This window comes from Mytilus edulis, chromosome 6 (genome assembly GCF_963676685.1).
Source record: "Mytilus edulis chromosome 6, xbMytEdul2.2, whole genome shotgun sequence".
Classification (NCBI taxonomy): domain Eukaryota; kingdom Metazoa; phylum Mollusca; class Bivalvia; order Mytilida; family Mytilidae; genus Mytilus; species Mytilus edulis.
In genome coordinates, this window is record NC_092349.1 from 64,882,024 (window position 1) to 65,130,732 (window position 248,709).

General features: G+C 31.8%; 4 protein-coding genes and 1 long non-coding RNA gene across 6 annotated transcripts; all 5 read left to right on the forward strand.

Moving 5' to 3' along the window:
• The first annotated feature begins 303 nt into the window (after positions 1 to 303).
• On the forward strand, positions 304 to 57,613 carry LOC139528118 (transient receptor potential cation channel subfamily M member 8-like). 2 transcript variants are annotated; one of them, XM_071323946.1, is made up of 26 exons: positions 304 to 505; positions 10,265 to 10,574; positions 10,835 to 10,944; positions 12,437 to 12,546; positions 14,077 to 14,243; positions 15,855 to 16,037; positions 17,287 to 17,490; positions 19,299 to 19,482; positions 20,674 to 20,836; positions 24,535 to 24,679; positions 28,244 to 28,310; positions 29,875 to 29,994; positions 30,931 to 31,061; positions 31,807 to 32,069; positions 33,219 to 33,362; positions 34,071 to 34,212; positions 34,779 to 34,856; positions 35,461 to 35,601; positions 36,803 to 36,934; positions 38,188 to 38,433; positions 39,780 to 39,954; positions 41,241 to 41,454; positions 46,013 to 46,188; positions 51,046 to 51,178; positions 51,820 to 51,991; positions 53,277 to 57,613. In XM_071323946.1, exons 2-26 carry the CDS (start codon positions 10,293 to 10,295, stop codon positions 53,964 to 53,966), a joined length of 4,572 nt encoding a protein of 1,523 aa, XP_071180047.1. In that variant the 5' UTR covers positions 304 to 505; positions 10,265 to 10,292; the 3' UTR covers positions 53,967 to 57,613. The 2 variants fall into 2 exon arrangements, with proteins under 2 accessions (XP_071180047.1, XP_071180048.1); XM_071323947.1 differs by lacking the exon at positions 304 to 505 and adding an exon at positions 7,210 to 7,302.
• Positions 57,614 to 64,866: 7,253 nt separating this feature from the next.
• Positions 64,867 to 107,461, forward strand: LOC139528964 (transient receptor potential cation channel subfamily M member-like 2). The gene is made up of 20 exons (XM_071325209.1): positions 64,867 to 65,092; positions 81,940 to 82,247; positions 84,520 to 84,629; positions 85,857 to 85,969; positions 86,463 to 86,629; positions 88,176 to 88,358; positions 92,492 to 92,695; positions 94,739 to 94,922; positions 95,773 to 95,935; positions 96,625 to 96,769; positions 97,536 to 97,602; positions 98,182 to 98,301; positions 98,718 to 98,848; positions 99,340 to 99,596; positions 102,831 to 102,974; positions 104,872 to 105,013; positions 105,685 to 105,762; positions 106,430 to 106,570; positions 107,202 to 107,206; positions 107,458 to 107,461. Exons 3-20 carry the CDS (start codon positions 84,526 to 84,528, stop codon positions 107,459 to 107,461), a joined length of 2,352 nt encoding a protein of 783 aa, XP_071181310.1. The 5' UTR covers positions 64,867 to 65,092; positions 81,940 to 82,247; positions 84,520 to 84,525.
• LOC139528117 (uncharacterized) lies at positions 71,961 to 76,208 on the forward strand. The gene is made up of 2 exons (XR_011665530.1): positions 71,961 to 72,245; positions 75,388 to 76,208. It is a non-coding gene; the product is annotated as an uncharacterized lncRNA (long non-coding RNA).
• A 17,858-nt stretch (positions 107,462 to 125,319) lies between the features above and the next one.
• Positions 125,320 to 187,095, forward strand: LOC139528119 (transient receptor potential cation channel subfamily M member 4-like). Its single transcript, XM_071323948.1, has 26 exons — positions 125,320 to 125,414; positions 136,707 to 137,031; positions 138,482 to 138,591; positions 138,783 to 138,871; positions 139,563 to 139,729; positions 141,253 to 141,435; positions 145,413 to 145,622; positions 148,592 to 148,775; positions 149,673 to 149,835; positions 150,525 to 150,669; positions 151,436 to 151,502; positions 152,084 to 152,203; positions 152,620 to 152,750; positions 153,241 to 153,497; positions 154,995 to 155,138; positions 158,799 to 158,940; positions 159,612 to 159,689; positions 160,307 to 160,447; positions 167,263 to 167,394; positions 170,125 to 170,370; positions 171,503 to 171,677; positions 172,710 to 172,923; positions 173,710 to 173,885; positions 177,567 to 177,699; positions 180,750 to 180,921; positions 184,395 to 187,095. Exons 2-26 carry the CDS (start codon positions 136,735 to 136,737, stop codon positions 185,052 to 185,054), a joined length of 4,536 nt encoding a protein of 1,511 aa, XP_071180049.1. The 5' UTR covers positions 125,320 to 125,414; positions 136,707 to 136,734; the 3' UTR covers positions 185,055 to 187,095.
• Positions 187,096 to 199,553: 12,458 nt separating this feature from the next.
• Positions 199,554 to 229,189, forward strand: LOC139528965 (transient receptor potential cation channel subfamily M member 7-like). The gene is made up of 18 exons (XM_071325210.1): positions 199,554 to 199,838; positions 201,898 to 202,007; positions 202,784 to 202,896; positions 203,287 to 203,453; positions 204,008 to 204,190; positions 207,207 to 207,410; positions 209,735 to 209,918; positions 210,365 to 210,527; positions 214,632 to 214,722; positions 216,286 to 216,352; positions 217,449 to 217,568; positions 219,715 to 219,845; positions 220,142 to 220,407; positions 221,026 to 221,169; positions 223,097 to 223,238; positions 223,802 to 223,879; positions 224,453 to 224,593; positions 229,040 to 229,189. Exons 1-18 carry the CDS (start codon positions 199,554 to 199,556, stop codon positions 229,187 to 229,189), a joined length of 2,739 nt encoding a protein of 912 aa, XP_071181311.1.
• Positions 229,190 to 248,709: the final 19,520 nt, after the last annotated feature.

Sequence of the window (248,709 nt, forward strand, 5' to 3'; positions counted from 1 at the left end):
ATTAAATATCATTTACTTTTTACAATTTGTCTTGTTGAACCTACTTTTTTTTATTAACATAATTAGCTACCACTGGCAATTCTATTTTAAATGTTTCGTCCAGAATATAATTGCAATCTAATATGCATGTACTCAGTGCATGTATCATGTGTATATCGGATATATGTGCACATTGAAACAGGGTATAGGAATCACTGAATTCCTATTTATGTAGATAAAAATCTATACATTAACAATTTGTGTTTGTTGCTATTTTTATAAATCAGCGAACCACATAATAGACTGAAGGGGAAGACATTTAAATATATCCTACACATTCGTTTGTTTAGATAGTATTGACTTTGGTAGTCATTCTTGTCTATCAAAATTGAATGGTTACTAGTCTTAATCATACCTGTTCTATGTGGGACGTTAAAAACATGTTCAGAAGATTTTCCTCTAGCTATATATCAAAGAGGGGATGTGTTAAATTTGTTTTGCAAAAGGAATTAAAAACTGTCTAATAGTAAGTTTTTTTTTAATTATAAATTATAAATACAAAAGGCGATCCGTGATAGTAATGTATACAGTTTTGTTCAACATGTCATATTGTATCCTACCATTTGGGTCTAGAAGGGATTAACAAAATGTATTATTAGTTGAACAAAATGCAAAATAGAGTGCAATAATATAAAGAAAAGATAAAAAGAACATTTCTATTGAGATAAATAGGCAAACACAACACAGAAAAGAGAATACTGGGGTGCTTAATTATAATAAATATAGAATAAGAGACATAATAGAATAGAATAGAGAATATTGTCTAAAAATGATAAAATAAAATACAGAAATGAAGGACTTCCCCTCCCGATCCTCTGTTGTATGATAAGTATTTTGTAGTATAAAAAGGATAAAGAAAAATGCTATATTGTTGACGTTGTCTCATTTGATAAGAGTTTACACAAACTCAAAATAAGATAAAATACTAGCATATCGCTATGAGTCGTCATTTATTTAAAATATGCTATGGGTGAAGGAATCTCTTTTTCAGCTTTTGTGCACCCAAATCATTTCCTATCCGAAATACCAACATTTATTCTCATTTAAAAAAAACGACGGTAAAAACATTCCTTGTACCAGTATATTTAAATAGTTTATCTTGTACATTAACAATCGATAAGTTAAAATAGTTTATAACAACAACATTTCAAGGTTTCCAAACACTATATGGATACGATTATTTTCTTTTTTCACTGTAACGCAAATCTTTTAACAGAATTCGGAGACCCTAAACCATATAATTTATTATTTATGATGACAACAACATGCGAATTTATTATAAACTCGAATTCATGCAGTGTTATATTTATTTACTAGTCCTAAATATATAGATGTCACTGCTGTTAGTCTCAGAGGGTATCATCACCGTTAGTAGTCAATATTGACAAGAAGTAAAACAAACTTCTGAAATTACACCTTTTTAATTAAAGAATTATTGAGAAACTAAGGTTGCAATATCTGTAAGGTAAGTTGACCATATGTAGGTCCCCTTTTATCCAATTGTCCCTTCTATTTCTACGTACTTATACATTCCTGACTTTTAAATGTTAGGATTTGAAGGTTCCTGATGAGAACTATTCCAGGAAAGCGCTTTGTACGCACGATTTATGTGTTTGAATATCCCTTTGGTATATGTCGCATCTCTTTTGTAAAAGAATCACGGGTCTGACGTACTACACATTATACCTGGTATATATGATGAGTTTATTCATGTTATTTTCATGAAGCTAAGGAATCAAAGGCTGATACAAACATATTTAAGTATCTTCTGAAACAACTTGATATTAATCAAAAGAAAGATATTTCTTCTTTGGAGTAAGAATATAATTTTAGTTTTACGATTCAGACATTATTCGACTGACTTTAATTACGATTTTTAGGAAAAAAATATTATACTTTTCGCAGATGTATTTTAAATCCGTTGTGTTAAACTCGACAAATTGGTATGTTGACCTCGTCAATAATTTCAGGGTCAAACTTTAAACTTAAATTTATAAAGGTTTATTTGAATGTAATGTTGTGTATATAATTCTCTCATTTTAGGTAATATGATTGACAAAATATTTTAAATGTAAATACTTTTTTATACAGAGTGCCTTATTTCAAAACGTTTTTACATTCTATTTAATTAGTAAGTTAAAGAAAATTAAATGTATTCTATATTACTACACAATCGTATGTTGATGCCATCACAATCAATACATTATATGACATATGTTAAAGACCTCCAAGCTTTTATAAATAGATGTGAATGACACAGAACAAAGAAATAATCGTATCCATGTAATTTTGAAACTTTGAAACGTCTTTTAAAAAACTATTCAGATATTCTAGGTAAATTGAAATTTATTATGTACTTTTTGAAAAGAGACAATGGTGGTATTCAAATTGTCAATGTGCACATGAATATCGAAACGAAAAAAAAATCGCTGACCGAGTATATATTTTATATTCATGAAGATACACAGCGATATGGTATTATTTTATATTTTTATAGAAGTAAATTTTTTTTCTGTTTGAAATTACATTTTTGTTTGCCGCTATGTACCATAAATTAAAAATCTTTTCTATAAATTCCAAGAAAGGTATATTTTTAAAATAGTCATGGATTCCAGGTATTCAACATTGTATAATCACTTAATGAATGGTTATTATTTATTTTGAATTTATGGGTCAATAAATTCAAAATAAATTATTGCCATTCAATATAAATAAATTTCTATCAAAAATAAGGCTCAAAGAACTTTTTATATTATTTATATTAACAATAACAACGTACACACATGTTGGCGTATGCATACATGTGGGCGTGTCGCCATAAAAATTGACAACATTGAAAATAAAACTAATACTTTTAACCAATCAGAAGACAGTAAATACACCAAATTTGTTTATATTGGAATAAAACAAATATACTTATTTGCGGAAAGATTTTCTTTTGTTTAATTTTTGAAATCGCCTATGACCGAAAAGAAGAAAAAGAAAGCAACGACAAACTATAACGTTTATACATCCTAAGCGTTTTCTGGATAAACATATACCAAGAACATTACATTAGAATATTTGAAATCCGAGTATGTATAAGTATCGAAGCTCGCGAAGAACTATATAATCAATAGGGACCAAGAATAAACTGAGGTAAATCCACTTGCCACTACTTCAAGAACGATGACGAACACGACATTTAAACATGTAATTATACTGTAACAAAATCTGAAAAAGCTACTGTATACATTTTGTACTATTTGACTTTTCTGTTAAAATCCATTTAATTAATCAATTCACATTCCACAGATTTAATACACAGACGGAGAAAAAACATGTCTGTAATAGTTATACTTGGTGGGTGATGATATACTTGGTGTAAAGTTTAAACTTTTTTTAAGACAGGGATATATTAAATTGCTAAGAAGAATCAAATTTGTCTATTAATTATTGTTCGATAGCAAGAAAGACATGATAGATGTATATTTGAATTTGAGCGTTTAAAAATTTTAATTTTATTCAATTTGATTTTATATTGAGAAGAAATTCCCTATCTTAATACTAGTAATTAATTTAGTTTAATAACTTTTATGAAATACTACATCGAACATCATTTCCGTTTATGCTGATTTTATTTATTAAGTTTTATTCCATTTGCATGTTTTTTTTTTACCTCAATACATTTTTATTCAGTTGTCAATAAATGTCACGTACATTATAATGTATGATCCGATCGTCCATCTAATAGATCGTTCCAAAAAAAATTAAAAAAAAATGGCTTAGGTCATGATGTTCCCTAAAATTCTACAACAAAATTATTTTTTTCTAAGCAATATTTAACACATCGTTTCTGCATGGTCTTTCCTAAAACAAAGAATATTAAAAAATATATATCGATCTAATAATGGGCTGGTAATTCGCTGAAGAATATATTTTTCAAGGTTTTACCTCTCTCCGGGTGCCAGGAAAACATTATGAGTATTTCGTTCCTTTTCTAAAACATATTCACCAGAAGATACCAAGACCTACTTGATGAATAATCTGTATCAACTTCACAAATAATCTGGATTAAATTCACAAATAATACTTCTTCTAGGTTATAGGTACTGACATTATTTATCATTTAAATTTTAGTGTTCTTTTATTTTGCTTTGAATGTTTAGTATTTTTTTTTTGTTATATTCTTGGCGTGACTTGGTACTTATGCATCCCGCGGTCTTTCGTTTTTGGAAATGTACTTTGCTGAACTGCAACAAACGTGAACACACATAAAAACGGACAATTTGATTACATCTGCTATATTACTGACTTGGTACAGGAACAGGACATTTAATACAAGCTTTTTTCCATTCGTTTCTTTTGACTTTACCATTTGATAAGGGACTTTCCGATTTTTAAAAATGTACCTTGAAGTTCGGTATTTTCATCATTTTACCCTTTTTTCTCGCCAGGAATAATCAAAATGATTATCGATGAGTATTTCTACGATGGTTATAGATTTTTTCAAACCGAAACATTGAAAGCAAAATAATTGGTCATGTTTAAAATTGATCTGTGTAGACAACACCAAAACGATCAATTTATTTGTAATTTGTCAAACCTACAGGACCTGGTCAGACATATTTGGACAATTTTTTTCAAAACCTAAAAATTATTAACACGTTCATATTGTTTCCAAATGAAAAGATGTAAGAGATAACAAAACACACATCGCTACGTATGACGCCATAATCAGCATATCTAGTTCTGCAAGGTTATCAAGCGTAGAAAGATGACGAAAATAAGCATTAACAGCAGTCCACATATACATGAATTTGCCTTGGGCCATTCTCACTTTGCTATTTGTCTACAAAAGTTAAATTTGATGATTTATAGTATACTTTGTCTAATGCTAAACCCTTTTAAAGATATAAATTCTAGGATAATTAAAATTGAGAATGGAAATGGGGAATGTGTCAAAGAGACAACAACCCGCCCAAATAAAAAACAACAGCAGAGGGTCACCAACAGGTCTTCAATGTAGCGAGAAATTCCCGCACCCGGAGGCGTCCTTCAGCTGGCCCATAAACAAATATATACTAGTCGTTTAGATGTCCAATAATTCATTATTCGATAGTAGAGAATTTTGTGGGTTGAAACATATTAAAATAATCAAAATTTTACATGATGTAGTTCAAGACATGTGAGTAATACGATCCAATAGTACTGAGAAAAAACACGTTTCTTGTTCGTTTTGAAATTCAACCATTTAACCAAATGTACCTCAATTTGCACGTTAAATCATATAACATCTTTTTGTGCTTCTTCGTTAAATTTGTTGTTTTTATAGTGATTAAGATGATAACACAATGTTGACTGCTGTACCCCTATTTTTGACATTTTGACCTATTGTAAAATTAAAATTGAGAATAGAAATGGGGAATGTGTCAAAGAGACAAAAACCCGACCATAGAAAAAACAACAGCAGAAGGTCACCAACAGGTCTTTAATGTAGCGAGAAATTCCCGCACTCGGAGGCGTCCTTCAGCTAAAATTAGAATAATACAAGACTAGCAAAGGCCAGCGGCTCCTGACTTGGGACAGGCGCAAAATGTGTCGGTTTGTTTTGTTCACGCACCGGTGACAATATAAGGGAATTTGATGCGACTGTCATACAAGTGAGAGGTTTAGCTAGCTATAAAACCAGGTTCAATCCACCATTTTCTACGTAAGAAAATGCCTGTACCAAGTCAGGAATATGACAGTTGTTATCCATTCGTTTGATGTGTTTGGATTTTTAATTTTGCCATTTGATAGGGGACTTTCCTTTTTGAATTTTCCTTGGAGTTCAGTATTTTTGTGATTTTACTTTTTATAATAGGAGAATAATTGCATATTCAACTATGATCTACGGATCTACGGATCAAATAAGAAAGTTCTTCATATGCCTAACGTTACAGTCCGAGATTGAAATGGTATGGATTATGTAATCAATAATTCATGGTACTTAAGTCATTCAGGATTCAACTGGCAAATATAGAGTGTTCATCTTCTGTCACATTTCTGAAATTGATTACCTTCATTGCAAATGATGCAAATTATTCGAATCGGTTTGAACTGATGCAATATAGCATTACATATCCAGATAAATTATTCTATCATCCTTTTGCACAGAAGCTTTCTATTATGTTGGAAAAACCCTTACAATCGCCACCAAACGTTCCGTCGAAACCAAATTCCCCTCATCTTATCAGTCTAAAATACTACAGATTTTCTTGTCTTATCGATAATAATATCGCTCAACTTAGCATGACAAAACTATCAAATGTATTTTTGAAAATGCAAAGTTTACTGAAATGGTTGCACAATTAGCTATTATAAGTGATATTCAGGAAATAGAATGCGTCGAAGTTAGCTCTATGTGTCATATAAAATAATGTTTTTTTAATGGAAAAGTGTCCTAGGACCACACATTTCTGTCCATGAGGATTCCTCTACCATGAAATTATTAGCTTATCTGGATTTTTATTCTATGTTTTTTCATGAAAAGTATGTGCTGCATAAATTAATTAAGCAGGTTTGTTTAATGACATCATTCCTAAAATGTTAAATGTCTACAACCTCCTTTTCATGAGACAAAATCTCATGACAATCCATCTATAAAACATAAACGCAATAAAAACCTTGTACGAACTCTCTTTAGTAAGACAATATTTCGTACTATTCATTTATAGAACAAATATGGAAATTCGTTCTTCTCTGCACCTTATTTTATAGATAGGATCACAATTTCAAGAAACAAAGCAATGCAATTTTGTCTTGGGAGACAATGTATTTTATAAATACGTCTCTTGTATACTATATAAAATCCCATTAAAAAAGTTATTTTTAACTAAATTAAAAAATGTAAAAAAATAATAGAAAAAAAACCCATATAATTACTTATAGGGTAATCATCCATGACAAAACATCATGTACAGCAAAAAAAAGCAAACAAAAAAAAACCAAAAAAAAAAAACCCAACCAAAAGCAAAAACAAAAGACACAAAAAACAAAAAAGCATGTACCTTTATATTCTTTAGAGTTTTCGATTTTTCCTTTATTAATGAAACACACGAATACTTGCAATATTGTTTGCAATTCGGATAGACCTTTACTTCAATTTTTAGTGTTATCTCCCATATATTGATCCAGCAGCGCTTAGCAGCACAATAAACTTCCGGGTGTCTTTTGATATTGTTCGTTCCGTCTTTGCTTTAGTTTCTTATTAGAATAAATTGAGATGTAGGCTTGTGCCAGGTAATGTATTCATCAGTATACCAGCTTTCATACGCATAATAAATTAACAGCTTCTATATTGATAATATATAAACTTGTAGACAGTGTAAACGCATGGACCTGACTTCAAAACTCATAACAAGGAACATCATTCACCAGAAAGGTTGTGTTCACATATACTTTACCATGATTACAGCGTTAACATCATCTACACCATAAAGGAACAATGAACCTCCAGAAAATAATCATTCATTGTTCAATAATAACTGCAATTCTTTTTATTAATATGTGCGTTGGGCTTAAAACCCTGACAAGAGAGAAAAAGAGAGACTATACAATAGTGAAATCAATAAATCTGATCACGTTTTATTACGGGAAAACAGGTACTATTCAACAAGTTTTAATAGACAGTTTGAAATCATTATACATCTTTTGTTTAATGTGTTAACTATAGCTTCAACATGTCTCTTTGAAAATTTTTACGTTAAATACATTGTTTGAACAGAATTCCAGATAGTTTGCACCGGTTTGAAAAAGTTGAGTAATTTCAGAACATATAAGCTTCTGAGAATTGTTAGTGTTTCCCACAGCTTTTAGCTGCATTAAAGATTGTATAACAATTTCCTATTGGTTTGAGAAAACTACCATTACCGTAGCTCCCATCTGTACGCAACTTCTTTATTTATTTTCCCAAATCTAATGCTGTGGTTTTCTTTCTTTTAATTATTCATTGGTGTCAAAAAAAAAATGAATTATTCTCGTATCTTCAATTATATCAAGCTAAATATAAGAAAGCTTTCACAAAACACACCAAATACGATCACATACATAAAGTGGTCTTACTTAAAAGGGAATAAAAGCTGATGGTCTACGTAATATTCATCCAATGCAGCTTAGTTTGTAATTTAATCATACTCAACATAGATACCAGTATTTCAATTTTTTATTTGCGCCAGACGCGTGTTTCGTCTACAAACGATTTAATTGAAAATGAAAAGGTGTAATTGATATATAATATGTCAAAGAGAAAACAACCCGACCAAAGTGCAGACAACAGACAAAGGCCACCAATGTGTCTTCAGCGCAGCAAGAAAATTCCTCAGCTGGCCCCTATAAAATTGTGTACGAGTTTAGTAAAAATGGATGTTCCGCTGAATATAAAAATGAAATAAAATTAAGAAGCATACAAGACTAACAAAGGCCAGAGGCTTCTGACTTGTGACAGGCGTAAACAGGCTCAGTGGTTTAACATGTTTTATGAGGTGTCTACCCTCCACCTATACCTCTAACTAATGAGGAATAAAGAAAAACATAGCAATATGCACATTAAAATTCAGATTAAAAGAAGTCCGAGTCCGAAGTCAGATAGGCAACGAAAGAAACAAAGCAAAAATGACAATGATACATAAATTAAAATATGACAACAAGCAGGTACTGAAATGTAAGCTCCATACCTTAGATAAACTGATTATGTCATCATCAAATGAAAATCAAGTAAATCTCTCTCCCGTTTAGATTTAGTATTATACTAGCATAAAATATACGAGAACATAACCCGTATCATGCCAATAACTGATTTTAGAATAAATAAAAGGTATAAAGACTCATCAGTGACGCTCGAATACAAAATTTAAAAGCCAAATGAAGAACGACGTTGAAGAGAATTGAGGACCATAAATTCCTAAAAGATCGCCTTTTCAATTGTCTATATACTGTTAAGGTTCAGTCGATGTTGTACTTAACTAGATAAAATCACAAACCGTTGTAGTACTAAAATGATTCAAATTTGTTCAAACATAATTATAAAATTCAATAAAATGTCGACCAAAACAATTTTGATTTAGTCCAACGGGGAGTAACTCCAAATGCTCTTACCAACTTAGGTAAAAGATGAACCAATCTTTAATTACGGCATGTCGCCATAATTGTTGTTTCCAAAACAAGGGCAGGGCACCGTGAAAAATAAAAAGGACGCTTTAAAAAAACCCTGAAGGAAATACTGATTTTTCTTTATTATATATTACTTCAGACATCTGGTGTTTGCCACCAAATACCTTTTATATCTGAGTAATTTTTGTCTCAGGTATGTTGCGGTGGTTATTATTTTCATCCATAACGAATAAATAAATTCAAGGTTTACACGTCAGAAGAAGATTAAGGAGGTGCATTATGATTGTCAATGAGACAACTAACCACAAAAAGTCAAATCAAGTGAATGTAATCTATTATAGGCAATTGTATCTTTATCATAAATGTACGATGGGTAGGAATAACATGAAACAGATGTTGTCTGTTAAAGAGGACTAAGTTCCTATAAATATGTATCAAGATACTGATTATTGTAACATAAAAACAACAGTTAAATGACTAAGTCCTCAACAATTTTCATATTCAACTAATTATAACACTATCATTTTAAAACCATGCCTAACGTTTTTTTTTTATACCTGACAATATTGACATCATGACATAGGGCTGAACAAAAAATACCTCGAAACTAAAATGAAATGTCTGTTGAAGAATGTCAATGTCATTAAGGAAAGGCTTTCTTTAGAAAACGTTGAAAAAAATGATATGAATTTCAATTCGCCGTTTCAGAATCTAATGCATCCTGGGTAATATTTTCAAAAGCGTACACAAAAGCGTTTTGATTGGTTTAAAACATTATAAACAATGGAAATTAAACCAATGACGTAACGTTATTTTCACTTTGGGGTACGAACAATGAAATTACCCATGATGCTTTAGATTCTGAAACGGCCAATTCATCAGTATATGTCGACTATTCTTCACATTTGCTGTTTGGGTGATAATTAATGTGAACTGCCTGCAGAAATACCGTATAGAAGAGACTTTTAATTCCATCGGAAGTGGTGGAAACTTTGAATTTTAACCACTGATCATGCTGACCATCTTATAGTGTAGGTTAATGTTGTATTCTTATGCCTCGTCATGTGACATGATTTTTGATATTTTGTTTCAGGTGAATTCGAAAACTAACCAGACTCAATATGGCAGGGATTGGATCAAAGATACATCCTAGTGATAAAAACTTCCTGCCTTTTGGAGGGCAAGATTTCAGCATGCAGTTACAGTTTGACACAGGAGGTGGAACACATTCAAGAATGTCGACGAAAAGAGATGAATTGGATGATAAAAGAGCTAAAACACAGGAAAGACTAACATTAGAGGATGTTAGATTTTCAGACATGAGGAAGAAAGTTCCTTTACTCGGAAGGGTCCCTCAAAGTAAAATGATGGCTTCAAATGAGGACGATAAAAGTTTTGAGCAGGTAAATAACAGATATAAATAGACGTATATCTTGGTAAATTGTGACAGTGAGGTTCGCCCATCACCATGTTTAATCCTGCTACTTGACCAAAGTCAAGAACCTGTAATTAGACAGTCGTTTGAACATGATGAAGATCATGTTTCGTTTTTATTGTTGATATAACTTTTACACAAATAAGGCCACCAGAATTGTATTACATTTGCTATGTTTTTTTATAAAGCTTTACTAAACAGATTATAGAATAAGTTATTTTTTTTCAGCTAAAGCAGGAACATATTACTTTCATCAAACAAAACTTCAAGCAGTTAGAATGTCAAAAATTTGTTCCTGCACCAAATCAACACAAAATAGAGAAAACATGGGCGTTAAAGTATGTATTGATAAAATGATCCTTATTTTCATTAATTTAGTATACATCAATACTAACTATCAAAAGACATGAATTATACTCAGATAAAAAGCTAAGTGGCGAATGAAATGACACATATTCATTAAGGTGGTACCTAACACTACAGGGAGATAACTCTGTAAAATCAGCAGAACGTTTTAATGACGTTGCGTTGTTAAGGGAATATTAAGCTTCTCAATGATCAAAATAAGTTTTTGTCAAACTGCTATATAACCAGTGTAATTTTTCTGATTAAACGGTTGGTTCAAAGTTTTTGAAATTTTTACATTTTTGTCAAAGGGTCAAACTAAATACTTTGTCAAAATTTAAAGAAAATTAAACGAGCCAAATTAATTTTAGTTCAGGTGTTAGGTACCACCTTAAAGCTGTATAATTAATTTTAGGTTAAAATGCAATACATGTTGTAGTAGCTTTCTTCCAAAATTTCTTATTATAAATAAAAGAGGAAAATGGTAAACAGGGAGACAAGAACACAATGAAAATAAGAACTAATGTAAAAAACCTAAAACTTTAGAAAGTTGTAATTTGTTCACGGTTTATTTATAATCACTAATTTTTTTAAGGTATATTTTTATGACATTAAATACGCACGAATACAAATGCAACTTACATGATTATAAGAACTATTGAAAAATGATCACCCAATATACAACTGTACATTCTTCTCCAGTTGTATATTTGGGTGATATTTTTTTAAGTGAGTTAAAAGATTATAACACAATGTTGACTACTGTATCCTTTTTTAAGACATTTTTACCTATTATGTGTGTTTGTTTTGTTCAGTTCACTCCTCAATACAATGCGACTTTCATACAAGTGAGAGGGTTAGTGCTATAACCAGGTTTCATTCACCATTTACTGCATAATAAAATGTCTGTACCAATTCAGGAATATGACAGTTGTTATCCATTCGTCTGATGTCAGTTTAAGAATTTTAGTTTGCCATCTGATTAGGGACTTTCCGTTATGAATTTTCCCCGTAACTTGGCATTTTTGTTGTTTTACTTTTTCTTTACTTCATTTAAATTGTACAAGAAGCACCAGTGATCAATATAGAAAATCGATTTAGAATAACAGAACAATTGGTAATAACCCAATATGACAGCGATAATATGAATGGTACATTCATATATCATCACAAAATATGTTTTTCATTCTGAATGTGTATGTAATATTGCCTATCGTTCTTTTAGCAGATGCCATTCATAACAGTGGCCATCTGTTCAAAGAAAGGGTTATTTTTGGTAGTGAAAGTATTTGATAAAATGTAGTCAACAGTCTAGGTGATTGCAGATACACAAAAATTAACAGTCTGAATGTAAATACTAAAAAAATAAGTCACAATAAAAAAAAAACACGGTTTAATTTACTATACCAATTTCGGACTTTTACAGACTCATTGTTTTGCAAAATTTATAGTAATTTCGTTTTAATCAGATTTATTTTGTTTTAGGTGTCACTGTGGAGATATTTTAAAAAATCATATTCCATATGAATTTAACCTGCCCCACCCAGCAAAACGAAAAGTAACGACATATAGATACGAGAACCTTATTCCATCGGGTATGTTTTCGGATTTTCAAATTCTATATAGTAACCCACAGATTTATAATTACATGATTACAGACACATTAAATATGGTTAATCAACAATTTAAAAGTAATATTTTCAACATCTGACAATTGTACATGTATATGGAATACTTTACTCACTGATGAGTCTTATATAGACTAAACGCGCGTCTGGTGTATTACGTTATTATCCTGGTACCTTTAATAACTATTAATAAATACAAAAACATTGTAAAATGTAACATGATTGAAAACAAGTGTAAAAGCTGTTTTCAAAATTTATTATGATGGAGTATGAGAGTCGAATAAATTAATTGAACGGGTTAATGCAATTTCCTTAGAAAATCTATTTGTAAGAATTGTATGTTAAATCAACAGTTCTACCGATTACTCACCTGCATCTAATTCTGGGTCAGCTCTAAATGAAAGGGACACAACAGCACATGACTTGGGACATTAAGGATTATAAACTACAAACCATACCTAATATGAATAAATGAAATCACCGTAGAAACTAGGAATACTTTTTGTTTTTACTCCAGGCGCGCATTTCGTATACAAAAGACTCATCAGTAAAACTCAAATCCAAAAAAGTAAATAAAGCCAAATTAATTACGAAGTTAAAGAGCATTGAGGACCAAAATACCTAAGAGGTTTGGTAAATACAGCTAAAATAATTTACTCCTGAGGCAGAAAAGCGTTAGTATTTCAAAAAATTCAAATGTTTTGTAAACTGTTAATTTATAAATATGAACATCTCAATGAATATTCATGTCAGCACAGCACACACGTGCTGAATACTGGGCTGGTGGTACACTCGGGGAATTAAAACTCCATCAGCAGTGACATCGACCCAGTTGTTATAAATAAACTCATCATAGAAAGCAGGAATACATTTTGTTTTTTTTACGCCAGACGCGCGTTTCGTCTACAAAAGACTCATCAGTGACGCTCGAATACAAAAGAGTCAAATAGGCCAAATAAATTACGAAGTTGAGGAACATTGAGGACGAAAATTCCGAAAAGTTTTGCCAAATACAGCTAAGTAATCTTTTCCTGAGGTAGAAAAGCCTTACAATTTAAAAAATTCAAATGTTTTGTAAACTGTTAATTTATAAATATGACCATATCAACGAATATTCATGTCAGCACAGAAGTGCTGACTGGGCTGTTGATACCCTCGTGTAATTAAAACTCCATCAGCAGTGGCATCGACCCAGTGGTTATAAATAAACTCATTATCGATACCAGAATTGAAAAGCATTAAAGACCAAATTTGCATTGTCCGTTTGAATTCACAAAGTGGAACACAAAGAAAATAAGAAAGTTGAAATCATTAGACATACAAATGAAGTGATATTCCGAAAATTTCGTAATTCATGTAACTATAGTTGTTAACTTCTTAGTAATTCGGTCTTTGGTGGGGAGTTATCTCATTTGCAATCATATATCTTGTTATCTTGAATATACTTGTAGATTAGCTGTCAAAAAGTTCTAAAATAGATTTAAATGTATTTTATAGATTTAAAGCCTTATATCGATCCCAACATACTTGGATCTAAACCTCCTGAAAAGTTCCCTATAGTGGAATGGAAAGCTGATCAGGCTATACAAGAAAAACATACTACGTCTTTTGGTAAAATAAAATTTACAGGCATGGAACAAGTTGGTGGCATGAAACCTGCAAAGGTATGTTGATAAAGGCAGATTCAGTTTTGAATAAGAAATAAACAAATTCATCACCGATACTAAGATTAAAATTTTGTAAACCAGGCGCATAACGTCTACCAAAGATTCTCCAGTGAAGCTCGAATAAAAAAATACAAGAAGGCCAAATACTCTACGAAGTTGAAAACGATTGAGGACCGATAATTTAAATGGCTTTGCAAAATGTTGATAAGATTAAATATACCTGAGGTAAAAAATTACTATTCAAAAGAATTCAAGATTTTCAAACAATAAATTTATAATGATAACCATATCCCTAACCATGACCAGAATATGAAGATGCTGGGTTGATGGAAACAAAATGGAAAAGCAATTACAAATCAGTAATAAACAAAAATATTGTCAGTATTTTTATAACCTACCATTTGACAATAATAAATGTATAGTACAAAAACAGAGGAATTGATAGGTAAATTCAGAGCATATTGTATGCGTTTTTTTTTTTAAGAATGAACATATATGCAAGGTTAATTATTTCAATACTAGGGCGGGTAGGCGGCTGTGAACAATTTTCATTTAATCACCTATGAACAGTTCAGCCAATGGTTTTCGATATTGAAATTTCTACACATGTATCTTCAAGTTAGTTATGTTTATAGAACATAATATGCTCTGTGTGTAGTTTTCATGCTATTAATTTTAAAGGGCCCCAACAAAGCGTTTCAAATTTGATTTCTTGTTGCGGTTGACAAAAGAGTAACGAAAGATACCAAAGGGACAGTCAAACTCATAAATCTTAAACAAACTGACAACGCCATGGCTAAAAATGAAAAAGACAAACAAACAACAGCACACATGACACTACATAGAAAACTAAAGAATAAAGAACACGAACCCCACCAAAACACTAGAGGTGATCTCAGATGCCCCGGAAGGGTAAGCAGATCCTGCTCCACATGTGGAACTCGTCGTGTTGCTTATGTGATGACAAATCCGGTAAATAGTCTAATTCGGTAGATCACATTCACGAAAGGGAAGAGGATTGTAGTTACGACGTAAGGAACATATCCGATATCATTTGTGAAACGGTTATTCCATAACGGACAACCAACTCCTGATGGCGTCCGTAAAATGTACTAAGGGATGATTTCAACGTCACCATTTGGAACTCTTGGTTTAATAGCTTCCTTGTGAGCAGCAACCCTCTATCAAGAAAATCATGATAGGAAATGCAAGATAGAGACAAGTTAGGATTTAACAATAAGTACTTTCCTTTATCAAGAGTATAATCTTTGAATGATTGAAATTGCACTTTATATTGTTTTTATGCAGCTACCTTAAACCTATGATTGAAAAAGTATGGTGATCCTTAAGACAAAGTGTAGGCCAAATTCTGAATTGCTGACTAATACAAAGGCACAACAATATGCGGCTAAAACAAGCACGAAAGCGCATTCAAATTGCATGAAACCTGGTTTGATGTCAATTTAACGGATTTCGATTTCCATATCATATGTTTGTAGGTGTGGATTTTGGAATCATGATTTCTTCTTTTTTTATTTTCCGAAACACATGTATACATTTGCATTAAAAAAACTATTTCAAATTTGAATTTCATTTGTGTTTTTCCAGTACTTACGTTTAACAGATGAAGAACAACCAGATTCAGTTGGACTGGCTATAAAGCTGATGAAAGACCACTGGAGAATAATGGAGCCAAATACGCCTAGTCTGATTATATCTGTTGTTGGTGGTGCTAAAAACTTCAAGCTTAATGGTAAAATGAGGGAAACTTTCCAGTCTGGTCTGATTAAAGTAAGTATAATGGTCTGTGGTAAAATGAGGGAAATTTTGGTATTGTAGTTTAAATAAGCTAGATTATTCCCGCCAATTGTCTTGAATTTTCTGATTTATGGTTTAACTTGGACCTAAAACATGAAGTAATCATTCCCTAATCATATTTGAAAATCCTTTTTTTTTTTTAATTTTAAGCTTCTGTACCGTTGTCTAAGCAGGTGAAGGGAAACGTACCCTTCAGAAAAAACCAGTTTTTATCATATTTCAATTTTTGTAGTAGTTATTAGGCCAAAAAGAATCTTTAAACGGTGAAACATTACAATAAACACACTTAAGTCGAGAGAATCTGAATCAGTTATGAAATGCTTATGGCTTAACCTCTAAGAGTATGGAGAGCCATTAAAGCCAAAAAACTGTATTTTTGATAAAAGTTGTGATTTAACGACGCCCGAATGTTAGCATTTTTATAAGGTAAATAACGTTGTGTGTGATAAAATGAGGGAAGCAGTCCAGTCGAATTAAAAAGAGGTAACTTTGAATGGGTTTGTTATAAAATGAGTAATAATAAGACTTGATCTATCTTTGGTCTGGTAACATAATAAAGGAAACAGTGAAGTCAGATCTTTGTAAGGTAAATCTGAATGTAAAATGAGAAAAACATTCAAGTTTGATATTTAATAGGTTTGTTATAAATGAGGGAAGCAGTCAACTTTTACAATGAAAGGTCTGTAGTAAAATAAGAAAACCATCAAGTCTGACCTTTGGTTGGTCTGTTAGAAGATTCTTGAAAATAAGAAAAATTATTTTTATAATGATATGAGGGAATTGTTAATTCGGGTGTTTATTTTCACCACTTTATACGTCTTTTATTACTGACATGGTTCATAAAAATGTTTTATTGAGCCTTAAACATGTTCTTTAAAGACAAAAGGTTGCACTACAAATGCTACAAGTGTATTTTCATTTGTAGAAACAATTCTTTTACAAAAACAAGCCTTTTATGATTTTTATATTATTATCATATCACTGATAGCCTGCCTTTCATTGATCTGTTCACCCAATATATTTGTTTCAACAACACACCAAAGTACAGCACATTCTTAAAATTCACCAAGAAGCTTGAGAATACCGATGATTATTTTATGTTAGAGGAAGTTAAATGCAGGCTTATTTACAATGTGATTTAACAGTTTTATTTGACTGTTATAAAACAAATCACGATTTGTCAATCTTACCAATGCAATAAATGCTTTATGCTATTATACAGGCTTCCCAAACAACAAATGCCTGGCTTATAACATCAGGATTCAACATGGGAGTAATGAAGGAAGTAGGATTAGCAGTGAGAGAAGGCCAGTCATTCGAATGGTATAAAGACAGATTTGCGCATGGTCTCCGTTGTATTGGAATAGCTCCATGGGGATATGTTAAAAATAGAAATGTCCTGACAGACCACAGTACCACTGTAGAGGTACTGTAAATTCATTATTTTCGTAGTACTCCATTTTTTTGTGGATTTTGTTGGTTTCGTGTTTGCGCTCTTCATTTTCTTTCTGACAAAAAGGTGAAAAACCGAAATTGTGAAGTCCAAAGCAAGAAATTGCTTAGGCGAAAATGCGAAAATTTCGCATTTTTGACTTCGCCTTTTTTTTTTGTCTCGGAAGAAATCTACTTGTTGTAGTCGATTCTGTGTTTGTATCCTGCAACCAATGTTTTATCATTATATTTTTTTGAATTTCAAAAGCTAGTGATTATATAGTGAATGTGAATTGGCCACTAGCAGAAATAAAAGAGTATTCTTATACGGTTTTTGAGGCCTGGTTTTAGCACACACAAAAAATACAGTGTTTTAGAGCTATTTGAAATTTGCAAAGAAGTGTTTGGTAACAGAGATGAAAGGAATATAAATACATTATATAATATTTTTAATCTTACGACGTCCAAATTATGTGATAAAATGCAAAAACAAATAAAAACTGCTAAATTATGCACTTTGTCGTTCTTTTTTTCTTTGTTGCGATAATAACTCGTTGAATGTAAATTTGTTTTTCTTTTTTGAACAATTTGTACGTTTTAGGCCAGATTATGAGGGCCCCATTACCTTTCACCTTTTGAAAAGGAATGTTTGTACATGCAAGGATTGTTTGATTTCTCTCAGCTCATCTGGCATGGTTTATTGACTTTGAAAAGAGAAGCGAAAGATACCAAAGGGACATTCTTGAAACTGATCGAAAACAAACTGACAACGACATGACCAAAAACGAGAAAGTCAAACAGCCAAACAATTGTACACAAAAATAACAAAGAAAAATAAAGACTAAGCAACACGAACCCCACTAAAAACTTAGTGTGCTTACATGTGCTCCGGAAGGGCACACAGATCCTGCTCCACAAAGGCATTAGTCGTGTTGCTCATGTTAATACAATCCAGGTAATAAGTCTAACTAGGTAGGACACAGGTGTGAAATGGGAACTGGATTGTAGTTACGACATAAGTAAGAAATCCGATATCATATGTTAAACTGATATTCCATAACGTAACTTGTAACGGCGTAGGAAAAAAATTGCAAAGGGATGATTTCAACTTCACCCGTCTTCACTCTTGGTTTCATAGCTTCCTTGTGAGCAGCAACCCTCTATCAAGGAAATTGTGATAGGAAATACAAGCCAGGGAATATCGTATCGACTGTGAGATATATATTCCGTATGCAGGCTATGCTGACATGTTGCTACATAGAAATGGAAAGTTCAGAATTTGAAAGCTAAGCTCATCTCTTTTGTCGTAAAGTTTTGTTTTCAGCCGACCCTCGTTTTCAATTTGCAGATGTTAGTCAAAATATGAGGCAGACTTAACTATATCTGTCGTATCCTTTATCGTTAGTTCGATGGGATAGGTGCGTTCAACATAGTCATTAAATTTTGAGAGAGAATACATCTGTATGGCGGTAAGTAGAGTTAAAGGTTACTGCTAACTTTGTTTCTCTCTTCTCAAAAACACCATGTATGAAGACAGCTTCAGAAGAATAAAGGAAGAAGTTGAAAAGAAGAGGGACACAGTGAGTTCCCAGTGGAATGCCGATAGTTTGTTAAAAAACGCGTCTTCCAAACATAACAACAGTTTCGAAAGTTGTTATACCTGGTATCCACGAGATATATAAAAGTTAAAAAACGAATGAACAGAATTTTTTCCTTTAAAAGGGAAATTAATCTTGGGGAATCATCATCTCCTTCTCTATTTATGCCTCCTCTTACATAGGTGTTTTAACTTGTATGTTTTAGGGAAAGTTTGATAAAATAGCAGAATACCTAACCAGTAATGTGATAGAACATGCAAAACCAGTGCCGCTGAATTCAGATCATACACATTTCATCTTTGTTGATGATGGGTACAGAAACATTTATAGGGGTTCGTCTAAATTTAGAGCTAGATTTGAAAAGAAACTGTCTGATCCTATGGAAAAAGGTAAGAATAATTGTCGATTGTTGTACGTCTCAAATGTGAAGTTAAAAATATTATTAAAAAGAGACATGTGATATATTTGCCAAAGGTAAAATAATTATATTATAGAGTCCAATTAGTGATTAAAGGTACCATTCTTTTAATTTGATACGACATAGGCGCTTTTCGTCTACACAAGATTCATCCGTGACGCTCTGATCAAAATAGTAAGAAAGTCAAACAAGTATAAAATTGATGAGCAATGAGGTAACAAAATTCCAAAACTGCAAAACTTAAAAACAGATCACTGTGTATTTTCACCAATTAGCATAACCCATACCGTACATTAAGCTTTAAAGACCATGTTTAACTTGCAAATGATGTATTCCAACTAACAAAATAACATATTATATTTATAAAAAAGATAACTCAAATAGCCAGTCATTTATTTTGAAACAATATACTTATTTGTACATTACCATATACTTTTTTAAAGATCAACACGCTACAAATTCATTTAATAGGTATAAAACCACTAATTCATAGCCCAGTGCTTTCTATGTTAAATTCCGCAATTTTAAGCTTTTGTGGCTACTTTGTCTTAAGTTCTAATAAAGTGGCAGTTATTTCGTGTCAAAATTTACCTTATCCTCACTGGTGCTGAAAGAATCAACATACAATGTACCTTTTATTGCATATTACATCGTACTGGTTCCCAGAAGTTTGATAGTACAAAAAAGGACCTTCTGTTCTAAACAACAGGCAAAATGTGCCCTCCTATTAAAATAGTATATACTTCTTTATTATTCAAGTAAAACTTGCAACAAGGGTTCTACAGTGATCCCAAGTCCTCAAGCTTTCCTTTGATGCAAAAACTACCAAAATATTCCCAATATTGACAAAGATACAGCTATGCGTAGGAACTTTTTAATTTAAAATATGTACTACTTTCTTGTATGTTTTTTTCCGACCGGGCCTGAATGGATGGTCCTATACCTTAACAACACATACATGGTTTGTGATACTGTGGATTCTCAATTGTTCCAGGGATACAAATGTTCATGGCTAAAGATGAACCATGAATTTGTTCTTTCTGCATTAAGTTTCAAAAACAAACAAAGCGTTAATTGATTTAAATTAGTACATTGACTCTTTCATTTTTACAAGCGGGGCACCAATTTCCAATATACATATCCTCTATTATTACTGTTATAGGAGGAGAGGGAATACCGGTTGTATTGATTGTAGTAGAAGGAGGTCGGGATGCTATAGAAGATGCTAAAACTTCTCTGGGACAACATATTCCTGTTATCCTGTGTGAGGGTACTGGTAGAGCTGCTGACATACTGGTGTATGCGTACAATAATCCAGACAAAGGGTAAATGAATCTCTCATTACACATGTTATTCTTGCTGCTCTACCTACTACATAAGTTACCCTCTTTCCTTGCAGTATTGCGTATTTAGTATACTCTTGTTATTTCATTTTCTGTAACCAATGGATACTTTAGCAACATAAAGGTCAAAATGCAAAAAGTAGTTTCATCATCTTTATCTGAAAATATCTTAAATAGTTTTGGTTCTAAAGATACCAACTTATTATGTTTTAATAGTGGAGTGACTAATATTGAAAAGTTGATTATTTAAAGAGTTCAATTGACCGAAATACGTCACGGCTGAAAATTCATATGCAGATAGAGAAAACATTTTACTTTCATTTTAGCTCGGTCGTAGAGTTTTCCCACGGTGAGGTTTTTGTAAAATCGCGTTAAAGTGTGATCTTCGGATTTGTTCATTTTCAAAAATGGGAACGCTTACAATTAATTCCCGAATAAAAATATCATCACAAAATTGGTATCAGATGAAAGAATTATGTATCAGTTTTCATTTGACATCAAACTTTAGTATGATATGAACATATAAATTGAGTGATTTGGACAAGATTCCAATGTATTTAACACTTGTTTTAAATCTTACCGTTTGTTAAAGTATATTACGTTTCTTATATATATCACCAATTGGGAATTGTCACAAAAAATAGTGAAACAACCAATACTTAAGAAGTTTTGATATATAAAAATTTCATAGAACATACACATCAACTTTTCCAAGCCTTTTTATAAAACTCATCACATCGCAGTATAACTACTCAATTTTTACCTCAATGAGTCATGTAACGTTCCCCTTTCCTATTTTCCCCTCTCATAATTAATGCGATGAATTGAATATGCATTTTCTTAAGATTAAGAAAAAAGAATATATATTTGTATCAATAGGTGTTTCTATGTACTTGAATAAGTGTAGATGCTAAGGTTTAATAAGATTTGAGGTGCTGTTATTCTTGTTTTCTAAACAGACTAATTTTATACCCCATTGGAACACATCCGCAAAACTTACTGAAAATTATTGTCTGTGCTAATCCCATTAAATAAGAACGTGTCAAGTAGCTTAGATCGTGAAATTGAGCCTATAGTTATCAAATGTACCAGGATTATAATTTAGTTCGCCAGTCGCGCGTTTCGTCTACATAAGACTCACCAGTGACGTTCATTTCAAAATAGTTATAAAGCCAAACAAAAGCCTATACATGTCCAAGAAAAAAACATTTTGATGCATGCATTTTGAATTATTGAAAAACAACATGCGTGTATCGCTGAATCAACGCTTGTTAAACACGCTCCATCGCACTTCCAAAGAAAGAAGAACAAAACATTGTTGTTGTCGTATAGTTTGCCAGTTACATTTGTTTACAGATATTTTATTTTGCGAAAAATATTGTGAAAAACTGTTTTCAATCGTTCAAAATGGTATGGGTATTGTTCCAAGTCTTTATGTAAAAAGCTTCAACAGTTTTTCAGATTTGGCCAAAGACTGCTTTAAAACCAGAATCCAAATAATATGTGGTATAACTGCTTATTAGACAAATTTCCACAAAAGACCATAAATTACACATACATTTTCAACTATAGGTCACCATACAGCCTTCGACAATAAGCAAAGCCCTTATTGCATCGTCAGCAATAAAGGATCCGAATTGACAAATGTAAAACAATTCAAAAGAGAAAAACAACGGCCATATTAATGCACAAAAACAAGAACAACAAAAATGTAACAGCAACAAATGACAACCACTGAATAACAGGCTCCTGACTTGGGACAGGCTCATACATACATAATGTGGCGTGGTTAAACATATGAGCGGGCTCTTAACCCTTCCCTCACATCGGACATTGTTGTATATAAAAAGAAGATACGGTATAAATGCCAATAGGACAACTCTTCACAAGAGACAAAATGACACAGAAATTAACAACTATAGGTGACCGTACGACCTTAATAATAATGAGGAAATCTAATATCACATAGTCATCTATTAAAAGTGTCAAAACGACAATAAGCTTTATTCTAATGGTGGTAGATCCTAATTGTTCTTCAAGTCATTGAATGCAGATCAATAAGATATTGTAAGAAATTTCTTTGTGCACCTGAAAATAAACACGGGTTGATATGATTTGTAGGAAAATTGAAACTATGCAATATTGCATTACAATGCTTTTGATTTGCAAGATCTTTTCAAAACTATAGACTGTAAAGCAATGTTTTGAAGGATCTGTAAGTGACTGAAGAGGTAGATATAAGAATTATTCTGCCGTCTCTTTTTGCCATTGAACATATATTGAAAAGTTATTCCAGGGGTTGCATCCTACTAAAATCATGACAATAATGTTTTATTCCTAATAAGCCCTTTTCCTCAAATGTCAAACATGATGAATTGTAATTCAAGACTGCAGGCGTTTCTTAAAATAAAGCCACAAGGCAGTTTTATGCTATTCACGACATATGTAACTTTTTAAAGTTATTTGACCCCTGATGTCTAGCACACCAACAGCAGTTTGCACTCTTACAGTCTTTAAAGTCTGCTATATTTTCCATTGTTTATAGACATAAGAAGATGTGGTTCCAATGAGAAACTCTACATTGAGGTCATAATTTGTAAAAGTTTACCATTATAGGTCAAAGTACAGTCTTTAACGGAGCCTTGGCGCACACCGAACAGTAAGGGCCCCAAAAAATAACTTGTGTAAAACCATTGCAACGGTGTAATCTATATAACTAGAGGCTCGAAAGGGCATGTGTCGCTCACCTTGGTATATGTGCATATCAAACGCAGATGGATTCATAACAAATTTGTGTTTTGGAGACGATGATGTGTTTGTAGATCTTACTTTACTGAAAATTCTTGCTGCTTACACTTATCTCTATCTATAATGAACTTGGCCCAGAAGTTACAGAGGAAAATATTTAAAAAAAAATTACAAAAAATTATGAACAATTTTACCCCTTCTGAGATTTGCTCTAAATGCTTTGGTTTCAGAGATATAAGCCGAAATCTACATTCTACCCTGTATTCGAAATTTGCTATTGTTGCCATCTTGGTTGGTTGGCCGGGTCACCGAAAACATTTTTTAAACAAGATACCCAAATGATAATTGTGGGCAAGTTTGGTTAAATTTGGCCATGAAGTTTCAGAGGAGAAGATAATTGTAAAAGTAAAAATTGACGACGGACGACGGACGCCAAGTGATGAGAAAAGCTCACTTTGACCTAGAATCTTCCAAAATGTCTAAAATTTGCGATTTTTGAAAATCCCTCCTTTTGACCTTTGATCGCAGTGTTCAAAAATCAAAGAATTTATAATTATCTCAAAATAAGACCAAAATAAGCCGTGAGGTATTTCGGTCCATTTAATTGTCGAATTAACCATAATTGTCACTGCACTATAAAGAACAAGAATTTATATAATAAATCAATTGGAACACATGTTTACGTTTGGTAATTTCTTCATTTTTGTGATAAATACGGAACAAATTAAAGTACAAAATTACTTAAAAAATCTTTTATTTTTTTCTATGTTAAAGTAAAAAAAAAACCACCCTGATTAAAGAAGAGAGTAAAAAGATGAAACAAAATGTTCTCAACTGGTCTCAAGTTGATCGTAGATTTGAAAAAAGGACATCAATTGTAAACTATTCATTGAATTCAATATAGGTATTATTTATTTTCATGTTTTCATCAGGCATAAGATTCGTAAGTCGATAAAGAAGGCTTATTTTGAATCAAAGCCAGCTGACAAAGACGACCCTAAAGCTAAACAGAAAGCTGAGGAGGGGATTAGCAATGTGTTTGAAAGTGTCATGAGTTGTATAGCAAAAAAAAATATGGTAAGACATTGATATTTTCTGTTTTCTTTTTGTGAAATTAACTCAACTGACTTAAAAAGTGAAGCTGTTCAAGAATGATATCATGATATCAAGATTTGTTGCTGCTTCATATTGTCAGATTGCTGTTTCATTGATATTTACCCACTGTTATCAGACCATTGTAATCTTCATTATCCTTATTCACACCACATCGTTAATAGTATGTACTATATGAATTAACTCTGATAGCAAATGTTTGATAATATTTGTTTAAAACTAGAACACACCCGTGATATCACGGGTTCGTGACTGAATTAAAGTATATAACTATGCGCAAGCCTTATTTTAGTATTAGTATTGTCATCTGATAAAGTCATGCCGATTATAAGATACACAGTTTTTCTCTGCTTTCAAGTCTTTCTGTTTGAACCCGTCGAACTGAAACAATAATATTATTTATTTGGAAAACAAAAGTTCCTGGAATGGAGTATTTTTTAATCAACAGCATTGTCCTATATAAGTTATAAATAAAGTTGAATTCTTTGCTTCGCTGTTTTACGTCATGCCCACTAACAAATTGAAAACTGTACCTATACAGATTTTTAGTATTCGTATTGTTATCTTAGAAAGTCTTACTGATTAAAATACTACAATAGGTAACAATTTGACAATTTAATAGTGTCAACCCTGTGGCCCGTGTATATAGCATATTAATCCTGAATACAACGTTTGGTGGTGTGCCTGTCAGATGCGGAACGTACAGATAAGGTAATAGGTAACAGGTGAATATACTATTGGTATCGATAGCGGACTCGACCCGGAACTTCTTAATTATTGGCAATATTAATTACGTGGAAAACAAAAGGGCCTGGAGTGGTGTAATTTTTAATCTACACCTTTGTACTATATTAGTTATATATAAAGTTGAATTCTGTGATTCGTCGTTTTTACGTGATGACGGCTGACAAATTGGACCTCGTAATTTTAGTATTATAGATGTTTCTACTGATTGCATATCTTTGATAGTCTTTAAATTTATGAATAATTTTCTTATTAGTCTCAAACCAGCAAAGCCGATAGATACTAAGGTTTGCACTCCGTCCATCTGTCAGTTCGAAACATTAGTGTTCTACACCTATTTTCTTCGTGTATGAAGATATTGGTTTGATGTTTGGTTATAAATCGTTGCGTGCCAAGTTACTGATCGAATTTTAATTATATGGTATTTTTAGATTTATGGTTCCTTGAACTATACACATCACTCAAATGATCAGTTTTCCGAATTGTTTATTTTTTAACCCTGAAGAAGCTTTGTTTAACATCTTGTATGTAAAGTCGAACCTCGGCGTAGCAAAATTGGTATTGTCGAAAACTTGGATGCGTCGAAGGAATTCTGGGTCTTGACAATTTTCCTATATAATGCATCTTAACCTCTAATTAGCCGAACTTGGTTGATTCAAATTCTCGGTTAAGTCCAACAAACTTCATAGTTCCATAGCAAATGTTTGAAATGTTGAAATAAAGAAATTTCGGAAAATGCAAACTTAGAGACAGAAATTTAAATCAGATGTTTCATAATCAATTCCATAAATGATTTTAGCTGTGTAAACATACTTGTTTGTTTAACATTCAAAAGACAATGTGGTGACCAGTAATAAGCAACTATGTTGTTCGTCTAAGCGGAAGTTTACTGTGATGAACATATTTCACAAATACGGATATACATACACTTATAACAAGAGTTAAAATAGTTAAAAGGATTTAGACAATTATATGCATGGATTGACAAAAAAAAAAAATGATCGCGAGCAGACGGCCTTTATTTCATGAAAATTTTGAAGCAGAGAGGGTTTCCATAATTTTTATTGACTGACCTTTGTAAATATTGTTGTATTGATTTTTATCGAGCTCGCGACATTGATGCCATGGACGCGAGACAAAGCGACCATCAATTTTGATCGGCGTCAATTTGTATGTTTAGTCTATAGTTAAAGTTTGATTTAGACATCAATAACTTTATGTAATCTTCACGGAAATTTAGAAAATCTTGACAGAAACTTGTTTTTGACCAAAATACAGTACACAGATGAAAATTTAGAAAGTATCAATTTTCCTTTTTTTTGGGGTATTTCGTATTTTGCTGGTAAATGACCCTTAAATAACAGTGAAAATCGTCTTTAGTCTGAGGTTTAAGTTTTTAAGCGATCAGTAACTTAGTCAAACCTTCGTGCAATTTTTGAAAAGCTTGGTAATAATCAAATTCACTGCCAAATCAAAATTGTGAACATTTTTAATATAACGTTTCCGTAGTTCATTCATTACTGTTTCTGTTCTTCCGTTGTTTTCCTTTTATAATTGATGTGCTTCCCGCGATTTCTATTTAATTTGAAACTGGATTTGTTTTAGCTTAATCCATTTTTGACTTATACTACTGTAGCATTTATTTAACCATAACAAGTTATTGATAAAATTTAAGTATTGTTCAGTTAAGATGATTTGTGAGTTATGGTCCTAGGACTTCAAAGGTATAGAGAAGTAATTAGTTTTTTAAAACTTTTTTGTCATGCTTGGTGATTTTGATTTGATATTTTGTATATTGATTAACCAAAAAGTAAGATCACAAAAATTCTGAACTTAGAGGAAAATCAATTCGGAAAGTCCATAATCACATGGCAAAATCAAATAACAAAACGCATAAAAATGAATGGACAAGAACTGTCATCCAAAAGATACAGATCGAGTTTAAATTGCAAAATTAAGAATGGAAATTGGGAATATGTCAAAGAGACAACAGCACGAACAAAGAGCGGAACACAGCCGAAATGTTCAACTCATAGGATTTGTTTGACTGAGCTATTGTCATTTAACTTAGAAAATTCATGCTAATAATTATCTTTACTTTTTTTTAAAAACATTTACATTTGTTAATATGTGCACCGGGAGATATATATCTTTTTTTTATGTAGAGAGTATTACAAATTAACGATTTAGTCAGCATTTTAGTCCAATATAAAAAATGTTTAACTGGTAGAGGATAATTTATGCCACATAATGGTTTCAGTTACTTCTTCTTTGATGGATATTGTAGAAAGTAAGATCATTTATATGTCATAGACTCATCATTTAATTTCATTTTGCATTAAATCGATTGATCTAAACATGGTAAAAAATTGAAAACAACACGTTTAATAATTTCAATGCGTCCGAAGTGCGTTTCTGGTTTTACATTCATCAGGAACGCTCAAAGCCAAACATTTGAAATCCGAGAATGTTTAAGTACCTAGACCATTGAAGAGCTTTATTACCAAAATACTTAAAATTGATGGCCAAATTCATCTCAACTCAATTTTGCCTGGAGGGAGTTCAAAAGTTATAAACGGACAATTTTAGAAAAGTTTGTTAAATAATGTCAGTACCGAAATACTGACTACTGAGCTGATGATACCCTCGTGGACTGTTAATCCACCAATAGAGGTATCGACCCAGTGATGTAAAATGTCAAACTACATGATGTTCTATGTATCAGATATAATAATTTCGACAGATTTGATTATTAGTTTGTAAGAGTAATTTCTTTAATTTCAGATCAGTATATTTCATATAAACAAACACGAAGAACTTGATAATGAAATACTGAAGATTTTACTGAAAGGTATATCTATTTGTTTCAACATTTAAAAACAATTTACTAATGTAATGGATGACAATATCCAATAAACATGCATGAATCTGATGTACAGTAGTTGTCGTTTGTTTATGTAATTTATACGTGTTTCTCGTTTCTCGTTTTTTATATAGATTAGACCGTTGGGTTTCCCGTTTGTATGGTTTTACACTAGTAATTTTGGGGCCCTTTATAGCTTATTGTTCGGTGTGAACCAAGGCTCCGTGTTGAAGACCGTACATTGACCTATAAGGTTTACTCTTCTAAATTGTTATTTGATGGAGAGTTATCTCATTGGCACTCACACCCCATCTTCCTATATGAAGAAATATATTTTGCTACCAAAGGGTAACGAATGGCCAAATACGGTCAAATAATCATTGTCATCTTAGTTATATGATTTCATGTTAAGGATTACTTCAAATATATGTAAACAGTTTTTGTGATTTCATGTTCATCATGAACACGAGGAAGCAAGTTTGGATGTGAAAAAAACCCACCAAAGGTATGGCATCTGATGATACACACAAACTATTTCATATTAAAGATAACTGCATTGTAGGAAAAATCCAAATATCTAAATAAAGGCAACAGTAGTATACCGCTGTTCAAAACTCATAAATCCATGGACAAAAAACAAAATCGGGGTAACAAACTAAAACCGAGGGAAACGCATTTAATATAAGAGGAGAACAACGACACAACACCGAAAAGCCACACACAAAACACCACGAGAATAACAAATATAACATCAAAACCAAATACAAGAATTTGGGATAGATAAGTACCGTGCCACGTCTTATCTAAAAAATAAGAGAATACACAAACGACACAACGTTAAAATGCAACACACACAGAAACGAACAATATTATAACAATGGCCATCTTCCTGACTTGGTACAGGACACTTTTAAAGGGGAATAAAAGTGGTGGGTTGAACCTGGTTTTATGGCATGCCAAACCTCGCACTTAAATGGCAAAGTTAAATATAACATTGAAATGACAACATAATATTACAGGACTACAATACAAATAAAAAGGAGACCATATTAGACAAAGAAAAGCATGATTAATAGATAACAAAAAGCATCAGGTTTAAAATTCAATACGCCAAAAACGCGTCTTGTCCACACAAGACTCAATAGTGACGCACAGATATAAAAGATCGAAAGTGAAAAAAGTAATAAGTTGTACAGCACTGAAGATCAAAAGTTGAAAAGGTTTTGCCAAATACGGCATTGTTTGTATGCCCGGGATAAGAACATTCTTATTATATAGAACAATTCATACATTTCTAAACATTTTCGAGTGCATTGCTTGTGTTATACCAAAAAAATAGCCTACAGGAAATTAATACATGATTAAGGTAAAACAAGTCATGGTATGAACTCCGAAACAGATGTTATGTCCTCTTTACTACGCTACGTTGACTTTAACAGTTTAGCTAAGCAACGACACCACTGTTTCGGAGTTTGGTCATGGTAAACATGCAGCCATTGCTGTGACTTCTGTCTATTTACCATACTCTTTTACCATTAAAATTCTATTAAAGCTAAGGCTGGTGAAGTCACAGAAAAACAGAGACTAGAGAGACTAAAACTGGCTCTCAAATGGGACAGGGCTGACATAGCACAGGAAGAAATCTTCAGAGAAGATGCTTTGTGGAGTAGAGGTTTGTTATATATGTATAGAGAAAAAAATGACAACTAGAACAGTTTAAAATTTATGGACCAAATCATCTGTGAAACAAAGCTTAACGAACTTTAAATAAACATACACATGTACTAACTTGAATTCCACCACAAGTTTATGAAATTGATTCCACCATGAACTGACTATATCTGAATTCAACATACAGTTTTGAACATCAGCCGAATTACACACTTTCCACAGTAGTTCCACATTTTCCCCTCAACAATGTCATCATGTGTATAGCGTGCATCTTAATAAAATGAGTAAAGAAACAGTGTTTTATTGGATTTTTCTTGGAGTTCGGTAATTTTGTTTTTTTTACTTTTCATTGATCACAAGTCTGCAACCAAAACTACGCACATCTTTTAGACCTTTTGTCTATTTTTGATTTTTGTACCTTTGAATGACTCACTAAGGTTAGTATCACAATGTGTATATAGTTTTGATGATGTTTTAATGTCAAAAAGGGGCGAAAGATACATAAGGGACAGTCAAACTCATAGATCGAAAATTAAATGACAAGGCCATGGCTAGAAAAGAAAAGGCAAACCGACAAATAATAGAACACACGACACAACATAGTAAATTAAAGACTAAGCAATACGAACCCAACTAAACACTGGAATCATCTCAGGTGCTCCGAAAGGGTAAGCAGACCTTGCTCCACATGTATCACTCGTCGTGTTGCACATTTTATGACAAACCCGGTAAATAGTCTTATTCAGTAGGTCACATTCGTGAATAGGGAATGGGATTGTGATTCCGACATAAGGAGCGTATCCGATATCATCTTCGAAATAGTTATTCCATACGTTTTTACATTTTATTTCACAGTTACGACATAAGGAGCATATCCGATATCATCTTTGAAACGGTTATTCCATACATTGTTACATTTTATGTCACTATTTTATAGGAAGTTTTGATGAGACGATGGAGACAGCCATAATAAGTGATAATGTAAAATTTGTACAGATAATTCTGAACCAAGGAGTCGTGATGAAAGAATTTCTCACCAACAAAAGATTGTTAAAACTTTATGACTTGGTAATATTTTATTCTGATAATAAAATGACTTTAATTAACTAACAGAAAAGTTGTATATGAAAAGTACATTTACATGATCTTTGAAACAAATATCTATAGAATACTTTGTTTGGAATGCGCCTTTTTGCTTTGTGATTGATATATTGGTATGTGATTATATAGTTCACCAATATAAGTTTTCTCATGTATTACTAAACTTGATAACTTCATATATTGTCAACAGCCTTAATGTAATGAGTTGTAAAAAAGAGACGAAAGATATCAGAGGGAGAGTCATGGTCATAAATCGAAAATAAACTGACAACGCCATGGCTAAAATGAAAACAACAAACAGACAAACAATTGTACACATGACACAACATTGAAAACTAAAGAATAAGCAACACGAATCCAACCAAAACCTTGGGGTGATCTCAGGTGCGCTCCGGAAGGGTAAGCAGATCCTGCTCCACATGTAGCACCCGTCGAGTTGCTTATGTAATAACAAATCCGGTAAATATTTTAATTAGGTAGTAAATATAAGCACTTTTTTTTTATCTGTCAGACAACCTCGTCGATGTTTCTGTCAGTAAATTGCGGACAGTAGATAACTGGCATTAAATGTGTCTTAAAATTGCAGGGCAATAATTCAAGATATTCTAATCAAATGACCAATTAGTGTTATATGGTTCTATTCGAATAGTTTTCTTTTAAAAGTTGTCTAGTAATGTATGTTAAAGATAAATTTGTTATTTATCATTTTTAGGCATTGAACGAAATAGATATAAATAATATGCCTTTAAAAAAGTTAATGATTAAACTTGGCATGGGCGAGCATAAAGAAATGAACATGTATAAATTGTCAGCCATTGTGGTATCGTTAATGGACAAGTTTGATTATGACATGGAAGAAGAAGAAGATAATGATGATAATGATATTGATATTGATAATGAAAGAAATAAGAATGAACCTAAACACTTTAAATATCCATACAAACAATTGCTCATATGGTCAGCACTACTACTTAGGTAAGTTTTAATAGATGTGTAGAACCGTCAAATAGAACACTTTAAATATCCATACAAAAAATTGTTCATATGGTCAGCACTACTACTTAGGTTAGTCTTAATAGATGTGTATACCATCAAACAGGACACTTTAAATATCCATACAAACAATTGCTCATATGGTCAGCACTACTACTTCGGTAAGTTTTAATAGATGTGTATAACCGTCAAATAGAACACTTTAAATATCCATCTAAACAATTGTTCATATGGTCATCACTACTACTTAGGTAAGTCTTAATAGATGTGTATACAGTCAAACAGGACACCTTAAATATCCATACAAACAATTGCTTATCTGGTCAGCACTACTACTTAATAATCCATATAAACACTTTCTAATCTTAGTGTGCTTCATACTAAGGTGGATCAATCACTGTATTCTTGGATACTGTTGTGAAGGGGTTATTTTCGCGTTACTATAAACTTAGAAAGGATTAAAATAGGGTGTATTTATTGGTGGTAAACGCTGACCACTGACAATAGTCAAAATGTAATTAAAGCGATAACATAATTTGTATCATAGGAAAATTAATGATGAATATATGATTGTAAGCTTTTATGAAACAAAACTGTCGCGTCTGTTTGGTATCAATACAGATATTACAGTAATTTCTGCGTTTACAATATTTGACCAACAGGTGAAATGCGCAAACATTTTCACGTTCAAATGGTGTGTAGGAAGCGATGATAATAAGTGCAAATTAAACGTTGATCCATGAGTTTTACAAGCACATAAAGAGTTAGGTATTGAAATATAAAGATTGTTGGTCACAACCTCTCGAAAAGGATGTATTGACCTCGAACAAATATTATTGTTCATGTTTCAGTCAGACAAAGGGAATATACTTATGATGAATGTAAGATTGATATGAAAGATGCCACAACGCAATTATTAGTATTATTAAGATCATACCACTGTTCTATTAGATGCCTCGTCCTAAAAACTCATAAAATATTTGACAATGGATGATTCTAATAACACAAGGTGTCTTTTCCTTCCAAAAACATGTAATATGATTAATAGCAACGTACACATGTAAAAAAGGTAAATCTATGTTTTGTGGTGAAGTGAATATCTAACAATTTACATGGATTCACGATTTTCAGACAGCAGATGGCCAACTTTGCCTTAAAGATGGGAGGTGAACCAGTGACAAGTACAGTAGCTGCTTCCAGAATACATTTCTCCTTAGCCAAATTTATCCACAGAAATGAATTGTCTGTCAAAAATAAAGTCTTAGCATATAAAGAGTAAGTAGATGGAGATAAAGTCTTATGTGCTTTATCCAATAAGATATGATAGGGGTCCTTTGTTTTTATTAACATCATTATCTATTTGTTCCATTATATTTCGCTCTGAATATTTTAGCACCTCCTTATTCTCTATTATTAATTTGTTTAATTTGTTTTCGATAGTGTCTGTCCATTATTAACTATTCTGTAACAGCATCCACAAAGCTACATTTATAAACGATTAGTGATTTTTCCGTTTTTTTACATTTTCTGAATTATAAACAAAACAACAACTTATTTCATGAAAATTTAATCATTTTAAACCTGATTACCACATAGTAAGTGCATGTGTTAAGTTTTTTAGTTTGTGATTTTGTCTGTTTGAAGCCTGTTGAGTCCGTTTATTTGTATGTTCTGTATTACAGGAATGTTTCAGTAGTAGGAATAATAGTTCATAGATGGTCTTAGAAATAAGTGCCATATTTTTAGGGACGTATTTTATTTCTAGAATTAAGACGCACCTTTTCTTGATTTCTTGATTTCTGAAAAATGTCTGCTCAGATTCTGGATGACATTGATTCGTCTCTTGATGTTTTGAACATGGTGTTCATCTAATGAATTTCCCCAAAAATGTATCTTTTTCACAGCAAACATACTTATCCATTAATTATTGCCATGTTATGTTAGCTGTATCACTTGTGAATCCATCCTTTTATTTTTCAACAGAGAGTTTGACGAATTAGCATCAGTCGTACTAGACGAATGTCATTCTAGAGATCCTACCAAAGCCATGATGATTGCTGAGAGGAGATCCCCTACGTGGAGTAATATGACAAGTATGCAGATGGCTGCATCTTCTGATAATCAGGTAAGAGAAATAATCATGTAGTTAGCTTGTATACAATGCATTCTGCAAGGTTGCAAACAATGTAAACATTACATCAATTAAAGTAAGGCAAACTATACCAAAAAGATATCAAAACTCAAAAGTCGAAAAAAATTCCAACAAAAATAAACCCCTGTCTATAAAATGATCTTGGCTATTCCATTAAAAAGTATATCATGAGAACAGAATGACCAAGAATCAAGCGTACCACTAACACATTTAAATCTAAGAAATGAAATAAACAAACCCATAAAATCAAAAGGTGGATCTCAGGTGATTCGGAAAGTTAATCAAATCCTGCTACACATATTGCATCTAAAATCAAATTATCAACAATGAATGATAAAACTATACAAATTTACAATAGCACAATAACGGAATGATAGAATGTACAAGCATAGAGCCATGACTGTAATTTGTTACCTTCTTTTCCAGACACTATCCTTTCAATGTTTTTTTTTAAACCATTAATTTGGTATTGATAAGTTACATCGTAAAAGCTATTGACACCACATGATAAATATTCTCATGCCTCATATTTTTTTCAGACCTTTTTGGCATCAGTTGTATGTCAAAATTCTATTAGTGCAACATGGAAGAGAGGAATAGGATCATCCTGGCAAAAGGTAAGCCAAGACATTTCAAAATTGACTAACAGAAAAAACATATTTTGGAAAAACAAATCCTTAATACACTGTATTGAAAAATAAGATACACAACCTTTTAAACAGCAAAGGTTGGATCACTTCAGTGCTGCATTACTATTATGATCATGAGGATTCGTACTCGGATTTGACCTCTTATTTCTCGATCATGTTAAATATGTGCCAAGTGACTAGTTTGGTATAAATTGACTATTCAGATAATTAGTATGTGCGAATTCTTGGCATAAAAATGAAATTTAATAACAGTCTTTACAAAAAGTTAATGAAAGAAAATCACTACTAAAACACAATACGAAGTTTTATAATTACAAATCAGATACATGTAACGATATTTTTACATTTTTTGCAAATTTTTTTTTTTTTTAATAAAATGAATTTATAGTAATGCAAAAGGCACAAACGTCATATGATTGGTGCAGTAATAGAGTACTAGTGCTAAAAATGAATTCATTAAAATGTCAGAAAAAGAAAACCCACAAATAATTCTACATTTTCTGTATCTCTCTATGCTTAAGAAATATTTGGGGGCTTTTAGGTTTTACATGTGTACTAATTTTTTATACAGGTATTTCTAGTGAGTTTGTTCCCCTTCCTGGCAGCAACGCCATTCCTGGATATAGACAAACTTGGAGACAACAGGATGTCACCTACTCATAAGTTTCTGACGTTTCTTACTTCACCAATAGCAAAGTTTACGTACCACTCTGTAAGTTTATGTATCAATTGTAAAAAAAACCCATAATGTTCTTAATATGCTGCCAAATCTTGTCAAACAGTGTTTATAAATCTCAACTTGCTCGCTATGCCAGTGTCTGTCGTGCTGGTTTGGATTTATGTTCTCATTTACAATGTTTGGGCGAGTCTATTTATGCCCATAGACCAAGTTAAGATAAAACCTCTGGTTAAATTATTCAAACAGAACATTGATAAATACTTATTTGTTAAATAGACTTTTGCCAGACATGTAAAAAATGTTGGTAATTTTTTTTCATACTTAATATAAAATTTAATGAACATCTGTTTATAATGCTTTTATCCCTATTCTTCTTTTATGAGGCTGAACTTTTGGATTATGAAAAACCTGATACACTTGAACGAGTGTTCTTGAAATGGTTTGAGCCTATCTTAAAACTAAAACACTGAGAATCAAGTCATTCATTCATTCAGTCATTCATTGTCTGTTCTATGGGTGGGTTGTTTTCTCTTTGACATATTCCCCATTTCCATTCTCAATTTTATTCAAACTTAGCACCTGTCAAAAGATGGCATGCATTATTAATCGCTACAAACTCACACTAAATTATAAATTACCTTATTCAGCATACCAATGCAGGATGTCACACCTGTTCATTTTTAAAAATGAGTAAAAAACGTTGTTTTTTTAAATTAAATTTTAAATAGATTAGAAAATAAAACATCTTGAATAAACAATAACTAAAAGAAAAACTGTATTAAAACAAAACCGGCTGCGATTGTTTATAATACGCATACCCCTATCAATTACATGCTTTGGGTAAAATATATTAATTGATTGCTGCAAATCCCCATTTAATAATTACTTGCCTTAATAAAGATCATCAATGCTGGATGTTACACCTGTACTTTTTAAAAATTAGTTTAAAAGGTTATTTAAAAAAATAATTTTTTAAACAGATTGGAAAAAACCCTTCTTGAATAAACATTAATGAAGAAAACAACTATTTGAAAGAAAACCCCAAAAAACCAAACAACGTCTAAAAAAAACCCGTGAATTATACAAGAACGAAAAATGTTTTTTTGGTTTTTCAGTTTTAGATATGTATTTGATGTGTCTGAATCTGTTAATATGTTTTGCAAATTATTTTTCATGTAATGTTTTGATGTTTGTATTGTAATATAAATACATGTATTTTGTATTTGTTTTTCAGTTGATGTATTTGGTGTTTCTGGGGCTATTTACATATTTTGTATTAGTGGAGTTCCGGTTAGCTCATGTTACACCTATAGAAGTTGTGTGTATTGTTTGGATATCTACATTTATTATAGACAATGCATACACAGTAAGTCACTCTGCATAATAGTTATCAAAGGTACCAGGATTATAATTTTATACACCAGACGCGCGTTTCGTCTACATAAGACTCATCAGTGACGCTCAGATCAAAATAGTTTTAAAGCCAAACAAGTACAAAGTTGAAGAGCATTGAGGACCCAAAATGCCAAAAGGTTGTGCCAAATACCGCTAAGGTAATCTTATCCTGGGATAAGAAAATCCTTAGTTTTTCGAAAAATTCAGAGTTTTGTAACAGGAAATTTATAAAAATTAGCATATAATTGATGTTCATGTTAACACCGAAGTGCTGACTAATGGGCATACAACTGTTTTTTTTTTATTATATATGTCAATTATGTCAAGTATTGTTGATTACTTTATTTTCATGGGTATCAATTTTCGTGGATCGAGGAATACTAGCGTTTTCGTGGGTATTTGAGTCCGTGGTTTTGCCAATGTATGCATACGAAACAAATCGAAATAAAGGCAACAGTAGTATGCCGCTGTTCAAAAATCGTAAATCTATGGACAAAAAACAAAATCGGGTTAAAAAACTAAAACTGAGGAAAACGCAGTAAATATAAGAGGAGAACAACGACACAACATTAAAATGTAATACACACAGCAACGGACTAAGCATTAGACAAAACCTGATGAGAATAACCAATATAACATCAAAACCAAATACATGAATTTGGGATAGAAAAGTACCGTGACATGTCTTATAGTAATGTGAAATATAGAAAATTTGTCATTCGCTGAACAATTGAATTCGTGGTTCACATGTACCAACGGAACCCACGAAAATTGGTATCAAACAATTAATAATGAATCCACAGTAAAATCTCAACTAATTGCAAAGTTGACTAAGAAATACTCAAGTACACATACTTACTAAGAAATGGTAAGTGTGTGTTAACTAATTTGAAGAAAGAATTTGATTGTCGACAATTATTTCAGATCAGGCATCGTTCCTCATTGTAAATCCCGATTCAAAGTACAAAGTAGAAAACAAATTATAACAGTTTGTTGGTGATAAATTATAGAGGATGCAACAATGCATTTTCTACCATTTAAAGGAAATTTTCTTCAGACATGTCCATTAAAATGATATGATATTTGGTAATGTAAAAAAAAATACTTCAATAAGTTACAAATTTTTATTAAATTAGTATAAAGAATGGCAGGTACTACGCTACCCGATAAAACTAGTTAATATTTTATACATCATATTAATCAAATAAATTTTGTTTGTTTTAGTGTCTGGCATTTCCATCCCCTACACTAAAGTGTACCATCAGAGACTGGTTTGGACTGCTAAAGTTTCTAGACATTGGAAACTGTGTATTAGCTATAATAGCATTTATGTGTCATTTAAAAGGAACTTATGCCGACGAGGCAAAGTCCATATTTTGTGTCAATGCTGTTGTATTTTACATAAGAGTATTGGAGGTTTATACTGTGAATAGTAGACTAGGACCTAAAATGGTGATGATTAAAAAAATGGTATGTTGATAGACCCCAAACTAAACTGAAAACAAGTCCATTCAAACTTTTTGTGACAAACAAAACAACAAAAATAAGTTATCAAAAAACTAAAACATCTACCGACTGTGTTGACTATTAAACCAATTCACTATGTGATTCATTTGTTTTCGTGGGATACATTTTTTTCTAGATAAAGGAAACATGGAATTTTCATGGATATGTATCTCATTGTGTGGTTTTTACACAATGCATCATAACAGGCTATAGAAAATATGTACTGTTGAAATATACATTTGTGTTGACTTTCCGATGCCCATGACATCCACGATAATTTGTATCACACGAAATAATAAGGAGTTCAAAGAAAATTACTTAATTAAAAATAAGTTACATTTAAAATTCATAGTACAGTCACATAACTGGTTTTAACATTTTTGCGCCTGTCCCAAGTCAGGAGCCTCTGGCCTTTGTTAGTCTTGTATTTTTTTAATTTTAGTTTTTTGTGTACAATTCGGAAATTAGTATGGCGTTCATTATCACTGAACTAGTATATATTTGTTTACGGGCAAGCTGAAGGACGCCTCCGGGTGCGGGAATGTCTCGCTACATTGAAGACCTGTTAGTGACCTTCTGCTGTTGTTTTTTCTATGGTCGGGTTGTTGTCTCAATTTTATTAAATATGTATCTTTGATTTTATCCGAGACAAATGAAACAAAATGCAAGATATAGGGATGCTTATTTACCGGTGACTGCTGTATAAATTGTTTGATAATTTGGCTAATTATTTCAGGTGGTACAATCATTTAATTTAAGCATGTTTAGTGATGTGTTCATTTATCAGATTCCTGTTCACGTTCATGGTTTATTGGTCAATTAGTAATTTTTTGTCCATTTGTAAGAAACATTTATAAAAGGTCAACTATATTGGGAATAAAAAATGATTTTATGTTAACATTTTCTTGCTTCACTTGTCAATATTTGAGTGTTTGGTGATAAGGTTTGTTTCTCAGATTCTTATATGTATGGGATAATATCATAAAATGATGTAAAGGTGTACAATGTCAACATTATGTTTAAGTGACTAAGTTAATGTATGGAAGGATTGTATGGAACATATCTGTCTGACAGGCTTCATCTAACTTCAACTGGTTTTTGTAATGTGATGACTGCATTAAGGTTTTGATATTAAAGACCTTCCTCATAAAAGTCAACCATGATCGGTATAGCAGGCTTGAAATATTAGGATGAGCATGTTTGTAAAAAAAAACCCGTTGAATTTAGTACTCTAAGATTTATCGTTATAAAATTATATTTTCAAGTTATAGAAAATCAGAGTAGTACATTTCTTTTATCTTATTTTTCAGATTTTGGAATTAGTGATGTTTATTTTAGTGTTGACTATATTCTTGGTAGCTTATGGAGTAGTGAGTCAAGGATTAATGTTTCGTCAGAGACAATCTGATTGGAGGATACTTACAGATGTCATTTACTTCCCATACTGGCAGTTTTACGGAGAGCTGTTCTTAGACGAAATAGAAGGTAGTTTATTGTGTGTGATCATACTGTAGATAGATATTTTATCAGAACATAGAGGAGCTCTCTCTTTCAATATGTGTCTTTGTTCTGACTGCAAAATGCAGAACATTATGAACAGCAAGCAGCGGCGTTGTAAACTATTTGTATTAAGCTTTATAATTCAAAATCATGAAGACCTGAATGCTACATACTTTGTACATAGATGCCGTTTGTTTCTAAGTTTCTATCTGTAATATGGTCAACGTGCGTTGATGGCTCAGCAATTGCTTAAAAATTGCTTGAAAAAAATAGGTTTTGCTTTAATTGTGGATTACTCATTTAATATGAGTAGAAGGTACCTATATTTGGTAAATGAGTTTCTTCTACATGCCCGTCATCGTTCAACTGACTTCAGCCTCATTTCATGGATAAGTCATTAAGATTACAGTTATATAATTATTTCTGTTTTTAAAATACTGTTAGCAGTAGGTCAACTAGATGTTTTTGATGGAATGATTTTAATTTGGACATTTCTGTGTGGCAGTTATCAGCTGTCCTTCGCCTCATATTTATTGGCCATTCGTCAATGTTAAGTTTTAGTAGTACAGAACTTTTTAAGATACTAAAACAAAGTAAATTAAACCAAAGTGCCTCCAATCTTTTGTATAAAAATTCCACGATTCCCTCTGCCATAAGTAAAAGTGAGAACCTTTAACAAAATGTAAAATTTAACCTATCAAAATTGCACATAAACGCTATTTGAAAGGTGATATAAAGAAATTCCATTCATGCTACATATGTATGATACTGTTGAAAAGTGCTGCACACCAGACTGCTGTGACTTTAATAACATTTTGTACCAGAAAATATTGTACAGTCTACAATCCTTAAGTGTAAGATGAAATGACCGGATGAGATCATTCGACTAATCTGTTAATTCAAACCTTTGTTTATGTTCTTGAGTAGAAACAGCAAGAAGTTCTTGTTAGAATGCCAAAATTATAGCCACATCATGACAAAAACCAATGAAACTCTGCCTGGAAATATCATATGCAGACCTTTTCACCAGACAGTAAATAGTTCTTAAAGGTACCAGGCTTATAATTTAACACGCCAGACGCGCGTTTCGTCTACATTGTGGATCCAAAATCCCAAAAAGTTGTGCCAAATACGGCTAAAGGTAATCTATTCCTGGGATAAGAAAATCCTTAGTTTTTCGAAAAATTTAAAGTAAACTCACCAATATTAAAGACAACGAAAATGTTCTTTGAAAGTCATACAAATTTATTGTTTATATATTTAATTTGTAGAAGACGAAAATTGTATTATACAAGTCGTTTATAATATGACCAATTCGACTGGCATGGCTGACATGGATGATTATACTGATCCGATTAATATCACTGCTGGTGTTCCTGATGAAACGTACTGTAGAAAAAAACACTGGCTAGTTCCTGTATTCTTAGCAGCCTATTTGATGATTGGAAATGTACTTTTGCTTAACTTGCTGATAGCCATTTTCAGGTATAACGTTTGTTTCAGTAATTTTAAGGAAAATGTCTTTCACATCGATATATTCATACTATTTGATAGTGCACAAACATTCTTAATATATAAAGAAGATATGGTATGATTGGAATTAGTTCATTTTTTTAGTATCATTTTATATTTACAGGTAAGACTGTTTGTATAACGCACACAACCCTTCTCTTATACAGGTCTGGACCACTACCTTATATGGAAATGCATAAATTAGCATACCTATGTTCTCGCACATGTAATTGTTTATTTACCTGTGACGCAATTTATTTTTACCTAGGTTTTTGACCAATCCACTAAATGAGTCACAATGCATGATGGACTACTACTTGTTTACAATCAACCAAGAACACGTGTTATTTACTAAAATACAACACATTTTTTCGTGCAATGCGGGATTCACAATTTCGCTTAGTTTTTCATTTTGTGTATCCTCATTTATAGTTCGTGATATAAAGTATTACTTCCATGCTCAGATTAACGAAGAGTTGTTTCTATGTGAAGAAAAAAAGGGTTTGAATTACCCGATACATAGCCATTAACATGTTTGATGATGGCACAGAGATTTCATGTATTTGTCCACCAGAAGCAACGAAACAACAGCGAAAAAACACAATTACCCATGAAACAAACTTAATGGTGTAAAGTAAGCCGTCGATAACAGCCGGTGCTGATATTCAAGAGTACAGCAATGTTCGTATAGATAATTAAAGGCAAATGTGGAATTCTTGAATTTTGTGTTCGTAAAAAAGGCGAAGAAATATTTACATACATGGCAGTGTTAACACAATTTATAAGTATTTTTTTTGGTCACATTTCAGTATATGGGACTTCCAAACTGTTCCCTTTTTTTGAAGGTAGTGAAGTCAGCAACTGTAGTTTCAGTTTGTTCGTTTTTTAACGGGCTCGGACATTTGCCAAACTGAATAAAATCATTACAGCTGATTTCTTAAACCTGCAAAGTAAAACTTTGGTTGGCTTGCTTGCTTTGTTTGTATAGTTGTTTATACAAGCTTTGAAAATAAGATTGACATCTTTAAACAATATATATATATATATATATATATATATATATATATATATATATAGGCATAGTTTAACTTGTATATTTTATATTTTGTACAATATACAAACAAGCAAGCAAGCTAAGCAAAGTTTTGCTCCACATGCATAAGAAATAAGCTGTAATGATTTTATCAATTATGTATGTGCGACAAGGTGGAAAATTTGATATGTTTTGTGAAAATCGCAGCGTTGGATCTATAATAAAAAAGAAGATATGGTATGATTGCCAATTAGACAGCTGTCCACAAGAGACCAAAATGACACAGAAATTAACATTTATAGATCACCGTTCGGCCTTCAACAATGAGCAAAGCCCATACCGCATAGCCAGCTATAATAGTCCCTGATATGACAATGTAAAACAATTCAAACGAGAAAACTAACGGCCTTAATTATATAAAAAAAATGAACGAAAAACAAATATGTAACACATAAACAAACGACAACCACTGAAATAAAGGCTCCTATACAATATATTTATTTTTGATGGGATAGATTTCTTGTCCTTTTATATATTTAATTGGGCCGGGTTTTTTTTTTGTTTTTTTTGTTTGGATTGTTTTTTACACAAGTAATTTTTGGGTCATTAATAGCTTACTTTTCAGCATTGGACATATGACTGCTTACTTTACTAAATTATGTCTTTGTTGGAAAGATGTCTCATTTGGCACTCATACCTCATCTTCTTATTTCTATATACAAAGCACGTTTTAGAAAAAAAATAATAGGTAATATGGCACCCACTATGATCCAGAGACTTTTAATACTAGTATTGGAGATATTTTACATATGTCAACAGGACAGCAGCCGAACGATAAAAAAACCACTGAGGTATATTTTGTGATAAAATTAGCAACAAACGGATATTATCGATGAATGAATTTAAACTATAAAACATGTATTGAGCTATATACCGTACTCGCTCATTGGCGGATCCAGGGGGCGGGGGTTCCGGGGGATGGACCCCCTTTTTTGGACGATCAGTGCATTTGGATGGAGACATGTAGTTGGAACCCCTCCCCTTTAGTCCAGGGTTAGGACCCCCTTTTTAAAATAGCTGGACCCGCCCCTGCCGCTTTCATAACACTTCTTTTTAGCATACTGAATATTATGATGTTCTTATTATTAGTTCAGGTCCTGATAAAAAAAATACACATTCAGTACAGAAAGAAGTGTTTCAATGAAAGTTTCGTGTTTTTCTAGGCAAAATGATTTTGCAATGACATTATACAGGTTTTAAAGAGCTCAAATGATTTTCTTACTGGACAGTGGTCACTTCATTGGATATTTCACTGTGTCATGTCGTGAAATTAATGCAGGTTCAATTTATAACAATGCACAAAACCGGTTCAACTACTTAAGAAATAAGCTGTAATGATTTTATCAATTATGTATGTGCGACAAGGTGGAAAATTTGATATGTTTTGTGAAGATTGCAGCGTTGGATCTATAATAAAAAAAGAAGATATGGTATGATTGCCAATTAGACAGCTGTCCACAAGAGACCAAAATGACACAGAAATTAACATTTATAGATCACCGTTCGGCCTTCAACAATGAGCATAGCCCATACCGCATAGCCAGCTATAAAAGTCCCTGATATGACAATGTACAACAATTCAAACGAGAAAACTAACGGCCTTAATTATATAAAAAAAATGAACGAAAAACAAATATGTAACACATAAACAAACGACAACCACTGAAATAAAGGCTCCTATACAATACAATTTTTTTTGATGGGATAGATTTCTTGTCCTTTTATATATTTAATTGGGCCGGGTTTTTTTGTTTTGTTTTTTTGTTTGGATTGTTTTTTACACAAGTAATTTTTGGGTCATTAAAAGCTTACTTTTCAGCATTGGACCTATGACTGCTTACTTTACTAAATTATGTCTTTGTTGGAAAGATGTCTCATTTGGCACTCATACCTCATCTTCTTATTTCTATATACAAAGCACGTTTTAGAAAAAAAATAATAGGTAAATATGACACCCACTATGATCCAGAGACTTTTAATATTGGAGATATTTTACATATGTCAACAGGACAGCAGCCGAACGATAAAAAAACCACTGAGGTATATTTTGTGATAAAATTAGCAACAAACGGATATTATCGATGAATGAATTTAAACTATAAAAATGTATTGAGCTATATACCGTACTCGCTCAGTGGCGGATCCAGGGGGCGGGGGTTCCGGGGGATGGACCCCCTTTTTTGGACGATCAGTGCATTTGGATGGACACATGTAGTTGGAACCCCTCCCCTTTAGTCCAGGGTTAGGACCCCCTTTTTTAAATGGCTGGACCCGCCCCTGCCGCTTTCATAACACTTCTTTTTAGCATACTGAATATTATGATGTTCTTACTATTAGTTCAGGTCCTGATAAAAAAAAATACATATTCAGTACAGAAAGAAGTGTTTCAATGACAGTTTCGTGTTTTTCTAGGCAAAATGATTTTGCAATGACATTATACAGGTTTAAAAGAGCTCAAATGATTTTCTTACTGGACAGTGGTCACTTCATTGGATATTTCACTGTGTCATGTCGTGAAATTAATGCAGGTTCAATTTATAACAATGCACAAAACCGGTTCAACTACTTTTGCAAGGCGAAAAAGAAAGTCGAATCTTGAAGCCAATAAACAATATTTTTTTAATCTGAGCATGCAAATTGAAGATTACGTTATATATTTTACATTAAATATATTTGCAGAATAAAAACTTTGGTAATGAGAGTCCCAGACAATATATTAATTGACTGTTTTCCCAATAATTCCACGTGTTTTAAGTAGTAGTTTACTCGTAGTAGCCTACAATGCATTGTAGTTCATTGAGTCGATTGGTCAGTTTTTCAAGGCCATATTGGCCTTGTGTTTTGGAAATTACTATGCAAATATATTCTGACGTCAGAAAATCTAGAGTTCTCGACCTGTTATATATGTGTTCTTATGCGATTTTCTTTGTATCTTGACATCCGTCTCTGTTTATAAGCTCACATGGACTGACGACCTCAATAAGGTCCACAAAATCATGGTCTGAAACAATGTTGTTTCTAATATAGTCTGAAGCATCATGTCCCCCCTCAGTGAATCCAGACACTTTTATATGGCAGTTTACCTTTTGGTTACGTATTCCAAGAGACGGAAACACATTTTTTATTGTTCTTAGAGCTGTTCATTTCTGTTTTCCATGAAGAAGAGGTTAATTCTCACACAGCCTGAACGAAATAAACGTATCTTATTGGAGCCAGATATACATTTTGATATGAATTCAACATTTTCATTATCAATTTTATGAAGGCAGTCTTCAGTTAAACTTCAATATTAAATATCTATGAAAATACAATTTTTCGTCAATCCACAAAATCTGGTACCCATGACAATATAAGATTTTACAATATTCAATCGTACAGAATTAAGAAGTACCAGATGTTATGATCGAGTTTTAAGATTTTTAATTTATTATCTTTCAGTAATGTTTTCCAAGAAGTTGAGGTTAATTCTAACAGAATTTGGAAGTATCAAATGTATTTACTAGTGATGGAATTTGATACAAAAGCTGCCCTAGTACCACCACTCAGTATTTTTATCCACATCTATCTGATCATCAAATGGATCTTCAGACATTCCTGCTGCAGGAAAGCGAAAGGTATTCATACTGATAGTTAATAATAGAATGCAGGTGCAGAAAAAAAATTTTATTGATCATCTTCAGTCTGTCCCATTTTCGTTTCTTATGTTTTACAGGTCCAAATATTAAGACTCAAACACAACGCTAAGAATTAAAAATCGTAGACAGAGTTCTTCGTGCAGTAATGCGGGGTTTATACATTGCCGATTATTGCTCCCGTTTGAGATCAGAAAGCGATACGACATGAAAAGTGAAAAAGTAGGATTAGTATCTCAATTATCTGGAATGTCCTATTATTGTCTGAACGCAGTTGTTTAAGTTCGTAACAGATTCCTACTGGTCGGGAAGGGTCCGAATAGTTCGGCAAAGCACCCCGTCAGTTAGGTGCGTCCCGTAACTCAGCCGATTTTGTCTAGTCGAATTACAATCGTGCCTATGTCGTGACAGATTCTGCTGTATCGGATCGAATTCCTAACAATGTTCTGTGTATTCGGGACGGTGTCCTGTGGAACGGGAATGATCTGGAGAAATTTTTCATTGCTGTTTTTCTGCCGATTGAGTCCAGATTGCATCCAGATCCTGTCGACTGCGAACCGTTTTTGCCGAAACCGTTCTGACACAGTCCCGTTATTGATTCTAAATTCGTCAATGATACCCACGTCAGAGTCCCGACAATTACAGAATACAATACGACTGAAACCAGACAAAGCCGTTTGCGATAGGACTACGTTCCGACAGTACCTGATCATCCCGAGTATGCCGACAGTTTTCGAATGGATAACTGCCGTCAGCGTCGATTCTCTGTTTTGTCACTATCTGATCTCTGTCGGATTACATTCGGTAGAATCGGGACGCAGTCGTGATAGACTCGGGCGAATGTTACCTGACGAAAGATACAAATCGGATTAGAAGCGGATTTAAAACGGGATTATCGGGATAAATTCGCTTGGAAACGGTTGAATATCGACGCTTCCTGAATAATATATGATTGTTGTCGTGATTAAATTATTTTGTTTACAAATTCTAATTAAAGGTTGAATTTCCATCCACGATTCATAGGATCTTGATCAGACTTTTAATTAATTTTAATCGGGAATGGTCATGTTAAGGACGGCAATAAAAATCCTGAATGTGTGACCCAAACTTTGATCATTTATTTATTATGCCCGTTTATAACTCGGAATATTGCTAATCTTGAGCTAGAACGTTCGAACAGAAACATCCTCTTTTCTTTTTCTTTGGGTTAAAAGTATTGGTGCCTTGAATACCACCGGGTGTATCTGGAAAGAAAAATGAACAATACTGAATAGATGTGATCGAATTCAATGTAACAGTTATCTGACATTTCATTGTTAAAAAATCAGCGTTTTTTATGTTCGTGTTTCCATTTTATTATATACTGTATTACAGAAAATAAATAGGAATTCACCACACGTCCAAGTTTATGGGTACCCTTGCTTTATTTCTGTTCTTTATGATGTGACCTTAAAAAACACATTAAGAAAACATTTAAAAATCTTTAGTCATTATATATTTGTTTTATGAGTGCTGTTATTTTCAAAATAAGATATTGTTTACACCATTTTTAAAACATAAAAAACATTGGGTCTAACAGTTCATTTAGTTAAACAAAATTAGTGTCCTCAAACATGACGAATGAACATGTGAAATACTTAATAAATATTAGTACACTTATAGTCACAACTTCAGATGTTAAAGATAAGTCATTTATCATTTATCTTATACTTTTTAATAGGATCAACATAAAAGAAGCTACGGACATTTTAAACATAAACTTTTGTGAAAATATTTAAAGCATATAACTAACATTCAAACTGTAGCAAACAACATACGTTTATTTTCCTTTGTGACATATTTGTATTTGTCGTCCAACCTTTAACTCAAAAAAATTTCCTTTGGTGTCCAACCTTACAATCTTAAAGAAACAATAAGTATAGCATGTGTTAGTCAGTTAAGATTGGCTATGATATATATATGAAAGTAACAGCAACTCGTGAAAAATTAACACAAGTGAGCAAATGAAAAAAAAAGTCATTATCAATATTAGAAAATTAAAAATTATATATTGTTGCTATATTTTTATTGGCCAATAGCCAGGATAGGCCTTAAGTTTTGTTTCTAATTTTCAGAGGGTAAGCTTATTTCTGGTAATATGAAAAACAGTATCATGTGTTGGCTACTTAGTCCATAATCCTAAATTTCATATTCATATTTCATTTTTCATCATTGAAAATGCATGACTTTGTGGCATTAAATATGCTGATCCAACTGAATAACTTTGATCTGGACTTATAAACAACATCATAATGTCTCACACAGTGATTGTGTGGAAATTTTAATTAGCTGCTGCAATGTGTTTACTTTTCTGAATGCTTCATGTGAGTTTCAATGAGTTTATAATGTATTTGAATGCCTTTTTAACACCTTTGAATTTCAACATCTCTCGTGGAAGGAACCACATGCTAACAGTGTAAGTTTGCAGAATATTTTGTGAACATATATTTAAAACGTCTTTTATTTGTCTATAGATTTATGAGTTTTGAACAGCGATATACTACTGTTTCCTTTATTTATATTACTTGTCTTTAATTCTACTCTGCTCAGTCACTCTGTAATTCTTGTATCAATGCTTTTTGGCATTAGAATAGAACTTTTCAGTCTAGTCACAATATTAATGTAGAACTTATCATGAAGGTAGGACTATTAAGCGAAAGAATAATTTTTAAATAAAGAAGACAAGAATGAGTACGATAAACAGAACTAATTGAGTGTGTCTGCTTTCCTGTTAGCAATGGTTTTTGGAGGGTGTTCGTGTTGCGCAGTCTAAGTTTTTTATATTGTGTTTAGTATAATGTTGTTTTTATCTGTTTTCTTACTATGTCGTTGTTATTTTGACTAATAAAATGAGTTTGAATATCCTTTTGATCTATTTTGCCTCTATGTTTTACCGTTTGATAACAATGTTAGACACTGTGACTCACGGCTGATATTGACAAGAAATGTTTCAATAATTCAAGCTTATTAACATAAATATGTAACTGACATTGAAATGAATGCAACTAATGCAGTTTTCGAATGTTGAGTGCTTTCATATTATATTATTTTTTTTTATGGATCAATTTCACAATTTCACAATTCTGGATATTTGTTGTTTGTATTCTGAAAAAAAAGGTTGTTATCCAGGCGTTTAATGTGTTTTTGAGCATTCTATTTTGTCATGTGATCAGGGAATTTTCGTTTTGAATTTTCCTCAGAGTTTGGTTTATTTACTTTTAAATTATACTATACGAAGTATTTAATTACTTTTAATTAAGTGTGTCATTAGACAAAATTTGTAGAATAAATGTGATAAATTAGAATCATTGATAAAAATAGATTAGAAATGCTTTAAATTCAGAAATTATTGTTTTTTTCAATATTGCTAGTTATACGACTGGGTGAGCATTGCAATACTAAAATCTCGCATTCTGACATTTGACGACATATATATTTGCTTGCAACTTTTCTTGTGATTGCAATATTTATTCTTTCATTTTGGTCTGACCATTAGAAATTTTAATGATAAATGCATGCATTGATTATTTAATAAGTTAAATTGTATCAGGTTTTATGCACACTGTGCTCATTTCGACAATGAATGTCTCGTCGGTAATGTTCGAGGTCAAAATATCTGAAAATATGAAAATCGAAAGCTAATTAAAAATAAGAAGAGCTTATAAACCAAAAATGGCAAAAGATTATAGCCAAAGTCATACAAGGAATCAGAGCTTTTCATGATTAAGATGTTCTGCTGAATGTAAAATAATTTCCAAAACTTTTAATTAAAATAATTACAGTATGAAAAATCAGGGTCCTAAATAAACAGAGGCACCACAAAGCCTGACTGAGTGCTTAGTATTGGTAACCAGACATTTTTGCATGAAATTGATACAATGCTGATTATGCAACAAGAATGTTGGTGTATAAAATATGTAGGCTATAATCTACTTTTAATAAAACTAAATTCATGACAGACTTATTTGAAGATCTTGTGCTACTGCTCCTTTTTGCTGTTTAAAGTTTAAATTATACTCTTCAAAATATCAGGTAAAAAAATAGCAAAAAAAAGCCAAAATCATCATTTAAGGGCACGTTAAATTAACGTTGATCATTTGTCTTTTGAAGTTTCTATCTATTGCAGTTTTCATGATTATAGCTAAAAATTCCCCAAAATTGTAAAACATATCATTCTAAGGGAATAAACCCATTAAGGAGCTTGGCTGGCTATTTTTGCTATATCAATTCATTTGTAGATTTATTTGTCTTGTTTATAACATTTTGATTTTTACTCTTTCTCTCTTGATTTTTAAGTTCTCATGCCCAATATGGCAAAAATTTGTTTACATTTGATTTAAGTGCAATTACTCCGTGATAATAAGATTGTGGCAGAGTTGCCAAGTCACAACTGTAGATTTGAAAGTTTTTAGCTGGAGTTTGGGCCAAACAACTAGAAATTTTTCATCGACATATTTATCCTCATTTTCAGTGTTCATTTTTATGATAAAGCTACATATTTTCCCTTTGAATCTTAGTAAACATGGACAGTAGATAGAACTTGCTATTCTGATCGTTTATTTGTCCTGGACTGAATTGTCATGCCTATCACAGTTATCAAGATATAACACACGCTATATTCTTACTGTATTATCTAAGAATAATTTTGGACAATTTTGATTGTAATTAACCTGGAAGTTTATGAAGAGAAAAAAAAGCAACAGTAAACAGACAACAGACACCAAGAGATTAAAGAAACCCATACTTGTCTAAAGGAGACAGTCATAACAGTGTTTAAATTGTTACCCATTTTTTTTTCAGGTCGGCAATATGGTTCTCGCCATTTAGAATATTTACAGCTGTTTGAGAAAGAACAATTATCTAACTACTTGAGGAAAAAGAAAGCTGATGCTAAAAGTTCCACAGAAATTAGTAACCTTAGTATGCAGAAAAGGTAAGAAGACCAAATATCCAGCAGTCTGTCATGCAATTAGATGAAATATTCAGAAATGTTGGCTTATTTTCATGAAAATAAGTAGACGTGGTTCGATTGCCAATGACACAACTAGAGTCAAAATGTCGTTGCTTTAAGCCAATGGTCTAAAAAAAAACACATACAGAAAATGTAACATATGGACAAATTAACTTTTGTAATTAATCAGTAAGAAATGTGAATGATTTGGAGAATAAATTATAATATTGTTAATTTTAATCAACCAGTGAAGAATTTAAAGTTGAAATTCAAATTATTTATTTACCCTTAAGCTTTTGATTGGTTTTGAAGCTGTTTAACTGATGTATATTAAAAGAGAGGCTACAGATACCAATTGGATATTCAAATTTAGAATTAAAAAGAAACTGACAATGCCAAGGCAAAAAAAAAAATAATAATGTACACATAACATAATATAGGAACTAAGGACTACACGAAACAACCGGGAAGGATCTCATGTGCTCCGGAAAGGAGAGTAGATCGTGCTCAAGATGTGACACCTATCATGTTGCTCCTGTTAGTATTACTCCGTTGAATGAGGAAAAGAAGACTTTTGAGTAAGAACAATATGATATTAAATTTTATTGAATTTTTTTGTACAGAATTGATGAGTTGTATAAGATGATAAAAGAGGAATTTTTAGATGATGAACAAGCAACAGTAAACCGAGAAACTTCCAAGGCAGGATTTGAAAGTTTATATAGACCAAATACAGCAGGGGAGGCTACTCTCCACAGACAGATATCGAAAAAAGGATCTATAAAGGAGACAGTGGTAATCATTTTTAATACAAGTTTTGAGAGAAGTTAAACTACTGTTGATATGTCATTTCACATAATAATGTTATTTCAACAGAAATATTAGGATACTTCTTAACAGTCAAACAACGAGGGATGGTATCTTGGTTAAATACAAGATGAGCTGAATTGGTTTAAGTTCAGAGAAAAAAACAATTTTTCATAACAAATGAAAATAACTCACTTTCAAAGAAATTTTTAACGTATAAATTTGTATTGCTCTATTGACTTGATAGTAAATAAACTCATCATAGATACCAGGACTAAATTTTATATATTCGCCAGACGCGCGTTTCGTCTACAAAAGACTCATCAGTGACGCTCGAATCCCGAATCCAAAGATCCTTGTTATACATTGTTTTGAATGAAGTAGTATTGATTGATTGCTGCTTCCTTAACGTCAAGTGGTCAAGTTTTTCATGCAGAAAAAGGAGGATATAGAAATTGGCAATGTTAATGTTTAAAATATTCTTACAGAACTTTTACAAGAAAAAACCTTAACCTTCATTTATAAAGTTGATATAGTTAATGATATTTTCATGTAACTGTTGCATATGGAATTAACATCCACAAGCAATTGTTTGTTACTTATGCAGGTGGAACTCCTTGCTAGATAACAGTTAAAATCTATATAGTTTTTTTAAGGTCTGGCATGACACTCTCTGCTACATGTGGCAGTCCTTTGTTAATTAATGTATCATTGCCATTTTGCATTTTCTTCTGTTTTCTATTCTGACATCGAACTTGGACTTCCTTTATACTTAGTTTTACTGTGCGTAATGCTGGGTTTTTGTTTGTTCTACAATGGCTAATGGAATATGGAGAGGCTAGAGATTTCTCAAACTATTTTAACCCCGCTGCATGTGTGCGCATAACCCAGGTCAGAAGCCTCTTGTCTCTTTGTAGTCTTGTACTTTTGTTGAATTTGAGTTCGTGTATATACTTTCGAAATTAGTTTCACGTCAATTTTCATTGAACTAGTAGACATTTTTGTTAAGTGTCCACCTGCAGCCCGCCTCCGGGTGCGGGAATTTTCTTGCTGTGTTGAATACTCATAGGTGGTCTTGAGCTTTTATCTGCTCTTTTTATTGAGTTATTGTCTCTTTGACACGTTCCCCATTATAATTCTCAAATGTATGTTTATTGACACTATCGGAAGAAGCATGATATTATTTTAAACCACCCAAAAATGTACACTTTTTACGAGATTTAAAGATTAAATGTAGAAACTCCTAATTCACTTGCCAATGTTTCTTTTTTAGCCAACAGACAAAGAAGAGGAAGACAAAAGAGAAAAGAAACCCAGAAAGAAGAAAAAGAAGAAGGCTAAAGATGATGAAGTCAAATTGTTGAAAGCTAAAGATAACAAAGACATGTTGTTTAAGGCTAAAGATGATAAAGACAAATTGTTTAAGACTAAAGATGATGATGACAAACTGTTTAAGGCTAAAAATGATAAAGACAAATTGTTTAAGGCTGATGATGATGAAGACAAACTGTTCACGTCTAGAGATGATGGAGAAAAAATGTTAAAGGCTAAAGATGACGAAGACAAATTGCTCAATATAGACAAAGATATACAGAAACCAGAAGCAGAGAAAAAAGTTGCTGATTTATTGGAAGAAAACCAATCGGATGAACAGTATGCTATGGCTCCTTCCTTGTTACCTATTTCCCCAAGACGCAAATCACCGTCAAAAAATTGGACAATGGATTCAGATAGTGATGATGAGAAACCATCAAGATCGCTTCGTATGAACATCCAACATGACTCCGATGATAATTCAGATTTAAACAATTTTAATAAAGCAAAAAAGAAAAGAAGGAGTAGAAGGAGTAGAAGTCAACCACAAGATTCTTTTTCTGAAGAAGATCAGAAATTCAGAGGTTCAAAAATACGCCAAAAGTTGAGAAAGAAAAGGTCGCGTCAAAATGACAGTGACTCTAATTAATGGTGCCAAAATTATATGTGTGTCAGTGGCCCTAGTGTGGTCATAATGTTGTTACAATCACTTTCGATTTTTTTGTACAGAATATAAAAAAAATATTGGCCAAAAAAATACACATTGGAGGGTAATGGGCAAAATTGGCTATAAACAGAGAAAATTATACAAGACCCTCTTCCCCATATCCAGACCCTTTATTTGTGAATATTAAATTGTCCTTTCAAAGAGACATGGGTAGTAGTCTAAGACATTTTCAGATTCCAATATATAGTTTACATGTTCATTCTGATGTCAACTTTTTATAATTTGTGCTATTTCATGTATATCTAAACTTTTACAGGATAGTGCTGGTTAAGGGATGGTTTACTACGGGCACGTATTTGTTTTATAAATGCAAAAGTCTTGGTTTAAGGTACTTATTATTCCGTTAATTAACCTTGCCTCAAATCATCTTTTAAAAAGTACTTGTTTAAACTGGAGAAATTTCATAATAAAAAAATAAGTAATCTGCATGTGTAATCCACGCAATATAAGACAAATCTGTGAAGATTTAGAGTCGAATATAACTGACGCTAATTGATAAATATTAAATTTTGGTATAATAGTGTAAATTGGTAAGTCAAACCAGTTATGAATTGAATTCAATCCAAAGCGGGTAACAAAGTACATCCCAAGGCAATTTTTATTGTTGGATGCCATATTTTGTTTTCAGATATTTTCGTCTCATTTCAATTCTGACATATCACATTCATTGTATTGACATACATTGATTGTTTTATCTTTCTCTTCAAATGTAGTACCATCAAAGTTTTTTTCGTTTTTTTCACCGTTTTATTTAGAAATAGCTGTGATTCAAAGATTTTTGCGGAATGGGGGATTCCGACGAGTGGCTTTTTGGGTAAACCCCTTCAAATCTTTTATTACCAATTCTGCTAATTTACACACCTCTTTTCTCAGACCCTGGATCTGTTTTTGCTAGGTCAGTTGTATTAGATAAAATTATTATTTTGGTCTTAAACTGAAACTTTAAATCATTAATTGTGATACTTCAATCAATTTGTTTTAAATAGTGTATTACATTAACCTGTACATTTTTGTATGTCACTTATAGAAACCAGTTTAGTAGAAATCAAGTTTTTGGAGGAAGTTTTTATGAATTGTTAAACTAAGCTGGTGAAACTCTTTAATCATTTTGTATGTAAGATAACTAACATTTATAACAGATATTGTTTGTATGCATATTGTTTTTTTAATTTGACATTTTTGTTTAATTCCTGTGTGAATTTTATACATGTTTTCCGTCTATAAAAAGAAAATATTCAAATTATACCTTGGGGTCAAGATTTATAATCAAAATAGTTCTAGTTTTTTTATGCATATCAGTGCCATGTGTAAAACATATAATTAAAAAAATGATTTATGCTGGTTTGTATGTTTTTAATATGTTTGTTATTTTTTATATCCAGTATTCTAAAATACACCAGTTATGACTGGTAGGCAGCAAAATGGTTAAGACATTTTACTATGGACTCATATCACATGTGTTTTTTGTTGAAAATAGTAAATTCTTGGTTTATAAGTAACCCATATATAATATTAAATCAACAGTATAACTATATGTATTTATTTTCATCCATAGTCAGTCACAGATTAAAATGACTGATAACATTTATATCTTAGAAATTTTATGTTAAATATATTTTTACTCAATTAGATCCCTTATGTCTTTAACCACAACACTTAGTAATTTTTGTTCGCCATTTTTAAGGCTATCACACATTCATTCAATGCACTTTTGTAATTTACTTATGATCTAAAGTTGTCATATAAAGCAGTAAAAAATAGTTTGAATTTTTCCTAAATGTTTATTTCAAGGCTTCAACTATCACTCATCTTTAACAAGTAGTAAATTTAAAACTACTAACAACTGAGTCAAATAAAGATAGCAGAATAACAAATTTGCATCATATGCATACTTAAAATCACACTTTACAATAAATGTTTTGATCAATGGGATGTCATTTCAGGTTGAAGTAGTATGAAAGTACGTTTTTGAATTTTTTAATAAAGATTTATGTTCATCAGACAAATGCATAATATTTACATTACATAAATATGCTGGATAAAAGAAATAACAACACAAATATTCATTCACTTGACATTTTCTTAATACCTATTTTCATCTTTAATAAAAGATTTGCATTACAGATTCTGTTAAAACAAACTCTCTTTTCAACTAAAAGACATAAATACCATCAAGTCCCAATTTTTAAAGGAGCACTACCACTTCTAAATTTTGCAAAATTAATGTACTTTTAGATTTTCCAGGCAGAGGCAAAGTGTAAATAGAATTCATAGTGTTACATTATAGTTTTTAATTCTAAAATGATCATTATGTAAATTAAGACGATTTTTTTATACTGATAGTAGAAGCTGTTAACAATCTTGACAATCAAACAAAACTTTTATATATTTTTATTGAAGGTAGCTGTTTTCGTGAATATTCTTCTTTTTTTATACCTGCTTGTGCCAAAGTAATACATTCAGACAGTGGCATTTAAACAAGTAAAGTTTTAATTGTATAATATCCATTCTTTGTGATACTATATATGTTGATTGTATTTTCATGTTATGTAAAAATTTCATGTTGATTTTTTGTATTTCCTTGTTTTGTGATTCTTTAAGAGGTCAATTGCCTTTTCATGTTTTGTATAGACTCTTACAACAAATGTATGAAAAGGCAAATGATTTCACATTTCAGATGTTCTTTTTATTTTCAAAAATAAATATTTAAGCTTATTGTTTTATATATATTTTTTAATAGTTGCTCAGTAGGATATCAGCTTATTTGACTAGATGGCATCACTTCAGTAGTTGTATTTTCATTATGCTGTTAAATTCATTGTGATGCAATTTAAGTATGACTAATTCCTATGGAATATTCGGCCCAATTTCTGTATGACATATTTCAACTCTCTTGTACATGTGTGAATCCATTATTTTCAATTGTTTAGGGAATTCACTCCTGATATAATGAATGCTACTTTTTATTATTGTGAAACCTAATTATTTGAATTAACCGTAACCTCACAATAATTTGTGAACTCATAGTTATGTTGTTTGGATTTTAGACAGATTCATTTCATAGTAACCTATACAATATTATGATGCTATGAAATGTTTTACTAAATCAAAAAAAAAATAGTTCCACTTTACATGTACAGTAAAACATGGTTTAATTTTCCAGTTTTCCTCATACTTTGAAGTAGATGAGTCAATCAATGTGTATCACCTTTATATTTCTTTAAAAAAAGCAATTTTCACAATCAGTCAAATTCATAATGGATATCATTTTGCATTGATGATATTATGTAAAGTTTTACTCATAAATTACAAAATTTTACATTTTACACATTCGCATATTTGTTTTGTTACATGTATTTACGACTTTTATTTATTTCCATAAATGACATGCTATGATTTTAATTGTGATATATCTATTTGATAACTTGTTATTTTGATATTCTTATATTAACGTTCATATCAATATTTGTATGAGTTGTTCTTAGAACTGAATTTATAAATCATACATGGCTTCGTTGTGTCAAACACATGATCCGTCCATTTTTTAAAAAATAAAATGTAGTAAGAAATGGGAGTCTTTGATTATTTCTGCATGTGAATTTAAGACGGTACCAAATATTTTGTTATGCTTGCCTGAATTTATTATTTTCCCGAATGTGACCGACCGCATTAGACTATTAACCGAGTGTGTAATAACATGTGCAACACGACGGATGCCACATGTGGAGCAGGATCTGCTTAACCTTCCAGAGCACCTGCGACCACCCCCAGTTTTTTTTTGGATCTTGTTGCTTAGTCTTTAGTTTTCTATGTTGTGTCTTGTGTACTATTATTTGTCTGTTTGTCTTTTTATTTTTTATCCATGGAGATCTATGAGTTTAACTGTCCCTCTGGTATATTTCACTCCTCTTTTGTTATATATGGTTTCCAATAACTGGAGTGTTAAAGTAGGATACTTAATAACATGTACTCCACTTGTAAAGTACTGTACAAGGCAAAGCTTATGTCATCCCAATTGTCTGGGGGAAAACAAAACACGGTGACCATATAACATCTGACATTATCTATGATCATAACATCTATAAACCCTCATTGTATCTTAAAAACAAAGACTAAAGGGTTATTCCATAACGGTCAACCAGCTCGTGATGGCGTCCGTAAAATTTACGAAGAGATGATTTCAACTTCACCATTTGGAAGTTTTGATTTAATAGATTTAATAGCTTCCTTGTGAGCAACAACCTTCTATCAAGAAAAGCATGATAGGAATTGAAAGCACGGGAATATCTTATCAATTGTAAAGTACTGCAAAAGGCAAAGCTTATGTCATCCCAACTGTCGGGAGGTGGGGTGGGGTGGGGGAGGGGTTGTGTGTGGAACTAAACACGATGACCATATAACATTTGACATTGTATATGATCATAACATCTATAAACCCTCTTTGTATCTTAAAAACAAAGACTAAAGGGTTCTACATGAAGATACGATTGGGTTGACAAAGATTTTTTTCAGCATCATTATACAAAAGGAACAGGTAGTTACCGTATTATAACATATTTGTCCCGAATACGTCGGGTTTCGAATATGTCATAACTTCAAAATTGCCAGGGGCAAAAAAGAGGTTATTGGTTATTGTGCTCTGATCCTTAATGACGGGACGTCATTGCATCCTTAACGACAATTTTGTGATAAAATGTTGGATTTTGTCCCCTCTGTTATGCAGAACTTAAATATGTGATAAATAGATTATAACATGGTCAGGTTATTTCTTTCATATTCATTATATGAGAGTACCATATAAAAGAATCATTATGTTCCCAAATAGTTTGTACGATTCCAAGGCTGACGATCCCTTGAATTTTGGCTTTTAAAAACGAATATAGAATTGTCATGCACTTCCCTATTCTGACTTTGGACTCGGATTACTTTTGATAATAACATATAAAAAAAGATATTTTAAGATTCTTCACAACAGACCAAATGACTCAGAAATTTACAACTATAGGCCATCGTATGGTTTTCAACAATGAGCAAATATAAGACGAAATACTAGTCAGCTATAAAAGGCCACAAGATAACAAGTGGAAAACAATTCAAAGGAGAAAAATAACAGCATAAATGAGAAATTGCAGGCGCCTGACTTGGGACTGGCAAATACATACAGAATGTGGCGGAGTTAAATATGTTAGCGGGATTCCAGCCCTCCTCTAACCTTGGACATGCAGTGGTGTAACAATACAACACACTGTTAAGCTGACTTTAACTTTGTGTATTGCCTTGTGTTTGTTTATTCTACATAGGCGAGAGGTTAAGGGGAGGGTTGGGATATCACAAAACATGTGTAACCCCGCCGCATTTTTTGCGCCGGTCATAAGTCATCAACCGCTGGCGTTTGTTAGTCTTGTATGTTCTTTTAGATTTAGCTCATTTGTTCGATTTGGAGTTAAGTGTGACGTCCAATGATACTTAACTATTCACAGATAGTAATGATACATACTTCGTGGCTGATATTTTATGTAAACTCAATATACTGAAATCGATAAAAAATAAAAAATAAAAAATAAAAAAAATATGTAACAAATATTGTAAAAAAAAAGAAGTGTTTGTGAAATTTCCCTCTTGGGGTACCATTTTTGGGTATTTCTCTTTGAGCGTAGTCCAGGCAGTTAGACATTGACATTTTGAGGAATTAGAAGTGAAAAATTAACTTAATTATTAACATTAATAAACTTGGTATAAAAATTACTAATTTGATGATATAACAAGTTTAAATTCATAAAAGTTTGACCATTGTTACTACACGTTGCCATGGTTGTGACGTGACGTTGTTGATGAAATACAGTAGTTCCGGTAAGTAGGCTTGGCTAATAGGTTAGTTGAGGTCATTGACGTATAAAGGTAACGTTTATACGTATAGCTTTATCTGTCTAGTAAAATAGCTGATTGCAGTATAACTATATTTATGCATACATTTTGTTATATGACAATCGGCAGTCTTCTGATGTCACCTTAATGGTTAATTAGATGGCATATAGAGTAAATTATATAGGAGCCTATGCATCGTAATTTTTTTTTATTTTATCTTTTTATAATTGAGATATACGTTTTGGTAAATCAAATATGAGAGATAGAGCCAAATAGGTGAACATGAATTTGACAGCTAATGCCCCTATAAATTGAATGAAAATTCTAAGTAGTCATATTGTTTTAGCAAAAGTTGTTACAGTATCTTCCAGTTCAACTTATAGGTATATTCATTGTCATACCTTGTTTACCTTTATATTCAGTTCTTATTGGTCATTCTGGACACCCCCCGAATTTTGGAAGAGAAGTGAAGGTGGTTAATTCTCTAAAATTTGAGACATAGATATTTGACATGTATATTTTATTCAAACTTCACAAAGTGAAACTTTTATATAGACATTATGTATAGTGAACGTTAATACTCCCTGACGTATTCATATTTTAAAATTCCTCTAATAATTGGGGGCTACTTTATTTATATATGGTAAGTTACATATTAAAGATTTTTAGCAGGTATTAAAAGATGATAAAATTGTCATGCATTTTCCCATTCTGATATCGGACAACGATGTCTTTTGATATGATAAAGATGTGGAAGGATTGCCACTGAGGGAATTCTTCACAAGAGACAAAAAGACACATAAATTACCAACTATAGTTGATATTATGGCCTTTAACAACGAACAAAGCCCATACCAAATATTCAGCTATAAAAGGCCTAAAATAACAAAAACAAACAGAAAACAATTCAAACGAGAAAACCGACAGAATTATTTAGGTACAACAAACGATCGAAAACAAATATGTAATACAGCAACAAATTTAGCGACAACTACAGAATTGGGCCATTCCAGTTAATTTCTGACAGGTGGGGATAGATGGGGAGAATTTTGTTCATATGTATCAGAAAAAAACATCATGAAAAACTACCTATCAGATATGAAAATTAAAAGACCTATCAGATATAGTTTCTGTACATATTGTGTGAATGGGCTTTCATGGGAAACAAACTGTTTACTGCTGCAAGACTCATAGAAGTTTTTGGGTATGATTGTACTTGTCAGATGAAAACAACCCAAAATACATCCCTTAATATGTATAAATTTTACACCACTCAGAAAGGACCATCCATCCCCCTTTAGCAGACATTAACTGGAATGGCCCATCACATACTCCTGACTTGGGACAGACACATACATACAGAATGTGGCAGGGTTAATAGACATAAGAAGATGTGGTATGAGTGCTATTGAAACAGCTCTCCATCCAAGTCACAGTTTGTAAAAGTAAACAATTATAGGTCATTGTACGGCCTTCGACACGAAGCCTTGACTCACACCGAACAGCAAGATATAAACGGCACCACAACCATTCAAACGGGAAAATCAACGGTCTAGTCCATATAAAAAAAAACCAAGAAACACTTAGTATATGAACCACATCAACAAGCGATAACGACTGACTTATTTGCCAATAACTGTTTATTGTTCTGTACTATGAAAATGAAGTGTATGCACTAGTAAACAAGAAATAGGTACTGTTTTATCTTCTTCTGTGAAAAGCATAATATGCAGTGCATGCTATACAATTATATTCGTTTGTAGGTAAGTATATCCATAGGTTCCATATATGATAGAAGTAAGTTAGTATGTTTATGAATCTGAGAATATATGTTTTGATTGATTTGATTAGATTTTTGGTGTTTTAACGCCAATTTTAAGACCCCCGTTCGGGCTATTTCGTGGCGGCCAGTTTTTATTGGTGGAGGATGCCGGAGTGCCCGGTACTGCCGACCTTCGATAGGAAAACTGACAATCCTAGTTAGTTAAGATTGGAGTCTAGTGCACCCGCACGTGCGGGGTTCGAACAAACAACCTCAGTGTTGACTGGCTGGTGATTACAGTAGTAACTACTTAGACCACTCGGTCACCGAGGCCCCTTAATGTTTTGAATCTGCAGTTTGGATGTAGAAAGGGAGAGTAACAAATTTTTTAAAAGTGACCATACTTTTTAGTCATTTATAAAGGCAACCGCAGTATACAACTGTTCGATTTTAATAAATAGAATAAACGAAAAAAAATCCGGGTGAAACAAACAAATTAAATCCGAGGAAATACATCAATTTTTAGAGGTAAAAAAAGACAATTGATCTATGACGACGCTTTGAAAAGTGAGCTCAGATTATTGCTATATACGATTATTGTGTGTAATAGATTGATTTTATAATAGCTGTCTTGTATAAATTGTATTTTCTTTTAGGGATTTTTGTCCCCTTAGATCCTAGAGTTATTATTTTATATTATGTTCAGGACGCATAGATTATGATGATCCTTTAATATACTGGTTTTACTATAAAGTAGATGTTAGATATATAACCTGGTTCCACAAATTGGAAATGTTCATATTATAATGTTATTATGTATATAAGTGTTGTCACATTGATAGTCTTGACTAACCAGTTACTCGGAAAATCTGTCGTCCGACCGTTTTCTTTGAATAATTTGTCCGTCAAATTGTATTCAGACGCGACGAGTTTCCTAAAATCTTCTTTCACGACAAGAATTTCAGTGGTAAGATTTACAGCGTATCTGAACTAGTCATTTGATAAAGATAAAGTTTACACTTTACTTCAGTCTATTTTGTAACTGGTCTTCAATGGCTGTTGAATATAATTTCATGTATTCGTCAGAGATACAAGGTTGGTTAAATTCTGTAATCATGTACCGAGGTTAATGACACTGTGGATCTCATGTATTGTCTATTTTTACCAACCTTTCCACGTCTCACTCCATATAACATAGCTGGTCCTGTACAATATGAAAATTTGGAATTATTAAGAATACTTGGAATTCAGCCCCCTTTTTATCAACGAAAAACGGATCATACGGAAGGGACATTCAGACCGACAAAACCATGGCAAAAAAATGTAAACAAAAATGAAACTATGGTAAAACAACAGTTCATAAAACAAAACATAGCAACTAAACAAAATGGCAAATGACCCTATACTAAATCAAAGTAAATTGTTGCATTTAAAGTTGGAAAACCAAAGTTTGTTTTCTCGCAAGGATGCCTCGATCTTTATGAGTTAATTGTTTTTGGCTTCGTGTCTTTCTGATGCGTCAAGCCCTTCCAAATTTTTTGATTTTATCTTTATAAACGCCGTTTGGGAACCTGTAAATGTTTACATCCTTGTCTATTGAAACTTGTCAAATCGGTTGATTCTATTTGATATTTTATGTTTTAACGCCACTTTTAAGCACTGCTTTTGGGGTATTTCGTGGCGGCCAATTTCTATTTGTGGAGAAAGCTGGAGTGCCCGGAGACAAACCTCCGACCATCGATAGGAAAACTGACAATCCTAGTCAATTGAGATTGAAGTCAAGTGCACCCACACAAGCGGGGTTCGAACTCACAACCTCAGTACTGTTGACTGGCTAGTGCTTACAATAGTAAATACGTAGACCGATCGGCCGCAGAGGTAGGCCCCTTTGTCGAATCGAAAAAAAACACCATCTACGTCCATGAGCATTAAGGTGAGTGGTAACCGTTGCTTAAGGATGTACGTAGGTGATCTAAGGTGAAAGTAAATAAATCAATAATTTAAAATTGATACTATAAGCTGGAAGGGTATTAGTTATGGATCAGAATAAGCTAAAAAAAACTGATAGGTCATTGAGCTCCTTTTCAAAATATTTTATTCATGAAATATGGCAAGAAAAGGCTGACTCGGACTTTTAACTTATGTTTGCATTGGTATTATTTTGGTCTCAAATCAAAAGAAAGAAAATCAAGAATCTGCTTAAACTTTGTCAAAAGACCTGTTATGAGCTATTAAGTCTTATATTAAATGATAACTAGGTGTTTTGGGGCAAAATATTTACCTTGTATCGTTTTTTCAAAGTTTATCTTTTTTGTGTATGAGCCGTCTGAAAAAAAAAAAACACCTAATCAGGGCATGTAGTCAACGACTGTTATCACAATACCTCCTACCGGTTAAAATACTCTGGGGTCATATTTTGTGAAAAAGGATAGATTGTCAGGAATTGTTTGCTTGTACTATAAACATACTTGATAACGAGTAAGCCACACTAGCTTTATGTGAACACCAAATTGCCAGATGGTATGTTGTAAAGTAAATACAGTTGTTACTGAAATCGATAGGGACACCAATTTAATTTTATCATCGAAGGTTGAATCAGTTTCCGATTATTGTAAATAAAAATACGCTATGCAGTAAAAACAAATACAACTTCCGAAATGTTCTAACAATTACACCAGATGGATATGGCCATTCGCAAGGAACTTGTTTTTTTTATTACGTGTTCGAATACCTTAAAGATAATTTTACCTTTTTATTAACATTATTAGCTGCCACTGGCAATTTTATTGTAAATTTATCGTCCAGAATATCATTGCATTCTGATATGCATGTATGAAGGTCGTAATGAGGGTACCTCATGACACAGTCTTTTAGAGAAAAAAAAAAACAAACCCCGAATGATTTTGACGAATCACCTTAATTTGTTTCCAAAAAAAGAAGAAAATTAGTAGAGACCTCTGACGAATCGCGATCAGGAAATGTTGACGAATCACGGTAAAAGTTTAACCAATTTGACTCTAACGGTAACCGAAAATGACCGTTTGAAGGGCATTACTACCCTCATGTATATCGGATAATTTTGCAAATTGTAACAGGGTATATAAATCGCTTGATTCCTTTTTATGCAGATTAAAATCTCTCTATATATATAAATTGTGTTCACTGCTATTTTTATAAATCAGCGACCCACATAATAGACTGAAGCGAGGACATTTAAATATATCCTACACCTTCATTTGTTTAAACTTGAGATAATAATGCCTTGGGTAGTGAATCTTGTCTATCGAAATTGATTTGCTCTTAATCTTAGTTTATACATGTTCTATGTGGGACGTTAAAAAGGGTTTTCATATCCCTGGCATAAATCAAAGAGGCGATGTCTGAAGTTTGTCTCGCAAAAGGGATTACAAACTGCTAGAGGGTATGTATATTTAAAATTAGAAATTATACATAAACAAGGCGATAGTAATGCATAAAGTTTTGATTTTTCAATAGTTTATTGTGTACTGCTATGAGGTCTGGATTAGGTTTACAAAATGTATAACAATAGACACAAAGTGCAAAAAAAAAAAGGCAACGATAGACAAAATATGTCAATGCAATTAAGAATTTTGAAAAATAGAAAAACACAATAAAGAAAAGAGAATGCGGGGGTAGCTTACTTAATATAGAAAAAGGGGTATAAAAACTAAAGAGTAGAGAAATAGTGTCTAAAATGAAAGAATGAATTAATAAAGATCTTCTCCTCCCAATCCTCCTTAGTATTTAAAGGTTGTCTCTTTTGATGGCAATTTTACATAAACTCAGAATAAAATAAAATACTATATATCATATCGCTATTTGTATATCTTCATTTATAAAGCAATCTGTTATGAGTAGGTGGATTCTTTTTTTCAGTTCTAGTGCGTGCAACCAAATCGTTTCTTATCCGAAATGCCACCATTAACTTTCATTTTAAAAAATGAAGTTATAAAACATTCATTGTACGAGTATATTTAAATAGTTTATCTTGTACATTTACAATCGATAAGTTAAAATAGTTTTTGAAAATAACATTTCAAGGTTTCCAAATGCAATATGGATACGATAATTTCTTTGTTCACTTTAACGCGATTCTTTTCAACGGAATTCGGAGATCCTGTATCATATTGTTTCTTATTTGTGACGACAACAACATGCACATCTAGTATTACTTGTATGTTATTCTATGTATGGCTTTACCCTCTCTTTAAGTTCGTCAAAATAACAGATTTTTCGACAATCATTAGACATTTGTTAATATGTAACAACATCAGTAATATCCTGTAATGATATTCAACATACTAGTAGAACTTGAATATGGATAGTTGTCTCATTGGCACTCATACCACATTTTCCTATATCTATAGGAATAAAATTCTGGTACGGGATTTTAAAGATTGAAAGAATTTGAAAAAAAATTAGCCGAAATAAAGTCAATGAGTTGAGAAATGATTAAGAAACATTAAAGCCATTTGATACTTCACGAATTTGGCTGTTCTCTAAATGTCTCTTAGGTCACACATCTCCTAAAGTTTTGTCATATTCATGGCTTTTTAAATTTTAGGTGTGAAGTGAATAAGAAAAGAACTCCATATGCACGAATTCATGATGTGTTTATTTATTTACTAGAGGTGTATCGATACCTCTGCTGTTGGTATATAAGTCCCCTGAGTAACCAGTATTGACATGAACTAAAACCTACTTTCTAAAATTTCCCGTTTCTAATTAAAAATATTTTTGTGAAGTTAAAGTCGAATTTCCGCCAAGTAAGTAGACTTTATTTGTGTTCTTTTTTGTCATGTAGTTCCTAACATGTCTGTCGATTTACACTTCCCTCGCTTTTAAATATTTAGGTTTGAGAGTCCCCAATGAAGGTTCATCCAGAAAAAAAACGATTTTCGCACGACTTTTGAGTTTTAATGTCTCTTTGGTATCTTTTGCCTCTCTTATGTAAAAGAAAAGAACGTCTGGTGTACACAATATTTATCCTGGTATCTATGATGAGTTTATTAATCAAGTGTTTTTTTCATGTAGCTATGGAATCGAATTTCTGAATCAAACATATCTAAGTATCTTCTGAAACAACTACATATCAATCAGAAGAAAGATATTTCTTCTTTGGAGGAACAAATATTATTTAAGTTTTAGGATTAACTCGATTTTCGACTGACTTATATAACAATGTTTAGGAGAAGGGTATTATCCTTCCTGCAGATAAATGTATTTTAAATCCAATGTGGTAAACTCTTCAAATTGCCATGTTGACCTTGTCAATAAATGCAGGATCAAACTTTAAAATTCAATTTATAAAGATTTATTTAGATATAATATAGTTCTCTCATTTCAGGTAATATGATTGACAAAATATTTTAAAGGTAAATATTTTTTTGTAGAGAGTGTCTTATTTCGAAACGCTTTTAAATTCTAAAATTTTATTATTAAGTTAAAGAAAACTTAATGTATTCTATTTTACTACAAAATCGTATGTTATATAATAATATAATATAAGATCTACAAAATCCTATAAATAGTTTTGCATGACAGAGAACAAAGAAATAATCGTATCCATATATAGCGCTTTGAAATTTTGAAACGGCATTTCATAAACTATTTAAATATACTAGATTAATGGAATGTTTTATCACGTATTTTTTTGAAATGAGAGTTAATGTTGATACTTTGGATCATTAAGGTGTACATAAATATCGGACTGAAAAAAATCCACTAACTCGATATCTATTTTATATAAATGATCTGATTCATTATTGTATTTAAATCTAAGTAGAATTCAAAATATTTACTATATATTCCAAGTACGTTATGATTTACATGATCGATTGTTAGATATTCTTGACTTCCAGGTATTCAACAGAAAAATACTTCATCGGAATGTGAAAATATCAATTTTCTGACAGCCTATCCTTTTCAAACCACATGAATGAAGGGGAAAAAAGGGGGATATGAATACGGAAACACGTGAAATCCAAATTGCAAAAACATTGCACGAAAAATAAAAATCATGAATAATTGCTTTTAAACACATTTTGTTTTTTTTTTTTACTACGATAATGTCTCAAAACAAGATGAAAACGACAACGAAATTATATTTGATTCGTGGAAGACACTTTTATGGATTAACTTTAAATTCACATATTTGAAATCTAAGCACGTATAAGTACTTGTAGAATGATATGACCAATAGGCACTAAAAATAAAGAGTCAATTCATGGGAATATCTATGCTATTACTACTACAAGGACGATGACGATTGCGATTTTTGATACATGTTATTTTACCATGAGAAAATCTGAAAAAACTGCTTTAAACATTTTGCACTATATCCCTTTCGGTTCAAATATATTTGATCAATCAATACTCATTCAATATATTTAATACAAAGACGGAGGAGATATATGTCTACAAAAGTTAAATTGAGAGGGTGATAGTTTAAACCTTTTTTTAAAGATATAGATATAAAGTAAAATGTTAAGAATAAAACAAAATTTCTGACATTTTATAATTCGATAGCAACGATAAATATGAAAAATAGATGTGTTTAAACATTTGTAATAATTTGTTCAATTTTATTTTGTATTAAGAAGAAATTCTCTTTTCAAATAGTTTATAATACTTTAGTTAAATAACTTTAATGTATTACTATATCGAATTACGTATCCGTTTATGCAAATGATAAAATGTATTACATATTTCTTACCTCAATAAGAGTTTAAACGTGGGTTTATACATGTCACACATATTACAATGAGTGATCCAAACGTCAATTCTATAGATTGTTTAAAGAAATCAAAATAACGCCTGAATGATGTTCTGCCAAATTCGACAAAAAATCTAAAAGTTTAATGAAATCTTTTACCAAATGTTTCCGCTAAGTCTCTCCAGGAAATCTTTTACAAATGTTTCCGAATGGTATTTTCAGAATTCAAGAAAATCAATAAGCATTCACCTCTCAGTGAGATTTATATGGGAGCTTTCGAAGGACAAGTAGAACTCGCCTTTTTCGTTGATTAGTATTTTGTAGACGAAACGCGCGTCTTGCGCAAATATAAAATTTCAATCCTGGTATCTATGATGAGCTTATTTACAACCACTGTGTCGATTCCACAGCAGATGGAATTTTAATTCCACAAGGATATCACTAGCCAAGCAGTCAGTGTTGGTTTGACATGAGTTATCATTAATATGTTCATATTTATAAATGATCTGTTTACACAACTTAGAATTTTTGAAATACTAAGGCTTTTCTAACTCCTGGAGAGATTAGCTTAGCTGTATTTGGAAATTCTTCTAGGACATGTGTGGTCCTTAATGCTCTTCATTTGGTATTTTATTTGGCCCTTTTAACATTTTTTTTATTCTAGCGTAACTGATGGAGTCTTTTGTAGATGTAAAATTTCAATTTTGGTATATTTGATGAGTGTATTTAAAGTAATACAAAACACAATACAAAAAAAAAAAGATGTTATCCTTTTTACTTATGATATTCAACAAGTGCTCAAATCGACACACAAGAATCGTCATCAAGCAAACCATTACCACCTATTGTACGTCATAGATTTTTGTTTTTCGGACTTTATGCACATAACATTCATACTATTTTTTTGAAACCGACTAAATTTGAAGAAAAACAAACACATCACCAACACGATTAAAGTGGGGTTTAGACAAATAAGAAATTAGTGCCTGTCAAAGAGAGGTGAAAGTAACTTAAAAGAGTACTCCAACTTGTCAACCCATTCATAATTTGACTGTAGAACACTTTAGCATGTATTCATTTTTTTGAAAAAATTCTAGTACAAAACCAAATGACCTGAGGTGGTTCTCTCTCAAGTAAAATACTTAAATAAATGAGACAATAGAGAATGGCCTTGACTTATGCTATATTCATCAATATACAAAGTAAGTTTATTCGCCGGTTCGCATGTTCTTGTCATAGACGATATTGTAAGGACATATGTACTATGTAAATGATTCTACTCAAATGAAATTATTTACTAAAATTAGTAAGGTTTACTTGTTCATCACACTTGGTATGTGTTGTAGAAGAAGTTATAAACGATGAGCTTAATAAAAGGGACCATATGAAAGATTTTTCGTCGGACAAAATTTCATATAAAATATTGTCCATGGTTTCATTTTGAAATAGAGGTCAACGAACCTTTGTCGACACATTCTGGACATTATTTCATTTAAAAATACTGTCCACAACAGTATAACACTGTGAAATTCTGTCCACAAAAACATTTAGTTGTGAAACACTGTCGCTGAAAAATCTATTTATGTTTTCCATGAGGATTTTTCTGCCATGAAATTGTTGTTTGGTCAGGATGTTTGTTTTATATTTTTGTGTGTTGCATCAATTAGTTATACAGGTTTGTTTATTGATATCCATAAACGAAAAATATTAAATGTCTATAACCTCCATTTCAGGAGTTCAAATTTCATTTCAATTCATCTATAAACATATAAAATATTATTTCATTAAACAACATGTACACACTTGTATAAAGTCCCTTAAACAAGATAAAATTTTGTACTAATCAATTATAAAATAAATAAGGAATTTCATTGTTCACTGCACATTATTCAAAAAATAAGGACAAAAGTTAATGATACAACGCAACGAAATTATGACTATTGGGACAATGTATTATATGTCTCTTGTTTTTCTATACACTAACATATAAAAACATATGTTTAACTAATTTCGCAAATGAGAACAAATTATAGAAAAACAGCTGTTGTCTGCTTTATTGTTGGGCTGTTGTCTCTTTGACACATTCCCCATTTCCGTTCTCACTTTTATTTATTTATGGGGCATACACCTAAACATCAGAACATGTACCTAGCAAATAGTTTTTCTTTTTCACTGGTCTTATATTCTATTTTATTTATGAAACACATAAATAATACAATGATTTTGTTTTCAATTCTGATTGACGTTGATCACAATCTTTAATATTACTTTTATCTCCCCTATATCAACCAAACAGCGCTTAGCAGCATAATAAACTTCCGGATGTCTTTTTATATCGTTCTTAGTATCTTGATTTTCGTTTCTTTCTAGAATAAATGGATATGAAGGCTTGTGGCAGGTAATGTATCCATCAATATGTATAAAGTCTAACAGCTTCTCTATGAATAATAAATAAACTTGTCATTCAAGTAAAAAGGTGTTAAAACGAGAACGTGATAATACAGAAATCAAAACACGAAACATCATTCTTCATCAAGTTTGTGTTCACAGTTGTTTTACAGCAATTAAAGCATTAACATCATACACTACTGGACGAAAAAACAACTGTCCATACCAGTAACAGTCGTTGTACGACTGTCTTAGTCTGTAAAAGACAAGTAATGACTGTCAAATCTGTCATATTTCGTTGCAACAGTTCATTTATGTCTGTCCCAACTTTTCTACGGGTTGTGAAAGTCAAAAAATGCTACCATCAGTCATTTCAGAACTGTTGCAGTGGTTTACGGTGTTGTCACAGTCAAAATATATTTATTACAGTCTTTCTAATAGTTGTGGCAGTTGCATAATGTCCGTCCCAACCTTTTAATAGTTGGGACAGTTAAAATTTGTTTGTGTCAACTTTTCAGACGTTGATGCAGCCAAAAAATGTTTGTCACAACGTTTTTAGAGTTGGGACAGTCGTTAAATGTTTGTTACAACTTTCTAAAGGTTGGCACAGTCATTAAATGTTTAGTACAACTTATAAAAGGTTGACACAGTCGTTAAATGTTTAAAACAAACACTTCATAGGTTGATACAGTCGGTAAATGTTTTAATACAAATATTTTAGCGTAACGGTAGTCCATCAGTGTAAAAAAAAAAAAATCACGTCTGACCCGGCTCTCAAGATTTGATTTTGTTGTGAAATAGTCCATTACTTATACTATTATCGTCTATCGTGCGATTGTAAACTTGTTTTGCTGTTTATTCACTTATTTTGCGATCGTTGTTTGTCTTTTGTCGTTTTCCATTTATTGCCGTAGCATTGTCCGTTCATTTTTGACAGTCATGTGCGTTTGACTTTAAATAATCCTTTTGATATCCTTACTTTTTATTTTATAATATCTGTTTTATAACATTTTCGTTCATAACTGGTTTTAAAAACCAGAAGCTTTCGTTTAAAATAGAGTTTTGCAGAAGAATGAGAAGATGATAATGGATTCATTCAAATTCATATTTGATAAATTCTGCGCAATAGAAAAATGTACAAGGGTGTACCTGAAATAAATTTAAAGATTATGACTAAGTTACCAATATTGTACAGCATAATAACCCCGTTTTAATTCGAATTACACCAAGAGGGACATTTCCGATGATTAAAAAAATAATTAGTAAAATCTGTCAAGTTTCATTAAAAACGGAAAACAATTCTTAACCGTAAACGATTTATCCACTTTAATTTCTTGTCGGCAAAAAAAACAAAAAAACCGGGACCTCAGGTCGGCAAACTATATTTTTACACAGGTAACTACAGATGTTAGACCACATGTTCAATAATCTGAGCTGGAAAATACAATCGGTGAGTAGAAATTATCAATATTTTAAAGCATGCATCTATCGAATAATCATGGATTCATAATTTTGAAGGGAAAATGTGCACATTTGTCGGCTTACAGACCTTACAATGTGTTCTCATTGGCGGATCCAAAAGGGGGGAGGGGGGTTCCAAGGGTTCGAACCTCCTTTGTTTTGGCCGCTCAATGCATTTAAATGGGGACATATAGTTGGACCCCCCCCCCTCTCCACCTGTTTCGTTCTGGGTTGGACCCCCCCCTTTTTAGAATGGCTGGATCCGCCACTGATCCTACGGAATCTATATTGAGATACTCCGATAGGCTATATATAGCTATGAATCTACGTTCTATATTACCACACTCGTGCATAGTTGCATGTTCCAGGGAAAATATAAGCTTTGAGCCACCTTTAAGCTTCAATGTTAAAGTTGTGCTTCATAATAAATCATTGAAAATCAGGAAGGACACCGTACCCCCCCCCCCCCCTATTATCATGTGTATGTCATTTATTCCCTTAATTATTTTGCATACATCACCCTGAGTGGAATACATAAAAGGTTACTCTATATCTTCCCCTTTTTTGTGGGAATAATGTGGTTGATTATATAGGGAATCACTCAAGCATGACTGGATCCGTGCCCCTAAGGGCAGTCAGGGGCCCTGTCCCTTATGAAAAGTTATGGATCTGCCACTGACCATGCTGACCTATACATCATGTAGTGTACATATTGTATGTTAATGTATTGCTAACTCGGGTCATAAATTTGCATGAAATACTTGTCACTGGACATTTTATAACCAACAACCAACCGATCTTTACATGTACGTATCCATATAAATGTGTTTTTTATCATGCTTATGCTGGATTACTAGTATTTCCCTAGTTTTGCTTTATCAGCTGATAGTTTTTGTTCTATTTAGAATGCATTGTGACGTCACGATTTCGATAAAAAAAACATGCATAGTACAAACACATATGATTTGATCATAAAATGTTAAGAAAATTATTAACTTTAAGATTAAATAGTGACTTATTTAGCAAGTGTCCATTTTCATTTAGATTTTAAATAATTCTCAAATCATGGACAAGAAAACATTAATATATTTGATAATAGCATGCATATGCCAGGCATTGAAAGTGAATAAATATTTTAAAAATGGTTTAAATTAGCATTAATCATCAAAATAAAACAATATTATTAAATTAATGTTCCTGAAACAAGGCACAGAGTCATAAACAGTTGCCATTTAAACACAGTTGATTAAACAAATTGTGCTAATTCAATTAGTAATTGTTTTATCATGTACTATATTGTTTAAAAAACACATATTAAAAGAGCAAAGCTAGCATCACAATTTTATTCTTTTTAGATTTAACATAGAATTTACATTAAATCACTATAATTTGTTAATACTTTGAACCCAAACTATATATTTTCATGTGAAATTTTTATATAAATTGTGCCCTGTTAGCATTGTTTTTCAAAATTCATTTGTGCCATACATGTTATCTAACTTACAACTTACAAGTAGTAACATTCAATGGTCATTATATTTATTCCGCAATGATGAAGGACCTTCTAATCATAATTCATATATATTTTTCGACACGCATTCAATTGTGTTTTGGTTACTTTATTGTTGCCTATTAAACTGTTGGGTTGATGCATCATTGATATATCCCACATCTCCTTTGATCATGTGCATTCACATACGACTGCAGATTTTTTGCATTTTTTACATAATCATGATAATTATTTTATGTAAACATTCAATATGTCAGGAAAACATAACAAAAAAATCTATCTGTATGCATATTTTTTTATGTTAACATGGTATAAACTTTTTTAAAGTATTTTATGACGCTCAAAATATTTTTTATAGATATAGTATTATCCAGTAAGTTCTCATAAAATTTACTGTGTTAACTGCATTGTATGTGTTGTATCTACTAATGTAGTGTAAAACAATTTTTTTTAATTCAAATTCAAAATTAACAATTAAAATATTTGTATTTACTGAATATGACCATGCAAATGTGCATTAAAATAGGTAATAATCAGGATGTTAACACTGGATATGTGATAGGTAATAATCAGAAATTCTTATATACATGATCTAGCTAATATACAAATTAAGACACAATAGTTTATTGCCCTGGGGGATGATATTTAATCTGTCATTGGTATAATGATACAATTTTATAATAATGTTCACAAATTATCATGATTAAAATTGTCCTCTTCAAAATTTTGATAACTTTTTCAAAACAAATTATAATTTAAGAAAAATATGAAACAGCAGGATATATATTATTTTGGATATTAAACTGCAAATTTTAAAAGTAATCTGAATATTAATTTATTAAAATAAAATTGGGTAAATAACTAAATTAAATAAAAAAGTGAGCTGCAAAGCATTATTTAATGCAAGCTGTTATAACAAATGAATAAGTAAAAAGTATTCAGGGTAACACAAAAGATGTAAAAATTATTAAACTCAAGGATTTAAAACATTAACTGGGATGGTTAAGTCTTGGAACAATATTTTTACATCACAAAGGTTTATTCATTATATGCACTGGACAAAGGTAAAGTCAATATCATCTACATGTATATAGTAACAGGGCATTTATTTATTTTATTTTATTTTTTCGTTCCTTAAACTTTTCTTTGTCATGTTTGTAGTATCAATATATTTCATATTAAATCATAAACATAATTAAAATAAACAAAAGAAATAACCTGTTGTGTTTTAGAGAGGAATAACTATGTCCATGATGTCTGACTTTAAAGAATTGATGAAAAAAAGTATGGTGTGAGCCTCAATGAGACAGTAACCCTTCAATGAAAGTACACAATCACACTTAACAAATCATTAATGCAGGAAAAAAGACAACACTATATATAGAATTTAGACCCCCTTAAAAGATTTATTTTTCTTGTTAATAGGGACTTGAAAACAGAATTGTATTAGTGCTAGAATTTTTTGGTCAATCAAATGAGAAGTGCTAGTTTTATCTAGGTAAATACAGTTATTGTAATTAACTTTCTTATTATTGCACAATGTATATACATGTAGTATTATATTTTATTATTAGTTAAACATTTACTGCACTTGAGTCTAAATGTATATTTTATTTTGTAGAATCATACTGAATATGTATTGGTTTGACCATGATTCCCACTTTAATAGAATATGACACCTGCTAGTACATGTGCACTTTGATGCATAGAAAATATAGATGTCACTGAGTCGCTGTATAGCTGCAAATTGTGAAACAATGGATTAATTCATTATTTAATGCTAGTTATCTATTGTTTTTGGAAATTATGAATATGGCGTGCAGCATTATTCCATGATGATAATGTGATGTTCTGATTAAATTGGACAAGAAGAAAATTGTGCCTTGTACAAATAGGAAAATTACAAATTGTATTAAAGGAGGACCACATTACTGGAGGACTAATTACCTTGGATTATCATGATCAATTGTGAATTTGGAATAACAAAATTTCGTAGTTGCAGTGAATATTAATAGTGCAATCATACATGTACATTATTTCTGAATTCCATGAATACCCAGGATAACTATTCATTTGAAATAGCAATTTGGAATAATGAAAATGCATAGTTTCAGTGAATACTACTAATAATAGTGCATCATATCTGAATTCATGAATACTTTTAATTAGTGGATAATCAGTCATTTTAATATAATAACAATATGGATAATGTGAATTTCTAGTTTCAGTGAAATTAACAAAACAGTACATGTATATCACATCTGAAGTTTATGTTGGCATTGCAATTGTTAACTACCGCCAGCATGTCCAGGGTGTGTAAAAAGATCTTAACCAACTATGAGGGTCTCGTGCAGTCCGTGTCAATTGTTTAGAGTCAAATGACTGCTTGCTGTACTTAAATTATTAAAGTCTGAATTAGAATTAAATAAAAATCTTAATTAGCATGATTAGTCATGTTAGTGGCCAAGTGTTCATGGTTTTTGAAACAAATAAAACATGCACGTACATTAAAGTATAACTTTATTATCCCTCCTGCAACAAAAGTTGAAGTACATGCATGCAAGCCAAGAAATATGTATTACAATCTGGCAGTGGCTACAGCGTACCGTTTTGTATTTAAGCTTCACCAGATACATTTTTGAAGCTGAAATGCCTGGATACTTCCTTTAAAATGTTATGAAGTTTCTGTTATTGATTTGTTCATTGCACTTCACCTAGTTTTCATGGTACACTACATGTACATGTAACTGTTTACAAAAAAATATTACTGTTTGAACAGTCACAGTGAAATACACTTGAAGTCTTAAATGTATAACGTATGTACATGTATATTAATTGAGTTACTGGATTAATTATTATGGTATTTTGAAAGGTGTACATGTCTCAGTGTCTGTCAGGCAGGGTTGGCCTGATCCTGACTTCATTTCATGGATCAGTGATTAAGGTTACTTCAGTTACATGTAATTTGTCAAGTTTGTTTCTCACACATGTTTAAAAATACTACAAGCAGTAGGAAAAGTAGGTCAACTATATTTGGTTTATGAAATGAGTGTAAGGTGAATATGTCTTATTGCAAGACTTACATCAGACTTTGACCCCAATGAAAATGTCATGGTTCATTGAACAATGCTTAGTTTTTGTGGTTTGATCTATTTCCAAATGTTTATCAGATGCTACAGTATAAACTACATGTACATGCAAGACATGTATAGGATCACTATTTTTGGCATATTATTGGATATTCATAAGTTAGTTTTCATGGTTTGGATGTTAAGAATGTTAAATCTATTTCACAGTATAAATCACTAAATTTTGGGTATCATGGGTTTATAAGTCAGTTTGTAGGGTGTACATCATCTGTCTGGCATGGTTAATTTGACTGCAACTTCATTTTAAAGGTTAATGAAAATTGAAAGTTTGTGTGATACTTGTACATGTACTGTAAAACCTTCATACATGTAGGCAAAGCAAAGATGACATAAGTCTGACAACTATTAACAATTGTTATAATTCATTTGATAATACATGTACTAGGTATTTTAGTCTTGTATAACATATATAAAAAAGAAGATGTGGTATGATTGTCAATGAGACAACTATCCACAAAAGACCAAAATGACACAAACATTAACAATTTAAGGTAACCGTACGGCCTTCAACAATGAGGAAAGCCCATACCACATAGTCAGCTATAAAAGGCCCTGATAAGACGATGTAAAACAATTCAAACGAGAAAACTAACAGCCTTATTTATTTAAAAAATGAACGAAAAACAAATATGTAACACATAAACAAACGACAACCACTGAATTACAGGCTACTGACTTGGGACAGGCACATACATAAATAATGTGGCGGGGTTAAACATGTTAGCGAGTTCCCAACCCTCCCACTAACCTGGGACATTGGTATAACATGTATACTGTATGATAACCAGAATAAGGAGATGTGGTATGAATTTCAATAAGACAACCATCAACCGTAAACCAAGACGGGGATCTCCATGGATGAAAATTGAACGATGGAGGAACTTCAAGTGAAGTGATGTAATTGTTAGTAACTGTACATCCTTCAACAATGAGCAAAATCAGTTCCCCATAAGTGTGATAATGAAAAACCTATAACAGGCCTAGTTATATTAGATAATGTAACACTGTGTAAACAAGTTCAGATGAGAAACCCAAGTTGGATTTTTATACCATGTATACAAAAGCAACATTGATACGTCAGTGATGACAAATATAATATTGTGGTTAATCAAAGACTTGTACTATAATAGTTGATCATCTGCCCTTTAATATTCATGTTTTTCTACAAATCAATTCTATCTGCTTTTGAATAAATGCCTTCTTAATATATATATCCCAAGATGTTAAGCAACATTTTTCCCATTGTTTTCCATAAACACAATAAGCATTACAAAGTCATACATGTATAACGCATTAAACCATTATAGGTCAATGTATAGCCTCAGGCGCGGATCCAGGGGGGGTTCCGGGGGTTTGAACCCCCCTTTTTTAGACGATCAAGGCATTTGAATGGGTACATGTAATTGGAACCCCCCTTTGTCCTGGGTTAGTAACAACTCCTTTTTAAAATGGCTGGATCCGCTCCTTGGCCTTCAACATGGAGCCTCAGCTCACACCAAACAAAAAAATATAAAGGGACCCAAAATATTGTCTGTACATAATTATCTATCTATCTATCTAGTAACATTGTTAGTTTTCTTTACTGATTGAATAATATGTCATTATTGTACAAGCATTTATGGGATTAAATAATTTGAATTTGAACAATTGAAATCGGAAAATATTTTGGATAAACGTTAGTACATCTGATCAACTGAAACCACACAAGAGAATCCGATGTCAGTCTTTAGAATTTAATAAGACCGGAGTCTAAAGAATACATCAAGTTCTAAAAAGTGATGTGAAAAAAATAAAAGAATTAAGATTTGATTTCCCTGTCTTAAACAATGCGAGTTTTCATGTTTTGAACATTTGAACTTTCACTTGCGCTAGTTATTTTGTCCGGTCTTGAACAGTACGTCCATCTACTAGTATTTACATAAATTATGTATGGTAAATTCTTTGCGAAAAATCCGGTGAAAATATGAATTTTTCTCGCGAGTGATAATATTTTTTTACCTCAATCATGAATGCTGACGTGCTATTTACCTGTATCATGTGTATCAATTACAATTGAACTTCAAATAGACCATTCCGTACAATGTACAATACAAAGTCGAGTTAATATTGACCTATTCAAAAATAAAATACGGTAAAATAAAATAAATTAAATTCAGATAGATTTAAGATTTGTTTTCCATAGCTACAAAAGATGTGTTAAATGTCTGATTTTTTTTTACATGTATAGAAATCAAAATGATATTTATAATTTTACAAGAAATGTAGCCCCCCAAAAATTAGTGTGTGAAATAAGCCCTCAAGAAAATATAAAGCAGTTTTATGTGGGGATAAGTTTGACAAGTGCGTGAATTAGGAGTTCCTCGCTAGGTTTAGAGTATATCATGTATATTCAGCGTTATTATGAAGTGATGTGATTCGTAAAACTACGGGTATTGAAAACAACCGTGTATGCATGAATGATTTTACACCTAACTAATTTAATAGAAAAATAATAAATTGTTATTTAGATGATATAAAAAATGTCAACTTTTAATTTAGTTATAAAGATACATTTGGTAACAAATATATTGGGTAACGTTTTTCGATTATATATCTTTTATCTAGTGAAATTGCAGGTATCTAGTGCTGGTTCCGATTTTATTGGTTCGAAGAGATAAGGGCGAGGAAGTGTTAAGAAAAATATATAAATTCAGCACATTCACTAAATAACCGAGGAATACAAAAATGTGTTCAGCGGCAAATATTTCAAAATACTTTTTTTTTTAAATCAATATCTATCTAAAATTAATGTATTACATTGGAGTGATAGTTGTTTCTCTTTGTCACAACCTTATATTTCACACAGTAATTTTTTTTTACAAATAATTGAACCTATATCCCCGACTGTTAGACATTTTGTATCCGTGACTTTTAAGTGTACATGAAGATCAATGTTTGGAAGTTGCTACGCTTATAAATTAGCTATGCCTATACAATGGTTGTAGCTATCATATTTTAACTGTTACAACTTTTTCTGCGTTTAAACAGTTTATTTATGACTGTTTCAACGTTTTCCGTGTTGGTACAGTAATTAAATGACTGTTACAACTTTCAAATGATTGCATCAGTTTTATTACGACTGTGACAACCCTTTAGGCGTTTAATCAGTTTATTTATGACTGTTGCAACGTTTTTCGAGTTGGGACAGTTGTAAATCAACTGTTACAACTTTGAAATAGTTGTATCAGTCCTTTAATAACGGTGACAGTTATTTCTTGCGTTGTTACAGTCGATTTATGTTGTAGACAAACACTTTTAAAGTTGGGACAGTTACAAAAAAACTGCAGCAGTGAAATTTAACAACTGTTACAACTTTAACAAACATTATCAGTCTTAGAACGACTGTTACTGGTATGGACAGACGTTTTTTCGTCCAGTAGTGATATAAGAACAATGAACCTCGAGAAAGCATTATACCCTATTTGTTCCATTATACGTGCGTTTAGCTTACATTTTACCTAACAAAAGGGAAAGAGAGGGACTTATACAAATGAGAAATCATAATGTCTTATCACTCTTTAGTCCGGGAAAACGGTTACTTAGACAATTTCTGGGCGGGGTCAAATGTTGCAAAGGTCCTCATCTATAAGCATAAAGAGGGAAAAGTTTCAAAAGTAAACATTTAAAATTTTGATAGTTTAAGAAGCAGGTTTTTAAATAAGTCTCAACAGTACACGAATTCTGAGGCTATTCATTTCCCCTCCAATGCTACGGTTCATTTAATATTTATTCAACGGAGTCAAAACTAAATGAGTTATTCTCTTAACTCTTAATACACCAAGATAAATGTCAGAAAGCCTTCATAATTTCATACCAAATCCGTCCAAATACATACAGTGGTCGTACTTAAAAACTAGAGGCTATGAAGAGCCTGTGTCGTTCACCTAGGTTTATGTGCATATTAAACAAAGGACACAGATACATTCATGATAAACTTGTGCTTACAATTATCTGTATCCAAATTGAAATCGGCCCAGAAATGACAGTGGAAAAAAATTTGTAAAAATTTACCAAAATAATGAAAATTGTAAAAAAATGACTATTAAGGACAATAGCTCATTAATGGTTTCAATTGACCACTTTGGTCAAGTTGACTTACTTGTAGCTCTTACTATATTATTGCAGTTTTTAGTATTCCTCTATCTATAATAATTTTCAAGATAATAACCAAAAGCTGCAAAATCTTCTTAAAATTACCAATTCAGGGCCAGCAACCCAAAAACAAGTTGCCCGATTGGTATGCAAATTTCAGGAAAGATAGATCATGACTTATAAATAATTTAACCCTATGTCAGATTTGCTCTAAAAACTTTGGTTTCAGAGTTATAAGCCAAAATCTACATTTTATCCCTATGGATAAATCTGGCCCAGTAGTTGTAGAGGAAAATATTTTTGTAAAAGTTAACAGACGACGACGACGACGACGGACAACCAACTCGTGATCACGTCCGTAAAATTTACGAAAGGATGATTTCAAATTCATTATTTGGAACTCTTGGTTTAATAGCTTCCTTGTGAGCAGCAACCCTCTATAAAGAAATCATGATAGGAAGTTGTCTACATACTAAATTTGCAGTGGAACAGTCGACTTTGTCCTTAATTAGTATGAATCATGAACCGTATTAGTACTCGGATGCTTCAAATTTGTTCAAACATCATTATGAAATTAATAAAAAGCCGGGCAAACAATTAGAATTTCGTCCAACGGGAAATTACTCAAACTGTTTTTATTAACCTTAAAGATGAATGTCAAAACCAATCTTAAATTACGGAATGCCGCCATTAATTTTATTTCCACAGGAAGGTCAAGGCATCGTGAAAAGTGGATAGTGCGCATGCCAAACAAACCCTGTAAGAAACACTGAATTTCATTCCATATATCAAGTCAGCAATTTTTTTTATATCAAATATCTGTTATCTCTTAGCTATTTATGTCCCAATCACGTGACATGACAATTGTTCATTCTTAGTACTTTTTGTTTCAGGTGAATACGAAATCTTTCAAATTCAGGATGGCAGGGATTGGAAATAGACTAAAAATACATCCTAGTGATAAAAACTTGCTGGCTTTTGGAAGGAAAGATTTCAGTATTCAGTCACAGTTTGACACAACAGGCGGGACAAGGAGACGGATGATGATGACTAGAGACGAAACTGACATTAAAAAAGCTAAAACACAGGAAAGACTTACATTAGATGATGTCCGATTTTCAGACATGAGGAAGAAAGTTCCTTTACTCGGAAGGATCCCACTAAGTAAAATGGTTGGTATGCGGAAGATATTTTTGAGCAGGTATTTAACATATATGAATATACGTGGATCTTAGTTTTATGTGAATAATACACAAAAAGAAGACAAAAATACACCACTTGTTCAATAATCTAAATGAAATTGTCATAGGTTGGGGGAGAGTTGATCGCCAATAAACATTTAATTCCGCCACTTTTCTCATGTCACACACAGGCAGGTGTGTGTTGCTGCTGAAGATCATTGTGATTTTATTGGTGCTTTGTATATGAATAAAGCCATTATAATTGTTTACCATTTGTCATGTCATTTTCAAAAAAAGCAAGATCGTTTAATTTTACTTTCAAATATATTAATGGTGTTCTTTCCATTAACAATCCGATCTTTTCTGATTTGGTTCACTCATATTCCCCTAGACCTAGAAATTAAAAACACAACAGACACGGCTTCCTTTGCCTCATTGTAGACGTACACCTCGAATTTGACATACACAGTCATCCCAGTAACAGAATGTATGATAAACGAGACGATTTTAATTTTGAAATTATCAACTTCCCCAAACTAAGTAGCAATATATTAACTTCACCTGCATGTGGGATATTTATTTTACAACTTATTCGAATTTCAAGAGCTTGCAGCTACTACTAGGACTTTGTAAAACGTCACCAGTGTCTAAGCAGAAGTTCGATTAATCAGGGATATGTCAAAAAACGTCTCGTCCTTATTCTAAAAAAATCATCGGAAGGTATCAAGACCTTGTTGATAAATATTCTGCATTAACTTCACAATGATCTTGATGTATATATTCTGTGTACTGAAGTTCTTTATCATCTCAATAACGTGTGTTATTGTTATTTCATTTGTCTTTGCTCCATTATTAATAGTACTTTTACTGTTTGGTCTGTTTTCTTGGTATCCATGTGACGTGGCTCTGTACTTATACATCCTGTCAATGTGTTGTTTGTATTATCTTTCATGTTTGCTGGTGGGTTTTATAAATATTTTGATATGAGTGTCGAAACGCGCGTCTGGCGTACTAAATTATAATCCTGGTACCTTTGATATCAATTGAACGTGTGACATTTTGTTTTTCTTTGGTAGATATGACGTGGCTCTGTACTTTTAAAGATCCCGCCATTATGTTATTGTTCTATTATAATTTTGAAAATACTTTGAACAACAAAATTATTTTACTCGCGTAATGGATACACCATATATAGATTCTTAAAATTCTAAAGAATTGCTGAATAATTATAAATCTCGGTCTTTTTTCTGAAATTAGTTCTAACAAAACTTTTAATTTTTCAGTCTTGCATACAACCATTCCCCATGTGAAATTATATTTTGAAAATACTTTGAACGACCAAATTATTCTATATATCTTATTGATTACTGTGTCATGTTTAAACTTTTACAAAAATCTTCACCTCTGAAACAACAGTGCCAAATTTTACGAAACTTGGCCACAATAATCATTGGGGTATCTTGTTTAAAAAAATGTGTCCGGTGACCCGGCAAACCAACCAAGATGGCCGCCATGGCTCAAAATAGAACATAGGGGTAAAATGTAGATTTTGGCTCATAACTCTGAAACCAAAGTTTTTAGAGCAAATCTGACATGGGTTAAATTAATTATCAAGTCATGATCTATCTGCCACAAAATTTTCAGATGAATCGGAGAACCCGTTATTGGGTTGCTGCCCCTAAATTGGTAATTTTAAAGACTTTTTGCCGTTTTTTGTTATTATCTTGAATATCATTATAGATAGAGATAAACTGTTAACAGCAAGATGTTCAGCAAATTAAGATCTGCAAAAAAGTCAACATAACCAAAATGGTCAGTTGACCCATTTAGGAGTTATTGCCTTTTTTTAAGTAAATTTTTAACAATTTTCATTAATTTGGTTAATTTTGGTAAATTTTTACCAAATAACTTCCTCTGTTACTAATGGGCAAAATTCATTATAGATATAATTGTAAGTAGCAAGAACGTTCAGTAAAGTAAGAACTTCAAACACATCACCATCACCAAAACATAATTTTGTCATGAATCCATCTGTGTCCTTTGTTTATTATGCACATAGACTAAGGTTAGCGACACAGGCTTTTTAGAGCCTCTAATTTTATAATGTAATTTTGGTCGTTTATACTCTTCAACTTCGTACTTTATTTGGCCTTTTGAACATTTTTGGATTCGAGCGTCACTGAAGAGTCTTTTAGAGACGAAACGCACGTCTGGCATAAATATAAAATTCAATCCTGGTATGTATGATGAGTTTATTTACTAAACTCTTAAAATAAACTGGTTTTTTTTCAGCAAAAGATGGAACACCTTAGTTTTATCAAACAAAACTTTAGGCAGTTAGAATGTCAGCAATTTGTTCCTGCACCAAATCAACAAAAAATAGAGAAAACAGGAGCCTTAAAGTACGTTTTGTAATGGATGTGCATGACATTACAAATAATTTTCAATAATTGTGTATTCCCCAATATCTAAAGATATGCCTAATGCGCAGATGCATTACTGTGTGGCATATTCAAAAAAGCTGTTGAAATTGTTAAGGTTATAATGTAATACATGTTGATGTAGCTTCGTTATATGACCTCTTCTAACATGTGAAAGGAGAAGAGGATAGAAATTAACGAGACGGTAACTGAATAAAAAAAATGTTGACATTTTTTCCCGGTTTATTTATATTCACTAATTTCCATATTCATGTGACAATATAACAATATGACAATAATGACACATACATACAAATACACCTTACATGCATCTACAACTATTGAAACATCTCACTCAAATATACAACTGAACATACTTGTACTGTTGTATATTTTGGCGAGATATTTATTTTTATAGTGATTAAGATTAATCTATATGTTGAATGTTATTTTTGTCATTTTTACCTATTTTTCGGTTTGTTTTGTTGGCACATGGTTGTCAATATGATGGAATTTTGTGCGACTGTAATGCAAGTGAGATGTTTAGCTAGCTATAAAACAAGGTTTAATCAACCATTTTCTACTTTAGGAAATACTTGCACCAAATGAGGAATATGACAGTAGTTATCCAACCTTTTGAAATTTTTGAGCTTTTGATTTTGCCGTTTGATTACGGACGTTCATTTTTGATTTTTTTTAGGTCACAATTGTTGTTAATTCTACTTTTTGTTTATCACAATTAATATATTAAAAACGACACTTCAGTAATCAATAAAGAAATCCACTTAAGGAAAAAAGAACAATGTGTAGTAAATAATACTTGCAGCAAAATATGACAGCCATAATATGAATGGTACATTTATGTTTTATAACATTATTCGTTTCATAATCCTGAATATTCATGTCAGATTTGCCACCGTTCTTTAAGCAGATCCCATGCTTTATCATGATCATCTGTCAACAGAAAGGGTTATATTTTGTAATGAAGGAACCTGATAAAATGAAGTGGACAGTAGATAGCAGATACGCAACAATTATGTCAAGACAACAAATGTAGTCAATAGTCTAAATTAAAATATTAAAGACATATGTCAAAATGAAAAAAAACAACATGTTGGATTGACTATACCCTTTTCTGCCTTTTAGAAACACATTATTTGTCAAATTAAACATTTTTTGTTTAATCTGATTGTTTAAATTTGATTTAAGATGTCACTGTGGAGAAGTTTTAAAAAATCATATTCCATATGAATTTCACCTATCAACCCAAACTGGAAAACGAAAACCAACAACAAATAGATACGAGAACTTAATTCCATCTGGTATGTTTAAGGATACTTTACTTCTGTAAAGTAACTTACATATTTTATTTTAGATGTCAGTGTGGAGAAGTTTTAAAAAAATATATTCCATATGAATTTCAAGTTTCGACTCAAACGGGAAAATAACCAGTACAACCAATAAATTGTAAATCTGTCTTTGAATTTGCAGATTTGGGTAAAGAACTAGACCGATTATTTATTGTGATTTTACAATTCAAGATGGTGGCATATCCTGAACTACCTTAATTATTGTACAAGTATATTTAGTACGTTCCTAAATGCAAAAGCAATTATAAGAACTAACATGGTTGACATAAAGTGTTCTGGCTGTTTTAAAATTTATTGGAATGGGGAATTGGTCTATGGTAGGGAGAAGTTGCAATCATACCATATTTTGTTTTCTTTCAATACATAAAAGTCGATTAGCTTTCAATTTTGTTTGATTTTTTTTATGAATACTTAAGTACTTAGCAGATTTCAATGTGTTTTATAGATTTAAAGCCTTTTATTGATCTCAACAACCTTGGATCTAAACCGACTGAAAAGTTTCCTCCTGTGGAATGGAAAGCTGATCAGGCTATCAAAGTAAAAAATACCACGTCTTTTGGAAAAATTAAATTTACAGGCATGGAACAAGTTGGTGGCAGGAAACCTGCAAAGGTATGTTATTTAGATTCAGTTTAAAATAATAATGAATTAACTCGTATAATCTTTTAATAACCGATTTTTTTATCGTTTTCATGCCCTGACTTTAAATCAATGCTTGAAAATTTTAATATGTTAATTCTGATGACAAAATGAAGATACAATCCTGTATTGCTGATTAAGAAAAATGCACAAAAATTTACGGTTGAAGGAAGCATAAAAACGTATTAAAATTTCAAAAGGCATGGTTAGTTGTCAATTTGACTGCTTCTTTTTTCATATAACAATCTAGGTGTTTTCTTTTGGTACCATGATATTTTGTATTATTTTCTGAAACATACATTAACATTTTCATTGAAAACCTAATTAACTCAAAAACAGGTTCAAGTGTTTCCGATTTGAATTTCATTTGCATCCTTAAATTATGTTTTACAATTTTATTGTCCTTGATTACCTTTTGCCGACGAAAAAATATAAACATTAAATACCAATTGTTCAGAGAATAATTGAAGGTCTTTCCACATGAAAGAAATTTTGAAAACAAGCCAATTTTCTCAAACTATAAATAAATGGTTTTGATATGCTTCAAAGTGGACTAAAGGAGATAATTTGCTACTTCTGGTTAAGAAAATGTTACTTCCTTTCTCAAATGATAGCTTATTTCACTCTGAATCCAAAAATATATAGTTTCTATATACTTTTATGTGTACAATGGGAGATAATTGGCAACTTCCGGTATATTGAAAGTTATCTCTTGTATTAAGTGATAGGTTTATGTATCTATTTTACAAAATATATTGATTCCGAGGACTTTTACATTTATATGTACTTCCGTTTTTCTCAAGGTCACTTCCGGATGTCATTTTTCAAGGTCATATGTCATCCAAACTTTTGTTAAAGGTCACATGTCTTCATAATGAACCAAGTTGAAGAAAAAATCAATTAACCTTATAATTAGACATTTCAGGGACAGTAACTCCTATTAGATGCCATTGGATTGTTTCAGATCAAATGTAACTTATCATCATAACTATAAAGCAAACATTTTTGCACTTGTTGTTTTATATGTACCTTTTTAAGTGCATGAGTAAATGCAGAAATAAGCAAAAGTCAAAATTTAGAACTTGATCTTGACCTTTGACCTTGACCTTATTTTCTAATGTAGGACCCAAGGACCACAAATTAAAAGGTTGCAGGGTTATACGCTTAAAGGTTTATTAGATAAAAAAACATACAGATAAATTTATTTTGTAAAGGTAGATAATTCCTATAAAATTTCATCAAATTGCTTCGACCCAAATTAGCCAAAAATTTCTGAAAATGTAACGAATGATTTAAATCAGGAATTTTGTCGATATACTTTTTTTGTAACGAAGGAGATGCACACATTAGATAAACAGTGAATAGGGAGATAACTCTTAGAAAGAAAATTGTTCGTCTTAGCAGAGTGAAATTTAAAAGCGTATAAACTATTCGATACAGCAAGTGGAAATACCTAATAACGGTTCCTTCAGATGATACAATTTCTTAATTCACACATTGAAACCTATTTTCGTTCTAGTACTTACGTTTAACAGATGAAGAACAACCAGATTCAGTTGGCCGGGCTATAAAGCTGATGAAAGACCATTGGAGAAATATGGAACCAATTACGCCTAGTCTGATCATATCTGTTGTTGGTGGTGCTAAAAACTTCAAACTTAATGGTAAAATGAGGGAAACGTTCCAGTCTGGTCTTATTAAAGTAAGTAAAGTGGTCTGCTGTAAAATAAGGGAAACTTTCCAGTCTGGTCTTATTAAAGTAAGTATAGTAATATGTTGTAAAATAAGGAAAACTTTCCAGTCTGGGGTTATTAAAGTATGTATTGTGGTCTGAGGGAAAATGAGGGAAACTTTCAAGTCTGGTCTTATTAAAGTAAGTAGAGTGATCTGTTGTAAAAAGAGGGAAACTTTCCAGTCTGGTCTGATTAAAGTATGTATAGTAATCTGTTGTAAAATAAGTGAAACTTTCCAGTCTGGGGTTATTAAAGTATGTATAGTGATTTGAGGTAAAAGTAGGGAAACTTTCCAGTCTGGTCTTATTAAATTAAGTATAGTGGTCTGCTGTAAAAAGAGGGAAACTTTCCAGTCTGGTCTTATTAAAGTAAGTATAGTAATCTGTTGTAAAATAAGGGAAACTTTCCAGTCTGGTTTTATTAAAGTAAGTATAGTGGTCTGTTGTAAAATGAGGGAAACTTTCCAGTCTGGTTTTATTAAAGTATGTATAGTGATCTGAGGTAAAATAAGGGAAACTTTCCAGTCTGGTCTTATTAAAGTAAGTATAGTGATCTGAGGTAAAATAAGGAAAACTTTCCAGTCTGGTCTTTTTAAAGTAAGTATAGTAATCTGTTGTAAAATAAGGGAAACTTTCCAGTCTGGTCTTATTAAAGTAAGTATAGTAATCTGTTGTAAAATAAGGGAAACTTTCCAGTCTGGTCTTATTAAAGTAAGTATAGTGATCTGCTGTGAAATGAGGGAAACTTTCCAGTCTGGTCTGATTAAAGTAAGTATAGTAATCTGTTGTAAATTAAGGGAAACTTTCCAGTCTGGTCTGATTAAAGTAAGTATAGTAATCTGCTGTAAAATAAGGGAAACTTTCCAGTCTGGTCTGATTAAAGTAAGTATAGTGATCTGTTGTGAAATGAGGGAAACTTTCCAGTCTGGTTTGATTAAAGTAAGTATAGTGGTCTGTTGTAAAATAAGGGAAACTTTCCAGTCTGGTTTTATTAAAGTATGTATAGTGATCTGAGGTAAAATAAGGGAATCTTTCCAGTCTGGTCTCATTAAAGTAAGTATAGTGATCTGTTGTAAAAAAAGGGAAACTTTCCAGTCTGGTTTGATTAAAGTAAGGATAGTGATCTGCTGTAAAATGAAGAAAACATTCCAGTCCGGTCTGATTAAAGTAAGTATAGTGATCTGCTGTTAAATGAGGAAAACTTTTCAGTCATTTAAAATGTACACCAAAACGTTTCAACAGAAGTTACAAAACTGTCAATAACCATTCTTGAACCTGTTTGGAGCACCCACATTTTTTATGGGTTCATGTTTTTAAATGCCAAGTTTTACGCGATGTTTATAACTCCAAGTTTGGAGTTATTTCAAAAAGGTATACCGTAGAAAAACTATGTTGTGACATAGTTAAGAACTCAAAGATTATCGTCTGCAGGTTACAGCTGGTATACACTTTAAATTGAACTTAATGACCTGTACCAAGTTAAGTTTGTTTAGCTGTCTGTAGTTCTCCTAATCCTTAGGTGTAGCATAACGTAGTTTGCGCGAACTATAGTTGCTTGCGAAACAGTGCTTGACCGGAAATTCGACGTGGCATGTTCTAACAACTGTAGAAACACTTATGATATGTGAGTTGTAAGTTGATAGAACTTGGGGGATAACGATTGTAGCTGTTAACGAGAACGCGAGTCATTGATATTATTTTGAACTTCAGGAATGTGTTTGTCGCGAAAACAAATATAATTTTTACGGGCATTCAAAGTAAGAGATTTAATACGTTTCATTATCAATAAACATCTAGAACGATCTTTATTAACAGTATATACTGTGGCTTCACTGTCCCATCGAAATAGGATCATTTAGTAGTGAATGATACAATAAGATTGCTGCAACGACTAAAGGATAGAGTTATAGAAAAGCCATGGAATATTTCTTTTTCAATGGAGAAAATAATTCATCCGGCCAAGGAGAGCAATACAATGTCCCCTTGAAATAAGCACCATTACCAATGATAGAAGTCGCATCAGTACATAATTCGAGATCCCTAGCACTAGTACAGTCAAAATCATCAAACATGTTAATACCATTTTTGTTTACAAAAAACAATATTACCAAAGAACGCAAATCGGTACGACAGTGGTCGTTCATAAATATTTTGTTTTTGAGATCCTTCACAGTTGTTGATAAAGATAGCAGTTATGAAACAAATGAACGACCCGGAATTATAACCCGTCCCACATGGCAACAAATGCCCTAACAATTATACTAGTTAACGTACGGTACAAGATTAAAAAAAAATCATTCTTGATCAATTCACTAATGCGACTTGTTTTATCTAAATGCACGCGGGTCTTTTCCGTATCATATATAATACCCAAACATTACTTATCTGTATAAATGCCAACAACCGTATGTTTAGCCGGTGGAATGTTTTAAAAAGAGTAGTCATCAATGTCATAGTTTCGTCTGCGCAAGAATCGGTTGAAATATATAGTCAAGAAATCGTCTTAAAGGTATAATATATATTAAATTTTGTAGATAGTAGTAGCTAGCCAACAAATTGCTGTGAATAAGTTATCGAAAATAATTTTCAAACTCCTGCAGCCAAAATGCTAGCCTATTAAAGAAATAAACTGACGGACTTAAAAACACAACAGATATTTTTTTTTTCTCCATAAAATCGTGGATTATATTCGTGTTATTAATAATTATCAGGCTTTCTGTACTTTTTGAAAGAAAAAAAAAACATTACCTGAGTTTCCTCAGACATTATAACATCGCGGAATTTAGGCGTGGCGCTTATTTCTTGACACGAAATTAGAAGCGCATACATGATTTGTTTGGTATTTGTTTCTTCGATAAACATTCCTTGAATCCATTGCCAAGTTTTTATCAATATATAGATGTTGATTTTTTTGTCACAACAGAGAACTCAAAATTGAAATTAAGTCATTAGATAATAACATATATAAAGTAGTGCACGTTCTTTCGAGAAAAATTTTGAGGTGACAAATTACTTATACGCCCCTGTAGCAGGTAGTCATCACTCGTAAATGACCTCATATTGGTCCTTTCAACATTTAACGCCATTTGCAACAGAATATAACGGCCACAACGTCAGTTTTTACCAAGTCGTTGGATGTATGTCATTGCAGGCACGCGTTATCTACCAAAATGATTAAAATTATGTTAACAGTTATGATCTGACCGCTTGATGTCTGATAAGCTATGGATTCTCGACGACACACAGAAAGAAAAACAAACATCCGAAAGTCCTTATAGATCATTGAGAGAAGAACGAGGAATCAAATGCACCTGTCGAAACAATTTTAACCCAAATTTACTGTTAACATTATTTTGTGGGTGTTGTTTATAGAAATGAATTTTGACACGAACAAAAATCTATCCTAAAAAAAAAGACCAAAGGACAATGATGTAAAAAGTTAAAGGTCAATGTACAGCCTTACAAAATTATTGAATCCATAAAGATCAGATGCTGTAAAAGCCGAAAAGGGCCCCCGAATGAGGAAATGTATTACAATATGGAAAAAGAAAACCAGCGATCAACAGTAGCGTAGTTAAAGCTTAATTTTATATTACATTTATTCTTAGAAGGGTTGAACCTTAATGCTTAATCCGTTTACAAAAAGAAGAAAAAAGAACAAACTGATAAAAAAATAAGTTAAATGCTTCAAGAGTTTGTATTTTATTTTAATTTTGCATCTCGTTTGGATATTATTATCTGTTGTTTATTTAGCGTTAAGATATAACATAGCTAATTCAAGTTTTTTTCAAGAAACAGTTGTCCAATAATAGGTGACTTAAACGTATCAATTCAAGAATGTCATTAATTAATATCTAATAATGTTACATTGTCGTTTCCATTTTTTAAATCGATATAGAAGAAAAATATATTATATATCTTAGATATGTTCTCACTATTATGCAACATAACGAATATCAACTGATCGATATTTCTTTGATTTCAGTAAAGATAAAATGCAGGATTTAGTTCCTTTGTGAGATACTAATTATATTTGACGGTTACAAAGGAATCACGGTTTCTCATTCGTACCAATACAATAAATGCTGTATGTTATTTTACAGGCTTCGCAGACTACAAATGCTTGGCTAATTACATCAGGATTCAATATGGGAGTAATGAAGGAAGTAGGATTAGCAGTGAGAGAAGGCCAGTCATTCGAGTGGTATAAAGACAGATTTGCCCATGGTCTGCCTTGTATTGGAATAGCTCCATGGGGATATGTTAAAAACAGAAATTGTCTGACAGACCACGTTATCAATGTAGAGGTAAAGTTTTACAGTAGATTCATGACTATTCGTTGGTTACCAATTTTCAATGATTGTGTTGGTTTATCTGGTGACTAGTGACGTTTTGCGTTTTCATGTTTTCCTCCTTCATATTCTATAGGGCGAAAAGGTGAAAACACGGAATCGCGATGTCAAAAAACGCAGAAATGCAAGTCGATTTTTTTTCTATCCAATTTCGCATTTTCGACTTATATATCTTGACTTATCGCATGTATAAGTTCGCGTTTTTGCGTTTTTGTCACGTAAGTAATCTACTTGCTGTAGTCTTTTTATTGTTGAATTTTTCTGAAGGAGATGTTTCATCGTTATATTTTATTTTTATTGAGTTACAGATTAAAGCTAGTGATAAAAAAGTAAATATGAAATTGATCACCAAAAGAAAGAGTACGCATATACGGTTTTTAAGTTTTGATTTTAGCACACAAGAAAATAAAGTGTTTTTAACACTATTTCAAATTTGCAAAGAAGTGTTTTTAAAAAAACAGAATTTAAAGAAATAAAATCCTTATATAACATTTTTAATGTTACGACCTCTTTATTAGGTCATAAAATACACCAATTGCATAGCAAAGAAGGAAACTGCTAAGTTTATGCACTTTTCCTTCAGTATTTTATTTGTTGCCATGATAAATAATAAGTATGTTTTTCTTTCCTGAACACTTTGCACTTTTTTTGTCAAATAAAGCCCTTATAACCTTTCATCTTTTGAAATATAATGTTTGGATTGCGTGATTTTACATGAACGATTTTTCCTGATCACATGATTTCCTCATAGTAACATATCATAGCTAGTGTTAGGCCAATTATATGTGTAATGCAGTTGTATTAGACTTGGCTCATCTCTACTCCACGGATATTACTTAAATCAGCCCCTCAGTCATGTCTTATTAACACCGAAAAGGAGGTAAAAAATACCAGAGGAATATTAAACTGATATAAATCGAAACAAACAGCTGACAACATCATGAACAAAAACGAAAAAGACAAACAGGCGAACACGTGTACACAAAAATAACATAGAAGAATATAGACTTAGCATTACCAAACCCACCAAAAACTTGAGCTCCGGAAGTGCAAGGACACAGACATGTGTCGTGTTGCTTATGTCAGTACAATCAGGTAATAAATTTAATCAGGTAGGCCACAGTCGTGAAAAAGGAACGAGATTGTAGTTACGACATAAGGAACGTATCTGCTATCATAGGTCAAACAGATATTCGATAACGGTCAACCAACTCGTAATGGTGTCCGTAAAATTTACGGAGGGATGATTTCAACTCCACCATTTGGAACTCTTGGTTTAATAGCTTCCTTGAAATCATCACTTTGGTCGTAAAGTTTTGTTTTCAACAGATCTTCGTTTTCGAGTCAGACTTACCTGTATCGCTAGATCGATGGGATAAATGCGTTCAATATAGTAATAAAATTTTGAATTATTTAGTAAAAAAAACATCATCTATATATCGAAAAGTGAAGCTAAAGGATACTGATATCTTCGTTTCTGTCTCCGAAAAAAGTGCCGATATGAAGTCAGGATAAGTTAACAAAAAGATGGACACAGGTGGTTTCCAACGGAATTTATTAGTTAATGTTTGTAGGAGATAAGAGTCTATGAACTTAGCCTCTGTGATGTTTTGTTTGTCCAGGGACAATGTGAAGCTGTGGTGGTATATATATAAGCGTGCTCACAAAAGTTCCTTGATTTTTAAAGAGATATGCCATTTGGAAATATATCAGTTGGATAAGGACTGGCTACTGTGATACCTTTACTGCAGTTTTAAGATTAATCATAAATGAACAAATATGGCTGTATTAACGCATCCAAAACAACTCTGAGTACAGACCAACCTGTGCAGTTTGAAAAGTTGTAAGGCTTGTCATCCACTAGATATATAAAATTTAAAAAACAGATTAACAGAAGTTTTTTTATTCTTTTAAACGGGGAGTTTATCTAGGGGAATGATTATCTACTTATCTTTTTAGGCCTTCTCTTACATTTATATTGTAACTTGTATATTTCAGGGAAAGTTTGATAAAATGGCTGAATACTTAACCGGTAATGTGATAGAACATGCAAAACCTGTGCCACTGAATTCTGATCATACACATTTCATCTTTGTTGATGATGGATATAGAAATTTGTATAGGGGTGTAGCTAAATTTAGAGCTAGATTTGAAAAGAAACTGTCTGATCAAATAGAAAAAGGTAAGAGTTAATGTCAACTGTTTGGAATGTGAAGTTAAAGATATGATAAAAACAGCAACATGTGATATAGTTGTCAATGAGAAAACGATTAACCAAAACCTAGAAATGGAAACAAAATAGATCACTGTTTATTCTGTATCAATGAGCATGAACGATTCCTTACATTAAGCCATAAAGACCATGTATAACCTGTAAATAATACAATCTAGCTTGTATTTTACAGCAAAACTGCTTATCAATTAAAAAAAAAGAAGACTCACATAGCCTGTCGTTTATTTTATACACTGCAATTATTTAAAATAACCATATACTTTTTTAAAGAGCAACACTAGCTAAAAAATAGTTAACAACATGTTAATGGTTTGTGATACTGTGGATACACAATCATTCCTGGGATATCGATGTCTATGGCTAAAGATTAACAATATATCTATAAGTGCATGGATGTAAAGATTTGCACAACATCACAAAATCGATAAAAAAAACTATGAAAAGACAGCTTTTTATTTTAAGATATTTATCAACAAAAATAGATATCCACAAAATAATGAATCAACAGTATCTCTTATTCGTTATGTTATTAGTTGAAACGATATTTAAGAAGTTCAATGGTTTGAGTCAATCTCTTAGGACTGTTGATATTTTCGTGCCATGCCGCTAAATGCCAGGGGCTCTCAAGTAATATCCTTTTTAAGGTGGAAAATTAATTCCTTTAATTGTTCTTGCTGCAATTAATTTCAGAGACAAACAATGCGTTAATTGCTTTGTATTAAAACATTGACTCTTGAATATTAAATAAATCGGGTACCAATGTCCCATTTACGCATTCTTCTTTTATTTCTTTGGACAGGTGGAGAGGGAATACCAGTTGTATTGATTGTAGTAGAAGGAGGTAGGGATGCTATAGAGGATGCTAAAACCTCTCTGGAACATAATAATCCTGTTATCTTATTTGAGGGTACTGGTAGAGCTGCTGACATACTAGTGTATGCTTTCACCAATCCAGAGAGAAGGTTAATGCATCTCTCATTACACATGTTTAATTTTAAAATGCATGCTATTCTTGCTGCTTAACCTACTACATAAGTAATCATTTGTCATTGGATCATTTCGGTATGTTTTATAATCAATCTATTAATGTTTTGTTACTTGAAAACTTGAGCAAAATTAGGGTCAAAAAGATCAAGAAGTAAAGGATAGTTTCATCATCTTTACAAAAATATGATAATATAGTTTAGCACTTAACATTGCTTAAGTGTTTTGTTTTGCTCTAATTGTTGAGTGTTTTCTTTGATTTTAGTTTGTAACCAGGATTGTTTTTATCTCAATCGATTTATGACTTTTGAACAGCGGAATACTTCTGTTACCTTTATAAAGGATATAAAAACACTTATTTTGGTTTAAAGAACCAAAAATTTGTATAATGAATTAATTGGAACACATGTTTACTTTTTCGAATTTCCCCAATTTTGTGATACAAATGAAAGTTAAAGAAAGTATTTGAGACTGATAAGAAATAACATAGAACATGTTTTCTTTTTGCTATGTTAATGTAAAACAAACCACCCTGGTTCCAAAAAAGAATGAAAATAATGAACCAAAATGTCCACTACCGGTCTCAATAGATCGTTGATCCTAAATAAGGACACCAATTTGAAACCAGTCATAGGAACATTTTTTTTTATTTCCATGTTTTAATCAGGACTAAGATTCGTAAGTTGATAAAGAATGCGTATTTTGAACTGAAGCCAGCAGATAAGGATGATCCTAAGGCTAAACAGAAGGCTGAAGATGGGATCAATAATGTGTTTGAAAGTGTCAAGAGTTGTATTGCAAAAAAAGATATGGTAAGCAGTTGATTCACACAAAATCGTTGAAAGTCTCTGTACCACTTCACTCTGATTCAAACACATATTATCTGAAACTTTTATTATCAAGATTCTTGATTTCTTGATAGACAACATATTCATGATATTTGTAACGTTTGGAGGATGTGTATTTCAGCAGACTGTTGGCATTCCAATAGAAACTAATTGTGCCCTTTTTCTTGTCGACTTGTTTCTTTATAATTATGAGGCTGACTACATACAAGTACTTCGTATGAAGAGAGATAAGAAGTTGGCATTATCCTTTAATTTTTATTTTCCGCTATATAGATGATGTACACTCACTAACTAATTCAAAATTTGATGACTATGTTTAACGAATCAATCCAATCGAACTAAAGATAAAGGATACAACAGATACAGTTAAGTCTGTATCATAACTTGTCTTACATGGAAATTGACAATGAGGGGCGTTTGAAAACAAACTTTTACGACCAGTTGTGAATTTTTCATGAAACAACATTCAAGCAGCGTTTGTATACGGAGTATATATCTCCCAATTGGTACAGTATTCCCGAGCTTGAAATTTGAAATGTCGAGATGCAATCTGCCGTTTGTACTTTTGCAAGAACGTTTTATTTTTAAACCTTGATTTTCTTCAAATACTGATTATTATGTTGAACCATAATGACAGAAAGTCTTTTGTAAATTTTTTTAATTTATCAAAATCATATTAATTTTGATTACTTTATTCATTAGTTTGTAAGAGTTAAGTGTTTAATTTTAGATCAGTATATTTCATATAAACAAACACGAAGAACTGGATACTGAAATTCTGAAGATTTTACTTAAAGGTATATATAAAAATATATGTTTATACATTTCATAAACAACTGACAAATTTAAAGGATGATAATATCTCATAAACAGGCATAAATAATTATATTTTGCTACAGAAGAGTAAAGATGGTTTCATACTGTCAAATTTTCAATATCACCTCATTCACGTTATGTGAAGTTGAGATAAAAAAAACAACATTTAAACATATATGGTGATGTAACTTACCAAAATAATCTACATATGAAGATACACACAAACTATTAGAGTAGATTATTTATTTCAAAGATCCACTGTAGAAATAATCTGAATATCTGAATATTTTCCGGCACAGTGATATATAGCTATATATCTATAGATGTAAGTATTTTTGTACAGACAAATGGTGTACTGGAACGTTTTACATGCTTTAGGTGAAGTCATGAGGAACCTGTATCAATTGCAGTTATCCAATATCTGTCTATAAAACTCATGTACTATCTCAAATCTATTTCATCGTTTGATGTGTTTTATCATTGGTTTTTCCATTTGATTAGGGACTTCCGTTTTGAATTTTCCTTGGAGTTCAGTATTTTTGTGATTTTACATTTTACAGCTAAGGTTGGTGAAGTAACAGAAACACAGAGAATAGAGCGATTAAAACTGGCTCTGAAATGGGACAGGGCTGACATAGCACAAGAAGAAATCTTCAGAGAAGATGCTTTTTGGAGTAGAGGTTGGTTTTACTTGTACAGAAAGAACATAACAACTTTTTTACCAAATCGTTGTGAAACAGGGCAAGACAAATATACTAACTATCACTTCATCATAGTTTTTCCACATCAAATCGTTTATAACCTGAATACATGAAAATCCACAATATATTTTCACATCAGCTAAATGATACACTTATCACAGCGATTGAATCACAGGGGAGACAAGTTTTCACAGCTGTAGGGTACTGGTACGATTGACAAAAACATTTATATACTAAAAGTCGAGATCATTAGAAAAAACAAAAACTGTTCTCACCTTTTTCTCTTTTATCGATAGAACATCATATCAAAACAATGAGATCTTTTAATTCACCATGCGCACTGAATTTTAAATAAATCCATATTTTCCTTTTAAAATATTGTCCATGTTTTATAGGAAGATTTGATGAAGCAATAGAGACAGCCATACTAACTGATAATGTAAAGTTTGTACATATAATGTTGAACGAAGGAGTCGTGATGAGAGAATTTCTCACCAGCAAACGATTATTAAAACTTTATGACTTGGTAATATTTCATTCTGAAAATATTTGTTTTTGTTTTTTTTAATTAATATAAAATGTGTCAATGAAAAGTTCGTTCACGTGATCTTTGAAATAGATATCCATAGATTGCTTTGTTTGGCATGCGCCATTTTGATTTGTATTTGATATACTGAAATATGAATAAATCATTTATTTAGTTCAGTTCAATTGTTAGTTGTTCATGTTTTAGTTCTTTTTTCTATCATATACATGTACTTTCACACATAATGACTTCACATTTTGTCAGCAGCTTAATGTTCTATTCCTGTTTGTTGATTCTGTCAACTAATAAATGGTAGATAACTGGAATTGTATTTATCTAAAAATTTGAGGACAATATTTACAAGATGTTTCAACTTAAATATTGAGTAGTCCAATGACAAATTGTTTTATATGGTGCTATATAAATGATTGTCTTTTAAAATGTGTGTAGTTACATCAAATAAACCTTTTTGTAATTTTTATCAATTTTAGGCATTGAAGGAAATAGATATAAATAGCATGCCTTTTAAACTGTTAATCACTAAGCTTGGCATGAGCGAGAATGAAGAAATGAAAATGGAGAAATTGTCTAAAATTATGGTTTTGTTAATGGACAAGTTTGATTATGACATGAAAGAAGAAGAAGATACCAGTGATAATGATAATGCTAATGATGATGAAAGAAATAAGTATGAACACTTAAAATATCCATACAAACAATTACTCATCTGGTCAACACTACTACTTAGGTAAGTTTCTATAAATGTATATACCTTCAAACAGGACAATTGAAATATCCATATCAACAGTTTCTGACCTTGTTGGTGTTTATACCAGGATGGACCAATAACTGTTAACATCAGAATTGAAGTATAGGGGTAATTTTCACGTTGCAATAGACTTTTTAATGAAAACCATGATTTAAATTTAGTGTATTCATTATTGTAAAATGTTGACTACTTGCACAAATTGAAATCAATTACATGATGTTTACCATAATAAAATCACTGCTGAAGTAAGGATTGTAATAGTTTTTCATAATTGAAAACTTGATTCTGTTGGATGTTTTGGCTTTAATTAAAACATCCCATAAATGTTTGTATTTACAATATTTGTCCATTAGGTGAAATGTACAATCATGTTTCGATTCAAACGGTATGTAGAAAGCGATAATATACTGGTGCAACACATAGTTTTGTTGATTTTATTTAAATGAAATCATGATTGATCATCACATACCTTTTATTCATGCTGACCATACTTCTTTTTGTTCAGAAAAAAACTCAATATCTGACTTACCTAAGTTTATTGGACAGCGGATTAATTAAGACGTATGAACTTCTCAAAACGAAGTTTGAAATCCATATATGATTTTTTTATGTTTTTTCTTCATACAATGTTATAAGGGGAAAACCGTAGTTTTGGCGCATATCACATGATAAGAACATAAGTCTTTTGACTGTAACACATGTGTAAGACAATGAAGTTATGAATGAAATTGATGAAAGATAATACATTTGTTTATCAACAACTGTATATTTGAAAATAATAAGCTAGCGTTGTGTTTCTACGCTAGGTTAGTATATACTAATATAGCGTGCAAATTAATTATTTTTGTTTGTTTTGTCTGTCCTTATATGAATCCTGTATATCATTATCTTGCAATTTCAATACAAGTCTACAGTTACATTTTTTTTTGGAAAATATTTTTTGAAGAAAAATTGTTCATGTTACGAGAGATGTCTGTTATCTCGAATAATTATTGTTCAGGTTTCGAGTGATAAATTTCTTCTTTTAGAGGTGTTGGTCATATTTTAAGGAAAATATTTCTTTTCTAGAATAAGGTGTCATCTCTTGAGGGAGGTTTTTATTTTCCTGAAATAAGGGGCACATTTCTTATGTAAGTTTAAAAAGGGGGAATGTGGTATAAATGCCAATGAGACAACTGTCCACAAGAGCCCAAAATGACACAGAAATTAAAAATAATAGGTCATCACACGCCCGCAACAAAGAGCAGCGCCCAAACCGCATAGTCAGCTACAAAAAGCCTCAAAATGACAAATATTAAACAATTCAAACGAGAAAACCAACGGCCTATTTTATGTACAAAAATATTATTTGTTGTAAGAAAATCTGAAACGCATCAACATACAACAAACCACTGAATGACAGGCTCTTGACTTTGGAAAGGCATATACATACTTAAAGTATTTATTCAAACTGTATGTGTACGCCTAAACTTAACCCCTTATATGTCTTCACAGCAAACAATGTATAAATACATTCTCATCAATGATTATTTGCTTTTTTTATGTTATCCATGTTATCTGTGGACTGAGTCAAATATGAATACTTTTTTTTTTAAATTTTGTGCCCGTCGGAATACGATAAATGGGACATGGAAATACCGTTGTATCTTCGTCGTGTTTTTTGTCTGTCCGTCCCTCTTTCCGTCCGTTCGTTTTGTTGGTCTCACAGGTACCATTATTTTAAGATTTTTAAAACAACAATTTTAACTTAAGGTTAAAAACAGCAATATCTCTAATTCTACGATGGTGGATGATCAACTTGTTTTGAAATGTGTTAGCGCTTTGAAGGGAATAATTATTTCAAGTTGTTTTTTTATGAAACTTATACTATGGTTTTATATTAGTAATATCTCGACAGGTTGTGTAAAGGTGAACGATCAACGTCTTAAAAAATAATTATAGACCGTAGTAATATAAAATGTGCGCAACGCAGGGGACATTAAAACTCTGTTTTCTTATTTTACAGAGAGTTCGATGAATTAGCATTAGACTTACTAGACGAATATCATACTAGAGATCCTATCACAGCTATGCTGATTGCTGGGAGGAGATCACCAACGTGGAGTAATATGGCAAGTATGCAGATGGCAGCCTCTACTGACAATAAGGTAAAAAAAACAAAACATGTATTTAGCTTGCACAAGTTTGAATAATTATATAATCAAAGTTCAATACTACAAGAACTGTAAATATATCAATAAAACAGGGAAAAATATACTAAAAGAATATCCAAACTCATTGGTCGAAGACGAATCAATAATGTTATTGCAAAAGGGAACACATTTATTCCATAAAAAGTCTCATGGGAACAATACCCTTTTTTATTTCACATATATAACCTACCAAATTAGACTATTTACCGGATTTGTAATAACACGACGGGTACCACATGTAAAGCAGGATGTGCTTATCCTTCGGGAGCACCTGAGATCATCCCAAGTTTTGGTGGGTTTTGTATGGCTAAGTTTTTAGTTTTATATGTTGTTTCTTCTGTACTATTATTTGTCTGTTAATCTTTTTTATTCTAAGCCATGGCGTTGTCAGTTTATTTTCTATCTTTAAGTTTGACTCTCCCTTCGGTATCTTTCGTCCCTCTTGTATAGGGACTGGCCAAATATGATAATTTAGTAGATTTAGGTTATTATGTAATTTGGTTTTGTATCCTCTTAATGAAGTCGTGAAGCATTGGCATAGCCTATTTCTATAAATATTATTTGGCCCTGTCTAATTATTTATGGTATATTGCCTTTAAACTTTTTTGTAAGTGTTGAAGTTTGAAAATAGACCATTTGAAGGAAAACCACTAATGTCAATGATATTCGGTATACAGATATGTCAGCACTAGTGAATCACAGTTCTATGAAGATATTTTGACCTCACCTTCTCAATAGTGTGAATTGACTTTGACCAAATGTACTGTTTATCTATGTTTAAATTGTTCAGGTCATTTAAAAAATAGCATGAAGCCATTGGTTTTTTATTGGTTCTTACCACTGTAATGAAAGACTCATATGATGTTTGCCTATAAAGGATAATAAGAATGCAAGATGCTTTTTCCTATCAGCAACATGTGATAAACTGAATATTAACATACGCATGTCAGAAGGGGTAAATATATGTTTGGTTTGTTTATTAAATATCTTACAATTAACATTGATTTGCCATTATTTTTAGACAGCAGATGGCCAACTTTGCATTAAAAATGGGAGATGAACTGTTGACAAGTACAGTAGCAGCTTCCAGAATAAATTTCTCTTTACTAAAATATACACACATAAATGAGTTATCTGTCGAAAATAAAGTCTTAGCACATAAAGAGTAAGTAGCTAGAGAAAGTGTATTGTGTTCTTAAAAAATGATTCTTATCCATGAAAGAGATTGATGAAGTTTTTTTTTGTTTCATTCTAGGCTTAATCATGTTTATTTTTTGGCCCATTATTCTTAATTCTGAATATTGTAGTACCTCATTATTGTTTTTTTACTTTTTCTGTACTTTCCCCCCACTATAATCCACTCTATAAACTCAATTACATTAGTCCCCGATATTGTCAATTGTACCAAATCTTTTGAAAAACATCTAAAATGTATTTGACCTTCCTTTCATTGTTAGTACATCAACGTATCATTTATGCCAGGACTAAATTTATTATATACACCAGACACGCGTTTCGTCTACAAAAGACTCATCTGTGACGCTCAAACTAAAAAAGTTAAAAAGGCTAAATAAAGTACGAAGTTCAAGAGCATTGAGGACCAAAATTCCTAAACGTTTTGCCAAATACAAGTAAGGTAATCTATATTCCTAAGGTAGAAAAGCTTTAGTTTTTCAAAAATTCTAAATTTTGTAAACAGTTAATTTATAAATGTAACCATATCTAGGATAATTCATGTCAGCACAGTGCTGACTACTGGGCTGGCGATACCGTCGAGGAAATAAATCTCTACCAGCAGTGGCATCGACCCAGTGGTTGTAAATAAACTCATCATAGATACCAGGACTACATTTTGTATATACGCCAGTACATGCGTTGAGTTCTTTGGTTTGTAATTCTTTTTGTTTGTTTTGTCTGTTCTTATATGAATCCTGTATATCATTATCTTGCAATTTCAATACAAGTCTACAGTTACATTTTTTTTTGGAAAATATTTTTTGAAGAAAAATTGTTCATGTTACGAGAGATGTTTGTTATCTCGAATAATTATTGTTCAGGTTTCGAGTGATAAATTTCTTCTTTTAGAGGTGTTGGTCATATTTTAAGGAAAATATTTCTTTTCTAGAATAAGGTGTCATCTCTTGAGGGAGGTTTTTATTTTCCTGAAATAAGGGGCACATTTCTTATGTAAGTTTAAAAAGGGGGAATGTGGTATAAATGCCAATGAGACAACTGTCCACAAGAGCCCAAAATGACACAGAAATTAAAAATAATAGGTCATCACACGCCCGCAACAAAGAACAGCGCCCAAACCGCATAGTCAGCTACAAAAAGCCTCAAAATGACAAATGTTAAACAAGTCAAACGAGAAAACCAACGGCCTATTTTATGTACAAAAATATTATTTGTTGTAAGAAAATCTGAAACGCACCAACATACAACAAACCACTGAATGACAGGCTCTTGACTTTGGAAAGGCATATACATACTTAAAGTATTTATTCAAACTGTATGTGTACGCCTAAACTTAACCCCTTATATGTCTTCACAGCAAACAATGTATAAATACATTCTCATCAATGATTATTTGCTTTTTTTATGTTATCCATGTTATCTGTGGACTGAGTCAAATATGAATACTTTTTTTTTAAAATTTTGTGCCCGTCGGAATACGATAAATGGGACATGGAAATACCGTTGTATCTTCGTCGTGTTTTTTGTCTGTCCGTCCCTCTTTCCGTCCGTTCGTTTTGTTGGTCTCACAGGTACCATTATTTTAAGATTTTTAAAACAACAATTTTAACTTAAGGTTAAAAACAGCAATATCTCTAATTCTACGATGGTGGATGATCAACTTGTTTTGAAATGTGTTAGCGCTTTGAAGGGAATAATTATTTCAAGTTGTTTTTTTATGAAACTTATACTATGGTTTTATATTAGTAATATCTCGACAGGTTGTGTAAAGGTGAACGATCAACGTCTTAAAAAATAATTATAGACCGTAGTAATATAAAATGTGCGCAACGCAGGGGACATTAAAACTCTGTTTTCTTATTTTACAGAGAGTTCGATGAATTAGCATTAGACTTACTAGACGAATATCATACTAGAGATCCTATCACAGCTATGCTGATTGCTGGGAGGAGATCACCAACGTGGAGTAATATGACAAGTATGCAGATGGCAGCCTCTACTGACAATAAGGTAAAAAAAACAAAACATGTATTTAGCTTGCACAAGTTTGAATAATTATATAATCAAAGTTCAATACTACAAGAACTGTAAATATATCAATAAAACAGGGAAAAATATACTAAAAGAATATCCAAACTCATTGGTCGAAGACGAATCAATAATGTTATTGCAAAAGGGAACACATTTATTCCATAAAAAGTCTCATGGGAGCAATACCCTTTTTTATTTCACAAATATAACCTACCAAATTAGACTATTTACCGGATTTGTAATAACACGACGGGTACCACATGTAAAGCAGGATGTGCTTATCCTTCGGGAGCACCTGAGATCATCCCAAGTTTTGGTGGGTTTTGTATGGCTAAGTTTTTAGTTTTATATGTTGTTTCTTCTGTACTATTATTTGTCTGTTAATCTTTTTTATTCTAAGCCATGGCGTTGTCAGTTTATTTTCTATCTTTAAGTTTGACTCTCCCTTCGGTATCTTTCGTCCCTCTTGTATAGGGACTGGCCAAATATGATAATTTAGTAGATTTAGGTTATTATGTAACCTTCTTTACCGACAGTACCTTTCAATGGATTTGCTGATACCATTTAATTTTGTATCGTTAAGTTACTGTGTATAAGCCAATGACATTACATGAGATTTATTAACGGGCCTGCTATTTCTTTTGTTGCAGACCTTTTTGGCATCGGTTGCATGCCAAAAGTCTATTAGTTCATCATGGAAAAAGGGAATAGGGTCATCCTGGCAAAAGGTAAGCATTTTTAAAAGTGATTTATAGAAAAGCAATATTTTGATATGAGCGTCACTGATAGTCTTGTGTAGACGGAACACGCGTCTGTCGTACTAAATTATAATCCAGGTTTCTTTGAAAACTATTTACACTACTGGGTTGATGCCACTGCTTGTGGACGTTTCGTCCCCGTGGGTATCACCTGCCCAGTAGTCTATAAATATCAATAAAGTGGTAATTTTTTATCAATTTCCTTTTGCCTTTTTTACTTCGAATTTTTCGAAAAACTAAGGATTTTCTTATGCCAGGCATAGATAACCTTAGCCGTTTTTGGCACAACTTTTTGGAATTGTGAATCCTCAATGCTCTTCAACTTTGTACTTGTTTTGCTTTATGAATATTTTGATATGAACACCACTGATGAGTCATGTATGGCCCTAACGCTTATCTGGCGTACCAAATTATAATCCTTGTACCTTTGATAACTAATAATGCATCAATAAAACAATTGCAACACTTTTTGGATTGAAAGAATTTAAGATGGAACATATGATGCAAAATTGTATCCATTAAAACGCAAACCAACAAATAATATCAATGTTTTAAGTATCAATCTATGATAAAGTATTTTTTTTGGTAGATTTTAGGTTTTTCATATGATCATTTATCAACCTGAGTTTTTGTACAGGTATTTCTGGTGAGTTTGTTCCCCTTTCTGGCAGCAACACCTTTCCTGGATATACACAAACTTGGAGACAACAAGATGTCACCTACTCATAAGTTCCTGACGTTTTTTTCTTCACCAATAGCAAAGTTTACTTACCACTCCGTAAGTATATGTGTTTACATAAAAAAACAGTATTTTCTTACTATTCTGCTGAAATTTATCCAAAAGAGTTTACTTGAAAAAAATCAAATATGACAGATAACAAAAGTCCTTTTTTAGATTGAAATATTACAATTTTACATTGTAGACTCTAGACAAAAAAAAATGTCCACAAAAGGAACGATTAATGATGATTTTGTTTTGTTACAATTTTAAAGTGAACATTAATCTCAACTTTCTCGCCAAGTCTGTTGTAATGGTTTGAATTCCTGTTCTTATCTACAATGTGAGAGTCTTCGGATGAATATGCCCATATACCAAGTTAAGCGACAGAGGCTCTGTTTAAAAAAAAAGGGTAGTCAGACGTGAAAAAAATATAGAATTAAACTTATCTTCATGATATTCTCTGTGAATATGTTCAATTATGAACGAATTATAACTGATTCGAAAGCATAAGGAAAACAATATGTCAATATATAGTTGGTAATCATACTTGTTATTGTTTTTACATGCATTGAAACAAATATTCATGTCTATACTAGGTGCTGAAGATGTATTTCTAGATAAAATGTTACATACAGGCAACACATTAGTGTTTTCATTAAAGTTTAAATATTTTCAATTGATATTTCAGTTGAAGTATGTGGGATTTCTCGTTTGCTTTGAATGTATTGTTTGTAATATTCATATATGAATTTGATGTTTTCGTGCTGTTAATCTTTTTTGCACATGTTTTTCAGTTCATGTTTGATTCTATCTACTTTTTTTGTATTTTGTGTTCAGTTTATGTATTTTGTGTTTCTGTTGTTGTTCGAATATTTTGCATACGTTTTTTAGTTAATGTATTTTAAAGAAGTTTGTGATTCATATTTTTTTAATTGTTTTTTCAGTTGATGTTATTGATATTTTTTATTGTATTTACATATTTTGTATGGAAATGTCTATAGTTGATGTTTATGTTTTTATTTACATATTTTGCGATTGTTTTGCTGTTGATGTCATTGATGTTTTTGATTCTATTTGCACATCGTTGTTAGTCATGTATAGTACGCGCACCCTTGAAGTCCCCTCAATTAGTGAAAAATCCAGTTCAGTTTAAAAAGTCTAAACCAGGGGCTTCACATTCCTTATCTAAGCACTAGTAATATATTATAAAAGAAATCTTTGGGATGTTATGAAATAAATGAAAATAATAGATCGAGCCTTAACTAATAACCTTTTCAAAAAATGATATTGGATATGTTCCTAACGTCGTAACTACAATCCCCTTCTCTTCCACGAAAGTGACATACCGAATTAGACTATTTAGCGGATTTCTTATCACATAAGTAACACGACGGACTCCACATCTGGAGCAGGATCTGCTTACCCTTTCGGATCACCTGCGATCACCCCTAGTTTTTGGTAGGATTCGTTTTGCCATTTTTCTAAAAACTTTTCTATGATTTTTAACTAAATTGATTAACTATTCATAATTTTAATCCTATATATTTCCTTCTATGAATCATGTTGATTCCTAACACTGGCCCAGGTTATAAGCAGTAAAATATTTGCGAGACGAACTAACTAAAGTTATCATGAAGGGCAGATTAATTCACTTATGAATTGAATACCATCTTAAAATGTTGAAGAAAGCTTTTATTCCTAATCTTCTTAATGACGCTGCAATTTTCGAATTTGAAAAAATCGATACACTTGCGCGAGTGCATTTGAAATGGTGTAAGCCTATTTTAAAACAAAAAAAGTAGACTCTAAATTTCATGTTTTATGAAGAACTTGCAATTTTGAAATACCCTATTTCTTCAAATGCGAAACTACTTTGAATAACTCAAATGAGAAAAAAATATCTTGTATACTTTATTAAATATTTTACATCACTTATAACACTATGGTATCGGAATCAAAGTGATGTTGTTTATTGAGAAAATATTTGATGATTGTGGCATGTCAAATATATGTCATTGCCATAATTATTCTAAAAAAAAATTCAATTAAAAATCAAACAAAAAATAGAATATCAATTTCGACAAGAGTGGTTTGCATATTAAAATTGAATCTCGAGTTTCTTATTAATAGATTTATAAAATGTTTAAGACTCAACACAAATTAAAAAAATTATTTGTAATCGTCGTTTGCCTGTACAGACGGGAGGTACCGAAATGTATCGAGATTGGAAAGATCTTGTAACCTCTCTTGAAATCTTCTTATAATGGTGATGCATAATGTCTTGTAACTTTTCAACATAGAGGGAGGAAAGAGTTACCACACTTTTGTACAAAAAAACTGCTAATATTTTATTATCATCGATATTCTTATCTGAAAATGTTCTGAACTGGAAAAGATTTGTAAGATAATTAGTGTATGTCCATCCGGTTAGAGACATTTTAATACTTTTATGTTATAGAAAATGCACATTTTAATGTTTTTCTTGTCGTAGAATACACCGAAGTGTGTCAGGATTGATCAAATGAAAGACCGACCGTAACCTTAAAATATGCATTATCTGACTTATATATTATCCAACAAATACCATTTTTATAAAGATTTGAAAAAAATAATATCCTTTTTTGAGATTCTGTTGAAGGTTTTAATACACCTTACGGCTCATTTAGAATGTGAAATAAAACTCACTAATTGATCTATAAATAAACCTTTTAAGAATTAGTATCCATACGCACTAAAATAATACTGTTAAACGCAAACTCTACCTCAAGAAGTGACTCAAATTCATAGTTGTAACTAGAACTCTTCCTTTGAATGTGACATTAACTCGAAGTCCAACTCGAAACTCAATGCTTACTAGAAATTTAATTCTAAGCATTACTTGAATTCGAAAATTAACTCAAAATTTAACTCAAACAGTAACCCGAACTTTACTTTGAACACTAATTAGATGAATGGCCATACGCATTCAAGGCACATAAAACACGGAAATCTATCTAAAAATATAAGTTTTTTCCGGAGTGGTCACGTGGTTTTTACTCATCAAGTAATGGGATAACCACATGAAAGAATGACAAATCCACATCAAAGAATGAAAAGACCACATCAAAGAATGAAAAGACCACATCAAAGAATGAAAAGACCACATCAAATGAAACAAACACATCAAGTAGTGTAAAATCGTCAAATTTCGAAAAATCATTACGTAATGTTAAAACCATATAAAGAATGGACAAATCATCATTACGAAATAACCACATCATGTTATGAAACAATTACATTACGCTAGGTCACATACACATCAACTAATGTCAAACCTACATTGACTAATGACACAACCATATCAAATAATGGTGAAACCACATCGAGTAATGACTAAACCATATTGAGTAATGACAAAACTATATCAAGTCAATACGAAACCATATCGTGTAATATCGAGATTTCATTAAGTAATAACTATTCCATAGTGAGTTATATTAAACATTGTAAAAACATCATTACGTAATGACAAAACCATATTAAGTAAATAAAACATATCATTAAGTAATAATAAATAAACATAAAATAATATCAGAGTTTCACATAAGACAGCTGTGGCGTTCCATATACCCTACCCGCCCGACCCTTTTGTGACTTTACGTGAATGGTATTTAATAATATATAAGACTATCTCATTAGTGGATCAATCGATAGAGTGAAAGGTAGTGTACATCAATTTAAAAAGGTTAAGGAATTACACGAAGACGAATATAAATACACGTAGATCACAGTATGATTTTCTATGCAGTGTGTATCGTTCTGAACATGCATGAAATATTTACCACTGGACGTAAAGCAAGCAACAAAAAACAATCAACCTATTCAGAGTGACTCGATAATATTTTCAAAATTTTGCGTACGAATACGTTTAATCTGGCTTTATTCTATGAAAGTTTACATTAAATTCATATCACATATATGATAATGTTTCTGTATTATAGCGATAAATTAACAAAACATCACGTTATTTGTTTATAAAATTAAAATGCGGGCAAAGATGGTTTCTTTTACACATCAAAGATTGAACTTTAAAAACTAAATTCCTAAATCGGCAACAAAAACCGATCAGACGAATATGAATTTAAAGTAAATTTCAAATTACATTTCTATCAAGGAAAATAATAACCTTACACAGGTAATTATTTTATGACTTGGAGTTTATTTTATTGAAACATGGTATCAAAGTTTTGTTATGAGTTAATTTATAATTATAAACATATTAATGACACTTAAGTCAATACATACATTACCTTATTCAGCTTACCAATGTAAAATGTCACACCTGTGCATTCAAATGAATAAAAAAGTGTTTTTTAAAAGAAAATCGAATTTTAATAAAGATCAAAATATTAAACGTCTTGCATAAACAATAACGAAGAAAACAATGTATTAAAAAAATCCGCCTTCAATTGTGTAAAAGACACATCCCCGGTAAATTAAATGCTTTGGTTAAAAATATTCATTAATCGCTGCAAACCCACACTTAATAATAACTTAACTTATTCAGATCACCAATGCAGGATGTCACACTTGTACTTTTTAATGAGTAAAAAATGTTGTTTAAACTCGGTTTTTAAATAGATAGAAAAAATAAATACTTAAGACACAATAATGAAGAAAAGCTACATCTGAAAAAACACAAACAAAATACCACGTCTACAGTTCTGTATAATACAAATCTTCTCCCTGACAAGATAAAAATCAGTATTTTATTTTGATTTTTCAGTTTTAGGTATGTATTTGATGCATCTTTACATGTTAACATGTTTTGCATTTAATTTTTTATTTTAATATACATATTTTGTATTTGTTTTTAGTTGATGTATTTGGTGTTTCTGGGGCTATTTACATATTTTGTATTAGTGGAGTTCCGGTTAGCTCATGTTACACCTATAGAAGTTGTGTGTATTGTTTGGATATCTACAATTATTATAGACAATATATACACAGTAAGTCACTCTACATTAAACTGGTTTTTTTTTTATTATAGATGTCAGTTAAATCAAGAAATGTGTATGGAACGCCGGAACTGTCTTATAGTGTAAATATTTAATGTGTTTTGTCGCTTTGCCGTTACGTCCTGTCATTTCTTTTTTATGGTATGTGCAGATGCCTTTATATCCTGACACGGCATCTCTGTGTTATGTCATATTAGTAATTCGTTTGGTCAAACAATTGTATGATATGTCATTGCTAAACTTTGTTGTGTAAAATATGCATTACATTATGCTGTAACTACTATCTATTCTGTGAATACTTCGGAACTTTATGATCAACCACCTTTACATTCTCTCATATTTTATCTATGTTGTGTCTATTCTTATTTTACGTAAGTCAGTTAATAATTGCGTCCTGTCTCAAATGTTATTGCTATGTCAAATGTTCTAGACGTTTTGTTTTGATTCACCTTTGTTCTATGTAAATCTCATGATATTATAGTCTTTTGGCGTTATATTGCGTTTATACATATGTATATCCAGTGAAAAACATAATACATCATGGTATAATTCATATGCGTTTTGACTTACAGTTGATACTCTCTGTGAGCATTCATGTCGTCATGTGCAAATGCCTTTTACATTATGTGTAAACAACAAATACGTTTTGTGCAAACCTCGTTTACCTTATGTGCATACATCGTTCACCCTATGTGCAAACATCGTTTACCTTATCTGCAAACGCCTATTACATTATGTGCAAATACCTATTAAGTTATGTATAAAAACTACATCATTATGTGCAAACGCTATTACTTTATGTGCAAATACCGCTTACATTATGTGCAAACACCATGGAAGTTAGGTGCAAATGCCCATGACATTATGTCCAAACATCTATTACGTTACGTACAAACACCTATTACGTTATGTCCAAACACCTATTACGTTATGTTCAAACACCTATTACGTTATGGTAAACGCTTTTTTGACACAGATTTAAAAACAAAACGCATCAGTGATATGCATTTTGAAAATGAAGAAAATTAAAAATTTTACCTTTCTAACAAACTGTGGATTTTTATAATTGATGTAAAACTGCTATATATATACAATGTATCTAGTTTTATGGGAAATTGTTTTGCTCCACTTTAAAAGTGTGCATTATGCATCCAGGCTATTGTTTTTTCTATGGTCGGGTTGTTGTCTCTTTGACACATTCCCCATTTCCATACTTAATTTTATTTGAAAATTTGTTCACTTTACTTGTGGAAAATTTTAACAAATATACAGTCACAGACACGATTTTAAGTTTCCAAGAGGTGCAACTGAAAAGAACAAAACGATATAAAATAGAAGATGTGGTACGAATGACAATGTGACAACTCTTCACAAGAGACCAAGATGATTTGTTATTACCCTCCCAGTATGGTTTTCATATGTACTAGAGTAATGCTACAAATGTAATGACGTCTCCCACGATTCACGTACATGTAGCAGCTGAGGATCCTACAAAATGTTTAAGACTTTATTTTCGTTCATTTCCATTAACGGTTGTGAATATCATTCTGAATGACCTTCTTAAGACTTATTATTTCCTCCGTCCCTGACAAGGCGTGTTTAAAAGGTGGATGTCCTGAAAAGGGGTGGCCAGGTGACCCGTCCCTCTTATCTGACAATTTTTTTTTTAAACTCACAGGGATGTTGGAAAAATTTGATCCGATTTTTGATCAGGCAGGTAGACAGGTGTAACAAAAAGCTGCATTTTCCCTAAAAAAAACCCCTATTTTTTCATATTAAAAACTGCCTTATCCTGTAATCCACAAAAATGACGCATACACATATTATTCTGGATGGAAGGGTTATCAGCCTTTTTTCACCTTCACTTGCCATACTCGAAATTAAACTCGCAACTTAAAACTCCAGATAATGACTTTCATTTATCCGTATTTGGTCCAGTAACTTTTCGAATCGTGTCATCAAGAACGATACAAAAAAAAAACCATTATCTATTAAATTGTTATTGTTTTCTTCTATTCTTTGTTTTATAAGTGATGTGTATATAGTTTCTTTTGTTGTCTATAAGAATGAATAAATAATTTCGTTGCTAAAATGGTCATCATAAAATAATTTTCCCTTTGAATTTCAGAAAATACTGACTATCTATAAAAAAGATGTGATTAGCATGCCAATGAGAAAATTCTCAACAAAAGACCAAACGGACAAAGAAATAAATAACAATAGATCCCCTTATGGCCTTTAACAAAAAAACATACCGCATACTCAAATTAGTCAGCTAATCTATTTTTTTTAACCCATTTTTTTGTTCACCAGTTTAAAAAAATGTTACAGTTAAGTAATTCGCTTTTATCCTGCTAATAGCTAGTTATTGTATACAAATAACAGGTAAACAACATTTTTTTGCTTTGTTTGTACAAATACAAATAAATTTTCCTGATACCCGCTTGCATGTTGATCAATCGGTAATATGGATTTATTTCTGGTATTAGTAGTTTGGGGTTTTCTTCGAATCCGCGTTTCAATAGTTGTAAAAAATCAGAGACAATGGTTAAGATTTAACAACTTATTCTCAAATACCAGGTGTAAATTGTAAACAATATATGTACATTGTCATAAATAAAAAATGTATTAGTTCTCGCTGCGAAACAGGAGAAAATTCGGCAAGCCTCGCTTTTCGTACTGCTTATAAAGCTCGTACAAATAAATTTTACGTTTACCGACAAAGTACATTTATAATCAATACATTATTCAACAGTTGTTGATATGAATATATTTTTTTTGTTCAATATTTCAACGAATATCGTCGTATAAATTAGAAACTTATTTTCCGAACGGAGAGTCATAAATTCGATGAATGTTATCACTGGATGTACGGTATAAACGGTAAGCTTCGAAGCATTTAGTTATGAACGCGAATGGTTCGATAAATATAGCCTAATGCTAAAGTAAGCCAAATGTTCATAAAAGCAATTTGCTAGCCTGCAAATCATTATTCTGACAAATCTTATTTTACAAAATATAAGATTTCATACAAATACATTCTATTTGATCTAAATGTTATCAATCTAAAATTGATATGATTGACAGTTTCCGTTAAATATTGCCATTTTTGTCGAGCCTTCGACTTTAGTCGAAAAAGCGAGACATAGCGATCCTACATTCCGTCGTCGTCGGTTTTACTTATGAATGGACTTCCAGTCTGAAGTTTATTTTTTTAAAACGTTTATTAGATTCTTTAACTAGCCTGTATTTTTACAGAAGCTTGTTTGTGATCAAAAGCTAGTATCTAGAAGGAAAGTTTGATCAGATTTTGTACCTGTGTTTTACTTATGAATGGACTTCCAGTCTGAAGTTCATTTTTTTAAAACATTTCTTAGATTCATAAACTAGCCTGTATTTTTACCAAACGCGGACAGAAGCTTCTTACATTCAAAGATCGTATCAAAGGGAGTAATTTTATAGACTTTTTTCATCATTTTTGTTGAGCCTGCGATTAACAGTAAAAGTAGTCGAGACACTGGTCCCCCTTTTCTCGGCTACTGTTAAAGCGAGACGGTTTTTTTTATAAATGGCTAGCGAGGCATGAAGTTCATATAATTCAATCCAAATTATCCTCAAAGTGCGGAAACAAACTTGAATTGGTGCAATCTTGTTCGCCTTGAAATCGACGTAACATATTTAGAATTCTTTAAACAAAAATCACCAGTATAACGAAAAGAAAACTGTGACAGACTTTAACACGAAATGAAAGGCTAAAATTCTTCTGTAATTGTCATGCTACTGATTATAAATTAAAAAAGTTCACTTGTCATGATTTGTATTATTGGAATTTCGGAACCCTCTTGTTCATCCGTTTAAAGCACCATGAAACAATTGCCAGCTAACTCCCAGTTTCAAAAATCTTTAAATGTGCAGTATGTCATTGATACGATTTGAGTTCTTAAAATGAATCAATATAATATCAGGACAGTAAGACATTTGTAAAAAATATAAAACCCTTGTTATGTTTTATTACCATTTGAGAACATCTTTATGTTAAAGATATGAATCAAAGTACTGAAATACTGAACATCGGATGACCGCAAGTTATTATGGTCGGTCACAAGCACTTGTCTCAGAAAACAAAATCACATCTCGTTACCTGAAAGTGACGTTAAAGTACAGACATTTATTTTTTCTGTGCGTGAATGATAAATTCACCCTCATCGTAGAAGTGATACAAATTAGTAATTAGACAATATACGTACAGTGTCTTGAAATATGAAATTTATTTGTATGAGGCTTAGAAACGAGAAAATGCGAGGTTCTACCGAGCATTTTCCCGTTTCGTGCCGAATACAAATAAATTTCATATTTCAAGACACTATACGTATATTGTCTTTATACTGAAATCGAAAAAAAAAAATGAGAAAATGAAAAAAAAACATATAACAAAAATTGTTAAAAAAAGTGTTTGGAATTTCCCTCTTGGGGTACCATTTTGGGGTATTTCCCTTTGAGTGTAGTCCAGGCGATAAGACATTGACATATTCAGGAATTAGAAAGGGAAAATGAACTTAATTAATAACATTGATAATCATGGTATATAAATAACCAATTTGAAGTAATAAAAGTTTAAATTCATAAAAGTTTGACCATTGTTACTTTACGTTGTCATGGTCGTGACGTGGCGTTGTTGATGAAATACAATAAGGAGGCGGGGCTTAAAGGTTAGTTGGGGTCATTGACGTATCAAGCTAACGTTTATACGTATAGCTTTATCTGTATAGTCAAATAGCTGATTGCAGTATAAAAAGTATAAAGTACATTAAGATTTTGTTACAGTATAACTACATGACTGTTTAAATGTCGTGATCGTTATTGTCCTTGAAGTAGTAGCAAGGAGATCTACCTTTATTTTTGGTCGCTATTGATCATGAAGCTCTTCGCGTGCTTCTATCAGTGGCGGATCACCCTTTCTTTTGGACGATCAGTAAATTTGAATGGAGACATACCAACCTTTATCCTAGTTTGGGTCCCCCTTCTGAAAATGGTCGGATCTGCCCCTGTTTTGTACTTATACACGCTCGGATTGCAAATATTTTAGGTTAATGATCTTTGTGTAGGTTTATCGAGATATGCACTTCGGTCAAATAAACTTTATATTAAATGTCGTCGTTTTCTTCTTGCTTTCTGTCATTGAAGAGTTCAAAAATTCAACAAAAGAAAGTCTTTCCGCAAATAAGTATATTTTTTTTTCACTCCAATGTAATTATACAATGTTGAATACCTGGAATCCAATACTATTTTAAAATCTGACATGTTCAATATACCTTTCTTGGAATTTATAGAAAAGATTTTTAATTTATGGTACATAGCGGCAAACAAAAGCGGAATTTCAAACAGAAAAAAAATGTACTTTGATAAAAATGTAATAACACCATATCGTTGTGTATCTTCATGAATATAAAATATATATCCGGTCAGCGAATATTTTTTTTCATTTCGATATTCATGTGTACATTGACAATTTGAATACCACCATTGTTTCTCTTTACAAAAAGGACATAATAAAACTTACAATTTACCTAGAATACCTGAATAGTTTTTGAAATGACGTTTCGAAGTTTCAAAACGCTACATGGATACGATTATTTCTTTGTTCTCTGTCGTGCGAATCTCTTTATAAAAGTTTGAGGATCTTTAACATGTGTCATATAGCATGTATAGTGTATTGATTGTAGTGGCATCAACATACGATTGTGTAGTAAATAAACTCATCATAGATACCATAGAATACATATAATTTTCTTTAACTTACTAATTAAATAGAATGTAAAAGCGTTTTGAAATGAGACACTCTGTATAAAAAAGTATTTACCTTTAAAATATTTTTTCAATCAGATTACCTAAAATGATAGAACTATATACACAACATTACATATAAATAAACCTTTACAAATTGAATTTTAAAGTTTGACCCTGAAATTATTGACGAGGCTAACACAACAATTTGACGAGTTTAAAACAGCGGATTTATTAAACTACATTCATCTGCAGTGCAGTATAATAGCCGTTACCTAAAAATCGTTATAATTTTTATAAGTCAGTCGGAAATTGAGTTTATCCTAAAACGGAAATAATGTTTTACTCTTTTTTCTGATTTTTTGAAGAGTTTGAGCTTTTGATTTTGTCATTTGATTAGGGACTTCCCTTGGTGAATTTTCCTCGGGGCTCGGTATATTTGTGATTTTACTTTTTACTTCAATACTAACTATTGATGATACTTATAGTCCATAGTTCAACAGCAGTGGTATGTATACACTTCTAGTAAGTAAGTATAACACTGTATGATTTCATGCATGTTGGGCGTTTTTCATACCTGAAATTTGAAGGCACCAGCCCAGTAGTCAACACCGACATGAATATCAATGATGTGGTCATTTCGATAAATTTTGTGTTTGTTAAACTTTGAATTTTTCGAAAAAAAAACTAAGGATTTTCTGATATACGCGTCACTGATGAGTCTTATTTAGACGAAACGCGCGTCTGCCGTACTAGATTATAATCCTCGTACCTTTAAGAACTATATGAATCTATTTCGCTATGCTTTTTTTCAAATTCTTTCAATCTTTGAAAAACCCGTAACATAGTTTCATTCCGATGCATTATTGTTCTATCTTAAAGATCTGTTACATTAACGAACCGTAAAGCGAGTGGTTATTCACGCATAGCATAGCATACAAAAAATAAACAAAATCGCAAGTTGCTGTCATCACAAATAATAAATTATGTGATATAAGATCTCCAAATTTTGTTAATAAGATTTGCGTTACAGTGAAAAAAAATAATCGTTTCCATATGACTCTTGGAAACCTTGAAATACCATTTTCAAAAACTGTTTTAACTTGTCGATTGTAAATGTTTAAGATAAACTATTTAAATATGCCGGTAAAAGGAACGTCTTTTTTTTTAAAATAGATGAATAAATGGTGGTATTTCGGATAAGAAGTGATTTGGGTGCACAAGAACTGAAAAAAGATTCCTCAACCCATAGCATATTTTAAATAAATGAACACACAAAGCGATGTGCTATTAATATAACATTGCTCTTCATCCTTTTTATTCTAAAAAAATTTACTTATTATACTACAGAAGATCGGGAGGGGAAGTCCTTTATTTCTGTATTTTATTTTATAATTTTTAGACAAAATTCTCTATTCTCTATTTATTATTCCTCTTATTCGATATTTATTATAATTAAGCACCCCAGTATTCTCTTTTTCTTTATTGTGTTAGCCTATTTTTCTTAATTCTTAATTGCAATGATCTTTTTTATCTATCATTTGTAGTATTGCCCTTTAATTTGCATTTTGTTCCCCTAATTATACATTCTGTCAATCCCTTCCAGACCCCCATAGTAGTGAACAACATGTACAATGACATGTTGAACAAAACTGTATGCATTAATATCGCGCATCACCTTTTGTTTTTATAATTGAAAAAAAAACTTACTCTTAGGCAGCTTTTAATTCCTTTTGCGAAACAAACTTAAGACATCGCCTCTTTGATATATAGGATAGGAAAACATGTTTAACGTCCCACATAGAACAGGTATGAATTAAGACTAGTAACCATTCAATTTTGATAGACAAGAATGACTACCAAAGTCAATACTATCTAAACAAACGAATGTGTAGGATATATTTAAATGTCTTCCCTTCAGTCTATTATGTACGGAAGCCGATAAGGGCCATTCAAAAAAAAAATTATGTCGTAATTTCGACATATCATGTCGTTATTACGACATCGCTATGTCGTAATTTCGACATAACATGTCGTTATAACGACATCGCTATGTCGTAATTTCGACATATCATGTCGTAATAACGACATCACTATGTCGTTATAACGACATCGCAATGTCGTAATAACGACATCGCTATATATAAAAGAATATGTATTATGATTGCCAAGAGACTAAATGACACAGATATTTTAACACCTATACGTCATCATAATGCCCCCAATAATTAGAAAAAGCCCCCGCATAGTCAGCTATAAAAGAGGGAGGAAAGATGCCAGAGGGAAAGTCCCCGAAATGCTGTGTTGCAGACAGTGTTATTATTCAATTTTTAGCTCCTTTGGTAAAACTCCAAATTTCATATTTAATGCATTTTATTGTTAAATAATTTACATGAAGCTTAATAAGTATATATTTGTTAATTGCAAAGCTTTTGCTATTTGAATTCATATATTTATTTATATTGTAAAGTTTAATATTTGCATCGTCGCAAAATCTTTGGATACCTTCTTTGAATACCTTCAGTGAGAAACTTATATATTTGATAAAATACCATTGAGGTTAACAAATTAATTCTTGTCAAATGGTTGTACAGACAGATTAAGTAGATAAAACTATGTGGATATGCGAGCCCAACTTGCCAGCTAAGCATCCCATCGCCCTCAAAATAAGCGCATATTACATGGCTTCTTGTAATAAGGGTGAGTGAAAGTAACTATACTTTCAAACGTTGGGCACGATATTCCTACAACACGTTACACTTAAAATGCGACGTCGAAGAGGGTCTTTGACTTCGATTAATTTTTGCAAGTTTAAGTCGGTTTTTTATATTGTTGGTTGATTCTGGTTCTGTTCGTTTTGTGATGTCATTTTATCAAAAAGTTACCTCGAGTTGTGGAAATCGGTATAATAATAATGTTTATCCTTTAAGTTATTTTAACTTAAAATCCAGTACTGTCGCAAGTAATGTAGGAAGGAAAGATGGGACGGAAGTACATGTATACGGTTTTCATATTTTTTTTTATCATAGGATGTTTAACCTTCAAGTTGCATATCATCTGTCATTGTAAAATTTCTATATCTTAATTCATCCCCAATACAAATATATCTGACACTCTGCAAGTAAATCGAACATTTTTACCCTTGCTTACATTTGGATAGAATTGTATTTTCCCTGACACATAAGTTGTCGAAATACACCCCTTCAATTACTTGAACCTTGGCTTGAAAATTATTTCCCAAGTCATCTTCAGATATATACATTTTAAAATATAGTAATCTAACGAATTGCGAAAACGTCAAATAAAAATATAATCCCGGTTTTTTTTTTAATTCGATGAAACGGTTTTCGTTGCTGTTTGGGATTCGTCTTTCAATTACCTCCATTTCATGCACAAGTTTATATTGACGAAAAGTTCCGGCTTCGCTAGTACAGGAATTACTTTCATCACGAAATAGCAGGACAAATCGCGAAGAAAAACATTCCGTGAACTGGTATTAATTGTTTTGATATTGGTGATTGCACCTAATTGAAGTGACGACTTTAAATGATCTATTTCGGAGTACTTCCGTAACATAAATTTCAATTTATTTTATAAAATGGGACTTTCCCCCATTTCCAAATTCTTTTAAATAAATCGTTAAAAGCTATACAATTAATAAAAAATGCAAAATATAATCTGTGTCGAACCTATTTCCCCGGGCGGAGTCTTTAGCAACATGCACTATTTTTTTTCCGGCAGCAATCATTAACATCTTTCTCCAAATTTCATAACACGATTTGTTTTAATTATCATAAACATTTAATTGAAACTTTAGCACATTTAACGTCGGAAATTAGCGTCTTTAGGATTATAGACGTTTTCAGACATTTGGAAAAATTGGCTACCGTTTAGAAATGTATGGAAGCATTTTATTCCTTTAAGACCCAAATATGTAGTTAATAAGGAAAGAATCTTGGCATTTTTTATTCTTCGTATATCTAACTTTTGGTTTGATCAATTATAAAAAAATACGCCTTAACTGCTTTGAAAAATGAAATATCAACTTGGACAAAATGGCTACCGTTTGAAAAAACGACTGTGTAGAGAAGATTTTATTGAATCAGCAATATTTGAACTCACATGAGGCAAATATTTGCACTTTTGTTAGATATTATTATTGTCTTACTATTTTTATTCATTTTCTACTATAATATGCAGTCGAGTCAAATGAAATTTGGTAAAATAACGGCTTTAACGCCACAAAGAACCGACACATGTCGTTGTTCCTGTCAAGAATCAAGAAGATCAGAGAATAAGAAATAGGATCACTATACATAAGAGTTAAAACAGTTTTTCATAAATGTAGCGTTGGATGGGGACATCCGTTTTTTTTTAACATAGCTTTCTTTTTTTAATCCTCAAATATACTAGATATTACTTAGGAGATAATCAAGAGCTGTAAAAACATAATTCAAAACATATATTGAATTTGTTTTGATATTGGTTAGTGTTTTCAAACATTTTTATTTAGTTTTGAGGATTAAATTTCGAAGATTCTGTTTTAAATCCTAGGGGTTGTAGGAACATCGCGCGTGCCCAACGTTTGAAAGTAGAAATAGAGCTATCAATACTTCAATACAACCTTATACTAAGAAGCCATGTAGTATGCGCTTATTTAAAGGGAGATGGAAAGCTTGGCTTGACTTGGTTGTACAATTTAAGTCCTCTAATAACTCCACATTTCATTCTTCCAACATGTGTGACTGTATAGCTATTCTACGACCGGTATCTTGTTAATCTAAACGACTTTGTCTGACTGTATAGCCCTAGCACTATGGGCCATGTTAATCTAAATTGGTATCTATAACATATATAATTTTCTCACTGAAGGTATCCAAAGAAGGTAACCAAAGATTTTGCGACGATGCAAATATTAAACTTTACAATATAAATAAATATCTTTAACCAATGAATTCAAATAGCAAAAGCTATCCAATTAACGAATATATACTTATTAAGCTTCATGTAAATTATTTAACAATAGAATACATAAAATATGAAATTTGGAGTTTTACCAAGGGAGCTAATAATTGAATAATAACACTGTCTGCCACACAGCATTTCGGGGACTCTCCCTCTAGTAGCTTTCTTCCCTCTTTTATAGCTTACCATGCGGGGGCTTTTATAATCATCGGGGACATTATGATGACGTATAATTGTTAATTTCTTTGTCATTTAGTCTCTTGCCAATCATAATACATATTCTTTTAAATATATCGATGTCTTTATTCCGACATAGCTATGTCGTTAAAACGACATAGTGATGTCGTAATTACGACATGATATGTCGAAATTACGACATAGCGATGTCGTTATAACGACATGTTATGTCGAAATTACGACATAGCGATGTCGTAATCACGACATGTTAAATCGAAATTACGACATGCTATGTCGTAATAACGACATAAAATATTTTTTTTGAATGGCCCTTATCGGCTTCCGTAATTATGTGGTCCGCTGATTTATAAAAATAGCAACAAACACAAATTGTTAATGTATAGATTTTAATCTGCATAAAAAGGAATTCGATGATTCCTATACCCTGTTACAATGTGCACATATATCCGATATACATTTACTGAGTACATGCATATAAGATTGCAATGATATTCTGAACGAAACATTTAAAATAGAATTGCCAGTGGCAGCTAATTATGTTAATAAACAAAGTAGGTTCAACAAGACAAATTGTGAAAGTCAATGATATTTGGTAAAATTTACTGAGATCATAATGAATTATGAATCATAAAAATGTTTAAGTGAATAAGATAAGTTTCAATAGTATTTTTAAAATAATTAGTTAGATTTAATATCCTTCGGTGCAAACTTTATGAAGTGAATGTTAAATTTACAATTTTGCATTACAATAATGTCGCCAAATTTATTTTTTTTAAGGAGACGGTAGCTTAGGGCATTTGAAAAAAAAACTTTGTTAGTCATCAAGCAATGGTTACCACTCAGGCTAATGGATGTAGGTGTTATTTTATTTCCGATGCGACAATTATCAATAGACAAAGTTGTAAACATTAACAGGTCCCCGACAGGTGTTTATAAAAAAAATCAAATTAATTGGGGAAGGACTTGAAGCATCAGAAAGACACGAAGCACAAGAACAATAAACTCATAAAGCGTCTTTAAGAGTACTTATTTTACACAAGGCAATTTCAAAGTCCTATTTCAATAATTCACCAGACGCGTGTTTCGTCTACATAAAACTTATCAATGACGCTCAAATTATAATACATGTAGTTAGAAAGCCAAACAAGTATAAAGTTGAAGAGCATTGGGTACCCAAAATTCTTTAAGGTTGTGCCAACTAATGTTTAAGTAATCTATAGCTGGAATCAGAAAATCTTTGTTTTTTTCAGATAATTCATTCTTTTTGCAAACAGTTAATTTATAAAAATGACCATACAATTGGTATGCATGTCAACACTGAAGTGTTGACTACTGGGCTGGCATCGACCCAGTGGTGTAAATATTTATCAAAGGTACACTGCTTATAACTAGATACGACGCACGCGCGTTTTGTATACACAGGAATCCTCGGTGATGCTCAGATCAAAATAGTAAGAAAGCCAAACAATTATAAAGTTGAAGAGCATTCAAAATATGCAATACACTTACAATCATATATTACTAAAAAGTATGGTCACTTTCAAAATTATTCGTAAATCTCCTTTTCCTTTCTACATCCAAACTACAGATTCAGAACAAATATTCTAAAGTCCATACACATACTTTTATCATATATGAAGGCATATACTTATCTTTAAACAGAAGACACTGCATAGCATGCACTGCATATTTTCTTCAAATACCCCAAAATTACATACAATGTATTTAACTTACCAGATATAATCAAAGTAATTACTTCCAATTCAAAATATGATACGTCAATCAGGGAGTATTAACGTTCACTAAATATAATGTCTCTTTATAAGTTTCACTATGTTAGGTTCAAATAAAAAGAAATGACCTACAATAAGAACTGAACAAAAAGGTAAACAATATGTGACAATTAATTTACTTATGAGTTGGACAGGAAGAAACAGGTACGACTTTTGCTAAAAAAAAGTCTGGATAGAACTTTCGTACAATTTAAAGGGGCATTAGCTGTCAAATTCATGTTCACCTATTTGACTTAAATTCTAATATTTGATTTATAACATATCAAAACGTATATATCAATTAAAAAAGTCTAAAAGGAACAATGTATGATACATCGGCTCATGTATGATTTAGTCTACACGCCATCTTATTAACCATTAACCATTAAGGTGGCCTCCGAAGACTACCGACGGTCATATAACACAATGTAAACATAAATAATTAAATATAGATATCAAGTTAGCAAAAAATATCTACCAAGAAATATATGTTTAATTACAGCTAAGTTTGTACTATTAATATTGGTGACTAGTTCAGTAACAATGGACGTACGTCCCACTGTTATTTTTATCATGTTTATTTTTTGTAATCCTGTTTGCTAGAACGTTAGAAATTAACTATATATTAACTGATCAAGCTGCTATAAAACAAACAGCGAATTTCTAATATAAAAAAATACTTTCGAATTTCTAATATAAAAAAAGGATTTTCTAATTTTAATAAATGATTTTCTAATATTAAAAATTCATTTTCTAATATTAAAAAATCATTTTCTAATATTAAGAAATCGTCCTTTTCTTTTCTAATATTAAAAAATGATTTTTTAACATTAGAAAATGATTTTATAATATTGGAAAATGAGCTCTTTTTGTCCACTGCGGCTTGCCATTAGTTGATATTTTAGGTGAGTCTCTTGGTTTTAAAATGATTTAGATTTAAAATAATTTTCTTTATAAAATTTATAAGTTGTCTTAATTCGAAGGTTTAATAACATTGTAAAAAAATATTATAAAAAATACTGATTATTGGATTAATCTTTCTATAATACGTTTAGAGTTATCTCCCCTATATTGATTTAGCAGCGCCTAGCAGCACTGTAAACTTCCGGTTGTCTCTTCATGCCGTGTTTATCATCTTCATGATCTTGTCTACCCTTTCTTAGTAAAATGACATATTTTTGCCAGGTAATGAATTCAATCTTACAGCTTCCCTAAGTACTTAAACAACACTAGAACATTTCATTCATTTTTTATCCCTACAGAAGGCTAAAACAATAACAAGACCGATTTTATTTGTGTTCACATGATGAAATCAGGAACAGCCAGGCGAACACTGGGGACTCCACTTACACTGTACATATCAAGTTGGTTTACTTTACAACTAGTATTTGCTCAATCAATACATGTATACAAAGTTAAGGTTCATCATAACAAATGGACAAATATGGCCGTATTTTTACCTCAAAAACTACTCTGCGTACAGACTTACCTGTGCTGTTTGAAAAGTTTTAATGCCTAGCATCCACGGAAGCAAGTTAAGTCGTACCACCGAAAACTCGTACCACGTTAACTCGTACCAAAAAAGTTAACTCGTACCAACGTAACTCGTACCACTGGGAAGTCGTACCATTAAAAATATATTTTAAAATAGGAATATTTTATGGTGTTTTTTTTTGTAAACTAATAAAAATAAAGTTCAATAACTTGAATTTTACACTAGATATATAAAAGTTAAATGCATTTTGTGTTTAAGAAAGATAAAATCTTTCTTGGTTTTTGCTGGGCATTTTTTTTCCTTTCTTCAGAAGGTGCAAAAATAAACTAACACCTGCATTACTTTGATACTGTCCACTCACTGACTCAGATAAACTCTTTAACTCACCTATAGTTGTGATGATACCTGGCCCCGGCGCCATAAAACTATTTGAGTAAAGTTTTTTTACTCAGCCTGAGAATTTTCTCAATTTTTTTATTCTCAGCAAAATGCACCGCCATAAAAAAATTCTCAGATATTTTCGTACTCAAAGTTAAGAATATTCTTAAATATTTGAGTATAGCCAAAACCATACTTAAGTATATAAAAAAAATCTTAAATGTTTTTTTTTTAAGGTAATTTGATATAAAATTACAAATGTTGATAGTGTTTTTGTTAAAATTTGCAATGAAGAACTTCACTTATCACCTCAAATCAAATTCTATCCAAAGGAACATACATATCTTTATTCCTTAACATATTTTTATTCATACATTTTTTAGGATGAATACTCAAAATCACTGTTGTCTAAAAAGCTGATTAATGGGGTGCTTAAATGTGCATTTTTTTACATAAAAAATAAGAGTAAGGTAAAACGACTGAAATATGTCTCATAATTCTGTAAAAACATATGAAAATTAAAAATGTAAGTTGATAACCCCATCTTTGTTAGTTGGTTGTACCATATTAATCTTACCAAATTTTAAAAGATACATGTACTACAAAAAAAAAGCGACCAATTAAACAGCTTCTCATTGTAGATACTTCTTCACTTTTAACATATCCCGCTTGACGCTTGAATATCTGATCTTTCTTAGAAATTACCCAAATAAACGAGGCGATTAACAGAAAAGAAAATACCACCCCCCCCCACCCCCACCCCCCACCCCCCCCCCCCCCGAAAAAAGAAGAAAAAATGTGCAAAAAACAATAAAGAAAAAGACTGAAAAATGGGGTGCCTAAATGTACAATTTTCTTATATAAAAATTAAGTATAAGGTAAAACGAGTGAAATATTGAACTGGTCGTAATCGGAATTGGTCAATTGATGTACGTAAGCATTGCAATTTCTGTACATCCATAACCATCAGTATTTTGCTAAAAAAATAACGATCTTGCATCAGGAGTTAACAAATCTTGATGTATCATTTCGTCCACTATTACAGACAAAGTCAACCTAACATCCTTCTCCTGCATTGTGTCAGAAATTACACAAACATTACACCATAATAAAACAGTTCGTGTCAGAGATCAGACAAATATGATCATTGACAAAAACGATGCAATAGTGGAAAACAAATTGAAAACAACAAATCAGAAATATGGCAAAGAGACGAAGGTCAACTTTGTCCGAGTTGAAATCTCAGTTTCTTTAGATTTTTCAAAATTTATAAATGAACAACTAACGGTAATTAAAGTCATAAGAAACCTCAAATTAAGAAAAATAATGCATATGTTTTTTATAACTCAATGGATAGTTTTCATTATAAAACTTATGTACATATACTTTTTTCTGAAGAAAATTCTTTAATTTGTTCATATCAAGAAGAAGTTTACATTATTCTAATTGTTTCCTTCCAGGAAGCAATTCCCCGACATATTTTCCGTATGCAAAGTGACCTCCGTGTGACCCATCTCGTAAAAATCCGGTGATCGCAATATGCATGGATGTCCTTAAAATAAACTATTATCTGATTGTACATGTTAAACACGTGCTCAATATCCATGCTTTTTGGTGGATTGTTGACAAACAGGTGACAATCGTTAAACTTCGACTTCAAAACACGAACTTTAATTACCTGCTATATTTTCACAACACTGACCGATTGAGAAAAAAAAATTGACGATTATGCGAAATTTATGCGAAAAAAATGACAAAATCGTGCACAGAAGACTTAGTTTATGATGTTTGTATGCATTGGTTCAAGAATTGGAATAACATTATTTTTCACCGGTCACTTGTTTATTATGACTTTAAATAGAATTACAGAATTAAAAAAGTCTGAGCTCACGTTCGCCAGCATGCTTACTACGCCTTATGTTCCAGTTTTGTAAGAGCCATAATTCATTGCAATTTAATACAACATTTTTTAGTAAGGGCTGTTTGACTGATACTCGAGGACGGATAATTACATTGTTTTCGATTTTTTTTTTTGTTTTTGTTTTGTCACTTCCAATATTTTAAATATATGCTCCAAAATAGATGATAGATAGCATTTTTTTATATTTTGTTGGACAGTTGGGCTTATCAATGTCTTTTCTCTCTTAACTCTATTTTTACAATTTACTACTGGTACATCAATTAGATTGCAGTACCGGTACCTCATATCTACTAAACCAAATACATGTATAAATCAAATATACCCACATGTTATGTTATCCTATCTACTATTTATTATCTTAGATATCAAAAGTTTTACAAAGAAAGTAAAAAAAAAAATTCCCCCCCCCCCCCCGTTTGGTTTTAAACAGATATTAGTTAAAATAATGATATTCAGGAATGTATCATTTGTGTAGTACAGTAGTACAGTGACAGATTGGGGGGGGGGGGGGATATTGTTGTCATACATATGTCGTTGATCCAGAAAAATCATTTATCATGTCAAAATCATGATACAGAAGGAAATTTTTCATATGCACGATCAGAATTTTACAGAAAATATTTCTTACTGAATAGAGAAAAATAGAACATCTTCCCCTACTCCCCTTTTCATGACCCTCATAAATCGGATAGTTTTGTTTGTTTTATTAAACTGTTTTTATTTTCGAAAATAATATTTGTACAAGGTGTTGTTAATAACTGTAATGGACATTAAAGAGGGGGGATAGGACCTTTATCTGGACTCCGGGATAGGGTGTTTTTAAGCTCGGGATTTCGGGATTTACTCCTTCGGGATCCGGGAATTCTTTTTTTCAAATTTCGGGATCCGGGATTTAAATTTATTTAAATTCGGGACCTCGGGATTTCGTGTATTTAAGCCCGGGATTTCGGGATCAGGTCCCCTCCTACCCCTACCCCCCCCCTCCCCCATTAAATATATATGCCATGCCTTCTCACACGACGTTGTACTTTTATTTTCTCTTCCTGTGCAATATGATATTAAACTCATTATGCAAAGCAATTTTTATGACTACTTGCATAATTGTTAAATCGTAGTAAACATGTTAAATTCTGTATCAGATTTATATTAATATTAAAGTTACATATATCTTGAATATTGAAAACGGATTCAAATTATTTTCTGGCTTTCATATTGATTTAAAAATATTTGGTTTGTCGTTTTTTTTTTGTTTTTTTTTTTCATTGTAGACGTGAGAAAAAAACAGCTCTGTTTCTCTTTAACTTGTCACATGGTGTCTTATGTCGTCTAAATACACAATGTATGTTATTGATCCGTAATAATTATCTTTTCAAAATGTTTATTTGGCACGCCATACTCGATAGAAGTGCGGACGTGAAAAAAAGCACTCTTCACGTAAACGTCAACGAAGATTGCATTTTATCTTTAAAAAAAATACAAAACACATAGATCTAAATAAAGAAGATCTTTCTCTTATAATATATATTAGGTTCTATATTTCTTATAATAACACAAATTATTTGCCGACTTTATATTCTGTGACTTTTTGTCAGGACTGTGGTTACAGATGCTTACTAAATGCTACTTGTCATCTTATCTATCATAGATTCTTTTTTATGTTTTACACACGTTTTACATTATTTCTTAAGAGATAAAACTGCGTTTTAGAGAAGTTTGGTATACGTTTTAGTTTTTAAACAACTATTTTACCACTTACATCACTGAGAAAAAAATACTCAGCTGAGAAAAAAAATTCTCAGCTGAGAATATTCTCAACGTTGAGAATATTTTTTTATGGCGGATAAAAAAGTTCTCATTCTTAGCTGAGTAAAATAATTCATTCTGAGAATATCTTTTTACTCAGCAAAAAAAAAGTTTTATGGCGCCGGGGCCAGGAGTCCAGGTCAATTAAGAACAATCAAAACAATACAAACCGGTTTTTTACCTGAGGGAGCATCTCATAGTTGTTCCACAACTTAGTCAATTTTCACACCTTTTGCATGAAGGAAAAAAAATGCCCATCAAAATCCAAAAGAGATTTTATCTTTCTGAAACACAAAATGGATTTAATTTTTTTATATCTAGTGGATGCTAGGCATTAAAACTTTTCCAACTTTACAGGTAAGTCTGTACTCAGAGTAATTTTTGGCATGTAAATACAGCGATATGTGTCCGTTTGTTATGATGAACCTTAAGCAATGTGGTTTTATACAGTACAGTTTTCGCGAAAGCCATCCCATACTCCATACACCGAGATTTTTCCTGGTGTTACACCAGGAAACTCCGACATCACTCCCTAAATTCTCGGAGAAATTTGGGAGTATTCCCTCCGACTTTCGCGTAAATCCGTTACCTTTTGTTTATTGTATTAGCGACATCTCTCCTAGTCTGGAGTGACGCGGTGTCACACCAGGTAATTAATTGCCCTAATCCTTCTGATCTATGCCGGCAAACAATCAAGGTATGCGAGATTTCTTATGTAATTAAACAATTGCATTTCCTGTCTATTGATTATCAGTTTATATCTGATTGCTTGAAACAATTGAAAGATTAAATAAAAATCAAAAGGTTGTTGTAAATTCTTTTAATTGCACTGACTCTGTACATTTAAATCAAATTTTAAAAACAAACTATATTTGATTTTGACTTCCGTTTTTTATCAGTAAATAAATATTTAATTTACTAAAAGAGATATAAGTGTGTAACAATAAACAGAGACTAACGCTGAATAAATTAGGGCAGTGTTAAGAAAAATTACAGGTCTCAAAATTGTTTATACAAGTAAAAAAGAAAGTATTATTCACTATCTGTTATGCTTATAAGTCTACGCAATTTCCATTTTACGATTACAAAATAAAAGTTTTAAAAAGCAAAAGGTTGTTGTTAATGCTTACAATTGCATTAAAGTTTTATAAAAAATAATCTATACTTGATTATGATCTCGATTTATTTTATCGGTAATTTATATAACTTAAGTTACGAAAAGAGACATACTTGCGTGAAAATAAACGGAAATTAACGCTGAAGGTATAAAATGTGAAAAAGAAAGAAAATAACGTTTTAAAACTTGTATATGCAATATGCTAGAAAAAAAGAAAAAAATATTCACCATTCCTTATGCTTATATTAAGTCTACGGCATTTTCTCTTCACGGTTTGTTAGCACTACTTTAGGATAAATAATACATTTCGGCTACAACAGGATTACTTCTATACCTGCATCAACTCGTGGTTGCATAATAGAACCCCTCATAATATTCATTTACGCACAATGAATGAAAACTTTTGTGTTGTATTTAGAAGAGTGATCTTTAAATATTTTTTAAAGCAATTAATTGCTGTGGGAAGAAGATACGCATCTCAGTGATCAACAGTGCGTAGTTGAACTTGAACTTGACTTCGCTCACAATATTGAATGCTAAAAATAGTGATATCAATTTTGTCCACGAGATTTTTATTTGGCGGGAAATAGTATCATGTAACAGTAAACTCAGGTGACCTTTCTGGATAACCGTGGGAAAGTTCATTCAAGGTTTAAACTTGCTTTGTAAAAAATTGACATAAATGTGTGTGCGTTAAGATTGAGGCTCTAGAAGGTCCTTTTACAATTGATTAACCGGATTCTAAATTATATTCCTTTTCTGAATAAACCAACATCAGTCTTTTATTTTTACGTTTCTCAGTCAACAGAGGACATAAAACCGGACATTATTTATTCGTTTATAGTCAACAATATATATTAATGGTAGATGAAAACAGGATGCATGTCGTTCAGTTCCTAATGGGCGTTGGTAGAGATCCTCTGTGAAAATTTGTCGATATCGTAAAAATCCGATCCACATTTTTATATACATATTTCTTTCTTGAAATATGATATAATTTCATTTTAATATCCTATTTTATAAATTGTTGAAATACTTCTTTTTATATTTCGCCGAGGATTTTAACAAGCAGTAAAATACGGACGGATTGCGCTAATCCAATTTTATTTTAAATAATTAAAGATCAATAACAGATCATTACGGATAAAAAACACGATTTTTTTCTCTATATAAATAAATAAGGTTGTGATTATTGTGTTGTGTCTAGGCGGCGAATGTATCTCAGTTTTTATGAATATAGGGCTGCCACATTGCATACATACAAAACTATTTGTCACTTTACAGTTTCTTTTTTAAATTCAAATATTTCAAGTCGGTAATCTACCGAGGTAGTGAAACATAATATTTTACATTTCAAAATAAATTAAAAGTATTAAACAGAGTTCACTTGTTGATCTGATAAATTAACTCTTGGGTTTAATTTAGATTGAACATATAACCGTAAAAACATCATTCTGTTTTAAGCCAGTTGATATTAATTATATAATATTGAACTATTAATGAACCGAATATTGCTCATACATATAACCGTAAAAACATCATTTTGATTTAAGCCAGTTGATATTAATTATCTAATATTGAACTATTATTGAACCAAATATTGCTCACTGAGTAGGTCACAAAAGGTTCCGATTGTGGTAAAATCATCTTTGTTGAAAAAACAAAAATTATGACCGGATCGGACTATGATGAAAATACAAAATAAGTGTTTTATTCGTATTTTTATACGTTGTACGTTGCCTGTCATAAGACAATGACATGGGCAAAGACATACAAAAATAATTATCTTATTTTAAATAAAAATGTCACACTTTTATCTGACAATGAAAGGACATTTAAATACCGTATTTTAAAGAACACAGGTGCAATCAAGATCGATTAAATGTACAAAGGTAATAAATCTGGCTAATCCGATGATGTTGTCACGCGTCATTAATTTTCAGTTCATACGATGGGCAATAAACCAATTAACAGCCACGCGGTGTTGGGAGGGAATCTTTGGAGGAAATTGGGAGTATAATCCGTGATTCACAGTGTCAATCCGCTACACACGGAAATCGGTGACTAGAGTTCGCGATTACATACTCTCTGGGCGTACTGTAGGCTTAAATACCTGACAATGCTACATGTAAGAGGGGATAGGAGGGTTCCTGATCCTGAAATCCCAGACTTAAAAAAACGAAATCCTGAGGTCCTAAATTTAAGTAAAGTAAATCCTGACGTCCCTAAATTCGAAAAAAAAGGATTCCCTGATCCCGAAAGGGTCAATCATGAAATCCCGACCTTAAAAACACCGATACTGGAGTCCCGATAAAGGTCCTACCCCCCCCCCCCCCCCCCCCTCAATACTTACAATACCTCCCTTACAATTAATTATATTAATACTGTCAAAAGAGAAAGAGAGAGGCAAAACAAAAGCAAGTCTTGTGGCCTAATACTTTTAGACACATACCAAACACAAAGACAACATATAACATGTATTAATGGTCCTTATTTTTCCAGGAAGCAAGTTAGCTTGTACCATTGCAAACTCCTACTGGTCACTATCAGTGTTCCAGCTAGATTTTCAAAAGGGCAGGGTGCCAATCCTGAAAAAGGGCATTTAACGTGTGATATGATAATATGAAAAGGGCATATTTTAATAAAAGATGTTAATCAAACATGTGTGTTTATTTGTTGAATCACAGGTTATACAAGAACAACATCATTAGCCCATATCAAACTCTATCTTTCTACTTTTAAGGCTGAAAAACTTGTCAAGCAGCTTGTCACACAAGTTTTTTTATCATTGCTTGGCACAGTTGAACTTTTTATATGCAGTATGTTTTGAGAGGTGACCTGTTTCATACTGTTTCTATAGTCTGGCACATTTTACCAGTTTCACCTTTCTACCCCTGCTGTGCTTAATGGCAATACAGCACAAAACAGATGTGCTCAGTAAATTCACAATTTTAGGATATATAAAGCAACAGTGAAAAATTGTATCAAAAATAAAGAATACAGAAAAAGATGACAAAGGCACCCTACCAACACTGCTACTAAGACCCTCTTTAACTTTTCCCATAACTCAAAATAAATACCTAAACATATATGGACCATAATTTGCTATTGGGCTCCGTTTCCTATAACTATAGAAAAGTGATAAAATGTGAATTACTGTAAGAAAAGTTGCAACTACATCTAAAGATGCCATTATTTTTATCAACATACAAGTGTATGCTACTCTTCCCTAGAAACAAATTTAAAATATACGAATTTCAAAGATTCTACAACCGTATTTTTGTGTTGTTTCTCACGTTACTCTTTGCTTCCGAAGAGCATAACGCTGACTGATTTATAGATAATCGTCACCGGCAAATTCGTAACTTTTGCTTTCAAATAACAAAGAACATCGACCAATAAGAATAGTGAGAAGAAAATGCCGAGAACTATAAGTATTTATGTAGCAGATGTAAGAACAGTGGCGTGATTTTTGTGTCCGATTTCGTAACGCAATTTTTAGATGATGTAATCTGCTTTGTTGTTATAGAATTCTTAAAAACAATATGCAAATATGAACTCTCGCGAGATGTTCAAACAGGTAAATCCGAGATGATTTACATTCTTGTTTTGATCTTCGTAATAATTAACTAAGAAAATTACGTTATCGTTATGCGTTACATTTCACACGAAACAGAAGTCCAGTTATTTATTAAAATTGTTTTTGTCCTTAAGTTCTAATCATTTCCGGTCATACATGAAACATGTGACTAACATGTGATAACGCAATGTACGAAATACTAGGTCTAAACATTGTTTTTGTTTCCAACGGGATGTTAGCAAACATAATCTGTAGACTTGTTTCGTCTTGTTTAAAAAAGGAAAATACAATTGTCAAAGAGATTGCGCCGGTGGTCTGTTATTTTTCCTATGTGCATAATGTTACATACGATCCTGTGTGAAAATAAATGCCCAATGACTTGACAAAATCGATTTCATATTTGACAGACGTTAGAACACACTTCGTTTCCCGATAATGACGTGAAGAGTCCTTGGAAAAATCAATCGAAATTACGTCTCTTATCATTGTACCAATGCTCGTTGGATTGATTTAACTTCAGCAGTAAATATTACTGGATATTTTAGGTGAATAAATATAATTTAATAAAAAATACATGTTAATATACCGTTACACTTGGAATGTACAAAGTTGGAATCTTTGTCACAGTTTTTAATTAATATTTTTTATTCATGTTCTGCAAACACTTATCAGAAACGCAATAAACTTGTCAAAGGAGAAGTAAACTTTTACCATGCATGACTTGAAAGGAAGTACTTTATTGATTTTAGCCCACTAAAGTAGGTTAAAATGTGAAAACCATGTAGATGGTGTACAGGTCACAAGTATCACATTGTGCCTATTTTAAAGATTTTAATTCCAAGTTAAAAGTTTTTTTCTTTACTGGATTTAAAGAATGTTACATTGCCAATGATTTGGAATAAATTGTATATAACTGGAATATCAAAACCAAATATAAATACATTTTTTTTGCTTAAACATCAAGATACAACGATTATGGTATCCTGTATCAATGAAGAAAATATGGAAATTCTGAATAAATTGTTCTAATTGTTTTCAAAACAAGCACATATTTAGGAGTTTTATATTACTGTTACATTTAAGATGGATTTTAAGAAAAAGTATACTGTTCAGATTATTTTAAGCAGATTTTGCAATAAAATAAAACTAAAAAAATGCTTTCGGTTTCTTATGGCTTCCTGTCAGGTTTAAAAAAAACTTTAATATAACATTGAAAATAGATTTTAAATATTAACATGAAGCAAGTAACACTAGTAATGGTGTTTATTTATGCCTTTTGAATTATATTGTGCAAAATAAAGAAAATAAAGATTGGTTTCCTGTTTGGTTTCATGTCACGTAAACGGTGAATCAAAATGTATTATTTTTTTTCTCGAAAAACTCAATTGTTCCATTCATACTATTCTAACACCAACACAACCCACAAAATAAAAGTTAAAATTTTAGAACTTATAAAAAAGGATACAAAAAGAAACCAAAGGCCGAATACTGTAAATTCAGAAATTATCGCGTGCATTTATTATTGCGATTTTGTCAATTTCAACTTAAATGCGATTTTAATTTTAACGATTTGGGGAAAAGTCATGCTTTATTCAGTTAAAATATTACAAAATGCGAGTTTTAATTATTGCGTTTACAACTCTGTCACATTATTCGCAATAATAAAAACCTCGCAATAATTTCTGAATTTACATGGTAATTGATATATTAAATTCCTTTGATTGTGTTTCATAAGACACATCACAATAAATTTCATGCATGATGATGACTTGAAATGTGCAATGCCTGCTGAAATACCATATAAAACAGCCTTTTGATTTCTTCTAGGTCCAAAAAAAATATTGTTCATTTCCCCAATCCCGACCTAAGCTGATAAAATGGTGTGATTCATAAAATTTTATTATCAAACCTTAAGACAAATATTATTTTATTCATTTCTGTTTTTCAGGTTTGTCGAATTGACCGATATTGTTCGAGCTTTGTAAAAAAAATATATTTCCCTGCCTACCTTCCCACACCTGGCTTGGCAGGGTCAGGATTGGGGAAACAAAGAATATATTAATTGAGGCCTAAATTGGAGAAAGTTTGAACATCTTAAGACTTAAGGGGTGGGTGAATGATGTTTTTAATGCCTCTATTGTGTAACATGATTTTTGCTATTCTGATTGTAAGTTTTGTTTTAGGTGAATACAAAAACTAAGCAGACTTAAGATGGCAGGGGTTGGGAATAAACTGATGGAATCAAAGATACACCCTACTGGTAGGAACTTACAGGCATTTGGAATGGAGGACTTCAGCTCTCCATCACAGTTTGATACAGGAGGTGGAACAAATTCACGGCTGATGATGACAAGAGATCAAATTGATGAACGCAGAGCTAGAACACAAGAAAGACTTACACTAGAGGATGTTAGATTTTCAGACATGAGGAAGAAAGTTCCTTTAATGGGGAGGGTACCATTAAGTAAAATGATGAATTCTGATCAGGAAGATAAAAGTTTTGAGAAGGTAGTTAACAAATATGAAATTACAGTCAAACCTGATTAAACCGGACCCTGAATAAACTGGTTTCCTGTACATTCCGGCCGAAAATGAAAGTCCCATTTTTTTTCCCTTCAAAGTCTTTGTTAAAATACCCCTTGTAAACCGGACCCTGTGTATTCCGAATTCCGGTCTAATTATGAAGTCCCAATACTCTTAATTACATTAATTATTACCTGTCAAAACCGGTTTGTCTAATTAATTTCAATGATCGATATGCAATCAAAACATATTTGTTTATACAGTATGACTTTTCAGGATAATCAATTAGTCAGGTGTTAAACTGTGAAGTGAACTTACAATCGTACAGAAGTGAGCTGTATTATTTATTAAAACATTATAAACGTGTCAATTAAACGACAAGACACACCGAATATATCTCGGATTTAATTACGTTTTGTAACTTGGATAAACAAATTTAAATCGCAGCGTAAGAAATTTACATCGTGATGTCGAAACCCTGGGTTCCCTACTGTGAACCCCTAAACAAATGACCTTGATAATGAAAAACACCCGGATGACAACTATCAATGGGTAAAGTACACTGTACGACAACGTTTCGATAGTGATGAAATTATGTTTGATATTATATTCTGGCTTTATAATAGGCCATTCCAACATTTCAAATAAATAATCATGGAAGTAAATCGAAACTCTCGTCTCACAATCCAAACAACGCGAGCATTATGATGCAAATGCAAACAATGGAAATGGAAAACGAAGTGAAAGTATTTTAATTGATCACATATTCTTTACAATCAAAGAAAACTTTTATATGCAAAATATCGGACGTCACAAGTCATTTACTTCCGGTCAAAACGGAAACCTGAATAAACCGGCTCACTGTCCAAACCGGCCCTTTTTCATAGTCCCGTAGCCGGCCGGTTTATACAGGTTTTACTGTACAGACTATACAGGTTTCGAATGGTTGGGTATGTTTCAATGAGGCACTATCCAATCAACAGAGAAAATAAGTAACTTTACAGAGGCTAGGGGGAGAGTTGGACGCCTGATGACAGACATACCTAACATTTTTGTTTCAAAAGACCTTCAATCTTTTGTAAAATAATTTGAAAAATTGAAAATCATCTGAACATAATTTTTGTAACAAATCTATGGACTTGATCATTTATTTTTATTAAATTTTTGTTATTTTAGGTAGTTATTTTTTTGAAGATCATATTTGTTTTTCCAATTGTTGTTTTGTACATATGATTAATAAGGCCACTGGAATGTTGTTGTTTTTTTACATAAATAAGGCCACTAGTTAGTAGTATTGTACATTGTACATGTATTACGTTTATCATGTCATTTTAAAGCTGTATTATGTGAAATCGGTTTTGCTCATTAAGCATGTTAAGTTATTTTTTAAGTTCTTTTAAATGATTTTAGAAGAAAACTCTTTTTGTCTTTTTAGCAGAAGTTGGAACACATTACTTTCATCAGACAAAACTTCAAGCAGTTAGAATGTCAACAATTTGTTCCTGCGCCAAATCAACAAAAAATAGAGAAGACAGAGGCATTGAAGTATGTACATGTATTGGTATAAATGTGCATAAAATTATCATTTATTTACATTAAAATTATGACAAACAACATGATATTTATTCAGCAGTCTGATTGATAGAAAATACACACAAAAAATATGACAAAACAACCAATGCTTTACCAGATTAAAAGTGTTTTAATTTTATTTAAATCTGATTTTTTTTTTTCAGATGTCACTGTGGAGAAATTTTGAAAAAGCATGTTCCAAATGAATTTACGCCATTAGGAAAACTTAACTTTTGGAACCTAATTCCAGCTGGTAGGTTTAACATGTATAAGAACTTTTACATTTCTTTTTACTACTAAATAGTAACTGGATTTAATATTAATCATTTTGAATAAATATTTATAAACTCAGTAAATGTTATTTATAAACACATGAATAGATATTTAGGAACACAAGAATTGAATATTAATGATTATGTATTTTACCAAAACCAACTATGAATAACTTTTAATTATCCATTTATGTTTATAAAATAGAACACAAAGATAATAAAAAAATTCAAATGAAATTAAGAAAAAAACAAATTGAGTGTTAGTTGTTACATGAAAAAAAATCATGAGTTTTCAATCAAACATGTCTTGTTCCAAAGTAAAAACCTAATTTTATAGCAGTTTATAGATATTTAGGTATGGGGTAAATGATTGATTACCTCATTCATAAAAAAGGGATAATCTGATTTTAACAAACAAAAGTATTGATGAACAATTTCAGTAAAACTAAAAAATAATGGGCAGCTGAAGGGCGCCTCTTGGTGAGGGAATTTCTCGCTGCATTGAAGACCTTTTGGTGACCTTCTACTGTTGTCTGTTCTATGGTCAGATTGTTGTCTCTTTGACACATTCCCCATTTTCATTCCCCATTTTCATTCTCAATTTTAAACATAGATATAAATTATACCATGCATGCTTAGAAGATTTTTAATGTCATTTATCATGTTTTACAGATTTAAAACCTTTTTTTGGACCCAACAACCTTGGATCTAAACCTCCTGAAAAGTTTCCCCCTGTGGAATGGAAAGCTGATCAGGCTATAAAAGTAAAAAATACGACCTCTTTTGGTAAAATAAAATTTACAGGCATAGAACAAGTTGGTGGCAGGAAACCTGCAAAGGTATGTTATTTAGATTCAGTTTAAAATGATAATGAATTAACTCTTATAATCTTTTAATAACCGATTTTTTTTATCGTTTTCATGCCCTGACTTTAAATGCTTGAAAATTTTAATATGTTAATTCTGATGACAAAATGTAGATACAATCCCGTATTGCTGATTAAGAAAAATGCACAAAAATTTACGGTTGAAGGAAGCATAAAAACGTATTAAAATTTCAAAAGGCATGGTTAGTTGTCAATTTGACTGCTTCTTTTTTCATATAACAATCTAGGTGTGTTTTTTTTTGGTACCATGATATTTTGTATTATTTTCTGAAACATACATTAACATTTTCATTAAAAACCTAATTAACTCAAAAACTGGTTCAAGTGTTTCTGATTTGAATTTCATTTGCATCCTTAAATTATGTTTTACAATTTTATTGTCCTTGATTACCTTTTGCCGACGAAAAAATATAAACATTAAATACCAATTGTTCAGAGAATAAATGAAGGTCTTTCCACATGAAAGAAATTTTGAAAACAAGCTAATTTCTCAAACTATAAATAAATGGTTTTGATATGCTTTAAAGTGGACTAAAGGAGATAATTTGCTACTTCTGGTTAAGAAAATGTTACTTCCTTTCTCAAATGATAGCTTATTTCACTCTGAATCCAAAAATATATAGTTTCTATATACTTTTATGTGTACAATGGGAGATAATTGGCAATCCGGTTTATTGAAAGTTATCTCTTGTATTAAGTGATAAGTTTATGTATCTATATTACAAAATATATTGATTCCGTGGACTTTTACATTTATATGTACTTCCGTTTTTCTCAAGGTCACTTCCGAATGTCATTTTTCAAGGTCATATGTCATCCAAACTTTTGTTAAAGGTCATATGTCTTCATAATGAACCAAGTTGAAGAAAAAATCAATTAACCTTATAATTAGACATTTCAGGGACAGTAACTCCTATTAGATGCCATTGGATTGTTTCAGATCAAATGTAACTTATCATCATAACAATAAAGCAAACATTTTTGCACTTGTTGTTTTATATGTACCTTTTTAAGTGCATGAGTAAATGCAGAAATAAGCAAAAGTCAAAATTTAGAATTGATCTTGACCTTTGACCTTGATCTTATTTTCTAATGTAGGACCCAAGGACCACAAATTAAAAGGTTGCAGGGTTATACGCTTAAAGGTTTATTAGATAAAAAACATACAGATAAATTTATTTTGTAAAGGTAGATAATTCCTATAAAATTTCATCAAATTGCTTCGACCCAAATTAGCCAAAAATTTCTGAGAATGTAACGAATGATTTAAATCAGGAATTTTGTAACGAAGGAGATGCACACATTAGATAAACAGTGAATAGGGAGATAACTCTTAGAAAGAAAATTGTTCGTCTTAGCAGAGTGAAATTTAAAAGCGTATAAACTGTTCGATACAGCAAGTGGAAATACCTAATAATGGTTCCTTCAGATGATACAATTTCTTAATTCACACATTGAAACCTATGTTCGTTCTAGTACTTACGTTTAACAGATGAAGAAAAACCAGATTCAGTTGGCCTGGCTATAAAGCTGATGAAAGACCATTGGAGAATAATGGAACCAAATACGCCTAGTCTGATCATATCTGTTGTTGGTGGTGCTAAAAACTTCAAACTTAATGGTAAAATGAGGGAAACGTTCCAGTCTGGTCTTATTAAAGTAAGTATAGTAATATGTTGTAAAATAAGGGAAACTTTCCAGTCTGGTCTTATTAAAGTAAGTAGAGTGATCTGTTGTAAAAAGAGGGAAACTTTCCAGTCTGGTCTGATTAATGTAAGTATAGTAATCTGCTGTAAAATAAGGGAAACTTTCCAGTCTGGTCTTATTAAAGTTAGTATAGTAATCTGTTGTAAAAGGAAGGAAAGTTTCCAGTCTGGTCTGTTTAATGTAAGTATAGTGGTCTGTTGTAAAAGGAAGGAAACTTTCCAGTCTGGTCTTATTAAAGTTAGTATAGTAATCTGTTGTAAAATAAGGGAAACTTTCCAGTCTGGTCTTATTAAAGTTAGTATAGTAATCTGTTGTAAAATAAGGGAATCTTTCCAGTCTGGTCTTATTAAAGTTATTATAGTAATCTGTTGTAAAATAAGGGAAACTTTCCAGTCTGGTCTTTTTAATGTAAGTATAGTGGTCTGCTGTAAAAAGAGGGAAACTTTCCAGTCTGGTTTGATTAAAGTTAGTATAGTAATCTGTTGTAAAAAGAGGGAAACTTTCCAGTCTGGTCTGATTAAAGTTAGTGTAGTGATCTGCTGTAAAATAAGGGAAACTTTCCAGTCTGGTCTAATTAAAGTAAGTATAGTGATCTGCTGTAAAATAAGGGAAACTTTCCAGTCTGGTCTTATTAAAGTATGTATAGTGATCTGCTGTAAAATGAGGGAAACTTTCCAGTCTGGTTTGATTAAAGTAAGTATAGTGATCTGCTGTAAAAAGAGGGAAACTTTCCAGTCTGGTCTTATTAAAGTAAGTATAGTGGTCTGTTGTAAAATAAGGAAAATTTCCAGTCTGGTCTTATTAAAGTATGTATAGTGATCTGCTGTAAAATGAGGGAAACTTTCCAGTCTGGTTTGATTAAAGTAAGTATAGTGATCTGCTGTAAAAAGAGGGAAACTTTCCAGTCTGGTCTTATTAAAGCATGTATAGTGATCTGTTGTAAAAAGAGGGAAACTTTCCAGTCTGGTTTGATTAAAGTAAGTATAGTGATCTGCTGTAAAATGAGGAAAACTTTTCAGATATTTAAAATGTACACCAAAACGTTTCAACAGAAATTACAAAACTGTCAATAACCATTCTTGAACCTGTTTGGAGCACCCACATTTTTTATGGGTTCATGTTTTTAAATGCCAAGTTTTACGAGATGTTTATAACTCCAAGTTTGGAGTTATTTCAAAAAGGTATACCGTAGAAAAACTATGTTGTGACATACTTAAGAACTCAAAGATTATCGTCTGCAGGTTACAGCTGGTATACACTTTAAATTGAACTTAATGACCTGTACCAAGTTAAGTTTGTTTAGCTGTCTGTAGTTCTCCTAACCCTTAGGTGTAGCATAACGTAGTTTGCGCGAACTATAGTTGCTTGCGAAACAGTGCTTGACCGGAAATTCGACGTGGCATGTTCTAACAACTGTAGAAACACTTATGATATGTGAGTTGTAAGTTGATAGAACTTGGGGGATAACGATTGTAGCTGTTAACGAGAACGCTAGTCATTGATATTATTTTGAACTTCAGGAATGTGTTTGTCGCGAAAACAAATATAATTTTTACGTCATTCAAAGTAAGAGATTTAATACGTTTCATTATCAATAAACATCTAGAACGATCTTTATCAACAGTATAGACTGTGGCTTCACTGTCCCATCGAAATAAGATCATTTAGTAGTGAATGATACAATAAGATTGCTGCAACGACTAAAGGATAGAGTTATAGAAAAGCCATGGAATATTTCTTTTTCAATGGAGAAAATAATTCATCCGGCCAAGGAGAGCAATACAATGTCCCCTTGAAATAAGCACCATTACCAATGATAGAAGTCGCATCAGTACATAATTCGAGATCCCTAGCACTAGTACAGTCAAAATCATCAAACATGTTAATACCATTTTTGTTTACAAAAAACAATATTACCAAAGAACGCAAATCGGTACGACAGTGGTCGTTCATAAATATTTTGTTTTTGAGATCCTTCACAGTTGTTGATTAAGATAGCAGTTATGAAACAAATGAACGACCCGGAATTATAACCCGTCTCACATGGCAACAAATGCCCTAACAATTATACTAGTTAACGTACGGTACAAGATTAAAAAAAAAACCATTCTTGATCAAATCACTAATGCGACTTGTTTTATCTAAATGCACGCGGGTCTTTCCCGTATCATATATAATACCCAAACATTACTTATCTGTATAAATGCCAACAACCGTATGTTTAGCCGGTGGAATGTTTTAAAAAGAGTAGTCATCAATGTCATAGTTCCCTCTGCGCAAGAATCGGTTGAAATATATAGTCAAGAAATCGTCTTAAAGGTATAATATATATTAAATTTTGTAGATACAAAATGTAGTAGTAGCTAGCCAACAAATTGCTGTGAATAAGTTATCGAAAATAATTTTCAAACTCCTGCAACCAAAATGCTAGCCTATTAAAGAAATGAACTGACGGACTTAAAAAAAACAACAGATATTTCTTTTTTTCTCCATAAAATCGTGGATTATATTCGTGTTATTGATACTTATCAGGCTTTCTGTACTCCTTTTGAAAGAAAAAAAAACTAATACCTGAGTTTCCTCAGACATTCAAACATCGCGGAATTTAGACGTGGCGCTTATTTCTTGAAATTCAAAATTAAAAGCGTATACATGATTTGTTTGGTATTTGTTTCTTCGATAAACATTCTTTGAATCCATTGCCAAGTTTTTATCAATATATAGATGCTGATTTTTTTGTCACAACAGAGAACTCAAAATTGAAATTAAGTCATTAGATATTAACAGATATAAAGTAGTGCACGTTCTTTCGAGAAAAATTTTGAGGTGACAAATTACTTATACGCCCCTGTAGCAGATAGTCATAACTCGTTAATGACCTCATATTGGTCCTTTCAACATTTAACGCCATTTGCAACAGAATATAACGGCTACAACGTCAGTTTTTACCAAGTCGTTGGATGTATGTCATTGCAGGCACGCGTTATCTACCAAAATGATTAAAATTATGTTAACAGTTATGATCTGACCGCTTGATGTCTGATAAGCTATGGATTCTCGACGACACACAGAAAGAAAAACAAACATCCGAAAGTCCTTATAGATCATTGAGAGAAGAACGAGGAATCAAATGCAGCTGTCGAAACAATTTTAACCCAAATTTACTGTTAACATTATTTGTGGGTGTTGTTTATAGAAATGAATTTTGACACGAACAAAAATCTATCCTAAAAAAAAGACCAAAGGACAATGATGTAAAAAGTTAAAGGTCAATGTACAGCCTTACAAAATTATTGAAACCCATAAAGATCAGATGCTGTAAAAGCCGAAAAGGGCCCCCAAATGAGAAAATGTATTACAATATGGAAAAAGAAAACTAGCAATCAACAGTAGCATAGTTAAAGCTTAATTTTATATTACATTTATTCTTAGAAGGGTTGAACCTTAATGCTTAATCCGTTTACAAAAAGAAGAAAAAAGAACAAACTGATGAAAAAATAAGTTAAATGCTTCAAGAGTTTGTATTTTATTTTAATTTTGCATCTCGTTTGGATATTATTATCTGTTGTTTATTTAGCGTTAAGATATAAAATAGCTAATTCAAGTTTTTTTTTCAAGAAACAGTTGTCCAATAATAGGTGACTTAAACGTATCAATTCAAGAATGTCATTAATTAATATCTAATAATGTTACATTGTCGTTTCCATTTTTTAAATCGATATAGAAGAAAAATATATTATATATCTTAGATATGTTCTCACTATTATGCAACATAACGAATATCAACTGATCGATTTTTCTTTGATTTCAGTAAAGATAAAATGCAGGATTTAGTTCCTTTGTGAGATACTAATTATATTTGACTGTTACAAAGAAATCACGGTTTCTCATTCGTACCAATACAATAAATGCTGTATGTTATTTTACAGGCTTCGCAGACTACAAATGCTTGGCTAATTACATCAGGATTCAATATGGGAGTAATGAAGGAAGTAGGATTAGCAGTGAGAGAAGGCCAGTCATTCGAGTGGTATAAAGACAGATTTGCCCATGGTCTGCCTTGTATTGGAATAGCTCCATGGGGATATGTTAAAAACAGACATTGTCTGACAGACCACACTATCAACATCAATGTACAGGTAAAGTTTTACAGTAGATTCATGACTATTCGTTGGTTACCAATTTTCAATGATTTTGTTGGTTTATCTGGTGACTAGTGACGTTTTGCGTTTTCATGTTTTCCTCCTTCATATTCTATAGGGCGAAAAGGTGAAAACACAGAATCGCGATGTCAAAAAAAGCAGAAATACAAGTCGATTTTTTTTCTATCCAATTTCGCATTTTCGACTTATCGCATGTATAAATTCGCGTTTTTGCGTTTTTGTCACGTAAGTAATCTACTTGCTGTAGTCTTTTTATTGTTGAATTATTCTGAAGGAGATGTTTCATCGTTATATTTTATTTTTATTGAGTTACAGATTAAAGCTAGTGATAAAAAAGTAAATATGAAATTGATCACCAAAAGAAAGAGTACGCATATACAGTTTTTGAGTTTTGATTTTAGCACACAAGATAATAAAGTGTTTAAACACTATTTCAAATTTGCAAAGAAGTGTTTTTAAAAAAACAGAATTTAAAGAAATAAAATCCTTATATAACATTTTTAATGTTACGACCTCTTTATTAGGTCATAAAATACACCAATTGCATAGCAAAGAAGGAAACTGCTAAGTTTATGCACTTTTCCTTCAGTATTTTATTTGTTGCCATGATAAATAATAAGTATGTTTTTCTTTCCTGAACACTTTGCACTTTTTTTGTCAAATAAAGCCCTTATAACCTTTCATCTTTTGAAATATAATGTTTGGATTGCGTGATTTTACATGAACGATTTTTCCTGATCACATGATTTCCTCATAGTAACATATCATAACTAGTGTTAGGCCAATTATATGTGTAATGCAGTTGTATTAGACTTGTCTCATCTCTACTCCACGGATATTACTTAGATCAGCCCCTCAGTCATGTCTTATTAACACCGAAAAGGAGGTAAAAAATACCAGAGGAATATTAAACTGATATAAATCGAAACAAACAGCTGACAACATCATGACCAAAAACAAGAAAGACGAACACATGTACACAGAAATAACATAGAAGAATATAGACTAAGCATTACCAAACCCACCAAAAACTTGAGCTCCGGAAGTGCAAGGACACAGACGTGTCGTGTTGCTCATGTCAGTACAATCAGGTAATAAATTTAATCAGGTAGGCCACAGTCGTGAAAAAGGAACGAGATTGTAGTTACGACATAAGGAACATATCTGCTATCATAGGTCAAACAGATATTCGATAACGGTCCTTACCTGTATCGCTAGATCGATGGGATAAATGCGTTCAATATAGTAATAAAATTTTGAATTATTTAGTAAAAAAAACATCATCTATATATCGAAAAGTGAAGCTAAAGGATACTGATATCTTCGTTTCTGTCTTCGAAAAAAGTGCCGATATGAAGTCAGGATAAGTTAACAAAAAGATGGACACAGGTGGTTTCCAACAGAATTTATTAGTTAATGTTTGTAGGAGATAAGAGTCTATGAACTTAGCCTCTGTGATGTTTTGTTTGTCCAGGGACAATGTGAAGCTGTGGGGGTATATATATAAGCGTGCTCACAAAAGTTCCTTGATTTTTGTCGAGCCTGCAACTTTTGTTGCAGAAAGCTCGACATAGGGATAGTGATCCGGCGGCGGCAGCGGCGGCGGCTACGGCGGCGGTGTTAGCTCACTTTTTAAAAGGTTTATATTTTAGAAGGTGAAAGACTTGGATGCTTCATTCTTTGTATATAGATGCCTCATGTTACGAAGTTTCCGTCAGTCACATGTCCAATGTCCTTGACCTCATTTTCATGGTTCAGTGACCACAAAAAAGTTCAGAATTTTTGTAATGTTGAATTCTCTCTTATTATAAGTAATAGGATAACTATATTTGGTATGTGCGTACCTTGCAAGGTCCTCATGCCCGTTAGACAGTTTTCACTTGACCTCGACCTCATTTCATGGATCAGTGAACAAGGTTAAGTTTTGGTGGTCAAGTCCATATCTCAGATACTATAAGCAATAGGGCTAGTATATTTGGTGTATGGAAGGACTGTAAGGTGTACATGTCCAACTGACAGGTGTCACCTGAACTTTACCTCATTTTCATGGTTCAGTGGTTATAGTAAAATTTTTGTGTTTAGGTCTGTTTTTCTCATAGTTTATGCAATAGGTCTACCATATTTGTTGTATGGAATGATTGTAAGGTGTACATGTCTAGCGGGTAGATGTCATCTGACCTTGACCTCATTTTCATGGTTCAGTGGTCAAAGTTAATTTTTCAAGTTTTGGTCTTTTTATATAATATTATATGCCAAAGGTCAACTATATTTGGTGTACTGAAATATATTATGATCTAAATGTCAGTCTCGCAGGTTTTATTTGACCATGACCTCAATTTCAAGGTTCATTGCACAGTGTTAAGTTTTTGTGTTTTGGTCTATTTTTTTTAAACTTTAAGTAATAGGTCAACTATATTTGTTGTAGGGAAGCATTGTTAGCTGTACATGTCTGCCTGGCATGGTTCATCTGACCTTGACCTCATTTTCATGGTTCATTGGTATTTGTTTAGCTATCTTGGTTAATGTTAAGTTTATGTGACAGTTGTATTAAAGCTTTATACTTAGAACTATCAACATGATATCAACGATTAGTAAAGAAGGCGAGACATTTCAGTGTGTGCACTCTTGTTAAAGAGATATGCCATTTGGAAATATATCAGTTGGATAAGGACTGGCTACTGTGATACCTTTACTGCAGTTTTAAGATTAATCATAAATGAACAAATATGGCTGTATTAACGCATCCAAAACAACTCTGAGTACAGACCAACCTGTGCAGTTTGAAAAGTTGTAAGGCTTGTCATCCACTAGATATATAAAATTTAAAAAACAGATTAACAGAAGTTTTTTTATTCTTTTAAACGGGGAGTTTATCTAGGGGAATGATTATCTACTTATCTTTTTAGGCCTTCTCTTACATATATTTTGTAACTTGTATATTTCAGGGAAAGTTTGATAAAATGGCTGAATACTTAACCGGTAATAAGATAGAACATGCAAAACCTGTGCCGCTGAATTCTGATCATACACATTTCATCTTTGTTGATGATGGATATAGAAATTTGTATAGGGGTGAAGCTAAATTTAGAGCTAGATTTGAAAAGAAACTGTCTGATCAAATAGAAAAAGGTAAGAGTTAATGTCAACTGTTTGGAATGTGAAGTTAAAGATATGATAAAAACAGCAACATGTGATATAGTTGTCAATGAGAAAACGATTAACCAAAACCTAGAAATGGAAACAAAATAGATCACTGTTTATTCTGTATCAATGAGCATGACCGATTCCTTACATTAAGCCATAAAGACCATGTATAACCTGTAAATAATACAATCTAGCTTGTATTTTACAGCAAAACTGCTTATCAATTAAAAAAAAGAAGACTCACATAGCCTGTCGTTTATTTTATACACTGCAATTATTTAAAATAACCATATACTTTTTTAAAGAGCAACACTAGCTAAAAAATAGTTAACAACATGTTAATGGTTTGTGATACTGTGGATACACAATCATTCCTGGGATATCGATATCTATGGCTAAAGATTAACAATATATCTATAAGTTCATGGATGTAAAGATTTGCACAACATCACAAAATCGATAAAAAAAACTATGAAAAGACAGCTTTTTATTTTAAGATATTTATCAACAAAAATAGATATCCACAAAATAATGAATCAACAGTATCTCTTATTCGTTATGTTATTAGTTGAATTCGACATAATGTTTTAGTCACTAATATGTTGATCATTCAAACTAGAAACGATAATTAAGAAGTTCAATGGTTTGAGTCAATCTCTTAGGACTGTTGATATTTTCGTGCCATGCCGCTAAATGCCAGGGGCTCTCAAGTAATATCCTTTTTAAGGTGGAAAATTAATTCCTTTAATTGTTCTTGCTGCAATTAATTTCAGAGACAAACAATGCGTTAATTGGTTTGTATTAAAACATTGACTCTTGAATATTAAATAAATCGGGTACCAATGTCCCATTTACGCATTCTTCTTTTATTTCTTTGGACAGGTGGAGAGGGAATACCAGTTGTATTGATTGTATTAGAAGGAGGTAGGGATGCTATAGAGGATGCTAAAACCTCTCTGGAACATAATAATCCTGTTATCATATTTGAGGGTACTGGTAGAGCTGCTGACATACTAGTGTATGCTTTCACCAATCCAGAGAGAAGGTTAATGCATCTCTCATTACACATGTTTAATTTTAAAATGCATGCTATTCTTGCTGCTTAACCTACTACATAAGTAATCATTTGTCATTGGATCATTTCGGTATGTTTTATAATCAATCTATTAATGTTTTGTTACTTGAAAACTTGAGCAACATTAGGGTCAAGAAGATCAAGAAGTGAAGGATAGTTTCATTATCTTTACAAAAATATGATAATATAGTTTAGCACTTAACATTGCTTAAGTGTTTTGTTTTGCTCTAATTGTTGAGTGTTTTCTTTGATTTTAGTTTGTAACCAGGATTGTTTTTATCTCAATGGATTTATGACTTTTGAACAGCGGAATACTTCTGTTACCTTTATAAAGGATATAAAAACACTTATTTTGGTTTAAAGAACCAAAAATTTGTATAATGAATTAATTGGAACACATGTTTACTTTTTCGAATTTCCCCAATTTTGTGATACAAATGAAAGTTAAAGAAAGTATTTGAGACTGATAAGAAATAACATAGAACATGTTTTCTTTTTGCTATGTTAATGTAAAACAAACCACCCTGGTTCCAAAAAAGAATGAAAATAATGAACCAAAATGTCCACTACCGGTCTCAATAGATCGTTGATCCTAAATAAGGACACCAATTTGAAACCAGTCATAGGAACATTTTTTTTTATTTCCATGTTTTAATCAGGACTAAGATTCGTAAGTTGATAAAGAATGCGTATTTTGAACTGAAGCCAGCAGATAAGGATGATCCTAAGGCTAAACAGAAGGCTGAAGATGGGATCAATAATGTGTTTGAAAGTGTCAAGAGTTGTATTGCAAAAAAAGATATGGTAAGCAGTTGATTCACACAAAATCGTTGAAAGTCTCTGTACCACTTCACTCTGATTCAAACACATATTATCTGAAACTTTTATTATCAAGATTCTTGATTTCTTGATAGACAACATATTTATGATATTTGTAACGTTTGGAGGATGTGTATTTCAGCAGACTGTTGGCATTCCAATAGAAACTAATTGTGCCCTTTTTCTTGTCGACTTGTTTCTTTATAATTATGAGGCTGACTACATACAAGTACTTCGTATGAAGAGAGATAAGAAGTTGGCATTATCCTTTAATTTTTATTTTCCGCTATATAGATGATGTACACTCACTAACTAATTCAAAATTTGATGACTATGTTTAACGAATCAATCCAATCGAACTAAAGATAAAGGATACAACAGAGACAGTTAAGTCTGTATCATACCTTGTCTTACATGGAAATTGACAATGAGGGGCGTTTGAAGACAAACTTTTACGACCAGTTGTGAATTTTTCATGAAACAACATTCAAGCAGCGTTTGTATACGGAGTATATATCTCCCAATTGGTACAGTATTCCCGAGCTTGAATTTTGAAATGTCGAGATGCAATCTGCCGTTTGTACTTTTGCAAGAACGGTTTATTTTTAAACCTTGATTTTCTTCAAATACTGATTATTATGTTGAACCATAATGACAGAAAGTCTTTTGTAAATTTTTTTAATTTATCAAAATCATATTAATTTTGATTGCTTTATTCATTAGTTTGTAAGAGTTAAGTGTTTAATTTTAGATCAGTATATTTCATATAAACAAACACGAAGAACTGGATACTGAAATTCTGAAGATTTTACTTAAAGGTATATATAAAAATATATGTTTATACATTTCATAAACAACTGACAAATTTAAAGGATGATAATATCTCATAAACAGGCATAAATAATTATATTTTGCTACAGAAGAGTAAAGATGGTTTCATACTGTCAAATTTTCAATATCACCTCATTCACGTTATGTGAAGTTGAGATAAAAAAAAAACAACATTTAAACATATATGGTGATGTAACTTACCAAAATAATCTACATATGAAGATACACACAAACTATTAGAGTAGATTATTTATTTCAAAGATCCACTGTAGAAATAATCTGAATATCTGAATATTTTCCGGCACAGTGATATATAGCTATATATCTATAGATGTAAGTATTTTTGTACAGACAAATGGTGTACTGGAACGTTATACATGCTTTAGGTGAAGTCATGAGGAACCTGTATCAATTGCAGTTATCCAATATCTGTCTATAAAACTCATGTACTATCTCAAATCTATTTCATCGTTTGATGTGTTTTATCATTGGTTTTTCCATTTGATTAGGGACTTCCGTTTTGAATTTTCCTTGGAGTTCAGTATTTTTGTGATTTTACATTTTACAGCTAAGGTTGGTAAAGTAACAGAAATACAGAGACTAGAGAGATTAAAACTGGCTCTGAAATGGGACAGGGCTGACATAGCACAAGAAGAAATCTTCAGAGAAGATGCTCTTTGGAGTAGAGGTTAGCTATACTTGTACAGAAAGAACATAACAACTTTTTTACCAAATCGTTGTGAAACAGGGCAAGACAAATATACTAACTATCACTTCATCATAGTTTTTCCACATCAAATCGTTTATAACCTGAATACATGAAAATCCACAATATATTTTCACATCAGCTAAATGATACACTTATCACAGCGATTGAATTACAGGGGAGACAAGTTTTCACAGCTGTAGGGTACTGGTACGATTGACAAAAACATTTATATACTAAAAGTCGAGATCATTAGAAAAAACAAAAACTGTTCTCACCTTTTTCTCTTTTATCGATAGAACATCATATTAAAACAATGAGATCTTTTAATTCACCATGCGCACTGAATTTTAAATAAATCCATATTTTCCTTTTAAAATATTGTCCATGTTTTATAGGAAGTTTTGATGAAGCAATAGAGACAGCCATACTAACTGATAATGTAAAGTTTGTACAGATAATGTTGAACGAAGGAGTCGTGATGAGAGAATTTCTCACCAGCAAACGATTGTTAAAACTTTATGACTTGGTAATATTTCATTCTGAAAATATTTGTTTTTGTTTTTTTAATTAATATAAAATGTGTCAATGAAAAGTTCGCTCACGTGATCTTTGAAATAGATATCCATAGATTGCTTTGTTTGGCATGCACCATTTTGATTTGTATTTGATATACTGAAATATGAATAAATCATTTATTTAGTTCAGTTCAATTGTTAGTTGTTCATGTTTTAGTTCTTTTTTCTATCATATACATGTACTTTCACACATAATGACTTCACATTTTGTCAGCAGCTTAATGTTCTATTCCTGTTTGTTGATTCTGTCAACTAATAAATGGTAGATAACTGGAATTGTATTTATCTAAAAATTTGAGGACAACATTTACAAGATGTTTCAACTTAAATATTGAGTATCCCAATGACAAATTGTTTTATATGGTGCTATATAAATGATTGTCTTTTAAAATGTGTGTAGTTACATCAAATAAACCTTTTTGTAATTTTTATCAATTTTAGGCATTGAAGGAAATAGATATAAATAGCATGCCTTTTAAACTGTTAATCACTAAGCTTGGCATGAGCGAGAATGAAGAAATGAAAATGGAGAAATTGTCTAAAATTATGGTTTTGTTAATGGACAAGTTTGATTATGACATGGAAGAAGAAGAAGAAACCAGTGAAAATGATTATGCTAATGATGATGAAAGAAATAAGTATAAACACTTAAAATATCCATACAAACAATTACTCATCTGGTCAACACTACTACTTAGGTAAGTTTCTATAAATGTATATACCTTCAAACAGGACAATTGAAATATCCATATCAACAGTTTCTGACCTTGTTGGTGTTTATACCAGGATGGACCAATAACTGTTAACATCAGAATTGAAGTATAGGGGTAATTTTCACGTTGCAATAGACTTTTTAATGAAAACCATGATTTAAATTTAGTGTATTCATTATTGTAAAATGTTGACTACTTGCACAAATTGAAATCAATTACATGATGTTTACCATAATAAAATCACTGCTGAAGTAAGGATTGTAATAGTTTTTCATAATTGAAAACTTGATTCTGTTGGATGTTTTGGCTTTAATTAAAACATCCCATAAATGTTTGTATTTACAATATTTGTCCATTAGGTGAAATGTACAATCATGTTTCGATTCAAACGGTATGTAAAAAGCGATAATATACTGGTGCAACACATAGTTTTGTTGATTTTATTTAAATGAAATCATGATTGATCATCAAATACCTTTTATTCATGCTGACCATACTCCTTTTTGTTCAGAAAAAAACTCAATATCTGACTTACCCAAGTTTATTGGACAGCGGATTAATTAAGACGTATGAACTTCTCAAAAATAAGTTTGAAATCCATATATGATTTTTTTATGTTTTTTCTTCATACAATGTTATAAGGGGAAAACCGTAGTTTTGGCGCATACCACATGATAAGAACATAAGTCTTTTGACTGTAACACATGTGTAAGACAATGAAGTTATGAATGAAATTGATGAAAGATCATACATTTGTTTATCAACAACTGTATATTTGAAAATAATAAGCTAGCGTTGTGTTTCTACGCTAGGTTAGTATATACTAATATAGCGTGCAAATTAATTATTGGTCCATGAAATTAACAAACACATGAAAACATGAAATATCAACCGTAAAAATATCCTAGTACACTAAACATGCTAAATATAAAGGCCAGTGGAATTCATGTAATTTGGTTTTGTATCCTCTAAATGAAGTCGTGAAGCATTGAATTGGCATAGCCTATTTCCATAAATATTATTTGGCCCTGTCCAATTATTTATGGTATATTGCCTTTAAACTTTTTTGTAAGTGTTGAAGTTTGAAAATAGATCATTTGAAGGAAAACCACTAATGTCAATGATATTTGGTATACAGATATGTCAGCACTAGTGAATCACAATTCTATGAAGATATTTTGACCTCACCTTCTCAATAGTGTGAATTGACTTTGACCAAATGTACTGTTTATCTATGTTTAAATTGTTCAGGTCATTTAAAAAATATCATGAAGCCATTGGTTTTTTATTGGTTCTTACCACTGTACTGAAAGACTCATATGATGTTTGCCTATAAAGGATAATAAGAATGCAAGATGCTTTTTCTTATCAGCAACATGTGATAAACTGAATAGTAACATACGCATGTCAGAAGGGGTAAATATATGTTTGGTTTGTTTATTAAATATCTTACAATTAACATTGATTTGCCATTATTTTTAGACAGCAGATGGCCAACTTTGCATTAAAAATGGGAGATGAACTGTTGACAAGTACAGTAGCAGCTTCCAGAATAAATTCCTCTTTACTAAAATATACACACATAAATGAGTTATCTGTCGAAAATAAAGTCTTAGCACATAAAGAGTAAGTAGCTAGAGAAAGTGTATTGTGTTCTTAAAAAATGATTCTTATCCATGAAAGAGCTTGATGAAGTTTGTTTTTGCTTCATTCTAGGCTTTATCATGTTTATTTTTTGGCCCATTATTCTTAATTCTGAATATTGTAGTACCTCATTATTGTTTTTTTACTTTTTCTGTACTTTTCCCCCACTATAATCCACTCTATAAACTCAATTACATTCGTCCCCGATATTGTCAATTGTACCAAATCTTTTGAAAAACATCTAAAATGTATTTGACCTTCCTTTCATTGTTAGTACATCAACGTATCATTTATGCCAGGACTAAATTTATTATATACACCAGACACGCGTTTCGTCTACAAAAGACTCATCTGTGACGCTCAAACTAAAACAGTTAAAAAGGCTAAATAAAGTACGAAGTTCAAGAGCATTGAGGACCAAAATTCCTAAACGTTTTGCCAAATACAAGTAAGGTAATCTATATTCCTAAGGTAGAAAAGCTTTAGTTTTTCAAAAATTCTAAATTTTGTAAACAGTTAATTTATAAATGTAACCATATCTAAGATAATTCATGTCAGCACAGTGCTGACTACTGGGCTGGCGATACCGTCGAGGAAATAAATCTCTACCAGCAGTGGCATCAACCCAGTGGTTGTAAATAAACTCATCATAGATACCAGGACTACATTTTGTATATACGCCAGTACATGCGTTGAGTTCTTTGGTTTGTAATTCTTTTTGTTTGTTTTGTCTGTCCTTATATGAATCCTGTATATCATTATCTTGCAATTTCAATACAAGTCTACAGTTACATTTTTTTTTGGAAAATATTTTTTGAAGAAAAATTGTTCATGTTACGAGAGATGTCTGTTATCTCGAATAATTATTGTTCAGGTTTCGAGTGATAAATTTCTTCTTTTAGAGGTGTTGGTCATATTTTAAGGAAAATATTTCTTTTCTAGAATAAGGTGTCATCTCTTGAGGGAGGTTTTTATTTTCCTGAAATAAGGGGCACATTTCTTATGTAAGTTTAAAAAGGGGGAATGTGGTATAAATGCCAATGAGACAACTGTCCACAAGAGCCCAAAATGACACAGAAATTAAAAATTATAGGTCATCACACGCCCGCAACAAAGAGCAGCGCCCAAACCGCATAGTCAGCTACAAAAAGCCCCAAAATGACAAATGTTAAACAATTCAAACGAGAAAACCAACGGCCTATTTTATGTACAAAAATATTATTTGTTGTAAGAAAATCTGAAACGCATCAACATACAACAAACCACTGAATGACAGGCTCTTGACTTTGGAAAGGCATATACATACTTAAAGTATTTATTCAAACTGTATGTGTACGTCTAAACTGAACCCCTTATATGTCTTCACAGCAAACAATGTATAAATACATTCTCATCAATGATTATTTGCTTTTTTTATGTTATCCATGTTATCTCTGGACTGAGTCAAATATGAATACTTTTTAGCTCACCTGGCCCGAAGGGCCAAGTGAGCTTTTCCCATCACTTTGCGTCCGGCGTCCGTCGTCGTTAACTTTTACAAAAATCTTCTCCTCTGAAACTACTGGGCCAAATTAAACCAAACTTGGCCACAATCATCATTGGGGTATGTAGTTTAAAAAATGTGTGGCGTGACCCGGCCAACCAACCAAGATGGCCGCCATGGCTAAAAATAGAACATAGGGGTAAAATGCATTTTTTGGCTTGTAACTCAAAAACCAAAGCATTTAGAGCAAATCTGACAGGGGTAAAATTGTTTAGCAGGTCAAGATCTATCTGCCCTGAAATTTTCAGATGAATCGGACAACCCATTGTTGGGTTGCTGCCCCTGAATTGATAATTTTAAGGAAATTTTGCTGTTTTTGGTTATTATCTTGAATATTATTATAGATAGAGATAAACTGTAAACAGCAATAATGTTCAGCAAAGTAAGATTTACAAATAAGTCAACATGACCGAAATGGTCAGTTGACCCCTTTAGGAGTTATTGCCCTTTTTAGTCCATTTTTAACCATTTTTCGTAAATCTTAGGTATCTTTTACAAAAATCTTCTCCTCTGAAACTACTGGGACAAATTAATCCAAACTTGGCCACAATCATCATTGGGGTATGTAGTTTAAAAAATGTGTGGCGTGACCCGGCCAACCAACCAAGATGGCCGCCATGGCTAAAAATAGAACATAGGGGTAAAATGCAGTTTTTGGCTTATAACTCAAAAACCAAAGCATTTAGAGCAAATCTGACAGGGTAAAATTGTTAACCAGGTCAAGATCTATCTGCCCTGAAATTTTCAGATGAATTGGACATTCTGTTGTTGGGTTACTGCCCCTGAAATGGTAATTTTAAGGAAATTTGGCTGTTTTTGGTTATTATCTTGAATATTATTATAGATAGAGATAAACTGTAAACAGCAATAATGTTCAGCAAAGTAAGATCTACAAATAAGTCAACATGACCAAAATGGTCAGTTGACCGCTTTAGGAGTTATTGCCCTTTTTAGTCAATTTTTAACCATTTTTCGTAAATCAGAAATCTTTTAGAAAAATCTTCTCCTCTGAAACTAATGGGACAAATTAATCCAAACTTGGCCACAATCATCATTGGGGTATCTAGTTAAAAAAATGTGTCCAGTAACTCGGCCAACAAACCAAGATGGCCGCCATGGCTAAAAATAATACATGGGGGTAAAATGCAGTTTTTGGCTTATAACTCAAAAACCAAAGCATTAAGAGCAAATCTGACAGGAAGTAAAATTGTTGATCAGGTCACGATCTATCTGCCCTGGAATTTTCAGATGAATCGGATAATCGGTTGTTAGGTTGCTGCCCCTGAATTGGTAATTTTGAGGAAATTTTGCTGTTTTTTTTGTTATCTTGAATATTATTATAGATAGAGATAAACTGTTAACAGCAATAATGTACAGCAAAGTAAGAACTAAAAATAAGTCACTATGACCAAAATAGTCAATTGACCCCCTAAGGAGTTATTGCCCTTCATAGTCAATTTTTAACAATTTTGTTAAAATTTGAAGATTTTCAATAACATTTTCCACAGAAAGTACTGTTATAGATAGAGATAATTGTAAGCAGCAAGAATGTTTAGTAAAGTAAGATCTAAAAACACATCACCATCACCAAAACACAATTTTGTCATGAATCCATCTGTGTCCATTGTTTAATATTCACAAAGACCAAGGTGAGCGACACAGGCTCTTTAGAGCCTCTAGTTTTTTAAAATTTTGTGCCCGTCGGAATACGATAAATGGGACATGGAAATACCGTTGTATCTCCGTCGTGTTTTTTGTCTGTCCGTCCCTCTTTCCGTCCGTTCGTTTTGTTGGTCTCACAGGTACCATTATTTTAAGATTTTTAAAACAACAATTTTAACTTAAGGTTAAAAACAGCAATATCTCTAGTTCTACGATGGTGGATGATCAACTTGTTTTGAAATGTGTTAGCGCTTTGAAGGGAATAATTATTTCAAGTTGTTTTTTTATGAAACTTATACTATGGTTTTATATTAGTAATATCTCGACAGGTTGTGTAAAGGTGAACGATCAACGTCTTAAAAAATAATTATAGACCGTAGTAATATAAAATGTGCGCAACGCAGGGGACATTAAAACTCTGTTTTCTTATTTTACAGAGAGTTCGATGAATTAGCATTAGACTTACTAGACGAATATCATACTAGAGATCCTATCACAGCTATGCTGATTGCTGGGAGGAGATCACCAACGTGGAGTAATATGACAAGTATGCAGATGGCAGCCTCTACTGACAATAAGGTAAAAAAAACAAAACATGTATTTAGCTTGCACAAGTTTGAATAATTATATAATCAAAGTTCAATACTACAAGAACTGTAAATATATCAATAAAACAGGGAAAAATATACTAAAAGAATATCCAAACTCATTGGTCGAAGACGAATCAATAATGTTATTGCAAAAGGGAACACATATATTCCATAAAAAGTCTCATGGGAACAATACCCTTTTTTATTTCACAAATATAACCTACCAAATAAGACTATTTACCAGATTTGTAATAACACGACGGGTACCACATGTAAAGCAGGATGTGCTTATCCTTCGGGAGCACCTGAGATCATCCCAAGTTTTGGTGGGTTTTGTATTGCTAAGTTTTTAGTTTTATATGTTGTTTCTTCTGTACTATTATTTGTCTGTTAATCTTTTTTATTCTAAGCCATGGCGTCGTCAGTTTATTTTCTATCTATAAGTTTGACTCTCCCTTCGATATCTTTCGTCCCTCTTGTATAGGGACTGGCCAAATATGATAATTTAGTAGATTTAGGTTATTATGTAACCTTCTTTACCGACAGTACCTTTCAATGGATTTGCTGATACCATTTAATTTTGTATCGTTAAGTTACTGTGTATAAGCCAATGACATTACATGAGATTTATTAACGGGCCTGCTATTTCTTTTGTTGCAGACCTTTTTGGCATCGGTTGCATGCCAAAAGTCTATTAGTTCATCATGGAAAAAGGGAATAGGGTCATCCTGGCAAAAGGTAAGCATTTTTAAAAGTGATTTATAGAAAAGCAATATTTTGATATGAGCGTCACTGATAGTCTTGTGTAGACGGAACACGCGTCTGTCGTACTAAATTATAATCCAGGTTCCTTTGAAAACTATTTACACTACTGGGTTGATGCCACTGCTTGTAGACGTTTCGTAATTTTTTATCAATTTCCTTTTGCTTTTTTTACTTTGAATTTTTCGAAAAACTAAGGATTTTCTTATCCCAGGCATAGATAACCTTAGCCGTTTTTGGCACAACTTTTTAGAATTGTGAATCCTCAATGCTCTTCAACTTTGTACTTGTTTTGCTTGATGAATATTTTGATATGAGCACCACTGATGAGTCTTGTACGGCCCTAACGCTTATCTGCCGTACCAAATTATAATCCTTGTACCTTTGATAACTAATAATGCATAAATAAAACCATTGCAACAATTTTTGGATTTAAAGAATTTAAGATGGAACATATGATGCAAAATTGTATCCATTAAAACGCAAACCAACAAATAATATCAATGTTTACAGTATCAATCTATGATAAAGTATTTTTGTGGTAGATTTTAGGTTTTTCATATGATCATTTATCAACCTGAGTTTTTGTACAGATATTTCTGGTGAGTTTGTTCCCCTTTCTGGCAGCAACACCTTTCCTGGATATACACAAACTTGGAAACAACAAGATGTCACCTACTCATAAGCTCCTGACGTTTTTTTCTTCACCAATAGCAAAGTTTACTTACCACTTCGTAAGTATATGTGTTTACATAAGAAACAGTATTTTGTTACTATTCTGCTGAAATTTATCCAAAAGAGTTTACTTGAAATAAATCAAATATGAAAGATAACAAAAGTCCTTTTAAAAAGTCATATTATCCATACAGAACATCGATAAATAGTTTTTATGTTTAAAAAAAAAGTGTAGTCAGATGTGAAAAAAATATAGAATTAAACTAATCTTCATAATATTCTCTGTGAATATGTTCAATTATGAACGAATTATAACTGATTCGAAAGCATAAGGAAAACAATATGTCAATATATAGTTGGTAAACATACTTGTTATTGTTTTTGCATGCATTGAAACAAATATTCATGTCTATACTAGGTGCTGAAGATGTATTTCTAGATAAAATGTTACATACAGGCAACACAATAGTGTTTTCATGAAAGTTTAAATATTTACATTGATATTTCAGTTGAAGTATGTGGGATTTCTCGTTTGCTTTGAAGGTATTGTTTGTAATATTCATATATGAATTTGATGTTTTGGTGCTGTTAATCTTTTTTGCATATGTTTTTCAGTTCATGTTTGATTCTATCTTCTTTTTAGCTCACCTGGCCTACAAGGCCAAGTGAGCTTTTCCCATCACTTGGCGTCCGTCGTCTGTCGTTCGTCGTCCTGTGTCCGTTGTCGTTAACTTTTACAAAAATTTATATTTAAATACACGCCAAATTATTCCAAACTTAGGCACAATCATCATTGATGTATCTAGTTTAAAGTTTGTGTTTTATTAGCCATGGCTAAAAATAGAACATAGGGGTAAATTGCAGTTTTTGGCTTATAACTCAAAAACCAAAGCATTTAGAGCAAATCTGACATGGGGTTAAATTGTTTATCAGGTCAAGACCTATCTGCCCTGAAATTTGCAGATGAATCAGACAACCCATTGATGGGTTGCTGCTCCTTAATTGGTAATTTTAAGGATATTTTACTGGTTTTGGTTTTTATCTTGAATATTATTATAGATGGAGATAAACTGTAAACAGCAATAATGTTCACCAAAGTAAGATTTACAAATAAGTCAACATGACCAAAATGGTCAGTTGACCCCTTTAGGAGTTATTGCCCTTTATAGTCAATTTTTAACCATTTTTCGTAAATATCCATGATCTTTTACAAAAATCTTCTCCTCTGAAACTACCAGCCCAAATTAATCCAAACTTGGCCACAATCATCATTGATGTATCTAGTTTAAAGTTTGTGTTTTATTACCCGGCCAACCATCCAAGATGGCCGCCATGGCTAAAAATAGAACATAGGGGTAAAATGCAGTTTTTGGCTTATAACTCAAGAACCAAAGCATTTAGAGCAAATCTGACAGGAGTAAAATTGTTTATCAGGTCAAAATTTATCTGCCCTGAAATTTGCAGATGAATCAGACAACCCATTGATTGGTTGCTGCCCCTAAATTGGTAATTTTAAGGAAATTTTACTGTTTTTGGTTATTATCTTGAATATTATTATAGATGGAGATAAACTGTAAACAGCAATAATGTTCAGCAAAGTAAGATTTACAAATAAGTCAACATGACCAAAATAGTCAGTTGACCCCTTTAGGAGTTATTGCCCTTTATAGTCTATTTTTAACCATTTTTCATAAATATCCATGATCTTTTACAAAAATCTTCTCCTCTGAAACTACCGTGCCAAATTAATCCAAACCTGGCCACAATCATCATTGATATATCTAGTTTGAAAATTGTGTTTTTTGACCCGGCCAATCATTCAAGATGGCCGCCACGGCTAAAAATAGAACATAGGGGTAAAATGCAGTTTTTGGCTTATAACTCAAAAACCAAAGCATTTAGAGCAAATCTGACAAAAGGTAAAATTGTTTATCTGGTCAAGATTTATCTGCCCTGAAATTTTAAGATGAATGGGACAACTCGTTGTTAGGGTGCTGCGCCTTAATTGGTAATTTTAAGGAAATTTTGCTGTTTTGTGTTATTATCTTGAATATTATTATAGCTAGAGATAAACTGTAAACAGCAATAATGTACAGCAATTTAAGACTCAAAAATAAGTCAAAATGACCAAAATGGTCAATTGACCCCCTAAGAAGTTATTGTCCTTTATAATCAATTTTTAACAATTTTCATAAAATTTGTAAATTTTTACTAACATTTTCCACTGAAACTACACGGACAAGTTCATTATAGATAGAGATAATTGTAAGCAGCAAGAATGTTCAGTAAAGTAAGATGTACAAACACATCACAATCACCTAAACACAATTTTGTCATGAACTGTCTGCTTCCTTTGTTTAATTCACACATACCAAGGTGAGCGACACAGGCTCTTTAGAGCCTCTAGTTTGTATTTTGTGTTCAGTTTATGTATTTTGTGTTTCTTTTGTTGTTCGAATATTTTGCATACGTTTTTTAGTTAATGTATTTTAAAGAAGTTTGTGATTCATATTTTTTTAATTGTTTTTTTCAGTTGATGTTATTGATATTTTTTATTGTATTTACATATTTTGTATGGAAATGTCTTTAGTTGATGTTTTTTGATTCTATTTGCACATCTTTGTTGGTCATGTATAGTACGCACACCCTTGAAGTCCCCTCAGTTAGTGAAAAGTCCATTTTAGTTTAAAAAGTCTAAACCAGGGACTTCACATTCCTTATCTAAGCACTAGTAATATATTATAAAAGAAATCTTTGGAATGTTATGAAATAAATGAAAATAATAGATTGAACCTTAACTAATAACCTTTTCAAAAATGATATTGGATATGTTCCTTACGTCGTAACTACAATCCCCTTCTCTTCCCCGAAAGTGACATACCGAATTAGACTATTTAGCGGATTTCTTATCACATAAGTAACAAGACGGGCTCCACATCTGGAGCAGGATCTGCTAACCCTTTCGGGTCACCTGTGATCACCCCTAGTTTTTGGTAGGATTCGTTTTGCCATTTTTTAAAAACTTTTCTATGATTTTTAACTAAATTGATTAACTATTCATTATTTTAATCCTATATATTTCTTTCTATGAATCATGTTGATTCCTAACACTGGCCCAGGTTATAAGCAGTAAAATATTTGCGAGACGAACTAACTAAAGTTATCATGAAGGGCAGATTAATTCACTTATGAATTGAATACTATCTTTAAATGTTGAAGAAAGCTTTTATTCCTTATCTTCTTAATGACGCTGCAATTTTCGAATTTGAAAAAATCGATACACTTGCGCGAGTGCATTTGAAATGGTGTAAGCCTATTTTAAAACAAAAAAAGTAGACTCTAAATTTTATGTTTTATGAAGAACTTGCAATTTTGAAATACCCTATTTCTTCAAATGCGAAACTACTTTGAATAACTCAAATGAGAAAAAAATATCTTGTATACTTTATTAAATATTTTACATCACTTATAACACTATGGTATCGGAATCAAAGTGATGCTGTTTATTGAGAAAATATTTGATGATTGTGGCATGTCAAATATATGTCATTGCCATAATTATTCTAAAAAAAAAAATTGAATTAAAAATCAAACAAAAAATAGAATATCAATTTCGACAAGAGTGGTTTGCATATTAAAATTGAATCTCGAGTTTCTTATTAATAGATTTATAAAAGGTTGAAGACTGAACACAAATTAAAAAAAATATTTGCAATCGTCGTTTGCCTGTACAGACGGGAGGTACCGAAATGTATCGAGATTGGAAAGATCTTGTAACCTCTCTTGAAATCTTCTTATAATGGTGATGCAATTAATGTCTTGTAACTTTTCAACATAGAGGGAGGAAATAGTTACCACACTTTTGTACAAAAAACTGCTAATATTTTATTATCATCGATATTCTTATCTGAAAATGTTCTGAACTGGAAAAGATTTGTAAGATAATTAGTGTATGTCCATCCGGTTAGAGACATTTTAATACTTTTATGTTATAGAAAATGCACATTTTAATGTTTTTCTTGTCATAGAATACACTGAAGTGTGTCAGGATTGATCAAATGAAAGACCGACCGTAACCTTAAAATATGCATTATCTGACTTATATATTATCCAACAAATATCATTTTCATAAAGATTTGAAAAAAATAATATCGTTTTTTGAGATTCTGTTGAAGGTTTTAATACACCTTACGGCTTATTTAGAATGTGAAATAAAACTCACTAGTTGATCTATAAATAAACCTTTTAAGAATTAGTATCCATACGCACTAAAATAATTCTGTTAAACGCAAACTCTACCTCAAGAAGTGACTCAAATTCATAGTTGTAACTAGAACTCTTCCTTTGAATGTGACATTAACTCGAAGTCCAACTCGAAACTTAATGCTTACTAGAAATTTTATTCTAAGCATGACTTGAATTCGAAAATTAACTCAAAATTTAACTCAAACAGTAACCCGAACTTTAATTTGAACACTAATTAGATGGATGGCCACACGCATTCAAGGCACATAAAACATGGAAATCTATCTAAAAATATAAGTTTTTTCCGGAGTGGTCACGTGGTTTTTACTCATCAAGTAATGGGATAACCACATGAAAGAATGACAAATCCACATCAAAGAATGAAAAGACCACATCAAAGAATGAAAATACCACATCAAATGAAACAAACACATCAAGTAGTGTAAAATCGTCAAATTTTGAAAAATCATTACGTAATGTTTAAACCATATAAAGAATGGACAAATCATCATTACGAAATAACAAAACCACATCATGTTATGAAACAATTACATTACGCTAGGTCACATACACATCAACTAATGTCAAACCAACATTGACTAATGACACAACCATATCAATTAATGGTGAAACCACATCGAGTAATGACTAAACCATATTGAGTAATAACAAAACTATATCAAGTCAATACGAAACCATATAGTGTAATATCGAGATTTCATTAAGTAATAACTATTCCATAGTGAGTTATATTAAACATTGTAAAAACATCATTACATAATGACAAAACCATATTAAGTAAATAAAACATATCATTAAGTAATAATAAATAAACATAAAATAATATCAGAGTTCCACATAAGACAGCTGTGGCGTTCCATAAACCCTACCCGCCCGACCCTTTTGTGACTTTACGTGAATGGTATTTAATAAAATATAAGACTATCTCATTAGTGGATCAATCGATAGAGTGAAAGGTAGTGTACATCAATTTAAAAAGGTTAAGGAATTACACGAAGACGAATATAATAAATACACGTAGGTCACAATATGATTTTCTATTCAGTGTGTATTGTTCTGAACATGCATGAAATATTTACCACTGGACGCAAAGCAAGCAACAAAAAACAATCAACCTATTCAGAGTGACTCGATAATATTTTCAAAATATTGCGTACGAATACGTTTAATCTGGCTTTATTCTATGAAAGTTTACATTAAATTCATATCACATATATGATAATGTTTCTGTATTATAGTGATAAATTAACAAAACTTCACGTTATTTGTTTATAAAATTAAAATGCGGGCAAAGATGGTTTCTTTTACACATCGACGATTGAACTTTAAAACCTAAATTCCTAAATCGGCAACAAAAACCAATCAGACAAATAAGAATTTGAAGTAAATTTCAAATTGCATTTCTATCAAGGAAAATAATAACCTTACACAGGTAATTATTTTATGACTTGGAGTTTATTTTATTGAAACATGGTATCATCTGGGTTGATTCTAACGAAAAGTAACCTATGATTCTGAAAAAAAATAACTCCATATATAGGTATATACTGTATTTTGTTTAATGTATTTTATATATATATCGTTGATTATTTTTATCAATGCAAAAAAAATTATGTATTATGTATTAACTGTTATTTTCCCTGTACCTGGACTAGACATTGAGAATCAATTCATTCATTGATTCATACTTAGCACCTGTCAAAGATGACATGACTTAATAATCGATACACACCCACACTTAATTATAGAAACTTATCATAGATACCAGGATTGAAAGTTTATGTTTACGCCAGTCGCGCGTCTACAAAAGACTCATCAGTGATGCTTGAATAAAACAAATGTTATAAAGGCCAAATAAAGTACAACATGGAAGAACATTGAAGACCCAAAATTCCCAAACGTGTTGCCAAATACAGATAAGGTAATCTCTTCCTAAGATAAACAAGCCTTAATATTGAAAAAAAAAATCAAAGTTTTGTTATGAGTTAATTTATAATTATTAAAATATCAATGACAACTCAAGTCAATACATACATTACCTTATTCAGCTTACCAATGTAAAATGTCACACCTGTGCATTCAAATGAGTAAAAAAGTGTTTTTTTAAAGGAAAATCGAATTTTAATAAAGATCAAAATATTAAACGTCTTGCATAAACAATAACGAAGAAAACAATGTATTAAAAAAAACCTGCCTTCAATTGTGTATAAGACACATCCCCGGTAAATTAAATGCTTTGGTTAAAAATATTAATTAATCGCTGCAAACCCACACTTAATAATAACTTAACTTATTCAGATCACCAATGCAGGATGTCACACTTGTACTTTTTAATGAGTAAAAAATGTTGTTTAAACTCGGTTTTTAAATAGATTGAAAAAATAAATACTTAAGACACAATAATGAAGAAAAGCTACATCTGAAAAAACACAAACAAAATACCACGTCTACAGTTCTGTATAATACAAATCTTCTCCCTGACAAGATAAAAATCAGTATTTTATTTTGATTTTTCAGTTTTAGGTATGTATTTGATGCATCTTTACATGTTAACATGTTTTGCATTTTATTTTTTATTTTAATATACATATTTTGTATTTGTTTTTAGTTGATGTATTTGGTGTTTCTGGGGCTATTTACATATTTTGTATTAGTGGAGTTCCGGTTAGCTCATGTTACACCTATAGAAGTTGTGTGTATTGTTTGGATATCTACAATTATTATAGACAATATATACACAGTAAGTCACTCTACATTAAACTGGTTTTTTTTTTATTATAGATGTCAGTTAAATCAAGTAATGTGAATTCATTTATTTTCGTGGGTATCAATTTTTGTGGATTGAGGAATTTCGTAGGTATTTAATTCTGTGGTTTTGCCAAAGTATGCATACGAAACAAATAGAAAATTTGTCATTCGCTTAGCATTTGCATTCGAGGTTCATATCTAACAACAAAACCCACAAAAATTGCTATTCAACGAATTATAATGAATCCACAGATAAATCTCAAGCAATTGAAAAGTTGACAGAGTAAGAATCAAGTACACGTACTTACTAAGAAATGGTTAGTGTTTGTTAACCGAATTAAAGAAAGAATGTCTTTGTTAACAACTATTTCAGATCAGGCATTGCTCCCCTTTGTACACCTAAATTCAAAACACAAAGTAGAAAACAAATTATAAAAGTGTTTTAGGGATAAATTATAGAGGATCGAAAAATGCATTTTCCACAATTAAACGCAAATCTTCTTAAGACATGTCCATTAAAATGAATTGATATTTGGTAACATTAAAAAATATACTTCTATAAGTTACTCATTTATATTATTTATTATACCCGACGCAACGGGTTGTGGAGGGTATAATGTTTTTGACCCGTCCGTTCGTGAGTCCGTCCGTCCGTCCGTCAGTCCGCCTGTCCGTCAGTCCGTCCGTCAGTCCTGTTTCTTGTCATCGCAACTCCTCTCAAACCACACAACAGAATTTCACCAAACCATTTCAGATAATAAGGACATACTATGTTGTTGTGCATTTCGGCGGGAAATTGCAATTCAATTTTTTTCTAGGAGTTACGCCCCTTTGAACTTATTTACTTTAATGTACTACTGCAACAGTTTGTCATCGCAACTCCTCTCAAATCACACAACAGAATTTCACGAAACCTTTTCAGATAATAAGGACATACTATGTAGTTGTGCATATCTACGGGAAATTGCGATTCAATTTTTTTTCTAGGAGTTACGCCCTTTAAACTTATTTACTTTAATGAACTACTGCAATAGTTTGTCATCGCAACTCCTCTCAAACCACACAACAGAATTTCACGAAACCTTTTCAGATAATAAGGACATACTATGTAGTTGTGCATATCGACCGAAAATTGCAATTCAATTTTTTTTCTAGAAGTCACGCCCCTTTTGAACTTATTTACTTTAATGTACTACTGCAACAGTTTGTCATCACATCTCCTCATAAACCACACAACAGAATTTCACGAAACCTTTTCAGATAATAAGGACATACTATGTAGTTGTGCATATGGACAGGAAATTGCGAGTCACTTTTTTTCTAGGAGTTAGGCCCCTTTGAACTTATTTACTTTAATGTACTACTGCAACAGTTTGTCATCGCAACTCCTCTCAAATCACACAACAGAATTTCACGAAACCTTTTTAGATAATAAGGACATACTATGTAGTTGTGCATATCGACGGGAAATTGCGATTCAATTTTTTTTCTAGGAGTTACGCCCCTTTAAACTTATTTACTTTAATGAACTACTGCAACAGTTTGTCATCACATCTCCTCATAAACCACACAACAGAATTTCACGAAACCTTTTCAGATAATAAGGACATACTATGTAGTTGTGCATATCGACAGGAAATTGCAATTCACTTTTTTTCTAGGAGTTAGGCCCCTTTGAACTTATTTACTTTAATGTACTACTGCAACAGTTTGTCATCGCAACTCCTCTCAAATCACACAACAGAATTTCACGAAACTTTTTCAGATAATAAGGACATACTATGTAGTTGTGCATATCGACGGGAAATTGCGATTCAATTTTTTTTCTAGGAGTTACGCCCCTTTGAACTTGTTTACTTTAATGTACTTATGCAACAGTCTGTCATCGCAACTCCTCTCAAACCACATAACACAATTTCACGAAACCTTTTCAGATAATAAGGACATACTATGTAGTTGTGCATATTGATGGGAAATTGCGATTCAGTTTTTTTTTTCTAGGAGTTACGCCCCTTTGAAATTATTTACTTTAATGTACTACTGCAACAGTTTGTCATCGCAACATCTCTCAAACCACACAACAGAATTTCACGAAACCTTTTAAGATAATAAGGACATACTATGTAGTTGTGCATATCGACGGGAAATTGCGATTCAAGTTTTTTTCTAGGAGTTATGCCCCTTTGAACTTATTTACTTTAATGTACTACTGCAACAGTTTGTCATCGCAACATCTCTCAAACCACACAACAGAATTTCACGAAACCTTTTAAGATAATTAGGACATACTATGTAGTTGTGCATATCGACGGGAAATTGCGATTCAAGTTTTTTTCTAGGAGTTACGCCCCTTTGAACTTATTTATTTTAATGTACTACTGCAACAGTTTGTAATCGCAACATTTCTCAAACCACACAACAGAATTTCACGAAACCTTTTCAGATAATAAGGACAAACTATGCAGATGTGCATATTGACAGGAAATTATGATGCAATTTTTTTTTCTTACACATATTTTATGTCTCCAATGACAATGTGGGGACGTGGGGTATGTGAGCGTGCTCACTAAGGTTCTTTTTTTTTTTTTTTTTAAATTTGTTCATTATCTAATTTTTATAATTATATACGTTTTCCTTGAATGAATGGCAGGTACTTTGTTACTGATAAAACTAGTTAATATTTTATACATCATATTCATCAAATGAATTTTGTTTATTTTAGTGTCTGGCATTTCCATACCCTACACTTAAGAGTACCATTAGAGACTGGTTTGGACTGCTCAAGTTTCTAGACATTGGAAACTGTGTATTAGCTATTCTAGCATTTATCATGCATTTAGAAGGAACTAAAGCCGACGAGGCAAAGTCCATATTTTGTATCAATGCTGTTGTATTTTACATAAGACTATTGGAATTTTATGCTGTGAACAGTAAATTAGGGCCTAAACTGGTGATGATTAAAAAAATGGTATGTTGATAGGTCAAAAACTGAAAACAAATCCATTCGCATTTCTTGTTACTAACAAAACAATAAAAACTGTTTGTCCAAGCATGCCGTGTCTGAAACCTCTGCCGACTGTATTGACTAATAAACTAATTAGATATGCGAAAAGAAAATATTATAAAAATACTGTGATTCATTTGTTATCATGGGTTTATTTTTTTTCTGGATATATGTATCTAAATCTGCGGTGTTTACAAAATTATACATACGAGGCAACAGAAAATATGTACCGTTGACATCATCATTTGTGTTGATTTACCGATGCCCAGGACTGCTTGACTTCCACAAAAATCAATATCACATGTAGTTGTAATAAATTCAATGTACACTTTAACATGCTTTGATTTACTTAATTATAAATAATTTACAATTAAAATGTATAGAACACATACAAAGATTGAAATATGTCTCTTTGATTTGTATCGAGACAAATGATACAAAATGCAAGATATAGGGATGCTTATTTACATGTGACCGCTGTATGAAATGTTTGAAAATTTACCTTATTGTTTCAGGTGGTACAATTATTAAATAGAAGCATGTTTAGTGATGTATTTATTGTTAGATTCCTGTAAATGATCATGGTTCGATAATTCATTGATCAGTGTTTTGTCCATTTGTAATTAGCAAAAGGTCAAATATATTTGGAATATAGAATGATTTTATGTTAACATTTTTATGTTTCACTTGATTTGTCAATGTTTGAGTGTTTGGTGATCAGGTTTGTTTCACAGATACTATAAGCAGTAGCTCATATGTAGGGAATAATATCATAACATGATGTAAAGGTGTATAATGTCACATATTTGAGTGGCTTAGTTAATGGACAGAAAGGATTGTAAGGAACATATCTGTCTGACAGGGTACATCTTACTTGAACTGGTTTACGTAATGTGATGACTGCATTAAGGTGTTCATATTACAGATCTTCAACATCAAAGTCAAACATGATCGGAATTGCAGGCTTGAAATATTGGGATGTGCATTTTTGTCATAAAACTAATCTTTGAATTTAGTACTATAGGTTTTATCGTTATTAAGTTTATTTTCAAGAAATAGACACATTGAAGTGGTCAATTTCTTTTTCTCTCTTCAGATTGTGGAATTAGTGATGTTTATTTTAGTGTTGACTATATTCTTGGTAGCTTATGGAGTAGTGAGTCAAGGATTAATGTATCGGCAGAGACAATCTGATTCGAGGATATTTACAGATGTCATTTACTTCCCATACTGGCAGTTTTACGGAGAACTGTTCTTAGACGAAATAGAAGGTAGTTGTTTTGTGTGGTCATACTGTAGATACCCATTTTATCAGAACATATAGTACCGCTCTCTTTCAATATGTTCCTTTGTCTTGACTGCAAAATGCAGTATGAACATCAATCTGGTAAAGCGTTTTAAAATATTTCTATTAAGCTATATATTTAAAAAACAAGAACACCAGAATGCTACATTCTTTGTTCAGATATGCTATATGTAATATGGTCAACGTGCTTTGATGGCTCACCAATTGCTTGCAAAAAAGGTTTTGCTTTAATTGTGGATTACTCATTTAGTATGAGTAAGAGGAAACTCTCTTTGGTTTCATGGATCAGTAATTAAGATTACAGTTATATAATAATGTCTGTTTTTAAAATACTGTAAGCAGTAGGTAAAATAGATCGTTTGATGAAATGATTTTAATTTGTATATTTCTGTGTGGCAGGTATCAGCTGTCCTTCGCCTCATACTCATTGATTATTTGTTGATATTAGGGTTGAGTAGTACAGAACTTTTTAAGATAAAAAAAAGTAATTTAAACCAGAGTGCCTCCTACCTTTTATATAAAAAATCCACAATACGCTCTGTCGTAAGTAAAGGTCAGAACCTTAAACAAAAAGTACAATTTAACCTATCAAAATTGAACTTAAAAGCTAATTGAAAGGCGATATCAAGAAATGTCATTCATGCTACATACATATGATACTGTTGAAAAGTGCTCACTGCTGCACACCAGACTGCTTTGACTTTAATCCCATTTTGTACCAGCAACTATTGTACAGTCTACAATCGTTAAGTGCAAGACGAAATGATCGGATGAGATCATTCGACTCTTCTGTTTATTCAAACTTTTGTTTATATTGTTGAGTATAAACAGCGAGATATAATTCAAAAATTATAGCCACATCATGACACAAACCAATGAAACTCTGCCTGAAAAAAATATATGCAGTCGATTTCACCAGGCAGAAACTCACCAATGATAAATAAAACGAAAATGTTTTGAACGTCAATGAAAGTAATTGGTTATATTTAATTTGTAGAAGACGAAAGTTGTATGATACAAGTTATTAATAATATGACCAATTCGACTGGTATGGCGGACATTGATAATTATACTGATCTGATTAATATCACTGCTGGTGTTCCTGATCATACGTACTGTAAAAAACATCACTGGCTAGTTCCTGTTTTCTTAGCAGCATATTTGTTGATTGGAAATATACTGTTGCTTAACTTGCTGATAGCCATTTTCAGGTAAAACTTTTTTTTAAAGTAATTTCGAGGAAAATTACATTCACATCGATATATACATACTATTTGATTGTGCACAAACATTCTTTAAGATGTGGTATGATTGGAATTGGTTCATTTTTAGTATTATTTTATATTTACTTGTAAGACTGTTAACTTTGTATAACGCGCACAACCCTTCTCTTATATATGTGCTCTTACTCAATTTTCTTTGTATCTTGACACCCATCTCTGTTCATAAGCTCAACTGGACTGACGACTTTAATAAGGCCACATAACCATGGTCTAGAGCATATTTCTACAATTTTGTTTCTGATACAGCCTATGGCATGAAGTTCCTTCCTCCTGAGTGAATCCATATACTTTTATATTGCAGTTTACCTTTCGGTTACGTATTCATGGAGACGGAAACACATTTATTGTTGTTCTGAGAGCTGTTCAGTTTTGTTTTCCATTAACAAAAATTGCTAATTTTTTCACAGCCTGAGCAGATCAAAGTATTTTATTGGAGCCAGATACACCCTTTTATTCAACTTATAATTTAATAATACTTTGATTTCATTATTACAAATTATGTATTAATTTTCGTGGATTTTTTTGATAAAGTCGTGAAACAGGAAATTGATTGTTCAACAGTTTTTGTATATACCTAATTTTCCATATCCATTCTCAATTCTATGAAGGTACCCATGAAAATATAAAATTTAACAACATTCATTCTTACACAGAATTTAGAATTACTAGATGTGATGATCGAGTTTTAAGATTTTACACTTTATTACCTTTCAGTAATGTTTTCCAAGAAGTGGAGGTTAATTCCAACATAATATGGAAGTATCAGATGTATTTACTGGTGATGGAATTTGATACAAAAACTGCCCTTGTACCACCACTCAGTATTTTTATACACATATTTTTGATCTTCAAATGGATTTTTAGACATTCTTGTTGCAGGAAAGCTAAAGGTATTTTTATCGTACAATTGATCATGGAGCACATTAACAGATTTTTTTTTTATTTAATACAGACATAAAGTCTAAATGTAAGAAACTACATGATATTATATGCCCCTCCAGTAGTCATGCAACGAAGGAATAAAGTGTTACTCTTGATCATCTTCCGTCTGTTCCATTTTTGTTTCGGCTCTCTAACTTTTAAGTTTTACACGTCCAAATATTACGTAGCTTGAACTCCTCTGCTGGTGGGTATCACCAGCCCAGTAGCCAGTACTTTGGTAATAAAAATTCAAAATGTTCACGACTAGAAATATTTAAGCTTATTAATATACATATATAACTGTTTATAATCTGAAAGAAAAACTGTTAATTTTACCTACCGTTTGATATGACAGTTTATATCTATGAGTTTTATGTGTTTGAGCTTTTATTTTGACATTTGATTAGAAATTTCCATGAAGTATTTAACTTGAAGTTTGGTATTTTGGTTAATTTACTTTTTTTTGTATTAATTTTCGATAAGGAGCTTTGTGTAATTTCTTTTAAAAATCAGTATGTCATTAGATAACATTTGTAGCATAAGTCTGTTTATTGATAATCATTACTTAAAATTGATTAGAAATACTTTAAATACAGAAATTATTGTTAGGGTTTAATTATGTGAGTACTATGATTGGGTGAGTATTGCAATAATAAGACATATGACACATATATTTGTTTGCAACTTTCCTGTACTGCAATATTTATTCTAAAATTTTGAACTGTCATTTGGAAATCATAAATATATGCAGTGATTTCTAAATAAGTAAATGGTATTAGGTTTCCGCACCAGATACGCATTTCGACATTTAATGTCTCTACAGTGATTCCAAGCCTCATCTGAAAATTCATAGCATATAAACATAATAGCCAAAGTCAGGCAATGAATCAGAGTTTTGCATGATGCAGACAATTTTCTTCACTTAAAATGATCGCTTAAACTTTTTAGAACTTACAGTAATAAAAATTGATCATGTTCCTGAAATATATCAACAGGAGGTCTTTAATATGGTTGTACACCTTTACCTACATCAGGTGTTTGCTGTGTTATTGAATATCTGTTTTTTTCTAAATAATGTTTTTTTGGTACAACTGATTCCCAAAGTAGTTGTGTTATATTGTTCATATTGAAACATGAGGTTATAATGAATGTTCAAGAAAGCATACTTTTCTTTATTTTACATTGGTTAGAGGTATAGGGGGAAGTATGAGATCTCAGAAACATTTTTAACCCCGCCGCATGTTTGAGCCTATCCCAAGTTAGGAGACTCTGGCCTTAGTTGGTCTTTCATGATTTCTAATGTTAGTTTCTTGTGTATAATTGGGAGTTTAGTATGACGTCCATTATCACTGAACTAGTATAGACATTTGTTTAGGGGCCAGCTGAAGGACTTCTCTTGAGGCAGAAGTTTTTCGATGCATTGACGAACTATTTGTGAACGTTTACGATTGTATGTTCTATGGTCGGGGTTGTTGTCTCTTTGACACATTCCCCATTTCTATTCTCAATTCTATTGATCGGGCAAATTAACAAAATACTGGATATGGTGATTCTTTAAATGCATGTTGCAATTTTTGTTTTGTGGGTTCAAAACGAGTTTTATTTCATATAAAACAAAAGATCTATTTGGTACAATTGCCAAGAACTCCCCACAAAACAACAGATGACACAGAAATTAACAACTGAAGGTCACTGTACGGCCTTCTACAATGTATAAATATTTATATCAGTAATATTTCAGAGCTTTTCCTTAACTAGAAGTCCTAAAAAACTTGGCTGAGAATTGGTCAACAGGTATTATTGCATAAAATGAATACAATGCTGATTATGCAACAGAAAGGTTGTTGTTTAAATGTTTAGGGTATAATTTACTTTTCATATTCTTTTTTTCATCCCAGGACCGACTTATTTGAGAATCATGTGATACTACTCTTTTTTGCTGTTTAAACTTTTTAAATATAAGTTAAAAAATAGCAAAAATGCTCAAAATCATCGGTTAAGTAAAATTCATGTTGATCATTTGTCTCTCGTAATTTTTATTTATTACAGTTTCCATGATAATAGCAAAAGCACTTCCAAAAATTGTAAACAAATCATCTCTTTAGGTGTCAGACCACCAATTACTTCCTCCAATTTAGAACGTATGTGAAAGTGGGCCTATTCGCACACAAAATATAGCATTTGATATCCTTGTTTACTTAAACTGACCAACAAGTTTGCTGACAAAGTACACTTATTTAAGATTTCCAGAAAACTGGGAGTTATTTTGTTTAACCCTGTGTTTTCAAGATCAGAAATTTCTAATAAGACTTTCCATATTGGTTAATAATTGGCATGCAGAAAGGTGCTACATGTACAATTCAGGATATACCTGGTTTTCTTGAACATGTTGTGATGTTGAAGGTAAACTTAAGGTAAAATATTAAGAAAGCTGTGAAAATTGCAAAATTTGGTTGAACAGATAGGGATTTTTAATTGGCAGTCTGTCACTTTTAAGTGAAATGCAGTGAAATCTCAAATTTAGAAAAAAAATGATTTTTTTTTTTCGTTTTAACGGATCATTTGAAATGATAATAGTCACATTTCATTTTTATGGGGGCAAAAAGTCACATATTGCAAGTTTAGAGCCTTAATCCGGAATTTGTGCTATTTTTAGATTTTCCCAACCTGACAATATGCTTTCATGTAAAAAATGTCCAACTTGTTATAAATGCTCAGTAAGTTGTTTCTGTGGTTTTTAAACATTAAAACATTGGTTTGCAACTATTGTCATCAAAATTTAATGAACTTATTTGATTGTATCTCTTATATCATTGCATCATACCATGTATTTGGAAGAAACCGTAGTATGATGTAAACATTGCATAAACTCACAAAAATCATATTATCATCTCAAATGAAAGTTTTGTACCTACAATTGTATTAACTAATAAAAAATAAAAACAGTTAAATGACCATGACTGCACTTTTGATCAATTAAAAGTCCCATTACTGACACCAGGTAAAAAAAGGGGGGGGGGTCAATATTCCAGGGTGGTAAATAAACACATTTACGAGCTTGTCTGGTTATTTTTGATGCATGTTTGTTAAACTATTCGAAGACTTACTAGTCTTGCTCATACATTTTGATTTGTACCCTTTCTCTCTTGATTTTACAGTTCTGGTGTCAAAGGTGGCATAACATGGTTTACACTTTAATTTACTTTAAATTATCTGTCACATCCAGATAGTTGCCCACATCGAACCACACGATATAAAGGGCAAACTAATGACTAGTGTAAAAACTATTCAAACAAAATAAATACGGTCTAATCTCTATATATATATAAAAAAAAGAAAAACGAGAACCACTGACGAACCACATTTCTTCTTTCAAACATGGACAGTAGATCTTGCTATTTTGATTATTTGTAAAGGGCACGGAAAGTAAGTTGTCTTGCCTATCACAGCTATCAACATATAACACAAGTTTTATACTGTATTCTCTAAGTTAATTATGGACAATTTTGAGTGCAGTTAACCAGATGTTTATGAGGAGAATAATTGTGTAATAGCAAACAGACAACAGACGCCACGTGATAAGCGAATCCCATATAGTCTTAAAGAGACAGTCATATAGGCGTTTAAATTGTTTCCCATTTTATTTTCAGGTCGCCAATATGCTTCTCGCTATGTAGATTATTTTCAGGTGTTTGAGAAAGATCAATTATCTAAGTACTTGACGAAAAAGAAAGCTGATGATAAGTGTTCTACGGAAATTAGTAACTTAAGTTTGCAAAAAAGGTATGTAGACCAAACGTTCTCCTCTGTTCTATTGTGTTTTGTGTGATATTAAACATAAAACCTTGCTGTCTGTCATGTACCTAGATGATTACGAAACATTCGTAAATGGTGGCTTATGTTTTTTCGAAAATAAGGAGATGTAGTTTGATTGCCAACTAGGGTCAAAATGACATTGCTTTAATCCACTGGTATAAAAAGCACATACAGACAATATAATTAATATAAGATTTGACTGTATATTTCAGATGTAGACCTGGTATAAGGGATACAACCCCAAACAAAAAAAATTGAGGAACAAATCATGGTAACAAATGATAAACAAATCGTATGATTTCTTTGTGATTTGAAAGTGATAAAATTTCACATGCAAATGAGCTAACAAATCACAATAACAAATCACGAACAAATTGCTTACAAATCATAAGCAAATCAGGGTAAAAAATGATAAACAAATCGTATGATTTCTTTGTGATTTGAAAGTGATAAAATTTCACATGCAAATGAGCTAACAAATCACAATAACAAATCACGAACAAATTGCTTACAAATCATAAGCAAATCATAAACAAATTGCCAAGAAATTGTTTTGAAATCATTTAAAAATCAGAAGCAAATTGTTTTCAAATCGTTAAGAAATTGTTATCAAATCTTTAACAAATCAGAAGTAAATCATATTCCTACCTCAAGCAAATCACAAGCAAATCGTAAATAAATTGGCATCAATCATCAATTCACAGATTATATCATTAACATCCAGATCAAAAATAAGTTCTGCCCCTGAAACCCCAAAACTTTGAAACGCAAGTGTCTTCATTTTACCTTTAATAGCTACTCCACTAATTGTAAAAAGAAGTACTATCTTTGGTTGCGATGAGGGACAAATTGTTCTTTGTGAAGTTTCTCTTACTTTTTACCCGAAATTTGAAAAAAAAACATAGGCAACCACGTGTACTTAGTAGAATAATGTCGAATAGGTGATGGGTCTTAGTCTTGGTCCAAATCTGCTACATTGTAATATATATAGCTTTGTCCATTTTGCCCGGGACCTGGTCAGTAAACAACAATTAAAACATTAAACTTGCCAGTGAATTTTATCTGCTAGGGCGGGAAGCTAGTCTTCAAATGTTTTGATCTGTTTACACATCTTTTACACATTTTTATTTTTATCATTAATCCTAACATCACTAAACTATCATGATTATAACGAGATACTGAAATGCACAGTTTCTGAATTTTAAAGGTTAATATTTGAATAGTATTAGTTAAATATGTGAAATTATAAATATAAAGATTCCTTACCACCGTCATCTTTCATAGACTGAATAAAACTCCCCATCTTGCAACCTTCTTTGTTCAGTTAATATAGAACAGTATTTGAAATTTGAATTTGACCTCAACCGGAAGTCAGAGAGATAGATAAACAAAGAAACCTGGAATGCATTAACATTTTATTCATTGTAGCAAATCATCAATGAATCACACCAAGATTGCTAAGAAAGTTAACAAATCATTTTCAAATCATTTCATATGATATTCAAAGTTAACAAATCATAACGAAATCACACCGTTCTAGCTAACAAAGTTAACAAATCTCTTTCAAATCATTTCATACGATATTCTAAGTAAACAAATCATAAAGAAATCACATAAAAACAGAAACAAATGGCTTACAAATCATACCAAAGAAAGAAATCAGATTTAGGGAATTTGGAAAATTCTGATTTGTCTATGATTTGTTTAATGAATCGCAAGCAAATGGTACTAACAAATCGCAGAATCACGATTTGAAAGAGATTTGAATACGATTTGAAAGCAATTTGTTCATTTATTTTTCTGTTTGGGACTCTTACACATGTATTGAAAGTTATTAGTGTGTTTTAACATATCAGTTAATTAAACATTGATCAAGCATTTATGTTTGTTACATTTGGTTGCTAGAAAGAAACCAATAAATAGTAGTGATAAACAAGTATGTAAACTCGTACAAAAAAAAACTCGTCCCATACTGAATATTACTGTTTTTCTTTATTAAATTAATCAAAATTGAATTTGGGAGGGTAATCTTTTGACTAATTCACATTTAAAGAATGCAAAGGCGGTCTGTAGGAGATTTTTTCCCGACATTTCTACCTTTCTATGTGCCTTGTCGGCCAACTTGTTGAAAAATTTTGAAATTTCAAACGGTAAAATTCGATAAGATTTTGTGTTTTAAAGATTAATAAACAATAAATGTTTAATCAATTTTTTTGCAGGAATTAAACGATAAACATTTCAGGCTGAATTTGAAATCAAAATGTGTTATCTGATCTGGCAAGACTTTTCGCCGTATCAGCTATTAAAAACTTCTTTTTTTACATTCAGGCTATGTTTTTTCCATGATGTTACAGATTTACTTTAAAATTGTTTTCTCCTATGCAATTTAACAGTCAGGGGGTATTTCTAATGACAATGTGTGCAGAAACACTCAATGATTTTTACCTACTAGTGCTTTCGGTACTCCAAAAACTGGTCATAAAAAACATACCTACAGATTAAATGAAACTGTGAATCTCCTTAAGACTTTTGCAGATGATAAATGGACCCCTACATTTTTAATGATGTAAATATAAGAAAAATTAAACGAGAGGAAAACTTTGGTGTTACCAAGGCCTACACCCTTAAGTAGTAAGAAATGTAAGGGAGATATAAGATTTTGAGAACAAATGATATTTTTTTTCTTTTTTAAAACAACCAGAAAAAATTGAAAGTTGAAATTCAAATTCATTATTTAGATTATTGGTTAGTTTTGAAGCTGGTTAACTCATGTAATTTAAAATTAAGGCAACATATACCAACTAGATAGTCAAACTTATATTTCAAAAATACACCGGAAAAGCCAAACAAAACCCGGAAAGATTCCCGGTACATTCCAAAGGTAAGTAGATCCTGCTCAAGATGTGTCAGCTGTCGTGTTGCTCATGTAAGTATCAATCTGGTTAATGAATTTGCGGAAAAGAGGACTTTTGTGTAAGAACTATGTGATATTAAATCTTAATCAATTTTTTTAACAGAATTGATGAGTTGTATAAGACGATAAAAGAAGACTTTTTAGATGATGATCGATCAACATTAGTACGAGAGTTTTCCGAGAAAGTATTTGAAATTTTACACGGATCAAATACATCGGGGGAGGGTACTCTCCACAGACAGTTATCGAAAAAAGGATCTATAAAGGAGACCGTGGTAATCATTTGTAATACAAGCTTTGTGATAAGTAAACCTACTGTTAATATCTCATTTTAAATAATAATATAACTTCAACAGAAATATTAACAAAAAAGTGTAATGTTTAAGGGATGGTATCTTGTCAAAACAAAATCTGAAATAGCCAGGATGAGCTGGGTTGGTTTAAGTTAAGAGACAAACTTTCATAACAAATAACATTAAATCTCTTTCAAAGAATTTTTTATATCAAATGTTATTGTTCTATTATATAAAAACTTTATAGATCCTCGTTATACATGATCCAGGTTTAATCCACCATTGTCTACATTTGAAATGGCTGTACCAAGTCAGGAATATGACAGTTCTTGTCCATTCGTTTTTGATACGTTTTGATATTTGATTTTGCCATGTGATTATGGACTGTCCGAATTGATTTTCCTCTGAGTTCAATATTTTTGTGATTTTACCTCTGAATGAAGAAGAATTGCTTGAAAAGTGCTTCCGTAACGTTAAGTGGTCAATTATTTCATGAAGAAAGGGGATGATATAGAAATAAGCAATGTTGATGTTCAGAATGTTCTTCTAAAACTTGTATACGAAAAACTTTAACATTTGTCTATAAAGTTAAGATAGACAATGATATGTTCATGCAACTATGCAAATGGAATTAACACCCACAAGCAATTTTTTTACTTATGCAGATGAAACTCCATACAGCCCATAACAGAGTAGTGATCGAATTCGCGTTTCTTTACCGTCAGAATAAGTTACGTTATCGACAAACTTATTTCAGAAGTGATATAATTTAATTTTCTTCATCGACAAAATATTTCATGTCCAACGTGTAAGTTTTCATTGTTTAAGTCGAAGTTTTTTTAACACAGTAAAACATTTTTTATAATCAACCTCTGTCATTGGCATTGGCATTTTAACGGTTAAGGATCAAATACGGGATCTCCGAAATTTCTATCATTTGTTACGAGGAAATCATTATTCAATCGAACATATGTCTTTGTTCATGACACATATTATGAAATACAAAGGAGTTGAAATGATGAAATACTTTCGAACTGACGAAAACAAAAATACATAATCTTGAATGTGTGTTCTGTCATAAACAATCAATGGCTTCGTCGTCACGCGGCGAATCGACGAGATCATGTTACATGTAACTGATCTTAGCTGTAGAAACAGTTGGTGCGACCCGTCGATAAAATCTTTATCAATTTAATATAAGCGATAATATTCATGACTACAATGGTGTCAAATCCACTGTTTCTACTGTAAAGATGAACTCGTCGGTTAGTGCAATGAAGACACTTTTTAAGATTGAGATTGTTGGTTTATTCTTTTCACCTTCGAGGTATTAAAATTATTTCAGTGTTTATTTAAAGTTAAATTTATTTTCAAATCTCTTCTGTTTAAAATTGTCGAAACTTCCGTTTAAGATTTCTGTGGTAAACTATCTATTCTATTGTTAGCACCATTTTATAATAAATACCCTTTTGTACAAGAATACTTTCTTTATAGAAGTATAGATCTGCTGGTTATAGATTATTTTTATAACTCATTATTGTGACGACGCGCTATGAAATTGAGATTAATTTATAAATGAAGTTGTATATAAATTTTTGGTCATAAACACAAATTCACCACTTTCTGAGACACTCATTTTTATTTCACCATCAGACATGGAGCTACATTTGTAACTAAAGGAAAACTCTCAAATTAAAGAAATTTGACATGATATACTGAAACTTTCTTATAATCAATTAAACGACTGCTTTTCTTAGAGATGTGATTTTTCATGGTCAAACTTTTTCATTTTTAACGGACATTTTGAGATTTATTATTGTAAAAAAATGGTGTTTTTTTTAAAGAAATCAACATTCAAAATTTAGAACTTCATAAACATGTACAGGAAGCTGAATTATTGCACATCTATGTACTACTTAAAATTGTACTTCGATCTGTTGCGTCCTTAAAATGTTCTGACCGTCCTAAGATTTAATGTACGGAAATGTTTCGGTAAATTAAATTCAAATCCGAATTGAATGTTTATGAAACACAAAAAGAGACACCAGAATCTCTTGATGACCAAACGTATGTACACGTTGGGGCGATTTAGAGCTTTTCAGAAGGAGTGAAATTCCACCCTTGTTGAAAGCCTTGTGGAGACCTTTAGATTTTTAAATTCCCTCCGTTTTTCTCATGGATGGAGTGTGGTCTCTCTAAATTACCCCATATCTTTTCATTTTCCTATTTACCGAAGGTTCCATGTGAAAATTTCCATTGGATCATATCTGTTAAACTAAATGTACAAAACAGGCTCAAGAAAAGGCGAAATTTCTTTTTCAAACCCGAACTAGAAATCCATTTTTGTCTGATAGAGCACCTTACATTATCGTCAATGAGTTTAGGCATGTGAAAAATTATATAATCATACACAAGAAAGAAACCCTGAACAGGCTTTCATCAATAGTTTTTACCTATTTAATATTAAGTAAATATTAACATGTACATGTATTTGATAAAGTACAGATATAACAAAGAAACTGCCCGGTAGCCGACGTAAGAGTACACTTTTTACTGCACGCGTAGTCGGGTGCGTTCATTACGAGGACACATTGTAGTCCGAAAAAATAAAGGACTTCATTCCTATCAAACACCTTTTTACTTGTTTACCAGTATATTTCTTTTAGTTTTGGGTAAAATTGTAAAGGAAATAATACTATCAAGACGTCCTTCCATAAATATTTTTTTTCTGTTCTGACTTTGAAGAAATGAATATTTTTCGCCCAATCGAAATGGTGCATGGACATATTTTGTTTCATATTATTAGAATTATTTTCAATATTATCGGTATTAAACTTGATTATCGACACATGAAAGTTTGTCAGCATTGTCAATCTTTTTAACGTCAAAGTACCAATAGTTCGGTCACTACTCAATTAAGTTTGTCGATAACGTAGCTAATTTTGACGGTAAAGAAACATTAATTCGATCACTTCTCTGTTACGGGCTGTACTTGATAACAGTAAACGTCTAAATAGTTTTATTGTGGTCTGGCATGAGACTAACTGCAACATGTGGCAGTCCTGGGTTAATTCATGTATCATTGCCATTCTACATTTCTGTTTTCTATTCTGACATCGATTGCTGTGTTTTTGAAGCATCTTGCCCTTTTTGTAGTCTTTTACTGTTTTCGAATTTGAGTTCGAGTATATACTTTCGAGTTTTGTCCAGCTGAAGTCCGCCTCTGAGTGCGCACATTTTCTCGCTGTGTTTGTGGCCTTGAGCTGTTGTTTTCTCTTTTTATAAGTTATTGTCTCTTTGACATGTTCCTCATTTCAATTCTCAAATGTATGTTTATTGACAGTATCGAACGAATCTAAATATAATTTTAAACCACCCAAAAATGAACACTTTCTTTGAGATTTACAGATTAAATATATAAACTCCTAATTCACTTGTAAATTTTTGTTTTTTAGCCAACAGACAAAGAGGAGGAAGACAAAAAAGGAAAGAAACCCAGAAAGAAGAAAAAGAAGAAGGCTAAAGATGATGAAGTTAAATTGTTGAAAGCTAAAGATCACGAAGAATTGTTGTTTAAGGCTAAGGATGATAAAGACAAATTGTTGAAGACTAAAGATGATGTAGATAAACTGTTTAAGGCTAAAGTTGTTGAAGACAAACTGTTCACGTCTAAAGATGATGGAGATAAATTGTTTAAGGCTAAAGATGACGGAGAAAAATTGCTCAACATAGACCAAGACATACAGAAACCAGAAGCAGAGAAAAAAGTTGCTGATTTATCGGAAGAAAACCTATCGGATGAACAGTATGCTATGGCTCCTTCCTTGCTACCTATTTCCCCAAGACGCAAATCACCGACAAAAAATTGGACAATGGATTCAGATAGTGATGACGAGAAACCATCAAGATCGCTTCGTATGAACATCCGACATGACTCCGATGATAATTCTGATTTAAACACTTTTAATAAAGCTAAAAAGAAAAGAAGGAGTAGAAGAAGTAGAAGTCAACCACAGGATTCTTTCTCTGAAGAAGATCTGAAATTCAGAGGTTCAAAAATACGCCAAAAGTTGAGAAAGAAAAGGTCGCGCCAAAATGACAGTGACTCTAATTAGTGGTGTCAATGACCCCAGTGTGGTCATTATGTTGTTACAATCACTTTCGATTTTTTTGTACAGAATATCAAACAAATATGGCCAAAAATACATATTGGAGGGTAAAGGGCAAAACTCAAATTCTCACATATCACATTCATTGTATTGATATACATCGATTGTTTTATCTTTGTCAAATGTATTACCATTAAATTGTTTTTTAATTTTTTACACCATTTTATTTAGATTCAATGATTTTTGCGGTGTGGGGGATTCCGACTAGTGGATATTTGGGTAAACCCCTTCAAATATTTTATTACCAATTTTTCTAATTTACACACCTCTTTGCTCAGACCCTGGATCTGTTCTTGCTAAGTCAGTTGTGTAAGGAAGAATTAATATTTTGGTTGAAAACTGAAAATTTAATTATTAATTATTGATTTTGATACTTTGATATTTGTTAATTTTTTATTTAAAATAGTGTATTAAATAAATCTGTACATTTTTGTATGTCACTTATAATAACCAGTTAGTAGAAATCAGGTTTTTGGAGGAGTTTTTTATGATTTTTTAAACTAAGCTGGTAAAACTCTTTTATTATTTTGTTTGTCAGATTACTAACATTTATAACAGATATTGTTTGTATGTATAATTTCTTTAGATTGACATTTTTGTAAATTGCTGTGTGAATGTTATAAATGTATTCCGTCTATAAGAAGAAAATATTCTAATTATACCTTCGGGTAGAGATTCATAATCAAAATAGTTCTTGTTTTTTTTATGCATATCAGTGCCGTGTGTAAAACATGTAATTTAAAGATTTGATTATGGCTGGTTTGTCTTGTTTTCAATATGTTTGTTATTTTTTTTTACCCATTATTTTAAAATATACCAGTCAGTTATTACTGGTTTGTAGCAAAATGGTTGAGACATTTTACGATGGACTCATAGCACACTTGATTCTTGCTGAAAATGTAGATTCTTGGTGTAAAAGTACCTATGAAAATAAGTAACCCATGTGTCACAGTTTAAAAAAAATGACTGATAATACTTCTATCTTACAAATGATATTTTAATATATTTTTACTCAATGAGATCCCTGATGTCTTTAACCACAACACAAAGTAATTTTGATCCGCCATTTTAAAAGTTTATCACACATTCATTCAATGCATTTTTGTAATATAATTATGATCTGAATAGTTATCAAAGGTACCAGGAATATAATTTAGTACGCCAGACGCGCGTTTCGTCTACATAAGACTCATTAGTGACGCTCATATCAAAATAGTTATAAACCAAACCAACTTTTAAAAATTGTCCTATAAAGATTTAAAAACAGTTTTCCTAAATGTTTGTTTGTCAAGGCTTCAAGTATCACTCATTTTTAACAAGTAGTCAATTTAGAACTACTAACAACTGAGTAAAATAATGATAGCAGAATAACAAATTTGGATCATATGTACACTTAAAATCGCAGTATACAATGGGTGTATCAATAGGATATCATTTCAGGTTAAAGAGGTATAAAAGTACTTATTTTAATTTTTGAATAATGTTATACATTTATTTTAATTTTTGAATAATGTTATACATTTATGTTCATCAGATAAATGCATACTATTTATATTACATACATATGCTTAATAAAAGAAATAACAACGCAAATATTCATACACTGTACATGTCCGTGATGCATACTGTTTCATAATTAATAAAATATTTGCATTACAGATGCTGTTTAAACAAACTATCTTTGCTACTAAAAGACCTAAATACTACTAAGTCCAAATGTTCAAAGGAGCACTACGACTTCTAAATTTTGCAATTAATGTACTTTTAGATTTGCCAGGTAGAGGCAAAGTGTAAATATAACTCATAGTTTTAAATGTTAGTTTTTAATTCTAAAATGATCATTATGTAAGTTAAGACGATTTGTTTTACTGATAGTAACAATCTTGACAATCAAACAAAACTTTTATATATTTTTTTGAATGTAGCTGTTTTCGTGAATATTCTACTTTTTGTATACCTGCTTAGGCCAAAGTAATAAATTCACACATGGGCATTTAAACAAGTAAAGTTTTAATTGTATAATTTCCATTCTTTGTGATACTTTTATATGTTGATTGTATTTTCATGTTTATTTTTTGTATTTCCTTGTGTTGTGATACTTTGATAGTTTAATTGCCTTTTCATGTTTTGAATACACTCTATTTCTTACAACAAATGTATGAAAAAAGCGAATGATAAATTTCTCAATTTAGATGCTCCTTTTATTTTAAAATTATATAAATATTTAAACTTATTGTTTTATATATATTTTTTTAATAATTGCTCAGTAGGCTATCATCTTATTTGACTAGATGCCATCCCTCCAGTAGTTATATTTACTCTATGCTATTAAGTTCATTTTGATGCAATTCAGTTATGACTAATTCCTAAATCCCGATTCCGGCCTATTTCTGTATGACAAATTTTTCTCTTTTGAACATGTGTGAATCCATTATTGAAAATATGGAAAATATGTGTCCAGGGAATTCACTCCTGATATAATGAATGGTAGTTTTTATTATTGTGAAACCTGAATTGTTTGAATTAACCATAACCTAACAATAATTTGTGAATTCATAGTTATGAGGGTCTCGATGTGGGGGGGGGGGTGGTCTGTTATTCTGTAAACATTTAATTTTCACCCCTTTTCCCTCTAATCTTTAAAAAAATAACCCCTTTTTTCTGTATTCTTCAAAAAATTAACCCCTTTTTTCTCTAATCTTCATATTTTTGGCCCGTTATTCTCTAATCTTCATTTTTTTGGGTATTATTCTTTAATCATTTAACCCCATCCAAGCTAAATTTTGGCTACTTTCTGTGGGAAATATTATATTGCTATTTTACTCATACATTACAAAGTTTTACATTTTACACGTTCGCATATTTTTTTTGTTACATGTATTTATGACTTTTATTTATTTCCATAAATGACATGCCATGATTTGTATTGTGGTAGACCTATTTGTTATTACTTGTTATTTTGATATTCTTATATAAACGTTCATACCGATATTTGTATGAATTGTTCTAAGAACTGAATTTATAAATCATACATGGCTCCGTTGTGTTTAACACAGATCCGTCCATATTTTTTTAAAATAAAAAGTAGTAAGAAATGGGAGTCTTTGATTATTTCTGCATGTGAATTTAAGACGGTACTATTTTTTTTATTATGCTTAGATATAGGAAGATGTGGTGTGAGTGCCAATGAATGCATTATTTCCCCGAATGTGACCCACCGAATAAGACTATTAACCGAGTGTGTAACAACATCATAAACATGTGCAACACAACGGATGTCACATGTGGATTAGAATATGCTTAACCTTCTGGAGCACTTAGACCACCCCCAGTTTTTAGGGGATCTTGTTGCTTAGTCTTTAGTTTTGTATGTTGTGTCTTGTGTACTATTATTTGTCTGTTTGTCTTTTTATTTTTTATCCAAGGAGTTGTAAGTTTATTTTCGATCTATGATTTTGACTGGCTATCTGGTATATTTCGCTTTTCTTTTGTGATATATTGTTTCCAATAATTGGAGTGTTAAAGTAGGAAACTTAAGAACATCGAAAGCACTGAGTGTTACTCTAGTCTATTAGTCCAACACGTTGCCTATGTTCATACCTGAACGTACGAACACCTAAATTACTTCATTTGAAATATTTAAAAATGTTTTGGGAGCGTAGAGCACATATCAAAATAAGATAAGGAGACGCTAGAATAAAGTTCCTTTAATATTAGTTGATCTATGTAGAGTTTCTGAACGTGGAGGAAAATCTAAGAAGATTTCCATTATCTCTCGGGGAACAATTTGCCAGTCAAAGATTCGGATCAGTATTGGGATACCTAACTAGATGCCAATGTTGTCACTGTTATATTAGATGTATTTGTATTTTAGCGTTTGAACATGGTTTGAGACAATACAAATATAAATGTATTGGGTTAAAAATAATGTGAGGCCGACTCCACTTGTAAGGTACTGTAAAAGGCAAAGCTTATGTCATCCCAATTGTCTGGGGGGAAACTAAACACGATTACTATATAACATCTGACATTGTCTATGACCATACCATCTATAAACCCTCTTTGTATCTTAAAAACAAAGACTGAAGAGTTCTACATAAAGATACGATTGGGTTTGACAAAGATTGTTTTCTAGCATCAGTTTACAAAAGGAACAAGTATTATCACATATTTGTCATTGCATCCTTAACGACACCTTTGTGATAACATGTTTAAGATGTTTTCCTGTTATGTTTCACTTAATTGTTATTATTGAAATCCGCCTTCTTTTCTGCAGAACTTAAATATGTGATAAATAGATTATAACATTCTTTTCCATATTTACCCTATGGTTCTATTATTTGTCTGTTTGTCTTTTTATTTTTTATCCATGGAGTTAAGTTTATTTTCATTTTATGAGCTTGACTGTCCACCTGGTATATTTCGGTCCTCTTTAGTTATTTATGGTTTCCAATAAATGGAGTGTTATGGTATGATACTTAGGAACACCGAAAGCACGAAGTGTTACAATACTCTATTAGTCTAATCCTTTTCTAATTTTCATACCAGAACGTACAAACACCTTAATGACTTTATTTGAAATAATTAAAAGTCTTTTAGGAGCGTAGAGCACATATCAAGATAAGATAAAGGATATGCTAGAATAAAATTCCTTTAAGATAATTTGGTGTAGGTAGATTTTCTCAAAAGGTTTCCATTACTCGTATCTCTCGGGACACAATTTTCCGGTCAAAGATTCGGATCAGTATTGAAATACCAAACTAGGCGACAATGTTGTCACTGTTATATTAAATGTATTTGTATTCAAGCTTCTGAACATGGTAATAAACAATACAAATAAAATTTATTGGATGAAAAATATACTAGGCCGACTACACTTGTAAAGTACTGTAAAGGGCAAAGCTTATGTCATCTCAATTGTCTGAGAGAAACTAACCACGATGACCTTATAACATCTGATATTGTCTATGATCAAAACATCTATTAACTCTCTTTGTATCTTAAAAACAAAGACTAAAGGGTTCTACATGAAAATACGATTGGGTTGACAAAGATTTTTTGTCAGCATCATTATACAAAAGGATCAGGTATTTTAATATATTTGTCACGAATACGTTGGGTTTTGAATATGTTATAACCTCAAAGTTGCCCGGGGCCAAACAAAATGTTATTGGTTATTGTGCCCTGATTCAAAATGACGTGACGACATTGCATCTTTAACGACTCTTTTGTGATAAAATGTTTAAGATTTTTACCTGTTAAGTTTCATCAAATTTTATAATTTGATTTTTCCCTTCTTTTCTGCAGAACTTAAATATGTGATAAATAGATCATAACTTGTCTTTTTCATATTGGCCCTGGTATCATCACTCGACCCATATCGACCCTCGGCTAAAGCTTTGAGGCCGATAGGGTATGTTATAATCTATACAAACTTAATTAGAAAAGCCCGATTCAAATGGTTTTGGTCAGGTTATTTGTTCATATTTAAAATAAGAGAGTAGCATACATGAAAAACATAGTCATTATTTTCGCATAAGCTCGTTCTACAAAAATAATTAAAAAACAAATACGTATGTAACACAGAAACAAACGACAGCTACTGAATTACAGACTCCTGACTAAACGCAGTATACAATTCTAATAAAAAGATTAAGTTAAAACAAATTCGGGTAAAAGTAAAATTAAATCCGAGGGAAATACATCAATACATAAAAATAATGATCAATGACGTCGCTTTGAACAGTGAGCTCAGGTTATTGTTATATACGATCATTGTGCGTAAAAGCTTAATTTAATGATATTTAGGTGTTTTTTTTTCTCAGATCCTAGAGATCATTATTTTTTATTATGTTCAGGACGCAGAGATTATGATGGTCCTTTTATAAACTAGTTTTACTATAACATGTATAACGTAGATGACACCACCTATCTATATTTTGATTTGAGTTAGACCATATCCATTGAATGCTACAGTAGCGCATTTGAAATATGAAGTGAATAATTAGTTACTTAAGGTCGTTGTTAAATGAACAGCTGTTACGGATGATGAAAGTATGAATTATTTCGAACGACCGTTTTCTATGAATAATTTGTCCGTCAAATTGTATGTACATGTCTCTGGATCTAACGATTGGTACACCCCAATAAAGTTACAAAAAGAAGCATTCAATTCTTAAGTATAGTACAGGTATTTAGACAAGACGAGTTTTCTAAAATCTTCTTTCAAGACGAGAATTCAGTGGTATGGTTTACAGCGTATCTGAATAAGTTTTTTGATAATGATTGTCGAGTTCTTGCCAACTTTTCAACGTCTCACTCTATAAAACATAGCTGGCTCTGTAAAAAACGAAAATGTAGACATAGAATTCAGTCCCATTTTTATAAACGAAAAACGGATCATACGGAAAGGAAATTCAGACCGACAAAACCATGGCATACAAAATGTGAACAAAACAAAAAACTATGGTAAACAACAGTCCATAAAAAAACCATAGAAATTAAGGAAATGGCAAAAGACCCTATACCAAATCAATGTAAATTGTTGCATTTAAAGTTGATAACCAACTTTAGTTTTCTCACAAGAATGCCTCGATCTTTATTAGTCAATTGTTGTTTGGCTCCGTGTCTTACTAATGCTTCAAGCCCTTCCAAATGGATTACATTTTTTATAAACTAGGTTCTGGGACCTGTAAATGTTTACATTTTTGTCCATTGAAAGTTGTCGAGTAGGTTGATTTTATTTGATTTTTATGTTTGAACGATTCTTTTATAGCACTACTTTTGGGCTATTTCATGGCGACCAATTTCTATTTGTGGAGAAAGCGGGAGTCCCCGGAGAAAAACCTCCGACTTTCGATAGGATACGTGACAATCCTAGTCAATTAAGATTAAAGTCAAGTGAACCCACACAAGCGGAGCTCGAACTCACAACCTCAGTACTGTTGACTCGCTAGTGTTTACTATAGTTACAACTTAGACCGCTCGGCCCCAGAGGCAGGCCCCTTTGTCGATTCGAAAAAGAAATACCATCTACGTCCCTGAGCATAAGGATTATAGTGGTAGCCATTGCTTAAGGATGTACTTATGTAATTTAAGGTGAAATGAAATAAATCAATGATTTAAAATTCATACTATAAGCTGGAAGAGTATAAGTTAAGGATAAGACTAAGCTAAAAAAAATAATAGGTCATTGTGCTCCTTTTCGAGATATTTGATTTACGAAATATGGCGGGAAAAGGCTGAATCGGACTTTAAACTTATATTTGCATTGGCATTATTTGGGTCTCAAATCAAAAGAAAGAAACTCAAGAATCTGCTAAAATTTGGTCATATAACCTGTTATGAGCTATTAAGTCTTATATTAAATGATTACTAGGTCTTATGGGGAAAAATATTTTACCTGTATCGTATGGGAAAAAACACCAAGGGTTCGGAAAATCTGACACAAATTAAAAAAACCTCCCTTAAGTACATCCTTAGTGTTTAACATAATGTTTTTTTCAATGTTCTAAGCTTAACTCCTCCTTTCATTGTTTTTGTTAGTGTTTTATATTTTGTCTAATTTTTAATCCTATGATGAGTTTAATAAGTACTAGACTTAGTGCACATTATATATTTTTTATATAATTTAACATTCAGTGAAGGCAATCCGCGATATATTTTTTCAAAGATTATCTATGTTGTACAAGTGCCGTAAGACAAAAAAAAAATAACCAGGACACGTAGTCAATAAAATTGAGAATGGAAATGGGGAATGTGTCAAAGAGACAACAACCCGCCCAAATAAAAAACAACAGCAGAGGGTCACCAACAGGTCTTCAATGTAGCGAGAAATTCCCGCACCCGGAGGCGTCCTTCAGCTGGCCCCTAAACAAATATATACTAGTCCAGTGATAATGAACGCCATACTAATTTCCAAATTGTACACAAGAAACTAAAATTAAAATAACACAAGACTAACAAAGGCCAGAGGCTCCTGACTTGGGACAGGCGCAAAAATGCGGCGGGGTTAAACATGTTTGTGAGATCTCAACCCTCCCCCTATACCTCTAACCAATGTAGTAAAGTAAACGCATAACAATACGCAAATTAAAATTCAGTTCAAGAGAAATCCGAGTCTGATGTCAGAAGATGTAACCAAAGAAAATAAACAAAATGACAATAATACATAAATAACAACAGACTACTAGCAGTTAACTGACATGCCAGCTCCAGACTTCAACTAAACTGACTGAAAGATTATGATTTCATCATATGAACATCAGGCACAATCCTTCCCGTTAGGGGTTTAGTATCATACCATCATAACATATATGAGAAGAACATAACCCGTGTCATGCCAACAACTGTTTTTAGAATAAATGTGTTTAGTTCCGATGCAAAGACCTTATCAATGACTCAATATTAACGCCAAAATATGCAATCTTTAATGACTTGACAACAGTATCGTAATTATATCCCTTCTTAATAAGTCTATTCAAAGGTTTTGTAAGTTTCTGAGGTGAATACTGACACCTTTGTGCTTTATAAAGAATATTACCATAAAAAATTGGATGTGAAATACCTGAACGTATTAAAAGTCTGCATGTTGAGCTATATTTACGAATAATGTCTTTATACCGATGATAAAATTTAGTAAATGTTTTGACTAGTTTGTGATATCGAAAACCCTGGTGTAATAATTTTTCAGTAATACATAAATTTCTCTCGTTAAAATCTAAAACATTGTTACATACACGAGCGAATCGTACAAGTTGAGATATATAAACACCGTAAGATGGTGACAAGGGAACGTCACCATCTAAAAACGGATCACAATACCTCCTACCGGTTAAAATACTTTGGATTCATATTTTGTGAAAAAGGATAGATTGTCAGAAAGTGTTTGCTTGTGCTATGAACATACCTGATAACGAGTAAGCCCCACTAGCTTTATGTAAATACAAGTTGCTAGATGGTATGTTGTTAAGTGAAAACAGCTGTTACTGAAATCGATAGGGACACCAATTTCATTTTATCATCGAAGGTTGTGTAAATAAAAATACGCTATGAAGTAAAAAGAAATTCAACTTCTGAAATGTTCTTACCAATACATCGGATTGGTATGGCCATTCGCAAGGAACTTGTTTTTATCACGTGTTCGAATACCTTAAAGATAATTTTACCAAACACTATTAGCTGCCACTGGCAATTCTATTTTTAAAAGTTTCGTCCAAAATTCTGATATACATGTATGTGATTCGTAATGAGAGTACCTCATGACGAATAATGGCAAACGGTAAAAACTCTTGCGTTAACGGTTATTGTTGATGCAAGAGATCAAAAGTACACAGTCTTTTGGACGATTAAAAAAAACAGAATGATTTTGACGAGTCACTTAAATTTGTTTCCATAAAAAAAAGAAAACTATTAGAGACCTCTTACAAATCGCGATCAGGAATATTGACGAATCACGGTAAAAGTTTAACCTTTTGACTCTAACAGAAGCCTAAAATTACCCTTTGAAGGGCATTACTACCCTCATATATATATCGGATAATTGTGCAAATTGTAACAGTGAATAGGAATCGATAATTCCTTTTTATGCAGATTAAAGTCTATATATATATAAATTGTGTTCGCTGCAATTTTTATAAATCAGCGAACCAAATAATAGACTGAAGCGAAGACATTTAAATATATCATACACCTTCGTTTATATATATAATAATAACTTTGGTAGTGAATCTTGTCTAATCAAAATTGATTTGTTCCTAATCTTGGTTTATACCTGTTCTCTGTGGGACGTTACATTTTTTTCCTATCCTAACATGTAGCATAAATCAAAGAGGTGATGTCTAAAGTTTGTCTCGCAATAGGAATTACAAGCTATTAGAGGGTAAGTACTTTTTAAATTAGAAATTATACATACAAAAGGAGATAGTAATGCATAAAGTTTAGATTTTTCTATTATTTATTGTGTACTGCTATGAGGTCTATATTAGATTTACAAAATGTATAACAATGGACACAAAGTGCAAAATAAATGGCAATGCAATTTAGAATTGAAAAAAATAGAATAACACAATAAAGAAAAGAGATACTGGGGTGCTTAAATATAATACATATAGAATAAGAGGCATGAAAAATAAAGAGAAGAGAAATATTGACTAAAAATGAAAGAATACATTAATGAAGATCCTCTACTCATAATCCTCTTTAGTATTTTAAGGTTGTTTCTTTTGATTGCAATTTAACATCAGCACATAATGAAACCAAATACTATCATATCACTATGTGTATATCTTCATTTGTAAAAAAAATGTTATAAGAAAGTGGATCCTTTTGTCAGTTGTAGAGGGTAAACCCAAATTATTTCTTATCCAAAATGCCACCATTAACTTTCATTTAATAAAAAACGAAGTTATAAAACATTTATTGTACCAGTATATTTAAATAGTGTATCTTATACATTTACAATCGATAAGTCAATATAGTTTTTGCAAATAACATTTCAAGGTTTCCAAGTACAATATGGATACGATTATTTCTTTGTTCCCTTATTAAAGGAATTCGGAGATCCTGTATCTTATTGTTTAATATTTGTGATGACAGCAACATGCTTATTTATTATTATGGGTAGGCTATAGACATAGGAAGATGTGGTGTGAGTGCCAATGAGACAACTCTCCATCCAAATAACAATATTAAAAAAGTAAACCATTATAGGTCAATGTACGGCCTTCAAAACGGAGCCTTGGCTTACACCGAACAACAAAAGAGCCCCAAAATTACTAGTGTTAAACCATTCAAACTCGAAAACTAACAATATAACCTATATAAAAAAACGACAAACGAGAAACACGTATGCATAAATTAACCCACACTCTCTATAAGTTCGCCAAAATAAAAGATTTTTAGACAATCATTTGACATTTGTAAATAGGTAGCAACATCAGTAATATCCTGTAATGATATTCAAAATACTAGTAGAACTTGAATATGGATAGTTGTCTCATCGGCACTCATACCACATTTTCCTATATCTATAGGAATACAATTCTAGACCGGGTTTTTAAAGATTGAAAAATTTGAAGAAAAAGTAAGTTTAGCCGAAATAAATTCAAGAGTATAAGGAAATGATTAAAAATCATTAAAGCACAGTTGAAATTTGGCGAATTTAGCTGTTCTTTAAATGTCTCTTAGGTCACACATATTCAAACGTTTCTAAGTTTCTATGCACGAAGTAATGTCATACTTATGTGTTTACTAGAGGTAAATAGAAACCACTGCTGTTAAAATATAAGTCACCTTAGTATTCAACATAGACATTGACGTTTCTGATTAAAAAACATTGTTTTGAAGTTAAGGTTGAATTTCCGCAAGCTAATTGGACTTTATATGTACCCTTTCTGGTCATGTATTTCCTAACATGTCTGCCGATTTACACATCACTCGCTTTTGAATATTAAGGTTTGAGAGTTCCTGTTGAAGGTTAATAAAAAAACACGATTTTTGCGCTCGAACTTTGAGTTTGAATGTCGTTTTGGTATATTTCGCATTTATTTTGAAAATGCAACGTGTGTCGCGCGTACAAATCTGTAATCCTGGTATCTATGAGTACTGTGGACTCATTATTTTTCGTAAGATACCAATTTTCGTGAGTTTCGTGGGTACAGGTCAACCACGAATTTAAATGTTCAACGAATACACTTATTCAATAGACTTTGTATACAGAGATTGGCAAAACCACGAAATCAAATATCCACGAATATGCAAATGTTTAGCAATTCACGAAAATTGATACCCACGAAAATAAACGAATCCACAGTAGTTTATTAATCAAGTGTTATTTTCATGTAACTATGGAATCGAGATTCTGAATCAAGCATATATACGTATCTTCTGAAACAACTATATATCAATCAGAAGAAAATATTTCTTCTTTGGCGGATCAAATATTTTTTCAGTTTTAGGATTAAGTCGATTTTCGACTTACTTATATAACAATATTTAGGGAAAATCTAGTATCCTTCCTGCAAATAAATGTAGTGTAAATCCGTCGTGTTAAACGCTTCAAATTATCATGTTGACCTTGTCAATAAATGCAGGGTCAAACTTTAAAAATTCACAATTCATACAGATTTATTTAAACATAATGCTGTGTTTATAGTTCTCTTAATATAGGTAATATATTTGACAAAGTATTTTAAAGGTAAATACTTTTTTGTAGAGAGTATCTAATTTCGAAATGCGTTTACATTCTATTTGATTATTAAGTAAAATAAAACTTAATTTATTCTACTTCACTATCGTATATTGCTGCCATCAAAATCAATAGATTATATAATATAATATAAAATTTATATTGTATAGATTTGCATGACAGAGAACCAAAAAATAATCGTATCCATATAGCACATTGAAACCTTGAAACGTCTTTTAAAAAACTATTTGAATATACAAGTTGAAACGTCTTGTCAAAACTATTTAAATATACTAGGTGAAACGTCTTTTCAAAACCCATTCAAATATACTAGATGAAATTCCCTTTTAAAAACTATTTAAAACGCATACCCGGATATATATTTTATGTAAAGGAAATGATTCATAGTAACTTGGTATTATGGTGTTTAAATCTATGTACAATTTAACATCTCTTCTATAAATTCCAAGTACGTAATGATTGACCTGATAGATTGTAAAATAGCCGTCACTTCCAGGTATTCAACAGTGTAATAATTCATCGGAATGTGAAAATATTTGTTTTCTGAAAATCTGTCCTTTTCAAACATCATGAAAATTTGCCTAAAATAAGTATTGTTTTGTATTCGACTACAATAATAATAAGATGTAAACGACGACGAAATTATATTTTATTCGTGGAAGATACTTATGGATTAACTTTAAATTCAAATATTTATCCAAGCATGTTTATTAGTACTTGAAGAACGATATGACCAATAGGGTTTAAAATAAAAATGTCAATTCATGGGAATATCTATGTTACCACTACTACAAGGACGATGACGATCGCGATTTTTCATATAATAATTGTAACGTGAGAAAAACTGAAAAAAACCTGCTTTAAACATTTTGCACTATATCCCTTTCGGTTTAAATATATTTTGTCAATCAATACTCATTCAATATTTTCAATACAAAGATATAGGAGATATATGTCTACAAAAGTTAAATTAAGTGGGTGATAGTTTACGCGGTCTCAAGTTTAAACCTTTTATAGATACGGATATGAAGAAAAATGTAAAAAAGAATAACATTTTTTCTGACATTTTATTATTCGATAGCAACGATATGTATGGGAAATATATGATAAACATTTGAAATATGATTTTCTATTGAGAAGAAATTCTCTATTTAAACCATTTATTTAGTTATGTAACTTTAATGTATTACTTTATCAAATTACATATCCGTTTATGTTAATGATGTAATTTTTTACGCGAAAGTTTGTAAAGTGAATATTTTGAAATTTTGATAGTTTAAGCATCAGATTTTAATACACTATTTCAAATCATTAAAAATCCTTTACTCGATGTGTTTACAATGGTCTAAACATGTCTCTTTGACAAGTTTTATGCACAATACATTATTTTAACAGCACCCCAGTGAGCTTCGACTGATTTGTAAATGTTCGGTAGTTTTAGAAATCATGATCTTTTGAGAGGCACTCTTAGCGACATCGTAAACAATTGAAGGTCAACTTTTGTGGGGATTTCACCTGCAGAGCACCATTTACATACCTTTTGTGAAGATATGAAAGCACTGTTATGTAAAGGAATTTCATTAAAATATACATTTTGGTACCTTTGTTTCATTTCTTCTAGTAAGATATGTAGATATGTATGTACGGTTATTAATGTTTTTCCATTTTTAATAAAATTATCGCTCAAAGCTTAAGACGCTGCTATTAGAATTTTGATAGTACAATTTCCTCATTAAACAGTTATTTCCTATAAATTTGAATATTGGATCCCGGATTTTCTACAACTATGTTATGAATAAGTAAAAGCACCAGAAGTATACCGGTGTTCAAAAGTCTTAAATCGGTTTAAAAAAAACCTGAGGGGAACACATCAACTTTAAATAGAAAATAAGAATAAAAAGCCGACCAAACAATTTTGATTTCGTCTAACGAATATAACTCTTATTGACCTAAAAGATGAATGTCAGAACCAATCTTAAATTACGGCATGCTGCCATTGTTTTTCTTTCCACAAAAAGGTCAAGGCATCGTAAAAAATGGATAGTGCGAGTTAACATACCAAAAACCCCTTTTGAAAAACACAGAATCTTCTTCCAAATATTACTTCAGCAATCTGTGTTTTTTCAACAAATACCTATTATCTATTAGTTATTTATGTCCCATCCGTGTGATATGTTTTTTGTCATTCACATTACTATTTTGTTTCAGGTGAGTAAAAAAATTAACCAAAACTAAAGATGGCAGGGATTGGGAATAAACTAAAGATACATCCTAGTGATAAAAACTTGCTAGCTTTCAGAAGGCACGATTTCAGCACTGAGTCTCAGTTTGACACAGGAGGCGGAACACATTCACGAATGATGATGGCAAGAGACGAAACTGACAGAAAAAAAGCTAAAACACAGGAAAGACTTACATTGGAGGATGTTAGATTTTCAGACATGAGGAAGAAAGTTCCTTTACTCGGAAGGATCCCGCAAAGTAAAATGATGGCTGCTGATGTGGATGATATTTTTGAAGAGGTATATAACATATATGAATATACGTGGATCTTGGTTCTCAATAATACACAAAAACAAGAGAAAAACCAGTAATATGTCATATGTCGGGGAAGCCGATCGCCAATAAACATGGTTAATCCTGCAACTTGTGTTTTGTAACACACAGGCAATCATTAGTTGCTGCTGAAGATCTTTGTAATTTTATTGGTGCTTTGTATATGAATAAAGCAACTAGAATTATTTTCCACTTGTCATGTCATTTTTAAAGAAGCCAGATTATTAAATTTCACTTTTAGACATATTGATGATATTCTTTGCATTAACAATCTGAACTTTTCTGATTGAGATCCATTAATATTCCCCCTAAACTAGAAATTAAAAACACAACAGACACAGCTTCTTCCGCCTCATTTGTAGACGTATACCTCGAATTTGACATACACATTCATCTGAGTTCCAGAATGTATGATAAACGAGACGATTTTAATTTTGAAAATATCAATCTCTCCCATCTTAGACGCAAAATATCAACGTCACCTGCATATGGGATATTCATTTCCCAACTTTTTCGATATCCAAGAGCCTGCAGTTCCTACTTTGACTTTGTAAAACGTCACAAGTCTCTTAGTAGAAATTTAATAAACCAGGGGTATGTCAAAGATCGTCTCGTCCTTCTTCTAAGAAAGTTCATCGGTAGGTACCCATACCTTATTGATAAATATTCTGCATTAACTTCACAAATAATACATGATGATCTTCATGTATAGATTCTGCGTACTGACATTGTCACCTTAATAACGTGTTATATTGATCTTGTATCTGTCTTTGTTCCATCATTAATTTTACTTTTACTGTTTGGTCTGTTTTCTTTGATATCCATTTGAAGTGGCTCGGAACTTATACATTCCGTCAATGTGTTGTTTGTTTATCTTTCATTTTTGCTGGTGTGTTTTGAACGTGTCACATTTTGTTTTCCTTTGGTAAATATGACGTGGCTCTGTACTTTAAAAGATCCGGTCATAATGTTTTTGTTTTATTATGATGCCATGCGATTGTTCTATTATAATTTGAAAATACTTCGAACAACAAAGTTATTTTACACGCGTAGTAATTTTCTGAAATTAGTTCTAACAAAACTTAACCCTGCAAACCACCATTCCCCATGTGAAATTATATTTTGGAAATTACTTTGGACGACAATTAATTTATATATTTCTTCCTGTGTCAGGTTTATATTTTGACGGGGGTCTCATTGGGGATTCCGATTTCGGATCCCGCTTACTGTTTTGTTATTTCCCGGGTCTCGCTAGACACCATTTCCCGTTTTCACGACATAATAATTTGACTTTCACGTGTCACACTTACAAATAATCAGCAATCCCGCGTCACGCTTAGATCCCAATGAGACCCACTCTGATGTCAAACACGCGACTTTACACTAGAGTTGATGTGAATGCAGTCACAGGACTTCAAATATTTCAATCCTTTATGGGTTGATTTAAAATACATATATAAGTAAGCAATGAATGTGGTTGTTAATTTTGATAGATACTTTTTGTGCTTCTTTATTCAATATTTGTTTGTTTGTTTTTGTTCTAATTGAGATTGAGATGACTGCTATACTACTCTTTTGACAATTTTACCTATTATGTCTATTTTGTTCACGTATCGTTGTAAATATAATGGAATTCGATGCAACAAGTGAGAGGTTAAGTGCTATAAAACCAGGTTCAGTCAACCATTTTTTACATTTGAAAATGCCTGCACAAAGTCAGGATTATGACAGTTGTTGTCCATTCGTTTGATGTGTATTATCATTTTTATTTACATTTGATAAGGGTCTTGATGTTTTGAATTTTTCTCCGAGGTCAGTATTTTTGTGATTTTACTTTTCTTATAACTTAACTTTGGGCCTCACTGCTCTTCAACTTCGTAATGTATTTGGCCTTTTGAACTTTTTTCGATTAGAGCGTCACTAATGAGTCTTTTATAGTCAAAACGCGCGCCTTGCGTAAATACAGAATTTAATCCTGGTATCTATGATGAATGTATTAACTAAACACTTCGTTTTTATTTTCAGCAAAAAAAGGAACACATTAGTTTCATCAAACAGAACTTCAAGCAGTTAGAATGTCAGCGATTTGTTCCTGCACCAAATCATCAAAACATAGAGAAGACAGAAGCCTTAAAGTATGTGTGGTAATTAAAGTGCATGACATTCTAAAAAATTGTCGTTAGTTTATTTCCCAATATCTAAAAATATGCATAACACTGTGTGGCAAATAAAATAACATATATCCCAAAAACTGTTGATTAAAAAGCAATACACGTCCACTTGTATTTGGTTTATTTGTATTTTTATCCATCTGTTAAGTTAAGTATTTTTCAATTGATTTTTATAGTTAGTTTTTATATTGTACTGTTATGCAACTATCCCAGGATAGGTTGAGATTTGGGATCCCACTTACATGTTTTAACCCCCCCCCCCCCCCCACACACACATTTTGTATGTTTTTGCCGATCCCAAGTCAGGAACCTGTTATTCAGTGGTTGTCATGTGTTTATGTGTTACATATTTGTTTTTCGATGATATTTTATACATAAATTAAGCCGGTAGTTTGAATTGATTTACATTTTAATTTTCGAGGCTTTTTATAGCTGCCTTTTAAAAAGACATGTTACATATTTGTTTTTCGTTCATTTTTGTTTTCATAAAGAAGGCCGTTAGTTTTCTCGCTTGAATTGTTTTACATTGTCTTATCGGGGCCTTTTATAGCTGACTATATGCGGTATGGGATTTGCTCATTGTTGAAGGCCGTACGGTGACCTATAATTGTTAATGTTTGTGTCATTTTGGTCTTTTGTGGATAGTTGTCTCATTGGCAATCAAACCACATCTTCTTTTTTATATGGTTTGGCAAAATTAATAGTATATTTTTGAAAATCTGATATAATTTTGTTTTTAGATGTTACTGTGGAGAAGTTTTAAAAAATCATATTCCATATCAATTTTATGAATCAACCCAACAAAGAAAACGTAAAATACCGGCATATAGATATGAAAACCTAATTCCATCTGGTATGTTCAAAGCTTTTAACATTTCTTTTTACTGCAATATAGTAACTAATATATTTATAATAACTACAGTTTTTTTAATTTATGATAAATCAATAATTTGAAAGGAATATTTTTACCTTTTAACAATTGAACATGTACATTTAGTACGTTCCTAATTACAACAACAATGTAAGAAATAACATTTATCGACATAAAGTGTTAGGGTTGTGCCAACATTTATTGGAGTGGGGAATTGGTCTTTGGTGTGGCATATGCAATCATACCATATCTTGTTATCTTTCAATATATACAAATCTATTAGCTGTCAGTTTTGTTCTTAAAAAGTACAAACGCGATTTTTTTTTAACACATTATGATTTTTTTGTAAATTTTAATGTATGTGTTTTATAGATTTAAAGACTTTTATTGATCTCAACAACCTGGGATCTAAACCTCCAGAAAAGTTCCCTCTTGTGGAATGGAAAGCTGATCAAGCTATAAAAGTAAAAACTACGACGTCTTTTGGAAAAATTAAATTTACTGGCATGGAACAAGTTGGTGGCATGAAACCTGCGAAGGTATGTTAATTTAGACAGATTCAATTAATAAATGATAATGAATGACCTCGTATAATCTTTCAATTATTGAAAATTGCACTTCATATAGTGTCTATGCCCTAACTTTAAATAAGTGCCTGTTAAAACTTTATCTGTTGATTCTGCTGACAAATATAGGTCAAATTCTGTATTGCTGATTAATAAAAAGGCACTCAAATTTGCTGTTAAAAACGAGCATACAATCGTATGAAACATGAAAACATGGCTAGTTGTCAATTTGACAGCTTTCTTTTTCCATATTACAAAGTATGTTTGTAGCTGTTTTTTTTTTATAAATCATGCTATTTCTTTTTTATATTTTTTAAAGCATACATATACAGTTTCATTGAAACTTTATTAACTCAAAAACTGGTCAGAGTATTACCAATTTAAATTTCATTCCCATCCTTAAATTATGTTTAACAATTTTATTGTCAGTGATAACCTCTTGATTGACGAAAAATTATAAAAACAATGGTTTTCCGTCATGTGACAAAATTTCGTAATTAACCTATTAAAATCTGTGTTCGTTCTAGTACTTACGTTTAACAGATGAAGAAAAACCAGATTCAGTTAGTCTGGCAATTCAACTGATGAAAGACCACTGGAGAATAATGGAGCCAAATACACCTAGTCTGATTATATCTGTTGTTGGTGGTGCTAAAAACTTCAAGCTTAATGGTAAAATGAGGGAAACTTTCCAGTCTGGTCTGATTAAAGTAAGTATAGTGGTCTGTTGTGAAATAAGGGTAACTTTCCAGTCTGGTCTGATTAAAGTAAGTATAGTGATCTGCTATAAAATAAGGGAAACTTTCCAATCTGATTTAAATATAGTAGGTCAAGTGTTTTCGACAAAATGACGGAAAATTCAGCATCCGGAGGCGGGCTCCTAAACATAAATATTACTTCTTCATGTAAAATGGCCTCTAAAATATTTCAACAGAAGTTACACTACTGTCAATAGCCATTGTTGAACCTTTTTGGAGCACCCACATTTTTCGGTGGGTTCACGTCTTAAAAAATCTCAGTTTTATGTGCTGTTAAAAACCACAAAGATTCTCCAAGAAGGTACATCATAAATAAACTACGTAGTGGCATAGTTTAGAAGTCGTAGATTAAGGTTACAGCTGCTATACACTTAAAATTGACCTTAATGACATGTACCAAGTTAAGTTTAGCTGTTTGTAATTAACTGGTTGATGTTGCTTTTACAGTAAAAAGTAAAATCACAAAAATACTTAAATTAGAGGAAAATCAATTCGGAAAATCCATAATTGCATGGCAAAATCAAATAACAAAACGCATCAAAAACGAATGGACAAGAACTGTCATATTCCTAACTTGGTAAAGGCATTTTCAGATGTAGAAAATGGTGGATTAAACCTGGTTCTATAGCGCTAACCCTTTCACTTCAATGACAGTCTCATCAAACTCCGTTATATTTACATTGATGCGCTAAATATACAGACACAATAAATGAAATAGTCAACATATGGGTACATCAGTCATCATCGTATAACAATTTTAAAAAGAACAATTTAACAGAACTCAAAAATATTTACTATCTACGAACACATTGATTGATTTGAGTGTCTGACGTCAGAAAATTATTTTATACGTCACATAAATTTGTCGTTCAATGTGCATACAAACAATTTTAAAATTTACATAGTCAATGTTAGCATACAGGGTTAAAAAATCAAAAGTATTTAAGAATAAAATTCAGAAATAGACCGAGATTTAAACTAGTCCAAAGGTGTTATATAGAATTTACAAGAATCCAAAAAAAGTTAATTCCACTACGCAAATGAATGATTTTGACGTTTGTGGTTCAACGCATATAGTAACACAAAGGCTGACCGAAAACGAATAATTTCAACAGAAAAAAACTTACAACTTCTCTTGAACTGAATTTTAATGTGCGTATTGTTATGCGTTTACATTTCTACATTGGTTAGAGGTATAGGGGGAGGGTTGAGATCTCACAAACATGTTTAACCCCGCCGCATTTTTGCGCCTGTCCCAAGTCAGGAGCCTCTGGCCTTTGTTAGTCTTGTATTATTTTAATTTTAGTTTCTTGTGTACAATTTGGAAATTAGTATGGCGTTCATTATCACTGAACTAGTATATATTTGTTTAGGGGCCAGCTGAAGGACGCCTCCGGGTGCGGGAATTTCTCACTACATTGAAGACCTGTTGGTGACCTTCTGCTGTTGTTTTTTTTATTTGTCTCAATTTTAAATACAGAAGAAAAAATTTATTACAAAAATGAAATAATATAGTATTGGCTTTGGGAAAGTCTTGTCAGTGGTAATACGAATATAACGATTCGATAATAACTGTTTGATATTCACCGACCAAGTTTTTCGATCAGATGATCTTGATTATTAGTAAATCCTGTTGGTGTCCTGGCACCTACTTTAATCAAATATATTGTATAAGCTTGAGATGTACCCACAAATATATGGTACTTGTGTTACACTTCGGATGAAAAATGCCCCGTCTAAAGCGCTTACATTCTTAATTTAATGGATCTAAAAAACAAAAATATGATACTCTCCCCTACTTGATTGCGAAATAATCTTGGACAGCAGAGAAAGGACACATAGTATGATCGGAATAGTGAAGGTTTATACTGACAAATACGAAAGGATCTGTCTTGGAGGTTTCAAGGTGTAGAATTGCATAATAATCGAGAATCTCAAAATCTGTTACAGTGCATACTTTGTGTGCTAAAGGTGCAAGGATCTTTAAACGCTCCAGCTGTAAACGAGAACGAGAGGCATTGATATTATTTCTAACTCCAGGAATGTGTCTGTCGCGAAAACAAAAATATTTTTTACAGACATACAATGTAAGATTTCTTGATGTTTCATTATAAATAAATATCTGGAACGATCTTTGTTGATAATATGTACGATGGCTTCATTGTCAAACCGAAATAAAATTCTTTAATTTAGTAGTCCTTGAATGACACCATATGATGGCTGCAACGACTATAAGACAGATTTCCAGAAAAGCAATGGAATATTTTGTTTCTATGGGGAAATAATTCCTCCAGCCAAAGAGAACACAATACAATTTCCACTTTAAATAACTAACGATAGAAGCCGCATCTCTTTATGATTCGATATCCCTTACACTAGTACAGTCAAGATTATAAAACGTGTTAATGCCATTTTAGTGTTCTTAAAACAGATACCAAAAATAACTCAAATCGGTACGACATTGGTCGGTCAAATAAATTTCATGTTTGAGATCTTTGAAATGGCAAAATTTAAATGCCCTAGCAATTGTACTAGTTCACGTTTAGAACAAGATTGTCTGTTAAAAGAAAGCGTGATAAATTCACTGATGCGACTTGTTTTATATTAAGGCAATACATATTCAATTTTGTAGATGTTAGTAGCAATCCAACAAATTGCTCTGGATAAATTATAAAGAATAATTAGCGAGCTCCTTGATTTTACTTTTTGTCACGACAGAAAACTGAAAATTGAAATTTAGTCATTAAAAATTAACAGACATAATTAAGTGCACGTTCTTTAAATCTGTTCTCACTAGTATGCAACTTAACGAAAATCAACTTGACAATACCGATTGTTGTTCGATGTCAGGAGAGGTAAAATGCAGGATTTAGTTCTTATGTGAGATACCAATTTTAGTTGACTGTTATAAATAGATCACGGTTTGTCATTCTTACCGATGCAATAAATGCTTTATTTTATTTTACAGGCTTCACAGACTACAAATGCTTGGCTGATAACATCAGGATTCAATATGGGAGTTATGAAGGAAGTAGGATTAGCAGTGAGAGAAGGACAGTCATTCGAATGGTATAAAGACAGATTTGCCCATGGTCTGCGTTGTATTGGAATAGCTCCATGGGGATATGTCAAAAATAGACATTGTCTGACAGACCATACTATCACAGTAGAGGTAAATTTGTACAGTAGATTCATGACTTTTCGTCGGATACCATTTTCAATGACTGTGTTGGTTCATATGATGGCCAGTCAAGTTCATTTCGTGTTTTCGTGTTTTCGCTCTTCATATAAAATTAACTGTACCAATTTTCTTACACCAGATGCGCATTTCGACAAAACATGTCTCTTCAGTGATGCTCGTGGCCAAAATATTTGAAATCCAAAGCTTATATGAAAGGTGAAGAGCTATAATCCAAAAGGTCCAAAAAGTATAGCCAAATCCTTGAAAGGAATCAGAGCTTTGCATGAGGGAGATACATTCCTTAATTTCTAATAATTTCTAATATTTTGTAACAGCAAATTTTAATAACACAAAAAATCCGTATTTTCATGCCAGTTCCGAAATACTGGCTACTGGGCTAGTGATACCCTCGGGGACTTATAGTCCACCAGCAGAGGCATCGACCCAGTGGTAGAAATAAAATTAACGGTACCAATTTTCTTGCACCAGATGCGCATTTCGACAATACATGTCTCTTCAGTGATGCTCGTGGCCAAAATATTTGAAATCCAAAGCTTATATGAAAGATGAAGAGCTTTAATCCAAAAGGTACAAAAAGTATAGCCAAATCCTTGAAAGGAATCAGAGCTTTGCATAAAGGAGATACATTCCTTAATTTCTAATAATTTCTAATATTTTGTAACAGCAAATTTTAAAAACACAAAAAAAATCGTATTTTCATGCCAGTACCGAAGTACTGGCTACTGGGCTAGTGATACCCTCGGAGACTTATAGTCCACCAGCAAATGCAACGACTTCATATTCATATTCTATAGGGCGAAAAGGTGAACACGCGGAATCCCGATGTCGAAAACGCGGAAATGCAAGTTATTTTTTTTTCTTTCCAATATCGCATTTTCGTTTTTTGTTTTGGGAGTTATCTACTTCTTGAAGTCGTTTCGTTGTTGCATTATTCTGCCAGCAATGTTTCCTAATCATATTCTGTCTTTGAGATTTGGTTTTAGCACTCACGAAAATAAAGTGTTAAAGAACTGTTTTAAATTTGCAAAGAAGTGTTTCGAAAAACAGAATTAAAAGAAACATTGCACCGAAGACCTGTTGGTGACCTTCTGCTGTTGTCTGCACTATGGTCGGGTTGTTGTGTCTTTGGCACATTCCTCATTTCCATTCTCAATATTATAAATACATTACATTATATCTTTAATGCTACGACGTCCACATTAGGTCATAAAATGCTCCAAGTGCAGAGCAGAAAAGGAAACAGCTAAGTTTTATGCACTTTACCTTCAGTATTTCCTTTGTTGCCATGATAAATGATAAAGGAGTAGGTCCGGTAAGGGTCGGTTTTGGCCTCAAATTTCACGTTAATCTAACGAAAGTTTTTGGACGAATGTCTGGCGTATTAAATTATAATCCTGGTACCTTTGAAAACTATTTAAACACTTAAGTGTCTATTTCAATTGATTCGATTAGTTTATGTGAAAGATTTTAACTGATTTAGTCATTAGAACCACTCTGATTGAAGCTTAAATATGAAAAATCTATTAAATATGCCAAAAAACGTCACTTTTTAGATTGTTTTTGTCAAAAATGGCTGCATCCGTGTTCATCCTCAACCTTTATATATGCTTTGTATTATCATCAAATACAACTTACATTTCAATATTATGAATAAACACGAATGCGGCCACTTTCATTTTAGACTGAAACCGTAAAAAAATTAACCAAAATGCTAAAATTTTGAAAATTTCAGTGATTTAGCACGACTTATTGATGCTAGAACGCGATATTTGTGCAATGTATTGTAAAAACAGCTCATATTTATGTAGCAAAAGCATTTTGCTTTCCAAAATATAGCTTAAAGATTACATTTTCATAATTTTCTAAAACTGCTATATTTTTTGGCCAAAAAGGGTCTTACTCTAATCCTTTTTTTCTTTACTGAACACTTTGTACTTTTTGAGCCAAATAAAGGCCTTATCACCCTTCAACTTTAAAAAAAATGTATGTACATGTAAACTTTAAGAATTGCGTGATTTACATAAAAGTTTTTTTCCTGATCACATGATTTCCTCATAGTAACATATCATAACTAGTGTTAGGCCAAAAATATGTGTAATGCAGTTGTATTAGAATTTGCTCATCTCTAGTCCACGGATATAACTTAGATCAGCCCCTCAGTCATGGTTTGATAACACCGAAAAGAGGGGCAGAAGATGTTTTTTCTTTTAATAGGGGAGTTATCTAAGGGAATTAGTAACTCCTTCTCTATTTAGGCCTTCTCTTACATATGTGTTGTAACTTGTATGTTTCAGGGAAAGTTTGATAAGATAGCTGAATACAAAACCAGTAATGTGATAGAACATGCCAAACCAGTGCCGCTGAATTCAGATCATACACATTTCATCTTTGTTGATGATGGATACAGAAACTCGTATAGGGGTGTGGCTCAATTTAGAGCTAGATTTGAAAAGAAACTGTCTGATCCAATAGTAAAAGGTTAGAGTAAATTTCGACTGATTTCAGCCTGGAATGTGGAGTTAAAGATATGATAATAAAAAAACCCAGGGACATGTGATACACTAGTATATGTCAACGAGAAAACCATTTTTCAACAAAATAGGCGGATGATTTAAAAAAGGGGAATAATAAGATAATAGTGTTAAGGAAATGAATAATCAAACATAAATAGCTACGTTATATCTTAGGACAATATCTAACGAAACGAACTATATATATTGACAATCTTTGCATTGATTATAAACGATGAATTTTGGAAAATAAGTGCGACCTGATCCTGGGTTGCAATTCCGAACGCTTTAAAGTAGGAAAATCAGTAGCTCTATAGTCCGCAACTAGTCAACAAATAACATGAGGACCTAACAGCTACGGTTCCGCAGCAACAATGTTCCATAGACGATTTCTTCTTTTATTTCATTTTACAGGTGGAGAGGGGATACCAGTTGTATTGATTGTAGTAGAAGGAGGTAAGGATGCTATAGAAGATGCAAAAACCTCTCTAGAACATAATATTCCTGTTATCTTGTGTGAGGGTACTGGTAGAGCAGCTGATATACTAGTGTATGCTTACACCAATCAAGAGAAAGGGTAAATGAATCTCTCATTGCACATGATTTATTTTAAAGATATATGTAATCATGGTGATATACCTTCTGTTTAAGTAACCATCCGTCATAGAATTATGTTTGTGTTTTGTATAATCATTTTATTCATACAAAAACAAACATACTTTGTTTTAAAGAACGAAAATCTATAAAAATCAATGTTTATACAAGTTTTGTTTTCTTAAATTCTTCAACTGAGAGATGAAAGTATGCCAAAAAAGTACATTCATTAAAAAACCCCGTTAGGGACTGATTAAAATACTATAAAGTACAATTGAACTTTATAAAATACAGAATATTTTCTTCTTTCTATGTCAAAGTCAAGAAAACATCTTGATACCAAAAAGAATGAAAATAATGAACCAAAATGTTCTGAACTGGTCTCAACTTGATCGTTGATTTAAAACAGGAAAACCATCCTTTGATCAGAATTCAACATTGATATTATTTATTATCTTTTCTAAATCAAGAACAAGATTCGTAACATGATAACGAAAGCGTACTTTGAATTGAAGCTAGCAGACAAGGACGATCCTAAGGCTAAACAGAAGGCTGATGATGGGATCAATAATGTGTTTGAAAATGTAAAAAGTTGTATTACAAAGAAAGATATGGTAAGACATTGATCTTTTCTCTGTCCTTTTTTTTCTGAAATAAACACATTTTTTTTAATATGTCAAACTGTTCAAGAACGATATTTTTACTTTTATATTTTTTTCCGCTTCGTATTCTCAGATTGTTTTGTCTTTGATATTTAACCAACACAATAACAGACCATTTGTAATCTTGAAATACCGTATTCACACCAAATCGTTATATGTCTCTATTAAATATAATACCTCTAATTGTAATTTTTATATAATATTTGTGCAACATATTCATACTAGTATTGCAAATATTTTATAGTCTATAGACATGATAGAGGTTTATTTGTAATGTTCTGATTAGTCCCCGAGCTAAGGGATCTATCGATTTGGTCTCCTCTGGCCGCCTGTCAAATCATAGAATAAGGGGTCAAACATTTTCCCACTTTGATTGAAGATTTGATGGTATAAACTATCAGCATTCCAATGGGAATAAACTCATCATAGATACTAGAATTAAAATTTAATATTTACGCCCGACGAGGGCTTTTTCTTCAAAACGCTGGAATATAAAAATGTTTAAAAGGCCCAAAAAATTAATAAAAACAATGGTAAACAATTGTGTCCCTCTTCTTACATCAAGATTTTTACAAAAATCGTCGGTTGAAAACCAAACTGTACGACGAAAGAGATGATTTAAGCTTCACAATTGAGAAATTTCAATTTCTATTTAGCAATATTCCAGCAGCGCCTGCATACGCAATATGTTTCTCCAACATATTACCGGGCTTGTGTTTGCTTTCTTGTTTCCTTGATATAGGTTTTCTGCTCTGAAAATTGCAAGATGCAGTTATTTTGTTTTTAAGTTTGGATGATTTTTTTTCAAGTGTTATAGACAATGGACTTAAAAAATCATGATAATAATTATTTTTACTCACTTTGTTCTATAAACATATAGTTCATCAGCTAGTTCTTAAAAGCGCGCTAGTTAAGGAGTTTGTGTTACACCCCAGGGTACCGCGATTTTTTTGGATAGAATTCAACTTCATTTTCTTATTGATAAAATACAAGGTGTTAGACTAAAAAAAAAGTGTCCAAAAGAGGATTAAAAACGTCCCTTCCAATGATCCCCTCATTTATTAATCACGACTTAGTAATTTTTTTTTTTTTAATATATAGCGATTAAAAAAAAATAAAGTATAGGTTTAAACAACTAAAACAGATACAAAACTATCATATTAAATGTAACTCGGCAGATTTTTTGTTTAAAAAAATATGTTTTTTTACATAACAAACAATCTGATTTTTGGGGTTCAAATTAAGGCATATTTTCTCCTTTCATAAAGAAATTCGTTATACAATTACCCGTTTTAGTTAATTAAACTTGAGAATTGATCATAAAGCAGTGTTTAAATCATTTGCAGTATTTATATATCGTCTTAAATATGAATTATTTAATAAAATATATGTACGTGCAAATACTCGTGAAATACCGGAAATCATCAAATTACCGTCTTTGATTCAGTTTACAACATCTACAATGTATTCACACATAAACATTATCAATTTGCAACTGAAAACGAACATTTAATTGTCGATTTATGATGTTTTTGTTAGACAAATTATTTTATAAAGTGAATGTTTAACGAAATATTTATGAAAAAATACAAATTAAGGTGATTTTTTTTGCGTTAGGAAAAGGTGCACTCTATCGAACTCAATAAAGGTGTTCGTGATAAAATTTTGTGTTTTAGCTATGTAGTGATTGACTTAAGCTTTTTAAGTCATTCAATCGACAAACATCGCTTTGAACGAACGTCAAATAGTCAGATGTGGGATTTGGCAATACTTTTTACTTTCTTAGGTTTCTTAGAGAGACAAAAATAGCTTTGTTGGTTTCAGTTAAAATAAAGATTCTGATAAACGTTAATTGGTTGATAAATGCACATGAAAGAGCTTCAATATCCTTAAAATGTCGAGATTTGGTAGGAATGGTTAACCCTGAAACATCCGCCCAAAAAGAACTCAGAAAAACTCTTGTTTTAGACACTGCAAAGCTGGCTAATTCCATTAAAACATCTAAGCAGTTATTTGGCTTGTTCTCGGGTTCTGTTGCTTCTTTGGAATTAATGTGTAACCTTCTAAACGCGTATGAAAAGGGAAAATTTGCTTCAGAAATTTTCATTTCGGAACGGCTTATTCAAAAGTCAACCGATATCTTCAAAACACTCAAAAGAAAATCATTGCTTACATTTTTAAAATAGGTAATAAAAGGCAAGCAGATAATGGCTGATAAGAACAACAAAACATTGAGAGCAGATAACAAAATGTCGCCTGCTTGTCATAACCCAGACAAGATAGTTGGTTATGCGATAGGTTCTTAAGTTTGAATTAGGTCCTCTTCCAATGTCTCTTGCAAATTTTGATGGTACACATGTAATGAAAAATTAAAATCTGTTCTGAGTGATCTTTTAGAAAAGGCTCAATCCTTAGGAAAGCATGTGGATATTTGATGACATTGCAGTTATTCAAATCATTAATTACTAGGATACCAAGCACTTTTTTTCGATTTGGCAATTATTTTTTTAAAAACCATCCTTTTAGTTTCGAAAAGTGGTCCCGCATTGATTTTGTCACTGATTAGTATCCCACAATATTCATAAAGAAATTAGAACGGCAGGTCCTTGGGAGGGCAAATCATTACGATAAGTTCTAAACCATCACAATCGTGTTCTTGGGAATGGAAGAAATGTTTGTAAGTTGGGGGAACCTAAGTTGCTTTTGTTGAATTCTTTGGTTTTGAAAAGAGTAAACAATCCTATAGATTTACACTTGAATGTATTGATTTATTTGTATCACATTTTATGTGCCACAAAATATATGTTCAAAATGAAATAGCGTAGAATGGTTTTAGCTTACAATCAAACAGGAAGAAGCCGATAAAAAAATGTGTCTTAAAGCAAAAACATGCAGCTGACAAAGGTTACGAACCCATTGTTAAAAAACCTTCTGACACTGAATTGGAAGTATTAGCTTTCTATTTTCACAGTTGCATATCAATTCTAACATCGTTAGTCTGACAGATACATCTTCCAAATGCAGATTATTAAATGTGCAATCAATATGTGCAAAATTTGGTGAGAATGTTTGTAGAAAACTGCCAGGATTTCACGCCAATACAGGTTGTGATTTAGTAAGTGTTTTGTCTGGTAAAGAAAAAAAAGCAAAGCATTCAGCTTTTTGACACTTTATGTGGAGTTTTCAGATGGTCTATTCCATCTTAATGAAACCTTTGAAGAGGTAGAATGGTTTTAGCTTACAATCAAACAGGAAGAAGCCGATAAAAAAATGTGTCTTAAAGCAAAAACATGCAGCTGACAAAGGTTACGAACCCATTGTTAAAAAACCTTCTGACACTGAATTGGAAGTATTAGCTTTCTATTTTCACAGTTGCATATCAATTCTAACATCGTTAGTCTGACAGATACATCTTCCAAATGCAGATTATTAAATGTGCAATCAATATGTGCAAAATTTGGTGAGAATGTTTGTAGAAAACTGCCAGGATTTCACGCCAATACAGGTTGTGATTTAGTAAGTGTTTTGTCTGGTAAAGAAAAAAAAGCAAAGCATTCAGCTTTTTGACACTTTATGTGGAGTTTTCAGATGGTCTATTCCATCTTAATGAAACCTTTGAAGAGGTTGGCGAAGAGTTGTCAAATCACTCGAGGGGTTATCGTGTTTTGTATATGGCTACGAAATTAAAAATATCGATGAATAAAGATCAGAACGTTTTGAAATGCAAAAGATGCAATGTTAAAGCACATTAAACAAGCCAACTTTCGGACGAAGATTTGGAAATCATCTGCTCTTAAAAAGAACACTGGTCTGTTGCCAAACAACTATGGTTGGATTATTTAGAGCGCTTTGGTCAGTATCAATTTGCTAGACCAACCACCAGCGTTATATGCTTTGATAATTCTGATGTGCTGTTCATGTAAAGCTGATTGTGCCAAAAAAGATGATCATGTGTTCAACAAGGTTTATCCTGAACAGATATCTATATGTTAATGCTCGAAAGCTTGTAGATATAAACATTATCAAATCGTTGATATTGCTAACGATGACGACGAAGATGATAGAAATGATGATAATGATAATTCGGTAGATGCAGGTGACCAAACTGATGATGATTCTTTGGATTGACCTTCTGCGTGACCTTACAATGTGGTGATTCGGTTGTTAATTAAAAAAAAAATAGAAATCTAGAAACTCTGACAGCTTAGTACGTTTTAATATGTGAGTTATTTCATGAATGTGATGAATAAATTTGTGACAGAATCGTGCATTTCTGGTTGCTTATATTTGTGTTTGTCGTTGATTCTATGTTTTTGTTTCTTACCTTTAGTTTTTTTTTTCAACAGCCTTTATATACTTTATGATCTATGTTTCAATGTGAAAAAATATACCAGTTTATCAAGAAAATTAGTACCTATGCTTCTTTTCATTCAAAATCATGATTTTTGGAAATTACCCTCCCCCTTTTTTCTTGGTCCTCACCAATTTAAAAATTAATTTAAAATTAGCCTGCGTTTAAATAAGATATGATGTGTTCCATTTAATAAAAATTATAGTACTGTATATTTGTTATTTTTACATATTTCTGTAAATATGTGCAAAACAAAAATTTTGATATACCCTTAAATAAGTCCCCTTTTAACCCCTTTTGGACACTTTTTCAAAAGTCTAACACCTCTTAAAATATTCTCCTGATATTACTCTTTACATTTATACAAAAAAAATTGTGGTACCCTAGGGTGTAACACAGAACTGAATTTTTGCCCTACCAGCTGATGGACTAATATCAATTCTTTAATATTTGCACCAGGAGATATTTCTTTATGCAGAAAATATAACAAATTAACGAATAAGTTAGCATTTCGTTCCAAAACAATGAAGTTTTATAAAGTAGGACATAATGTATTAACATGACCAAATGCTTGTTCATTGATAGAAATGGCCACATGTAGAGATGCTATTTGTCATTAGCTAATCACATAATTGTTATTTGCAGAAGACCATATGATTTAAACATTTTATAAGATGCTCAATTTATCAGACATACTTATATATTCTAAATGTATCATCTAATTTCAGATCAGTATATTTCATATAAACAAACATGAAGAACTCGATCGTGAAATTCTGAAGATTTTACTAAAAGGTATGGATACTTGTTTCTACAATTTATAATTATTTAACTAATCTTATGAATGGTAACATCCTATATATGCATAAAAATATATATTTTGCTATCAAAGAGTGATTATTGGTATTTTGCTGTCAGATATTCAATGTTATTTTATTGTGATTTCAAGGTAAACATTAAATACTTGTAAATATATATGGTGATTTCATGTACATGTCAAACAGTGTTTCCCCAAATTGGATGACATTCCGTTGACTTCTTCAGGGAAGGAGATGTTTAAAGAAATGTATAATGCTTTTTAGTAAAATGTACTTAAGATATACCACTTTTATGGACCCAATTTGCAGTCAGATAGTTTGTATACGATATTGAGTTTTTGATAACGATTTTGTATACACTGATGCAAAGATTTTGTATACACTGATGCAAAGATTTTGTATACACTGAAGCAGAGGTTTTGTATGAACCAATGGCTTGTTCACAAATGATTAACTACAACTGGCAAATGTTCGTTCATAATCTCAATAAAATTATAATATGATATATATATTGTATTACCAACAACTGGTTATAATGACCCTATCCATCATAAGTAATACATCTCTAATTTGTACACATAATTTAGTTAAACAAGTAATAATAAACATAGATATAGGAAGATGTTGTTTGAGTGCCAATGAGACAACTCTCCATCCAAATAACAATTTGGAAAAGGAAATCATTATAGGTCAATGTACGGCCTTCAACACGACGCCTTGGCTCACACCGAACAACAAGCTATAAAGGGCCCCAAAATTACTAGTATATATATATATAAAAAACGAGAAACGAAAAACACGTATAAATTACATAAACAAACGCAACTACTGTACATGCGATTCCTAACTATGGACAGGTGCAAACATTTGCAGCGGGATTAAACGTTTTAATGGTACCAAAACTTCTACCTTTTTCTTAAACAATAGCATAGCATCACAACATAGAAAAACAACCGATAAAATATCAATTGGCAGGCTAAACTTAATAAAAAAAACGTAAATTAATAAATACTTGTACATTAATCCAGCTAAGTTATCTCTGTCTATGGAACTTTTGCACCATTATATTACAGCTAAAGCTGGTGAAGTAACAGAACAACAGAGATTAGAGAGATTAAAACTGGCTCTGAAATGGGACAGGGCTGACATAGCACAAGAAGAAATATTCAGGGAAGATGCTTTGTGGAGTAAAGGTTAGTTATACATGTATAAAGAAAAAAAATAATTCTTTCAAAGATTTCTAATATATGGACCAAATCATCTGTGAAACGACGCTTACTGAAAACTTAAAGAAATACTGCTGTGAATTAATTTATTGGGTATCAATTGACGTGGCTTAAAGAGAACATACATGTCTATGGATATTTGATTTTCATGGTGTGTCAAAAGTCTGCATACAAGCCTATAGAAAATTAGTGAATCGTTAAAAATTTTATTTCGTGGTCAACTTTACCCACAAAATCCACGAAAATTGTCTCCAACGAAAAAAAACCAAACCCACAGTCACTACTTTTTCTACCTATACATTAAGAAATAGACTCAGTAGTAACATCATTACATTTAAGACAACATATACTAAAGGATGTCAACTTGTGTTTTGGAATTAAAAATTTAAGTAAAGTAATTTCAAATCAATCGTCTTTGAATGATATTCCAACCGCTGTCCAAATAAATTGCATTTTCATGTGCTTTTTAACCAATATCTTTTCTCCCATTGCTATAGAAGAGCATTAAGTGAGTGCACTTAAACAAAACATATCAATTTAGAATCAGAAATAAATCAAATTCGTAAAAAAAAAAGGAAGAGCGGGAGTGAATAAATACAATAAGATGCGGTATGAGTGCTAATGACACAACTGTGCATCCACTTCACAATTTATTAAAGTAAACAATTATAGTTCAAAGTACGGTCTTTAACATTGAGTATTGGGGCACACCAAACATCAAGTTATTACCAATGTAATTTCAACTGATCAGGCGGATCTTACATTTTAGTTTACATAAGCATAGTCCATTTTAAGATGTGTGTGATAAGGATAATTGCCGTTTTATTTATTACTGATTTTTAATTACCTATCAGTTACCTCAAATGAATTTACAAAACAATGACTGGAAAAGTCACTGATGAGTTTTTCCTAAAATACCTCACTATAGATAGACTGGTCTATTATGAGCAAACCGGTTAAACTCCGCCCCAGTCAAATAATTGAAGTTACAATATTATATCGCTGTGAAATAAGAAAGCAACATAAGCACTGAATTTGAATAGGTTACATCTCAATCATATAATCATATAATCATATTAGCAGTGTTTTTTTTTAATTTCTCTTGGAGTTCGGTAGTTTTGTTATTTTACTTTTCATTGATCACAAGTCTGCAAACAATAACTATAAAACATGATGTAGTTTGATTGCCAATGACACAACTTTCCACAAGACAAAATGACACAGAAATTAATAACTTTTGCTTCTCTATGGTCGGGTTGTTTTCTCTTTGACACATTTCCCATTTCCATTGTCACTTTCAACTATAGGTTACCGTACGGCCTTCTACAATGAGCAAAGCCCATACCGCATATTCAGCAATACAAGGCCCCGAAATGACAACGTAAAACAATTAAAACTAGAAAAGCAACGGAGTGATTTATGTACAAAAAAATTATCGAAAAACAAACATGTTACACACTGAATTACAGGCTCCTGACTTAGGACAGGCACAAATACAGAATGTGTTGGGGTTTAACATGTTAGCCGGATCCCAACCCCTAAACTCCAGGGACAGCGGTATAACAGTACAACATAAGAACGAACTATAATAATCAGTTGAAAAAAGCTTAACTCATCAGATGGATAAGGATAAAAATACTTTTTAAATTTTGCGTTTCTACCGTTTTTCATGAAATGGCTCATTTATGATTGTATCAAAAGAGGGACGAAAGATACCTAAGGGACAGTCAAACTCGTAAATCTAACACAAACTGACAACGCCATGGCTAAAAATGAAAAAGACAAACAGAAAAAAAATAGTACACATGACACAACATAGAAAACTAAAGAATAAACAACACGAACCCCACCAAAAACCAGGGGTGATATCAGGTGCTCCGGAAGGATAAGCAGATCCTGCTCCACATGCGGCACCCGTCGTGTTGCTTATGTGATTACAAATCCGGTAAATAGTCTAATTCGGTAGGTCATTCATGAAATGGAAGGGGATTGTAGTTACGACGTAAGGAACATATCCGATAATTAGTGTATCATTTAGTGTATACATTTAGTGTATCAAAATGCGTATATGATTCTGATGATGCTTTTCACATTGTATATCACTGTTTTATAGAAAGTTTGGATGAAGCGATGGAGACAGCCATACTAACTGATAATGTAAAGTTTGTGCAGATAATTTTGAACCATGTAGTCGTGATGAGAGATTTTCTCACCAGTAAAAGATTGTTAAAACTGTACGACTTGGTAATATTTTATTCGGATAATATTTGTTTTGTTTGTTAATAAACATCAAATTTATTAATGAAAAGTTCCTTCACGTGATCTTTGAAACACATATCCATAGAAAACTTTGTATGACATGTGCCATTTTGTTTTGTGTTTGATATATTGAAATATGATAATATCTCGTAAATAGTTCAGTTCAATTGTTTGTTGGTCACCCGAAACATGGTTTAGTTCTTTTTTTTCTCTCTCGCATATACATGTACTTTGAAATATGATATATATAAATTAAAATTTTGTAATTTTATCAATTTTAGGCATTGAAAGAAATCGATATAAATAACATGCCTTTAAAACAGTTAATCACTAAACTGCATATGAACGAGAATGAAGAAATGAAAATGGAGAAATTGTCTAAAATTGTGGTTAAGTTAATGGACAAGTTTGATTATGACATGGAAGAAGAAGAAGAAGATACGGATGATAATGATATTGATATTGACAATGAAAGAAATAAGAATAAACCTCAACACTTTAAATATCCATACAAACAATTGCTTATCTGGTCAGCATTACTACTTAGGTAAGTTTTTATAAATGTATATTACGTGAAAAAAGACAATATGCAAATATTCGTATAATCACTAGCTGTACTTGTTTGTCTTCATACTGAGGATTACCAATCACTGTTAACATCGGAAAGGTATTGTATATGTATGTGTTATTTTTACGTTACTATAGATTTTTTAATGCAAAAATTGATTGAAATTTAGTGTATTCATTATTGTGAAATGTTGAATACTGGAACAAACTGAAATCATTATATATAAAGGCAACAGTAGTATACCGCTGTTCAAAACTCATAAATCCATGGACAAAATACAAAATCGGGGTAACAAACTAAAACCGAGGGAAACGCATTAAATATAAGAGGAGAACAACGACACAACACCGAAACGCAACACACACAGAAACGGACCAAGCAACAGACAAAACACCACGAGAATAACAAATATAACCTCAAAACCAAATACATGAATTTGGGATAGACAAGTACCGTGCCACGTCTTATCTCAATATCTCAAAAATAAGAGAAAATATATATCTGTTAAAATAAGAAAATCACTGACGAAGTTAGGACCTATGTTTTGTTTGTGTAGTGACTCTCCAACAATTGAAATGGATTTTGCACTATTTTCAGACAGCAGATGGCCAACTTTGCACTAAAGATGGGAAGTGAACCAGTGACAAGTACAGTAGCAGCTTCCAGAATACATTTCTCCTTAGCCAACTATATACACAGAAATGAGTTGTCTGTCAAAAATAAAGTCTTAGCATATAAAGAGTAGGTGGATAGAGAAACAGTTTTGTGTTGTTAAAAAAAAATCCAATAAAAGGGTCTGGATGAAGTTCCTTTTTGTTAAGTTCTGGTCCTTATCTATTTGTCCCATTTTTCTTTATTCTGAATATTGTAGCACCTCGTTATTCTTAATGAATTCTTTTATGTACTTTTCTGCACTCATTTTTCAACTATATTCCACTCAAAAAACCCAATTACATAAGTGTACCTTAACTATTGAAGAACAGTTTATCGTGTGGTTTTTATGTTGTGATGTTATGCTATTGTTTCAGAAAAAGGGAGAAAGTTTGGTACCATTTAAACGTGAAATTACGCTGCAAATATTTGCACCTGTCAGATATCTGATGTACAGTAGTTGTCGTTTGTTTGTGTAACTTATACGTGTTTCTTGTTTCTTGATTTTTAATATAGATTAGACTGTTAGTTTTCCGGTTTGAATGGTTTTACACTAGTAATTTTGGGGCCCTTTATATCATGTTGTTCGTCGTGTGTTGAAGGCCGTTCATTGACCTATAATGGTTTACTTTTTTTAATTTGTTATTTGGATCGAGAGTTTTCTCATTGGCACTCATACCACAGCTTCCTATTTCTAGTTAAACATGTTTGACCTTCCTTTCATTGTTAGTACATGCATTACGTTTTTTTGGTTTGTGATTCTATTTGTTTTCTCTGTCCATATGTAAGTCCTATATAACATGCATGTTGCAATTTTGGTTTAAGGTGTGTAGTTACATTTTCTTTGGCAAATATTTTTTTGAAGAATAATTGTTCATGTTTCCAGGCATGTCAATCGTCTCGAATAATTATTGCTCAGGTTTCGAGTTATAAGTTTCTTTTCTAGAGGTGTTGGTCATATTTTGATGAAGCTATTTCTATTTTCTAGAGTTAGGTGTCATATTATGAGGGAGCTATTTCTTTTCTTAAAAAAAGGAGCACATAGTTTATGTAAGTTAAAAAAAGAAGATGTGGTATAATTGCCGATGAGGCAACTCTTCACAAGAGCCCAAAATGACACATACATTAACAACTATAGGTCACCCACCGTACGGTCTTCAACAACGCCCATACTGCATATTCAGCTATAATAGTCCTCAAAATAACTAATGTTAAACAATTCTAACGAGAAAAATAACAGCATAATTTATGTACAAAAATGAAAAAAAATCTGTAGCGCATCAACAAACAACAAACCACTGAATTACAGGCTCCTGACTTGAGACAGGCACAAATATATCAAGTATAACGGGTTTGTACATGTTAGCGGAATCCCGAACCTCCACTTACCTGGGACAATGGTGTAAAATTATAACATAAGGACGAACTATGAAAATCCGTTGGAAAAGGCTTTACTCGTCAGATGTATACAAATGGCAATACTGCAGAGACTTGATTTTTGAAAAAAAGCCTGGTCAGATTCTGACTGACATTCATTCCTCTCTTGAAGTATTTATTCAAGTTGTATGTGTACGTTTAAAATTTACCCCTTATCATAAATGTTTTTTTTAAATTTTTGTCCCCGTCGTAACGCGATAAATGGGACATGGAAATACCGTTATCTCTCCGGCGTGTTTTTGTCTGTCCGTCCCTTTTTCCGTCCGTGTGTTTCGTTTGTTTCACAGGTACAGTTTTTTCCAGATTTTTAAAACAACACCTTTAACTTAAGGTTAAAAACAGTATCTCTAGTTTTAAAATGGTGGACGATCAACTTGTTTTAAAATGAGTTAGCGCTTTCACGGGAATAATTATTTCAAGTTTTGTTTATGAAACATATACTATGGGTTTATATCAGTAATCTATCGGACACATTTTGTAATGGTGAACGATCAACTTCTTAAATAGGCATTATGGACCGTAGAAATATAAAATATGTGCAACGCAAGGGACATTGGAACTATTTTCTCTTATCTTACAGAGAGTTCGATGAATTATCATCAGACGTACTAGACGAATGTCATTCTAGAGATCCTACCACAGCTATGATGATTGCTGAGAGGAGATCACCAACGTGGAGTAATATGACAAGTATGCAGATGGCAGCCTCTGCTGACAATCAGGTAAGAGAAATAATCATGCAGTTAGCTTGCATAAGTTTGAATAATTATATGATAAAGTTGAATACTACAAGGTTGCAAAAATGTAAATATTATATCAACAAAAGAGGGGCAAAATATACTTAAAGGATATCCAAACTCATTGGTCGAAGACAAATCGACAATATTATTGCAAAAATCAACAAAAACAAACAGTCTATGAAACACATGTATTTAAAAAAAAAAGTATAATTACAATATATAATTAATGGGTACCACTAACACTTTAAGATATAGGTGCAATATAATAGTGATGTAAATTTGACAGCAAACAAAATGGCTGCTCACAAAGGTTATAGGAACTGATCACTGATGATAATTTAGATTAAGGTAAACGATTGAAGATCCTTCAAACTTATTTTAAGATGGCTATTTCGTGCAAAAAATGCGATATGTAATCTTCTTTAACGACAATACCTTTACATTGATTTGCTGATATCATTTATTTCGTATCGTTTAGTTACTGTGTATACACCAATGGCATCTCATGAGATGTATTTACAGGCCTGATATTTCTTTTTTTGCAGTCTTTTTTGGCATCAGTTGTGTGCCAAAATTCTATCAGTTCAACATGGAAGAGAGGAATAGGGTCATCCTGGCAAATGGTAAGCCATTTGAAAATTGACTTACAGAAAAAGAATATTTTGGCACTGTATTGAAAAATGTGATACATCACATGATAAACAACAACAAAAGTAGAATCATCTCAGTGCTGCATTACTATTACACAGATGAGGATTGGTGTTCAGGTTTTCCCCCCACGTTTTTAACGATCATTCAAAATATCTGCTGTGTGACTTGCTTGTAATATACTGTCATTTCAGGAAATTTAGTTCTGCATTTATTATTGTTTAGTCCTTATAAATATGATTTCATACATTCAATGAAGGAAAATCACTACCGAAGCTATAAAAATGAAATTTTATTGTTGCCAACCTGATACCGTTCCATTTTTTGCCAAAAAAAACATGGCAATACTTTTTGGATTTATAGTAATATAAAAGGGAACCTATTTTAAATTTACATCTTTGACACTAGTGCAAAATTGTATCTATTATAGAAGCAAACCCACCAAAAAAATATCAATGTTTTACAGCATAAATCTATGATAACGTTTTTTTTTGGGTAGATTTTAGGTTTTTTATGTGATCATTTATCAATCTGATCTTTTTATACAGGTATTTCTGGTGAGTTTGTTCCCCTTTCTGGCAGCAACACCAGTCCTAGATATAGACAAACTTGGAGACAACAAGATGTCGCCTACTTATAAGTTCCTGACGTTTCTTACTTCACCAATAGCAAAGTTTACTTACCACTCCGTAAGTTAATGTAATTACATAAAACAGTAATTTATCCAAAAGTTTTCTTAGATTAAGATATAATAGTTTTACATGGGATACTGTACCCAAAAGGAACGATTTGTCGTTCATTATTGTTAACAGTAAATAATCAACTGTATTTTCTGTCTTGATTCTTTTGTTATCAAGGCATATTTCGAAGCGCTCTTTACCTTGATCTTTAAAAAAAAATATTCCGAAGTTTTGATATTTTATACGATGTCTTTCTGTATTGTAATGGTACATCACTACTTCAATTAAGGGTGAAGGTTGGCGCCTAATAAAACGTTCAATGCCGCTGCATTTGTTTGCAACTGTAAGTTAGGAATCTTGTGATCAGTGGTTATTGGTTATTGATGTCATTTCCTCAGTTTTATCGGTTTTTTTTTCTTTTTTCATATAAATAAGACCATTGGTTTTCCTATCTGAATGATTTTACATTAGTCATTGAGGGGCCCGTTTTAGGTTGTTGCTTGTCATCAGACAAGGCTTCGTGTTGAAGATCGTTCTTAAAATCTATAATGGTTTACCTTTTACTAATTGTCAGATGTTATTTCTCATTTCCCATACAAACACTTCATATAAGTGGTAACTGAGTATTTTTCTTCAATTTGTGTCCATCGAACATGGTTGTCCTTCGTCCGTCGTCGTTTGTTAACAAAAGCTTCCCCTTCTGAAACTAACAGTTCAAGTTTAATCAAACTTGGCCACAATCATCATTTGGTATTTAGTATAAAAATAAGTGTGACGGCTTTGCATGTCATCCAAGATGGCCGACATGGCTAAAAAAAAAAAAGGTCATTGGGGTAAAATGTAAATTTTGTATCATTTTGAAGCCGAAAAATAGAACAACTTTGATTAAAAAACAAATGTTCAGGATGTTGAGTTCTACTGATTGTCTATACATATTATATATCTCAGAACTGTAAGATGACTTCTAATAGAAGAAATTGTCCTTACATGAAATAATTTACCATTTTTCATTACGGCCTACATGTACCTTCTTAAAAACTATAATAGAAAGAGCGAATCTCGAGCTTGTGATACATATTTGTTTTTCGTTCATTTTTTTTACTTAAATAAGGCCGTTAGTTTTCTCGTTTGAATTGTTTTACATTGTCTTATCGGGGCCTTTTATAGCTGACTATGCGGTATGGGCTTTGCTCATTGTTGAAGGCCGTACGGTGACCTATAGTTGTTAATGTTTGTGTCATTTTGGTCTTTTGTGGATAGTTTTCTCATTGGCAATCATACCACATCTTCTTTTTTTATAAAATTGAGAAAGAAAATTGAGAGTATGTGAAAAAAACAACAACCCAATCAAAGTGAAGACAATAACCGAAGGCTAACAATGCAGGTCTTCAACACAGCGAGAACACCCCCACCCTCATGAGCTGGCTTATAAATGAAATTATGTACAAGAACAGTTAAAATGGACGACGCACTCAACTTCAAAACACTCAAATCAACAAAGTAAAAAAAAATATACAATACCAACAAAGGACAGAGGCTCCTGACTTGGGACAGGCGTAAAAATGCAGCGCGGTAAAACATGTTTGTGAGATATCAAGCCTCACCTATTCCTCTAGTTAATGTAGAATAAAGAAACACATAACAATAAGCACATATTAATCTCATTTTCAAAGAAGTCGGCGTCTGATATCAGAATAGGTAACAAAAGAGACTAAGCAAAATGACAATGATATATGAATTAACAGTGAACTACTAGCAGTTACTGACTTGCCAGTTCCAGACCACAATTAAACTGATTGAAAGAGTATGTCTTCGTCAAATGCAAAGCCAGTACAATCCCACCTGATAGGGGTTAAGTATCATACCATCATCAAATATATGAGAAGAATAACCCGTATTTTGACACCGACTAGTTTTAGAACAAATGTGGGTGTTTGTCTATGCAAAGAAGAGAGAATCAATAATAAGATCACATGGCAACAGTATCGTAACTTTAATATTCCGAATAAGTCAGTTTAAAGGTTGAGATCATCAGTCCACTCCTCTCTACAAATAATTTGCGTTTAAGCCTTCTATCTTAATAAAAGAAAAAAAAGATAGGAACTTAAATAAGCAAAACTGACCAGCTGATAAGATCTACAATTAAGACGAATGGAGGAAATTGTCCTACAACTTTTCATGTAAGTTATTGCCCTTCATGACGATTATCACCATATGTTGTTTTCTGTCTTGCCTTATATGACAAATTATAACAGATAAACATTGGTGGCCTTCGGCTGTTATCTCTTTGACATATTCCCCATTTCCATTGTCAACTTTATTTTGAGTACAAACAAGATTAACAAGTCAATATCTACTTTTTAAGTAGACTACTACATGTATAGGAGTGATTCCAATTACAGGAGGATTGTGTTGCCCTCTATTTTTGTGTTTAATAAAACTTAAGTTAAAAGAGAGACACCAATCAGACTACATGATAAGTATTTCGTGATTAACAAAAGATATTTTTCTCATCATCACACTATTCTCATCTACAATATTTGAGAGTGTCCTTTGTTGAATATGAACATAGACCAAAGTAAGTGAAACAGTCTTTGTAGAGCCACTAGTTATTTTTTCGAATATAACATTTTTATAATTTAATGTTTAGGTTAATACTTAATTGTCAGTGTAAAAAATGGAGGATAGTTCTTTTACACTTTATAATTTGTTTCAGAAACACCGTTTTATGTAAGAATTCCAATAATAATATAAAGAAATTATATGCTATTCAAAATCCAGTAACACCTTATTGTGTTTTTTGTTTGTTATGGATTTGCAATATTCCAAATTGGTATTTTAGTTAAAGTTCATTGGATTTCTGTTTTTCTTTGAATATTTTATATGGGTTTTTCATAGATGTATTTGATGTTTTTGATGCTGTTAACAATTTTTGCATGTTTCCAATGATGTTTTCATATTTTGCAGATGTTTTGCAGTTGTTTATTTACTGTTTCTGTTTCTAATTCTATTTCAAATTTTGAATTTGGTTTTCAGTTTATACTTTTATTTTGTTTTGATGCTGTTTTTGTTTTATGATTTACAGATATTTTTTATTTGATATATTTAAAAAAAAAAATCTATGTATTTGATGTCTTTGATTCTACTTACATACCGTAGTTGACAATGTATAGAACTCAACTCTTATTCCCCCCTTCCCCAACGAAGAAAATGAAAAAGTCTAGTTGAATGTTCAAAGCATTTGATAGGGTCTTTATTTAATTACATCTTTTTGTAAAACATACATTTGTATGTATAATCAAATGAGTTAATATCCCGGACAATAATTTGAGTGACCTGTTTATATGTAATTAATAATTATAATTTAATTAGGCAAAGTTAATAAGTAAGGAACCCTTTCGAGCCAATAATTATCGTAGCTTTTCTGAGCTGAAACACTGCTCAGTTATTATAAAAGAAATATTTGAAATGTTATGAAACAAAAGAAAAAAAGAGATTTAACTTTTATCCCAATTGATTCTCAGGAATTCAAAATTTATAACCGTTCAATCCTACAAGTTTTTGTTATTGATTTTTAACACTGGCTCAGTTTATTAGCATGAACAAGAAACTACCAAAGCTGATTACATCACTTATTAACTGAATGCCAACTAGAAATGTTTAATAAAGCGTATATCCCTATTCTTCTATATGAGGTTATAATTTGGGAAATGAAAACTTGATATACTTTAGCGAGTGTATTTTTGATTCAAAAGCCATATTCTAATTTTTAAACACTCGAATCAAATTTTATGGTTTCTTGAGATTTTTCTCAAACTACGTATAGTTAACCTTCAATGCCACCTTTTTGATAACTCAAATAATGATAAATTATCTTATATTCTGTATAGACTATGTTATAGATAATGCATATGTTAAATCTGGATTTATTTTATGAAAGTCTACATTAAAATTCATCTGACCTATATGATAATGTTTCTTTATTATAGCGATAAATCAACAAAACTTAATTCACGTAATTTGTTTCTAAAATTAAATTGCGGGTCTACAATGACGGTTTCTTTTACATCTATCATTGGTTGAACTTTAGAAAATAAATTTCCAAATCGGCAACAAAAAAACTATTAGACGAATGAAATTAAATCATAGATTGCATGTTTATCAAAGAAAATAATGACCTTACACATGTCATTATTTTATGCCTTGGAGCATATACCATTGAAACATGGTATCGTCCGGGTTGATTCTGAAAAAGAATGACCTGACGTTCTGAAAGAAAATAACTCCATATAAGTATATAATATACATTAATTATACTAATTATGGTATTGGAAATAAATGTATGTGTGTTTTTTAAAAAGAAATATGTGATGATTGTTTCGAATCAAATATTTTTTTCCCGGCAATGTTTTGATGTTTTAGTTGTTATTTACATATTTTGTGTTTGTTTTTCAGTTGATGTATTTGATTTTTCTGATGCTATTTACATATTTTGTATTAGTGGAGTTTCGGACTTATGAAGTTAGACCTATAGAAGTTGTGTGTATTGTTTGGATATTTACATTTATTATAGACAATATATACGCAGTAAGTCACTCCACATAAAAATGTTTTTTGTAGAATGATATGTCAGTTATATATACACAGGCAAATTTCACTCACATCAATTTCACCTGAATATAAATTCACGCGAATTTCACCTCCAACGAGCTTTTACGTGAAACTCACGTGAATTTAGTTTTGTGAAACTCATGTGAATTTCATATGAATTTAAAAAAAAATGTATTTCAAATAACATCTAAATTATCAAATTGAATTAAATCATGAAAAATATCAGGTTTTGTTGTAGTTGTAAATTTCACGTCAGATTCATGTGAATTTCACATAAAAATTTTCACTTTAGTTTCATGTATAAGCTCATTTGAGGTGAATTTCACGTGAGATGTCTGTGAAATTCATGTGGGCAAATCTTGACTGTAGTTAGAACTCAAGTACACGTACTTACTGAGCAATAGTAGGTAGATACATGTCAACTGAATTGAAGGAAAGATTTGTTGTTGATAAGTATTACAGATCATGCAACTTTCCTCTGAATTCAAAGCATTTAAAAGATAAAGAAAAAAATATGAAATGTTGTTTTCGATAAATTATACAAGATGTAACAATGCATTTTCCGCCGTTAAAATGAATTCTTCTAACATGTCTAAGCCATTCACATTTAAAGGAAATTATTTTTGGTCAAATTAGACAATATTTTTCAGTTGTTTACATATTTACATAGAATTCTATTATTTGCATTAGTTCACATTGTTATATATACATGATTTCAATGATAGACAGCTAGGTTCATGTGAGGCTGTAAAACTAGTTTATATTTTATTACGATTTGTTGTCGACATTAAGAGATTTCTGTTTATTTCAGTGTCTGGCATTTCCATCCTCGACAATAAATGGTACCATCAGAGACTGGTTTGGACTGTTAAAGTTTCTAGACATTGGAAACTGTGTATTAGCTGTAATAGCATTTATCATGCATTTCGAAGGAAGTAGAGCTACGGAAGCCAAGGCTATATTTTGTATAAATGCTGTTGTATTTTACATAAAGGTGTTGGAAATTTATACAGTGAACAGTAGATTAGGACCTAAAATGGTGATGATTAAAAAAATGGTATGTGACATTGTCAATTGATTTTAGTGGATTTGATTGAAGGGAGAGATATTGTTCTGTGGATTCAGTATCATTCATAGGATACCAATATCATGAAATTGTGGTTTTAGGTCAACCACAAATGAACATTTTGACGAGTCACAAGATTGTCATAGGCTGATATTCAAAATTACGAAATCAATTATCCATGAATATACAATTGCATCGGAACTTAACACCTTTATTAAAAAAAACACAGTTGTTGGCTTGATACGGGTTATGTTCTTCTCATATATGTTATGATGGTATGATACTAAACACCTAACGGGATGGATTGTGCCTGGTATTCATATGATCTAATCTTTTAATCTGTTTAATTGAGGTTAGGAGCTGGCATGTCAGTTAACTGATAGCAGTCTGTTGTTGTTTGATGTATTCTTGTCATTTTATTTATTTTCTTTTGTTACATCTCCTGACATCGGACTTGGATTTCTCTTGAACTGAATTTTAATGTGCGTATTGTTATGCGTTTACTTTTCTACATTGGCTAGATGTATAGGGGAAGGGTTGAGATCTCATAAACATGTTTAATCCCGCCGCAATTTTGCGTCTCTCCCAAGTCATGACTCTCTGGCTTTTGTTAGTCTTGTATGATTTTTAATTTTAGTTTCTTGTGTATAATTCGGAGTTCAGTATGACGTCTATTATTACTGTACTAGTATATATAATTTTTTAGGGGCCAGCTGAAGGACGCTTATGGGTGCGGGAGTTTCTCACTACATTGAAGACCCATTTGTGGCCTTCGGCTGTTGTCTGCTCTATGGTCGGGTTGCTGTTGACACATTCCCCATTTCCTTTCTCAATTTTAAGTTTCAACCATTCTACGAAATTTTGTAAATTTGTACCCACTACACTTTAAAAATGCATCATTAAGACAAAAACACCATTTACGAGTATGATCTTGTGGAAACGATGATAGTCCGTCGGAAGGGGGCGATAAATGGCTGACCCGTGTTAAGAGAGAGCCATATCTCTTGCACGTTAAAGACACCCATGCAGATTTCGAAAAAGAGTAGGCTAATGCCGCTACAAGGCAGCACTCGCACTCGCAAAGTGGAAAGGGATTAATATTAGTTACAAAAACTTGTTTCCCAATCCACTATAAACAAATATGTTTAAACTAAGACAGAAACATGATGAAAAATAACACAAGCCTACTAGATGTCACCAAATTGTCTTCAATGGTTAACACCTTCAATGTATACTTTTAAAAACACTAAAACAATGTTTTACGAATAAAAAGTGATATTTAAGTATGAAATTTAAATTTTAACAAGATAGTAGAATAGGTTCATCGATACCCAGGATATCACCGAAAATTTATATCCAAAAACAATATGGAATGTAAAATACCTATAAACGTTCTTTGATTAACACAAACATGAGTAAGATGCAGTGGAAATTGTAAGTAATTATTAAAAGTTTCAAATATGTATCTTTTGGTCATGTCCGAGACAAATCGCAAAAATTACTTATTTTTTCAGGAGGTAAAGAGAGTTTGATTTTAGTGATGAGCCCATTTCTCAGATGCATGTATTGATTAATAATTGTATATGTCAATCTTGCAGGGCTCAACGGATCCTGACCTCATTTTCATGTTCCAGTATTTTATCCATTTTCAAGACTCTTTAAAAATGCAAAAGGTCAACTATAATGGGTATATAAAATGGTTTAAGGTGAACGTTTGCAACGGTTCATCTGACCATGATCTCACCTTCATGCGTCATTTGTCAACATTAAAGTGGTTGGTGAATAAACCAGTTTCTCAGATACTATAATAAATAGCTCATATGAATAAAACAACAGTTTGAAATGATTTATAGGTGTTTATTTTTAGGTGACTAAGTCCATGTATGGACATTTTGTAAAAATGAACATATCTGTCTGACAAGTGTCATCTAACTGATCCTGTTTTTGTTATGTTATAGCAACAGTAATGTTTTCATCTTAAAGGGGTACTAGCTGTCAAATTCATGGTCACCTATTTGACGCAAATTCTCATATTTGATTTATAACAATGTAATACATTTATCCAAACTATGAAAAGTCTAAAATAAATAGTTTATAGAGCATGGGGTATATAATATATAGGTTCATTTCGTGTGTACTTTAGTCTAGATGCAATCTAATTAACTATCGATTTGACCTCAGATGACCATATAAGCGATGTAAACATAAATAAAGATATGAATAGATTACACCAACACGTGCAATTGGATTTTTATAGGTCTGTTTGATTTTATTTTATAGATTAAAAGGAGATGTTTCTCATTGCTTTTAATCGTATCAGAATGATTTTATGTGCATCGAATTAGTAATCAAATAATTTACCGTAGTTTCACTTTCATTGTTAACATTCTTTTTCTTCAAATAACCAGTACACTTACAATGCATGCATTGTCATCTCTAGCTAGGGGTTAAATTGAAGTTCACATGAATACAGATTTAAAGAGGTCGATCCATTAACTTGCAAGTGAATAACGAATTATCACTATTTCTTAGCGTATTTTGAAAAAATTTAACCTTTTTGGGTTCAAAAAGCGAATTGTTATATCATTATTTCACTTTCATTATTGATTGAACAAAAAAATCAAAACTTGAGATTTTTTATATATCTCGTAGCTAGTGCCCCTTTAAAGACTTTCTAATTGAGATTAAACTATGATCGGTGAAGCTGGCTAAAAATTTGAGTCATGTTTGTTTACAAAAACATTTGATATTGATACATTGTTTTTATGTAAACAAGTTATTTCTTTTCCAAGTAATAGAAAAGTTGTAGTAGTACCTGTCTTGTTTTTTTATTTTTCAGTTGTTGGAATTAGTGATGTTTATTTTGGTGTTGACTATATTCTTGGTAGCTTATGGAGTAGCTAGTCAAGGATTGATGTATCTACATAGAGAATCTACGTGGCAGATCCTTAAAGGTGTTGTTTACTACCCATACAGTTGTACGGAGAGTTGTCTTTAGATGAAATAGAGGGTATTTTGTTTAGTAAAGTTATACTGTAGATAGCAATGATATCAGAACATTTCTAAGAGCTTTATAGTTCAGACGGATGAAAACTTTTCAAATGCTTCATACTTTGTACGGTGTAGATGTCGATACCTTGAAGATGTCTTATACTACAAAGTGTCTATCTGTCATACATACATAATCCTTGACCTCATCTAAAAAATAACGAATGACAATGGCATTTTGAAACTACCGGTATTTAAATTGTTATGAGACTGGTTGTTGAAAACTACTACACGTCAGACTGAAGTGGTTCAAATTAACATTTGTATTTTAGAAACAGTGTAAGGGACCGTACGGTAGTATTGAAATTATCTGAGATTCGATTCATTTAAGGTCAATGTTATCGCAATAATTTAATTGCATGAAATAGAGTCCTTGATTAGTGTAAACAAGATATTTTGAACATTTTGCATGTTTTGAAATGATTATTAATGTTCATGTATTCAAGCTTGATTGCCTCATACCACATCTTCCTTTATGTATCAATGTTGTTTGATATATATAGATAATTCAGCACAAGATTCAGTTTCGAATTATACAATCATAATATCAATTTACAGATTTTAACGAAGGTCATTCGTTATAAATTATAGAACGTTCAAGTTATGTAAGATTACGGATGAGGGTTGTCAGCTCTCCATTCAAGTATTTTGATTAATCCCACTTCAAATGTTTGCACCTGTCCAAAGTCAGGAATTCAGGAATCTGATGTACAGTTGTAGTCATTTGTTTATGTATGTTTCTCGTTTTTGGATTTTTTAAATAGATTAGACCGTAGTTTTCCCGTTTTGAATGATTTTACACTTGTAATTTTGGAACCCTTTATAGCTTGTTGTTCGGTGTGAGCCAATACCTACGAATCCGAGTATTCGGCACATTTAATTACGACACAAAGAGGTTCGACTATACATTCAAACTTTGTTTTTGGGGTTGTGTAGAAAACAGCAGGCACTTTTTTTATAGAATGCCAAAAAAATGTTTACATCATGGTACACACCATACTTTCATATACCAGGCAGTAAATGCGATGAAAAAACATAAATGTTTTCATAGCTGTACAACATAATTGGTTATGTTTTATTTATAGATGATGACCATTGTAAGTTTTAAAATACGACTAATAAGGCTAATAAGATTAATCTGATTGGTGATTCCTACTGTAGAAAGTATCTCCAGCTGGTTCCTGTATTTTTTTGCAGACTAATTGATGAAAAAATGAAAATAATAAAAAGTCATACGCAATAATTGGTTATGTTTTAGTTCCAGACGGCGAAGTCTGTATGATAAAACAGATTTGTAATACGGCCTATTCGACTGATATGGCTAATAAGACTGATATGATTAATGTGACTGCTGGTGTTCTTGATGATTCGTACTGTAAAAAATCTCACTGGCTGGTTCCGATTTTATTAGCAGCATATTTGATGATTGGAAATATCCTCTTGCTTAACTTGCTGATAGCCATTTTTAGGTAAAAGTAACTTTAAATATTTAAGAAAATGTCATGAACATCTTTGCTGTTTGATTGTACACAAACATTATAGTTCCTTTGTATTATTATTTTATATTGACAACTAAGTCTGTTTGTGGAGGGCACACTCCCTTTCCCCTTTGTCTGTTTCACAATGCGATTTTACTTGTATTTTTACACCCTACTCTGATTATTAGCTCACCTGGACTAACACATTAAAAAATCCTCATAAAGGTCCAAATACCAACGGTATGGGTCAAATATATACCTGGTTCTTGTCCTATATAGTTAAAAGCATCTTTGCCACTAATGAGTGATTCAAGACACTTTTTGCTGATTTTGAATGTGTTCAAACCTTGTATTTTTCTACCCTATATACCACTTTACCTCATAATCTTATTGAGAAAAAAATCAGAAACCTCATTATATGGACATTTTAAAAGGAAAAAAATGCGAGTATATATGTTCGGACTCTTTTAGGTTATTTAAGTAACAACAAATAAAAGAACTATGTCAATTGGACCTGCTTTCATACTATAACTACCGATACATTTTAACAAAAAACATTTTTGTTCGCTATGGCGATCCTGTATATCGTCAATTTATTGAATACAATTTTTCTGGCTGCGTTGAAGACCCATTGGTGGCCTTCGGCTGTTATCTGCTCTTAGGTCGGGTTGTTGTCTCGTGGACATGTAACCCATGTTCGTTCTCAGCTTTACTGATATAGCAATTTATATTTGTATCGCATAAAATGGAAATACACTGTAGTCTTTTGAACTGTTTAGTCCTGTTTTCTGTGTAGTAGAAGTAAATTACAATATTGTTGATCCATTTGCAGTTGCGGGAAACCAATTTGCATTGCTACAGGTCAGGACCATAAATTTAGATGTTCAATGAAGTTCACATGTTCTATAGGCAAGTAGGCAGACTTCGATTAAACCACAAAATTAATATTCACGAAAATACGACTAATTGTCAATCTACAAAAAAAATATACCGATGAAAATAAAGGAATCAATAGTATGTATTTGTATAGAATGATCGATGACCAGATGATCGAGTTTTGATATATGATATTGTATTCTCTTTCAGTAACGTGTTTCACGAAGTCCAGGTTAATTCGAACAGAATTTGGAAGTATCAGATGTATTTTCTGGTGATGGAGTTTGATACAAAGGCTTCCCTGGTACCACCACTTAGTATTTTTATTCACATCTATCTTGTTGTCAAATGGATCTTAAGACATACCTGGTGCAGGAAATCTAAAGGTGTGCATATAGTAAAGTATATTAGAGAACGCAATTACAGATTTGTTTTCTTCATAAAGTCTAATCCTGTGCTGTATTACATCTAGGATCAATGGGCGCTTTTCACTAGAATGTATATACATTGTATTAGCGAAAACGAGTTTGTAAGTGTTTGGAATATTTTTGCTTTATATTTTCACTTTATCAAGCGTTTAATGTGAACCTTAAAAAACAGTAAGAAAACTTAAAATCTTTAACTCCTATTCTTTAAAAAAAAATGTCATATTTGTTAAATTGGTTAATATCATCTTCACAATAAAATATTGAAAACAATAATTATGAAAAACAATAAGAAAACATTAGATTTTAAAGTGGAAAAATCATAAATGAAAATGTAAATAATTAATAAACTGTAAAATTGAGAATGGAAATGGGGAATGTGTCAATGAGACAACAACCCGACCAAATAAAAAGCAACAGCAGAAGGTCACCAACAGGTCTTCAATGTAGCGAGAAATTCCCGCACCCGGAGGCGTCCTTCAGCTGGCCCCTAAACAAATATATACTAGTTCAGTGATAATGAACGCTATACTAATTTTCAAATTGTACACAAGAAACTAAAATTAAAATAATACAAGACTAACAAAGGCCGTAGTATACTTATATATGTCTTTTATTAGTTCATAACTAAAGATGAATTAAATTCATTCTTAATTGTTTTATATGATAATAAGATAAGATAGGCACATTTAAGATGAAAGCTTTTGTCAGAATAAATATATCATATAACTATCATAAAAACAGTTGCAAACAACACATTTTTAATTTCATTTGCAACAGATTTGTATTTGTTTTCCTACCACCCCACTCCCTCGCCAAACCTCTCACTCCACAAAAATCACATAAATTACACAACCCTCTAATACGAAAAAGCACAAAGTAAAGCCTACACAAGTCAACTAAGTAACATTTAGTTTATTATATATATGCTAGTATCTGTAACTCATGAACTGAACTGATGATAAAAACACATAAGGAAATGAAAAAAAAAAAACAATATTAATATTGTGCATTTACTAGATATGAAATTGTGTACCTTTGCAAATCGTTGTAGAATTCAAAAGCTAGAAGAGATCTAACATTTTGTTTTTCATTTTCAGAGGGTAAGCTAATGTCTGGTAATATGAAATATTTTATCATACGCTAACTATTTCGTTCATAATTCTATTTTCATATTTCGACATCAATATTGAATACCAAGTGATATTAAATAAGCTGACCCGACTTGAACTGGACTAATAAAATCAAGTAGAATTTTGTTCAATAAAAGATAAGAATACTAACACAATTGTTTCGAACTTTCAATCATGAAAACATCACAATACTTGATGGATAACAGCTGCTCGACACGATATGAATCAATTTGAACTCCTGTAATGCACTCACTATTCAAAATGCTGTATAAGACTTTCAATTAGAATAAGTTTGTTTAAATACTTTGTTTACTCCTTTGAATGTCAACACCTCTAATGGAAAAATAAACCAATTTTTGGTGTATTCGTTAGCAGATATATTTCAACATATATTTACAACAAGAACAGTGGTATAATCATTGCTGTTCTTTGAAATATGCATTATAAAAAATAAAAAAAAAACACATTGTGTAAAATGTAACTCTAGAGACTTTCGTTCCATCTAATCTTTTTGTTAACTGTTTAAAATATTTTTACTCAAAATTACATGCAATTGAGAGTTTTCTTTTATATTCCCTCTTAACAGATTTTTGTAAGTAATTGTATATTGGGTAACAAAGCACAGACTGCATAAGTCTGTGGCTTTTACTATTGTATTACTAATTTTGATATAGTAATATATATAATAGACTTTTTCAGTCACTCTATAATTTTTGTATCACTGCTTTTGGACATTAGTATAGTACTAACATGCATCAGCAAATTCACTGTGTGAGAGTAAAACTTATCACGGTAAAAATGATAAAAGACCCGAATTGTTGTGATAAGCGTTTTAATTACGTTTGTCTGCTTACCTTACAGAAGCACCTTTTCTGTGTTTTATTTGCCATGATGTTGTTACTTTGAATTATGAGTTTGAAATCAACTTGAATTGTTAAACTTTCTTTTATGCCGTTTGATAACAATGCTAGACAATTCTCTGCTGATATTTATGTTATCGGCGCTTAGGACACCTTCCCCCTGAATCATAATGCCTGATATGTAAAAGAATATTAATATTATTAATAAGATACACACGTCTTTATTTATACATCCATATAACTACATGTTTCCCAACGTCCCGTGTAGGCGTTAATGAAGTGTTATTGCCTATTCATCTTTGTTCATGTTCAAGTGAATACAAATTGCCGATACAATGAATAAAACCCTTCTATTTTTGTACTGATTTAAGTCATGATATGTCAGTAGAAAAACAAAGAAGCCATTAATCTATACGTTCAAGTGTGCATGAAAACTGTTACACCTTCTGTGGGAAGAACATGTTAAAAATATTCAACACTAGACATGTTTCAATATTTTTGCCTATTAACCTAAAAATGAAACAGCTATAGACACGAACGCAACTAACAGTTTGTCCATATTGAGTGCTTCCATATCTTATTTGTTTTCAAGTAATCAATTTTACAGTTATCAATTGTAATTTATAATCTGAAAAGGGGATGATTTATATTTGCTATCGATAAAATATTAAATAAAAAGATTTATTTCATCATCGTTTATTTAAGTGCGCCAATATCAGTCCCGATACAAGAGCCAAAGGTCAAGAAGGCTGATATTGGTCGAGTGGTGATATTGCATTCGATACGGATTTTGCCATGTATTATTCTGTTTATCAGATATTTTTTTAATATAATCAAATTCAAGAGATTTTTTTTAAATTCTGGTAGTCCGTAGATAAAAGCAAACCAATACAATAAAGATTTTTCTGTATTTTTTAAGCTTATTTTTCCCTCTCTATAAATATATAATCACTTATGACTGTCATAAGTGGACAAAAAGAACTCCACATATTCGACAAGGTTGCAAGTTTGCAGTTCTAATGCAAATATATGAATACTTTGAAAACTAAAATTTCTTCAGTAAATGCTCCATTTTTTTGCAAGTACTTTTCATGAATTCTAACTATACGAGGTTACATATTTCGTATCGTGTCATGCTAAGAAATACAGCAACTTGACGTCATATGTAAAACTATGATTCGTCATATGTCAAAATTTGATATATGACGTCACGCCAGGTATGCGATACGGGTTTAGCCATGTAAGTCTTGTATTATTTTTAATTATGTTCATTTATATGTTTAAGAGTGTAGTATAACGTCAGTTTCCACTGAACTTGTACACATTTTTATTTTAGGACCAGCTGTAATTTGCTGCCAGGTGTAGGATTTTCTCGCTGTGTTGGGGAAACATTGATGACCTTCGGCTGTTTTGTATTTTACTCTTTGGTGGGGTTGTTGTCTATTTGGTACATACTCACATCAGTCATATCAGTGATTGCATTGTAACCCATTTTATTTTCAGGTCGCCAATATGGTTCTCGCCATTTAGAATATTTACAGCTGTTTGAGAAAGAACAATTATCTAACTACTTGAGGAAAAAGAAAGCGGATGCTAAATGTTCTACGGAAATTAGTAACCCAAGTATGCAAAAAAGGTAGGTAGACCAAACGTACTTTTGTATATATAGTTGTCTCATTGGCAATCGTACCACATCTTCATTTTTATATATACTTTCTGTCTGACATGAACCTAGATGACTACGAAACATTTGGAAATGTTGGCATTTTTTTTTTAAAACAAGGAGATGTAGCTTGATTGCCAATGCCATAACTCGAGTCAAAATGACATGGCTTTAATACACTGGTCTTAAAGCACATACAAAAAATATAATTAATTAAACAATTGACTGTATATTAAATGTGAAGGAGATGGCGGGTTTTCAGAAAAAAATAAAAGTCAAAACTCAAAAATTTATTTACCTTCTAGATTAGTTTTGAAGCTGATGTAACTTAAAGAGAGACAATACATACCAACTGGATAGTCAAGTTTAGATTTCAAAAACACACTGACAAAGCCATGGCAAAAATAAAAACACAAACAATGTACACACACTCTATAGGAACTGAGGAGTACAGGAACCCAAACAAAAACCGGGTAGAAATTTCCTGTGATCTAAATAGATCCTGCTTAAGATGTGTCAGCTATTGTGTTGCTCATGTAAGTATTAATCCGGTTAATAAATTTGAGGAAAGGAGGACTTCTGATAAGAACTATGTGATATTAAATTTTAATGAACTTTTTTTTTCAGAATTGATGAGTTGTATAAGATGATAAAAGAAGACTTTTTAGATGAAGATCGAGCAACAGTAGTACGAGAAATTTCCAAGGCAGTACTTGAAAGTTTTCCAAGACCAGAAACATCACACAGACATAAATCGAAAAAAGGATCTATAAAGGAGACAGTGGTAATAATTTGTAATACAAGCTTTGAGATAAGGTTAAAATACTGTTGATACGTCATTTCACATAATAATGTCATTGCAACAGAAACATAAGGATACAGTCAAACAAAAAAGTGTTACGTTTAAGGAATGGTATCTTGGTTAAGGTAGATTGATGGTATACCGCCATCTTGGATTGTACCATCACAGTACAAAATCGGTTTAGTTATTTGCCCAAATCTGAAAATTTGGAAACAGATTTGCAATTTAATGGTAAGACTGTTTATTTATTTAAAGAAAACTTGGTGATTTATTGTTATATTCAAAATATTTAAACAAATATAATTTTTGTTTGTTTTTATAATCATTTTTAATAATGAGCCATTTGAGGGAAGATAACTCTTTTAGTTCTTTTTTTTTCTTTCTTTAATTATACAATAAAACCTATTTTCTCACAATTTATTTCAAAAATCTATCTCATAGAATTGTTTTTAAGCACACAAAAAGAGTTTTTTCTTGAACAATCTTACCAAATTAATGCAATTGTCAACGACACATAGCTTGAAAAATAACATGGTGACCCATACTTTTTATTATATTTTTGAACAAAAGGGCATAGTACAATCTTCATTTTGGCAAATTATAAGAAAATTCTGTCTCAAAAAGTCTATACTCATGATCTACTTTTAATAGCATCTGTTATTAATCAAGACGAGCTGAGTAAGTTTGTGTTCAGAGAAAATTGAGAGAGTATTTATTGATTGCTGCTATCTTAACGTCAGGTGGTCAATTAAAGAAATTGGCAATGTTGATGTTAAAAATGTTTTTCCAAAACTGGTATATAAAAAAAACCTAGAAAGTTCAGAAGTACAATTATATTTTCATGCAACTTTTCCAAGCGGAATTAACATGCACAAGCAATTGTTTGTCACTTATGCAGGTGAAACTTCTTGCTTGAAAAAGATATTTATGGTTTTATTGGGATCTTGAGCTGGCATGAGACTAACTGCCACATGTTGCAGTCTTTGTTAATTAATGTATCAATGCCATTTTGCATTTTATTCTTCTGTTTTCTTTTCTGACGTCGAAACCGGACTTTCTTTAAACTGAGTTTTATTGTGCGTATTGTTGAGTTTTTGTTTGTTCTACAAGGGCTAGAGGTATATGGGGAGTCTAGAGATTGTTCTTACTATGTTAATCCCGCTGCATGTTTGCGCATGTCCCATGTCAGAAGCCTCTTGCCTTTTTTGTATTCTTGTACTTTTTTTGAATTTAAGTTCGTGTTTATACTTTCAATTTTAGTTGTTTGACTTCCATTTTCATTGAACTTGTTGACATTTGTGTCAAGTGTCCAGCTGCAGCACGCCTCCGGGTGCGGGTATTTTCTCGCTGTGTTAAAGGGTCATTGGTGGGCTTGATCTGTTGTCTACTCTTTGATTGTGTTGTTGTATCTTTGACACGTTCTCCATTACAATTCTCAAATGTATGTTCGTTGAAAATATAGGTAGAAGCATGATATAATTTTGAACCACACAAAAGTGTACATTTACATTGAGATTTAGAGATTAAATGTATGAATCCTAATTCGCTTGCCAATGTTTGTGTTTTAGCCAACAGACAAAGAAGAGGAAGACAAAAAAGAAAAGAAACACAGAAAGAAGAAAAAGAAGAAGGCTAAAGATGATGAAGTAAAACTGTTGAAAGCTACAGATAACGAAGACAAAGTGTTTGCGTCTAGAGATGATGGAGACAAATTATTTAAGGCTAAAGATTACAAAAACAAATTGCTCAATATAGACAAAGACATACAGAAACCCAAAGCAGAGAAAAAAGTTGCTGATTTATTGGAAGAAAACCCATCGGATGAACAGTATGCTATGGCTTCTTCCTTGCTACATATTTCTCCAAGACGAAAACCACACACAAAAAATTGGACAATGGATTCTGATAGTGATGAAGAGAAACCATCAAGATCTCAACGTATGAACATTCAACATGACTCCGATGATAATTCTGATTTGAACAATTTTGATAAAGCTAAAAAGAAAAGAAGGAGAAGAAGGGATAGAAGTCTACCACAAGATTCTTTCTCTGAAGAAGATTTGAAATTCAAAGGTTCAAAAATACGACAAAATTTTAGAAGGGAAAATGACAGTGACTGTAATTAACAGTGCCACTTTTATTTGTGTCAGTGGCCCTAGTGTGGTCATAATGTTGTAACAATCAGTTTCGATTTTTTGTACAGAATATAAAAAAATGGCAAAACAAAACCGCATTGGATGAAAATAGGCAAAATTAAACTCTTTTAAGTTGTGTATTAAAATAACATTGTACATGTTTGCATGTCACATTTAGTTTGTTATGGTTTTTTTCGGGGGGGGGAGGGGAGGGGAGGGGAAGCTTTAGACTTAGCTGATACAAATATTTTATCATCTTCTATTTTAGATTACTCACAAATAAGAGATATTATTTGTGTGAATATTTGTGTAAACTTACGTCTTTCAATTACTCGGTGAATGTATTTTCCCCTATTTCAGCTGTGACTCTATAAGAAAAGAATATTCCAATTGTAACTATTGGTCGACATTTATCATCAGAATAAATCTACCTTATTTGACATATCAGGACTCATAAACAAAATAATTTGAATGCATTTCTTGTTTTTTTTTTTAAATATGTTTGTTATTGTTGATATCCAATACTCGAAATATTCATCAGTTATAACGGGTATGCAGAAAATAGTTGAGAAAGTTGACTTTGAATTCATTTATTTTCATCTAATACACAAATATTCGTACTTTTTATCAACCAGAAATCTTCATACTGTTATAAGTTAATACAGTTTCAGTGATTGGTCTTAGATACATGTAATTTAATGTACAAGACAAGACAAGGCATTATTCAGTGTTAGCTTCACCATTTCATTTATGAAACATCTGATAAGTTAATAAAACATAATCATAAAACATAAAAAAGCTACTTTTGAAAAAGTTATGCGAAACTGTTATAAATGCATATACATTAAGTACACTCAAATGTGCATTATCAAATACATCTCCCTTTTAAGAAAATGGCATTTCAGATTGAAGCAGTCTACACATACTTGTTTTTATTCTTTAATAAAATTTTATAACTATATGGTCATCAGATAAATGCATTTAATTAACATGACATAAAGATGCAGAATAAATGAAACAACAAAGCCAATCTTCATACACTGGATGTTTCATTAGTACATATTTTTCATCTTTAATAAAAACAATTCGTAACAAGTGCTGTTAAGACATATTTTCTTTTCAACTATAAGACATTCACACCTTCCAGTCCCGATTTACAAACTGGACCACTACCACTTTTAAATTGTGCAAACGCACTTCTAGATTTTCCAGGTAGACCCAAGATGTAAGACTAATCCGTATCGAATTTTGTTTTAATTTCTGCAATGGTAATAAGGAAAATTAAGACGATTTTTCAAACTGATTGTAGAAACTGTTAACAATCTTGACAATTGAACAAAACTCTAGTATATGTTTTTAAAAGTAGCTCATCTCATGAATATTCTATTGTGTATAGCTGATCGTGCCAAAATAAAACATTTAAACATGTAGATTTTATGAAGTTATTTGTATGTTATTGTATTGCCATGTTTTGTGTTACTTCAATATGGTGATTGACTTTTCGTGTTTATTTTTACTGTAATGTGTTTACTGTTTTCATGTTTTGTTAGACTTTCATGTGTTAATTGCATTTTTATGTTTTTTATAGATTTCATTTTTCTACAACAAATGATTACATACTATTATTTTTCAATATTATATTTTGGAATATTTATATTTATTGCTTTTTAGGATTTTATAATAGTGGCTCAGTAGGATATCAGTTTTTCTGTTTAGATGACTTTCCTTCACTAACAATTTTTACATAGTGCTGTGAAATTACTGTAATATACATTTGTTATTCCAATATGACTTATTCTTATATTCCGTCCATTTTCGGCATGACATATTTTCACCCTTTTTAGCATGTAGTCGTCTGTACATTTGTGAATTCATTAATTTTAATTTAAAATTTGGAAAAAAATGTGCAGAAAAGTCACTCCTAATACTATGAATACTAGTTTTTATCATTGTTAATTCTCAGTTGTTTGCATTAATGATAATCTCACACTAAATTTTAAAAATATTTTTGGACCTCAATGCTCTTCACCTTCGTACTTTATTTGGCCTTTCATACGATTTATGATTCCAGCTTCACTGATGAGTCTTTTGTAGACGAAACGCACGTCTGGCGTAAATGTAAAATTTTGGTCCTGGTATCTATGATAAGTTCATTATATGGTTTGGATTTCTAACAGATTTTGTGTCAACGTATAGGAAATTTTGATGCTATGAAATGTTTGACTTCATTTGAAAAACGGATAGAATCAATATACATGTACAGTTAAGACATACGATGTAGTTAAATGTTTCTGTTATCTCTTTTATTCACCATTTGAACATAAGTCAAATCCAAACTACAGGTCTATTACATTGATAATGTTATATATATATGTTTTTACTCCTTATTTAAACATTTTCATATTTCACACAAAGCAAAGTTGTTCTGTTATGTATGACTTTTATTTATTTCTAAATGACATGCCATACTTTTTATTGGGATAGACTTATTCGCAATTACTTCTTTTTATATTCTTATATTATATTTTAGATCAATATTTGTATGATAACAATGAAATTTTTGAACATTTTTATAAATCATACCTTGCCCAGTTGAATAATAAATATGATCCGTCCATATTTGAAATAAAACGTAGTGCTAGAAATGTGAGTCTTTGTTTATTTCTGCAAATTGTTAACATATAAAATAAAGAATGAAAATGGGGAATGTGTCAAAGAGACAACAACCCGACCATAGAAAAAACAACAGCAGAAGGTCACTAACAGGTCTCCAATGTAGCGAGAAATTCATGCATGCTTCGGTCATGATTGCCTAAATGTATTATTGTTGTAAATGGTTACTTATAACTGATGTGTCGAATAAGGTAAATTGATAACATGGAAAGTATTGAGTGATAGATACCCTAGTCTGTTAGTCCGACCTTTTGCGTATGTTCATACTATAACGTACGAACACATTTATTGATCCATTTGAAACTTAAATGTGTCTTGGGAGCAAAGAGAACATATACACATATAGGAGATGCTAGATTTGGGATTCCTCAGCCTCAGTATATTTTAAAGGAAATAGTTATCAAAGGTACCAAGATTACAATTTAGTACGTCAGACGCGCGTATCGTCTACATAAGACTCATCAATGACGCTCATATCAAGCCTATGATAAAAGTGTGTATAAAACTTGTTTATATAACTGTGTATATTAATTTTCTTATGGTCATGTTTTTGATAATCACTGATTACTAGAGTGAATGATCTCCAGTCAGTTTATAAAACTCATCTTATATGATTTCTTTTTTTAGAGAAAAAACCCATTGGCCAGATGTCAACCGTTGTATATCTGAAGAAGGAATACTTGTACAAACTTAATTTAGATCAGAGCCTAAGGTCAAGGTCTTAGAATTTTAAATGTTAGCAAACGTGATGAACAAATTGTGTAAAAGTGTCTTTAAAGGGAAATAAATCCTTAAGGGGTCAATTGACAATTTTGTTCAACTAACTTTATTGCAGATCTTACTTTGCTGAACAAAATTGCTGTTTATAGTTTATATCTATCTATAATGATATGCAAGATGATAACAAAAAACTGCAAAATTTTCTTCAAACTATCAATGTAGTGGCAGAATCTTTAGTCATATTTAGTCCATGCCAGATATGCTCCAAAAACTTTTGTTTTTTAAAATATAAGCCAAAAACAGTATTTGACCACTTAGTTCTATGTTAACCATGGCGGCCATGTTTGTGGATGGATCAAAACTTCGGATACAACTTATGAACTAAATACCCTAAGAAATATTTATTTAAGTTTGAAGGTAATTTTGTTCAGAAGTTTCAGAGGAAGACATTGTGTATATAGTTTAGGACGACGACAACAGAGACGACAGGCCCGGATAAGCTACTTAAAAAAAATATTTGTATTGTTCATTCAGTCCGAAGAACGTAAATCTATGATGTCGAATTTTTCAGTGAAAGTGATAATAGCCCATGACAAAATATCAATTCTTGTTGGACGTTTTGGACGCAATCGCTTAGTGTCAGCGGCGGTGAACAGTGTTAACAATGCAATATGGGGATAACCCTGGACTGAACATACAAAAAATTACAGATACCGCACAAAGAGTCAAGAGACAATATGTAAATATGTAAATATGCAAATTAATATATATATTAGGACACAACCGTTGGTCGAGTTTACCAGCAGTGATTGTGTCCCCTTTAAAGACCCACATACGAAAGTAGAGAGGCATAATGTGTTTCGGTCTGTGTGTATGTCACACGTTCGTCCGTCTGTCCCGCTTCGTGATTTTTTTGGTCACGTTAGTTTTTGATGAAGTCCTATCAACTTGTAACTTTAAAAGTACATATGTTTCTTATAATATAATCTTTCTCAATTTAGTGCCAGATTAGAGTTTTTACTCTTTTTAGTGGTAAACTGATTATAAAGATGATAATACGAGTAAGGAATCTGTGTAATTTGGACTCATTATTGTTCTTTTTGTTAACGATAACAAATATTTTTATTCAATAATTTCCTGATATATAAATACCTAAGTAGCCAAGGTTGAATGTCGACTATTTTCAATCCTTTATATTCAGTGTTGTTACGTTTTGTCATTGTTTTTTTTTGGCCAAAGAGTTGAATATAATTAACAAATCCTTTGTCATGGCATTCAAGTTATCTCACTGCAATTGCATCCATGATGTTTACCCCAAATTTTTGGTGGGGTTTGGTTTCTTAATCTTATGTTCACTATATTGTGTCTTCTGTACTATTTTTTGTCTGTTTGTTTTTTTATTTTTAGCCTTAGTGTTGTCAGTTTATTTTCAATCTATGAGTTTGACTGTCCCTCTGGTATCCTCCCCTCTATTATAATTTTGCTACCACTGTTATCTTTGAATAGCAGGTAGACGTGTCTTCTTATTCAAGGTCTCGTTTGAGGAGTTCGTTGAAGTATTTGATATCCAGCTTGATCTAATACAAGATTGAACAAACCGGTTTTTGTAGATTTTAAGTAAGAGCAAGAATCGGTTGTCTCTGAGTTGGATATGCGTGCGTACAAATGTAATGTAATTCTCCTTTTAAATACCGTTACGTTTTATTGGTAAACACCTTTAAAAAACCAATGACAACTTGTCAAGTACAAAGTAGGTACGCAAGACATAACACATTACCAATCTTCATTAATTAAAAAGAGAAGTCAATAATACATATATAAGTGACATTCAAACTCAGAAGTCGAAAATAAGACTGACAACACCCAAGCAAAAAGAAAAAAAAAAGAAAAAAACATGCAAAAAAAAAAATATCCACAACACAAACAGCACTTTACGAAACACAACAGGGAAAACGATGGACTGATCAGTAACACAAACCTAGCTTTTAACTGTGGATGATCTCATGTGCTACGGATAGGTAAGCATAATCTGCTCAACATGTGGTTTACTATGATGAGTTTATCACATAGCATTATATTTTTTCATTCAAACATTTGCTGATATATACATTTCTTATTTTGTACACAGTTATAGTTTGTATCTATAAATTTGAAGTGTTATCATCACATAATTTCCTGCGACCTTCTGATAAAGCTATACATAATTTTTCATAAAAAAATTCTTCAGAATTATACGGAGCCTCGGTTTGAAATGGCCACACAATACAGACGACCTTATACCAGATTTCTTTCAATGCCTTCGGAAGCTTGTGCTTGTCAATAGCATCCTTCATTATCACAATAACCATCGATTCACGACCCTCTCTGAAGGCATGCATTCTTGTCATTTCTATTTCATACGTTCCCCAACTACTTTCCAAGAAATCCTTTGTAATAACAAATACAACCTTTCTGCTTGAATTTATTGCTTCAACGATGTACTCGGCGATAGGCATTCCACCTTGGAAATCCTTGTCATATAAACAGAGGTTGAAACCTTTTGATTTCAATTTGTCGTAGAGTGTTTTAACCCATGGTATGTCTTTGTGACTGTATGAGATAAACGCATCATGATTAAACTCTTCCAAAAGAGGCT

What these genes read in the sequence shown, in the direction of transcription:
- LOC139528118 (XM_071323946.1), top strand. Translation starts at nt 10,293, where the DNA reads ATGGCAGGGATTGGATCAAAGATACATCCTAGTGATAAAAACTTCCTG. An exon ending in CGAGAACCTTATTCCATCGG is followed by an intron (nt 12,547 to 14,076) that starts GTATGTTTTCGG and finishes TGTATTTTATAG; the next exon opens with ATTTAAAGCCTTATATCGAT. An exon ending in GATCTATAAAGGAGACAGTG is followed by an intron (nt 51,992 to 53,276) that starts GTAATCATTTTT and finishes TTTCTTTTTTAG; the next exon opens with CCAACAGACAAAGAAGAGGA.
- LOC139528964 (XM_071325209.1), top strand. Translation starts at nt 84,526, where the DNA reads ATGGAACACCTTAGTTTTATCAAACAAAACTTTAGGCAGTTAGAATGT. An exon ending in CGAGAACTTAATTCCATCTG is followed by an intron (nt 85,970 to 86,462) that starts GTATGTTTAAGG and finishes TGTGTTTTATAG; the next exon opens with ATTTAAAGCCTTTTATTGAT. An exon ending in CAGCCTCTACTGACAATAAG is followed by an intron (nt 105,014 to 105,684) that starts GTAAAAAAAACA and finishes CTTTTGTTGCAG; the next exon opens with ACCTTTTTGGCATCGGTTGC.
- LOC139528119 (XM_071323948.1), top strand. Translation starts at nt 136,735, where the DNA reads ATGGCAGGGGTTGGGAATAAACTGATGGAATCAAAGATACACCCTACT. An exon ending in GTCTGATCAAATAGAAAAAG is followed by an intron (nt 148,776 to 149,672) that starts GTAAGAGTTAAT and finishes TTCTTTGGACAG; the next exon opens with GTGGAGAGGGAATACCAGTT. An exon ending in TCTGAAGATTTTACTTAAAG is followed by an intron (nt 151,503 to 152,083) that starts GTATATATAAAA and finishes TACATTTTACAG; the next exon opens with CTAAGGTTGGTAAAGTAACA.
- LOC139528965 (XM_071325210.1), top strand. Translation starts at nt 199,554, where the DNA reads ATGGCAGGGATTGGGAATAAACTAAAGATACATCCTAGTGATAAAAAC. An exon ending in TCTGAAGATTTTACTAAAAG is followed by an intron (nt 216,353 to 217,448) that starts GTATGGATACTT and finishes ATTATATTACAG; the next exon opens with CTAAAGCTGGTGAAGTAACA. An exon ending in TGGTCAGCATTACTACTTAG is followed by an intron (nt 220,408 to 221,025) that starts GTAAGTTTTTAT and finishes CACTATTTTCAG; the next exon opens with ACAGCAGATGGCCAACTTTG.